Raw genomic sequence first — 211,237 nt, forward strand, 5'->3', positions numbered from 1 at the left:
ACTAAGCAAGCAGAGGGCAGGCCGGCTGCCAGCCAAGGTGCCCCGGCCCCACGGGCTCTCGCAGCCGTCGGGTAGCGGGAAGAGCCTGGTCCTTCTCCAGGGTAGTCGAGCTGGGTATTCAGAGCCTTTCTGTGGTGTGATGGTGCCCGCGGGTGCATCCTGCTGCTTGCAAAAACGTATTGCACACATTGCCCCTTGCACAGCGCTCTGCAGCAAGGGGCTCTGCTGCAGCCTGGGTGCTGGGGACGTCCTGGGCACCGCTGCAGCCTCCCCTGCTCCCTGGGCTTTGCCTTCCAGCACTGAGGCTGGACATGGCACCGCAGGGGCTCGGATTCCCGGGAAAAGGGCTGTGCGAAGCCTCCGGGGGCTCCTGGAGCCCGGCAGCCCCCCAGGACCTGCCATGTCCCTGTGCTGCTCCCTGCACGCTCGGGATGCGGCGGGAACGTCCCGAGCATCCATCATCTCCCCTTGCCCACCCGCTCCTCCTTCCCTTCCCGTACGCCGGGATCAGCTGCCGGTTCACAAGCTCTTGCGTGGCAAACGCGGGAGATAAGGGCAGAACATCAAACAGCGGCTCCAACACGCCCTGCTTCATTTTCTCGAGCCCAGGGTTCACTAATGCTTCCTGGTAATTACCGTCATTACGGCCGCCCGGAGCCTGCTCCAAGCACGGATTAAGAGCTATTGGAAGAGGCCTCTGTTCAGCAGGAGCTTTTGGGTGTAATTAGAGCAAAAGGGAGGCCTTGTTCGTGGTGCCCGATTGCAGCCCGCGGGGCCGGCGCCGGGACGGGGCGGCCCTTTGGTCTCGCCGCAAGGAAACAGCCTTTTGCAGGGTTTTTTTTTTCCGCCCCCTTTTTAAATGCTTATTTGGAAACAGCATTTGTCGCATTCCCGGCTACTACATCAAAGTCTTGGGGCGGGTGGATGTGGCAACGCGGCTGGTCCCGGCAGCCCCAGGGCCCACGTTCCCAACAGCAGCAGGAAAAGCGCCCGCATTCCCAGGCTGCTCTCCCTGCTCCGGGCGCCCCAGGGCAGGCCCAGCAGGTCGGGCAGCAGCGGAGCGGCCCCGGGGATGGACGCGGAGGGAGCGGGAGCCGCCGCGGGAGCATCCCGGCGGAGCGGCGCTCCGGTGCCACGCGGGGACGCCCGGATCAACGCCCGGATCAACGCCCGGATCAACACCCGCTGCGGCAGCTCCTCCAGTGCAAAACCGGGAGCTGCTGGTGCCAGAGGTGGAGGGAGAGGAGCGGAGACGACAGCTGAGCACAGCAGGGAAAACGGGACAAAATCCTCCTTAACAGCCACTGTATCGTCTTGTTTTTGTATTAACATTCACCATTAAGCACTAGCAGCAACATCATTACTCCTTTGTGCATCTACACCCTACATTACCGCATGGCTTTACACTGACTAGTTATTTCCCTTGTGTGTTATTGCAGCAATACTCCTATCTCGATTCAGCAGAACCAGGGGTGGGTTTCCCTCCCGATAGCACCGCGATGTCACCAAGCAGAGCTGGCTACGACGGCAGAGAGATGAAATCAGGAGCATCTCCCCATGGAGGACTGCTCTGTTCCTAAGGCTGCCCAGAAAAAGGGCAGGGGGAGAAACCCTGGGCACAAACCCCTGCTCAGGTAGCAGCTGCTTTCCAGTGTATTTCTTAACTTTAAGCAAGTGTCAAACCCACGTATACATTTAACTAAATAAATAAATGAAATCACTAACAAGGAAGCGAGCAGACTGTGTTAACTGCCAATCGGGGTGACTGTTCTAATGTAAAAACATCTCTGCAAATATTTAATTACTTGAATGATGAACAATAAAGTATCGTAAGAAATTCCCCTGCTCGTTCTCCTAGATACCAGGGAACCTTTTCTCCAGAATGAAGTTTAGAACGATGTCATCAACAGCACTGAAATCTTTATTGGTGTGCAAGGACAACAAATACGAGGAATGTCCCTTTCCCCACCAGATCTTTCCTTTATGTCTCCAATTTATATAGTTGCCTGTAAATTTAGACAAATCTGTTTCCTGTCATTTACTCACGCCTCCTCCCTCACAAAGATCAGCAAAGAAATTTTGCATGTATAAAAATGGAGCACTAAATACTCGGTCCAAAGACAGAGATCTAGATCATCCGTTCTGTGCTACACAGACTAGAAAACCTGGCAGCCATTCCCATGGAACGCACGTGGAGTTGGGAACGCACATCTTTGAAAAATCTTTCTAAATATGATGCATTACCTAGTCAAAATTTTACACCATGCTGTGTTAAACATCTCATAGGATAAGAGCTTGAAAACGAGCAGCATTTTTTTCCAGCAGCTTTCAAACAAATTGCCTCTTTGCAGAATTTGTGGCACAACAGCTCTAGTTTAAGAGCCAGGAAAAGACTCCAGACGTGTTTCCAATAGCCTGTGGAACAGCCTGCCAGGAGGTGGATGTGGAGAAGCTGTTCCGAGGAGCAGGAGCTGTTGAGGAGAGGCTGTTGCATCGGCACTGCCCAAGGGGACATGGAAAGGGCCGGTGCTGGCCCAGGGGCAAAACGAGGCGGGAGCAGAGGCAGAAAAACGACAGCCACCATCAGAGAATTTCTTAGGACAATATTTTGGAGAGTCCTCTTGGAGAAATCTCGGGTGCTGACGAGCAAAGCGCCAAGTAATTTGCAACAGAAAATACCTGGGAGTTTTCTGAGCAGACGAGAGGCAGCGGAACCGCGGAAAGGCCTCCTCACCCAGGCACCTGGGATGCTGCTAAGCAGCAGCTTTTCCTCTCTGTTTGCAAAGACCCAGAGAAAATAAACTCAAATGTGAGACAACAAAACCCTGTGTCTGCTGCTGCCTCTGCCACATCCACCCCGCTGCAGCTGGAGGAAACCGCATCCACACTTTGCAAGCGCAGCGGGGCGCCTCGGCGGGCTCGGCAGCTCCGGGCGCCCATTCCCAGGCTCCCGGCGTTGGGAAGCGGAGGGGACGCGACTCCGTGGGCAGGGATGGAGGCGCCGGAACCTGGCTCCGCATTGTGAGCTCAGCGCAGAGCACGGAGCACGGAGCGCGACCCCTTCCCGGCGCCGCCGTCGGCTCCGTGCGGCTCCAGGAGAGCCTCGGAGCGCGCTCTGGTTTCACGAGCTAAACGCGGCGCCGTGGCATCTCCTCGGCCTGCGGGACACGAAGATGGGAACGGTGGAAATGGACACGGACGTCGCGTTCTAGAGCGCTCTGTCCGCCGCGGGAGACTGCTCCGGGGCCTGGAAATCCCTCTCATGGCCCCGCAGCAGCAAGACAAAAAGAAGAAAAATAATGACGTGATGCTGGTGTTCTACTTGGAAAAGGACAGGAAGTCGGCAAAGAAGTTGCTTTCTCTACCCTCTGCCTCATCTTCACCTTCTTCTGATGCCGACACTCCCAGCACCTCATCCGCACAAAACCAGCCCACAGCCCTGAGCAGACCAAAGAGAAGGAAATGCCTTATCTGCAGGAAGGCAAAAAGCCAGAGGAAACTCCTGAGGATGGCGAGGGGCATGCGCTTGAGGAGGAGGGTAAGACAGCTCCGGGAGGAGGGTTTGGGCCGTGCTTAAGCAGCCGTGGGGACTATTTTTACCATAAGATGGCCAGCAGCTCATGAGCTGTGACCCTCCAGGGCTAACAGGGTGAGGACTAAACCACACCAGGAATTTCCTCTACATGTTTTGAAAATTCCCTCCTCGCTCCATCCTCTTACAGCTAGAGGAGATGCAGGATGCCCGATGTCCTAACGAGCCCGCGTAATCTGTGCTTTTAACGAGGCTCCAGCGATCCCAGCGCTCCTTCTTTTCACCCTCAGCAATTTGTCCTGCCTTGGAGCCTGGTTTTAGGTAGTCACACTCTCCAGACCGCACTATGAAGGGACAAAAAGCTTCCCGTGGACTCTCAGCATGGGGCTGAGCTCGTCGGCCTTTCCCAGGGGTCAGGACGCGACTTTGAGCCTGACGCGGTGCTGTGTGATCACCCGGGTTTGGATCAGAGCTGGGTCACAACCCCCGTGTCCACGCACATTCGCACCTAAAATGTCTCATTAGTTCCCTCTGTTAGGACGACTGACTGAATTAGGCTGATTTAGTCATAAGCTAAGCCCCACACAGCCCTGACGCGCTTGCAAACCCTGTGCCTTCCAGAAAAGGAGGAGAAAGCAAGCTGCTGAATGTCCCCTCAACACAGAGGAGCTGGGGCGAAAAACCTGGGCCTTCCTGCACACCATGGCAGCGTATTACCCCGAGCAGCCCAGCCTGAGCCAGCAGCAGGACATGGCCCAGTTCTTCAACCTCCTTAGCAAGTTCTACCCTTGTGCGACATGTGCAGCCAATCTCCGGAGCAAGTAAGCAAACGCTTTCTCAACAGGCTTTTACCTAAACACAAGCACGTAGCAGTTTTTAAACAGGCAAAATGTCTCAGGGAGACATTTTGCTACTGGTGCAAAAGTCTGATTTAATTAATGGATTGATTACTTTTTAATTTTAATCATGTTGTTGATTACATCACTGCACTGGAGCCTCTGAGCTCTGCTGCGGATCCAGCAGCACATCAAATGTACAATAATAGCGAGGATAGGAGACGATCTGAAAGGATTTTGGAATATTAGTGTGCCCTAAAGGTGAAGACTTTTACAGTGACGAAGCCATGATGGCACCTGCAACATTTTGTCATTGCCCTACTCAAACAGAACACATTATGCACGGGCTTGAAGAGGCGTGAATTAAGCAATGACTGATACCTTTGTATTTATGGTAAATACTATAAAGATAGGTACACATTGCAGAGGGGGTATGTCCTGCTTGATCTTAATTAAGTTTTTTTTCAAAGAGGAAAGCAGAACTCCAGCAGCTTGAGTGTAATGTCAGGACATTTTACAGAGCAAAGCAGGCTATATTTTAGTCTTGCCTTGCCCGAGCAGTGAATTCATTGGTTCTGCATGGGTATAATTTGTGTTTGGTTTGTTTCTGCCCCTGCAGCTTAAGCACGAAAAAGCCAGATACCAGCAGCCGGCAGAACCTGTGCCAGTGGCTCTGTGAGCTCCACAACCAGGTGAATAAAATGCTGGGCAAACACCCCTTCAAGTGCTCCCAGGTGGACGAGCGCTGGCGAGACGGCTGCAAAGGGAGGTCGTCTCGCTAGCGCACGGACGTGCTGCGGGAAGCCAAACTAACCCTATTCTCTTCAAATACGAGATTCAAAACTGAGCCTGGTGCAATATCATTAAAGATTATACAAATAAGCAGATTTGCCTGCAGCGTTTAAATAGACCTCGAGAGGAGAGTCAGGCCAGATCTTCTCACCTGCAGTTTGGGAAAACTATAAGTGCAATCCGGGGATAGATGAAATTGCTGCTGTGTGATTATATAGCTGCCACCATGGCAATGATTTCACACACAAAAATTGTGAATTTGGGCCTCCTTGGCACATGCAGCGGAGCCCTAAAGGGGTAGGTTGGACCCTGTGAGTGTCCACACGGGTGCCACCGCCAGACAAGGTGTCAACAAGCGATATGGTGGTTGTGGGGAACCACAGCATGGGTGGAAGACATGGCATGTGTGGAGGACGCGGTGTGTGTGGAGGACACAAGGTATGGAGGACGTGGCATGCGAGAAGGACATGGTGACCATGGAGGATAGGGCATGTGTGGCAGACATGGTGTGTGTGCAGGAGACGTGTGGAGGACACAGTGTTTGGAGGACACGGTGTTTGCGGAGGACACTGTACGTGCGGAGGACATGGTGTGTGTGCAGGACATGGCATGTGGAGGACATGGTGTGTGTGGAGGAGATGGCATGCGGAGGACACAGTGTGTGTGGACGACACGGCGCACATGTGCAGGACACAGTGTGCGTCCCAGACACAGCATGCGGAGGACCTGCTGTGTGCGGAGGACACAGCGTGTGGAAGACACGGCGTGCATGGAGGACACGGGCACACACGGCTGTGCAGGGGATACACTGTGGACGTGGGCAGGGTCGATCTGCGCCCTCACTGGCCTCCATGAGGCCTCCAGGATATAAAAAGAGGCAGGGGGCACGCAGAAATGGACAGCCGGAAGAAAAAAAAAAAAAAAAAAAAAAAGAAGGAAAAAATGAGGAAAAAAAAGGAAAAAAGGAAGGAGATGGCGGCACGGCCCCGCCTCCGCGGCCGCCATGGCGGCCTGCCCGGCCCGGCGTGCAGCGCGGCCGCAAGATGGCGGCGCCCGGCGAGGGCCGGCGCGGGGCCGGCGCGTTCCCGGGCGCGGAGAGCGGCGCCTTCCCCTTCCCCTTCCCCGCGCCGCCCGGCGCCGCCGGCCCCGCGGCGCGGGAGCCGCCCGGGAAGCCGTGCCGGGCCTGCACGGACTTCAGGAGCTGGCTGCGCGAGCAGAGGCGGCGGGCGGCGCCGGGCGGCGCGGTGAGGCGGCCGCGGCGGCAGCGCGGGGCCCGGCGGGCGGAGGGGGTCGTTACCCCTTGCAGCCGGCCCAGGGGGATGAAGAGCCGCCTGTCCCCGCCATGGGGTTCCCCCCCGTCTGCCGGGGGGTTGTTCCTCCACGCCGGGCTCAGGAGGCCCCTTGTAGTGGTGCGAAGGGGCCTTTTCCCCCAGCCGCTCCATCTCTAATGTCCCCCTTGTCCCCTCGCAGGATGCCGACGTGGCGGCCGAGGAGAAGGAGCCTCCCCCGGACTGTCCCCTGGACAGCGAGCAGCTGGGCCGCAGCACCTGGGCCTTCCTGCACACCATGGCCGCCTACTACCCCGAGGAGCCCAGCGGCGCGCAGCAGCGCGACATGCGCCGCTTCCTGCACCTCTTCTCGCAGTTCTACCCCTGCGAGCAGTGCGCCCAGGACCTCCGCGAGAGGTGAGACACGTGGCGCCGTCACCCTGCGGTCACCCTGTGCTGCGTCGTCACCCTGCGGTGCCGTCACACCGCAGCACTGTCACCCCGCGGCGCCCTGATGTCACCCCGCCGTCACCCTGCGGTGCCATCACACCGCAGCACTGTCACCCCGCAGTGCCCTGATGTCACCCCGCAGTCACCCTGTGCTGCGCCGTCACCCCACGGTGCCGTCACACCGCAGCACTGTCACCCCGCGGCGCTCTGATGTCACCCCGCAGTCACCTTGTGCTGCACCGTTACCCTGTGGTGCCATCACACTGCAACATTGTCACCCCGCAGCGCTCTGATGTCACCCCGCCGTCACCCTGCGGTGCCATCACACCGCAGCACTGTCACCCCGCAGTGCCCTGGTGTCACCCCGCAGTCACCTTGTGCTGCACCGTCACCCTGTGGTACCATCACACTGCAACATTGTCACCCCGCAGTGCCCTGATGTCACCCCGCCGTCACCCTGCGGTGCCATCACACTGCAGCCCTGTCACCCCGCGGCGCCCTGATGTCACCCTGTGCTGCACCGTCACCCCGCGGCGCTGCGTGACCGACGTGCCTGTTTGCACGGCAGCGGCGCTTCCTCTAGTTGGGCTTTGCAGCCAGCTGGGCTGTTTCCCTGTTTGTTTTCCGTTATTGCATCAATCTCATATCCCTATTCAAAAAAGAAAAAAAAAAAAAAGAATGCTTTCTCTAGTGCTCTTAAATTGTGTGCTGCCTCCGAGTCCTCCCGCAAGAAGTTTTGTAGTTTTTTTATGGTTCAAACCTGATCTGACTGGTCATGGATTTAGGCTGGGGCTGATTTGGCTTTCAGGAGGTAAGTGTGTGCTTTTGCCTCAAAAAAGGGTTTTCCGTGGCAACCTCAGCAGTGGGCTGTTATAGTCAACATGTTTCTATGCAGCTTCAACTCCTGCTTTCCACATGATTAATGTGTTTTTTCGTTTTTTAACTCCAGTAGTATGGAGTGGGCATCAGTTTATCTTGGTTAGTGGTGAAATTAAGTATTTTTGAGTGGCAACAGGCTTTGTCGTATCGGAAGACCTGAATTCAGTGTTTTTTTAATCTTTAGAAACAGACTGTCCTTAGGCACTGAGAAGACTGAACGGTGTTAAGTTGGGTAATATGAAAACAGCTGAAAAATTAAGTAGTGCTTATTAATAATCTACAAGCTGTGTGTAACCACAGCTAAATATATTATTAGTGAGGCTGTTTCTTTGTCCAAGTTAGATGCAGCAAAACCTTTTTTTTCTTTTTTTCCCCTGTTTGAAAACTATTCAATGACTAAAAGCCAGCAGATGTCCCATGGTAGGAGAAAATTGCTCGATGTTTTCCACTTGTACGCTTACATTTTTTTTATTGAGTACATTTCTTGCTTCTTGGCATGAATAGGCTGTTGACTGCTACATCTTTGCCCTTTGAGAGCAAGACTAGTGGTTGAGTGAAACCAAGTTGGCTACAGCTATTGTTTTATTGGGTTTACTGGTCAATCTGTGCTGAGTTCTGAGGTCTCTTTGGGGCTGATGCTTTAGCTGTCTGTGTGCTCTGCTCCTGCTTTGGTGGCTGCAGAGAAATAACACTTCTTTCCTCTTCCCTGTCTGCAGATTACGTACCAATGAGCCTGATACTAGCAACAGACATAACTTCTCCCAGTGGTTGTGTCTTCTTCATAATGAAGTGAACAAGAAACTGGGGAAAACTGAGTTTGACTGCTCTCGTGTGGATGAGCGCTGGCGAGATGGTTGGAAAGATGGTAGTTGTGATTAATCTGCAGAGACTGCTCTGGAAATCTGAGAGACCCACTTAGATCTGACCTGACATCGCTACGAGGAGAAGTGCAAGTAAATGTGTGTGTGCATGTGACTCACGTGGCCTCTGGAAATAAAGGTGAAACCAATTCTGAAGCCAATTTGAAAACCTTATCCTAAGAGTATGTTGATAAATGATAACATATATTGCCTGTAATCTGAAGGATCGAGGCTTTACATTCGGCACAGGAATTGGCAGAAACCTGTGAGATTAAGTTGCTGACAAACTTGTAGAGACATTTTCATTATTACATTTCCTTATTGTATGGGCATTCTGTGATTAGAGTACTTTTCCCTGCCCATAGTTGTAGGGAACTTCCTTCAGCATCTATCTGCAAGCATTGCCTTTATGTTTTAGGGAATACATTTGTCTTTCCATATTGCTTTTGTCCCTGTCTTTCTGATACAACAGATCCATAGTGTGTTTTGTGATGAGTCTGTAGTCCTTGATCTCTTTTTTTTTTCAGAGATCTTCAGTGCTTGTTAAGCTTGCATCACCTTCATTTGCCAAAATGCCTGAAGGCACGTACATTTAATTTAAATGCTAAGGTCCCAGAACACAGATATTTAATATATGTGTTTTTGGTTTATCATGTAAGAAGATATTGTTGAAAGGAAAATTAAAGTATGGCCAGAAAAAAAAAAAAACAGGCCAGTGGAATGAATTATCAACTGGATGAAACTCAAGTATTTTAAATTAATTGCTATTTTTGTTTGGATTTGGACAGGGTATGATAACTAGTTCTGGGCTCTTTTTTTGAAGCAGTTTTCCCCTCCTGCTGTCTCTCTGCTGTGAGCTTTTGTCAGTCATGAAAATAGCTCTAATGAGCTGAGAAAAGAGACTGATACCCATTAGGATGCATGTTCAGATTTGTGTAGCATACAGTAATGGGCAATATCATTTGTGTTTTGAAATTTTTGACTGGTACTTGCTGGTGAGATTGATATTCTGGTGTTCCCCAAGCTAAAATGTGCCTGGAACAGAGGGATTTTACAACCCCCTGCAGCTTTTGAGTTTTGCTCAAGACTGCAGTGCCAGCTTTACATAATATTTATTGCACAGAAGACTCCAAGTAGTCTCTGAAGTAGACACTCTCCTAGAAAGTGGTTGGAATCCTTACTATATGTATTTTTCTTATGTCACCTATACTGTATCAGTATGTTATCGACATATGTGAATTTCAGATTCAAGTAAAATAGTATAAATGCTTTATACCACAGCATATTTATATAGACAGTATGCAAAGAAGTCAAAATCATTTCACATTCCTAAAATGATGGCCTCCGCATTACACTTCTGGCTATGAAAGTTTTGCAAGAGTTTGCACAAACCATGGCAATAGTAGGCTTTTTCCCTCTGAATTTCCTGCTCATGTTTTCTTGCATGTTTAACGGGTTTCCTTATTTCATGCATTATAGCACACTTGTAAATTTACTCTTGCTGATTAAAGTGAGTTGCGTGAAAATGGTAACAGGTAATACAGTTATATTGAGGAGATGGCAGCCCATACCTGAGAACTTTGATCTTAAGTCATTCGTGCATGGGGCTCTTCAGTATTTAAAAAAGCAATCAGAGCTTTGGAAATATGTTCATCTGGTTTATAGCGTATTGAAGTCCTTTCAAGTTATACCTGATAAAACAGCTTTAGACAGGTTTTATAGATACGCAATGTTCAAGTGACTGCATATTATTGTGGGCTTTATGTAATAACATTCCTAAATACAAAACTAACAAAACTGAAGATAGTTATCTTGTAATGCATGCAATCCAGCTTGCAACTTCAGGTATTGTTAGTTATCAAAAGTGCTCTAAGAACTTTTCTGCTGTGTTGAGTTTCTTAGGACAAATAAATTCCAGTCCATAGTTCTCACTTTTTAATAACAAACTCAAATCTCCAAAGTTCAGCCTGTCGGTGCCCACTAGTGTGGAAAGGACCAGCACAAAGGCTGCAGCTCCACTTTTTAAGTCCTTTTGGTTGTGATTTAGCCCATTTTGTAAGGAGAGCTCTAGCAGCTCTGGGGAGATGTTTTCTTCTGGGGTTACTGGGCTAAAGCAGGAATTTACTGCTCTTTAACTGTGTGACAGATTCATGTCGTGCAGACCATGAAATTTCCTCCTAAACCGCCTGTGTGTAAATAAGGAGGTTGTTAAAACACCTCGTGCCTCCTTTACCCTGCAAAGGAGCCGGGTCACCGAAGTGCAGGGCTGGTGCCAGGGCTCCTGAGCGTGGCCGTCCTGTGCTGGCACGCAGGGGTGACAGGCGAGGGGTGACACCGCGCTGGGACATCTGTCCATGTCTCCAGAGTGCAGAAAGGGGGGAAAATCCACTTGTGTTTCCTGAAATTCCCTGGTTACGGCTTACAGCAGGGCTTTGACAGCTGTACCTTTCCCATAACATTCTCTGTGGGCTGGAGGGGCAGAGGAATCTTTTTGCTGCTTGGACTACGTCTAAAGGTTTAATCTTATGTATGATTTTTTTAAAATATATTTGTTTACAGAGAAGAAGGAAAAATGTGAATTGTCTTCTAAAGCACTTGATTAAATCTAGTTTTGAAAATATATGTATTCAGATGATATTTCCTGTTGATGTAAAAATAATAAAGCGAGCGGGCGCGTTCCTGGCCCCGCTGCTGCGTGGGGCTGGCGAGGAGCCCTCCCGACACGCCGTGTCTCGTGGTGTGTGTGGATGTGTGTTCCCGTGTGCGTGTCCATCGCAGGGGCTGTGTCTGCAGCTCGTCCTTTCCTGAGCTGCTGAAGCGATGCCGTTTCCTTCAAAAAATGCGATTTTTGTAGAGCGGGTCCTTGCCTGCAGCTGGGTTATATTTGGGGGTTGTATTTGGGGATATGAGACCCGGAGCTGCCGGGGGAGCTTCCTGGGGAGCTGCCCTGTGCCAAGGAATTGCTGTTTGCACGGACCGCCCTGCGCTGCCGGCTCGGGGGACTTCATTTCCCTACACAACATCCCTGAGCTCCCGAGGGAAGGTCTCCGCTTTGCCGATGGGAAGCAGAGCTGCCAGCGAGCGCGGATGTCGGGAGAAGCCCTACGATGCCGTTAGTGTTTTCCCGGGAATTAGCTGTTTCTTTGCAGTGTGTTGGGGCTGTGCAGTCGGATTCCCAGCAGTGGCTTTGCCTGCACGTGGGGGCCGCTCCAGGCTGCTGCAGGCAGCGCGGGGTGTCTCCTCTGGAGAGGTTTCACAGTCCCCTTGGGGTGACTTTGTCCTGGTTGCAGTGTGGGGCTTGATAACTTCCTTTTCTATCCTCCTATGGGCCCTGTATTTTTCTTTTCTTTCGTTGTTTTTCCATTTTTGGAATGTGTTTTCAGGCTACTTCCCTGCAGCGGTGGAGACGACCTGCTCAGTATCTGACGCCGCTGAAGTCACCTCCTGATAACCTGGGCTAAGAGGAGAAGCGAGCTAAGGTGGGCAAAGCGAAATCACAGCTAAGAGCAAGCAGGCAATAGCAACCCAGAAGGTTGTCAGAGGAGAAGGAAGCTGGCATCTTGCAGCTGGAGAGTCTTGAAGGTCTTTTCCAACCGTAATGGTTCTATTCCATGATGCTGAAGGGATGGAGCGCTGACCCGAAGGAGCAGGACGCCCAGGGAGGTGAACAGGAATGCGTGGCGGGATCAGGGGCTCTGAGAGGTGCCCGCTGCTCTGTGCGTTGCGAGGGTACCAGGTTTGGGGTTTCCCCGGAGCGCTCGCGTTGGGAAAGCCGCAGCGTGGTCCCGTGTGCCCACACAAACACCTCGCTCCATCCTGCTGCTGGGCTTCGCTTGGCCGTCGCTGCCTGTTGCTTGGAGAGGTGCAGGAGCCCTGCAGAAAAGCTGCTTTGCATCCTAACCAAGCAAACAGCAGAGGGCAGTTCAACAGTGTTAACTTGGCTTTCTCATTTCCTCCTTCTACGTTTTGCAAACTGCACCACACGCAAAGGCTTCACGTCGGCCCTTTGCAGTGGGTTGGGGGAAGTTACAGTTTCGAGTCGCTAGTTTGAAAAATGACTAAATTTGGTTATAACCTGCCATATGCAATATCTCATCTATAATTACCCAAACAAGGGATGCTATTGCTCCACTTAGAGCTAAAATCTGTATTTGGGAGTTTAAAAAAATACAATCCACGTGCTGTTTCCAATGTGCTTCCTACCTGATCTGCAGGCCTTAGCTGCTTGTATATGGAAAAATCCTGGCTTCTCTTATTGAGCATTTAACAGACTGGAGAAGACAAGTGGGTTTCATCAGGTAAGAGTCACTTTCTGGTGCAGAGCATCCCCCGGGTGTAATAAACTGCACTGTGAGCCCTCCTAGGCACCATGCCAGAGACTCCGAGCACGGAGGCAGCGGCAGCAGCGGGTCGGTGCCTCGGTGAAAGTCTCTCTAGACCCTTTGGGTCACTTGCTGCTCAAAAACATCGTTGTGGCCAATCTTCAGGTGACAGAGGCTGCTCCGGTTACAGCTTGTGCAGCCAGAACGTAGTTTGTTCTGGGTCCTCCTGTGATCTGAGGCAACAGCAAGCGCCAGCCAGGTGCCCGCCCTGCCCAGGGCTGAGCTGGTCCCTTCTGGCACAGCTCAGAGGGGTTTTTCCTAACCTTTTTCCTAGGTGCTATTTGAAATTTTCAGGATTTTCCATCATAACCATTGTGCACCATGAACCTCTTTGATACGTACACAGACCTGCATGGTCACTTGCACCATCCAGACCTGCGAAAGGAGCAAAGCAGTCATGAAACCAGCACAATTTTTCATGACTTTGGTAAGGGAATTCGATCCCTTCTCCTGACTAAAAATTGGCTCCTGTGAGTGTGTTTCATGTCCTGATGCTTAAATGGGATTAAAGACAGTATGTACACACGGCGTCGCAGGGATGGGCCCTGCGGCTTGAGCACTCGGTGGGGATCCCAAGGATCAAAGTTCAGGTTGTCACTGGCTGCAGACTCTTTGCTTGGCTCCAGGAAGTCACTTTATCATTTGGAGCCACTCTCCCTTCTGCAAAATGGGTGCAAAAGCAGCAGTTTGAGCAGCCTTTGCTCTTCCTTCCAATTTGGTGACCACCTTTGCCGGGGAGGTTCTCTGAACACGCTCCAGGGCAGCCAGGGCCTGGGTTGGTCTCCGTGTACAAACCTCCACTGCTCTCCTTTGCCTCCATTCACGTTTACCTTTGAGCTCCAAGGACGTGTCTAGTGTTTTGTGTGTTCAGTTAGAAACAAAAGGCACTTGTTACTTCCAGCATGTCCCTACACGCTCCCTGGGCCTTTCCCACCCCAGAACTTGCACTGCGGATCTTAAGTGGCACAAGCAGGACTAATAACAGCAACATGTCTGAGCTGGGAGAGCTCTCAGGGCAGCAAGTCTCGCTGTCCTGGGTCCTCGTAGCTCTCATGGGTCCTCGTAGCTCTCATTTCCCTACCTGCCGAGTCAAAACAGGGAACAGGCACGAGGATGAGCCCAGAAGTCAACGTTTTGGCCATGCCCTGCAGCGTGACCGCTGCTCTGGTCTGTCTCGCTGCCTGGAACCCAGCTCATGATTCCCTTCCCCTTCTGCCTAGCTCGTTGCGGGATGTCTGTGCTCGCTCACCTAGTGCTGCTCGGTGACCGAATCGGATCAGTTTACTGGTTTGCAAAAACCCCCCAACTTTTTTTGCGCTACGGTATTTTTTAGGAAGCAGAGAATAAGTGTATCAGATGAGGTCTCAAGCCTGTGACTTCATCACTGGAAATCTTTTTGAAACCCTCTGGGGGTTTTTGCTCGGTTTGTTTTTATGCGAGTGCTGAGATATTAACTCTTCTGTTCAAAACAAATGCTATCTCAGCTCTGCTCCCCAAACCTTCCCCTGGCACTTCTCATCAGAGACGTTTTCAACGTTTTCTCATGGCACATTTTTCTTGTATTTGTACTGGCAGAGTAACAGCCGAATCTCACCTGAGAAATGACTGTGTTTCAGATGTGGATGAGTAACCACCTAATAAATGGCTTTCCAGTTATTTTGGGATCTCTCAGCTACTTAATGCTCTCCATCTTTTCTGAGGACAGCGCGCTGAGGCATTACTAATCAGGAAGGCAATTCTCTCTGTTGCTGGACACTATGAATTTCTAAGCATCTCTCAAAGCTACTTCCATTGACTTTCCTGTTTTCCTAGAGCCTAATAGCGGGCAGAATATTAGCCAAACACTAATGAACGTCAAGCAAAGCATTTCAGAGTGGCAAGTAAGCAAACGTAGATGGAAAGCATTGCTGGATGTCCTGCTAGGACTGCAGGCTCCGCCGGGCACCGGATAACCCTCCTCTTGCAGGATGCTGCAGGGGTGATGGACCGTGACCCGCGGTGAAGGCTGCAGCGAGGGCTCGGCTGGAGCCGCTTCTCTATAAATACGCGGCAAAACCCTTTTGGGGGCCATGCAGTTTCACATCAGCATTTCAGCAGGAGGATGTTGAAGCTGCCGACGTGGCCAACCGACCGTTTCACTCGTAAAAGCAGCACCCGGCAGCTCCCCAACGCCTCGGAAAGTCCGCTGGGTCCCACAGGGTCTGGTGGCCTTGACCTCCCGCAGCGGATCCCGGGCTTCCCCGGCGCATCCCGACCCGGCGGCGGCAGCACCGGAGCTGGGGGGCAGGATGCGTTGGACCCCCATTGGAAACCTGAGCGTTTTGCTTCGCTAGCAGGCCAGGCTCTTGTGCAGGTGCTTGCCATGGGGCTGACAACAAGTAAGGCAATAAGATCCCCCGAATGGCCGTGTCCTAGCCCATAAACACAGCGCGGCACCTACTCCCACACAGCTCCATAAAACCGGCCCTTAGCCAAGCGCTTTGAGGAAGCAAAAGGCCCTCAGCAACGTTGCACCCTGCGGTACAAAGGGACAGGAGGCTGCAGGAGGGGACAGGAGAAGCCCCTGTTCCTTGCAGGGCCACGAGGCCGGCTCCCGGCTGCAGCACCCTCCGCTCGGCTCCTTCATGGGCAGATCCGGAGCGCTCGTCTGCCCAGGGAATCAGGAACCCGGGGGGGAAAAGCTAATGCAGACAGAGCTCATTAAAGCCAGAAAAAGGCTTTGAAAATTGCCATCTGTGGAGCCTGTTTTCTTTCCCTATTTGATGGGGGGAAGTGATGAAGACTGTGCAAGATGGAATGTGCTTTTCTGTTATTGGCTGGCTGGGTAGATCTGTTAAATTATTTGCAGCAATATGAAGTAAAATAGTACATTGTGCATGTAGGCAAGGGAAGGCCACGGTTTTATCAGCACAAGTGTAGCAGGGCACAAAAGCCAGCACACTGTGACATGGAAAATGACTGGAGAAAGGGGAGAGATGAAGCTCTAAGGGAAGAGGACAAGTCTGGAAGCTGGGACATCTATGGGAAACTCGCTCTGTGCATCACAGTCATGCTCCAAAGGGGATAAAGGGGATATTTGTTTTGAAATGGCCATTTGCTCCATAATAGTCTCCAGAAGGTTCAACCTGGCTGTTGTTCTCATTGCACTTGGTGCTGGCCTACCCCTGCTTGTCCCAGCCTGGGCACCCGTGGCACTCACCAGATGGGCATTAAATGCAGGCAGAAGGACCAAGAAGCCCGAGAAGCACCCCCGAACCTGGAAACAGCAGCTTCGAAGCTCCTGCTGCCCTCTGAAAATCTCCCCCTTCGAACCATGGCATCCTCTGCCCTTACTGCACAGCTCAGGGTGGAGGTTGTTGCGGTGCTCTTGGCGCAGGGGCTCCCGCCGCTCCTTTTGCACGTAGGAAACCGATTGCTGCCGAGCTGGCACTGGGGCACGAAAGGCTGAATCCCGCTTTTCCAGACGAGCGTCAGAAATAGATCTGGAGAGACGATGACTCACCTGTAATTGAGAAAAAAACTGCGTGGCTCCGTCATGGGCTGTGACAGGCAAGTCCCCATGGGCCCTGCTGGGCTGCAGGAGCCCCAGGGAACTGGAGGCCGTGGTCTGGAGCAGGGAGCTCTGCTCCTTGCACCTGCACCACGGCACAGCAGCACCTTGCATGCTGTCACCTTGCACAATAGCACCCTGCAGGGTGATCTCGTGCATGGTGGCACCTTGCACCTACACAATGTCACCTTGCACAGCGACTCCTTGCACGACAGCACCTTGCACCTACACGGCGTCGCCTTGCACGACTCCTTGCAAAAGGCACCATGCACGATAGCACCTTGCACGACGGCACGTTGCACAATGGTGCCTTTCCAGCTGCACGCTGGCGCCTTGCACAACGGCACCTTTTTGCCGTGCATAACAGAACCTTGCACGATGGCACCTTGCACGATGGCACCTTGCAGGGTGGCACCTTGCAGAGCAGCACCCTGCACGCGTGGCTGCCTGCGCCGCGTGGCCGGGGTGGTGGCAGTGCCCAGCGGCGCGGGCAGCCGGCGCCTTTGCCAAGGTTGTGCCAGGAGCGGCCCCCTCGGTGCCGGCAGCGCCAGGCGCATCCCTCCCTGCGCCTCCTCCTGCAGCACCGTCCTGGCACAGCGCTGACGTCAGAGTTGTCATGGCATCCGTATCCATGGAAGCGGCGGCAGCATCCCGGCAGCGCGGATCCTGGGAACGCGCCCCGGCTTTGGGGAAGGGGCAGGATGGGGGGCTGCCCTGGGAGCACCCAGGGGTGCTGCTCCTTGCACCTCCTTGCAGCGAGGTGCCCGCAGCGGCACCGCAGCCCTTGCCGCTGCCCAGGGACCCGCTGCAGCACCGGGCCCCTCGCGAGCGCGCGGGGGCTCCTGCGAGTGCATGGGGACCCTTGCAAGAGCGCCGTGACTCTGGCTGCAGCACGGTGACCCTTGCAACGCGCGGTGACTCCTGCAATGACACAGTGACCATTGCAGTAACAGTGACTCCGGCTGCAGCACAGTGACCCTGGTGAGCCCGCGGTGACTCTTGCAAGCGCTTGGTGACTGTTGCAATCGCGTGGTGACCCTTACAAATACACGGTGACTCCTGCAAGCGCATGGTGACCCTTGCAATCGCCCAGTGACTCCAGCTGCAGGACAGTGCCCCTTGCAATAGCGCACAGGCCCTGGCTGCAGCACGGCGCCCCTCGCACGGTGACTCTTGCGCCAGCCTTGTGGCCCTTGCAATGGGACGGTGCCCTGGCCGCGCACGGCAGTGGCACCCGCCGCACCGTGTCCCCAGCACCCAGGCTGCGCCCAGTGACACCGGCCGCGGGGGCGGCCCGTGGGCCGGGCCGGGTCCCCCCCCCGCGCGTGGTTCCTGCCGCCGCCCGGCACGCGGCGCTGCGGACGAGCCCACGCGGGAGGAGCGCGGGGGAGGGCGGCGGCGGCGGCGGCAGCGGCGGCGGCAGCGGCGGGAGATGGAGGGCGCTTCCTTCGGAGCGGGCCGCGCCGGCGGCGCCCTGGACCCCGTGGATTTCCTCAAGCAGCCGCAGACCCTGCTGCGGATCGCGGCGTGGGTAAGGGGCGCGCGGGGCGGCGGCGGCGCCCGCGCGGCGTGCGGGGCTCGTGCAGGGTGCGGTGTCCGTGCAAGGTGCGGTATCCGTGCAAGGTGCAATGCCCGTGGAGCACCCGTGCAAGGTGCAGCCCCGCGCAGGGTGCGGAGCCCGTGCAGGGTGCGGTGTCCGTGCGGTGTCCGTGCAAGGTGCAGCGTCCGTGCAAGATGCAGCTCCATGCAAGGCGCAATGCCCGTGGAGCACCCGTGCAAGGTGCAGCCCCGCGCAGGGTGCAGCCCCGTGCAGGGTGCAATGCCCGTGGAGCACCCGTGCAAGGTGCAGCCCCGTGCAGGGTGCGGAGCCCGTGCAGGGTGCGGTGTCCGTGCGGCGCCCGTGCAAGGTGCAGTGTCCGTGCAAGATGCAGCTCCATGCAAGGCGCAATGCCCGTGGAGCACCCGTGCAAGGTGCAGCCCCGCGCAGGGTGCAGCCCCGTGCAGGGTGCAATGCCCGTGGAGCACCCGTGCAAGGTGCAGCCCCGTGCAGGCTGCAGTGCCCGGCGCCCGTGCAAGGTGCAGTGTCCGTGCAAGATGCAGCTCCGTGCAAGGTGCAATGCCCGTGGAGCACCCGTGCAAGGTGCAGCCCCGTGCAGGCTGCAGCGCCCGGTGCAGAGCCGGGCCATGCTGCCCTTTCGCTGCTGCAGCCGGGCACGGGTGGTGGCCGGGCGGGCGCCTGGGGCCGGCTGCCCCTGCGCTGGCTCCGGTGGTGCCAGGGAGGATGTTCCTTGGGAAGGGGACAGGCTGCGGTGGGGGGATGCTGTCACCGCCTTCCTCCCGGTTTGTCCCCAGTGCTCGAGTGAAGGGCAAGGCGCGTGGGGTGGAGATCCGCACGCAGAGGACATTTTGCTTTGCTCTGTTTGTCACTGTGTGGGCGAGAGAAGAGGCACCAGCGCCAGCCTTGTCCTGGCCCCCTGCTCGTGGCCGGCGTGGGGATGTTCCCTGGCTGTTTCCCACAGCCAAGAGCGGGAGCAGGGACTGGAACCTGCTCTGCGCCCCTGCCCCATGAATAAGGTGTATGGGGGCTTGCTGGGAGCTGCGGGCAGCCCCCCAGCTCGCCGTGCCCCCCTGCCCAAAGCTGCCAACACGCGCGCCCCTCGCAAAGCTCTGCACCCCGCGGCACGGCCTGCGCGCATATGTGCCCTGGGGAGGGTCCTGCATGCCCCTTTGCAAGCATGACTTTGCCAGGGAAGGTCCTGCATGCCCCTTTGCAGGTGTGCATATGCCAGGGAAGGTCCTGCATGCCTCTTGCAAGGATGCGTGCCCCACGGAGTGTCCTGCAAGCGTGCATGCCCTGGGGAGGGGCCTGCATGCCCCTTTCCAAGCATGCATGTTCTGGAGAGGTTCCTGCTAGAGTGCATGCCCCTTTGCAAGAGTGCATATGCCAGAGAGGGCCCTGCAAGCGTGCATACGTGGGGAGGATCCTGCAATCCTGCATGCCCTTGCAAATGTGCATGCCCCTTGCAAGCGTGCATGCCCTGAGGAGGATCCTGCAAGCTTGCATGCCCCTTTGCAAGCGTGCATGTCCCTTTGCAAGGGTGGGGATGGTGCTGCAAACGAGCATGCCCTGAGGCACTGGGGCGCCAAGGCTCATCGCAGCGCGCCGTGGGAGCGTGTCCTTATCTCTGAGCGCACGAGCGTTTCCAGCAGCCATCACATGCTCCCAGTTCAACCGCACGCGCGAGGGTTGGGCTGGACGGGGCCAGTTTGAGTGCAGAGCTTGAGGAGAAGCCCCTGAGCCCACCGCTGGGGTGAGGTGGAGGCCAGCGATGGCCTGGGACGTGGAAACGCGCAGTGCGCCACATGCTTTGCACCAGGCTCACGGCTTTCCCAGGAGCGTTATCCATGGCCAGACCCGGGTGGATCCCTCTGGACCTTCCTGGTGCGGCCGTGGCGATTGGATGGCAGTGAGCACGGCCGGGCGAGCTGCCACCCGCGAATGAGGCTGCACGTTAAAGCAGATCCAGAGCGCTCGCCGGCCACGTCCCCCGGGGCGACCGGCAAAGCGGAGCAGAGCGGGAATAGGGAGCGCAGCGGAAGAGCCGGCGCGGAAGCTGCCGTGGCTCTCACCGTCTGCTTGCTCGGTGGGGAGGTCACCGGCTCCCGGCACGGCCACCGTCTGCAAAAACAGAGCGCGTGACGCTGCAGAACGGCCTCGGAGCAGCCCTGTTCCCGGGAAAGCCGGGGGCTCTGCGCTGCAGGAAGCCGCGGTCGGCAGGAGCCCCGAAAGCAGAAGGCTGGAAAGACCCGGGTCGCACTTCCCGCCGGTGCCGCCGGTCACGCGGGGACGCGCTGGTTTCCCGTTGCTCCGTGCAGGACGCGCTCTGCGCGGAGGCGCTGCCGTCCCGGGGGGTCCCCGCGAGCTGCTGCCCCAGGCCGGTGCCTTTAGCGCTTGGTCAGGGCCGATGCCACTAAGAGCCGCCCTGGGAAGCGGCCTGTTGGGCTCTCCCCGGAGCGCCTGCGGGCTTGGAAATTCCCCGGGAGGGGAACGGGGAAACGGCCCTGCCGGGAGCCGGGATTTCCCGAGCGGCCGCAGCGGCGAGGCCTGCGATCCCGTCCGGCGCCTCCCGCTCCCGTTGGCCGCGGGGACGTGGATGTGCAGCCCGGTGCCGAATGGAGCCTCGTCTGGGTGGGACGTCAGCTCGTCGGCACCGGGACGTTGGGTCTCGTTGGGTCTTGTTGGGTCTCTTTGCAATGGGCTGGTGCTCACAAGGGTGACGTGCTGGGGCGGGAGGCCCTCGAGCGTGGCAGCCCAACGTGACTGCGCGCAAGGTGCAGAGCGCCAAGCTGCGATCCCTATAGCCAAGCTGCAGTCCCTATAGCCAAGCTGCGATCCCTATAGCCAAGCTGCCATCCCTATAGCCAAGCTGCCCTCCCTATAGCCAAGCTGCCATCCTCGAGCCAAGGTGCAGTCCCTATAGCCAAGCTGCCATCCCTATAGCCGTACTGCAATTCCTATAGCCAAGCTGCCATCCCTATAGCCAAGCTGCCCTCCCTATAGCCAAGCTGCTATCCCTATAGCCAAGCTGCCCTCCCTATAGCCAGGCTGTAATCCCTATAGCCAAGCTGCCCTCCCTATAGCCAAGCTGCCGTCCCTATAGCCATACTGCAATTCCTATAGCCAAGCTGCCATCCCTATAGCCAAGCTGCCGTCCCTATAGCCAAGCTGCAATCCTTATAGCCATACTGCAATCCCTATAGCCAAGCTGCAATTCCTATAGCCAAGCTGCCCTCCCTATAGCCAAGCTGCCGTCCCTATAGCCAAGCTGCAATCCCTATAGCCAAGCTGCCATCCCTATAGCCAAGCTGCCCTCCCTATAGCCAGGCTGTAATCCCTATAGCCAAGCTGCAGTCCCTATAGCCAAGCTGCCGTCCCTATAGCCATACTGCAATCCCTATAGCCAAGCTGCCCTCCCTATAGCCAAGCTGCAGTCCCTATAGCCAAGCTGCCGTCCCTATAGCCATACTGCAATTCCTATAGCCAAGCTGCCATCCCTATAGCCAAGCTGCCGTCCCTATAGCCAAGCTGCAGTCCCTATAGCCAAGCTGCCGTCCCTATAGCCATACTGCAATTCCTATAGCCAAGCTGCCATCCCTATAGCCAAGCTGCCGTCCCTATAGCCAAGCTGCAATCCTTATAGCCATACTACAATCCCTATAGCCAAGCTGCAATTCCTATAGCCAAGCTGCCCTCCCAATAGCCAAGCTGCCGTCCCTATAGTCAAACCGCAATCCCTATAGCCAAGCTGCCGTCCCTATAGCCAAGCTGCAATCCTTATAGCCATACTACAATCCCTATAGCCAAGCTGCAATTCCTATAGCCAAGCTGCCCTCCCTATAGCCAAGCTGCCATCCCTATAGTCAAACCGCAATCCCTATAGCCAAGCTGCAATCCCTATAGCCAAACTGCCATCCCTATAGCCAAGCTGCCGTCCGTATATCCAAGCTGTCCTCCCTATAGCCAAGCTGCCATCCCTATAGCCAAGCTGCAAACCCTGTAGTGAAATGGCATGCCCTATAGCGAAGCTGCAATCCCTATACCCAAGCTGCAATCCCTATAGCTAAGCTGCCAAGCTGCCGTCCCTATTGCCAAACTGCAGTCCCTATAGCCAAGCTGCCATCCCTGTAGTGAAGTGGTATTCCCTACAGCGAAGCTGCAATCCCTATGGCCGAGCTGCAGTCCCTATAGCAGAGCTGCAGTCCCTATAGTGAAGTAGCATTCCCATAGCCAGGCTGCAGTCCCTGTAGCGGATCTGACACGTTGCTGGTGGCAGAGCTGGCAGTGCTCAGAGCTGGCGCGCTCGGGTGAGCTATGAGGGTCTGTGAGCAAGGCCGGGCGCCCGTCCCCTTTCCCGGCACTTGCAGCAGGAAAGATGCAATGGAGAGGATGCAGTGGGGCAGTTGCAGTGGAGTGGTTGCAGTAGGAAGGATGCAGTGGGATGGTTGCAGCAGGGCAGTTGCATCACGGTAGATGCGGTGGGGTAGTTTTAGCAGGGCGGTTGCAGTGGGGGTGGATGCAGCAGGGCGGTTGCAGTGGGAAGGCTGCAGCAGGGCGGTTGCAGCAGGAAGGATGCACTGGGGCGGTTGCAGTGGGGCAGTTGCATCTAGCTGGCTGCAGCGCGGTGGCCGCAGTGTTAAACATCCTCAGCGGCGGCTCCGGTGCCGCCCGCACGTGTGGCCGCATCCCACGTCGGAGCGCGCCGTGCCGGCAGGAGAAACAGCTCCCCTAAAATGGCTGTCGGGTTGGAGGCTGGAGCTCCCGGCGGCGCGAAGCCCACGAGGACGGAGCGGAGCCGGGCGCGGGATCCCGCGGGACCGGAGCAGGATCCCTGCCTCTTTCTGCGACGCTTTTGGGCTGGAGGATGGAGCAGGACGGAGCCGCCGCTCGCGGGCGCGCAGGGACCGACGCGCTCGAGGCCGCGGCCGCGTGTGCCGGGCGCCAGCCGGGGGTTTGTGGAGGTGTCTGGAAAAAATGACTGGTCGTTCACGCTTTGTTTTTCTTTTTTTAACTGTGTGAGTTTTGTTTTCCTCCATTTAGCCACCTTTCTTAGAAACTTCTTCTGACACTGGAGAAACAACCCCAAATCTATTGCTATTAAAATGTTTCACCAGCATCATTTTTTTTTTTAACAGGAAATCTGTAAAATTTCCGTTACAAGAGAAAAAAAATGATAGGCAGATCTCTCTTCACTGAAAAGCGTGTTTTGACAGGAACATTTCAGCCAGCTCCCATGTTTTGAGTGCTGCTTTCGAGTGTATGCACTTGAGTTTGGTTTCTATTTTGGCCTCTGGAGAAGAGGCTGCGGGTGTCCCAATGGCATCCTGAAGGATCCCAATCCTGCTGGCATCCCAGAGCATCCCCATCCCTCTGGCATCCTGCGTCCCGGGGCCAGCAGTGCAGTGGGGCATCCGTATCCCACCAGCATCCCGGAGCATCCCCATCCCACGGGCATCCCGCTGAGCTCCGAGTGGGCACCGAGAGCACCCAGACGTATCCCAGGCCACTATTCCTGGGAGGATTAAGCAAAACAGGGAGCTAAGCGCACGTTCCTTGGGCTGCCAGGGAAACAGTCCTGGGGCCTCGGTGCTTCCTCAATTATTCATGTTTTCCAGAATCGCATTATTTCTTCCAGGGCCTGTTTTATAAATGCTGCTGCTATTTCTGAGGATAAATAACAATTTTGCATTATTTATGAACAGAGTTTTACAACTGCTGCTATTAGCGCTGCTGCCAAAGCCCTGGGAAACTCGTGAGCGCTGGCGAGGGGGCCGCTTGGTCCTGCTCTCGCGTGTGGGCCCTGGCCCCAGAGCGACGTCCCCTGCACAGCCGGGCCCTGGCCACAACCGGGTCCTGGTGCTGGAACCAGGACCCGACCCAGGAGGGAGCCGGGTGCCCGTGAAGCCGTTTGCAGCGCGAATCCCCTGTTGGTGCGGGTGGAAAACGGAGGGAAATGCAAATCCAGGCTTCATCCTTCCCCCTTCCCGCAGATCTTCTCCATCGTGGTGTTCGGCTCCATCGTGAACGAGTGCTACGTGAACAGGGACAGCCAGGACCCCGAGCTGCTGTGCGTCTTCAACGAGAACGAGAGCGCCTGCGGCTACGGCATCGCCGTGGGCATCATCGCCTTCTTCAGCTGCATCTTCTTCTTCGTCGTGGACCTCTACTTCCAGCAGATCAGTAGCGTGAAGGACCGCAAGCGGGCCGTGCTGATGGACCTCAGCTCCTCGGGTAGGCCGGGGCTTCTCGGGGACACGGGTGGTCCGCGCTGCCCGTCACGCTGCGTCCGGCGGCGCTGGGGTCTGTGATCCGCCGGGAAGCACCCGGGTGTCTGCAGAACCAGGCAGGCCCTTGGCCCCCACAACCTCGGGGCTCTGTCTCAAGCATCGTTTCAGGGGCAGAACGCGGGAAGGGGGACGTGACTTGTCACCTGTGGCACCGGGAGCCTCTGCCTTGGTGCTCCCCGCTCCCAGCTCGTGTTTGCAAAGTCCGAAGGGGATTTTTCCCGCTCCTGCTGCTGCTCCATGCTCCCTCCAGTCACCCTCGAGTCCCACGTGTGTCTCCGGGGCCTGGGCTGTCTCCCTGTGCAGCTCCCGGCCTCTCTGGCCACCCTGTGCCCTGCAAGGTGCCACCCTTGTCCCCAGCAGCCGTAGGTGCCCCCGGAGCTCGGTGCCACCCTGTGTCCTCGCGGGGCTGGGGAGCTGCCCCGAGCCCCCATGCGCGGTGCATGCCCAGCACGGCGGCACTCCGGAGCGGCGCAGCCTTTGCTGCATTAACCAGCTCCAGCCCAGGGCCAGCAGCAGCCCTTGGCTTTTCCACCGCTCTCGCACCCCTGACAAGCAGCCAGGTCGTTTTCCTGGGAGAAAAGATACCAGGGCTGGTTCGTGCCCAGGATGGTTTAGTCCATTCCTATTCCCGTGCCTTCGCTCTTCTGAACTGCGGCTGTCCTGAGGAATGGGACAGCCCTTCCTCTCCTCCCTGCAGCAGCGGTGATCCCGGCTTCCTCCTGCCTGGAGGAAGGATGCACAGCCCGTGCAAGCTGAGCCTCTGCGATGCTGTTGGAGAGCCCTGCGCCTGCCCCTTGTGCAGGAGCTGCAGACGCAGCGGGGACGCTGCAGCGGTGCAGACCGCGCCGGGCCCCACGCTGCTGCCGAGGGCTGCGAGCGCCCCGAGGGTCGGTGTTTCCTGCAGCGCCCGCGGGAGCGACGCGGCCGCCGCGCTCTGCGAAGCGGCTTCCTCGCCCGCCTGCTGCCGCCATCTCCAGCAGATCCCTCCTGGTGTTTGCACTCTGCTGTCGGCAGAGCCCAAAACTATAATTATCGCCTGCTTCTTGCTGGTGTCTCCTTCCCCGCCCCGGCGCGGCCTCCAGCCGAAACCAGCGCAGGGAACCACAGTGGGGCCAAATTCCAGGTTTCGATTTCACGGGGAGGAACAAACTCCCCCAAAATGACCCGCTGGCCTCGGAGCCCACGGCTCGGGATGCTGCTCGGCTGCAGGGCGGCCGCGGGACAGGGCCGGCTGCAGGGCGGCCGCGGTGCTCGTGTGTGACTCATGCCCTGGGGTGCAACGTCTGCTCTCCAAGGCACACGAACAGCCGGCGAACGTGGCGAGCGCTGGGAGGGAACAGAAGCGGCTCCGCGTGGGGCTCCCGGGCAGGCTGCTCCGCTTGCCTCGCTGCCAGCTCCCCGCGGCGCCCGCGAGCCCCCGCCGGCCACCGCCTGTCCCGTCCGGGCACGGACACCTCGAGTCACCACCACGGGCGGCAGCGCGAGGGACTGTCCTCATTCGGGGGCTCCCGGCAGAGCCGCGGCCGCATGGGATGGGATGGGATGGGATGGGATGGGATGGGATGGGGACGGTGCTCTGCAGTGTCCAGCGCCGTGGCTGTGCAGGATGGGATGGGATGGGATGGGATGGGGCCGGTGCTCTGCAGTGTCCAGTGCCATGGCTGTGCGGGATGGGATGGGATGGGATGGGAATGGGCCGGTGCTCTGCAGTGTCCAGCAACGTGGCTGTGCAGGATGGGATGGAATGGGATGAGATGGGGACGGTGCTCTGCAGTGTCCAGCAACGTGGCTGCGCGGGATGGGATGGGATGGGATGGGATGGGGATGGTGCTCTGCAGTGTCCAGCACCGTGGCTGCGCAGGTGACGTTGCTTTAACTCTTGCAAACCCGTGGCAGACGTCACGGAGCGATGCGGCTGCTGCTGGGGGCTGCCCCGGCCCTGTGCAGTACCCAGGAGCTCGAGGGGGGCACAACCTGCAGCTACAGGTCTCGCATGAACAGAGGAACCCCCCAAACAGCCCATGGTACCACCCAGGGCTGCTGGAGACCCCTGGGGCCCCGTGTCCCCGGTGCCACCGCGTGGTCCCTGATCATTGCTCTGCTCCCCTTGCTGGGCAAGGACGGTCCCTAATGGTTGCAGCTGCTCCTGGGTGCTGCTGTCCTCGGGAAGGGCACCCCGAGCGCCAGCGTCACCCCCGACTCGCGCGTCCCGGCGCGGGGGGACCCGCGCACGGCGCTGAGCGGCTCCGCTCTCTTTCAGGCATCTTGTCCTTCCTGTGGTTTGTCGCTTTCTGCTTCCTCGCCAACCAGTGGCAACGGACGACGATGAGCAAAGGGGTTTCGCAAGGAGCCGACGCCGCCCGCGCAGCCATCGCCTTCTCCTTCTTCTCCATCATCGCCTGGGTGAGTTCGGCTCCCAGTGGCCGGAGCCCCAGGTGCCGGCAGCACGGATGGGGCCCCCGGCTCCTGTCCCGGTTGTATTGTCAGTGTATTGAAATAAGCGAGACCCGGCTGCCAGCCCCGGCACTGCCATAACAGCCCATCCCAGTGGAGCCCTCCTGGGCCCGGGGCCTGGCTCGGAGCCGGGTGGGAAGGGGAACGGAACCCGCTGGGGGCTCCGTTTGGAGAAGCAGCTGCGCGGGGCTCTCCGGAGGAAACCTGCCAGCTCCCGCGGGCAGGAGGAGCTCAGGGCTGTGGTTGCTGCTCCGGGAGCTTCTGCTTTGGCTCCGGCTTGCGGCAACCTCCAGACTTCCCCTTCTGCGGAACGGGAAGCCGCGGTGCCAGTGAAACCAGTGCGGGCGGAGGGGCAGGGGTTGGCACGAGTGCCGTGTCGAGGGGGCTGTGTCAGGTGCTTTCCCTGCGCCCCTCTTTTATCTGCTAACCAAACTGGTTCATGAATTGGCTCAATTGGTCACCTGGAAGCTGCAAACTGCAGCTCTGCCCCCCGGAAAGGGGCAGGAGCCTCTGCAGCACCAGCCTGGGGGGACGAGACGCCTGGGGACCTGGTGGCACCTGGGGCTGTTGGTGCCCATGTGGCTCCCAAGCCCTGGAGGCCAGTGCGGAGTCCAGGCCCTGGAATGAGGCAGGTTTGGGCCTTGCCTTGAGGAAGGAGCAGGCCTGATGGGGTGGATGTGCAGCCTTAGCATCATGCACACCCTTAGCTGCACTCACACCCCTTAGCATCGCTCACCTGCCCCTTAGCATCACTCACTGTCTCTTTAGCATTGCTCACTGGCCCGTTAGCACCACTCAGCCATCCCTCAACATCACTCACCTGCCCCTTAGCCTCACTCGCATTCCTTAGCCTCACTCGCACTCCTTAGCATCACTCACCTGCCCCTTAGCCTCACTCACACTCTTTAGCATCACTCACATTCCCCTTAGCATCACTCACCTGCCCCTTAGCCTCACTCGCATTCCTTAGCCTCACTCGCACTCCTTAGCATCACTCGCACTCCTTAGCATCACTCACCTGCCCCTTAGTATCACCCACCTGCCCCTTAGCCTCACTCACACTCCTTAGCCTCACTCGCACTCCTTAGCATCACTCACCTGCCCCTTAGCCTCACTCACACTCTTTAGCATCACTCACATTCCCCTTAGCATCACTCACCTGCCCCTTAGCCTCACTCGCACTGCTTAGCCTCACTCACACTCTTAGCATCACTCAGCTGCCCCTTAGCATCACTCACACCCTTAGCATCACTCACCGGCTCTTTAGCATCGCTCACCAGCCCATTAGCATCACTCAGTCACTCCTCAACATCGCTCACCTGCCCCTTAGCCTCACTCACACTCCTTAGCATCGCTCACCTGCCCCTTAGCATCACTCACACTCCCCTTAGCATCACTCACACTCTTAGCATCGCTCGCCGGCTCTCCAGCATCCCTCCCTGCCCCGTCAGGCCGCAGCTCGGGGCTCTTTGGCGGTGCCCCGGTGTCCCCTAACGCTGCCGCGTGCCCGCAGGTCGCGCTGGCCGCCAAGGCGCTGCAGCGGTACCGCCTGGGCACGGACATGTCGCTCTTCGCCACGGAGCAGTTCGCGGCCGACGGCAGCGCCGCCTACCCCGGCTACCCGGCGGGCAGCGGCGTGGAGAGCACAGAGACCTACCAGAGCCCGCCCTTCACCGAGCCCGCCGACGCCAACCCCAAGGGCTACCAAGTGCCGGCGTATTGAGGGCCCCGCGCCGCCGCGGCCGCCCCGCTCCCCTCGGGCGGCCGCTCCGCGCGGGCCCCGCGCTCCCCGCTCGTCGTGCCGTGGTGTCGGTGCTTGTCTCGCCTTCCCCAAGCAGTGTTCCCTCTAAGGCGCAAGGCAGGAAGGCGGCCGCCCGGTCTGTCCCGTCCCGTCCCATCCCGTCGCCGCGGCTGGGCCGAGCAGCGCCGCTCGCTCGTCCGCCCGCTCGTCCTGCGGCGCCGAGAGCCCCGGCCGAGCCCACAGGGCCCCGCACAGCCAGACCCGCTCGCTCCCGCGCTCCGAAAATACTCGGCACGAAAATACCCGTGTTGGAAACCTGCTTGGGGAAGCAGCCCAGCGGCCGCGTGTTGGGGACACCGGCTCCGCGCGGCGACGCAGGGGCCTCCACAGCTCCGTGGGGTGCTCGGAGCAACTTCCAAACCCAGACGTGCTCCCCGGCGTTGGGAGGGCTCCGTGCCCGCTGCTTTTCCATTGGGAGCAGCCCGCGCTCAGCCCAGTTGGAGCAGGCAGCTCCTGCCCTCCGCGGCAGCCGCATCGTGCAGCGCATCCCCAAGGAACAGCGAGCCCGGAGCGGACCCGGCAGGACGCTCGGCCCAGCACAAACACGGCCCCTGTTTGCAAACGGAGTGTGAGCGGAGTGGAGAAACCTGCTGGTGACAGGGACCGAGTCGGGGGTTTCGGCTGCAGAGGTTCTGCCTCGCCGGGAGCAAACGGATCCCGCACAAACCCGGGCGCTCCCGGCAGCAGCAGCTCCGCTCCCGGCGGCTCCGGCTGCGAGCGGCAGCGATTCCAGCTCTCGGCTACCAAGCACTAAGGAGATGGGCCAAAACGGGAAGCTTTGCCCCGGGTTTGTGTGTCCCGCTCCCCGCGCCAAGCCTGCGCCCCGCCAGTTCACAACTCTGCTTCTATTGGCGAAGTTGTGGGACGCCTCCCGACCTCGTGACAAGCAATAGCGAAGAGGCTGCCCTCGCGCTCCTGGTGGCCCAGCCGAAAATCCCGGTGTTTCCGTCATCGCAGCCCCGGCTCGTGGCTGCCGCTCGGCTGCGTCGCGAGCAGCAACACTCAGCTTGAGCCATCGGCGTCGGGGCAAACGCGTCGAATCTGGTACTGCTCCCATTGGGGCCAACGGTGCATTTATGGCAAAGGTGGGATTTTCCGGAGCCGAAGTGCCCATGGGGCGGCCCGAGGGGGCCACGAGAGCTTTGCCTTAGGTAGCCCAGGGCCGTGGCCGGCCGAGCCGCAGTCACCCGACCAGCGCCGGTGCCTACGGAGTGAGTCTTGCTAGAAGAGAGTGAAAAGAGACCAACGAAAAAGGCGGAAGATGCAACACAGGGTACAGTGGAACTGTAGCAATATTTTCCTTAGAGGGAACACTGTCATTTTAGCAGCACAAATGGTACTTGTGTTAATATTTTAGCGAAATTATAATCAATTTAAGTGTTTAAATTGATTGTACGTGAGATAATGTTTGTTCAGTACGTTGTATTTTTTTCTAGCTCTATAACCGGTCCCGAGGTTCCTCGTAATGCCAAGAGCAAAGGGCTGCCGGGGGCCCTGCCAGCGCGGGGGACGTGGCCACCCGAAGCGTGTCCCCGGCGGTGGCATCGCCCAAGGGCCCTGTGTGCAAGTGCCATGTGGGCAAGTGCCACATGTGTAAATGCCACGTGTGTAAGTAAGTGCCATGTGGGGAAGTGCTATGTGTGCACGCACCATGTGTGCAAGCACCATGTGTGCAAGCACCATGTGCACAAGCAGCACGTGCAAAAGTGCCACGTGCACAAACACCATGTGCACAAGTGCCCTGTGCACAAGAAGTGCCACATGCACAAGTGCCCTGTGCACAAGCGCCACATGCACAAGTGCCTTGTGTGCAAGCACCATGTGCACAAGTAGCACGTGCACAAGTGCCCTGTGCACAAGTGCCACATGCACAAGTGTCCTGTGCATAAGCACCATGTGCACAAGTGCCCTGTGCACAAGCACCATGTGCACAAACACATGCACAAGCACCACGTGCAAAAGTGCCACATGCACATGTCCTGTGCACAAGCACCATGTGCACAAGCAGCATGTGCACAAGTGCCCTGTGCACAAGCACCATGCGCACAAGCACCATGTGCACAAGCAGCATGTGCACAAACACATGCAGAAGCACCCTGTGCCCAAGCACTATGTGCACAAACACCACGTGCACAAGCACCACGTGCACAAGCGCCCCGCGTGCTCTGCACGGAGCTGGGGCGCTGGCTGCGGCCGCAGGACAGAGCAGGGCCGGGAGCAGCCCCTGGCTCTGTCCATGCCCTTGTGCTTCTCCCTGGTGCCCGCGGTGCTGCCCGTGCCACCCCGTCCCGCGCGCTGCGCTCCCGCCGGGACCCGGGCGCCCCGTCCCGTCCCCGCGGCGTCTCCCCCCGTCCCGAGTGCTCGTGGTGCTGTAGTGACCGTCACCCCTCCCCGTCAGTGCTGTGTCAGGCAGACTCGTGTGTACAGGTATGGATTGTAACTAAATATAACCGTGTGGGCTCATGGCTAGAGAACTCCTAGCTCCATCCGTGTAATAACCGTAGTGTAACCGGGGTTCAGGCATTCCCGCATCCGCCTTCCCGCATCCTCCCCAGCCGCTCGCTCGCTGTCCTGGGAATCCGCTACCTTCCTGCTGGCCCTCGTGCTCCCCAGTAGCTCCCTCAGCCTTGCTGAGGGCATTATATATTATTAAATAATAATATATACGTTGCTCCCGGAATAGCGTGCTGGAAGCTTCTGCGCCAGGTTGGCACTGTATTTGGGTGTAAAGAGAGGTAAAAGGGGATCCCTGCCCGTCCCCGGAGCTTCCCACGCACGATAACGCTGCTCCGGCAGAGCTGCTGGGACAACGGGTATTGCTGAGCGCTGGAGTCAACCGGCTCTGCTTTGTGCATCGACTTCAGGGTGTTCGGAGCATCTTGACAAGAGGATGGAAAGAAGAGCTGTCCGTTAGGAGCTGTTCCCAATGTTTAGAATGATCCCCTTGCTTAAGTGATGCCTAGAAAACGCGTCCCTGTTACCGACCTGGCGCATTTTGAGCAGAACCTCCCTACTTCGAGGGGCCGCGCTTGGATTTTGCCCTTGTGAGAGGAGGAGGCTCCCTCGGGGCGCCCGGCCGGCAGCCGCTCCGCAGGGTGGAAAATCAGCTCCCGTCGGGAGCCAGCGGCCGCCCCAGGCTCCTTTCCAACCCTTCCCGCCCTCTTCCCCCTCCGCTTTTCCCGGGCGCAGACCCCGCTCTGTCGCCCCATCCCAAACCTCACATTCCTGCTACTCCATCCACGCCGCTGCCTCTGAACCGAGCTTAACTGCTCAATCACATCGGTGCTTCTGTGCACTCCGTATTTCTCTGTGTTACAGCTACTTTGTATATTTGCAAGCTCCATTTCAGTCCTTTTTCCCCCCGAAGCGTCATGGGGAGAGCAAACGGTCTAAGGCCAGGCTGGTTTGCTCAGTGCTTTTCCAGGTAGCATTTTTGCAGAAGATGCTTCCCCCAAGGCTTAAAAGCAGCCTTCGCTCTATCACCTCGAAACCCAAGCTCAGCTGCCTCTGTTTTGTTGCAATATGCATTTAAACCTCCCATTCTCAAGAGTTTTAATGTCAAACTGATACCAAATGTGGTTTGCAAAGCTCAGTTCTTCTGCAGATACCTCGGCATAGGCAGACCGCTTCCAAGAGTTGCAGTTGTCACTAATCTGATGTGCATTGTAGTATAAAGTGGACAGTGTATTGAAATAAGTTAAAATGTTTACAACTTTTGTATATATATACATACATATATAAAAATATCTTTTGAGAGAAGAACCTGTGATGATGTGTTTTTAGTGTCCGTGTACCAACTGCAACTTATTTTCAATAAAGAGTTCAACATGAATGTAAGGGGCCTGAACGAAGTGGGCAGTATTTTATTGATGCAGGTGAGCGCAGGGAACAAGAAGGGGGGTCTCAGCCAGGCAGAACCCCCCGTGCAGGGCCCGGGAAGCAGCTCCCGTTCCCATCCCGTGGGTGGGAATTATCCCTGTCGGCTGCTACAGGGAGGAAGGGCAAGGGAAGGTGGAGGAGGCTCCTCCATGCGGTTCCTTCGCTCCAGGTTTTACAGGGGGAAGGAGAAGGGAATTTGCTGGATGGTGCAGCAGGGGGGAGGCCGCGTGTGCGACCGCTTTGCAGGAGGACGGGCCCCAAACCCAGTGCCCTGTTCCCATGCAGGAAAGGTTTTTTACCAGTGAGGGTGCCAGAGCACTGGAACAGGCTGCCCAGAGAGGTTGTGGAGTCTCCTTCTCTGGAGATCTTCAAACCCACTTGGACGCAGCCCTGTGCCACGTGCTCTAGGTGACCCTGCGTGTGCAGGGGTTGGACTAGGTGACCTCTAGAGGTCCCTTCCAACCTTCAGCATTCTGGGATTCTGTGATTTTATCCAGTCCTGCAGCCAAATCATCCTCCCTCGCCGCCGGTGCGGACACGGAGCCCGGCCCTGGGGCTGCCCGGACACATTCAGGGTGCTGAAGCGTTCGGAAAAGAAACCAGTGGCGGCGGCAGACTGAGAGCAAGGGCAGCTCCGATAAGAGCGGCGGTCACCAAAATCCCCCCGTGACCTTGGCACGGTCCCACGTGTGAAAAGCAGCTAACGGGGCTGGCAGGACGGGCAGAGGGAGCCTCGGGGTATCCCTGTACCCTGCTCCCTTGGAGCGGGGAGATGCCAAGGGGCCAGCGCAGAGCTGGGAGCACCCGGGACACCCAAGCAGCTCCCCCGGGTAGTGCAGACCCTGCACCCAGGCACTGCACAGGGACATGGTCAGTGAGCAGCAGCATTTAATGGCCCGAGATGCTGTTGTTTGGAGCTACCACCATTAATACATCCGAGAAATTAGAAACATGGCAGTCATTAAATAAAATTACTGTGAAGGAAATGCGCTTTACAGAAAGTAAAGCCTTAACATTATTCTTCTACATGCAGTGCTACAAAATAGTTGTTTTTTTTTTTAAAGAACATGATTACGTAAAAGGTCAGAGGCAACTTCAAAGCTCACGTTCAGCTAATCACACAGATCAGTCCAATTCAAGTAGTCTAATGAACTTGGCTTCCAGACAGGAATATTCTTTGCTGGAGGAGCAGCCCAATGTTTACAGACACAACATGGCACTGGTCTGAATTCACCAGCGAGCAGCAGCTCTTCCTTTCCTGCACCTTTGCACCCCTGACTGCCTTGATCTTCAAGGTCACAAAAAGAAAAAAGCTCCAAATCAGAATATGAAGGAAGCTGCTTTTGCTTCCATTCGTCCCATGACTCAAAAGCTCCCTCACCCTCCCCCCCCCCCCCCCCCCCAAAAAAAAAGAAAGAAGAAACAAAACTAGATGCTTATTCCCCAATTGTGGCCCCTGCCGGTCTTCGGATCAGAAAGGATTTTCTCAGCTATTGCCTGTTACAGGAGAAAGGTGCCCCTGCCTGCCCACCCTGCAATTCCAGCCTAATTCCACACGGGCATTTCGGAAGCTCAGGGATGTTCGCTAGCCCCGGCGCAGCCCCGCACTCCCTTGGCACAGGATTCCCAACAGCACCGAGGGGCTCTCTAACAGTTACCTGCGTGTTACTCAAGTGGCACCGGCTCCCAGCCACACTACACTGCCAAACCTCATTCCAAAAAGTGCATATTCGTGGGTTGAGACTCTTTTATTGGTCTTCAGGAAAGCTAACTGATGATTCTGCTGATTGCCTGCAAGGAAGGGAATTCCTCGTCCTCAATATGCAAAGCTTTATGAGTGACAACGTCCTGCTGAGTGAGCACTTGCTTACACGTGGGGCAGATGCAGCAGTCGAGGTCAGAGCTGGAGTCCGTCTGCCAGACATTCTTTTTGTTCTTTTTGGGTTTGTTTGAGCTTTGCTTCTCCTTGATTTTGAAGTCGTTGTGAGCAGAAAGCAGTTCTTGTTGCTTATCGGTGTCTGGCAACAACACCAACAACTCATTGAAGATTTTCTTGAAGTTATCCCCAAGTAGGTCTCGGCAACTCTTGTAATACTGCGCTGCAGAAATCAGCCCCTTGAGCGAAAAGAGGATGGGCACAATTAGAAATGAGAAAACAGCAACTCCAGCCTATAAAAGGACTCCCTTTCTTCCGGACCACATCATTCCCACTGCTTTTTTGCTATCTTGACAATAAAGAAGAGTTTCAGTGGCACAGAGAAGAAAAACCATCTCCCTCTTGCTGACAGCAGGCTGTGACAGACGTGCATGAACCGCATGGTTTGGGGAAGGCTCTCACCTACTCACCTGTCTGAATTGCCCAGAATGAGTTTTAAATTTATTGAACTTAGATTCATCGCTCTGAAGAAATTCTTTAATAGATTGTATTAGCTGAATATTCCTTTGCTGAAAGTTTTCAGGTATCAAGTATGATCCATGACAGGATTTTGGTCTGCATTTGGGAGAAAAAGAAGAATTTGACCGTACTCTATGTTATAACACACAGGCATTCCGTAGCATCCTTCCGTACGGGTTTTCTCTAGTACATATTCCCTTGTTCCACCCTGCTTGCCAAGCAATTACTGCTAGCAGAACAGAGCTAGTTGGATGGGATGCTGAGATGCATCTGACTGGAGACATTTAAAATGAAAGCTTAAAACTAGCCATTCTGTAAGGCAGGTTTATTATAAAGACATGAGCAAAAAAGACCAGGTCCACACTCTGAGTAAAGCAGAACAGATTAATACAGACATCTGTATTAATCTATAAATCTTCCCTTCCTTTTCCCATTAGCTCATCTTCCCAGCCCACAGGATGCCAGCCAAAGCCAGGGAGTTCTAGAAATGGAAGCACTGGAAGCCTTTGGAGGTACCAAGAGCAGTGTACCACAGCATATATGTATATATACATAAATAATATGTGTGTGTGTGTGTGTATATATGTGCCAGGATGTGGCAACAAACTCTCCATGTGGTCCCTATTTTATTATTTTATTACATGGCTGCTTTCTGCCATAATGCCCATGTAGAATCATCCCTTCCAAGTACTCTGTGTTTCTTCTGAAGCCTACGTGCCAGAACTGAGATGCTCTGTGTGTTAAGCAACATAAATTCAAAGCATTTTTACTTACTCTTTCAAGGATGTAGTGACAGGTTCAGGGACATTGGTGGAAGGAATAACAGCAAAGCCTGGAGGGGGTTTGCTAACAGGCACCGACAGTCCTGGGGGTGGAGGAGGACTCTTTAATAGCACCACAGTGTTAAAGCCTAAATGAAAGCAGAGAACAGGCAGCAGGTTATGGCACATACCTGTGTTACCCATATTCTGCCATCTAAAATTGACACCAGTGGTTTGATGTACTCTCCAAAAGCACCAAGGAGCAAGAGTCAGCAACATATACCACTGTATTTGAAGAAACTTCAAGGGGTAGAAAGCTGCTCCCTTAACAGTCAAGCCAAAAAAATACTTCATAGAGCTCATGTTACTCTACAAGAAAGCTCCAGGAAAACAAACTAAAGCTCCTGGTGAAAGATGGTTTTGCATTATTAAAATGAACCCAAGCCACTCTGGCAGTCACAGCAGCACTAAACACCACACAAGCCATAGCAGACAATAAGCCCAGCAGCATCTGCAGGGCACCACAGAACAAGAGCACAAAAGTGATGCTGCTTTCATTAAAGCCTCTCTTGTTGCTACGTTACTCCACTTTTACAAGACTGCGGTGCCACTGAAAGCCTGGGCGTTGGATGTTTGCAAAACAGGACTGAAGTGACTGAGCAAGCCAACTGCCAGGGCCAGCAGGTGCTGCCCTCGGCTAAAGACGGTGCCCACAGGAGCTTCCGAGATAGATCTTAACACATGGAAACACATGGATATCACTCAAAAAAGCAGTGACTGGCAGCTCATCCATGAGCCATCCCCAAGGAGGCACTTGCGGCCACACGGAGCACAGGGCTCCCAACACTGCCACCAATTCACGTGTGTCACAGTGCACGTTCCAAAGAAGCAGGTTGCCCACGGTGTCTTTTTGGCTTCGAATGCTGCGTGCCAGAACTGCTCCTCTGCGCGTGGCAGGCGCGAGGAGCGCTTTGTGCTCCTCTGCCATGGGCCACATGCCACATTTCTGGAAGCTACAAGCAGACTGGGCTGTGGGGGCCCTGCAGCACTCACCTGGTGGCGGAGGCATCCGAGCTGATCCTGAGCTCCCAAGAGCTGGGAAGTCTTCCTGAGGTAAAGGGCATGGGTTAGTCACTGTGGGCTTTTTAAGGCCAGGGGGCTCTTTGGGGGTGCTGCAGGTTGCTAAGGATTTTTCCGAGTGACCGTTCACGATGGCTGCAGATCTGTCAGGGCCGTGAAGGGCAGAGGAAGCATTTGCTGTCTGCTCTGCTCCTGGCAGCTTTTCAGCAGGTGCCTTGGGAAAAGACGTATCCTGCAAGAGCTGTGGGGACGATGGTCTCTGCTTCTCAGCCCCCATCTTCTTTTTCTTGCTCACTTTCGTAAAAGTTTGTGAGGTAGAAGCTGCCAGCAAGGACGATACATCAAACATAGTCGGCGTATTTCTGATCTCCTGGGTTGTCAAGCCACTGCCACCGTCTTCATCATCTGACAGAGAGAGTTTATTGCTCTTCTTGCTTCCTTTACTGCTGTTCAAGGAGGGTGGCTTTTTGGCTATCTGGTTTGCACTGGGGCTACTAATGGCTTTGACCACACTTTTACTGGAACCGTTGTTCCATGCAGACGTGATGCTAGTTACTGTTTTGTTAGGCCTCATTTTGGACACCAGAGCTGGAAAATCCTCCTCTTGAAAAGCTGTTTTCTTTGCACTAGCTATGTATGTCAGAGACATCCCAGAAGAGATGGGTGCTGCAGAAGATGACAAGCTTGGGAAGTCTTCCTCCTTAAGCTTAACTGGCGCCAGCTGGGCAGAGCTGTGAGAAAGGAAAAGTTCAGCAAGTTACCCTGGTGCTGGAGGCAGGGCAGCTCCAGGAGGCAGAGCCAGATGAGCACCCCACTGCAGCCACCTTCAGAGCACCACGCAGGGCAGCACAACTGCCCTACCTGCTACAGGAGCAGGAGGCACTCGGGATTATCAGTTGTGCCTGAAATGTGGGTTCTTTGAAGAAGCCACGCTGTCCTTGCTGTGCTGCCTGCACCTCACCCTGCGCAGCAGCCGCACGCGCGCTGCAGGGGGGCCATCTAGCTGCCAGGCCTTGCAAAGGCTCTATTTAATAAGCACCAATTCTGGGAGAGGATGCATTTTACAACCAAAAATACACGGTTCCATCAAGGTAAACTGCCAAGTTAAAAATTACTGGAACAAATGTTGAGAATTTCATTGAAGCTACTCGAAGATCAAGCTGCATACTGAAGTGATAGTTCTGTCATGCAGGTTCCTAGCAGAGCAAGAGTTCAAGGGAAAAAGGGGGAAGAAGAGGAACTAGGTGCAGTCCAGAAGAATGTACAAAATTATTTTCTAGGGGAAAAAAAGCCACCGAATTTTTTTCACTGCTACAGCCTTGCACAGACTTACCCCTGTAGAGGTCCCACTGCTGCACCGATTGCTGGAAAGTCATCTTGGCATAAAGCACCATTAGCAGCTGCTTCTTTGGAGTATTGGAAAAAACAAAAAAGACCAAAGATATGTTTTCAACCAAAATCCATTCATTTCAGAATGAAAGCTATCATGGAACATCACGTAAGCACCAGTGAGTCCTATTTTCAGCAGCTGATGATGCCGTTAACTGTGATATTAGAAAAGGACAATTTAAATCCACGTGTCACTTCAGTTAACTGCATCCCCACTGTGTCACTGCACACTGGCTTTGGCATTTAGCAAGTTCATGACACTTTAACATGAGAAAAATGTTGGTAAATGTATTCCGAGGGAATCCTCAAGAGCCTAAGATGCTCCTGATAACCTTGCCAGAGACCCCAGCTGAGCTGCACCCAGGAAATGACCAGAGCTCTCAGCTGCTCCTGCTCATAATTAAAGTACAGAACCCTGAAAGGGGAATCTGCTGCTGGAACAGTTAGCAATACAAGAGAGACTTGAAGCAGCCCTATATTGAAGCATCATATACACTTGTCCCCTGAGTTGAAAAAATTCAAATCTTGCTTCCATCAGTTATAGATTTTTGCTGGAAATTACTTCTTTCCAACAAGAGGAATAATTGGCTCAAGCAAGCATCACAACAGATCAGCTCTTGCATGCTGCAGTGAAAAAATGGCATTTAAGATTGGATTTAGTATTTCTGCCCAGCTCCACTTTCAGGACACCGTGCTGCACAAACCCTAGTGCTGCTGCATTAAGATCCTGCACAGTTCCCTCCATATTCCCTAGCTTTGGAGCACACTGCATGGCCATGCAGCCCTTTGCCAGGCCAGTCCCCGGGCCTGGATTGCTTCTCTGCAGCTGCAGGGAATGCTCAGCACTAACCTGTAGCATCATTTGAAGACTTTGGCACACGTTTGGAGCTGGGTACTTCCAAATCCCTCAATTCCTCCTTTTTAGCCCTGCTGATGCTGCTGTCATCTTTATCTTCTACCCGTTTTTTCTCTTCTTGCCGTTTAGCTGCAACAGATGCCCTGACTGCTGCTGCAACATCTCTGTCCTCTTCTTCCCTACAGGACAGGACAGATTTTCTTGGTCAAACAGTAGGGATTAGTACAGACCTTTGTCTCACGCCAGCTCTCACCTCTCCAGTGTCACATTCCGATGACACTCCCTGGCCTTGTGCTGTCACCTGCTGAGAAGGCTGAAACAAACCCACTACTCCACAACAGCCCCAGCAGTCTGGTGAGACAGGCAACATTCACCCCCTGGATTTGCAAGTTGTACATGTGGTGACAACAAATCAGTACTGAAGAGCCCCAGGTGCACTGGGAGAGACAGCAGCAAGGATGCACGAGGACACTTGTCTCTCCCACTCATTTCCAAATGTATGAAGATTTCATCTGAAGGTTGAAGGAACTCTGAAATATGGTTTGTCATGAACTCCCAACACATGCACGACTCGCATGCGACACTGACACATAAGGTGCTTGGAGATGGATTTTTTTCCCCAGTGAATTACCAGTAATGAACTATCTGACTGTCCAGCAAGAAAAGAAGAAAGAGATGTGCAGTATGTATAAAGCACTCAGGTCTTGTGTGGATGAAAAGACATATAAATGCAAAATTTCGTATCAATACTTAACCCTCTTCTTTTTCCAAAGCACTCAGTCTGGCCACACAGAGATCTGTTAGTTCAATGAAAAGCATGGTCCTTAGAATAGGAACTTCATGATTACCTAGACCAAAAAGTCCATTAAACCTGAAAAAACTTGTCACTTCAGAAAATCCTATTTAGAAAAGTTAGCACCAAATACAAAAAAAAAAAAAAAAAAAAACAGAAACAACCAACAAACAGTTGCTGCAAATTAGTTTAGTATTCTGAGCTTGTTGAAGATTACATTGCTCATTTCCTTAGGCAAGTCCAGAGAGCTGAAACTTCGCACAAAATAGATTTCACTTTGAGCAAGCACATGACCAGCACTCCAGTTTAGAGCAAAGCCTAGCTCTGATCTCAGCTAAGGATCCACTAGGGAAGCTCCCAGGTTTTGTATTCCCTTTTCTCCTACTGCCCTACCAAAACATCATCAAGTGGTAGTTAAGAAACAACACTAAGCGGCAAGGAAAATCTACCAGATTTGTGCTACTCACCTCTTGTATCTCCAGCTGCCTCTTCTGTTTTGCTGACTCCCTCGGCCGCTGAGCCTGCCCGACCTGCCCTGCCTGTTAAATCTGTCCACTTCTTCGTAGTCCTCTCCACCTATAACACCTAAACAGGGGAGACGGTTGATCAGCCTTAAAGTTATTTCCCTAATCTGGGTATTACACGATGCCTGAAAAAGGTTAAAAGATTAAGAACAAATCTTGATTTCTTTCACTTGCAATGGTTATGTAGTCTGTGTAACCTCCAGGAGTAACACACTCATATTTTGTAGTATATGGAACACATTGTTACCTGTGATGGGAGCTTTAAGCAGTTTCATTTTTATGTGCAGAGACCCGTATGCAGAATTGCACATAAAAGTTTGGAGGTGTGTCAGTGGCTGCACTCCTCTGCTCTCACGCTCCATCTTCATCCCTAATTTATACTACTTGTGAGGCAATATGTTTAAATAAAGGCGAACGGGAAGGGAGCATCAGCCACTAAAACCGCTTGCTCCCACGGATGCCCCTTTGGCACGGCCACCCCGGCGCCGCTCACCGTCGCTCCGGCGCTGGTGGCGCGGCGCAAGGCTGAACTGCAGGTCGATGTGGCGGTTCTGGCGCGCCTCGGCGCGGCTCTTGCTGTGGCACGCCGTCTTGTGCGCCTTGTAGTCGATCTCGGTGCGGAAGGCGTGCGTGAACTGCTCCGAGCTGCAGCGGCCCTCCTCGCAGAGGAAGTGCTTCTCGCGGAAGTGCTCCCGCAGGTACTCGTAGTCGCTGCGGGGACACGACAGGCTGAGCCACCCCTGTCCCCTTCTCCCTGAGGCTGCAGGGAGCTCCCTGGAGCTGTCGGGAAGACCGGCCTCCCCGCTGGTGCTTCCCTATCTCCAGGGCTCTCCAAGCTCTTCCACACAGCGCGCGCCGCCTCGAAGCTAGACGGCACCCACTGGGTGACCATTAGCACATCCCGCAGGAGGACAACAAGTGTCTCCAAGGAAAATTTGTTCCCACTTCCTTTGCACAGAAGTTTTGGCCCGTTGTATTAACAAACCACACAGCCAACAAGAAAACGTTAAAATAACAGCTAGATAGGAAGTGACTAGTGCTGCCACTAAAGAACAACAGATCAAACAGACAGATTTCAGAATTATTAGTCCTGCACTCAGTATATATATAAAAAAATACACTGCGGCCAAATGTACAAGTCTTTGTAAGCTACAGAAAGAGAAATAAGCCACTTTCACAAACCTGTAGTACTCCTGAGCACCATCAGAGTCACAGAAATGACAAAAATAATGATCTCGTCTTAGGTGTTTCAGCAACTCGTCATTATCCAAATAACGCTCGTCGCAGAATTTACAGAGGGGATGGCCACGATGAGAGGTGTCATCCGGATCTCCGTGGATTCGATGGCGGGCAAGGTCCTTACGAGAATACCATTTCCGTTCATACGTGAATATCTGAAGAAATACATACATATATCTGTATTACTTCATGTGAATAGTGAACAAAGTGGAATAAGGCAGGTTCTGCACAACTTTTTCAGCTGTAAGAGTGGAAGATTTTCTTTGACCAGCCTCAGAAAGGTGCAATTTCACAACTGACACCCCAAAAATTTCAGTGAGGAGCTAAAATTCAAACAATACATCCAAATTAAATACAACTTGCAGTTCATTCAGTTCAAACACTGGAGAAAAAAAAATCACTTTTTCTTCACATTTTTTTCCCCCATAAAGTAACAAAATTGGAATTATAATCTCTGGTGGAAAAAAAGCTTTAATACTTATTTATGAACATGCAATACTTGCATACTTGGGCTTGAAAAGGAAAAAGGCAAAACAGAAGCAAGCTGTTTTACCTTCCTCCAATAGCAACTACCCCATATAGTTACATACCATCAATATGGTTTGGTGAGCAAATTCTGCATTACAAGCCAATATTCTGTCCCTGCTAACATCTAATACACAGGCTGTTTTAGTAGAAAGGGTTATGAAGATGCCAAAAAGATGAGCATATCCTTGAACACAGATACCCTTTATTTCTCGCTGAGATAAAGAACATTAACTAAAGAATGTTATTGTGGAAAAAGGTTAGTTTGGCATAGCTGCCTGAAGCGCATTTAAGAATTTCTTTTCAGTAATACGACATCATTTCTCCAAAATTAAACTGTCTCTGCAGCATTCTGAAATTAAAGGGCAACAAATTCTGCTATCGTTTGTGCTTTCCCACAAGGAGACTGTGATCAAGTGTCTTCTTGTGGACTTGGAAGCAGCTCTTATCCCAAGGTACGCTGCAACCCAAAGCACAGCATGGCTAGGAAAGAGTCAAATGAGTTCACTGAACGTTAACCCTGCAAAAAAGAGAGAAAATATTGGTCTCCACTCAGAGGAACTCTCTGATCGCCTCTGGATCCTGCTCCTTCTGGCAGTAGCCAACAATTCAATTGACATAAGCCAAGCACGGCAGGGCAAATGCATTTCTCCAGTTTGACACTTACCAGTTTTGGAGGAAAAAAAAAAAAAAAAAGAAAGAAAGAAAGAAAGAAAAAAAAAAAAAAACACACAAAACTATGTGTAACAAGTCCTAAAAACACTTGCTCATGCATTAAGCTCCCTCCCGTAACAATAAGCAATGCTGACAACAGCTACAACCAGGTTAGCAGTCTTACCCGTTGATTTAGCAGCAGCTGCTGGTTCTGGCTGACATGCAATTCAGAAATACAGAAAAGCACTCTAGCTCTAGGCAAAGATGGAATTCAGACTTTGAGTGCAAAAAAAGCATCCACTTTTTGACTAATATCAGCCATTCTAAGGGAAATTCTGGGGGGTAGGAAGGAATTCAATGATAATAGCAAGAAGAGTAGTTTAAGCAAGAAGAGTAGTTTAAAGGTTCAAGAAGAGTAGTTTAAAGGTTCACGGCACAGCACCTTTCCAGGCTGAGACAACTCAGCTTTCCAGTAACTGCTTTTATCTGTACTGGGCTCTAAGAAATGTTTTAAAACTACCATTGGTCATGTTCTACTCGGGGACATCAAATATAGTAGACCTCGGCCACTGATAACATTAGGTTTCGTCTTCCTATCAAATCAGCATTTTGATTTTAATAAGATACAGGAAACTTGTTGTGAACAAATAAACATGATAATGAAGCACAATTATATTTCATGAAGCCAGCAAGATGAATTCCCATCCTGTACAGGACCTGACTGCAAATACTAAGTTGATTCTGGTCTCACAGAGGAAATCTAACATTCTGTGACGGTCTCTTTTCCTTAAGATGGCACCAAGTATTTTCTCATTTGCAGTTTTGTTTTATAAAGTTGTTATAGGTAAAAGACTAAATGGATGTTAAGTTTCTATTGTCACAGTTACAAATCCTGCCTATGAGTCAGGATTAACTTCCTATCAGAAGGCTGGGTCTTCGGTACATATATACATTGTGGGGTGGAGCTAAGCTCAGAAGGTTATTAATCTAGTTGGGTTTAAATTAAAACATAATCCAATTAGAATCCTTAGGCCTCCTTCATTAATCAGTTCCTGAAAGGAGAAAGACCTGAAATGCAGTCACTAGTTTCACTGCAGGCAGCTGAAATTCCATGGCCACCCTCTCGCTCCCACCTCCCCAAATACTCTTTCTGCTCATGTAGGGAAGCTCTTTGCCATACCTTAAAAAAAAAAAAAAGGGCTAGCTCACCTTTAAATGCTTAACACAGAGTTTGCAACAGAAGAGTTCATGCTGCTTTCTCATGTGCTGCTCCAGATCTGCAAAGGTGCTGAACGGCCTCGCGTCCGGGCACACGGAGCATTCGTGCTGCAGCAGCTTCCTGAGGGACGAAGAAAGGTTTATTAAAATTATCTGACTCCTTCTCAGCAATCTCATACCTTTAGCAAAAGGCAAATGTTCCACCAGTGGCAGAATGCTGCCTTTTTACAGCTCCCTCAGCTATGTGTAATGAGGTTAGAGTCCTTTTTATTCCAAGGATACTTTGTCACCTGTCAGAACCATATTACACAGAGGCTTGAACTGCAAGGGAAGAGCTGAACAGCTACTGTGCAAATAATGCACTGCTAGTGTGAAACCTGTTGCATGGACATGTTACAGCCCACTCACACATCTCTAGTTCATTGAGGACTCAGCCATTTTATGCAGCATTCACATCTCATTATGCTTTCAACCGTCAGGAACTGAGGAATATGACAGGAAGCACAGAGCAGATAAAGAACTGCAATAAAAAATGCAAATAAAACAGAGTGATTCCCAACAACGGCCAAGGAGAGAGCACTGGTCTCGGTGGAAAACCCCACTCACTCACTCTTGATGGCTACCCATGGAAATGAAGTCTCAGCAACTCACCAGAAGCATGAAAAGTAACTCTCAGAGCTGGTTTATAATTAATCAGAATGTGCTTTGGGCCAATCCTGCTCATTAACCCACTGCCCAGTTCCATAAATATGATGTCATGCAAAACCATAAATATATCAGCAAAGCTACTGTGTCAGCACCAACCAGGCTGGACATTCCACACCAGTCTCTAAGGAAAAGGCACCACTGCCTGCATTGTTTTGCCTCTCTCCTTCGCACAATTCTTTCTATTTAACTAATTTTAATTAAATTTAAATCCTCCCAATTAAACATGTTATGAAAAATACTTGAAGAACATGACATTGATGCCACATTTTTATTCTGTTGGGTTTTTTTTTTTTTTACATCACCCAGTCAGATCCAGTTTTACATCATCCAAGATTTTTGTAGGAAGAGATTGCTCTTCATCCATGCAATGCATAATACAGGTGCTTTTGATTAGCCTTTATACAACACAGCAATAAACATAATTATAACAGTAATACCTTCCTCACTAAGTTACAGAGCAGCCAGGCAAGGAATGGAAAGCTTTCCGGCAAGTTCGCTATGCATAAAGTAAACAAACAAACAAAAAAAAGCAGAAAAATAAAGCAATTTTTTTTAATCAATGGAGCAACACTTCTGTATTATGCATCTAATAATCTACTAATAATCTAAAATTCCAGTTTTGAGTTGCTCCCTTTGCCCACCTTGGCCCTGGGAGCTCACACCAAGGGGCTGGAGCCCCTCCTGCCACGGCCACTCGCAGTGCCGGGTGACTAAGGTACACGGTGTGACAGTCCCTCCGTTCCTGGGGACAACACCACTTGGATCTATTGAGTCATGCGTTTCCTGTTACGTAACGCAGATAAGAGCGTGGTGTTTTAGGGATCTGCACAGAAAGGATCCCAGTGTTTACCTGTACAGCGCGTAAACATTTCCATCCGTGAAATAGATGTCATACTTCTTCTCGTGCTGCAGCTGGTTCAGCGCTATCGCGGAGAAGGACGTCAGCTTCCTTCCAAAGACAACCTGCAGACAACACGGGGGCACGTGAGAGCTGCACAGCCCTTGGGGTTGTAGTCAAACACCTTGGCACCACCGGGATCCGTCAGGAACTTCTTCCCGGCCTCGGGATGGGGCAGCATTTCCAGAGCCCCGTGCCAGGCCCTGATTCTCGTCAGTGCCCCCCAGCTCCTGTCACCACAACTCCCAGCGCAGCAGCAGCGACGGCTCCTCCAGCAGCTTCCAGCCAGAGAGCCAGGTTAGAGGAACGTGGATCCGAGTACACTCATTTCTGGATTCTGGACCAGCCCTTTGGATGAGGGAACCACTTTAAGCCTTGCTTTGCTACCTCAACTTCAACCCCGAGCCCTGCACTCGGGCCCCTCCGAGGGGATCACAGAAACTGGTGCTCCAAAAGCCCAAAGTGACGTTACTCAGAATCCAACTGGGAAAGCAGCTTCCTTTCCTGAACTACCAGGGAATCACTGCATCAGTGCTGGGGTTAGGACTGGACCTTCTAACACCACCCGGTCACTCACAATCGCTCCAAGCAGCTCGTGGAGCAAAGTGCAGCCGTTTCCTACGCCACGTCCTGCCTCGGGAGCCACCTGCCGCTGTTCCCAACTCGGGAAGTGGCACTAATTGAACAGCTGGAATTATCCGTGCCAGCTCCGAACGGTGCAGGGAACCCCGAATACAGTGACCATCTTTCAGCCGTCGCGGTGAACACTGCAAATCCAGAAATGCTTACAGCCTTACCAAAAGAATTTAATTATATAGGACACGTAGCTTAACCTTGTTAAATCCAAAAGTAACTGCTCCCCTGCCCCTGCTGGGGTGAAATAGCTGGGGAAAGATTTTTTTAAGTTTTCTTTATAGCAAGTTAACTGTAAGTTAACCAAATGAAAAAACACGACAACCCTGAGATGTCAATCTTAGAATAAAGAGGATAAAAGTCAAAGGCAGGTGGAGAGATGACAACTAAGTCTAACTTCAATTATTTAAAAAATTCAGTGTCAGTGAAATTGTATAAACATTTCAGTGTGAAGCGAGTTCTAGAGGGAGGAAGTCATTGCCGAAAAGCAGCTTTTTGTTCTTTTTGCAGGAGACCAACACAGCTTCCTAGGAGAACTCCAAGCCCAGCCTCAGGTACACACCTACACACACACCCCTACGCACAGAACAACACCCTGACTGACCCTTCAGGTCCCGAGCCCATGGCAGGGTCACTTTACAGGCCAACAAGCAACCCTTGCTAATGCAACTGTGGCGATTACGTGTCGCCCAGCGCAGGTATTACCACAACAAGAACATCCTGCTTTCTGCTCCCGTGCGCTGTCACCCTCGCACTCATTTTGCCTCCACCTGGACACGGGCTCCTCTGCTCACCAGCTCAGTCCGCGACGCAGCAGCCGGGTGTTACTCCTAATACTCCACGCGGATTAACAAACCCTGTTTTGGAACCTACACGTAAGTTCAGTTCATTCAAGGACAACTTTTTGGTGCGATTCCCTCAGCTTCTATGTTTTTTTTTTCCTCTTTGAGGAGAGATGAGTGAATAGACAGTAGCAGTATCATAGTGGCACTTAAAGATAAGGGGAGAAAAAGGAAGAAGAAGGGATATTAAAAAGGACCTCTCGGGCAATTATAATATAAGGGCCATTTTAAACAGTTAATAAATGAGATAAAAAAAAACGGCTTAGTGAACTGAAGTTCAGCCTACATAATAAAATAATTATTACAAAACTGAAAAGCTCTTGAGATTAAGAGTCCATCTGGGACCCTAGGGAAGGGCAGCAGCACCCGGCTCGCTGCTTCCCAGCACAGGGCAGCTCCTCGGAGGAGGCTCGGGGAGGCCACTGCTATGGGAGGGCATCTCTGCAGGCGCAGGGGCTGCTCGTGCGCCAAAAACGCTCGTGCTCAGCCCAAAAACCCATCAAGGCTCCCGGCCTCCGCCAAGTCGGAGGAGCTGAGCAGGCGGCCCGGGCCTGCCAGTCCCTGCGGCCACGTGAGCAATGGGAAAAGCAGCCGACGTGGTTTATTTGGGCAGCGCTGCCTTTGTCCGGGGAGGGTTTCTGACCCCCTTCCACACACGCTGCTTTTGCTTCGCTCCAAACGGGCCGTTTCGCTCCAAGCCAGCGCCGGGCGGCCCTGGGGGAGCCGCCTGCTCCTCCCCACCCCAGTTCAGCAATTTCGCGTGTAAAAGGTTCGTCTCCCTTCCCGGACAGCTCGGAGCAAAGTTCCGCACCGGAGCCCTCCCTGCGGCTGCAGGGGGACGAGCGGCTCCTCCGAAACGCCGCGAGGCCGGCAGGAAAACCCAAACCTGGCGGGGACGAGGCGGCTCCCGGAGCCCGGGAGGGCAGCGCGGCGCCCTGTGACCGGGCCTGGGCCCAACACCCAACGTCCTCTTCCTCCCCGGCCAAAAGAGCTTAAAACCAGCCCAGAAACCGACCCGGCGGCCAACGCCAGCTTCACAGAACGGCTTAAAACCCAACGGGCAAACGGGGATTTCCCCCTCCGCGCTCCGTTTCCCTCTCGCCGTCCCCTCCCGGCGGGCCGGCCGCTCACCTGGCGCAGCTCCTCGCGGCACACGGCGCAGTAGCGCACGCCGCACAGCGCCCGCATCCGCACGGAGCAGCGGTAGCAGATGGCGTGGTCGCAGCGGCCGAGCGCCACCACCTCCAGGTCGCCGCAGCAGAGCACGCAGGGACCCTCGGCCGCCGCCACCGCCGCCGCGCCCGGCGAGGCCGCCATGGCGGCGCCGACACGCCGCGGCCTGGCCCCGCTCCGCCTAGCAACCGCCCCGGCCTAGAGCGCCGCCCGGCCCGCGGCGCTCTGCCCGGCCTCCGACCATAGAGATGCGGCCTCCTCTTGTGGCGCCGGCGCGGGGTGACCATAGAGACGCCACCTCTCCGCTTGCCACCCCCTCTTGCGGGGAGCCAGAGCGCCGCTCCTCTTACGTCAGCGCGCACGCTTTGCGGCGCCTGACCATAGAGAGGGAGCCTAGAGCGCCCCCAGCGCCGCGCCCCGTTGATCACAGAGACGCGCTGTCAAGAGCGCCCACCGCGCGCGGGGCCCCTCTAGCCGCCCTCGCTGGTCGCCTGTGAGGGCGGGGGGTGTCACGGGGGAGGACCGAGGGGACCGGTGTGGGCGCCGCGCGCGGCGGGCCCGGCCCGGCCAGGTCCCGAGGGGCCCGCGGGTGCCCCGGGGCGCTGCGGGCGGGAGAGGGCGCTCCAGCAGCGCGGGCAGCCCCGTGCCGCCCCCGCAGCCATGTTCCGGCGGGGCCGCCCGCTCTCCGCGCGGCGCCGGGTCCCCGCCAGGCGGGAAAACCGGAGCCCGTCGCATCCCTGGAAACGCCGGGGTGTTCCCGCGCCTCCTCCAGGAGCGACGGGCAGCCCCGCGCTGCCGTCCCGCCCCATCCGCCAACGTGTCCCCCGGCCCGCGCCACCGCGCGGGGCCCCGCGGGGCGGTCCCGGTTCTGCAGGGAGGACTTCGCAGGTTCCCGGGTTTGCCGGGTGAAACATCCCGGGAACGCGTTTAGAGCAAGGGAAATTGAAGCACGACGTGTTAAATTGCACGTTAAAATTTACCGTGAATTCCAGGGAGCTGCTGTGTTGAGCATCACAGATTGGAACTAACCGCAAAGCTGGATTAGCAACCCCCGAGTCAGTCCTATCTTCTTTCTTTTGCACTGAAATTCTTTGTCATTTTAGTTGAAAAAGGCCCTTCCTTTTCCTGCGCTGCATAAATGATCAGTCTGGGACAAAGGAGCATCTAAAATATGGTCAGTTCATTAGAATTTGTCCTGATGTTGTCTAGCCCAGCATCATTTAGCAGGGCCTGCAATGTAAAATAAATAAAGTTACAGGTTAGATAAGTACTAGAAAAACTAAGTAATTGAACATTAGGGGTCATTGGATACAACAGGTAATATTTACTTAAAGCAACCCATTTATCACACTTCCAATTAGAGGGCAGATAATATATGTCTTTTTGGTAATCAACCCTAAAGTGTGGGCAGGGTGGGGCTGTATCAAATAATGAGGAATGGCCGAGGATGTCGGCTGTAATTACTTCAGGAAATGTGCCCCCCTACGTTAATGACACTGTTGAAAATGTTCTCATGTCAAAGCTGCATCACACAATTTTGGAGAGCAATTAGCATGAAATGAGATGGAGGCCGCCGACAGTAATGTGCTGTCTTAAGTGTCACTCGTCTGTGAAATTACGCAAGTACCCCAGCGATACGGCCAAGTGTAGGGTAATAAATGCACCTGCATAATTAGGCTTAAAAGTGACATTACTCATCACAATGAACATTGTGAAAAAACAAGCGGCCAGAACCGCAGTTTGGGCTTTGGAGGTTTCATCTCGGGGTTGTTCTGCTGCCCGGGGGTCCCGGCCTGCATCGCTCGCCCAAACTCAAGGCTGGTGAGAGCTAAAGCTAAAGCATCCTCATGCAAGCCTGTTTTTCTCATAGTGTTTGGGGCATTCCTGGTCCAAGGAAACGCTTGGCTGTTTCCCAGGGTGCTACAGTGGTTTTACAGGCGGCATTCCCAGCAGCCGATCAGTTAGGACGTTTTCTTCTTCTGGGATGAAATTTGCTATAATCAGTGTGTGAACGGGATTTCGTATCCTTTTAGCAGTGAAACTGAATTGCACGAGCCATTGAAATTTGACTTGTTTTTTTTTTTTTTTTTCTCTTACCAGATTCCCCGGCTTCACTGAACTCTGGGTTCTAAAGTGGCACCAGGAAGTTCATGTTAAGTGCAGAGCATGGAAGGTTGTTAATCCTTCGAGCGCCAGGATCTGCTCCGTGCAGCCCACCGTCACACACAGGTTGAGCCGCCCTTCATGTGCTGTCCCATAAACTGCACCTATTTGCACCAGATTTGAAACACCCATAAAATGAGAAAAAATCCCTCTTTCATTATGGTACAATCTAGGACTGTTTTCTTGGTGTCTCTGCATCGAGCAAGTGGACCAACAGGCATGCTAAGGGGCCAGTGTCGAAACTTTTCTCCAAAGCTCGTTTCCAGCACATCACCCTTCTGAAAAATGATACTGCTAGTGTATGTGAGTCACGGCTTTCGATTAATTTATTTCACAGTGCAAAGAGGGGGTTTATAATACTCTTTCAATGGATTGAATCATTCTTTGCTGATGACTTCGGTTTTATTTCTCTACTAATTGCAAATGGAATCTGGATCTTAGCACTAAGTATGACCCAAAAACATAAAGAAATGTGATCATATATAATTAATAGGCTTCAATGCGCATTGTAAGTATCTTGATTGGTACTTAGTTCCATGCGTTGTCAAACAGGAAATGCTTTCTGCCAAAGAAAAAGAATTAATATTAATGCTAGCGATAGTTAATTTCCATGTTTACTAGCCAAGTATCACATACCAATATGAGAAGGAAATGTTTCAAATCATTTAATCAGGAAAATTCTTTGAAATAACTGGTAACTATGCAGATAGGCCCAACAAATCCATTGCATTCAGACAGCAAAGGTTCAAATATTTATAGTTTAGCTCTAAAATACTGTCCAAGTCTAGACCTGAAGGTTACACTTCAGCTTAGTTTCAGATTTATAGCTTCAAGTGGATTTGGTTCATTTGCAGTGAAGCTACTTAGTGCGTAATAGCAGCATTTGATAAAGTTTCTGCTGAAAATCATGATTTTCTCAGGGCTTCTTATTTTTGGAGTAAGTCTGGACCGTTTTGTCCCCGTGGGCTGTTTGCAGAGAGCTCCCCCCACCTCCCGGGTCACCCGAACGGTGTCACACACAGCGTGAGCCGCCCTGACACTGCTTTTTGCTGTAATTTCAGGTCTTGCAGTAAGGACAGTCTGGAGTGGAACAGTCTGCAGGTGAGTGATGCATTCCTTGAAGAAGGAGCTCTGGCTTCGGTGTCTCCTGGATGTGATGCTTAAAACCAGAGCGTGATATGGAGGCGAAGTGAAGAGTGATGAGCTACCCCGTGCGCTCCCTTACAGCTCTCTGCTGCTCAAATCCACCCAGATGCCTCCATTCACAGCACATTTAAGGTCCTGGACGTCTGCAGGCTCTGGAGGTATTTCTGACATGCAGAATTGCGCTTGAGGTTACGGGGAATGCGGCAGCGTTTGGCCCAACCGCGTTGCCTTCCCCTGAGACACCGCTGAGCTGTCCCTGGGCTATGAGGAAGCCACTTGTGGCACTGCAGGCTGCTCCGGTGTCCCCAGCATCAACAGGCAAAAATGCCACTAATAGAAAATTGGTCTGTATTTCCTACATTTAAAAAATACCCCAGTCTGCAATTGCTAGGCACATTACTTGTTCACATTTTTTTTAAAACTGAAACATGTTTTTCTATTTAAAAGTTTGTTTGTAGAAGGATATATAAATACTTAGGCTCTTTGATTCACCTACAAACATGCTACACTTTGCACGATGCCTGATTTCAGATTTGACCTGGAAATTGTCCTCCAAAACACGGAGTCGAGACAAAAGCTCTTCTGAAAGACAGTGACTCCTTAAACGGCAGGGGGAGGACGAGCAGGGAGGGGAAGTTTCCTTAAAGCCTGGAGAGACATCCATGCTGGGAAGCGGAGCTGTATTTTAAGCCATTCATAAACATTAATCTCGTGATAGTGTTTTCTTTAGCAACAGCTTGCTGGAGGATGAGAGCGTGGTAAGTGCAGCTAACAAAATATAGTACCTAGATGGGAATACAAGGAAACGGCGGTGGGGAGGGACGGTATTAGGCTTCCAGCGTGCAGATTCCCAGAGCAGGACGCGGAGCTCGGGAGAGCTCTGCTTGCCAATAGCATTAAGGGAGCTGACTTAGAAAGGGAGCGCGGCCTCCGGAGCTCCCTGGCTTTCCCCTTTTCCAGCCAGCCACACTAAGGCGCAGGGAGCTGCAGCAGTCGGAGAGCCGGAATTCATCCGTTTGGGAGCGCCGCTCCGACTCCTCGTTTGGTCCTCGCCAGCCACCGCGCTGTGACAGGTAGCTGGGTGGTTTTGGCTGCTGCCACCCCACCTGGGCCCGTTTGCCTTCAGAAAATGTTGTTCTCAGCTACATGATTTAGAGCCCTCGGCTCCAATTAACGTATACCTATATAATTAGGTGTACAGAATAGCCTTGACTAATTACATTTTGAGAAACTCAGAGAGCGCTTTGGGATTGTGTGGGATTTGGTTAAGAGATCTCAAAGCTGTCAAAGAGAAGATTCATCTCACAACTCTTCCTCCTCCCTGTAAACATGCTCAGGGTTGGAGCCAAATATACGCTGCACTTCCCACCTGGGGGTATTTGCTCCCTTGGGTGGCTGTAAATCACTTCCAGGAGGACTGAATCATGGAGCAGAGGGGGCCAAGAAGCCGCTCGCCTGCGAGACCTCCCGTGGATGCCGTCGTTTTTTCCCGCATTTCATTTTTTGTGTCTTTCCTGCTTGTTGCTTTTCTAAGGCACCGTCGTTTCACAACCGCGTGAGCTTTCCGTCATGATTCCCCGGTGTTGATATGTCACGTCCCAGTCGCACTGTTGGCATTACCTGAGCCTGTGGGATATTTCGAGGCTTTCCGAGTATCCGGAATATCCCGGAATATCCGTAGCTGCTGGAGGTGAGCTCCGGGCCCCGGCGGGTGGCTGCTCTGCTCGATCCGGGCTCCCTGCGGATCAGCTTCCCGACGGAGACACCTCAGCAAGCGGAGGGGCCAGGTCCGAAGTGCGGGATCGTGCCCTTACCTTGGAAGGTGATGGATATCTTCATTAAGCCTGGGATAAGCCATAATCAATTAGCATCGCCTGGTGATTAGCACAGAAGCCGTGGGTCTGTCCCTCTGCTCAGCTCTGGTCTCCAATCAGTGATTCGGTTATTCCCTCTCTGCGGCTCAGTTTTAAGCAGAAATAATTCCACTGACTCAGCGGGGTGCGCTGGGGCTTAATTATTGCCTATAAAGGGCTCTGGATTCCTAAATGATCGATGCCTTGGGAGCACGGGTTATTAGGAAGCTGGATGCCGTGTTGGGAGCGCAGGGTCTCAGGGAACAAACACGTTCATTTGGCTTTGAGTGGCAAGCGGCAAAGAACTGTGCAGAAGTATTGCTGCGCTTTTTATTTTCTTTAGCTCAGTGCTAATGGATCCGTTGTTTCACGCAAAGGTTTCCACTCCTCTTGTTACCTCGTGTGTGACATTTACAGTACTCTTTGTTCCATTAGCCAAGTAATTTGAGCGAGTTTATTATCCTTTAGAGACTTCAGCGCTCGCTGTTTAACTTCCATGTGACTGGACCCTGGAAAAAGTCTCTTAAAATAATACGTGAGCCTAAAAATAGTGACAAGTTGGGGTTTTTAGGAGTAAAAGAATTAATTTAATGCCCTCTAATAAGAAGCTTTACAACGTTGGGAAACCACACTCGTTGTTTCCTCTTTCTCTTCAGAGCCACCCGAATCCGCAGCAGGTTTTATCGGAGTCAGGGTGCATCTTTCCTCGCAGCTGGAGATCGCAATTTCTTTGTATGAGCTGCAGTTTCTTTACTTCCCAGGAACAAAGAAATAGCATTTAATCAGCGCGCTCTGAATCACCGGGGAAAGGAATCGCTCCGTAATCTGTATTTATCACCCCAGGCCAGGTCTAGCTGGGAGCAAATGGCAAATCCTGGGGGAATTCCCACCTTGCCCGGGCTCCTGTGGCTCGGGGGCCTCTGGGGCTGCGTTTCCCCATGGGGTCCCGCTCCCTGGGTGCCTCCTCCTGCCTTCCCGGGAGCACCGGGATGCTGAGCCGCATCCTGGGGATGTTTTTCTCTCCGCATTGAGTCTTGGGTCTCCCGCCCTCAGCCGCGTTGTCGTCGCTGCTCCCGCTCACCCAGTGCCATCAGGGTCAGGGTTTGCACCCTCCCCGGGAGCACCGGTGTCCCCAGCCCAGCCAGGGGCTTTGATACCTCTGACGAGGTTCACGGGGGGATCTCGGGTGGGTTTTGCCTCCCTTGTGCCCGTCTTCCCTTGGCAACGTTCACCCCGTGCAAAGGGCACCCTGATCCGCTCCCGTGCCCGGCTGCAGAGGGTTTGGTCCTTCCCCTTCTCGTGCACACTGGGGCAGGATGCTTCAGCTCTCCCGGCCCCGCTTTTTCAAGCTGGAAAATGGGGGTGATAACGGCTATAAAAACGGGGGTGATCATGGTTACAAAAACAGGGATGATAACGGCTACAAAAACGGGGTTGATAGCGGCTACAAAGGCAGCGGGAGGCTGCAGAGTGCTCCAAGGAGGACAGGGCAGGTTCCTCCAGGTGCCGCAGAGCCCAAATGGCCCAGAAGTGCCGGAGCTTTAGCACCCGCTCAGCCACGCAGGGCTGGCCTCCCAAATTGCCTTGTTTTCATGCTCAGATGAGCTGCTAACCTTCCAATAAAACCCAGAGCCATTATAATAAAAATGTGGAAAATGCTGTCATTAAACCACGCCACCGGTTTATTTTTCAAGTGCCTCTTTCTGGGACATCAAATTCGTTTAGATCATTCTCTGAAGCCGCTGACGGGGTTCGGTGCGGTGAGCGGGGTGTTACTTTGGGCTCGCGCTCCTCGTGGCCAGCCCGGGGTGTTTGTGGCCCAAAAGGCCGGTTCCTGCAGTGGCCTCTTGGCTCGAGCCCCGAGGGAGGACTGTGAGCAGCAGCCAGGCCCCTGCACCAGCGACGTCCTCCTCCCTCGAGGAGTTGGGTTTTGTTCCAAAACGAAAGAAAGAAGAGTGTAAATCCTTCCTGCGCAAGTGATGTTTATAAAGCAAAGACATGAGAGTGGGATTTTCAGAAGTGCTTGACACCGGCTAGATCCCGCTCCTGGGGGACTGAGAATCTGCAGCCTTGGGAAGCGACAAGAAAGGCTGGAATCCTAATCCGCAGGAGTCTGCAGGAAGCTTGCAGTGATTTGGAGGAGTGAGGATTTTCCTCAAAAGCTTCCTGCCTCTTATCTGTCAGAGCGGGGATTGGTGCTCCAGGGGGTTGTTGGCCACCTCGGAGCGGGACACCGGGATGCAGCAACGCCAGCCCTTGCAAGGGTAATAGGAAATGCTAAAATTGGATTTTAGTTACTTAGCATATAAATAGATCACAAATAGCGTGACAGATATGTAAAAAAGCCGGGGAGGGAGCCGGGAGCCGCAGCGCCGGCCGCAGCGCTTCCCGCTGGGCCTGTCGGCGTGCCGAGCGGCGCGAGTCGTGCCAAAAACCCACGGAGGAGACGGAGCGGGCAGGGGTGCGAGAAGATCCACGGCTCCATGGGGAGTGCGAGCCGACAGCGGGAAGTCGGAGCAAAACGGGAGCCGCTACAACCCCCCGTTTGGACGGGTGTGGAGTTGGAGTTGGAAACGGATTTGCCCTTGGATGGATGCGGTTCCCTGGGGAGGACGGTGTCCCGGCTCCGCAGCGGGGGGAACGACGCGGCTCGCGCACCCCGGGAGCGGCGAGCTGCCCGCGCGCTCCGCCGATGCCTTCTTTACCGGCACTGCTGAAACATGAGAGTGCCGGGGCCGCTCACGGCTTCCAAGCACTCAGAGCGGGCCCAGAATAGCCCCGCTGGCGGCCGGCTGCCCGGCCAAGCTGGAAGCCCGGCCTGGAAATGCCGCTGCTTCCAAGAAGCGCTGCCGCGGGCAGCTCCTCATTCCCGAGAGCCGTTCGTCTTCCCGGGCAGCTCCTCATTCCCAAGAGCCGTTCGTCTTCCCGGGCAGCTCCTCATTCCCGAGAGCCGTTCGTCTTCCCGGGCAGCTCCTCATTCCCAAGAGCCGTTCATCTTCCCGGGCAGCTCCTCATTCCCGAGAGCCGTTCGTCTTCCCGGGCAGCTCCTCATTCCCGAGAGCCGTTCGTCTTCCCGGCGCCGCCTGCCAGGGAATGGGCCGCACCTGCGGGCAGGGAATTGCTGGCGCCGGCTCAGCGTGGGAAGCGGCAACATCTGGCACATCTGCCCTCCCTTGCACATCTGCCCTCCGGGCTGCTCTGGACTCTCCTCTCGCTGCCCTCCTGTCCTGGAACCCCTTTTCTCAGGCCTTGGCCCCTAAATATCAACAATATCATGAACAGATAGTGTCAACAGTAGCAACAAGGAGAGGGAAATGCGCAATGCTAGGAACAAAATGAATCAAGTTATGACGCGGCCTGAAGAGAAGAAGTGATTTAGTCATATAAGGCAAATGGACGAGGCTGCTGAACAGCTCCCACCCAGGCTGCGTTTGACCTGCCAGGTTCTATTGCGGGTCTAGGGGGAAGGCTCCATGCCAGGAATGGCAAAATTGACAGGAATAACCTCTTTGGGAGGGGGGAGCAGCCTCTGGACAGAGCTAAAACCAGTGCAGAAGCATCGCAGTCCACGGCGCTGCCCCGGCCTCTCGTCCTTCACCGCCACTTTGTGCCTCTCGAGAGGTGGGTTTTGCCCTATGCCAAGGTACGACAGTGCTCACAGGCACCAGGGCCACCAAAAAAAACCTGGGAGATCACAGTGTTCATGAGTGAGCAAGGCAGGAGGCAATTCCAGGTCTTCCCTGTCTCGGGGGTTATAGGAAGGTGGTTACGTCCCAGGCAGACGGTCAGTGCAGATGTGTGTCCCTAGGACAGGCGGGTGCCCTGTGTCCCCTCCCAGAGGCTGTGGCATCTCTGAACCCAGCCCGGTAAGGAAAGCAGAGCCCCAGGTGCCACCACCCTCCTCGAAGCTGCTGCCCCACTCAGGGTTCGTCTTGCTGAAAATCACAGCAATTTTTTTCCTATTAAACTTCCTCAGGGGCCCATTTCCCAGTCCCCAAAGAGGGCGCTGGGAGGTTAATAGCGGGATGAGGGAGGGAACCAGTCCCCTGTGCCTCTTTTGCCCTTGGTTTATAACTTCTCTGGCAGTAATCCCTGGGGCTGGCAGACAGGGATGGATGCTGGGGCTGCAGGGAGGTGTTTGAGGCCATGGGGAGGATCCTGGGGGCTGCAGGGAGGATGTTTGGGGCTGGAGGTGCTCAGGGTTGTGGGGAGGATGCTCAGGGTTGCAGTGAGGGTGCTCAGGGGTGTCAGCAGTGCTGGGGGATGCAGGAGGATGCTCAGGGATGCTTGGGGACCTAGAGGGTTGCTCAGGAGCACAGAGGGATGCTCAGGGCTGCAGGAGAATGCTCGGGAGCACGGAGGGCTGCTCGGGGCTGCGGAATATGCTCAGGAGCACAGAGGAATTCTCAAGAGTGCAAAGGGATGCTCAGGGCTGCAGGGGGATGCTCGGAAGCACAGATGGATGCTTGGAGATGCAGGAAGATGTTCAGGACTTCAGAAAGATGCTGGGGAGCACAGAAGGTTACTCAAGAGCACAGAGGGATGCTCGGGGCTGCAGGAGGATGCTCGGGGCTGCAGGGAAGATGCTCAGGAAGGTGGAGGGATGCTCGGGACCCTCAGAGGATGCTCGAGACTGCCAGAGCAGGGGCTGCCGGGGGCCACGGGCAGGACGCGGGGGGCTGCCCGGGCGGCACTCGGGGCTGTCGGGGGGCTGCTCGGGGCCCGGCAGGGGCGGCGGAGAGGGAGGGACCGACCGGGGCCGGGGCCGGGGCTGGCAGCGGGGCCCGCGGGGCTGCCCGGGGCGGAGCCTCCGCGGCGGCCGCTATAAAGCGGCGGGGAGCGGGCGCGGGGCAGCCGCTGCAGGGCACCCCCGAGCCGGGGGCTGCCGCGACGCGGCTGCGCCCTCCCTCCGTCCACCCCTGCGTCCTTCCTTCCATCCATCCCTCCCTCAGTCCGTCCATCCCTCCGTCCATCTATCCGACGGTCCATCCCTCCGTCCCTCGCTCCATCCGTCCTTTCGCCGGCGCGATGGGGCGGCCGCAGCTGTCGGGGGGCGCCTGGGGGGCCCTGGTGCTGCTGGGGCTGATGCTGCCGGCGGCGCCGGCCGGAGCCTGGTACAAGCACGTCGCGAGCCCGCGCTACCACACGGTGGGACGCGCCTCGGGGCTGCTCATGGGCGTCCGCCGCTCCCCGTACCTCTGGCGCCGGGAGCTGCCGGCGGAGCCGCCGCGCCGGCCGGTCGGAGCCGCCGCCGCTCCCGGGCCGCCCCCGGGCCGCCCCGCCGGGAGGGACCCACCGCCCGCGCCGCCGCCGCCGCCGCCCGGTCCCGGCTCCGGTCCCGACCCCGGCCCCGGTCCCGGCCGCCTCCTGCAGCGCCTCCTGCGGCGGGGCTGGGGCTGGGGGGGGCCCCGCCGGCCCCCGCCCGCTGCCCGCCGAGCTCAGGTAACCGCGGCCCCGACGGGGGGGAGCTGAGGGGCCCGGGGGCGCGGGGCTCCCTGTGGCGGGGTCTGCAGCTCCCCGAGGGCTGGGGGGAGCACCCGGGGTGCCCGGTGCCCCGTGCGCGGTCCCGGGGGACTGCAGCGGTTTTTGGGGTGGGTACAGTCCCCATTGCGGTCTCCGTATCACCCGGAGAATGGACAGGGTGTCAGGGAGGTACTGGGGGCATCCTGCCCTGCTGTGCTCCCCCAGCCATCCCGCAGCACCCCAGGGTGCTGGGGGGGGCAGAGGGTCCCCTGCCAGGGTCTGCCCTGCCCCGCAGTCCAGGGTGCTGGGGGGTCTCGGTGGGTGCCAGGGGCGCACGGGACCCCCAGCTCTTCCGAAATGCTCCATCTCTCCCCTCTCACCTAAGGCAGGAGCCAGGCCGGCTCTTCCACAGCGGGGACCCCTGGGTGATTTAGCCCCGAATGGTGCAGCCGGGTCCCCTGTCCTTTGCGGGGGCTCTGGGCTTGGATGGCTCCCGGGAGGCAGGTCTCAAATCACGGCCCTTTCTGCTCCGCAGCATCCCCAGGGCCCAGACGCTCCGATCCGCTGACGGGGCCCGCGGGGCCGCAGGAGCCGGGGACACCCGGACACCCGACCTGGCAGCGCCTTGTCCTCGCCGGGGAGCAGCAGGAGGTTTCGTCAGCGGCTCTCCGGATTTTTCTGACCTCTCTGACACCACATAGACTCTTGTGTTAACAAAAAAAAAAAAAAAAGAGAGTTTTTTTCCTACCAACTGTCCCGACACAGTGGTAGATTCATCTTGTTTTCAGGTCAACCTAGTGCTATAAACTTGGGGAGAAATACACAGGGAAGATATTTATTTTGTTTATGTTTTTTAGATTTCTGTACTAGCTTCTTTGCAGTATAATAAAGTGCTGTGCTGTTTGCTTCCTAGGGCCCCGTGCTCATTAAAACAACAGTTGCCCAAAGGAGCTTGGCTTGGTGGTGCCGCGTCCTGGGGAGACGTCGTGGGTGCCCCGTGTCCCTGCGTGGGTTGGTCACTGTGAGCCTTTTCCACCCCACAGGCTCTTGGCTGCTCCGTTGATGCCCATCGGAATGGAATCTCTCCCTGTTTCCACCGATTTGCCCCCATCCCTTTTTCCTGTTGATTTTCCAATTTGGCCAATCTCCGCTGTAAATTAGCATGAGGTAGGAGATGGAGGGGCCAGGTGACACCCGCAGAGCATCAAGCCAATATGCAGGTGCTTTTGGAAAGAGCCCTGGCCCATAGCAGCCAATTGGCCTCCGGAGCAGTCGGGGAACACTCAGGATGGAGGCCAGGGATAAAACAGGACGGAAGAGGTAAGGGTCAGATCTGCATCCGGAGATGCTCGAAGAGGGCAATGGCTGGAGATGCGACTCGAGGTGCATTTCTGCATTTCCGCCCTCATTTGTAGGACCGAAATGCTGAAACCTGCTAATTTCTGGGCAAAGCCCCCGAGATGCTCAGTTAACTGTGAGGGCCCCCACTGCTCACTTGGGAAAATCATGTTCCCTGCGGCCCTAAGGGGCTCCCCTGGCCCCCCAGCTCTGCGACTGGTGGCACTGGCTGCCCTGGTGCACCCTGGAGCCCTGTGCTCTGGCTGCAGCTCCCAGCATCGCTGCTCCGCAGAGTATCCCAGCTCCTTGGTGCATCCCTGCTGCACAGATCCAGGCATCCCTGCTGCACGGTGCATCCTGGCTCCGCAGAGCATCCTGGCTCCGCAGAGTATCCCAGCTCCTTGGTGCATCCCTGCTGCACAGATCCGGGCATCCCTGCTGCACGGTGCATCCTGGCTCTGCAGAGCATCCCGGCTCCTTGGTGCATCCCTGCTGCACAGATCCAGGCATCTTGACTGCACAGTGCATCCTGGCTCCGCAGAGCATCCCAGTTCCGCGGAGCATCCCGACTCTGCGGTGCATCCCTGCTCCATGGCGCATCCCAGTTCCGCAGGTCCAGGCACTCACTGCAGGTCGATCGGGAATAGCTTGGAGGGAAAGGATGGGGTGCAGCCTCCCATCCCGGCTGCCTCGGGAGGGCTGCGGGGGCAGGTCCAGGTCCAGGGTGGTGGGGAAGGCTCACGGTGCAGCGTGATGCCAAGCTCGCCGTGCCAGGCTCGCCGTGCCATCTTGTGGCCACACAGCCGCATGGAGAGGATGCAGCAGGTCGCCGGGAGTGCAGGGATGGATGGGGCTGCTCCTCTGCTGCAGAAGACACCCCGGGCATCGTGGTCCCCTGCACCAGGGACCCGCAGGGCACCGTGCGGCACCGTGCTGGACCTCGGGATGGGCAGCGGGACCTGCTCGGGATTCGGGCCCAGCGCTGGGAGTTCTGTGGCTCCCGAGGCGCCTCCGGAAGGGCCGAGACGTCACCCGGGCTCCGGTGCCAGCGGGCGCCTTTCGCCGGGCCCGAGAGGCCGCCGGAGCCAGGGGGGCCGCGGCTGGCGCAGGAAGCGGCTCACCCCACCCCGGCCGGCCCGGCTCCGGGCGGCTCCGCTTCCTTCCCGCTTCCCCACCCAGCCGCTCCCAGGAGGCCACGGAGGCGGCCTGGCTGGGATGCTTCCCGCCCGTCCCGCCCGGGCCGGGATGGAGAAGAAACTTCCCGCGGGGGTTCCTCTCCCAGGGGCTCCGGGGTGGGAGAGCTGCAGCCCAGGGCACACGGCCGGGCTGAGCCCTGCGCTGACACCCCGCTCAGTGCACTGATGGATGGGGCAGAAGGGCAGAGCTGTGTCACCCGCCGGTCCGCGTGTCCATGGGGTGTCCCTGCGGGAGCCCCGAGCTGCCGAACGCTCCGGCTGCTCTGCGGCATCCCTGGCCAGGGAGCCCTCAGGTGCTAACGACACTTGAGGGAATTGCAAGGAGATGCGGAGTGGGAGATCCCTAAAGGTGCCCGTGGCGCTGCAGCCCTCTCTGGAGGGTGGATGCGGCTGAATGGCGCATGGCACGGCACAGCCCGGCGTGGCACGGCTGAATGCGGCCCGGCCCGTTGGGTGACAATGCTGCCCTCCTGGCCGGACCGGTGGTGCTCGTGCCACATTCCTGCACTGGGCGTTACCCCGTGGCACAGGCTGTTTCCACTCATGGGTGTAGCCAGGCGCTTCCCTGGGGCATCCAGAGCTGGGTGCTCCTGGAGCTGGGTATCCCTGGAGTTGGGTGTCCCTGTATATGGGTGCCCCCAGAGCTGGATGCTCCTGGAGCTGGATGTCCCTGGAGCCAGCGTCCCCAGAGCTGGGTGCCCCTGGAGTTGGGTGTCCCTGGAGCCAGTGTCCCCAGAGCTGGGTGCCCCTGGAGTTGGGTGCTCCTGGAGTCGGGTGTCCCTGGAGCCAGTGTCCCCAGAGCTGAGTGCCCCTGGAGTTGGGTGTCCCTGGAGCCAGTGTCCCCAGAGCTGGGTGCCCCTGGAGTTGGGTGTCCCTGGAGTTGGGTGCCCCTGGAGTTGGGTGCTCCTGGAGTTGGGTGTCCCTGGAGTTGGGTGCCCCTGGAGTTGGGTGCTCCTGGAGTTGGGTGTCCCTGGAGTTGGGTGTCCCTGGAGTTGGGTGCCCCTGGAGTTGGGTGTCCCTGGAGCCAGCGTCCCCAGAGCCGGATGCTCCTGGAGCTGGATGTCCCTGGAGCCAGCGTCCCCAGAGCTGGCTGCCCCTTGAGCTGGGTGCCCCTGGAGTTGGGTGTCCCTGGAGCCAGCGTCCCCAGAGCTGGGTGCCCCTGGAGTTGGGTGTCCCTGGAGTTGGGTGCTCCTGGAGTTGGGTGCCCCTGGAGTTGGGTGCCCCTGGAGTTGGGTGTCCCTGGAGTTGGGTGCTCCTGGAGCCGGGTGCCCCTGGAGTTGGGTGTCCCTGGAGTTGGGTGCCCCTGGAGTTGGGTGCTCCTGGAGTTGGGTGTCCCTGGAGTTGGGTGCCCCTGGAGTTGGGTGCCCCTGGAGTTGGGTGTCCCTGGAGTTGGGTGCTCCTGGAGCCGGGTGTCCCTGGAGTTGGGTGTCCCTGGAGTTGGGTGCTCCTGGAGCCGGGTGTCCCTGGAGTTGGGTGTCCCTGGAGTTGGGTGTCCCTGGAGTTGGGTGCCCCTGGAGTTGGGTGTCCCTGGAGCCAGCGTCCCCAGAGCCGGATGCTCCTGGAGCTGGATGTCCCTGGAGCCAGCGTCCCCAGAGCTGGCTGCCCCTTGAGCTGGGTGCCCCTGGAGTTGGGTGTCCCTGGAGCCAGCGTCCCCAGAGCTGGGTGCCCCTGGAGTTGGGTGTCCCTGGAGTTGGGTGCCCCTGGAGTTGGGTGCTCCTGGAGTTGGGTGTCCCTGGAGTTGGGTGCCCCTGGAGTTGGGTGCTCCTGGAGTTGGGTGTCCCTGGAGTTGGGTGCCCCTGGAGTTGGGTGCCCCTGGAGTTGGGTGTCCCTGGAGTTGGGTGCTCCTGGAGCCGGGTGTCCCTGGAGTTGGGTGTCCCTGGAGTTGGGTGTCCCTGGAGTTGGGTGCCCCTGGAGTTGGGTGTCCCTGGAGCCAGCGTCCCCAGAGCCGGATGCTCCTGGAGCTGGATGTCCCTGGAGCCAGCGTCCCCAGAGCTGGCTGCCCCTTGAGCTGGGTGCCCCTGGAGTTGGGTGTCCCTGGAGCCAGCGTCCCCAGAGCTGGGTGCCCCTGGAGTTGGGTGTCCCTGGAGTTGGGTGCTCCTGGAGTTGGGTGCCCCTGGAGTTGGGTGCCCCTGCAGTTGGGTGTCCCTGGAGTTGGGTGCTCCTGGAGCCGGGTGCCCCTGGAGTTGGGTGCCCCTGGAGTTGGGTGCCCCTGGAGTTGGGTGTCCCTGGAGTTGGGTGCCCCTGGAGTCGGGTGCTCCTGGAGCCGGGTGCCCCTGGAGTTGGGTGCCCCTGGAGTTGGGTGTCCCTGGAGTTGGGTGCCCCTGGAGTCGGGTGTCCCTGGAGCCAGCGTCCCCAGAGCCGGATGCTCCTGGAGCTGGATGTCCCTGGAGCCAGCGTCCCCAGAGCTGGCTGCCCCTTGAGTTGGGTGTCCCTGGAGTTGGGTGTCCCTGGACCCAGCGTCCCCAGAGCTGGGTGCTCTGGAGCCGGGTGCCCCAGCGGTCCCGCCACATTTCGGCCCCCGTGAGCTGCGCATGGCCCATGCGCTCCGTGTGCTCTCTGCGATACCCCCCGGACCGGGGCGAGCGGCGTGCGCGCCTGTGACTCTGTGCAAGAGCCTAATAAAGTGCCGCAAATTAATTATACATCAGGGCCCCGGCTTTGGAGCAGGTGCCAGGCGCAGAGAGCGTCACGCTCTTCCGAGCCGGCAGGCTGGGAGCTGAGCCGGGAACTCCCTCAGCTTTCAGCACTGACCAACAAGACTCAAATCCCCAGCTTCTTCCCCACTCCTTGCAGGAATTCAGGTGCTTCCCGCTGCCACAGCTCCAGGAGCCGCATTTCTCTCTCTGTTTCCAGCTGCAGCAGGGCCCAGGCTGCAGGAGTCGTGTCCCACATGCTCAGGGCTTGCAGAGCACCCAGCACTGGGGCATTCTATGGAAAAATCCAGACTTTTCACTGTTACGTGTTTGCAGTGATGTTTTCCAACTTTGGATTTGCCAAATTGGCAACGTGCATCCCCAGGGCAGCACCTTCCCCTTGATGCACAGCGAGCTCCTTCCCCCCGCACCCGGAGCCTCTCAGGCCGGGGCTGCTCCAGGCGCAACTTCCATGGAAGTTTCTCTTCTTCAACGGGCCGCTGATTAACCGGGAAATCGATCCCCATCCGCGGAGCGTTTCACGTGCAGCCTCGAGCTGGTTGTTGCATCCGCCCCAGCTCTGCACGGAGCTGCGTGGGCTCCGCTCCCCTCCGCATCCCCCGTCACCTCGGGCCACCCCGGGGTCTCCCCTCCACGTCCCCTGATCACCCCGGGTCTCCCCTCTGTGCCCCTCGGTCGCCCCCTGTCCCCTCGTGTCCGCCGGTCACACCGGGGTGTCCCCCCCGCCCGCCCCCGGTCACCCCTGTCCCCTCCGCGCGCCCGTGAGGCCCCGCCCCCGCGGCCCCGCCTTTGCCCGCCCCGTCTCTCACATGCCCCGCCCTCTCCCCGCCCACAGAAGCGCCCAGTCACGCCCCCAAACTCCCGGCCCCGCCCCTCCTCCTGACCACGCCCCAATTCCTCAGTTCGACCACACCCCCTGACCACGCCCCAAGCAATCGCCCCTCCCCTTCTCTGACCACGCCCTCATTCCTTAGCCCCGTCCCGCCTCCACACTCGCCCAGCCCTTAGCCACGCCCCTATACACATGACCACGCCCCCTCACACATATCCTCCCCAACCATGGCCACGCCCACATCCCCGTAGCCCCGCCCCAGTCCCCGCCCCGGCTCCGGGGCAGCGCGCAGCGCGGCAGCGCCTCGCCCCGCCCACCACCCGTTAGCCCCTCCCATCGCCCCACCCCTCCTTCGCCCCGCCCCAGGCCCCGCCCCTTCTCCCCGCTCCCGCCGCCGCCGCCGCCGCCGCATAAAAGGTCGGCGCGGCCGGCGCCCCCTTCCCCCCCGCGCGCGGCCATGGCCCAGGAGCGGCTGCGGCCGCGGCTCTGCCACATGCTGAAGGGCGAGAGCGGCTACGGCTTCCACCTGCACGGCGAGAAGGGCAAGAGCGGCCAGTTCATCCGCAAGGTGGAGCCGGGCTCGCCGGCCGAGGCGGCGGGGCTGCGCGCCGGGGACCGCCTCGTCGCCGTCAACGGCCTCAACGTGGAGCAGGAGACGCACCACCAGGTGGGCACGGCGCGGGGACCCGCTCCTCCTCCTCCTCCTCTTCCTCCGTTCCCGGAGCGTCGAGGGGCCCCCGAGGCCGCGGGGGTCCGGGCTGCGGCTGCTGGAGGAGTTTGGGTCTTTGTTCCGCCTCCTTAAAAAAAAAGTGCGTATTTTAACTCAAAAAGTTGCAGCCTCCGCAAAGCTGGAGGCGGCAGATAAGCCGGGCCTGGCCCCGCTCCGCGTATCGGCACACGCACGGCACAGGCGGCACCGCTGGCCTGTGCGGGGCTCCCGGGGTCGTGTCCCGAATCCCGGTGCTGTGCCCAGGTCCATGCCGAGTGGGGCAGGGGGAATGCTGGCACTTGCGCCTGGGAATCACGGTTGTTTCCATGCTGTGGGCACTGCCTGGAAGTTTTGCCTCCCTGCGCCCAGCTCACCCCTTCCAGGGCATCCACCGGCCATGGAAAGGCATGGAAACTGCATCCACACATGGACAATGATCCTCATTCAGCCGGGCCGGCTGCTGCTCCCGGCCCAGGCGCTGCCTCTGCTTTTGCTCTCCGGTAGCTCAAAACTGGGGCAAACGCACAGATTGGGTCATTCTTGCATAAACCAGCCTGGATGGGGGGAGCGATGCACCCGCTTGGAGCACGATGCCCAAGGGCGACCCGGGTGCTTTCCAACAGGGATATCTGGGATCTGTGAGACAGCTTGTGCCACCCTGGACACGGATCTGTCATTCCCTGCTCCAAGAGCCCGTCCGCGGGATGGTGGCCGCTCCGGGGCCCGCGCTGAGCTCTCCTCCTCCCCGCAGGTCGTGCAGCGCATCAAGGCCGTGGAGACGGAGACCCGCTTGCTGGTGGTGGACAAGGAGACGGACGAGTACCTGTGCAGCCTGCGGCTGCCCTGCACCGAGGAGCTGGCGCACGGCGGCCTCCTGCCCGGCCCCGCGCCCGCCGGCGACAACGGCGACGTGTGGAAGCCGCAGCTGGAGCTCGGCGGGAGCGGCCTGTCCCGGCACTCGCACAGCTTCTCCTCGCACGGCAGCAAGAAGGTGAGGGCACGGGGGGACGCGGGGGCCTGGGAGCGACTCCCTCCGGCGCCTTCTCCATGTGCCGCGCCATTCCCGATGGAAAAATCCCTCCCGTGTGCAGCTTTGGAGGCCCCCTGTGCCCCACGGAGGGTCTGCGCCCCTTGGGAACCCCGCTGAGCTGCGGTGGGAACGAGTGCCTTTCTCTCCCGTTGCTTTCAGGAGGGAGGGAACATCTGGGGCGAACGTGTTCTCGGCTTTTTGCTTATGGAAGGAAATCGGCTTTTTTTTTTTTTTTAAGGAGCCTGAGTCCGTGCTGTGCCTCAGCAGCGAGCGCTTCTTATTAGTAAACTCCCTTCCAAAAAGGAAAGAATTTGAGGTGGAAAACATCCAGTTTCCAGGGCTGGCTCGCTGCTGGGGCCGGGCTCTGGCGGAGGCGGCGCGGGCCAGCGCTCGGCGGCCCCGCGAGCGGCCCCGGGACACGGCCGCGGTGCACGGCCGCCCTCCCGCAGCCCGGCCTCCCCGTGCGTTGTGCGGAGCCGCAGCTCTCCGGGGAGGCGGCGCTGCCGGGAGGTTGGTCTGTTTGCGTATTTGAGGCCGTTGAGGGTCTGCGTGTTCCCATCGGAGGCATCGCGGGGCTGGGCGCTGGGCAGGGATGCAGCCGCGGGCACAGCAGGGATTTCCTCTCCTGCCTGTGTTCCTTGAGCTGGGCGAAATCCAGCAGTTTGTACCGACGGGAAGTCGGGCGAGGGGAATGGGCCGGTCCCGGCCCTTCCGGCTGTTGGGTTTCGGCTCCTCCGAGGGGCGGGAGAGCCGGGCTGGGCAGGAGGATGGTGTCGCGCGGGTCCCTGCGGCACCGCTCCTGGCTGTCCTGGGCCGGCCCTGGCTGGGGCTGGTCGGACCACAAGTATTTTAATGCGTTTTCACTGCAAACCTGGTGCTGCTGCTCCCGGGGCCGCAGCGCCCTTCTGTGCAAGGGCTGTAGCTGCCTCGATGGGAGCATGGATCGAAACCCGTGGGAAGCCGGGGCCGGAGCCAGGGATGTCCCGGCCCTGCCCATGGGTTTCGGCTCTGCAATTCCCCCGCTGCGGGGGAGGCCGGTGCCGCGAGTCCGGAGGAGGATGAGGCCGAACACCCCGTTCCTGGCAGTGCTGGGCGCCCACGCGCGGCTCCGGTGCATGAGCCTGGGGCCGGCACGGCCCGTCCCGGGGCGGCTGCGGAGGCGGCAGGGCCCGTGGGCACCGTTCCCGCTGCGGGCAGCGCTTCCCCGGGCTGCCCGCGTTGGAAGGAGAAGCGGCTCTTCCTCCGCTGGCTGCAGGGGGCAGGAAGATTAACGTGTGTGCCCGGCCGAGGAGCCCCGGCGTCCGGGACCTCGTGCCTCCAGCGAGCGCCGGAGCGCAATGAATAATTCAGGACGCGTTTAAAATCGGGCTGGCTGCCCCGGGAGCAGCTCGGCAGGGCTCGTGGCCAGGAGCGAGTGCGGGGCCCTGGCTGCGGTGCCAGGGCGGGTGGCACGACGAGGGGGACGGAGCAGGGACCCTGTGGTCCAGGTGCAGGGACCCGCGGTGCTTCCAGCCCTGCTCCCGCGGGAGCTCCGGGGGCGCCTGGGTGCGGATGCTCCTCGGCCGGGACGCGCTCCCTGCTCTCCCAGGTGTGTTTGTAGGGGAAACAAGGGCGGCAGGGCTGGCGCGCTGCAATTCCCTGCCACCCGGGTGACACGGAGCTGTGCCGCAGGAGCCAGCGGTGCCAAGGGACCTGTCACTGGTGGCCTCTGGCCCCTAAATGGGCCTCAGGGCAACCTCAGTCTCGTTGGATGGAAACAGGGATGTGAGAAGCGCAGAGCGGGGCTGATCCCGGTGGCTGCTCCAGAGCTCGCAGCACCGGGACACGAGCTGCTCCGGCCCCGCGCCGGGTCCCGTCCTCTGCCGCTGCCAAGCGCTGCTTTTCCCGACCGGCATTTCTTGTCCTTGGGAAACAAAACCTCGTCTTGTTCAGCCACGGCCGGGTTTTAGCAGCAGGAATTTTAAAGCAGGGAATTAGCGGCCGGTTGCTAACCTGCCCTCGCTGGCAGCGCGGGAGCCTGGGGCCGGCCCTGCGCCCTTCCCGGATCCGGGTGCTGCTCAGGTGCTCCCCGTCGTGCCCCGGTGCTGGGGAGCTGCTCTGGGTGCTGCTGGTGGGTGCGATCCGGCTGTTTGTGCCGATCCCTGGGCAGGAGATGGTCTGCATGGGATGCAACAAGTGTCAGTGATGGTGGCGGTTCTGCTGCTGCAGCTGTTGGAAATCCCGGGAAAACCCAGCCTTGGCTTGGGAGCTGCAGCATCACCCTTAGCTTGCAGCTCCTCGAGGAGCAGAAAGTGCAGAACTAGGAGAAAAATGGATGAGAGCTGCTTGAAAGGGGCTCCTAAAGCTGCTGGTGTCCCAGGCTCGGGAATGGCCCCTTCCTGCAGCTCCTGTGCCAGGTCCTGGCTGCACCATGTGCCTCCAGGTCCCCTAATCCCGGTGTCAACTTGGAGACCCCTCAGGCACAGGGGTTCGGGCCAGCTCCTCGCGGCAGCGGGTGCAGGAGGCAGCTCCTGTCCCTGGGGGTGAATGCAGCATTTCCCTCGAGCCCGCAGGTGCAGTAAATATTTACCCTTGTGTTTGGGTCAGGAGAAAGGGCCTAATCGCTGCCATGAACAGCTCGGCGGCGCGAGACGCTGCGGGAGGAGCGGAGCCGCACAGATGTTTCCAGAGGACTCTGCCAACTCAGCCGAGGCCCAAAATTTAGGGCTTGTAGAATTAACCGCAAAGCTGTAATAAAACTGAACGTGAGCAGAAATGTCTGCAGCAATTACGTGATTTTGAGGGGGGTGTGGAAAAAAGGAAACGCTGCTTTAAATTGAAGCACTTTCCTGCTGCTCTCCTGCTCTGCTCAGGCCCTGGCTGCGGGCTGGGAGCTGCAGCCCTGCAGGAGCCTGGGTTAAGGCTTGGAAAAACCTTTCGGAGCTGCGCGAGGAGCCTTGGCCGCTGCCGGCTATTCCCGTTGCTGCTATTTCTGTGGCTGCTGCACGGTAGTCGCAGCTTTGCTGCTGTTTTGGTTTCCTTGAGGCTGCAGCTTAATCACAGCCTTGGCGAGGGCAGGGGCGGGCGCCCGGCGGGATGAAGGTCCCGGTTTGTGCCGTGTTTCTCGCTTCCCTGCCGGCCCCTGTCCTGTCGGGGGGACGCGTGGGCACAGGGAGGCTGGTGGCACGTGGTGGCCGGGCATGCCCAGCCAAAAATTGCACCCTTTGCCTTAAAAACAAGGGCTTTCCAACAGTCTCTCTACACCAGGTGCTGGTCTAATGTTCCGCCGTGCCAGGTTCTTGTCCAAGATTAGTGTTTTAATTGCACGGGAGGGTGCGCAGAGCCGGGGTGGCACCGGCAGGACCTCGACGTTCCGGAGCCCAGTGTCCAGCCCGCGGCTTTGCCCGGCACAGGCGCCATCGGGACGCTTCCCGCATCCCATGGAGCGGCTCTTCCCGCGGAGCCGGCCCCGCGGAGCCGGCCCCATGGAGCGGCGCGGGCCACGGGAAGCTCCTCCCGCGGCCGGGCCCGTCCACCCGCGGCGGCAGCTTCCGCCCCGCCGTATTTTTAGCGAGGGACAAAGCGGCCGCGTTGGGACACGGGGATGCGCCGCGGAGCGGGATGCATCCCGCATCCCCGCGCGCCGGGACGGCCTCCCTCGGGCACCGTGCAGGCCGGGTTCCGCTGAGCTCTGGGGATCATTCGGGAAGTTTTTCCCTTAAAAATGGTGCATAATAATAATATCAAATGGAGCAGGAGGAAGGGCAACCGGGCTGTTCTCGCTCTAACTGCAGCCCTGCTCACACGCTGGCTCCCCGCCAGCCGTGCTGCGGCTCTGCCCAGCAGCACAAATATTAAATAAACGGCTGCGGATAAATTAAAAGCCCTTTTTGGCAGACGCGGGGCCCTCGGCGCCCGCCCGGGCAGTGGCACCGTGGGGGCTCCGCGCTCGCCCTGCGGGGCCGCGGCTCCCGGCAAGGGGGGCTCTTTGCAGCAGGGTTGGCGTTTTTCCATGCCAAAATGGTATTTTCGTAAGGAAACGCTTTGGTTTCCCTGCAGCTCCATGAAATCGAATGCTCTTTTGTTAGCTTAAAACATTTTTTTTTCCAGTTTTGCGTTTATTTTGCCATAAGTTCCAAAGGAATCTGTGCTTTCCTAGCTCCCTTCCTCCAGGACGGTCCCTCGTGCCGTTTTGCAAGGCGGCTGGGTGAAATCCCGGAGGAATTTGCGGGGCGCTAATCCTGCTCCTGGTTAATCCGCTCCAGCCGAGGCTGTTCCGTGGCCGGTGCCGGCGGCTCGGGCTGGAAGCGGATCCGTGGCAGGGCCAGCGCTACGTCATGGTGCTCCGGGAGTGGAAACACATGGAGCCAACATGCAGCGTTTGCGCTGAGTCTGCAGCACGCTCCAGCCCGGGGCCGGCCCGTGCCATTCCCAAACGAGGCTTAAACTGCTCTTTAAGGGATGCGTTTGGCTGCATCCCTTATGGATCTGTGGCCTCGGGAGACTCCGGGCTAAGGTAGCAGGGAGAGAAATCCAACCGTCAATCAGTGAAGGGTTCCTGCGTGTCGCCAACTCCCTGGAAAGGAGCAGCATTAAAAAGCAAGCTGTGGATTCCATCACTTCTGGCAAGGTGACTGCGCATCACCCAATGCCTTTGTGGGCCCAGGCGTCCGGGCTCCAATTCCTGCCTTGGCTGTGGAGCCTGTTAAGGAAGGTCCGAGCAGGTGCCGGGGCAGGCGGCAGATCCCGCTGGGAGCAGGGAAAGGCTGCCCTGGGTAATGCGCTTAATTCCTCCCCTGGGGCTGTTTGCGGGGAGGATTTAATTAAGACGCAGCGCTAATTAGCACTAAGCAGGATGAGCAGTCTTCTTGGCCTGGAAAAGCCCCAGGCGCCCTCGGGATGCGGATGCCCGGCACCGGGGCTCGGGATGCCCTTGGGTTTGCAAATCCCCCTCGCAGGAGAGGCCAGGCCCCGCGGCCGCTTTTCCAGTGCGTCTGCTTCTCCGCTTCCATGCAGCTCTTCCCATGGAATGGGTTTCAGGAAGCGGGGGGCGACGCCGGGGCGGCTCCAGTGCCGCTTTTGGGGTGTCGCGGGCGCGCGGGAATGACGGAGCGCGGCAGCCTCCCCGGCCTCGGCACGGAGGACGTGTGCGGCCTCCGCTCCGGCGAGCCGGGCGCCCCGGCCAAGGCAAACAGCCGCCGTCACCCCTCGAACCGCCGCGGTGCCGAGCGGCGCCGTCCCCATGTGCTCCCTCCCCGCCGCTTCATTGCGGATCCCAGCACGGCCTCCGTCAGGGCCCTTTTCCCTTCCGCAGGGTTGGATGCTTCCCCCTTTCCAGAGGTTGCGGCTCAACCTGGCACCTCACCCGGACCTGCTGGTGTTTGCAGTGTGTGGTGCCTCCCGCGCCTGTCTGATCCCCTTTGCACCAAAACAGAGGAAAACCCCTGGTTCTTGCAGAGAAATTCCCCAGCCACAGGGCTCCGGAGAGATTCCCCGGGAATCCCAGGGCTGTTTGCAGGAGCAAGGAGGGTGGGATGGAGCGGAGGGGCTGAGCCTCCCTGCGGCGCTCAGGACCGGCGGCTCCTCTCGTCCTCCCCATCCTTCCTGCACTTGCTGCTCCTGCCCAGGGATTTCGCGGGACTCGTGGCAGGGCCGAGGCTCTGCCTGGGATGCGGCAGCTGGGTCTGGATGCGGTTGCTGCTGAACTCGTGTGTGACGTGCAGTGAGGGCGCCCGTCCCCGTTATCTGCACCGGGGTGCAGCGCGTGTGCTCCCGCGGTGGGACTCGAACCTGCAGCAGGGGAGGCCTTGGCAGCCCTACCTGAGCCCATGGCCAGCCGGGCTGGTGCCTTTTCCCACCTCGGGAAAGGCAGTTTCCTCGTGCCGGAGCAGACCCCGCGGGGCCGGGAAGCCGCGGATCCGCAGGGGATGGCTCGTGCTGGCCTCGCTGCCGCCGCTGGCCCCTTCCCATCGCTAATTGGAGCCTTCCCGGCGCGCCGCGGCTCTCCCTGGCTCCCTCGGCGCTGGGCTCCGGCAGCGGAGCTGCGGGAGCATCCGCAGGGAGCATCTGTGCAGGGCCGGGAGGGCAGCAGCGTCGCTCCTGCCTCCTGCAGCAGCGTCGGGCTGCTCCAAAAGGCGTGAAGTGTAAAAAGAGCAACGAGGCCCTTTCCTGGTGCTGTTTTATCAGGAAAGCTTGAGCCTGTCCTGCAGGAAGGGAGCTGAAACCAGCCCTTGAGCCCGCTCCGGCCGCGGGGAGGAAAACAGCCCTCGGTGCCTGCTGTGGGTTGGTACCTGCTTTTGCAAGCTCTTGGGAAGCGCGTTTGCAGGCTGCCGTGCAGCTCTTCCCAATGCAGCCGGGGTCCGGCTGCTCCGTGGATGCTCCGGCTGCTGGAGCCCTCGGCAGAGAGCTTGGATGCTGCAGGAGCCGCAGTGACATCGTGAGAGCTGCCGGCACCCAACCAGATTCTTCATTATTATTATTGTTATAGCGTGTGTTTCATTGCTGGTTAATGTCTTGTTTATGCTTTCTGAAACAGACCGGTTCAAAAGGTGTTTCCTAAACCGTTTTCCTTCCCAAACGCCGGTGATTTGCCTCGTGCTGGAGCTGTGGGGCTGCTGCAGCAATGCAGCCCATTGCAGCGTGTCCGTGCATGCACGTGAGTGTGCACACGCATCCACCCGTGTGTGGGGGTGAATGCATTGGTGCTGGTAGGTGCAATATGCCATTATTGCTTTTTTATTCCAGCTTGTGAAATTAGTGGCCTAGGGCAATATTTAGGTACCTGGAGGCAATACAAATTATTGCATACAAATTATTGCATACAAAGAGGCCCGACATGCAGTTGCTTTGCCTGGTGTTTCTGCACACGTGGGTTCAGCTGGCGGCAGCAGCTCCGTGGGGAAGGCAGGGCCTGCAGGGTCCTCCTGCACCACGCGCCGGCCTCGGGAACGCTGTGTTTGCACAAAGGCGCAATTCCCCCGGGAGCCGAGGAAATATCTTCCCAGAACACGGCCAGGGAAATGCTGGCACAGCTCGTAAAGCAAATAAATAGCAGAGCTGGCGAGAGCTCCCGCTCCTGCAGGCGCGTGAGCCGAGGCGCCGCGGCACGCTCGAGCTCATGGAAGAGAAAGGGGCCGGGGCCGTTTCCCTGATTCCGGAGAGGGGCTTTGCGCATCCGTGGGCTATGGTCCTGTTTTCCCAGCCACTGGTTCAAGCGCTGGGATATCTCCGGAGCGGGGGCTGCTGCATGGCTGGGCTTGCTGCACGTTGCTCAGAGCAGATGTAGCCAGATAGGGACGTTTTCATTTTCTTTTTTTCTTTGAATTCTCTCGAGTTAAACACCTTGACCTCAAGGTTTTGCAGTGAAAGCAGCATCCTGGGCACTGCCCCATGGCTGGGTGCACCCGGCGGCAGCTCCCAGCCTCCAGGCTCAGCCTTCCCGACGGGGCTTTTCTCCGTGCTGCTGCTCCTGAGGTTCCGACCCCCTAAAAACGTGAGGGGAAGGGGCTCCCGGGAGAGGCACCAAGGTGACGCCGGGTCACACGCGTGGCAGGGCCGGCACCGCCGCTCCCAGGTGCGCGGAGCCGTTCGAGGCCGCTCCGAAGCCTCCGGGCTCCGAGGCGGCTCCGTCGCTTGAATCATTTCCTGTTTTGTGCAGTTCTTGGAGCGCCGCGGGCCGAGCTGGAAGCGCCGCCGCGGGGGTGACCTGCCGGCTCGGGGCCATGGGAAAGCGGCGGGCGGCGCGGGGAGCCGCGCGGGGCTCCGGCCTGGAACGCAGCAGCCCCCGCGCTGGCTCCTGTTGCCCCGAATCGCGCGTTCAGGCTGTCTTTTCCAGCGGTTTCGGAGGCTCCGCGCTCTGACCCGCCGGCGCCGGGACACCTGGGGCTGCTCGCGGCCCCGGCACCCCGCGAGGGCTCCGCTTTGTCCCTCTCGCTTCCCCCGCTCCTTCCCGCACGCCGGGGCCGCGCTATCCGAGCCCGTCTTGGCTGGAAGCGCCTGGGCCGTGGCCAGATCCGCCTCCAGCCCCGCGGCCGGCCAAGGGCTCCCAGTGCTCCGGGCCCCGGGGAGCCGGGGCAGAGGCTCCCCGTGAGCGCAGCTGTGGGCTCCGGCCGCACGTGTTTCCGCAGGGACCTGATCCGCTCCATGCGGAATTGCTTCCCGGTGGAGGCTGGAGGTGCCAGGCCGAGCTCCAGGGCTGTTCCCGGGGTACCAAACCCACCAGCCGGGAGCAGGGGAACGCAGTGTGGAGCAAATGGAGAGATTCCCGGTGTGTCCCACCTCCGACGTCAATCCCGCTGGGATGCAGCCAGATGTGATTGGGGAAAAGCAGTCCCAGGTCAGACTGCCTTCCACCAGGCTTTGCATGGCAGAGGAGAGGCAAGGAGAGGTTTTCCCACAAATGTGGCTGGAGGGGGAATAAAAAGCAAGTGATCCCAAAGCGCGGGAGAGGAAAGGGAGCAGCGTGCAATGAAAACTTAAAACTCGGGCGCAGGGAATGTTTATCTGCAAGCGCAGGGGAGAAGCCGGCGCATCCGGGTGCTGCACGGGAGCACCTGGCAGCGCTTCCCGGAGCGTCTCCGGCTCCGCTGCAGCTCCGGGAGAGACGCAGGCAAGTCCAGAGCGGCAGCGAATGGATCACGGTGCGAGGAGCAATGGGAAGAGCTCCCGTCATTCAGCCCAAGGGGAGCGCGGAGCAGGGAGGCTCCCGGAGGAAGCGGGCGGCGGGATGGGCATCCAGGGGCTACCGCCCGGCAGGATTTTCCCTGCGCGCTGCCATCGGAGGAGCGTCGGACCCGGCATCCTGCCCCGGCGCAGGGCGAGGATCCTGCTGCGCCGCAGGTCTGCGATCCGAGCGCCCGCGATTCCAGCACCCGGATCGCCGGCTCTGCGGGGCCGCCGGGGTTCCCCGGCCCTCGGAGCGCCTCGGCACGGGGAGGGCCCGCGAGGAGGCGGGGAGCTCAACCCTGCTCGTGTCAGTGGGATCAAGGGCACGGCGCTGCCTTAAATAAATAACTAAGGTTAATGCATTGTGTGCGGCAGCCTGTGTTCCTCGCGCGTTCCGGGCTCCGCTTCCGCTGGGCGCGGGCGGCTCCGTGGGGCGCTCGGCACAGGGGCGGCTCCCCTGGAGGAAATGCAGTTTCTTTTTCTTTTTTTTTTTTTTTTTTTTTTTTTATTTCTCTGGAATGGTTTCGGACAATTGCTTTTCTAAAATAGCCTCAATGAGAGGAAATTCATTTGTTAACCTGCCCTCTTGAGCTGGAACAGGAGGACGGGACAGTGTGCAGAGCTGAGGTTTCCTTGCTAGCTTTATTTTGGATTGCACGTGCTTCGCAAACACAACAAAACCCCTAGGTAAAACAAAACAAAAAATGTCTCTTTTCTCCCTCTTTTTCCATCAGGATTTAAATGGCCAGAGAGAGCTGTGCCCGCGTCTCTGCCACCTCAAGAAGGGCCCCAACGGCTACGGCTTCAACCTGCACAGCGAGAAGTCGCGGCCGGGTCAGTTCATCCGCTCGGTGGATCCGGACTCGCCGGCCTCCCAAGCCGGCCTGCGGCCCCAGGACCGGCTGGTGGAGGTAACGGCGGGGATAAAACTCCATGGGGAGTTTGTAAAGCAGGAAACTGGGTGGTGAAATATGGGGGGAAATTGTCTGGAAATGGTTTTCTGCTCGCGCTGAGCAGCAGCGCGAGGGCTGCTCTGGCTCACTCGTCTCCAACTGTTTTTATGGAGCCAAAAGCTCTCCCGCTGGGAGCTGTGTGCACTCCGGGCAGGGCTCAAGGAAGCAGCGGCTACGTCCCCTTGCTGGGGGGATGTCCCCTTGCTGGAGCCCCTGCGCCCCGTGGCCTGGCCCCACTCAGAGGGGCCTTGTGCAGCCACCAAACCGTGGCCGCCGCTGCCAGCACAGGAGGGAAGAGCGTTTTGGAGCCTTGCAAGGAAGCGCGCGTGGGGATGGAGCGGGCGGATCGGGGCCGCACACGCTCCCTGCCCCTCTCCATGTCCGTGTCATTCCCGGCAGGTGCCTCTCCTGTCACCTGAATGTTTAATGCCGGGCGCAGCGCGGGCGCTGGGGGCAGGGAGCCCGCGGCTCCGGCACGCCGGGCCCTTTGGTTATTTATTTATCGGCCCCCGGCGCAGCGCTTGGCACACACAAAGGGGGAAGAGGTGAGTTGCGGAGCGGAGAAACCCGACCCGGCCGTGCCGGGGCTCCCATCAATATTTGATGCTCTCCGGGGCGCCCGCGCGGGCGACGAGCGCGGCCCAGCTCCGTTGCGCAGCTTGGTGCATTTGGGGCTGCTCTGTCCCCATTCCCGGGGTTTCTCGGAACCCCAAAGAGCCCCATCATGTCCGGGGAGGAGGAATCGCTGGTCCCGGCGTGCCCGGCTCCGGAGCGATGCCGTCCAGGCCCCGGCGGCTCCGCGCTCCGGCTGCGTGCGAGCGGGGCGGCCGCCTGCGGGAGATGGGAGACAAGACGTGTTGATCCCGGGAATCCCTGCACAGCCGGGGCCGTGCGGAAAAGCAGATGTGTCTAAAGCACGTGTGGTCATGAAATGATCCATGGCTTAAGAAAAAACAAACAAAAAATGCTGTCCGGTTATCGAGCTAAGGCCTTGCTCCATTGAACGGATTTCTGGGGTCTCTGATTCATTCCAGAAAGCTGTGGTAACAGAACAGCTGTCTCTAGGAGAAGTAAATTAATTCCCCGCTGTGTAGGTGGTCTCTGTGCCCTCGGCACTACCTGGGCTCCCCTGCGAGGGCCACGTTGGAGCATCCGGGCCGTAATTCCGCAGCGCGAGGCCGGCCGGGAGGTCTGGAATCGCTTCCTTGAGCGGCACAAAAGCAGAGCCCCGCGCTAAGCGGCGAGCGCCTCGGCAGCAGCGAGGCCCTTTCAATGGGCGTATTCAGTCCCCAGCAGGAACAATGCCTAGAAATGACAATTGTTCCCTTTCGGGGTTGGGAACAATGGGGTGAATAATGCCGCGGTTGTTGGCCGGGGGCAACAGCGTGCGATCAAGGGAAAGATTAATCACTGCATCAAGATCTGTGACAGCAGCACTGAGCAAGAGGGCTGGGAGGGAGCTGGAAGGGAATTGGTGTTTTTCCTTGGCAGAGCGGGAATGACGGTGCGGGCGGTGGACCCCTGTGCCGGGACAGGGGCCGTGGGACAGGGAACCTGTCACCCGCTGCGTCCCGGTGCCCTGCGCATCCGGGATGCTTGGGGACAAACCCAAGATGCACGCGGGATTTTAAATCATTAAAGAGGGCAAACGGAGTGTATCCATAGGAACCGGGTAGAGCGGGTAATAGTAGAGACCGCAGGTAGTGATTTTCCCAACAGCGAAGTTGTGATTTTTCCAGCAAGCACCTTCAGGATCCGGGGCGAAGGCAGCGGGTTGTGCGGGGAGAGGGGCACGATGCTCCTGCGGAGGATGTTGGAGGGAAGGGGAGACTGGGGGGAAGCCTGAGAGCAAAAGGGGGTCACCCAAGGGAAAGGAAGCAGCGGGATTCCCGGAGAGCTGTTCCGGGCGCTCACGTCCGGCGCTTTGCAGGTGAACGGGATCAACGTGGAAGGGCTGCGGCACGCCGAGGTGGTGTCGCACATCAAGTGCCGGGAGCACGAGGCCCGGCTGCTCGTGGTGGACCCCGAGACGGACGAGTACTTCAAGAAGCTGGGGGTGACCCCCACGGAGGAGCACGCCAAAGGTGAGGCCGGGCCTCCCCGCGCGCCCTTCCCATGGCCCTGGGTGGGATTTCGGGAGCGCCCGCGGCTCCTGCTTCCCTTCGGCCTCATCCCGGAGTGGTTTCCTGAGCACCACCCAGCTATTTATAAGCAGGGAGAATGGCTGCCGGTCCAGCCAAAACCCAAACTGTTATTTTTACACGGTGAATGATTAACCGGTGGAACTTGCCGCCGGAAAATGAGCGAGACCGAAAGCGGGGTGGGATCCGGCCCAAGCGCTGGGACGGGTGCTCCGTTGGGACCGTCCCTCTGCTCTGGAGAGGAGCAGGTCCCAGGGCGCTTCCCAGGGGCCGCTCCGTTTCCCGCTGTAGCATCTGGCACCCTTAGAAAGAGGATGTGCGGGAGCTCATGGCAGCCCGGAGCGAGCGCCGAGCGCACGCGGAGGGAAAGGCTTCACGTCGCGGCGATCGCACGCACAGCTGCAGCAGGGAATGTTTTCCTTGCGGCTGAAACCTGGCAGGGAAAGCGGCCCGTCCACTCGGCAACCTGTTGTGCTGCCGGCGGCCGCGCCGAGAACGCGCGCACGGCCCCGCCGCGCACTCCCCTGCGGCCCTCAATGGGCAGCTCTGTTCCTCGCTACAGCTGCTCCTTATCTGATCCCGAGTCTGGCTCGAGCCATCGCTCGGCTTCGCCGGATGCTCAATGGAGAGATTTGTCCCCAGAAATGGGTCAGGCAGTTCTGAGAACCGCATGGGGTAGAAGTGGTGTCAGATGCTCCGGATGGGCCCGAGGAGGAGCTGGTGCGGGAGCTGTCTGCTGGCACGGGCAATAACGGAGCCCTTGTTCCCGGCTCCGGAGGCGCAGCCGGGGCCGCTGACACGCGGGGACGATCGGTTACGTGTTGGGGCTCTGCGCTCTCCTCTGCCGCCCGGCCTGCTCCTCCAGAGATCCCCGGGATTTGGCTCTTCCTGGCAATGGCCGCGCGCAGACCAGGCACAAGAGTCCCAGCTTCCTAACATAACGTTTTGCACCAACGCACGTTCGAAATTATGGGTTTTTGTTGAAGATCCCCTTATTTGCAGTGGGAATCCCTACCGCTCGCATTGATGCAGCCCTGCAAAGCAGTTAAGAGAGCCCAGAACTGTCCTAGATGATGAATCCAGACAACAGCTTTAAAATTAGGCTGTAAAATCAGGACCTGGGAGTTTCTGCAGTCGCTGAGCGCTGCTCCTGCCCCACGGATCGCGGGTTGCGCAAGGAGGAGCACACGCAGCGCTGTCCCCTCGCTGTCCCAGCTGGGCCCGGGTCTGTGCTCGTTGCCAGCGATGCACAAATGAAGTCCTTGCCTGCAAGAAGTATTCATTCCCCACAGAGAACTTATTAGCCTCACCACGTGATGAGCACATCTGCTGCAACCAGGGTCTCCTCTGGCCCAGGCTGCCTTGAGCCGTGGTTCGGTATTGACGACCGGCCGCTCAGCGGCCCTGCATCGGTCGTGATGTGGAAAATTATTCGTGCAAATCCCTGGGAGGGAGCAGGAGCCAAGGGTTACAACACTGCAGCTCCATGAGGAGCCGGCGCGTTCCCACACGCTGTTGTGAAAGCAGCAAGCTGCTGATTTCAGCAAAGAATGCTGGAGCGGTTTGCAAGATTTCTGATTAAATAGCTTGTTTCCCTGTTGAGGAAGATTTACTTAATATTCAAAAGAAAATATAGAAGTGCCCTGTAGTTAGTGCTTATGGAAGGAAGTTATTTGTTCCCCAAGTGGTCCATGCAAGGAATTCTTTTCTGGTGAAAAGAGTGAAATCAAGTGAAAAACATTGGTTTCCTGCAGGGCCCAAGGAGGCAGAGAGGCGTTTGCAGGGGCGGGAGCTGCCCGGGCGGGAACGGTGCTCCGGAGCGCGGGAGAGGGGAGCTCGTCCCGACGCGAGGCCGGCGCTCCCATCCCGCGCGTTCATCCCGGTTTTCTCTCCGTGCTCTCCAGGTGCGGTGCCGCAGCCCATCACGAACGGATCTGCGCAGAGCCAGGTGAGCGCCCGCGCGGCAGCCGGGTTAGGGGAACGCGGGGTGGATCCGGAGCGAGGGAGCTCCGGCGGTGCCAGCGTTTCCCGAACCCCATCCCTCAGGATGAGGAACGCGAGCCTGGCGGGAGGAGCTGCCAGCCTGCAGAGCGGGCACCGCGGAGCGTCCCAGCGGCTCGTTCAGCTCAGCTTAGCTGCTGCTGGCTCGTTTTAATTGCTTCCTCCTGCAGCTTTAATTGAGGGGTTAAGCGAGGCTGGTCTCAGCCCCGTTTAATTATTTTCCCCCGTGACAGGGAACATAAGTAGCTGCTGAGCCCTGGCAGAGCTGCAGGGCTGGCCCTGCTGGGGTTGGAGCACAGGGAGGCAGCGGCAGCCCCGGCTGCGCACGCAGCAAAGCGGCGATGCAGCCAGCGATGCAGCTGTGCATGCAGCAAAGCAGCAATGCAGCCAGCGATGCAGCTGTGCATGCAGCAAAGCGGCGATGCAGCCAGAAATGCAGCTGCGCACGCAGCAAAGCAGCGATGCAGCCAGCAATGCAGCTGCGCACGCAGCAAAGCAGCGATGCAGCCAGCAATGCGGCTGCATGTGCAAAATCAGGTGGCTGCAATGCCTTGCTGCAATGCCCAGGGCTGCCTTCTGGGCAGTTTGTGCAGCTGGCCTTGTCCCTGGAAAAACTAGGTGTTATTTTCAACCTGGCAGGGCTGGCTCTGATTTTCCTTGGGAGCATTTTTTGGGAGCATTTCCTTGTAGCATTTTTTCTGCAAAGTGGGGTTTTTTTTTCTTTCCTTTGGTTTTGTGCTAACTGTTCATGTTTTACTACCCAATAGCTGAATGGAGGATCCACGTCTTCATCTCACAGTGACCTTCAAAGTCCTGGGAAAGAATCAGAGGTAAAAAAACCCAGAAAACAAATATACCCCCTCTGTTTTTTCCATGTTTATGCATGTGCATATCTTTGTGGTATTTGTAAAAATGCCTTTAAATACATTTTCAATTTTGAGCCTGCAGACTTAGATCCAGCTGTGCCCATCAGATAATCCAACTCTACAGGACTGACTTTCATGTCTGGAGCTGTAAATTTCCCCAAAATGTTACCTATGAGCTTCCAGCAGCTGCCGGTTGTGTTTCTGGGATGCATAAACAATTCCTCTAGGTAGTTTATGAAGGACTTGGGGTCCTTCAGGCCGAAGTGCGCTGCAGAAATACACTTGCTTTTGCAGCCGTGTAAACACTGGGGGAAGGAGCGATTATCTGTAAGCCCCATCTATAAACTGCTCCCTCCAGCCCCCGCCTGAAACGTTCAACAACCTTCAAATGGGAATTAATACCCTGCGGCCTCCGCTGCTGCTCTCCCGCTTGCGGATGGGGAGGCTGGGGTGGGACTGATGGAGCTGGGACGCTGGAAGGACTTGGCCCGTGTGGGTCTCCCGCGCGCCGCATCCTTCGCGTTTTGCGGGAGGACGGAGGCGCTCGCGGCTGCGCGTGGCCCTGCGGCAGCGGATGTGTCCCGTGTTCAGCCGCGCGCTTTGCAGGGGTCCGATTGCATCCTCCTTCACCGCGTTGGACCCTGCGCGCGCGCGGGGACGGGGACGGCGCTGCCCGAACGGGAGCACGGGGAGGCGTCAAGGGAGGGCGGCGGCAGCTCCTGCTTGGGAGGTGACTCTTGTTCCAGTAGCAACCCGGGGAAAAGAAGCCTTGAAATTGCGTTAGATCCGCAGCAGGTTTGCGCGGGGTGACGGCCGGGAGGTTGTGGAAAGCACAACCTCTGGGGCACCGTTAGGAACGGGGCGGCGTGGAGCACAGCGAGGACATCGACGTTGGCAGGAGCTGCTCGGGTTCGGTGGCCCTGCGTCCAGGCCAGGATGGTCTTTGTGTCACAAAGCCAGGCTTGAGCGTTGCAGCGTAAGAACAAGGAGCTCTGGGCTGGAGAACAGGCTCATCTCCCCGTGCCAGATGCAAGAGCAACCGAAAGGAAACCCGAGGCATGAGTGTGATGGTATTTTGTATTATTAATTTAACAGTTTATTTTCCCTTAAATAATGAGTAGTGGGTTTTTAAGGTGCTCAAGAAATTTCATATTAAATATGAAGCTCTGCTAAAAATAGGAAAATGCCTCAGTGCAGGCCAGGTTGTGTGAAGTGTCTCACCGCTGTCACTGCTTGTGGTGTCCCCTGCGCTGGCACGTCTGGAAGGGAAGGTCTGACACCCAGTGCGTCCTATGGGGCCACCTCTGAAAACCCAAGAACTCCAAAGCCTCTTGGGCTTGGAGACTGCAAACACCAGCCGGGAGCTGGGCCCGTGTCCAGCCCAGCACCAGAGACTTGGGTGGGTTTTTTCCTGGAGAAAAGCAGAGCAGTTTGGTTTCCCTTTGGCAGCGGCTTCCGCATTTCTGCTTTTCTGCTCCCAGTCGTGGCAGCCACGCGTCCTCCAGGAGGGCAAAATCCCACTCAAAGCAACAACGGGATTAACCGGGCGGCCGCGTGTCCTGCTGCTGCCCCTCCGCTCCGGGGCGGCCGCTCCAGCGCGAGCGGCCCTGGCTCCTCCGCAGGGCGACGCCAGCGAAAACCTCCCCGGGCAACGTGGTCCCGCGCGGCTGTAGCCCAGGGACAGGTTTTGTTGCATACGTGTCCCTAGGCAGGAACTTCTTGCTGCCGTGGGGAAGCCGCGGGTCCCGCTCACGCGTCCCGTCTCCTCCCGCGCAGGATGGAGAGTGCGACAAGAAGGACCCCTTCGAGGAGAGCGGCCTGTCGCTGAGCCCCACGGCGGCCGAGGCCAAGGAGAAGGTGCGCGCCAAGCGCGTGAAGAAGAGGGCCCCGCAGATGGACTGGAACAAGAAACGGGAGATTTTCAGCAACTTCTGAACTCGCCAGCGGCTCCTTTCTGCCCTGTCTCCTTCCCCCGCACTCGGCTCTCCCTAGCCCGGACATTTCGGAGGTGCCCAGGCCTCGTCTTCAGTGTCCACGTGAGATGCTTTGTACTCTGCTCTTCACTGGTTGCTTTTATGAGGCGTATTTTTAAGTCCTTTTTTTATTATTATTATTGTTGTTGTTATTGTTACTCACCAGCAATTCTCGTAAGACGAATGTGACCAAAGCTCCTTTTCTCGCTTGCTCTGGCTGCCTGCAGTTCCCTGTTCCTGCTGAGAAAGGACTGGAAGAGTTTAACTCTTGTTTCTTACCTGCATAATTTAGTTATTCCTTTTTTATTTGTTGTTTTTGCCTTTTTTTTTTGCCTTTTTTTGGTGAGTGTCCCAGACTGAGCCCCATGGGATGCTCTGTGCAAATGTCTTATGGCCTCATGTCCCTCGTCTTGGGCAAGGGAGTCCAGGGAAGAGGTTGGGATGTAGGTGACAACCGTGTCCCTTGCACCCGCTCTGCAGCACTAACTCCTCACATCATGGGAAAACGGGCAGTGGCTGCAAATTGCTCGTGGTGACTTTGCTATTGAAGTGAGAAAGATTTTTGCTGTTGTTGTTTTAAATGGGGTCCCATGTGTTTCTAGTTAGTGCAGGAACCTCCTCCCCACCAGCGCCTTCGACCCAGGCAATAAAAGCCCCTTTCTCATCCCTGCCCCTTCCCTCCCGCCAGCTCTGCTGGATTTCCAAACACACCCCAGCCCCAAGAGCCCGAACGCCGCCGGCCGCGGGATCTGCGTGACCGAATGCAGCGATGAGTGGCACGGGGAGGGCGGGCGGCGACGTCCCCGTCCCCGCAGCGCCAGGAGCTGTCGCGGCCGCCGGCGCAGGGGCCTTGTGAGGAGGTGAAGCCAGGGAATGCCAGGGACCCTGCAAGAGGAGGTGAAGCCAGGGGACGCTGGGGACCCTGCGAGGAGCGCGGGGGCGGCCGGGCCCGTGTCCGCAGCTCCGGAGGCTCTGGAGGCGCATGGAAGTGCCTGGCTCCCGCTTTTCCCGCCTGGTGTTCAACGCCCTCCTCTGCTCTCCCTCCATCCGCGGCTGCAGCCTGTACCTGTGTCTGTGCCGTTGGCATGGGACGAGCGAGGGGACGTGTCCCCCTGCGCGGGGCTCGAGGTGCCCTGAACACCCCGCAGGGCACCCCTAAAACGCGTCTTTAAAGCGTTACCCCTTCAGCCAAAGCTCTTGGTGGTGAAGGAGGGAGATGCTGGAGATGGGGTAGAACTAGCAGCCCCCAGCAGGGCGTTTGAGCAGGGAAGGGGCCAGGCCACGAGGTCGGAGGGTTTCTGCTCCCTCGTGCCAAGCTCCGATAATTCCCTGGTCCAGCCGCTGGGGCTGCCCTGTGCTTCAGATCTCGTGTCAAAGCGGCGCGTGGGACAGGGCCGGTGGGATGGGCGGTCGATACAAAACCGCGTCCCTGCTAAACGCAACCTGCACCGTGACATGGGGGCAATGACTCTTTCGTGGTTTGGGCCGCTCTCCGGAGCCGCCGCGTCGCAAACGAGGGGCCTGGGGGTTACTGCACACTACGGATGTCGCTGTATTTTGCAAATGTTGGGCTAAAAGGTGCCTTATGCCATGTCCTGCTCTGCTCAGCAGCGCGGCCGGAGGCAGCAGAGGAGCCTGGCACGGGGCTGCTGCCAGCACGGAAACCCTCAGGGCTCCAGGACACGATTTCTCTGTTATGGAAGTGCAAAATGTGGAACAGGTTTAAAAGTGACTTTGGAGGAACCGGTGCAGGTGTTTGGCTGTTGGTGATGGGAGCAGGTTGACGGATCAGGTTGTGGGGAGGTTTCCCTCCCCTCTGGGGCTCTGCCTTTAATAATATGCCTCTTCCCTACTACACTTCAAAGACAATTAGCTCCTCTCTCTTGGCCACAAAAAAGCATTTGCTTCCAAGAGATATCTGTAATCTACGGCAGGATCCCTCCTTTCTCATGGTGTGCCCGTTACGTCGGTGCCTGCCCAGCCAAAGCTCGGGCTGTTCCAGTCTGCCAAGGGCAGCGTGTTCCCGTTACAGCGCGAGTGACTGTCCCTGTGCCACGTGCCGGGGAGCTGGAAATGCCCCACGTCCCATGCGAGACTGGAGCCGTGTGGGAGACGGGGGGAAAAGAACATGGGGACATGTGGTTTTGAATGCAGATCAAAAGAATCAGGTGTGCAAATATATACTGATAAGATTTAAAATCTTCATCTCTGCCTAGTCCATGGAAACTGTTCCTGGTTAAAGCACTTGTATTTCTGACATCTTTTAGCTCGGTAGTAATTATTCAGTTCCTGTACATTTAACTCGGGGAAAAAAAGAAATCAATAAAGTGTAAGGCTGTTAGCTGCATTGTAAAAACATAATGTACACTGTAATGTCAGTAATAAACTTGGTTTTGCCATGTACAACTTATTTGCTCAGTCCTCCTCTGTTTGGTAGGCAACTTCAGAGTGGAATTACATCCTCCTTTGGTGCATTATAAACTTTGCTTCCTCCCTTGCCTGTTTGAAGAGTAGCTGCTTTAGCCCTTTGAAGCTCTGCAGTGAAGTCAGCACTGCCCTTTCTTTGAAGAACATGAAAACACAAGAGTTGCTGGTGTCCCTTCTGTCAGCTTGAGATAGGTGCTAGCCTGGATCCTGCAAATACTGCAATTCCCCCAAAATTGACGGGGAAAAGTCTTCATTTCTCTCTGGTGGGGGGTGACAGACAGTTTTCCAAGATCTACACTAGGTCTTCTAAGGATAAGTTGGAGAAGTCTGAGGCGGAGTGTGGGCCTCACTACAACTCCTTAGATAAAGAGTGAAAACTCCTAGTGCTGCAGCTGTTTCACCATCCCCGGTGCTGCCTGTGCCTGAGACAGCACTGCTCCGCTCCAGCTGCGGGGTTTAAATACAGATAAACGCTGTCCAAGTGGGGTCTTAAATTGAACAGCTTTGCCTGGATGTGTTTGTAGCATTGAGCTTCTGCAGAGCAAAGCTTGTTTGGCTGCAGTGGCCATGAGGAGGGGAGCGTGGCCGGTGCAGCTGTTGTGCTGCAGCCCTGGGCTCCCTGCACTCGGGTGTCACTAGCCCAGGCAGTGGCCACCCCTGGTCCTGCCTGGGAAGCCTTGGGCTGTGCCTTGCTCAGGCAGCGAGGGTTGCTACGGTCTCGTGCCTTGCTGAGGTCGCCAGGGCTCTCCCTGCGCTGCAGAGACGGCAGCAAACCCTGCGGGTGGAAAAAAACACCCCGACCCTCCTCACCGGTATGAAGTGTGTATTTACAGGCGGCGGCAGGTTGTGCGGGAGCGGGGTTTCTCGCCGGCTGCTCCGTGGGGGCACCCACGGGGAGCTGGAGCTGCCCATAGGGGTGCAGCAGGCCCGAGGCGCTCTGGTGGGCACCGCGTCCCTCCCAGAGCGGAGCCCCTGCCCCACGGAGCTGCCCCGGCTCCGCTGGCCGCGCGGTGCCCGCCGAGGGCTGCTCCGTCGTCAGCGGCTCCTGGCAGCGGGGCAGGTGTCTCGGTTGAGGCACTCTCTGCAGCGAGGGTTCACGGGCAGGCAGGTCTGCTGGCCAAAGCCCACCAGGAGCCAGTTTATCTCCTTCCAGAGGTCCCTGCCGTGAGAAGAGCATGAGCAATCCAGCATGCTTGTTCAGAGGGTTAAAGAGCAGCCCATGCTTTTAAACCGGTGCCTTTCCCCCTTACAGCTACTTCCCTTTTGCCCCTCACGCCTGCAGGCCCAGGGTCCCAGCTAAGCCCAGCCCAGCCCCTCCTCATCCCTCTGAAATGGGGTTCGGGGGGGCACATGGGGCCATTGCCTTGTACCACAGGCCAGACACGGAGATGTGGCAGGCCAGGAGGTGCCACCCGTCCATTGACATTCACTATAAAAAATGAAGCACAATCCACGGCTATAATCCAACCACAACCTGATGTTGCTGGGGCTCTTAGGCTCAGCGAGGTCACAGGCGGAACAACACCCGGTAACCTTGTCCGGGCAAGAGACACCAGCAGCCAGGCCTCCAGGTACAGCTCAAGAGTGACGGCTGACAGCAGGGAAACAGCCGAGACGCTGTTGCTGCTCCCAGGGAGCAGTAGTGGGTTCACTCCCCGCAGAAAACAAGACACCCGCACTACTGCAGTCACTGAAAACACTGCGTGCAGGGCTGGGGGCAGGACAGTCGCTGCTACCAGCACGAGGGTCTCTATGGAGAGAGCGGGTGTCACATCTCACCTGGGCAGCCAGTCCTCCAGGGCCAGCCGAGTCTCCTCCGGGGATCTCGTCGCCTTCTTCACCCACTTCAGCCTGTTTGTGATTCTGTGCACGTGGGTGTCCACACCTAGCACGGGAGATCGCAGAGCCTCACTGCAGACAGCCCGGCCAAGGCCACTTGTTGCAGCAAACCAGCTGCAACACCCAACAACGCGTTTTCCTTGGGGCCCTCCGGGAACGGGGCAGGCAAAAGGGCTAGGAAGGGTGACTGCCGGAGCGAGCTAGCTTCGTCCTAGGACCAGAGCCAAAAGCAGAGGGGACAGATATCTCACAGCCAGCAGTGCAGGGCCGCAGCCCTCCCTCGAGGTGCATGTGCTGCGACGCCGCATGCGCTCCCTCCTGCTGCGCTTCAGCTGCTGTTATGCAAGTTGCAATCTCTGCCCCTTCCTTTGCCCAGATGGAAAACACATTTCATAATACCTACTAAGACAAGAGGGTTTGTGCGGCTTAAATGAATGTTTGTAAAAATGCTTTGAGCTAAAAAGCTCTGAGTGCAAAGTATATTATTGTTAGATCAGCAGCGATAAACCTGTCTCTATGGCTAATTGGGCAAAACCCAGGAAATTGCTGTAAACAGGAAGACTTAAGTCTTGCCTCCTAAATCAAAACTGAACACACAATTATTTGGAAAACACTTGGTCAGTTTGGCTCCTCTAGACTTCCCTCCCCCACGCCAGGGAGGGAATAGGAGGTCCAAAACGCCGCGGAATCCGGTGCCGGAGCCACGCGCGGCGCGGCCGGCACCACGGGGCAGCAGGAGCGAGCGCTGCCCGCGTTGACCTTGGCACTGCACACCTGGGCAGCATGAGCCCTTCGGCACCGCTACCAGCTTTCCCAGGGCTCCTCCATTAAGCAGGAAAATGCACTCGGAATATTAATCTGTCCCCAGCGGCCGCGGAGCGCGGCTGCCGGGCCGATCTCCCAGCCCCATCTGCCGGCTGCTGTCCCAGCTGCACTTCCAAAAGGAACCGGGAGGAACGAGGCTGGCCCGGAGCCGTCCCCAGGCGCCCCTTGCTGAAGCCCACGGTTCCATGGAGGTGCTGCTAAGCCCTCGAGAATGATCAAGAAAAAGGGCAAAGAAACAAATGCACCTCTTATCACAAGTCTGCTCCTCAGCTAAGCGTCCAGCCACAGGGACTAAAACGGGGCAGAAATCGGTAGCCACAGAACCAAATCCTTTGGCAACGCATGAACTGGAAGTGGCCGAGGACACAAAGCCACACCTGGGCTGCAGGTGAAGTGATGCCCTCAGGTGCCGGCCCCAGGAATGCGTCAGGCGGGATCTAGGAGGAGAGGAACGTGGAGAACACGGGCCAACCTACTTATCCCGCAGACCCTGTTCCACGCAATGTGCATAGCCAAGTGGGCCATCTTGGGGCCAACTCCCGGCAGCTTCACCAGCTCCTCCACGGTGCCGGGGATGTCGCCCCCGTACTGCTGCTTCAGGATGGCTGTCGTCTGCTTTATGTACTTCACCTTGTTCTGCAAAGGGAAAGGCAGAAAATGCAAGATCCTCTCCAACGCAGGGGGAAAAAGAGCGAAAAAAAAGAAAAAAGGCTCAGAAAACAACCCACTCCTGTGTGTATGTGTGAGACCGCACACTTGGGTTTGCAGAGGGACACAGAGGATTTGGTTTTCTCCCCGAAAGCCAAATGCTGAAACACGGTGATCCCTAACCCTGCTGCCGGCACCGCGGCGAGCGATCCGGCTGCGCTACAGATTGCGGAAACCCCATGCGCAGGGTGGGCATTGCCAAGGGGCACGGCGACGGTGACAGCTGAACACGGGCTGGGGACAAAGCCCCAGAGCCGCCTGTGCCGTCCCCAGCTGCGCCACGGTGACACAGAGCCCACAGGTGACAGCGGGGGCAGGCGCAGGGGGCTCCTGCGGACGCGCGTGGCGCCCTGCTGCCATCCTGCACTCACCCTCCAGAACCCCACGGGATAAATGATGCGCCCAAGCGTCGCGTCGTCCATCTGCAAAACGCTGTCGACCGTGAGGCCCCGCTGGCGCAGGCGCAGCATGGCTGCCGATGTCACCTCGTCCTTGGTCTGGCTGGAGAGCATCAGCGACAGCAGCACCTGGTAGCGCATGACCTAGGGAAGGGGACACGGTGAGATCCCCCGCAGCGCCCGCGCGGGTCCTGCCGGCTGCTGGGCTCGACAGGACTCGTGTCGGGTCACGGCACGGAGCTACTCTGCTTCAGCCGTATCCACCCACAAACACCCCGAAATAACCACCTTTTATCTGCCCAGGACATAACAGGGAGGAGAAACACTTGCAAAATCCTGTCCCTTTTCCTGGGTAGGAGCCGAGCGCCCTGAGCTCCTCAGCAACCCCATCCCAAAGAACAGGGATAACAAGCAGAGATGAGGAAACGGCGCACGGCGCCCAGCAAAGTTCCTCCGATGCAATCAGGCAGTTTGGCCCAGACCACTTGTCTCTTGTTTGTCAATTAATTTTTTTCCCGGGTGCAATTCTGTGTGGTTCCCCCTCCATCCCCACCACTATCACACCGATGGCGCAAACAGGAGCAGGGTAACGTGGGTTACAGTCTCTCCTCCAGCTCCCTTGCAAGCAAAGATTATAAAGCTGGAGGCACCAGGAAAAAGAATCTGGGAAGCTGTGTGACGAGGGCTGCTGTACGAGGGTTACAATATCCGCTCCGTCTCGGAAGAGCAGCTCTTCTCCCCCAGGGAAAGGAGTTATTTCCTCCTCTGGCACCGCTGTTCCCCGGCCCCTCTGCAGCCCTGGGTCGGACCGTGTGTTTGGGAAGCAGCACACGCTGCCCGGAGCGGCGGGCGCCGGGACAGGGATCCCGCGAGGGCGGCCGTGGCTCCGCTTCGGATTTTGTTCCCATGCAAACGCTCCCCTCGGAGGACCTCGATGGCGCTCCCAGACCCGGGGGACACGGAGCCACCCCAGCAGGGCCCGTCCTGTCAGGGGACATCCCCTGCAGAGGGGACCCCGGGGGGTGGGAGTCCATCTGCAGCTCTGTGCTGTTCTGAGGGGCGGAAACTGGGAGAGTTTCCCCGGGCTGCCCTCGCCTCCCTGCGCTCTGCTTTGCCTCCCTGTATATAAATATATGTATAGACAAAGCCATCTTGCTGCATACTTTCCTGGGATGCCTGTGGCGGGTTTTAAGACAAAAAAAATGACGTGCCTCCATGCCTTTCCAGCCTGCCCAAAAGACAGCACTGCCAAGATGCATTTGCAGGGTTTGCAGTCCAAGCCCCAAATCGCATCATTTTGGCCTCAGCTCCCACCCTTGCTTCACCCTGCTAAGTGTGCTGAACACCCTGAGCAGAGGACAGGGCCCTAAGGCCAAGCAGGGGCTGACGAGGGTGAGGAAAAGGTGGAAACGGCTGCCTGGGGCGGCCTCGAAGCCTCCTCGAAGCCAAGGAGGCGGCAGCGGCAGCGGCAGCGCCGCGTGGGCACGTGCTGAGCGCGCGGGCTGCGAGCGGGGCCCTGCTGGGCGCTGCCGACCGCGGCGCCGGTGCCGTGCTTGGCGGTACCGGTGGCGGGTACCGGTACTGTGCTTGGCAGTGCCAACAGCAGCGCTGGTGCCATGCTTGGTGGTACCGGTGGCAGTACCAGTGGCAGCACCGGTGCCATGTTTGGCGGTACCAGTGGTGGCACCAGTGGCGGTACCAGTGGCAGTACCGGTGTCATGCTTGGCAGTGCCAGTGGCGGTACCAGTGGCAGCGCTGGTGCCGTGCTTGGCGGTACCAGTGCCGGTGCCGCACTTGGCAGTACCAGTGGCAGCACCGGTACCATGCTTGGTGGTGCCAGTGGCGGTTCCAGTGGCGGTACCGGTGCCGTGCTTGGTGGTACCGGTGGTGGTACCAGTGGCAGTACCGCTGTCATGCTTGGCAGTGCCAGTGGCGGTACCAGTGGCAGCGCTGGTGCCGTGCTTGGCGGTACCAGTGCTGGTGCTCGTGGCGGTGCCGGTGCCGTGCTTGGCAGTACCAGTGGCAGCACCGGTACCACGCTTGGTGGTGCCAGTGGCGGTACCAGTGGCGGTACCGGTGCCGTGCTTGGTGGTACCACTGGTGGTACCAATGGCAGTACCGGTGTCATGCTTGGCAGTGCCAGTGGCGGTACCAGTGGCAGCACCGGTACCATGCTTGGTGGTGCCAGTGGTGGTACCGGTGCCGTGCTTGGTGGTGCCAGGGGCAGTACCAGTGGTGGTACCGGTATAGGCACCGGTGCCGGTACCGGCGGCGGGCGCGTTACCTGCGGCGGCGCGCCGGGGTCGTAGCACGTCTGCACTCCCATGCTGTCCACGGGCGCGTCCCGCCGGCTCCGCATCTCCCGGATCCGCTCCAGCTGCTCCCGCCAGCCCCTCGGCTCCCACGGGGCTCCCTGCGGCGCGGGCGCCCCCTCCTCGTAGGCCACAGCGAGGCTCTTGGTGCCGCTCCGGCGGCGCCCGCGGCCGCCCGGGCGCGCTGCAAGAGAGCGGCGGGAGGCGCTGCGGACACGGGCGCCTCGGCGGGGATCCCCCCGGGGGCTCGATCCGCGCGGGGCTCCCGTACCCGCCGCCGCCCCCCGCAGGCCCCGCGCCGCCGAGCACATGGCGGCCGCCGCTGGACTACAAGTCCCGGCGTGCCCCGCGGCGGCACCGTGGCCACGGAAGCGGCGGGACTTCCGCTCGGAGGGAGGGGGGGCGGGGTGCGGCGGCGGCGGCCGCCGGAGGGGCCGGGGCTGCGCGGGCCGGTGGGAGCGGGGGGGCCGCCGAGGTGGGTGACAGCGCCGGGGAGGGGGTGTCCCCGGGTGGGTGGCGCTGGGGTGTCCCTAGGGGAGGGGGCTGTGATGTCCCTCCTGGGTGGTTGGCGGGGGCGGAATAGGGGGCTGTGAGACCCCCCCCCCCCCCCAGGGGTGTTGGGAGGGGACAGTCGTGGTGTCCCTGGGGGGCGGGGGGGTGTCTGTGGTGTCCCCTGAGGCTTGGGGGAGGTGGGAGGGTGGGAAGGTCTGCAGTGGCCCCAGAAATACGGAGCGGGGGGCTGTGATGGCCCCCAGGGGTGTGGGGGGTGTCTGTGTGTCCCTGGGTGGAGGGGCGGGGGAGAAGGTCTGCAGTGACCCTGGAGATTGAGGGGTCTGTGGTGTCCACGGGGGTGGGGGCCTGGGGGGCTGCGATGTCCCCCAGGGTGTTTGCTAGGGTGGGTGGGTGTCCCCAGGGGTGAAGAGGGGTGTGTGATGTCCCCAGGGTGTTTGCTAGGGGGGATGTGGGTGTCCCCAGGGCTGAGAAGGGGGCTGCAGTGTCCCCCAGGGTGTTTGCTAGGGGGGATGTGGGTGTCCCCAGGGGTGAGGAGTTGGCTGTGATGTCCCCAGGGTGTTTGGGGCCAAGGGGGGTGTCTGTGGTGTCCCCAAGGTTGCGGGGGTCCGTGGTGCTTCCTGAGGCCGGGGGAAGGTGTGCGGTGTCCCTGTGCCGTTGTGCGGCTCCCAACAGTCATTTCACAGCTCTCCGTGGCTTCCCGATCCCCGCGGATCAGGAACAGGCTCTTTAGCTCGTGCACCCCAAGAAGCACACGTGCCTGTGAGCGTGCACCTTTTACAAGCCGGCTTAGCCGTCTGGAAACGGTGCTTACAGGACAGGCTCTGCAGGTGTTGGACATAAAAAGCTTATAGAAAACACCTGGCTGAGTGTTAAAGTTCACTAGGGGCAGGAGAAGTGCAGGCTGCTTGCACGGTCATTGCTGCGTCCTCAGCATCAGGGCTCGGGGGCACTGGGCAGCCCGTTGCTAGTGTTTGTCTGCCTGAGGTTTTCGCTTGGGCCTCCCCACCAGTAACTGTTCTGTGTTTGCAGGGGCTCCGCGCCGCCTCCTTGTCAGCCATGGCAAAGCCGCAGAGCAAGGATTCTGGCCTGAAGGAGAAGTTTAAGAATCTCTTGGGGCTGGGAACGTCCCGGGGAAGTTCGAAATCGGCGGAGGGAAAGCAGACAGAGTTCATCATCACTGCAGAGATCCTCAAGGTGTGAGGAGCCACCGCAGCAAAGCTGGCAGGGGTGCTTGGTGCCGCGGCCAAGGGAGGGCTGGAGGGGCCACCACAGCCCCAAGGAGGACTTGCTCATTCATTTCTGTCCTGCGTTTATTCCATCTCTGAGCTGGCTATTAATTTTCCTTACTGGTCAATTCACTATCTAGTAAAATGTGTTAACACTTAGGTGCTGTGAAGGGAGGCTGCTGCCTAATTCCTCAGTGTTTGGATAGTTCTGGGGTATTTGATGGGTATTGTCATCCGCTCCCTGGGCGTGCGGGGTGTTTCCTCGGAGCGTGCCTTGGTCACAGTTCCTTGGCTCTGTTCTTATAGCCTGAGCTCGTTGAATGAAGTCTTTGTGGTGATGGTTGGGACAGGCTGGTAACAGCGTTCCATTCCATGGAAAAGTCATGGTTTTAAGAAAAAAATAAATCCAATAATTGGTCCAGCAAGTCTGTAAACAGGGTAGTTTGCACCCAGGGAGGAAAAAACACGTCAGGGAGAAAGAGACACAAATCCTTTTCTGTCTGTGCTGGAGGGAGCTGGTGTGTGAGCTGGAGAGCCAGATTTAGGTCCCTCCCTTGTCTGTCTCACGTGTGCTGGGCAAGTGCCACAGCCAGTGAGTTACTGTTTTTCTGAAGAAAATGAAATTTTCCATGAGAATTGCTGTCCTGGATGTGAAAACCTGCTTGACTCCAGTTCTGTGGAAGTTCTAAGTTTGACAAGTCATCTTTTGCTAATGGAAAGAAGTTTTGTTGGAGAAATTCCTGAACAGCCCCAGTAATGACTGACAGTTAGATCATTTTGGACAAACATGCAGTTAATTTGTCAGTGACTCATGATCTGCTTTGAGAAGTGGGTTTCTAATAATATAAAATGTTAACTTATTCATTTCTTCCCAGGAATTGAGCATAGAATGTGGACTGAGCAATAGAATACGAGCAATTGGCCAAATCTGTGAAGTAGCAAAAACCAAAAAAATTGAAGAGGTACGTTTTAAGGTATTCTGTGAATATTTGGTGGATTAAAATGTTTTAAGCAACAGTTGTTGGTTTGTTGTAGGAAGCTCATATCACTTACACTGCCTCTTAAAAATGGTTAACCGAGAAGCTACATTCTGTGCAATCCAAGCCTATAAAAGGATGGTCCCTGTGCCAAAGGAATTGGTCTTGTCCAATGTTTCCTGGTGGAGCAGAGAGGATGCAGCTGACCGGCTTCCTGGGTGAAGCAGGAGAATGTTGTGAATGTTCAGGCCTCTTCTGGACGGTTCACAGGAGATGATTTTACTCCTGTAAAGATGATACTCACTAGCTCTTTCTGACCTGTGAATAAGCAATTTTATTTTATTTTCCTGGCCGGAGTTTTCTACCAAATATTTCTGACCCAAGTTTTAAATGATTGTGTTTGCACTGAAGTAAGGGAGTGAATGAAGAACTTGAGTTGTGGGGGTGTGAGTTACAGCATAGGGCAGGATTTGCTTTGTTGTGCATGGTTCATCTGAGCCTCTAACAGGTAAGGTAGGAGCATCTGTCAGAAAAGAGAATTCTTCACATAAAATTCCTGGAGATCTTGTTCATTAACCTGCCATAATTAATGACTGAGCAGGTAAAAATTCCAGAAGCAGCTTAGTTTTCCTGCTACTGTCCTTCTCCTATGTTTATTTCCAGCATGCAGTGGAAGCAATATGGAAAGTGGTAGCTGATATGCTGCAGCCAGAACGCCCAGCTGAAGCCAGACATGCTGTTCTTCATCTGCTAAAGTCAATAATTCAAGGACAGGTAAAAAAAAAAATCAGTAGAAGACCTGGGTTTGTGCAGAGTACAACTATGAAAAGTTTTGGCTTCCTCTTTTCTGCAGCTTTCCCTGTATCTTTTTTCGGTTGTGCTGAATAAATGGGATGAGGCAGTGTTTAAGTCAAGTCTTAGTGCGAGGAAAACTCCTTGGAGGAGGGAGAGTGTGGGGGGTGGGAATGTTCTCCTTGAAGAGGAAAGGTATTGGGTTTAAATTCAGGTCTAGCACAGTGAATTTTGCATGATGCTTGCCCAGACGCATCAATCCTGGTCTGCAACACGTCTTGATGTTTCAGTGTGTCAGGTGTGCAAAAAGTTCTGACGTGATACTTTCCCAGCCTGGCATGGTATAAATTCTTAATTCTTGAATAGTGTGCTATTCAAATGTCTCACTGTAGCAGATCAAGGATTCCCAGAATCCTGCAAATAAGGATATATGCCCAGGAAAAGAGCAGGCATTCTCGTGGGTTTTGTTTATTTTTATTTTATTTTATTTTATTTTATTTTATTTTATTTTATTTTATTTTATTTTATTTTATTTTATTTTATTTTATTTTATTTTATTTTATTTTATTTTATTTTTCTTAATGCTCTCCTGGCAAAGATTTTTGTCACAAGTCCCTTGAAATATGTGTGTGTTGGGTGCTGTCTGCATGGTGTTAAACAAAAAGCCCTGAGTACAGGGAAATAAACAGAATTCATAGAAAAGAACTGGGCTAGTGTCAGTAGAAGTAGAGGTACTTCAGGAGACTTTCAGAGCCTGCAGGAAAAAGAATTTAAAGCATGAAATTCTATTTAAATTCAGAATTTCAAGCATGAAATTCTAAATCACTATTACAGCTGGTGATTTGGTCTAGGCCTTTTTGGTTAATTACACAGTTATTTGCCTCTTTTTTTCTTTTAAGGGTGAGAGATTAGGGATCCTCAGAGCACACTTCTTTAAGGTGATTAAGGACTATCCATCCAATGAAGATTTACACGAACGACTTGAAGTGTTCAAAGCTCTCACGGAGAATGGACGATATATAACCTACTTGGAGGAAGAACTGGGTTCGTATCCACTCTACCCCTCTTGATTTTAATAAGTCAAGTGACAGGCTGCACTGAGAAGAGAAATTAACAGTGATAATGTGTCTGGATAGGAAGCATGTTGTAACATCTTGGTTTCCTCCTCTAGCTGACTTTGTGCTGCAGTGGATGGATGTTGGTTTGTCTTCTGAATTCCTTCTGGTTTTGGTGAACTTGGTGAAATTCAACAGCTGCTATCTGGAAGGCTATGTAGCTGACATGGTCCAGTAAGTTCTTAAACTCCTACATTCTTAGTCTTGGTAAACTGCATCGCACAGCTGTAAATCAATGTGGAGATAATGGAATAGCTTTCAGCTGCTGTATCTCTTGCATTTCAGATCATACCTGATTTTTCTTTGTGATTTTACTACTGCTGGCTGTTTTAATACCCCCCAGATGAAGAAGCAGGATTTTGCTTCTCGTTTTTTGCCGTTTCTATAACAGTGAATTGACTTGCAAATGGGCAGCCAAATTTAGAGCCTGCTTAGATCTGTGATCTAAATGAAAATGGTATGACTAGACTGCAAAGAAGCTTAAAATTCAGGTTTTGGCATCTCTGTAATGCAATCGTCCTTATCCTGGGGGAAAACAAAACAAAACCAATTCACAACCTCTTGCTCTCCAAATCAAAAACTGAAAAAGCAGGAATACCAAAAGGAAAACCTTGTTTCTGGAAAGTCAGTCTGGCATAGAATTGGCCCCTCCAGTGTCATGCTTGTTTGTTTTTTCCTGGAGGAGAGTTCTGAAAAGCTTTGGGCCAAGATACTTCCCAAGTCTAATCATTAGTAGAGAGATGATCACAAAAAAAAATGGTTTCTTGGTTTCTACAGTGTTTCAATGTGTTTTAGTTTAATTGTTCATACTTTTCCTATTCCGTGTCATGAATATGACTGCACTGGTTAGACTTGGAAAGGATTGTCTGTCTGTTATTCTCTCAACATAGGCAAACTGAGACATGATTTCAGTGTGAATTTAAGCTAACTGTTTATAAAAGAGGTTGTAGTATTTGATGCCCCTAGGAATATTGTGAACAAAGCCACAATAAAGGAATGATAAGAAAAGTAATGTGCCCATTTAGTTGTATCTTTTGTATCTTCTTTGTAATTTGCTTAAAGTCTTACTAAGCAAACAATTATATGTTCTTTCCTAACAGCAAGATATGCCTGTTGTGCATTCAGACATCATCCTCTGTAGACATAGAGGTCAGTAGCTTCCGTGTCCTAGTACTGCTGAGATCTCTGAAATTCTTTGAAACTATATCTGTTAAAAGGAAATGAGACGATTGAACTCCCTTCCCAGTTTATGTTTGTTTTATGAAGGCATTAGTGCAACATTTGGTGAGCTATTGTCTCTCTCATGTAAATAGTAATTTAGTTCTAAAACAAATGGAATATGGCTAATTTGATAAAAGCACTATTAAAAAATGATTCCCTTATGTTTTGCTTGCCATCCTACAATGATTTAAAAAAAAAAAAAAAACCCTTTCGACTTCCAGAAAATTTCCTGGGTACATCAGGTTAGTGTTTCGCATGCCTTGGCCCAAAAGCAGTGCGTAACCGCTTTGTCTTTCACTTTCCCAAAGATTTCCTTGCAAGTCCTGGATGCAGTGGTTTGCTATAACTGTTTGCCATCAGAGAACCTGCCCGTGTTTATCATCACGTTGTGCCGTACCATCAATGTGAAGGAACTCTGCGAGCCCTGCTGGAAGGTCAGAGCTTTCGTGGCTGGGCACACTTACTGTACCATAGACAGGCACAGCTGGCCAGCTGGCTGCATATTTAATACAATGAGTGTTTTAACAATTGGATATTGAAGTGTTCTCTTTGCATTTACAGCTTATGCGCAACCTTTTGGGAACCCATTTGGGACACAGTGCCATCTACAACATGTGCAGGATCATGGAAGACAGGTAAGGAACTTGGTACAGGTCCTGTTGGAGTAGATAGGGAACCACTGACTTCAGAAGAGCAGTCTGAAAGCTCTCTTTGTAGGCGTGCTGCCAAAGTTCTCCCTTTTTTTGAGCTTTTCCATATTTAAATTTCCTTCATTTAAAAATAAAGTCATACTAAGTCTTTTTGTGCTTTTAATGTTTGTAAATTGCTCCCCAATGCCACGAGATGTAACAGCTGGCAATTGTGACAGAGCATATTTCTAGCGAGTGTTTTATGCTAAAATATCCTTTGTGTAGTCTAAGACTTTCTTTCCATCTGCTCTTAGAGCTTACATGGCAGATGCAGCCCTGCTGCGGGGAGCTGTGTTCTTTGTTGGGATGGCCCTGTGGGGTGCTCATCGACTCAATTCCCTCAAGAATTCCCCGACGTCCGTGCTGCCTTCGTTCCTCAAGGTAGGATTGGAAGGGATGATGTTGATTTGGACCTGTACAATCTATAGCAAAAAGGTGGCCACTGACACCAGAGATACTTGTCTCTCTGGATATGCTGGCTGAAGCATAGGGAAAAACAGTGAAGCAACTAAAAGTTGAGGTTTAGAGCCGAGACTTCCTTATGGAATATCTTGCCAAACAGTAAAATCTGCATTCCCCCTGCCCCGCATCTCTAAATAAGATATCTGTATTGCGGATGCATTAGCTTTAAAAAATAATCAAAAGACAATCCATCTTTCTAGTGTGTAGTACAGAAACATGAGAGAAAAGATCCGTCTCAGTGTGAAAGAAGAACATTCTTCCTAACAAATAAGATATGTTTCATTTGAATTCAAGAGAGTTTCTGAACACTTTTTTCCAGTTGTTAATTAACTGAAGCACTTTGTGTTCCAGGCAATGACATGTCCCAATGCAGTTGTATCTTATGAGATAGTTCTGTCCATAACACGCCTAATAAAGAAGTATGGGAAGGAGCTGCAAGCTGTAACATGGGATATCCTTTTGGACATCATGGAGCGATTACTCCAACAGCTACAGGTGAGCGTTGAGCCTATCCTGACGTTCTTCCAGTCCAAAAACCTTGTCATAAATGTTTTTGTCTCCGTTGCAGAGTCTAGAGAGCCAAGAACTTAAGTCCATTGTACATGATCTTTTGACTACAGTAGAAGAACTCTGTGACCAGAATGAATTTCATGGCTCTGAAGAGAGATTTTTTGAGCTGGTGGAAAGATGTGCTGATCAAAGGCCGGTAAGAATTTCCTTATTATCTTTACCCTTTATTGACTGTTGTGACTGTTTTGTTACCTACTTTAAATTAACGTTGGGAGTCCCAAAATAGCAAGTGGTTAGAAAACCAAAGCAAAGATATACCATCCACATGAGCCTTGACCTCAGAGGGAGGGGAAAGAATTGGCTATGTTGTATTTGTTTATATGCTAAAAACAATTCTTAATCTTTCCATAACAGGAATCTTCTGTATTAAACTTGATAACATACAGAGCTCAGTCCATTCATCCTGCCAAGGATGGCTGGATTCACAATCTGCAGATGTTAATGGAGAGATTCTTCAGGTAAGAAATCATAACTTCATGAACACAAGGCCATTTCAAATGTTTCTTACCACCATTCCATGTTAAATAATTTTATTTTCTCTGAAGTCTCAATAATAACTGTTAAGAGTTATGGTAGTTCTAGGACACGGTATATGAAAGCATGTAGTTTCAAAAGAAGAAAAATTTCCAAAGAGTTTTTTGTCCTTCCTTTTTTCATTTCCATTGGATGATACTGTCCTAGTTAACTTATGCTGTTACGTGCTGCATTGTGCATTTTGCATTTCTGACACCAAACGAGTTTCCTGCTAAGCATCAGGACTGTATTTGGTTTCACAATGAAAAGTAATGTCCGTTTTTTAGTTAGCACTCCTAAAAACTATTCTTGTCCTTCAACATACAAAAATAAAATGTAGCAATTTTATTCATCCTTAATTTGCTTTTCTCATTCCAGGAATGAAAGTCGTAGTGCTGTTCGTATTAAAGTTCTGGATGTTTTGTCCTTTGTCCTGAGTATTAACAGACAGTTCTATGAGGTGTGTATTGATCCATTTCTAATGACTACATGTGAGATTGCAAATGTCTAGGGAAGGCTTTGGCAGAGCTTGTTTATAGTGCGATTCAGATCTTTTCTGACACACTCTAAACTGTGCTTTAAAAGTTGCATTCAGCAAAATTACTGTGGGATTTTGGCAGAGTGACCTGCCTGTCAGTTGTCCTCACTGAGGAAAGGTGTGTGGTACCTGTAGAGGGAGAGCCTGTGAAATGCCTTGCTCTGTATTCCCTTCACCGTTTGAAAGACCATTAACTCCATATCCATTTTTTTTTTGTTTTAGAAGAATAGGAAGTTGGGGCGACAGATGGAAAGCTTTTTTAAAAGCTTTGTTTGTAAAAATCTGAGGTCAGAGCCCAGTCTGAAATGAGCAGATTGACTTGTCTTGGTTGAAGTGCAGGGCAGGGTGGAAGCTGCCTGGGAGAGGAGCTGCTGGGGGCTCTGCAGCCCCTTGCACTGTACCCAGCGGGTCCCAGGTGACAGGAGGCAGCAGAGCTATTGCTTGGTTCCTTGAAGGCTTTGAAACATGTCGCATTCTTGTGTTTTCTGCCTCTCTCAAGAAAACAAAAACTTAGAAATTCTTTGTGAGCAGCCTGTCCAAGCCTGTCTTTTAAAGTGTGTAGGACAGATGAAAACCAAAACATTGCATCCAGGCTCATCAGAATTTATAAATATTTGGACACATGACATAGAAAAATACTCAGCTAGATCAGAGAGGACAGATCAAGGAATTGTTTAGCTGGGGAATAGAATATCAGTGTTTTTTCATTTGTAGCTATTTGTCAGTCTTATGTGCTCATTGAACAGCTGACGGCAAAATGCCAAGACTTACCAAGGTCTGTTCTCTTGCAGGAAGAGCTGATTAACTTGGTTGTGATCTCTCAGCTGGCCCACATTCCAGAGGATAAAGACCACCAAGTCCGAAAACTGGCCACTCAGCTGCTCGTAGACCTGGCTGAAGGCTGCAACACGCATCACTTCAACAGCTTGCTTGATATCATAGAAAAGGTGAGGCCCAGCTTGCCAACCATTAATTGCTGCAGCTTTTGTCAGATTTTCCTGTGGCCGAGGAGTCTAACCCGTGGATGTTACGGCTCGCACGGTTCAGCGGGATGTTGGAAGGTGTCTGGGCTTCCTCAGGCTGCAGGCCTGGCATGCAGAGTGGGAGGAAGCTCAGAAACCCTCTCAGTGCACATCCAAGGTACCCAAGGTTGCAGGTTTTCCAGCAAGGATGGAAGGGTGGCTTGTGATCTTATCTGACCTCCTAGGAGGGGATTAGAAAAAAAAAAAAAAGCATGAAAATTTAAAATATGTTACCTTTCTTTTTAAAAGGTGGCTGCACATTCTCTCTCATCTCCCTCTGAACTGGAAGAGAGGGACTTGCTATCATATTCAGCTTCTTTAGAGGATGTCAAGACAGCAGTTCTTGGACTCCTGATAATTCTTCAGGTAAATGTTGCAAATCATTAAACACGTGTTCTTCAGAATAATCTTCTGCTGGACTTGGCTTTTTAGATAACAATTTTCTCACTAGCAAATGTTCTGCCTTCTAATTTATCCATGTCTTAATATTTAACTCATGTTTTGGTGACTTCTTTTTGCGTACTGTATGTTTGTTAAATGTTTTACTTTCTTAATTTCCACGTGCAATGAATGTGAGCATGTTTTCATGTTGGTGTGGAGGACAGATGTGTTCATAAGCTGCAGCAGAAGGGGAGTGGCTCATAGTCTGCAATAACATCTAGTGTGTTTGGGTAGCTACGTCCTGAGATACAGCTAAGCACTTGTGAAGAGGTAGTTGAGCTGACCATTGCCTTCTGAAGGCTGTCTGAATGCAGCTGTTTATCTTGCTTCTGGGAGCTGCGTGTGCCTGAATTTTCAGTATAGATATGCATTTCTGAATAAGGCTTCAGAAGTAGTCTGTCCTTTGACCGTGTTTCTGTTTCTCTGTAGACAAAACTTTACAGCTTACCTGCCAGCCACGCAATGAGGGTGTATGAGATGCTGATCCATCATGTCCAACGCCATTACATATATGCATACAGCCTTGCTGTCGCCAGCAGCATCAGACTGCAGGTATGAGCCCATGCTTTCAGTGCAGAGCTGCCTGCTGTCCTTGGATTCTTGGCTAGCAGGTGGGGGTTGTGTTCTTTAGATCCATATTTGCAGCTACGTGAATGTGAGTTGCATCAGAAGTGCAGCTGAATGCATCTTGGCTAGGAGGAGTGTGCAGCTGTACCGTAGCACCAGAGCTGTCGACTTCAAGTTATGAGTGCAGAACTAGTCACAGCATCTAAAAAACTAAACAAACAGAAAAAGCCCTCTCTCTGTGCCTGCAGGAGTATTGGAGGTAGGGAAGTGAGCAAGCATTCCACTGGCTTGAGTTTTGAGTTATTTCTCTGTCTTCTCTTTTGCAGGTATTTGATTTCCTGCTCATGCTTCGAGCCGACTCTCTCCACCGTCTTGGGCTTTCCAACAAGGATGGAGCCGTGAGATTCAGCCCTTATTGTCTATGTGATTTCGTGTAGGTCTTCCACTGCATTTGGCAAACACTGTTTTCAAAAATGTTTGGCATCCTTGTAAGAGCTTAGTAGTCCATCAGTAGCAATCCCCATTTTTCTTTTTCTAAATCTTCCAAACCCTGATGAATCTCATACTAGACATACCTGTAGTTTCTGCCTAGGAGTGTCATGACGAGTCATTCATTGGTGAATTGCTCTTACAAACCATTTGTCTGCAGAGTTCTTGATCTCAGACATGGAACTTTTGTTGCTGCTTCACAATATGTTTGCAATCTCCAGCCTGAATCTAATTCTCACATTAAAGTTTTGTTCAGTGATTTGTGTAAAAGTGGTTACTTTTAATTTTATAGCCTAGTCTGATTTTTTTTGTTTGTTTGTTTAACATATCCTAATGATACCTCTTTTAGTAGAAACCCCAAAAATAAATTTGGTAGCGGCCTGGATAGAAAGAGCTTTGTCCAGACAAAACACACACCTCCTTGCTCTCCCTCCTGACAATGCTCTTTATGTTGTTGTTTGGTTGTCAAAGCTACTACCAAATAGTGTAGTATTGACAGTCGTGTGAATAGGCTGCTCTTATTTTGGTTTTGTATTTCCTTTCCTTTCTTTCTTCTCTTTTTCTGCCTTTCCATGGTGTAGAGAAGCAGAGAAGAGGACTTCGGAGAAGAAGCCTGCTGGCACACTGTCTCCACCCTCGGGAAGTCCCAGTGTGCCTCCCCAGAATGCCACCATTCGGATAGGACATTTGCCATACTCGATGGTCTTTGGGGTCCTGCTGCAGTGTTTGAAGCAAGTACGTCCCTTCTCAATGAGTGGTGTCATCTTCACGTGAAACACTTCAATTTAAAATGATGGAAAACTCAGTCCTTTAAGAACTGGAAATTTAAGTGTTAACTTTTTGATCTGGCTAATTTACTTGTATCTTTAAAGCTATTCACTGTAGATCCCTTTTTTTTTTTAAATAGACTTTTAGATATTCCAATCCAAAATATTTCAATATATTTTAAGAAGTATTTTAAGAAATCTTGGAGACTAAGTGATTATTTCCTTGTTGATGTTTTACAGAGACTTACTCCATTTTAAAGGATGGAATGAGGCAAATGTGACACGTAATGTGCTTTTAAAATTTTTAGTGCTCAGTTCTATTCTGGCTGAGTATCTAAGTAACATGTGAACAGCAGGACTTGATTTCTCCTGCATAGACAGAACCTACGTGTAATTGTGGACTTTTCCAGCCACCAGTGGGAGCACCAGTTCAACTCTTCAGAAACGAAGCAAGGCTTTCATTGCCCTCTGCTTCAGAACAGACAAGGACAAAAATGTGTTTGCTCAAAATAAATCAAAATAGTCACCCTGTTTCTGAAAGAGCAGTTGAAACTAGAAGAAACCTTTCTCCTACTGGTCTAATGGGAACTGGTGCATTTTTTTAGTCACTAATGAACTGTGAATGTCGGTTGCTCATTAACATTGGGTTTGGACACTGTCGCATTCGGAGAGGTCATCTCTGCTCTGGAAGTTAATTTGTGCTAGTGATTAGGATTGTTGAATTCTATCTCTGTGTGACTGAGCTCAGTCAGACCTAAATAGCAGTTGTTTTTCAGTTTACAACAGCATCTAGAGCAGGATAAAGCTGTTCTTTTTATGTAGCTACTGTGGCAAGACATGCATCTGCTCTACAAAGTGGCATGTTGTCTGAAGTTCGAGTGGTCTTACTTTCAAACTGAACAGAAATCGTATGAAAATATTGCACCTTAAAGCATGCTGATGTTTTTCTTTCTTTCCAGGAGACAGACTGGAAGGTGTTGAAGTTGGTCCTCAACAAGTTACCAGAATCCCTCCGCTATAAAGTGCTATTCTTAACCTCTCCCTGCAACATAGACCTCCTGGCCTCTGCACTGAGCTACATGGTAATACCGTGTGCCCTGCTCATGCATAAATCACCGGATCCTTACTTTGCTTGAGTTTTTGTATTTCAATCTAATGTTCTGAAGAGTAGCTTGTTTGTCAGTCCTCATTCACCTCCCCTTTTTGTGAGGGTAATTTTAGGTGTTTTAAGAACAGAGAGAAGGAGAGAGAATATGCATACACGTGTACATATACAGTATATATTTGTGTGCATGTATACATATACAATTTTTGTACGTGTATGTGTGTTGATAAATAAACACACACATAAATATATATTTGGAGATACACACATGCCTGTGGCAACAACAATCTTACTGTGCACATCTAAGCCTCTCTTGGTAGCAGCCTTTCTCCAGCTTCTTTGCTCTGCAAAGCTGTGTACTCTTGCATGTCCAAAGAGATCCAAAACCAGGTTTCACGGATGGCTCTGTGGTTTCAGATTCTCTTTGGAGATTAGCATGTGTTTGCATCTGTCTCTGTGTGCATTTTAAAGGCCGCTGAGATGCCATCCGTAGGTTGTCTCTATGTTTACATGGTGCTGTCAGAGTTGAGTGGAATCCTGGAGAACTTTTGTCCAAAACTGTTAAAGGGAATTCCTTTTAATGTTATTCTAACATGTCTAGCTTGTAAACCATCTATAAATAGCAGAAATCATAAAATGTTTTAAAGTGTGTCACAGACACTGCCTTTCAGCTGCATTTTAGAGGATATTTTTAGCATGATATATTCTAACTTAGTGTGATTTATCAGCTCACAGACAAAAAGACTACTGACAGGCTCCATGGCACCCCAGAAGGCTTCTCTCGCACTGATTTGCATCTGGCTGTGGTTCCAGTACTGACAGCATTAATTTCTTATCATCATTATCTGGACAAAGCTAAACAGGTACCAGGGAAAGCAATAGGCTGTGGGGGAGTGGGGTCTGAGCCTGTATAGCAGGGAATTTTCTCATACTAGGCAATTAGGATTCTAAAATTCAAGGCAGCACCTTCTTCTACTACAAAAAGTTTCATCTGCTGTTTTTGAGTGGAAGAAGTGACAAATACTGTTAGCTTTGTGCAGCATTAGCTGCTTGGCTAATTGGTTTCATTATTCTTCATTCACATGTCTCCTTCATATGTTCCTGAGTGAATTTACCCTCTGCTGAAAGATCTTGATAAATATATACATAAGAAAAATAGAACAGAAAGACACAAAAGCTTCTTAAAAAGAGGCATTTGATACATTTCTGCTTTGATCAGGAAATAAAGTAATAATTTCTAAAACTTCTGTCTGCTTAAAGTCCCCTGGTAGGGTTTTGGCGTAGGATACAGGGTATCTGCAGCATTATTTAGGGATTCAGTGTTGCAAGACATTCTGAAATGCTAACTGAAGTCGAGAAATAATACGTATATATATATATATGTATGTTTTGCTTTCTCTGTATCATGACGTTTTATCTTTTTCCTGACTTTTCTAGCGTGAAATAGTGTATTGCCTGGAACATGGCCTTATTTATCGCTGCGCAAACCAGTGCGTTGTGGCGCTCTCTGTGTGTAGCGTCGAGATGCCCGATATCATCATAAAGGCACTGCCTGTCTTAATAGTCAAATTAACCCACATTTCTGCTACTGCCAATATGGCAATTCCACTCTTAGAATTTCTTTCAAGTAAGTTACAATGATCTGCATTTGATCTTCTGTGGTTGTATGTGTATTTTTAGACTATGATTATTTTTATTGTGTTAGTCAAATGCAATGCATTGTCATGTTTTCTCATTTTTTGATCATCTTGTTTACTGCTGTTTTCTACTAAAGGCAGTTGTGCACACTGGGGAAAAAAAATTAAGAAGGGGCAGGCTTTGTGTAGTGTGGCCATACAGTTATGGAATATATAAAGTTGTTCTCCCTGCCTTGTTGTTTCTAACTTAAACACTGCAATTATGGAATTACAGCATGATGTTAACTTCCAAGTCAGCTGCTGATTGAGAAGTAACCAAATAATTTGGACTAAAGCGAGTTGTGGTAGAGAGTAGCCCACGTTCAGACAGGCTTCACCTGTTTCTTTTTGTGTGTGTTTGTTTTTCCTCCTGGAACGGTTCCAGCTCTGGCGAGGCTGCCTCATCTTTACAGGAACTTTGCAGCAGAGCAGTATGCCAGCGTGTTTGCCATCTCCCTACCATACACAAACCCTTCCAAGTACGTTCATAGCTAGTATTCTTCTTAATTTGGTTGCTTATGGGACGTTGTTTATTCTGGTATCTTCAGCCTTTTTCTAAAGGAGGGCCATGCTCAGCTTGGGCAAAATATTTGTTTATACTGAACCCTTGAGTTTTTTTTTTAATTATTTTAACCTTATTAAACTAACATTTCCCTAATAGAAAAATCACCCTGTTCAATCCTGGAATAGGAAGCCTTTGTATTACAGCATTAAACTCTGTGGAGGCCTTTTGCTGTTTTAGGTTTAACCAGTACATTGTTTGCCTCGCCCATCACGTGATAGCGATGTGGTTCATCCGATGTCGACTTCCCTTCCGGAAGGACTTTGTCCCTTATATTACGAAGGTAATGGATACTATGGAATTGCAATAACACACAGTGAAAAAGATGTCTTAAAAACTGCCCTGAGCAGTGCAAAGGTTCTATCTGAAACCAGAATGATTCTTCTTTTCTTGTCAACATCTTTTTCCAAAACTAAATTTGAGTTTTGGGCATTGGCCCATGATTGTAGTTTTTCAACTCTGAGTCCTAATCATTGAAACTGTTACCTGTTTGTCTCAATTGGCAGGGTTTACGCTCAAATGTCCTCCTCTCCTTTGATGACACACCAGAGAAGGACAGTTTCAGGGCTCGTAGTACAAGCCTGAACGAGAGGCCAAAAAGGTAAATTGAATTTGAATCCAGTGTTGGATCCAGTTCCCTGTTTTAGTGGTCACACCCTTCCCTCTGTTTTTCTGGAGAAGGGTGCGTTTAGTTATCCAAAATCTGATAGTGGAATTAAGCAAGCAAAGTAAACCTCTTTAGGTGTGTCTTTTACCAATCCCTTGACATAGACAGGCAAGACAATGGAATCAAACTAAGCTGACAGTGTGATAGTGCAGAGGAGGGTGTCCCTAGCTGTTATATAAGATTGACAGTAAGGTAAGGTGTGGGCTTTAGTTTATCTATTTATTTATTTTTGAAACCGTTTCTTTCATGTTGATACGTATCAGTGTGGTGCTAACTGAAGTGAGGGAGAAGGGAATGTCTACATCCATATTGATAGTGTTAACTCTTTTTAACAGTTCACCTGTAATGACCATGGAAATGCTTGCCAGAGAAATTGTTATGCTTAGCAACACGTATACACCGAGTGAGCCAGTGCTGTGCTTTTCCTTAGTGCTATCTGCCAAGTCAATGTACAAGGGCTGGGGTGGGATATCTGTTTACCTGCATTGCCTGATCCTGTTCGGAATCTTGAAACCAGTTTGTGAGTTTAGTGCAAAGCCCTGTTGTCTTCAGAAGTGAAAATGCACCTTGCCAGCAGGATTTCAAAGCACCGTTGCAGAGATGGGAGAATATTGCCTGGAAAGCTTACTGGGAGCCTCCAGTGTCCTTTTACCTGCAGGGCTTACCTAAATTGGTTCACTTAACTTGCTTTAGGGTTTACATGCAGTAAGCATACAGTGGTATTTGAACCCTGGGGAAAGTGCCTCTACTTTAACTGCAAGGCTCAGTGAGTACCTTGCAATGAAGAAACACCATCCTTGCCCTCGTGCTGTAGCTGTAAACGCTGTTTTGTGTTTTCATCTATCCCATCCCCTCTGCTTTCATCGAGAAATTTGGAGGAGGTGCTTCTTGCCACTTGTCTCAAGTTAGAATTTCAACTGATCTTTCTTCAACACCTATTTAATTCAACCAGGTTGGAATACTACTGTATCAAAAGGCTGTTGCTTTGGCTAACGCTGTTGGATCCCTTTCCACAGAATTCCTGTTAGGGACTGTAGGCTGCTGTGCTCAGGCAGCAGCTGAGGCGCCAGGGCAGCGGTGACGAGAGGAAACAGCTTCTAGCAGATACCTTTGCTTGAGGAAATGTTATTTGAATCACTAAGGTCAGGAAAGCAGGCATGTACTTTAGGTAAGGTGCCAGAGCTGGAGGCGATTCCCAGGTTTCTGGGTGGCGTGGTGTTGCTGGAGATGGTATCTCAGTGTAAGCCTGTGCTCTCTGTGGTCACATCTCCATCTGTGGCCCGAATGTCATCTCAGAGATGCCTGGGAGGAGAAGAGAAGGAGAAATAGATCTGATCCCTACATGGACTGACTGTGTAATCATTCCCTGAAGCGGGACTGCTGACAAGTCATGTTCAGAAAGAGCCAGACAGATTAAATAAGTATTTGGATCTCGTATACACTGATACAAGCTGATGGTCCAACCGTTGTGTCCTGATTAGCACTCCGACAGGCATGAATTTCACCTTGCCTAATTAAAGTGCCTCTGAGAAGTTAATTGCTGTCTCACAGATGCAATTGGCATCTGACAGTGTGAACACCATCCTTCATTTCTGTTCTAGCTGAAAGTCAAATGGGTTTCCACAAGGCACCTGAAATAAGACTGGCAGAAAAGCATCACACAGTCAGCAACAGCCCAAAGGACGTTTGTCCTCTTGCCGTTCCATCCATATGGCGCAAGAAGGATAAATCTCCTTCAGAAGGGCTGAATCTCCTCCCGTGTCAGATTTGCATTCAGATGCTTTTGCCTTTCTTTAAGACAGCGTAGTATTCCAACTGTCATTTCGATCAGTTTTGTTTTAACTTGTACTAATTTCATTTGTTTTGTAGCACGTTTAAAATCTTGTTTTCAAAATATGGTTTGTCTTTTTTAATGCTTTCGGCTCTGCTTGTTTGTATGTTTTAATTTTTGTTTTCCTTTTTTGGCATTTGTTTTATTTTATATCACCCTCCGGGATCCCCCAATATTGACCCTGTGGCCTGTGACCTTTCAACCTTCATCCCTACAATGATTTCCTCCCTTCCTGTGACCTCTTTTGGGGCTTGGTGCTTCTCCACCTAGTAGTTTAAGACTAGCCAAAAATGCAAAGCAAGGCTTGAATAACTCTCCTCCAGTGAAAGAGCTGAAAGAATCCTCTGCAGTTGATGCCTTCCGATCCCGCAGCATCAGTGTGTCTGAACATGTGGTCCGCAGGTAGAGGCACTTTAAATGGGGAAAATCCAAGAGCAGTTCAGCACTTGGAAATATTACTGCAAGGGCGGGTGGAAACAGGGTGGATTTGCATGTGGGGATGCTTGCATGACTGCATTAGGCTATTAAAGATCTGGTCTTAGCTGCAGTCTAGGTTTTGGGAAGGTGTCATGGGTATTCCGTGGCTTCCCAGGGCCAGCTGCTGGATTGTCACATCACGCCCTGTGCTGGGGGTGTTTACTTTGCCCTATTCTCTGATGCTTTAGCGGCAAAAAATTCCATTCCAAAGTAAAGATGATGCACCAAAAAAAAAAAAAAGGTTGCATTCTGTGCAAATGAGAATCCTTGTCTAAAAATTCACTAAAACTTAAGCATTCTAGGAAGTGACTCGACATAGGAGGGTCTTGATATTCTGCAAACTGATGTGCCAGCCTTCCTCAAAGCGAGGAATGTTTTTGGCCCTTTCTTGGGACCTGTTCTGTGAGTAAAGAGAGCTGATGAAGTATTTTAGTCTAAAGTGACTCTCTGTGAAGCCTTAGCTTATTGCTCCACAGAGGAGTGGAGGGTGAAATGTATACGAAGCCATTGCTTTCATGGCTAATGAGAAAAAAAGGGGTTTTGATCACAGTGAGCACGGGCATTAATTTGCTCAAATGAAAGACAAAAAAAATATTCTAGTTTCTTAAAGATCTTAAGATCTGTGCCCTTGAATGTTAATTTGTTACCTATAACATATTGGTTGAAAATCTGAACTTCAGGATTTGTGCTTTAATCTATAGGGAACATATTTTCTTCTGGCAGTAGAGTTTTTCTGTTTGTTTATGTACTTTTGACTGTATTTTATTTGGGGCAGTGATGCTGAAGTGACTGGATTTGCTGTATTTCCGGATTGGATATACTTCTGGCACTTCATTCTCTAATGTCCCCGTTAGTGTATTATTGACTATCTTCCCTGGTACTTATATGTAAGTTGTAGCAACTGAAAGTTCAGGTATTTATCCTTAAACAAGACAAAGAGGTTCCCATGTCATGACAATTTGGCCATACTTAAACCTGGCTTGTATTACGATGGCACAAGGAGTTGTCTTTATAAAGCTACTGCAACCCAGCCAGCTTTTGCAATTGATTGTTTCAAATTCCATTCCTAACTCAGTTTGCAGGCAAAATTACTCTCTATTGTTGTGCAAATCTACTGTTCAGAGTGCAATTTTTTTTTCTCTTTCAAATCAAATTAGGTGTTACATACCAATTGAACTTGTTTGGAGGAAAAAAAAAGAAAATATGTGAAGGATGCAACAGAGAAAAAAAGCAAACCACAGAGTTATAATTAACGGCTCATGGGCAGCCCGTTGCCTGGGAAGCCCTGCAGGTTGCCTGTGTCACGGGGTGCTTGTCCTCGCTGTAGATAGCAAATGCAAAGCATGGTGCTGCCACTCGCTCGCTGATGCAGTTGCCCATGAGCCACCCAACATCACTAGTTGGTTGATGGACATTTAAGTATTTCTCAAAGTAAAGTAAAAATCTGCATTCTACAGTGACAATCTACAAAGTGCAGTATGAGGGTGATCCAAAAATATCTTGACTGTATTCTGGGGTTTAAGTTTGGCTATCTCTCTATTCTGGCCAGTGCATGTATTGCAGGTTGCCCTGCATCTTACAGTCTTTTGGGTGACAGGGACAGTGTTTTGCAATGTGATCTGTCAGTTGGAAACATTCTCTTCTAGTCGGATACAAACATCTATCACTAGCTCAAGCCTGGGCTCTGCCGATGAAAATTCAATGGCTCAGGCTGATGACAATTTAAAAAATCTCCACCTGGAGCTCACCGAGACCTGTCTGGATATGATGGCCCGATACGTCTTCTCAAACTTCACTGCAGTACCTAAGAGGTAGGGGTCAGGCCCTGGCCGCTGGAGAGGGGTTTCCATTTGAGCTTCATCTTTCACTTTATTTTAGTGGAAAATGACTGTTTTGTGCTCAAGGCCGTGGCAGAGCCAGGCTCTGGCGTTGTTCCTTGCAGATAAATATGAAGTTAGGTGAGAGAAGTGCACTGGAGCCAGCCAGCCTTGGGCTCAGCCCTGGCTGTCCCAGCGGAGGCGCTGTGCTGGCTCTGGTGACCTGCTGTCCCTGAGCAGTGCTGTGCTCTGCCTCCGTGTGACAGTGGCCCTCTTGGTGACAGTGCTGAGTGTCCAGCCAGCTGGATTCAGCCCAAGGGCGTTTACTTTCCTTGCTGATCCCTCCCAGAGGGAGGCTCAGGCTGCCTTCCCCTGCTCTCCTAATGCGTGTCCGGGGGGCCAGCAGTAGCACTGCTGTCAGTTGATCCTGAAGCAGCTCAGCCCCTATTCCAATGGATAATGTGTACATTGGTCAGAGTTGGGGCAGGAAGTTAAAAGACACCAGAAGAAGGAGGAAAGCAGGATCTGCGACATACCTAAAGTGAGGCTGAGAGTGTGTTCCTACAAACGTGTCTCCAGGTCTCCTGTGGGCGAGTTTCTGCTGGCTGGAGGAAGGACGAAGACGTGGCTGGTTGGTAACAAGCTCGTGACTATCACTACGAGTGTTGGAACAGGGACAAGGTCTCTGCTTGGCCTAGACTCTGGAGAGCTCCAAAGCAGTACAGAATCAAGGTAAACTCTGCTACTATTTCTAGAAATACCACCTAGCAAAGTCAGTTAAACCATGGTTATGCCAAATCCTTTTAGTCGTTCCTCTTAATTAAAGAGAACTCTTGTTTGTCCAGCGTGATTGTTTGCTCTCTCAGTAACACTGTTCTTTTTCCACAGCTCAGACCCTGTTTCACAAGTGAGACAGACTAAAGAAGCTCCAGCAAAGCTAGAGTCTCAAGCTGGGCAGCAGGTCTGCAGGAGCTCTCGCAACAGAGTCAGATCCATGTCCGGTAAGTTCCTAACCTGGAGTCTTACAGCTGCTCTTGGGTCTGAGTAGTAGACTTGGGTGTCACCTCATTTGAGAATCGGGGCTGTCTTGTGTTTTGGAGAGGGCCAGCAGCAGCTGGTGGCCTCGGGAGGTGCTTCTCATCTTGCTGCTCCATGCAGGAAGCTCTGGCAGTGGTGTCAGTGGTGAGCTTTTGCAGTGAGTCCACTGTATTAGCTAACCTGGTGGTTTAAAAGCAGCACAGAATTCTTTTAAGTTGCTAATATTGTGAGCTCAGGTGCTAGAGGAGCTAGACTTCCTGTTCTGAGGTAATTTTAGTGCTAACTAAACATGGCTCTCCTTTCCGTTCTGTGCTTCTGCTAGGTGGCCATGCCTTACGTGTTGGTGCTTTAGACAGTTCGGCTTCCCAAGGGATTCAGAGTCCTCCTGCTCCTGCACCTCGAACAGAGAAGACAAACCCTCCGGCACAGACACCTCTGCAGAAAGAAAAGGCAAATTTGGCTGCGTACGTCCCTCTGCTGACACAGGGCTGGGCAGAAATCCTCGTGCGCAGGCCCACAGGTATTCTTGGCCTGGGTGTGGAGTGGGTATTTTTTGATTAGCTAAGGAACTGAAGCCTGATGGAGAAGAAAAAATCATATTTAGTGCAAATGGTAGACTCTTCTGCCTTTTGAAATTAACACTTCTGATACTTGATTCTTTGGAATCTTTCTTTAGTGTTTTAAAGCTATAAAAGAGCTGTGAAAAGACTGAAGTGAGAGCTTATATTTGCAGATCAAATGCTGTTACAGAAATAGAGCCAGATCATGTCAGACTTACTTCGTGCCTCCTGTTTTTGCACTGCACCATGTTCTTTCTTGAAAATCTGTCTGAGCTGTGTTTTTGCCTCACATCCTGGATGCAGGATGAATAAGGCTTACAGCTAGAGTGCCTCCTTGCATCTCGTGTTAGGGAAAGAAATGTGGAAGGTAAAACTTCCTGTCTGGTTAAAAATTGAAGCTTTCTGGAGTGGAAGTACTGAATGCTCTTTCCTAACTGTCTTCACCAGGTAACACGAGCTGGCTAATGAGCCTGGAGAACCCGCTCAGTCCTTTTTCTTCAGATATCAACAATATGCCCCTGCAAGAGCTCTCCAATGCGCTCATGGCTGCAGAGCGGTTCAAGGAGCACCGAGAAACAGCTCTCTATAAATCCCTCTCTGTCCCATCCTCCAGCTTGGCCACTGGGACAGCCAAACCATCCCTTCTGCAGCGCTCCAATACAGGTGAGAGATGTCTGGCCAGCAGCATGTCCAACGTAGCTGCCACTGGCCTGTTCAAGGTCAGCTGGAGTTACTGCAGGTCTTCTAGAACAGTAAAGCTAGCAGCATGAGGAATAACGTAGTGAGGAGAAGAGAAATCAGTTCTTCTCCATAGCAGAAAGTGTTCAGGATAAAAATTATCTTCCTCCTTGCTTCTAATATTCCATTGGGAAAAAAAGTCACTTAAAAAATAGCTTCTTTGGAGGAGTATTGAGTGTCATGCTAAATGTTCCGCTGGTGAAGATGCAAAAGCCATGGATGTTTTCCCTTTCCCACATGGTTGGGACTGATCTGGGCTTCCTCTGTGTGGATGGAACTTCCTGTGCAGTGTTTCCATTTCCATTTGTCTTTAGGACGGAGCTTTTTTGGCTGCTGACAGCACTGGGCTCCTGGGAGAATGGTCTAATACCAACCTTGCCGTTCAGTGTGTGTTTGCCACTGTCTTTTACAGTGTGAGACATGTCAGCATGTCAGTCCTGTTTGCTGTGAATATATTCCCTTTTAAAAGGATTGTTTGGCCTTTAGACTCAGGCATTTGAGTTTCTTAACTCATCACTTAAGTTTCTTTTGATGGCTTTAACAACAGCCTCAACGTGTCACTATGTTGACTCTGCTGCCTGGTGACATGAGCACTAGCTCACTTCTGCAGGGGCTGTTAATGCTGAGAGGCCTCTTTGGACCAACAACTGGATTTTGGGAGCCTTGTACAGCTCAGGGCTGTGATCATCAACACCTGAAACTGCCTGAGGCTCTCGGCATTGCTAGAGCTAGCACAGCTGGCTGGAGGTGACATTAATAGTGTAGGTTGTTTGGAAAGCCAATAAAAATGCTTGCTTTAAACAACCTCACCAAGACCTTTTTGGCAAAACATGATTTTAAGGTTTCAGGGTGTGTAAGGCGTAAAAATTCAAGCTAAAATTAAATGATACCTTTGAAAAAAATCTTATCTGTGAACAATTTCATTGACCTTTAAGATCTTGTGGCGCATAAACATTAATAGATTAGTTAAAAGAAGCACCTACTTAAATGTCAGTCCCAGGGCAGTTCTCAGGAAAATTATTTAAGCCGTGTTCTTGGTAATGCAACTTCTACATTAGCAAGAATTCAAATTCCTGTAGAATTTTTGGAACTGCCTGACAAATTAATGTTTTGGGTCATATATGTGTTGCTCTCTTTTAGCCTTTTTAGAGGCAAAAACTGTGTAAATCTTTATCTGTATTTCTACTCTTCAGTCTTCTGTGTGTTTAAAAATGATCTTTTGTGAAAAGTATGTGGCTTAGGAAAAGCCCACCCTTGTTTCTGGCTTGTGCTAGGATATCTCCAAGGGCTTCTCCATTTTCTAGCTCTAAAAGCTAAGATGCATTCTTCCAAGAGAGCAGCTTGGGTCTGGTTGTTTGAATGTGTTTATGCCTCCCTAGTCATGGTGAGACCCTCTACCCTGAAAGAATCCCATTGGCATCTAGTGAGCTTATCCCAGCTTGTTCTTTCCTTTGGTCTGCTTTTTATTTATTTATTTGTTTTTTTTAATTTATTTTTAAATAGGTTCTTGGTTACATTTTAAACTCTGTGCTTTTTAATTTTTCATATAGTCTCTCCTTCCTTTTGATGTAGCTGCTCACTTGATTTCCCTTTGCAGTGGCCTCTTTCTCTTCCATGTACCAGTCCAGTTGTCAAGGGAAGTTGCACAGGAGCATATCCTGGGCAGGTATATTTATATATATTTAAGGAAAAAAAAAAAAAGTATTGCCATAGAAGAACACCTCTGATTCATAGAAAATGTTTCCCTCATACTTCATTTTCCCCTTTCATGTCTCCTGTCTGTACCCGGTCTCATTACTCTCAACAAATGGGATCTTGACTAGCATGAAGAAGTCCAAGCCAGATCCAACATTTGCAAGTGCAGATGCCAACTTAAGACAACTTGTGTTTTAGCTGGGGTGGGTTGGGAGTCAGGAGGCACAGTGTTAAATGACACATCAAAATGTCTGAGTGTCTTAATGGAATTATTTATTTTCAGCTTTATTTTACAATTGGCTTTGTGTTCTGCTAATTTGGAACGCTCCCATTTCTGGGAATAACACCGTGTATGTGATAGGAAGAGCTATTCTGAAATGAGGTCCCAAACTGCTTGGCCCACAGAAAACTGGCCACAAAATCTGATGCTGTTTCATGTTACAGTGGGTGCTGGTTGCAATGGGGAAATCTGATAATTGTAGCTTTGCAGAGTCTACATAGATGGATAGCATAAAATCTTTCTCTACTTCATTAAAATAGTTTTCCTAAATAAATAATGTGGAAATCAAATTGCTTACCTCACGAGCACCGCACCTGCGTTGCTTTGATGATCTGCAGTGCTTTGTGATTTTAATGAAAGGGTTGAAATTTCCTTCCCCCTTCTTTCCCTTGGTGGAAAGTTCTCTGCAGAGCAGCAGGGTACTCCTAACTGCTTGTTCTTGTTCAGGCCTATTAAAGCAACACAAAGATGCTGCAGTAAAATATTTTTCTATACTTCTCTTCGCTCATACTATTTTGTTCCCACCTACAGTGCAATTAGTGAGCGTGCACATTATTTAAAAACACAGCAATCTTGGCAGCAGTGTAAGAGCTAGGGAAGCTTGGAAGCACTGGGTATATGCAGGTGTGTTCTGGCTTGGACAGCTAACCAGATCAGCACGTTTTTTAGAAGGTATGTGTGTGCGATGCTAACTCTTAATTGCTTCTTTGAAATAACTTTGGTCCTGCGAGTTGAAATCAATCCAGGAAAAAAAAAAAAGCTGCTTTAGTAATTTTTATTTTTGCTGATTATTTTTCTTTTGTGTCTGTGCTAATTTATTTATTTATTTTTACTTTGGAAAACAAATCTTGGCCTTTCAGATTGGTCTTCCAGTCCCTTGTGTGCGTAACGGGAAGCCTCCTGTTCTCCAGCCTTTTCCTCAGGACAAAAAAAAAAAAATAAAAAGCGAGGTCAAGAAGAGCCTTTGGTCAGACTCAGCCCTGGGGTCAGGGTTCTGCCTGGAGCAGGGACAAGGTTATGTGCTGTGATAACCTCCTCCACCATAGGCAGGGCTTCCAGGAGCTTTCTTGTCGGTGTGGGTCATTAACCATTTGTCTGAGCAGACGCCACGTGCAGGTTTCCCAGTATTGTGGCAGTGCATGTATTACTCTCCCTCTCTTGTCTTTTCATGTGTCTGAGGCTGAATTATTTTGCTTCTGCTGAGACATACTAGGAAAACTGCCAACCTGCAAGTAAATGGCTCCTAGTAAAACATCTCTCCTTCTAGGCTGCTCTCAGGCACAGGAGCATTGCATTTCAATGCAAGAAAGACCTTTTCTTTTGCATAGTTGCACAGAACTGATGTCTTCCTTGCCTGGATGATAATGGACTTTTAATGCTAGTCTTTTATTTTCACGCATCTCTGTAGTTACTGTCTGTCCTGATAACTGAGTATTGATGTGCCCAAGGTCCCATTTTCTTCATTCTCTCCCCTGCTTGTTCATCAGTAACAATTGGAAACAACTGCACTTATTTTGACAAAAGCAGATGCAGCCCTTTGCTTTAAGGGTAAGTTGCTCAGTTATTCTGTGCAAAAGGGAAACCAGGAACAAGTCTGAGATCAAAGAACTAGACCACACATCCAACATGGCCTTCCATTGAAATCCCATAGGGAAAAGGCTGGTACTTCAGAGGAAAGGATGGAGTCCTGCCAGCCTGTGCCTCTTTGCTGACTTGGCCTCTTGTGCGTTGTGTCTCGGTAGAGTCAGCGGTTGTGCTGGAGGAAGGGAGCCCCTTGGAAGTGGAGCTGAAGGAAACGGATTCCCCTGCTGAGTCTCCGGAGAGTGAAGATTTTGAGGCTGGATGCCCTGACCAGGTCCTGAACGAGGAGAGGTTTGGTAAACCCCAGGAGTCTTACAGCAGGGTAAGGAGAAGCAGCAGCCTGCCAATTCTGTCCTGTGTTCCAGCCTCATCTTTGGGCGCTGGAGATCTGCCTGTGCTCAGCCGAGTCCCCCACTGTGTTATACCCTGTAGGAATTCATTAGTGATACCAAAATGCAGCTATGGTTGAGAGTTTGGGTGGTTCACAAGGGAGAACACAGAGAACAGCAGCAGTAAATACCTGTTTTATGCAGGGTCATCCATGTGCATTTCTTTGTATTTGGGGACTTCTCTGCCCATCTTTTACTGAAAGTGTTTGGGGGTGTTTCAGATACTACCATGCCAGCTTTTATTTTACTTATTGGGAAAATTGTCCATCTTTGTTTGTTTTCTTTTAAGTCCTCCTCAACCTCTAGTCAAGAGGAAAAATCTCTGAAATCAGAAGACCTGGTGGAAGGCGGCATTCCCATCGGGAGAGCCCTCCCCTCGGAGGACAGCCGGACGCTGGAGGAACTTTCCTTCCAGCCGTCCCAGCCGCTCAGCAAGTCGAGCTCCTCCCCTGAGCTGCAGACGCTGCAGGAGGTTCTCAAAGACGCCAATGGCAGAGAAGTGACGAGAAGGCTGAGCACAGAAGTGAAATCCAAATCTCAGTCTGGGAACCTGGAAGGGGAAGGGCTGGGAAGTTGGTTGGGCCGGGGCGAGGATGCCAGAGCGGCCGGGCCGGGGGGCTTGGATGGCAGCGGGGCGGCCACCTCGCCGCGCTCGCCCGGCGGGCACCGGCCCCGCGGTTACACCATCTCCGACTCGGCGCCCTCGAGGAGGGGCAAACGCATCGAGAGGGAGGCCTTCAAGAGCAGAACCGCGGCCTCCAACGCGGAGAAAGTACCGGGAATAAACCCCAGGTGGGTTGGAGGGGCACGTCGGAAGCAACGTAGAGCTTGAAACTGCGGGAGCCGCAGCTGGGTTTGCTCCAAGTGGCCCGGGGGTTTTTTAAGAGAGACAAAACAGTGTCTGGATAAAAGAAGGACTAGTAGCCTGTTATTTCAGGTCCTGAATACAGACGTAGTGAACACACTACCACGAAAATAATTTTGCAATCTTAGGAAATAAATCTCTTAACTAATCAGAGAAATAGATTAATATTTTTCTGATGATTCTACTCTTTCCTAATGATTCTACTCTTTCCTAATTTGGAGTACCAGTGAGTGTCTGTGGCTTGAGTACAGGTCACCTAGAGTTAATTGAGCTGTGAATGGGGTGGGTTGCTAGCCTTGCTTTTCAGAAATGCAAAGTGCAAAGTACTCAGCACAAGGAAGGATGGGTGGCTGGAAGAGCTGCTTTTCAAATGTGGGATATTGACATTGCCCAAAACTATGGCATGAGACAGCTGCCTTCTTGATGGCAGGTTAATTTTGTAAAATCCAAGTCTCTGAAAAATGGCTTATCTTCTAGACTAAAAATATGTCAGATAACTGTGATGCAGGAGTGCCTTCCCACTCCTTCATCCTGCATAGAGAGTGCCTGTTGGATAAGGAATTTGTGCAGCTGCCACTGCTTGAGATAATGACAGATTTTGACATGGGTTTCTACTCAACAGGAGGTAGTCCAGGCACTTAAAGTGTCTTTAAAACATGAATAATACTCTGCTAGGACTGTAATTTCCTCTCTTTTTCTTCTCTATACAATGTTCTTATATGCAACAGATTAAAATGGATTTACTGCTTATGATAACGGGGCTTGTTTTTCCCCCCCCTCCAGCTTTGTGTTTTTACAGTTATACCACTCGCCCTTCTTTGGAGATGAAAACAACAAGCCCCTTTTGTTGCCAAATGAGGTAGGCAAGGGTGTATTAATTAATATATCCGGTTATTTTTTGTAACATAAAACTTGGTGCATAATTTTTCATGCCTGCAGCTGAGATGAAGAGGTGTTTTAATTTATAGTGATGGATGCATCTAATCCATGCAGTTTTCCAGATTAATCTCAAGAAAAAGAAGCCCCGTAGGTGCCATGTAGGGCAGCTCTGTTCCCTAAGCCAGTGCCCATGGCCTCTTGTAGAGCAGAATTGGGCAACATTCATTGAGATGAGTGCTGAGTTGATTAGCAAAAGTCGGGAATCTTTCCTTGCTCCTTGTACCCTCACAGTCTGTGTGTAGCGTGCCACTATCCCGAGGAGGTTCTGGGGAGGGTGACGCTGTTTGGAGATAACTGCTGCTTAAAGATACGCCGAATGTTTTGATTGCAGACATTTGAAAGATCGGTGCAGCTCCTGGATCAAATTCCTTCTTACGACACGCACAAGATTGCAGTGCTCTATGTTGGAGAAGGCCAGGTGAGTTGTGTGCAAATGCCTTAATTGTTCAAGGGGTCCATTTCAGCATGGAGCTGAAGGCCAAGGAGCAGTTGTGCAGTCTGAGTGACTCTGGGTCTGTCTGTGCAGGAAACATCTTGCTGTCCTACCTGCCAAAGCAGGAGCCCGGGGGAAGCCCCTCTTAGCAGGGAAGACCCTGGTTGCTCCAGTCGATGGAGACGTCTTGCCTTGCACTGTGGGACTCTTGTGTTTTGTATTTCCTAGAGCAACAATGAAATTGCCATTCTGTCAAACGAACACGGATCCTATCGCTACACAGAGTTCCTGACGGGGTTGGGGAAGCTCATTGAGCTCAAAGACTGTCAGCCTGATAAAATTTACCTTGGTGGCCTGGACGTGTGTGGGGAGGATGGGCAGTTCACATACTGCTGGCATGATGACATTATGCAAGGTAAGATGGCTCCAGAAGCTGGAGGATGGTTTCTGCTCGTCTTAAAGGTGGGTCCCACAAATCGTTTCCTTCCCTGGGGTGTGGTAGAGACAACCTGGGGCTCTGTTCTCTTTTTCTCTGATATCTTGGTATGTTGTGGATTAAAACTTTGAGGAGGTGTCTACATACCTTATTTATGGAAAAAAAAAATCATGCTCCTTGCTTATTAAATAATCTGAACAATCGAAGATTGATTTGGTGATACATAGAGGTTTGCAGAATAAGCTGTTCCTTCTTGACCTGCTATGAAACCTGTTAGCTGAGGGCAGTGTTCCTGCCAAAAATTTGCTGAAAGTTTCACTTCAGAACAGTATTGACAGTAGGAGGGTTGTCATTATCCGTGGTTCTTACTGGTTGAATCGCAGCGTTACGCAGCTGCTATAGCACTAAGCAGTGCAGATACAGTGTAAGGTCCAGCAGGCTGTGTTGAACTTCCCAATTTTTCATACAGCTCCGTGCATCCTGGTCGATCTGGCAGCAGGAACCAGGGAGCCAGCTGCATGTCACTGCCTGTGGCTCGGGGCTCTGCAGAGCTTCGTTAGGGGAAATCCTTTTTCAGGTGTTTAACTCTGCTTCGAAGCAGATTCTGCTCTCCTGTGGCCCTGAAGAACTTGGAAGCACTTGTCTTCATCTTCTGTTCCTTTTATAGACACAGATAGATACTCTAACTGGATTAGAGCTCTTACTCCAGTAGCAATCTGGCACATGCTGAAAGCCAGACCCATGATGTGCTTTTCTGAGCCTGGTGCTAGAGACAAGCCCTGCTGGCAGGTGCAGAGCCTCCAAAGCTTCCCCTTTCAGTGACCAAGAGCTGGTTATTGTGGTCCATGTTCTGGGAAAAAAAAAATACATATATTTTGATTATGTGGTGCTGGCATTACTGTGTCTTTGAGACAAATGCGTTGCCCCCTGCTGAGCCAGGGCCCCTGTCCCTCTCTGGCCCGTGGCAGCACTGCTTTCCCAGCCCAGCTGAAGGGTTTCCTCTCTTTCTTCCTCAGCCATTTTCCACATTGCTACTCTGATGCCCACTAAGGATTTGGATAAACATCGCTGTGACAAGAAAAGGCACCTTGGGAATGATTTTGTTTCTATCATTTACAATGACTCTGGAGAAGACTTCAAACTGGGAACAATAAAGGTACAGGAGTCTGCTCGTGGGTGTGTTGTGAAGCAGATGTTTGCTGTTTATAAAAGCTTAAGAACATTCTTAGCTTGGCAGGCAGCGTGGAGGTCACGATTGGGGGTTTTTTACCTCGCTGGATTTGCACGTGTGAGCACGTGGCACCCACAGGGGTTGAGATGGCTGCCAGTAAAACGTGCTTTGCTGTTTTGTTGTTTTCTCTTTAGGGTCAGTTCAACTTCGTGCATGTGATCATCACACCCCTGGACTATGACTGTAACCTGGTGACCCTGCAGTGTCGGAAAGGTAGGACTCGCTCCAGTGTTTGTTCTCAGTCTGTTCGTGGTGCAGTAACTGCCTTCAGCTTGGAGCGTTTTTGTGTTTCCAAAGTAAAAACCTTCTAGGAGAAACCCTCTGAAACCAGTTTGCTGCCCTGAGTCTTGGGATGTCCTATTCATAAATATGGCCCAAGATAGATGACATCTTCCCTTGGTACCACTCATGCTATCATCAAACTAAAGACAGCGGCAGAGTACAGCACATCCCTCTGACAGCTGCTTGGAATTGCCTTTGGAGACAGGAGCAGAGATCCCTGGGAAGGATTGTCCTTCCCAGCAGTGCAGGACTTGATCCTTGGAGACTGGTCAAGGCTCCTTGCTGAGTTCAGCATCTGCTTCCCTCTTAACCAGAGGGGCACTTTTGGAGTGCTCTTAGCTCCCACTTTGATTTATGGGATAATGGGCCCAGCAGGCTGTCATCAGACCTTTAAGAAGCAGCCAGAATTTAAGAGCTGCTTTTATAAAGTTGCAGTGTGAGTTTTGTTTCAACTGGAGCTGTAGTGCTTGATGGAAACTTCTGAGATTCTGTGCTGAAAATCCTCATGCTTGTACGTTACCCATACGTTTAATTACTGGCAACATTCCTCTTGTTCTTAACTGTGTTTTACATTATTTTTTTTTCTTTAAAATGAAGATATGGAGGGACTCGTAGACACAAGTGTTGCTAAGATCATCTCCGATAAGAACCTGCCCTTTGTAGCCCGTCAGATGGCCCTGCACGCTAACGTGAGTACCCCGGGCCCCGGGAGAGCCACGGAGCAGCGAGGCTTTCTGCCCGGTGCTGTCTGTTAAGGAGCCTTTGAGTCACGGTTGGCACATCAACAGTTAGACCTTTGGTGCCTGACAAACTGTACTAAAATGTTCCATCCAGTTTGTTGTCGCAATTAGGCTACAGCGTCCGCTCTCTTCTTTCCCTACTTCTCCCTCCTTAGATGGCTTCCCAGGTTCATCATAGTCGGTCCAACCCTACTGACACCTACCCGTCCAAGTGGATTGCAAGGCTGCGTCATATCAAGAGGCTAAGACACCGGGTGAGTAAAACCTGCTCTATTCTCCTTTCTTAGCGTTGGTAACTGTGCTCTGCTGTGCAGACTTAATGCAACGGGGCAAGAACTAGCTCAGGGGGTCAATATACACATGAAGTTTAGAAATCTGCTCTCGGGAGGGGTGACACGTGTGATGATGTTGCTGTGGACTTGCTCCCAAACACTTTTGGGAAAACATGGAACTTACCAGTTCTCATTTGACTTACTTTTAGCTACGTGAAGAAACGCAGTACCAGACTCCTGGCCTCCCCCTGCAAATGCATCCGTCAGCCCCAGCGAAGCCCCCTCCCCAAATACCTCAAGACCCTCCACCCACCTACGAGACGGGGCAGAGGAAGCGGCTCATCTCCTCCGTGGATGATTTCACAGAGTTTGTGTAACCCCGGGGTGCTCGGGGCTGTTCCCAGCCCCACGCACTGGCTCCGTGGGCCACGTGCACGTAGATGAGTTGGGACGGCTGCGGCGGTGCCGCTGTTGCTTTCATGTGAACTGGGCCATGAGGCTGGACCGTGTTTCCTTGTCTCCACTTGCCCCAGATGTCCACCAGGGACAGCGTGTCCCCAGCAGCTGCTCTGAGAGGACCAACTCGCCGGTTTGTTTTTACTGGGCTTGATCTAGTTCAAGGCTTTCATCTCTGCTGGCACCTTCCTTGCAAAACTTTCTCTAAACTCTTCTGACACCAGGGTTTGGTGGGAGCAAACCTCAAGTCTGTGTGTGTGTGGGCTGCATGTCTTCACAGCGCTGGAAGGGGCAGGAATTAGGGGAATCTGGACGCCTTTATTGAGCATTGAATACACAGGACTGACAACCCAGTCACTGTTTCCAAGCATCCTGGAGTCTCAGCTCTTCTCCAGGCCTCAGTGCCCCTCAGCAGTTGAGCTCCCCACATTCCCAGACTTGTTCTGCTGCCAGCTCTGGTAGGAGCTAATTTGGACCCTGACGTTACCTACCCATTACAGTGCTCACACGTGCAAGGTCAGCTCAGTTTTGGGAGCCTCGGGCCGAGCTTCCCTCACTCACCAGGAATGTTTTGCAAACGGAAGGCAGAGCAGGGCTGTGGGTGTCCCCGGTGGGGCAGCACGCACTGGCGTCCCAGTCACTTGTGACAGACGGACCCGTGGGACTGACTCTGCGAGGACTGAGCTGGGTCAGCTGCAGAATTTCTGCCAGCTCCGTGAGGACAAGGCCGGGCCCTGGCTATGCGGCTGGTAAGTGTGCCGAGGCGTACGCATGATCTTCCCTGTTCCAAAAGATGCTTGACTTGGCATGGTGGCGGCAGCTGGGAATGAGGCTGAGCGCTCCTTGCTGGGGGCTGATGTGGCCCCTGTCGTGGGCATTGGCCCCTACCCTGCGTGCCCGGGGCCGTACCGTGTACCTGAGCTGCTGCTTTGTGACGAGCTGTGAGCGTTGGGAACGGTGCCCGCGGCCACGGCAGGGCCTGTGGAGCTGCAGGGGGACAGGCCAGGAGCAAAAAGAGACGCTACTCCCTGAGGTGAGACTGGGAACGCTACGTGGATGTTGTGTTTTGAGTGTTTAAGGCATCACGGAAATAAAATATTTGTATGAGCGGTGAGCTGGGCCTGGTCTGCAAAGCTCAAATCGCATCTAGTGATAATGGAAATTCCTCTGTCCCCTTTGAGTGCTGGAGGGGCAGAGCTGGAGCCCGGCCTGCAGCGACGCCAACAACAGCACACGAGCCCAGGCTGAGCAGTCATCTTTTATTTGACCTTGTCATTTTTTTTTTAAGAAACACCCCCCCACACACACAGTTACAAAATACGGTACTTTTATTGCAGTGAAATGCTAACCAGACATAACAGTTTACGTATTGGTCATGACGGTCCATTCCTGTAAAAACAAGCGCTGAGGGGAGAGTCCCTCTCGCCCTTTTCAACGAGCGGATATAGAGCATTTGCTGAAGCAGCCTGATACTGGTGCATCTTTGTGAGACTTAAGGCAATAAATAAGAAGGGCGCCCTGGGTGCCTATGGACAGGGAGAAGGAGGAGGTGCTGGGCAGGGGTGTGAGTCAAGGCCAGGGCCAAACACGGAGCCGCCTCGAGCACCTCTGGGAACCAGGGGTGCCACCAAGCCGGGCCGAGGGCCCCGGCTGCCCCAGCACCCACTGTGGGCTCCAGAGCTGCTCTCCATCCTTCCCGCCAGGAAGAGGAGGGCAGTTGTCTTCTATCCTATCCCGGTTCTGCTCCTCTTTGCTTAGAAGAAGCACTTGGTCAGTCACTCGCATCCACTCACTCACACAAGCGCCCGCGCCCCGCTCGGCCCTGCCGCCCGCCTCCGGCCTGGGAACGTCCTAACAACATCCCAGGAATGAGCCCGGGCTGGAAGGGGCTCCCAGCCCCTCTTCTCCAGAGCTTCCTCAGCTGCGCTCAAGGTGCTGATAAGGCCCCACGTTCCTGGTTTGGCCTTTACAGCGCTTGAAGAGGCAGGCCGAGATCCAAACCTTGGACTTAGTGACTCCCCTTGGGGAAGCCGAAACACTGCAAGGAGTACCTGAAGTTCCCCCAAACACTGCAAGAAGTACCTGAAAATCCCCAAAAAGTACCTGAAAGCCAGTGCCTGCCTGGGCTCAACCTCCTTCCTCCCCTCGGTGGTGGCCGAGGCCGCGCGGGCGTCCCGCGCCCGGCGCAGACCAAGGCGGCCGCTTTTCCTGCATGGGGGTAACTCCCTCCCGCCTCCGCTCTGAGGTCCAGCCCGAGACTCGGAGACTTTGGCTTTGAGGGGAGCCGTAGAACAGAGACCCTGGGGGTAACGCGTCTGCCCTGTGCTCCTCTCCGAGCCCAATCCCGCTTCACGGGGGCTTCCTGGGGATCCCTGGCGGCCGCAGCCCCTGGCTCCTCTCCAAGCCCGGCTCCTCTCCAAGCTCCCTGCTCATTCCCGGTGGGAGGGCGGCGCTGCCGCCCTCGGCACCTCCTGCGTCACCCCGTCCCGGCAACCCGCCGCTCCGTCCCCCTCCGTCCCAGCGCGCGTCCTTCCGCAACCTCGCTCAGCCTCTCCCAGCACAGGGTCTCCGACCCATCCCAACGGCCTCCCCCGTCACTCACCGCATCACGGGGCTGTGAAACACCTCGAAACAGGTACAGGCGGCAGCGCCGCGGGGGACAGCGCGGCCGCGAGGGCTCCCTGCAGCGCCGCTGCCTCCCGCTCCGGCCCGAGCCCCCTGCGGAGCGCTAATACATCCCTTAAATAACTCTGACAATAGTATTCTGTCTCCTATCTACATGTTCCAAACGCGGTACCGATGCTATGAAAATATAGCAAACATACAAAAATATATACATTTAAAAAAAAAAAAAAAACATATAAATTACTTACATTAGCCATAACTTGAAAGGGCAGCGACAAAGCGGGCGCAGGGCCCGGGAGCTGCGGTTGTGCCTTCCCCGGCGCCGGCCCGGCCCCCAGCAGCGCTGCGCCCGCTTTGGTGGCAACGGCCCCTTTCAATTTATGCTTCAAAACAAAAATACTGCTTTTGTGATATATTATCCCATTCTTGTTAGCTCGCACGTGTCCATGTTAGCTGAGGAAAGCGTTGTTTAAAGTGCTGGGCAGTACATAGGAACAAGTAAACCAAGACAACACCTATAGCTGCGTCCCCCCCGCCGGGGGGGAGCGGGCGCGGGGCAGCTCCCGCCGCGCCCACGGGCACTGCTTTAAATAGGGGGCTTCTTTAAATACACAGAATAGTACCCATTTCTGGAGGATAAAAGCCAATACTGTAAATTAACTGATTGGGTGTAGATACCGTTTAGCTATAGCTATATATATATATTTATGCCTTAAAAAAAAAAAAAAAAAAGTTGGTTAAATAACTTTGTGAAACCTGTAGCTCTCCTCCACAGTGCGTGCGGTCGGGGCCGGCGCGGAGGTGCCGCCGGCACAGCCGGGGCCGCGTCACGGGGAACCCTCGGCGCTGCCCTCCTGCCCCGGAGCCGCCGCGTGCAGCCTGCTCTCCCCGCCAGCCTCCGCGGGGTGGAGGCCGAGCCTCTTCCAACAGACCCCAATTGCTGGGAAGCACCAGGAAGGGAGGCCGCAGGACCCCGCGGCGCGGCCAGCGGCTCCGAGCGGGCCCTGCCGCCGCCGCGGCTCCCGCTCCGGGGCTGCGGCTCCGGCTCGCAGGCACAGCCTGCCCCGCGCAGCCCCTCGGCCCTCGCCGCGGCATTCCTGCCCGCGTTCCTCCCGGGATGCCCAAGGCGGCTCCGGTTACTTGACCGCGGGGTGCACGCGGTTCTTGGCGCGGAGCGTCCGTTTCTTTTTGCCGGCGGGTGCCAGCGAGGCGCAGGGTTTGTGCGGGGACAGCCCCGCGGCGCCCAGGGCCCTGCTCGCCCGCAGGAGGCGGCCGGGCACGGAGCCGCGGGCCGCGCGCGGCGGGGACAGCAGCGAGTCCCGCGGCGGCTCCACGGCCGAGCAGGGCTCGGGCACGGGGCCCTGCTCCGCGCTGCTCGGCCCGGCCTCCGGCCTCCGGCGGCGGCTGCGGGAGCCCTCGAGCTGGTGCTCGATGCGGTACACGTCCTCCGTCACCTGGTTGACGCGGTCGAACTGGGCTAGCAGCATCTCGAAGAGGGACAGGAGCCGCTGGAGGTCGGCGTCCACTTCCAGGCTGTCGCGGGTGCTCAGCACGAGGCTGAGGCCGTCCAGCTGGCTGGAGGACGTGGAGGCCCGCGAGCTGTCGGAGGCCGCGCTGGGAGTGGGGCCGCGGAAGGACTTGGAGTCACTGGAGTCTCGGGAGGGCAGGGGCTCCATCCCTTCAAACCTCACCTTGTGGCGGAACTGCAAGAGAAGAGGGGCAGGGAACAAGGTTATTCCAGGGCTGTCCCTGGGCATCCTCTCCAAACAGCCACAGTGTCACCATTTCTGGTGGCCGAGTCCCTTGCATGGACCTGGGGACAGATCCTCTCCCCCAAAACCAAGTGCAACGGTGGGACGGAAGCGGCAGCAAACGCTCCTGCAATGCCCCATCCCCAACCCATCTCCCAGGCCTTGTGGAGCAGCCACTGCTCCGTCCTGCAAAGAGCAGGGGGATGCAGACAGGAGCCAAGGAATTCCAAGGACGGTGGATGCTGCCTCTCTGCAGAGGTCTGCGGCCTGTCCCCTGAGCCCCTTCCTCCCCCGGGCGTCCCCCAGGGCTGCGCTTACCTCCTTGGCTTTGCTAAAGCCCATCCACATCTTGAGCCTGCGCACGAAGAGCTCCACCATCTCGTAGTCCTGCGGCTCGAAGGCCGGCCGGTAGAGCTCCAAGTGCATCTCGCGGTAGCCGGAGAGCAGCACGGCCGCGAAGAGCCGCAGCACGAGCCACAGCTCCAGCAGCGCGTAGCTGCTGCAGAACAGCGCGAACGGGCCGCACGGCTCGGGCAGGCCGGCGCGGAGGCTGGCGCTGCCCCGCACCATGGCGAAGAGCAGCAGGAGGCTGCTGCCCACGCTGCGGAAGGACTCCGAGGAGGAGGAGAAGAGCTGCAAAGGGCACGTGAGATGTTAGGAAAACACAGCAGGCAGTGGCAGAGCATCCCCATGCACCCCCCCCCCCATAGCCACCATCCCCTTTCCATAGCCGGAGCTCCAAGCAGCCAGGACAGGGACATAGCACAGCCACAGCCCCCGGCTCCAGCAGCCTCATGTGCTCCAGACAAACCCACCCTGCAGTGCTCAGGGCTCGCTGGGATTTGCAAATGCCAAAGGGGCTTGTTGGGCTTCACTTGCCCAGCGCGTCCCCTCCCTGGGGGACTGGGGGGACAGGGGACACACAAGCAGGACTGGGGGGACAGGGGACCCTTGCTCACAAACAGCCGCCCTGCAACATGAGATGGAGCCGGGGAGGTCGCGGCGCTCACCAGGAAGCCGAGCTGGGCATACGCCAGGATGAGGACGGCGAACACCAGCCCCGCGGCCATCAGCTCCTTCAGGGACTTCTGGAGGGTCTTCCCGAACACGGACCACTGCCTGACGAAGCGCAGCTGCTGCGCGGCCTGCGACCGAGAGCGGCCGTTACGGGGGCGTCGGCGGCCGCTGCCGGAGCCTCCGACCCCGCGTGCTGCTGCCAGGTCCCCCGCGTGCGCCCTGCGCTGCTGCCGCTCCGCACACCCGCGGCAGGAAGGAGGGCGACTCCCTGGGCTCAGCACACACGGGTGCCTCCATGGCACACACGGGTGCCTGGCCTGTCCTCCACGGCACACACGGGTGCCTGGCGCGTCCTCCATGGCACACACGGGTGCCTCCGTGGCACACACAGGTACCCAGCATGTCCTCCATAGCACACACGGGTGCTCTGTGGCACGCACGGGTGCCCGGCGCATCCTCCATGGCACACACGGGTGCCCGGCGCATCCACCGCGGAGGTCTCAGTATTCTCATCCTGCCTCTGGTCCCCAGACCTTATGGTAACTGCGCTGCCTAGAACAACCCCTGTCTGGGGCAGGGAGCTGCCTTTAAAACCTGCTCCTCCATCTCTCCCCTCCTCGGACACCTTGTTCCTAAAGATCTTGAGGGACAACCTGAAATGTCTACAGGGCTGAGAAACTCGGGCAGGGCAGAGGAAGCCCTAATCAAGGGGCTCCAAATCCGAAGCCCATCAGCCACGTTAGGGTGAACTCATTGCTGCGATGTGCAGGGAAGCGAGGGCTGAGAGAGGCTCTAGAGACGAACGGGAGCAGCAGAGCCGCAGCGGGGCCGGCTCGGGAGCGCCTGGGTGCTCAGCACTGCTCTGGCGCTGCCCTGGGCCGCTGGCATCGCTGCCCATCACTTTGCCCATCTACAGGAGCTGGAGGAGGGAGCAGCTCCTGTGCATCCATCCTTTGCATGTGGCCATGGACCTGATTCTGCTCCAGGCCCCTTTGCCTGCCTTGCTCTGGGACAGGACAGGGAAGGAGACTCGGTGCGGATGTGCCAAGCTCACGCTTTGCCCTTGTGGGGATCCCTGCAGCCCTCCCCGTACCTGCACGGTCAGGAGGAAGAGGAGGGAGGCAGCCAAGGTGCTGAAGACCGTGTTGAGAAGGGCCACCTGGTAGAAGTTGGTGAAGCCCTTGCGGTTGTTGAGGTACTTGAGCCACTGCTGGTCGGCGAGGGTGGCCTGGCTGAGGTGCACCACCACGGTGCACGTGGTGAGCAGGATGAAGACCCACTGGCCATAGTTGCCCCACAGGGTGAAGTAGGCCCTGCCCTCCTTCTTGATGGCCAGCGACTCGGACACCACGAAGTAGACCACGAACATCATGAGGAAGACCTGGGGGAGGAGGAAGGTTTGCCAGGGAAGGACAGGGCAGCACTTGATGGGGCTCCCCCGGTGGAGCCCACAGCACCCCAGGATGCAGAGCCCCATGTCCCAGGTCTGCTGCTCTTCAGCCAGAGCCCACGGTCCCGACTGCCTCCAGGCCTTCCTGCAATGCCCCCTACTCCATCCTGCCCAGCAAGGAAGCTCCCTGTCCTGGCGCCAGGGTGGGAAGGGCAGGACGTTGCCTACACCCAGCCTAGAGCCTATCACGGTCACACTGACCTACAGCCAGAAACAACAGGTCCCAACAGCTCCCTGCGCAGGGAGCGAGGAAGAGGAGGAGCGGGGGAAGCTCTGCACTGACCATCATGAGGAGCTGCAGGGTGACGCCCCCGCTGAGCCGCAGCAGCGGGAAGGGGCTGATGGTGACGGCAGCCACGGCCTGGCCGGCGCCCGGGAACTCGAGGCGCAGGGTGATGGCCGCGTGCAGGTCCACGCTGGGGTTGTACTGCATCAGCTCCACGAAGACCGCCCGGCTCCTGCGCGCGGGAGAGAGGGGGCTCAGGGCCCTGCGGTGACACCGGCCCCGCGACTGGGCGCTGCTGTCCTGCAGCATCGCAGGTCCTCTCCCCACGATGACACCAGCAGCGCCCGTCTAAGAGCAGCTCCTCGGCCCCGGCCGCACTCACATGTTGTCGATCCAGGTGTGCTGCTGCAGGAAGCTCAGCTGAGCCCTGCTTTCCTCCAGGGACGCCCCAAGCTCCTGCACGTAGCCACCGCTATCGTAGAAAGAGATGTAACCCCAGTACCAGACTCTGCAGAAGAGGAGCCAGGAAAGAAAGGAGCCTCTGTAACATCCGCTCTGCTTCACCCCGACACCCTCCCTGCCCGCCCTGAGCTGTGCCCGGGGTTCCCAACCTCAGAACAGCCCCCGTGCTGCCCCAGACTTTGACGAACAAGCGCCCAGGAATAAATCAGAGCAGAAAGGAATGCACTTTGTCAGCTGCTGCTGAACACCGGACAAAGCTCAAGAGCTGCTTTGACAGCAAGCCGAGCTGGTGCCGCCCCTCGGGCTCCGCAGGGTGGCTCAGCTACCTCCTCCCGCTGCCGGTTTCTTGCAGGGCTGCACGGCTGCCCCCCGGCCCCAAGAGCCGCCCCACGCTGCCGCGCAGCCCCCGGGGACACGTGCAGCCCTGGAGGAGTCGGAGAGGAACCAACAGGACCCAGGCCCTGCTACAGCTGGCACAGGGGGACGCGCTCCGGGAAAGCCCTGGGCAGCTCTGCATTTACTGACTGTGCCGGGCTGGGGGTGCCCTTAGCATCACCGAGGGGACAGCTGGGAACCACCCAGGCCACCACATCCCGGGAAAGGCCGCAGCGCCCCTGGCACCGGAGCGGGAGGCGCCATCCTTACCCGGTGAGGTCGGGGGGCGAGTAGGACCACGCGGCCGTCAGGTTCCCGGCCGCCCGTTCCCAGCCGGCCACGTAGTCGGCGGTGGAGAAGCCGCGCGAGTCGCCGCAGCCGCCGTCGGCGCCCGGCCCGCGGAGCAGCGCCCGAGCCGTGCGCTGGCACTCGGCTGCAAGAGACCCCCTGTCACCTCCTGGAGCAGGGCCCGGCTCTCCCGCTCGGCCCCCTTCTTCCCAAGCCTCCCTCCACCCCGAGTGCCACCTCCTGAGCTGGAGCCCAACCGTCCTCATCAGCGCAGCTCCCCACGGCCGGCTGCCCTGGTTCATCTCTGCAGCCAGCAGAGCCAGAGATACGGTAATATTTATGCCAGTGGGACAAAAAGGAGCTTCCATGGCTGTGCTTCACTAGGACATGTGGCTGCATCCAGCCCTGGCCACCTCCTCCTGCAGAAAGGGCCATCTCCTGTCACAGGAGGGCAGAGCCGGGTCGTCCCCACGTACCTTCCCGCAGCCGGAGCTGGCGCAGCCGGGCTGCCCCCAGCGTGGTGCTGGAGCTCTCCTGCCCCGACCGGTTGTTGTAGAGAAAAGGGAGGAAAACCTGCGACATCCACACCCAGAACTGATCCGACCTGCAGCGGGAAAGGCGGGAGGCAAAGCTGCTGGGCGGCTCCCGGGACGGGTCTCGGGACGAGCCCAGCGCGGCGGTTCCATCAACGGAAAGGCAGCTCCATCCCTGCTCTACCTCTGTGCTGGGGCAGGGGTGTCAGGAAAACGGTTGTTAGACATGCAAGAACCAAATGAATGCGCTCCATGGACAGGAGGACGTTTAGGACTGGATTCTGCTCTTCCGCTAAGCCACTGTCATCCTAGTAGTTTCAGGAGTTCGGGGGAATCATTCCCAGTTCATGCTGTTGCGAATCAAAATTTCTGTGAATGTAGAGCACGGGCAAACCAAATCTCATCTGCACAGCCCCATCAAGAGGTCTGCAGTAAGATGGGTGCAGAGGCAGAGTTGGTTCCCGGCAGCCTTCCCAATGTCATGCCGAACAGCTGGAGCCTACAGCAATGGGGAAACTGAATTGGGAAGTTTTAATCTAGTTAATGGTAAGTGCAGAGAAAGGAAGAGAAGGCCTTTGTATTTGTATCAGATGTTATTTTTGGTTCTCATGAGCTTATTTACATCTAAATCTTAGACCTTTTTTTGCAAATAGAACAAACTTGTGTCCTTTTGCCCAGACACAGAAAGATAAACATCTGTAAATCACAAAGTCCTTTCCCACCGAGAAGGTCTTAAAACGCCAAGGAATTAAAGCTCTCAGTCCCTGCAAGCCCTTCTGTTTTCCAGGGCAGAGGCTGAGCAGCAGGGACAGGAAGGGCCCTGCTTGCTCCACGCAGGTCCCGTTTCAAGTGCTGCAGCTCCAGGGCTGGCTGCTCTCCCCAGCGCTCAGGGCCTCTCTCCTGTGGGTGACTGCAGAGCTTCATCCCAGCAGCCATCCCAGAGCTGCAGAGCGGCCGGACACCCTGCTCACTGTGCCCAGTTCATGGATGACGAGACGTGTCCCCCATCCCTAAGGCAACACCTTGTCCCTCGCCAGCCCGGGTCCCTCCCCGTTACCTCTTGATGCGGAGGAACTCGTTGCTGCCCAGCTGCTGCTTGATGGAGCTCTGCAGAAGGAAGGTCCTGCTGTTGCGGGAGGCATCTCCGTAGTTGGTGAGCAGGATCACCAGCAAGAACAGCATGTAGATGAGGAAGTTCTGGCAAGCAGAGAGCACAAAGGGACATCACACCCAGGCACAGCATCGCGTTGGGTCCCAATCCTGCCCCTGACACAAACCAACGCTTCCCACCAGTGCTGTGCAGCAGGATCGGGCCTCAAAGCACACTGTTTTTGTTTGTTTGATAGTTTCCTCCCATATGGGAAGCTGTTTAAAATGAAAGCCAGACCACGGGCTCCTAACAATATTCTCTTTTTTCAAGCCAGCCAGCCCAGTACCACGTTTCAGGCAATATGCACTGCACAACCTCCCTGCACTAGCTCCTATGTGCTGGCAGCTTGGCTTGCACAGCAGCTCTGAGAGTTTCCATCCTTTGAAGGGAGATCACACGGTTAAAAATAACTCCTTTAAAGTAGGTGTGTATTCCCAGCGCCAGTGCAGAAGATTAGCACTGATTTATCTGTGAAAAGACTGAAATTCCTGCTCCCAAGCAGGGAGTTGTGTTTCATGAGTCTCAGCTCATGCACTGGCCCAAAGCTGGCCTATGCTCCACGCTGCAAGCCCTTCTCTGGCCTCAGCCCCCTGAACTCCTGCACGCTACAAACGTGGTCCCTGCTCCAAACTGAGGAGGAACAGCCATCCAGCTGTGGCTTTGCTTTCCAAACACCTCAGATCGACGAGAGCTTCACAGAGAAGATGAGTGTCACTATCTGCTTCTACAGCTGGGGGCACTGAGGTGGAGATTGGAGACAAGTGCCCGTTAAACAGCAGAGGGGATCACGGATGGACCGGGGGGCCCGTACAAAGATGTACGTGGGCTCCTCGCCGCGGGTGTCACGGGACACCTCACCTTCAGCATCTTGTGCAGCAGTTTGACCTTCCTGGCCTCCTCCTTGGCCTGGAAAAGGGCAAACCCCTGCGGGGGTCGGACCTTGCTGATCTTCTCAGAAACGTGCTCAACAAACGGGTGCTCCACCAAGGTGTCGTCTTCCTCGGGGTGCAGGCGCTTGGCAACCAGTGAGAAATAGAGGGCTTCCAGGAGAACCTGGGGACACAAGGAGGGTCACACGCACGCAGGGGGATCTGCCAGCCCCTTCCCAGCTCCCGCGGCAGCAGCTCCCGTGTGCCTGGAATGTGGGCAGTGCCGCGGAGCAGCTCGGCCACCGCTAGGACACCAGCGAGGACAAGGACACCAGGGAGGACAAGGACACCAGCACTGCTCTCCTGCTGTGTCCATGCCATCACCGCAAGGACAGGGAGATGGGGAGAGGATTCAGTCCACTCAGAGCCCACCAGGAGTTCATTAGTATTTAGACAAGCTGATTAGTGATGATACAAATGATTAACAAAGGTCTTGTTAATCCAGAGTGGAGGGATGCTGGTGGTCGCAGGAAACCACAGGCATGTGCATGTGTACACGCATGCAGGTAACGTGCTCGAGCCCTTCCTCGCTCTCTCCTTACCTTCAGGGGCTCCCAGACCAAGAAGGAGGCCAAAAAGCTGAATATCCCTGAGATGAGCCACATGAGGGCAACGCTGGAAGAAAAGCCCACGCCGATCCACACAGAGACCCCCGTGGAGGTGGCGAAGATGAGGAGGCAGATGCCGTGAGCCAGAGAGGAGCACCAGGGTGGCAGCAAACGCTTCCTGAACGTCTGGTCTGCAACTGGGGATGGGAAGGAAAACAAGAGTAAATGTGACTGCAAAAGGGTAAATGTGACTGCAAAAGGGTCCAAATGGGCACAGGAGGGGCTGGGCAGTGGCTCCTCCCAGCCCAGCATTGGCCATCACGCACCAGGGGAGCAGTATGGACAGCTGAAACAGCCAGCCCCAGAGCAGCAGCTTCCCCTACGCAGACGACACTAAGTCGGCAGGAGGAGAAGATGGGATCTGGAGGCTGGAATCTGTTCCCTACTTTCCATCAGAGCCTCAGAGCATGTCCAGGTCTGGACTAACTAGAGGTGCTACCCCCAAAACCCACTAAAAGCCGCACAGACTGTGGGGCCTGGAGATGCCCTTTGAGACTGCCAAGCCAGCCTGGCCTGGGGCTTGCTCACACTCAGCTTCTTCCATCCACCCCTGCGAATAAAGCCTGGCATACGGATACTGAGACACTCGCCAAGCAAGAGGAACGGATGGGTTTGAGCAGCCCCAGGAGGATCGCTGCTGTGTCCAATTCTCTGCTCTGCAGCTCCCCTGCAGCAGCTGTGCCTGGGAAGGCAAAGCCCAGGCTGACACGGAGCACTCGGCAGCACCCGGAGCTTCCCCGGCAGGGAAGCAGCTCTTCTCCTTGCTCGCTGCTTTGAGCTTTCTTTGGCATTGGACTCCTTCTCCCTCTGGTTACACACAGAGTCTCGCTCATCCTCCTTAGGAAGGCTGGATGAACCTTCCCTAGTGGGTACAGCAGCAGCTACCACAAAACAAGTGGTGGCCTAGGATTTACTGGGACTTGGGAATCACAGAGAAGCTGCCCCAAACTGGCAGGGAATAGCAAACAAACCCCAAGGAAGAGAGCAGCCTCTCCTAAGTCTCCTCTATTTATCTTCTTCCCAACTGCTGCTGGTGAAGGCCCCTCTTCTGCACCTCCTCAGCCTCCCTGTGCCAGGTCCCCATGCCGCTCCGGTACCTGTCCAGGTTGACTTGGCCGATCTGCTCACTTCCCTGGGAGGGGCTGCCACGTTCTGGCCTTTCTCGTTCAGCTTCTGCATCATGACGGTCTCCACCTTCTCCCCGAACACGCTGGACCTGCCAGGGCAGAGCGGTGCTGCCGGGAGCGGTGCCAGGGCTCGGCCCACGGCAGCGCCAAGCCCAGCGCTACCACGGGAGCCCCGGGGCCGCCCAGAATCCCCCTCATCTCCTAAGGCAGGGGGCCGGTGGCGGGATGCTCCATGGGGCGTCCCCTGGGAAGCGGGAAGCCCTTCCCTTCCCCTCCCCGAGCCGGCTGCTCCGCACGGGCTGCCCAGCTGGGAGCTGCCAGCCTGTGTCCCGCAGCGGGGCGGCTCTGGGCACAGTGACAGAGCAGAGGCTCAAATCCCCTCGTCCCTTCTGTCTGCACTGTGAACTCAACCAACACGCTGGTACTTTGACGGCAGCACAAAGGCCCAGGGACCCGTGTTCAGCCAGGGGACACTCCAGGTGGGTCCTGGGGACACAGGGAGCGCTCTCCTGGCTGTCGGGGTGCAGGAATTGGTGCCAGCAGGAACACAGGGCCTGTGTGGCCAGGCTGTCCTGGGCATTTGCAGCGTCAGAGTCCAGCCCAGCTCCCAGCTCTGTGGCACAGCTGGATGGAGGACGAGGAACACGAGCCCCTGCCTCCACCTGCCTTGTTCAGGGGACTCTGCTGCCCGGTACTTACAGGCCCGAGATCAGATCCGTTTCGGCCCTCATGTACGGCCCCATGTCCTGGGGGTGGGAGATGCCGCTAGCTCCATCCGCCAGGATCTGCCGTATGAGATCCTCATCTGGGGAAAGAGGGGAGCACATCAGCGACGGGAGCGCAGCCGCGACACTGCACCCGGCTCTGCCCAACATCAGCTGCTGCCTGTGGAGCTGGGGACAGGAGCAGCCTGGGGGTCACTGCGGGGTCCTTCTCCCTGGGATGAGCCATCCACCCTCCCCGTCTTCTGGCTCCTGTCTGCTCCCACTTGGCAGTCGAGTCTGGCATGAAACTGCTGGCACAGGAGGCCAAGCTGCTCTTCTCCAGCCATTCACACAGGTCCAGAGACACCATGGCCTTGCAGCCAGTGAAGTGCTTGTTGCTTGCAACATTCAGACCCCCTGGGAATACATCTCTCTCTGCTCCTAGCTTGCTGGCAGTGCAGTGACCACTCACTTCAAACTAATCCACATCCATCAGGATTTCTGCTTCCCAAACTGAATTTTCCACTAAGAAAATCTGACTCTCCTCCCCTCAAATAGGAGCCAGAAGCGATGGCAACAGCCTCTGCTCTTCTGCCTTCCTCAGAGCGGAGCCAGGGCTCCCAGGGACCAGGCTGCTCCGGTGCAGCAGGAGCAACGCTGCTCATTGACCCACCTGAGGCCGAGAAGTACCGCGGCTGCCCCTGGTGAACCCCCAGCGACAAGCTGTCCTCCTCCGGCGCCAGCGGGGCCTCGAGTCCCAGGTGGCGGCTGGCCCGGCCTCTCTTCAGCTTCTGGATGGTGTTGCCCATGATGGAGGGGTCGCTGAGGAGGTCTGGCCAGCTGAGCAGGGCCTCGCTGGAGGGCCAGCGCACGAGGCTGCGGGCAGAGAGGCAACGCGTGGGCACGCGCTTCTGCCCCGGAGGGAGCCGCGACGGGGCACAACGTCACTCTGCTGTGACCTGCACAGGGCTCTGGGTCACTGCTGGGACACAGCCTCCGTGGGGAGCAGGCTGGTGCCAGCCAGGCCTCCCCAGCCCCTGCAACGCAGTTATCTGCGATAACAAAACACAGGCAAGCGGCGCTTGCGGGCAACCGGCCTTTGATGGCCCAGTCTCCCACCCAAAACAACAAGCTGGGAAACAGCATTTCACATTTGCTGGACTGCAGCGCTGGAAAAGACAAATTATGTGCGGGAGGCCGAAAGCAGAGAAAACACTGAATTCCTGCTCTGATCTCCAAAGCCTCCTTACCTTTTGGAGTCCTCCAGGAACAGATCTGTTTTGGTTTGCTCAGAGAAGGCCTGTGGAGGAAGTGGGAAATATTTCAGGTCTATGACACTGGCCGATGCCCAGCTAAAGCAGCAGGCGGTTACTGGAAACCCAGAGCCTGGCTCTGTGCTTCCAGGTGCCTCCTGTCCTCCAGGAGATGGTGCCGAGGCACACTGGGAAGATCCATGCTCCCAGGTAGCAGCTTGTGCTCAGAACCTGGGGATGGCCTGGAGGGAGATGTGATGACAGACCAAGGACTGGGGCTCTCCCAGTCACTAGCACTTGTGAGTGTGCATCAGTTCTTACACTGACAGCCTCAGGGGACAGGAGGGCTGCGGGACGCACAGCCCACACAGCCTGTTCAGCTTCCAGGTGTGAAGGGAGTTACCTCTGCCCGGAGCCCTGGGAAGGTGAGGAAGGAGCTCTCCAGGATCGAGGAGTCCAGGTAGTTGTCGATCTCCAAGGACTGCTGGTCTGAGTGAGTCACGGTGTGGTTGATGGACACCTGCAGGAGACAGAAAGGCCTGAGCAAGGAAGGGACAAGCGGAGGTGACGGCGTCGCCGTGCTCGGAGCCTGCTGCTCGGCTCCCTGCTCTCCTGCGGAGCGACACGTTTCTAGACGCAGGGCCAAGGGATGCCAGCCTGCACAGCAGGGCTGAGCCAAGGCACACGCGGCTCCCCACTGCCCCCCACACACCTTGGGCTCTGTCTCGCATTACCACAGCCCAGGATGTTCCAGGCACAAGCTCCCAGGAAGCTGCCTAAGCCCGTAACCTCCTGCAAAGCAGCGAGTACTTAGAGGAACAACCAGTACCGGGCACATTTGTGGCTCAGCAGTGACTGAGCAGCTGGCTGTGGCACTTACTGGGGTTGCCAAGTGTGTCTAACTAGTCATTAAATCCTCAGCGGATCCTTTCACAGTTGCATAACCAGAGCTCTGCTCAGCTGGGTCTGTACCCAGGGCAGATATTTCATTAGAAATGCTCCAAGGAGCATCTCTCGAGCTCCTGCTAACACAGCAGAGGCAACACGTTTAAATGGCATTTGGGTACCTATTGCATACTGAAATCAAGAGGTAATAAGTGGCTAAACGGCTTTTAAAATCTGCCCTTTTGGGTCTGCCTGGGCACTGCCATAATCCAGTACTACACAGCACACGTCCCTCTAAGGTGAGGGGCTGCTCCCAGCAAAACCAGGAGGCCGAGTCTTACTAAGCACAAGGCTCTGACCATGCTGCAAGGCTGTGCAGAGCAGCACTGAGGAAGGGGAAGCCCTGGGGGCTGCAAAAGGGCCAAATTCAACCCTGCATCACCCTGCTTGGGCAGCCTGCAACTACCTCTCCCGATTACCTTGCCACGAGCCATCCGGAAGAGAAATAAAATGACCAGGTAGAGAGGATAGACCACCACGCTGGACACCAAACCAACAGCCACCGTGTCTACATTAACAGGGATCAGGTTGGAAACAGCCCCGTTGCTGGAGAGAATCAAGAGAGAAGAGAGACCAGTGTGAGCAGGAGCACGCCGGGCTGCCGGCCAAGCAGACAAGACACACCAAGCCCAAACCTCAGGACAAATCCGGGTGGGAGGACCTGAAAATACTTTTACCAGGGCGGCCCCTGAGGTGGCTGTCACCACCACACACAGACAAGAGCTAAAATACTCCCCCAGGGCAGGCTAAAAAGCAAGAAGGGGGCATGAGTTGTGCTAACAGATGACACAGAGAAACCAGGCACGGGGGAAGCCCGTCAGGCTGTCCGTGGTCCTCCTTGATCCACATCCTGATCCAAGATTCTTTGGAACAGGGAGGGCAGCCTCAAGGTCCCAGGCAGGGCATCTATTCTAAGCAGGCGTGAAGTCCACCCTGCCCCGTGTCATGAAGCACAGGAGGGCCCCAAGTAGGTTGGGGCTACCAGAGCAGAAGGCCCAGAGCGCACCTGAGGTGGACGTTCCCCACCACGCCGTACCACACGGCGTTGGCGCAGAGGAAGAGGAAGATGAGCAGGGAGCAGCAGGCGGCTCTCTGGACGCGGGTGAAGCGGCTGCGCGGCGGGCGGTCCCACATGGAGAGCCACACGTGCTTCTCAAAGAAACCCCGCTGCAGCTCTGCCACGAAGATCCGCGAGAAGCTCCTCAGCTCCGTCTCACCTGAGCACAGAAAGAGACGCTGAGGGGCAGCGGCACGGGGCAGAGGGCACCTCGCTGGGCCTGGCACGGCCTCTCCTCCCGGGCTGACACCCAAGGGGATGTCCATGAGTGCCTCCTGCCCTCTGGATCTCTGCCCGTATTGCACTCAGGAGACCCAGGAGAGCGTTTGGCTGCACTAGGTGTCAAGGCAGTGTCAGTGCGGAGGGTTCACGGTGTCCCTGCAGGGTCGCACACGGTGCCCACCCTGTTCTGATGAGGGCTGCCATGTTGCACCCCAAACCCACCCCCTGCAGCTGGCACTCACTGGCAGCATAAACCTCCTTCTCCACCAGGCCGTCGTTCTCCTCGCTCTCCACCGAGAGCCAGTCGTTCACCAGGAAGAAGTAGCTCTTGCTGCTCTGCAGGTCCCGCACGATGACGTGTTGCAGGTACCAAGAGGGGCTCAGTCCTGCAAGCCAAGGAACAAGGCAACATGTTTCATCCCAGACATTCCCTCCTCAAGCCCGCAAAGCCAAAGACCAACACAAGGAGAATCCTCAAAGAGGACAACTCTCTGGAAGACTAGTGATGAAAAACCAGCTACCCAAGAGAAGGGCTTGGCACTTGCACTGTACAGACATTTACTGACACTGTCACGGTGCAGAGGACGTTGGACTGCACGTATAAGGGCTTACAGCAGATCTGCTCTTCAGGTTCCCCTGGGATGGAGATTCCCTGTCCCCCCCTGCAATCTTCCACCGAGCCAGCGGCTCACCAAGGTGCCCTGCCAGCTTTAGACCATGGTGTTAAGCAGCATTGCTCCTGGCCCAGGTACCAACTGGAGCAGAGCTGGGTTGCGAGCTGGGACAAGGGACGCCTGCCCCACACCTGCTCGTGCCTCACCTTTATTGTCGTGCCAGATGCGGATGCGCCAGATGCTCCCCAGACTCCGCTCCGTTGCGATCTGAAACACGTCGAGGCTGTTGCGGTGGAAGGCGTTTTCTCCGTCCAGGTGTCTGTGACCGCTCTTACTGTCCACCCCGTACAAGGCAATCCCCACGTGGGCAGTGGTACCTGGCAGGGTCAAGCGGGTTCAGTTAGGGGCATCCATCCAAGGAGAACGTTACCCAGCAGCCCTGCCTTCCCACCCAGGTACCAGACGCAATGGTCCTTTGGAGAGGCCACCTGGGAGGAAGGAATGGATTTACCAGCCAGTCTAGGGATAGCGTCAGACACAGCCTGGAAGGCAGCTGCTCAGGCTGTGCATGCACCTTAGCATAGCCATGGGTTTCCTCTTTGGAGGGGACTGAAGCTAATGCTCCTTGCCTTGCTACACTCTAATGGGAGGAGATGTTTGTTCTGGATGTTCTTTCCATCAAATAGTTGAAAGACTTGTTTTCTTTGACTTCTCTCTGGTACCGGTTGCCAAACGCTCCTCAGTCTACCTGGGCCACCTGGATGGTCCTGGGGATGGTCTCAGGTCAAAGCTGCTCCCAGTACAGACAGTGGTTGCACTGAGATCAGTGGGAGCACGTCCCTGATGGTGGCGGGGCAGCACTTCACCTCCATCCTCGCTCAGAGCTCCCACATCCCAGTTGCTCAGATTTCCAAGCCCAGAAATGTTGTTTTAGCATCTCTGGCTACATTCCTAGCCTCAGATTGGAAAGCCCAGCTTTCGGCTTCCATGGTGCCCAGAAAAGATTCAGATGGAAGTTAAAAGTGGTGGATGCTGGGGGACAGCAAAATGATTCATGCAGAGGGCCCACAAGGCCTGGATGCTTCTGCAAGAGAGGATCAGACCTGGGAACAGCTCCTGTCTCTTGGCTGCTCCTGCAACCACAGGCCCAAGGCAGTTCCTTTCCAGGGCTCTTGGCCTGCCCCATCATCACGAAAGTTACTTTACCACCTCGCAGACTGGTGGTTTGAAAGCTGGAGAAGCCCCAAACTGACTGTCTGGCTCAGGGCTCTTCCAGACACACCAGGCCCTGTGGGGAATGTCTGGTGCATGATGAGCTGTGGGAGGTCTCATGGGGACTCTACTGATGTCATTCTAGGCAATCAAACATGGGAGCAGTCTATGGACTAACCTGATCCTCTGCCCCAGCCAGTTTTCACCAGGATCTCGTATTTGTACAGCCCGTTCTTCCCGCAGAAGGGAATCACCCCCACTCGGTTAATGTCAATCATGTCCAGCTTGTGCACAATCAATGCAGCCACCGAGTAGGTCACGAAGCAGACAGCACACGTCAGCAGAACGATGTAGTTGAGACCTGGGCCTGGAGCCTAAAAGAAAAGAAACACGTCAAGAGGCACCTCCTTCTCCAGGAGGAGCCCTGTCATTGCCCGGGGGCTGTGTCACCCCTTTGCTGGCTGTGCTCAGCACACAGACACATCATCCTCGTGCAGAGGGAGACCTGTCCCCACACAGCCCGCGTGGTCCCTTGCTGTGAGCCGCAGCAGCCAACTCGAGTTTGCAGATGCAGACAGCTCTCTGCTTCTCCACTTACGTCACTGCCAGAGCTAGAAAGAACTTGAACGTCCCTGGGAGCCAGGGAGCAGCTGGCAGGTGCAAACTGCCTGGAATAAAAGAACTCTGGGTGACAGCTGGGAAGGGCGTTTGGCATCTCAGGGAAGAGCCGAGCACTGCAAGGTGTTCAGAGTCCACAACAAAGCTCCTGCAGCGCTTGGGTTTTAGCCCCAGCAGCCAGGCTTCATAATAATCAATCATAATCAAACACAGCCCTTTCGTGAGGGCTGGCTCTTTACTCACAGGGAAGATGAACTGGACGGAGTTCGGGGGGACAAACAGGCTGGCCCCGAAGGCGGTGAGGTGCTGGGTTAGGCACACGGCCTGGTCTGGCCTGGTCTCTTCCAGCGGGATGATGCCTTCTGTCTTCCACCGCTTCTCCTGCTCGCTGAAGTACTGGCACAGGGAGGTGTACAAGCCCAGGGTCACCTCCACTGGCGACCAGCTGAAATGGTTCGTGATGTTGAAGTAATACTTCTGGGTGGTGTCATCCGTGCTACGGGAGGGAGAGGAGGCGAGGGGACGTTATCAGCCTGCCTGCTGAAGGGACACAAACCCCATCCCACCTGAAGCGTGCTCCTGGAAAGTACAGGTCTGTGTGGACAGACACACGGTGGGGAGGAAAAGCCCAGAGAATGGGGTGTCATTTACAGAGCCTTTGGGCTGTGCAGAAATGGTGGCAATCTACAAACCTCTTTAATTATTCTTTAATATTTGCATTATTTCAGCACTCGGAAGGCCCAGGCTGGGAGCAGAGCCCGAGCCCTGCGCCGCGCACCGTCCTCCTCCTCTGCCACCCGCCACCCCGTCCCACGGCCACACGACACTTCCAGAGCAACTCGATGACTTTTGGCCGAGAGGCTTTGCTCATTAAGGCGATTAATCCCTCTCGGAGCATCCTGTTCCCAAAAAGCCATGGAAGCTGTGTCAATTTACACAACAGTGGCTCCAGTCTTGCCCCACCTATTCCCAAGCTGCCTGTCATTCCTCTCAGATAACGCCAAGGAGTTGCTTGGAAATAACACGAGCCACGAACACACACGCTCCCGGGAAAGGCCGGGAAGTTACGGGAATGACGGCTCTGGGGAAAGAGGACAGCTCTGCTCCAAAGCCCAGGAGCGCCGCGGTGCTTCCCAAGCCCCGGCACGCTGCGGCACCGCGTGGGCAGCGGCTGGAAGCCCTTGAGGGCTTCTTTCAGCTTCTCTCCATGCTCCACGCCGGGAAGACGAGCTCTCTGGGAAGGCTGCACTGTGTTTGGGCAATGGGGCTAATGTGTGCAACGCTTCAAGAAATGCCGTCATAGGCTGCGTGAAGCAATCCCTGCATCTATAACAGGCCAGTGGGAGATCCCTGGGACACAGCCCTGTTGAGTATGGGCAACTCTGAGCCTGCAAGGCACTACTGCATGGCCACAGCTACGTCTGGGAAGGAGGGAATGCCAGGAGAGAAACGGTGCCAGTGCTGGGGTGCAGAAACGGCAGCTTGCAGGTGCCTGCACGGGAGATTTGTCTCCTCCAAGGAGACAGGAGCACAGTTGGCAGCTACAACAGCACCTGCTCTGCAGAGCCATTTGCCATAAGCCATGGCAAGGCCCTGAGCATCCTGCACAGATGTCCACGTAGGTGGTAGGGATTACACGAAGGCTTCACTCACAGAGGGGATGTGAAGAAGGTGTAGAGCTTGTGGTCACTTCCAGCCAGGGCCTCCAGGCCGATTTTCTTCGAGGCGCTGCAGTTGTGCTCGTTTGGCGCGGGTTCGTGATGGAGATAGGCCATGATGAAAGGCTCGGGCTCGCTTGCAATGTAGTGCTCTGCATGGGGAGTGGGAGAAAGAACAGAGAGGGCTTTGTAAATGCCAGGGAGAGCTCCATCAAGCTCCTGCTGCCAGCAGAGGATGCTTAGAGAGCAGCATCTGGAACGCAGAAAGCTGGGACACATCCCTGACCAGTTTGTACCCTCTTGGTCTGCTGTTGAGAGCATCCCTGAGCAACAGGCTCTTGGACACCATTCTACCTGACCTAGAGAGGGAGAGGACAAGCTCCCTCCAGTGCTAACGTGGCTCACTGAAGGGCTGCGCAAAGCAAAAGGCTTTGCAGGGCCAGAATTCACAAGCAAAGATCATCCTGGGGACTGAACAAGCCCTGTGACAACCAGAACGTCAGCTGTGCCGTGTGGAGCTCACTGCCTGGGTCTGACATCTGCTTCTGCACATCAGTCACCTCTCAAGGCAGCCCTCCTTTGCTGCAGCACCCTCCCCTCCTCTCCCATGGGAAAAAGGGCATAAGGAGCTGGCGTTGGCTCCGCGCTACCGTTCAAGACTCTGTAAGTGAGCCGGAAGTGCAGCCCTGCCTCTCTGTTGTTGCTCTCCATAGTTACAATGAGGTTCACAGACGTCCTGGCTTCAATGACTGCGGTGCCAGCAGAGAGATCGTCAGCATCCGTGTTGTTCGATACCATCACCGTGATGGCCTTCTCGGAGTCCAGGCTCCCGATGGGGATCTGCACGCCGTTGTGCGTCTGGAACTCCATGGACGCGACCTTTGTGGACACGGTGTAGTTGCTGATGTAACCAAATGGGAAAGGATTGGAGTCCACCTGAAACATGACTTGAATGACATCCGTCAGGTTGGAAAGGGTGGTGTTGAAAGCCTGGGGAATGGAGAACTGGCAGTTGGGTGTGTTCTCATAGCAAAGCAAGTTGAATGGATCAGACCGCTTGCCCGTGGCCTTAATTTCTCCTCCCACCAGCTCAAGTGGCTCTTCATTAAGCACTCGAGACTTCATGAGGATGCGCATCAGGCTGGAAGACAAGTTGTAAGCTTTGGGAGCTAGCAGAAAATTGTGGGGATCACTAAGCAGTTCCTGGGGCTTCGATTCTTGTGAGACTGTGTTGACAAGGTGAATGAGGTCACCTGTCAGAAGAGAAGAGCAAACAGGGAAACGGGTGAACTGGACAGTCTAGATAACATTTGACACCTTCCCAAGCAACCACACCAGTCCCTCTTCACTGCTCTCTCTGTAACTCACTGTGCACATGACTTCCCACACTGGAAGTGTTCAGTAGCCCTCAGCTAAAAGTAAAGCTGTCAACTCTTCTGCAGCCCCCTGACCAATCTATGAAGTTTGGTAGTGAGGATACAATCGCAACAGGCTTTGTTTTCCTCCTGCGAGGTAACTAGGACAGCAGATTGGGAAACAGGGAGGGAATGGGTAACTCCAACACATTGCTAAGTTATTGCACTACAAAGTGCAGAACATTCAGAAACACATGAAAGCAGCAAAGAAACACATGAAAGCGGTGGCCTTCTCTTCCTTTGAGAGTGACTAGTTTGCCATGTTCACATGGTGTTCTTGGGTGCCCCCGTGAAGTCTGGTACCCTCCTCAGATTGCGACCAGGAGGGGAAACATCTGCAAGCCAGATCTGTTATTCCTTGTTTACTAAAACAGCAATTCTCTGAAATACTGGTGAGGTTATTAACAACTGTTAGATTTGACTGTCCACAGAGAGAGCTGCCAAAGCCAGGGCAACCCTGGGAAAACTGAGGTTGGATGAAGTATGAGGGTGCCGTGCTCCAAATTTTGAGTGAAATTTCCCCAACAGCTTGAAGAGGCCTGAGCCAAACCTCTAATGGGACAGGCAACAATGTACAAAAACATCCTCAGCTTCTGCAGCCTGTTCTCTTTGCAGCACACAGGCATGTGTGACCCATTACTGCGTGCACAGAACCCACCTGTGATGTTGAGGATGTTGTCAGCAATGCCCGTCGGTGTCACCGTGCCCTGCGTGGTCTCCCCTTGCAGGATGGTCATCATGGTCTCCAGCTTGTTCAGGGTCCTCGTCAGGCATGACCTGCAAAGCAGCTCCTTGCTCACCACCTGCAGAGGGAACCACAATGTGATTCAGCAGGAACGCTCTGTGGGAAAAGGGAGCTGTCGGCAAGGCAGCCTGGCTCAGTGCTGCAGGGATCTGACCACATCAGATCACACACTAATTACACTCTGAAAGTTAACCCTGCTCTTTGCAGCCCCAGCAGGACACTGGGGAGACCAGGGCTTCCCTGTTCATACTGGGAGACTGAAGAATTGGATGGTGTCTCCAGGATTCCCACCCACTTCCTCAGCACCCAGGCAGGAAGGGCAGGAGTCTGACGGAGGATGCCCTGAGGGTGGAAGGGGCAATAGAGCAGCACGTCCACACTCACTGCAGTTCACATGTCGGGACCAAGCACATCTCCTGCGCTTGCATCTTACAAGTTCCCTGTTGGGGCCACACACGGCTCCTACTGAAATCAACCAGGAGGAGGTTGCAGGGTTCCTCCATATGCGCACAGTTACTTCAGCTGAAGCAGGATTTGGCCCTAACTGAATCCATTCCAGTGTCCAAATACTCCCCAAAGTGGTGGGAGGGCCCCTGCCACTCCAGCGTGATGGATATCCTTCCCTCGGCTCCCAGATGTGTCCAAGAAACAGAATGTTCCAGCCACGGCCTGGAGCTCCCAGCACACTCGAGGGCTGGACGGGAGAGACCAAGGCAACACATGGAAGCTGTTACCACAGTCCAGCTCCTAGCTCTTATTCATCTTTTTCTTTTAATCATCCTAAGATTCAGACGTGATTCACCATATGTTTTGGTGCAGAATCAAAACAGCGTCTGCAGGTCTAGAATTCCTCCTTTTTTGCTTAAATGTATAAGCTGGGAGAAGTGAGGACATACCATATAAATGCAAGTTAGCAAGGCCCGGTGAGATAACAAGGAGATGGGGAAGATAAAGGCTTGTGGGGAGGAACCCCACAAGGAGGGCTATTCCTTGGGAAGCAGAACCTACTAAGAAGTTTGAGATTTATTTTTTTCCTGCCAGGAGGAGTTTGTTCTGATTTTTTCCTCTCTCTCATAGGTAAAATCAAAAAAAATAATATCAGTACTGATTGACACTTCTAAAGGAAAGGATATCCATGAGTTCTTTGCTCCTCTCAAACATTTAGGAAATTCTATGTTACCATTTTTATAAGATTTCATTCCAATTCAGAGCACAAACTAATCCTGAACCATCAGCTTTTCTCATGTGACAAAACTCCATTTCTAGACCTGAACCTCCACGATGATATCAGGCTGCAGGGCAAGAGCCTGTGTGAATGAGAGAAGCAAATGGAATTAGCGCAAAAATGAGATGTGTGAAATGCAAAACCCCAAATTCCTGAGCAAAGGTGGACAGAAAGAAGTGATTTCTGAGGTTCAGGTTGAAGCAGATGAGAGAAGAGCAGAACAAGGGCTCTGTGGGTGGGACACAGTATTTTGTCCATCATTTGACTGGCAGCCTCTTCCCAAAGTTGCTGGCCTGGCTACAGAGCCAAGAACCAAGGCCAGGGTACCTGACGCCAGCCCCACGAAGCGAAGGCTTGGGCGGCGGGGAAGGGAGAGCCAGAGCACGCTGGCTGCCCACCAAAACCCAAGCACGTTATATAACTGGGCTCTCTTCCCTTTGCCCATCTGACAAAACACATAAAGCTGCTCCTAAATCCAGCAGACAGCAGCACCAGCACTGCAGGCTCAAAGCACGGCTGGCGGGGAACACGGCACTTCCAATCGCTTCCAACGGAGCAGCGATTCCAACCCTGGATTGCAGGAACAGGGCTGGAAGGAACGTCAGTCCTTGGCTTTGCCCCGTGCTCCAGGCAGGCCCAGCTCTACCTGTGTTACTCCTGATGGAGTCCATGCTGTCCCGGGGGATTCTGCAATTCTCCCGGTAATTTATCCCGGTGCTTCTCTAATTGCCAAAGCCCTTCTTACAGTCTCCACCTGCAAGTTAAGGAAGCTGCTTGCTAGCAAGCTACCATGCCAGACCCGGTACGAGAGAAGCAGCAGAGTGCTCGGGTGGTGTCCTGCAGCACGTGAAGGCCTCACCTTATCCACGCAGCCTGCCAGGCTGGGGGCACGTCAAGGGGCACAACTGATGACACTGGCACTTGGGAAACCAACAGAGAAACCCTAACAATGTCAATAAATGACACGTGTGCTCCCCATGAGTTTGTGCGTGCGTGCGAGAGGGAGACAGGGAAGCAGAACAAGAAGTGAAGAGACTTCCCCTGTGCTTATTGGCATCAAAGTTGCACGTGGAGGAGCTGCAGGGTGGAGGTGTTGATGGGGAACGTACCGTGCACTGAGCCAAGGCAGCCGAGATCTGCTGGATATCATCAACCGTGTTCACATTCAGCGAGTTCAGGGTTTCTGTGATATTGTTCCGAGTCCAGGTCCGCAGTTCAAATTCATTCCCAGCCTCAGGTTCCAAAAGCATCGACCGCTCGTACTGAAGGGGATCAAAGCAGGCACAGTGAGGAAGAGGGCCAGGTCGTTTCAAAGGAAGGTGCTGTGCTGAAGTCGCCTCTTTCCTGCAGGCTACGTCTTCTCCCTGCCCTGCTTTTCCCCACAGGCTGGTCTAACGAGCTGGGTTTTCAGTAGAACTGCCTCAATTTCCCTCCTGTGCTCCAAGCAGTTATCTCAACAGCCCTGCACTTGTCAGCTCGGTAGTGCAGCAATGTGCAATTCTTACCGTGTGCCTGTGCTCAGCGGGGATAACCCTGCCTGCCTTCCAGACTCGCAGCGGCAGGAAAACGGGAGCACGGATCCAAACTCTTGCCCTGTCTACAGCAAAGCCCGTGGAGGGTGGCCAGGGCCCTACCTCAGGAAGGAGCGAGAGGGACCTCGTCAGCCAGGAGGATGGGGCTCCTCTCTCGTGTGCAGTGAGAGGAAGGTCCTACCTTCTCCCAGGAGGTCTCAGCACCCAAAACAGCACCCAAGCAGCTATAGGGAGCTGCCAGTCCTGCTAAGATGGAGCAGGGAAGTTCTGCTTGGGGCAGGTGAGGGAATTTGGGCCACAATTTCTATTTCTAAAGGCAGCATTTAGGCTTGTGGTGGGCACTAATGAGGAAAAGCTGGCTGAATATGAGGGCAAAAACGCAGGTTGCATGGGGGGCTGCATGGCAGGGCTGCACTGCCTTCTCCTACTGCCTTTTACAACCCTTCTGTCTCCCCTGGCCATCATGGGTTTGCAGCTTGCCCTCTTTTTTAATGCATAAAAATAGCTCCAGCCCAACTCCCAGCTTGTACGTACACTGATATACACTAGAAACGGGAGCATTAGTCACTTCCTCACATCGCTGGACAAACCCTAGCCAAGGAACAGTGCTGGCAAATGCAAGGGTTTCTGGAGGCCTCTCTGGGGCTGAGACTGGTGCTTTACCTCATTTAAGATGGTGATGAGAGCCAGAGAGTACTCAATGACCTGCTGAGGGTCCCCCTGTTTCACTAGACCCTGGAGCACGGTGTCAGTTTGATTGTAGAGCCAGTGGGACAGGCTGGGGAACCCTTCGGGTAAGCTGATCTCCATGGAGCTGCCAAGGGAAAGAGGCATTTGGCTTAAACACAAACTCACAAAAGGGGCTGAGAGAAAAGGCAGAATCAGCCTTGTAGCTGGGGAGGAAGAAGGGAGGAACGGGTACTTGAACAGAAACGCCATCGCTGATGCTTGCCCTGCTACCCAACTTGCACCAGCTGCGCATTCCTATGGGAAGAGGCCCGATTCCCTGCAGGGCCAATCGGTGAAGTGGGATCTGGAGAGCACACATGGGCGCCTTGAGCGTAGAGGAGAAGTTGGGTTTAGCCTGCTGGGGCATCAGGAGCAGTTTAACCTCGCGGCCAGCGTGCCGGGAGCAGCCGGGAGCGCTTGGCCGGCTCCTCGGGGTGCAGGGAGCAGCAGGGACCCGACGCTCCGCAGCGCCGTGGGGCCACACGCTCCCCCGAGCGGGCGGCACAGGACAGAGCGCGTCCTTGACACGGGACGGAGCCCTCCAGGACCCAGGGCCAGCTGCCCCGCGCTTGGCTCTCACCATTGATCAAAACGCAACCGTTTGTTGCTGGCTGGACACAACAGAAATGACAGACATTTATATTTCTGTTTCACCTGTGAGCTGAGAAAACATGGAGATTTCCTGAGAAAATGACACCCTGCTGTAAAAGGGGCTGGTCAGGGAAGCAGTAACTATGGGGAAAAAAGTCTCCCCTTGAGAGATCCCGTGCCAAGACTGGAGTTCTCTGCAGTGCCCACGTCCTGGGCTGAGCCTCTGTCCCCTCTTGCCTTTCCAAGAGGCAAACGCTTCACCCCGGATCCGCAGAGCCCCTCAGGAAAGCGGCCCCATGGCTGAGCCAAAAGGGGATAACCCGGGAGAAGCATAACCCGGGAGAAGCGCCCCGGCCAGCGGCAGCCTTACCGGTTCACGGCCACCACGGTGGCTCCCAGCTGGTCCTGCACGAGCACGGCCACGGCCACCAGGAAGCCGCTCTCGTGGAAGCCGGGCGGCAGGAAGGCGCTGTGCTCGGCGCGGCTGCCCTTGTACACGCAGAAGTCGTCGTGGTGGCCGGCGCGCAGGCGGGACGCCACGAGGATGAACACGAGCGGGGCCCCCGCGTCCTCCGTGTCCCGCCAGCCTGCAAAGCAAACGCGCACACGGGGTCCGCCGGGGCACGCGGCTGCACCCAGCACCCGCAACGTAAAGCCCTGGCCCTGCTGCCAATTTTGGGGACATTCAGGGTTCGAGGGGATTTGGGAGAGTTCAGGAGCAAAATAAGAACCAGAATGATTTTGCTGGGGCTCCAAGGAGCACTGACCCGAGGATGCAGCCGCTGCAAAGCCCTGCACAACCTCACGTTAGACTGGCACACAGCTCAGGAGCGCCCAGGTATCAGATACGACCTGCCCGAGGCCACGGGGCTCCCGGGAAATGTGGAGAGCTGGGAAACGCGGAGCGCTCGGTGGGAGCGAGGACGCGGCTGGAAACTCCCTGCGCAGCTGCCAGCGAGCCAGGGCTCGCTGCGGGATCCAGCCCAGGGCGCCCGTTCTGAGAATTCTGCTTCAGCTTAAAAATAATAATTGTTAGCAGCTAAAATTCCCATCACCCCAGAGACGGGCAGATTTCATAATTATTCCCGGTAGCTCTAAACATACCAAATGCTACAATAGTATCATGCCAAACACGCGTCTGCTTTGCCCCGGGTTAAGCTGCACTTTGGTGACCACTCGCCCAAGCAGCACCGGAATTTGTTGTTTCCTCGTGCCAGGATTTTGTGCCCCAGAAAGCATTAATCTGCAACACTAATCATTTGAAGAAATAAGGTTTTCAGAGGGACTTACTCCCTGGCCCAAGGCTCTAGGATGTCAGCCAACCCATTTTTCTAATACTAGACTGGCTGTTGCTATCTCTGCAGCTGGGTGGAAAGGTGGATGGAAACAGCCAGCCTATATGGCAGAGAAGTCCCCTGTGCTTTATCTTTTTATTCTTTCCATGTTTAAGTAATTCAGCTTTGGGCATCTATTTTCTTTTTCCTGCACTCAAAACAGCCCTTTCCTTCCACATCTACAGCCCTGGAATGGATACCACCATTCAGCTGCATGGATTGGGCTTTAAAAAAGTGCTCGTTGCCATGAGTTTTAGACTGCTGCCTAACCTGGGCACACAAAGATGCCCACAGGCCCAAGCTTTGGGGACTGGAAATTGAAAGATCCATTTCTGACCTCAGCCCTGGGCAGCAGGATTCTGGGGTGGGAGTTCAGAGCAAAGGAAAAGAGCATGGGGACAAGAACAGGGGTCACTCCCTTGGCACGAGAGAGGGATCTGCTGGTGAAGAAGTGCCCAGCGGTGCCACCCGCGTGCTCTCACCTGTGCACTCGAAGTGCACCTTGGCCATGAGCGCCCTGAGCGGTTCCTCGGGAGACAGGCGGCAGGATCCTCCCACGGGGGGCTGGTTTGGGAGCAGGTCGATGGAGGCGAAGCCCTCCTCGCCCGTCGTGAGGTCTGTGATGTGCAGGGTAAAGGTGTATCCCTCCCCGTCCTTCAGCGCCCCTTGCCTCAACACCAGGTTCATTCCCGTGTCGCCAGTGGAGGTAGTTGTTTTGTCCAGGATGAGAGACTTGTTTTTAAAGCTGTGTGCTGCCCATCTCTGCAGACATAAAGAGGGGAGACAGGAAAGGTTTTGTGTTAATCTGAAGTTACGTCCCTGAAATGTCTTCAGATCGAGTCTCTTATGAGAAGTAACAGATTTCTGGTGGGAGTGTCTGCCAAATTTGCAGTTGATAATTCTGCTTTAGTCTCGTGTGCTACGGCAACAAGAACTGGAAAGTTTCCAAAATGTCTGGTGGGAATATTTCCACCGTGAGATCTAGTTTAGTCTTCGGGATTACATCACCCACTGACAGAATATTTCTTAATACAGAACACAAAATACAGGAAATAAATTAAATACTGGTGGGGTCTCCATGGGATACGATGTTTTATATGCTGCGAGTTGAACGCGTCCTGGATGGTTACTGCTAATAGCATGAACGAACAACTGCGATAGCAGAGGAAGAGCTAGAGAGCCAGGCACAAAATGCCATGCAGGTCCCCGCCGGCTGGCTGGGGCCGTCCAGCTGAGCTCTCACAAGGACACTTGCACTTAGAAAACCAGTTGCATTCTGCAGATGTGATCAGCAGGGATCAGAACGGAGCGAGCAGTCTCTACTTGACCCACTCTACTTTGCACCCACTGTGCAAAATGCCACCCCGCAGAGAAGACACTTTACCGATGTCAAAGGAAGGAGTGGCCGTTGTGTGGGAATTGCTAGCCACACACAGGCTTGGTCTGAAAATGACCCAGGAAAGACCTGGTACGTCGACACATGGACAGAGGAGTGATAAGCCACGTGTCCCCCAGCTTGCAGGCCTGCACGGACACAGACCTCTCCCTCAACCCAAACACACAGGGCAGGGAAGGCCCCGCTGGGCTCGTGCAGAACACGGGGACCTCTTCCACGGGCACCCTCAGCATCCTCCACGCTGCCACGATGTGACACGGCAGCACGAGGGAGCCCCAAGTCCCCAGGCAGGCCAGGCCAGGGCTCGTCTGAAGCTCCTGCCTCTGGCAGGCAGCACCGCAGCCAATTCCATGAGGCTGTGATGAAGAGAAGGGCACGGGCCAGCCTTCCTCCCCTCCCAGGCAGACCCACTGGCAACTCTCTCTAAGGGAACCCAGGTCCAGGACTTTACTTTCCACCTAGCTCTTTCCACCCCGTCCTCTCGAAGTCCCCCTTCTCCCTGCAGTCTGGCCAAGGTGAAGTAAAGCTGCTCAGATTTGTATTCATGACGTTACCCCCAGTTTGGAGTCATTGTGGCAGTTCTGGCAGGTCCCCTCCAGATAGACGTAGGAGCTCTTGCTGACTTCGTAGACGGACTGAGCCTTGCAGGAAACACACTCCAGGGACACGATGGGGACCCCTCCCCTCTTGATGAACACCTGGGAAGGAAAGGGATCCGGGATCAGAGGCGGACATGGAGCAAAGCAAGCAGACACCCCAGGACCTGCCTCTCCAGATCCACCCTGCCCAGCCCGCGCTGAGGATACGGCAGAAGGGACTTGTTGAGGGATTTCAGCCCAGACTTGGGCCACGTTGCTCTGCTCACACTGGCCATGGTAAAGCATCCTCCACCAACGCGCTACGCTTGCTGCCCCCTCGCTTTTGAGATCTACCCAGCGCCAAGCGGGGCCGATCTGGGTAATTCGTTTACATTTTTTAATGACTTAAGCCACTTTGAAAATGTCCCCTGGGTACCCTGCTGGAGCCTGTGCACCTCAAGACGTGCCTCCCCGCTCCCCACCCTGCGAGAGCCGCTCCAGGAGACACCACGGCCCTTGTGCTGCGACTCCTGCGTTTGGTCTAAATTCCTTGGATCCCCCAGGAAACGAGGCTGTCCAGCGTTTGACAGAGCCCTCTGCCCTGGCATAATGAATATTCTGAATCCAGAGAAAGGCAGTACTGAAGAGATTGTTTAATATGGCAGGCTTTTAAAAGGGGTGAAATATTCCACAGCATTAAGCTGGAGAGCAGTGAAGCTTCATTCATTCCTACAGTATTTGCAAATTTCCTATGACACTGGAATCATTGTTTTGCGCTCATGCATGGAAACCAGATAGTACGGAATGTCCTTGAAAGACTATCAATTTAATTTTTTTCTTTCTTTTTATCCTCCAGCTTTGGTTTAAAACCCAGGCTGTAAGAGTTTCCACTTTCAGACTAACTATATATCTAATTGCCAAATGCACCACGATGAATGTTTCTGACATAAACCATAAGTGCTGTCGGATTGCAGATGCATCTAGCATTAGGTTTGACATAAACAACATGCGCTTAAAAAGATCTTCTCTTAAAAAAAACAGAACTGTTGACAGTGAAATCTAGTATAAAGTCACAGAAAGCTCTCTATGGGCAAAAATGAGGGAAGATCCCACTGTTGTGAAGCGTGGAGAGCCTGGGACTGCGCGGAGCGGTGGGATGAGCACTGCCCATGGGCTCCTCTGCTCCACGGACCCTGCAGACGGCTGCAGAGGGTCTCTGCATTCAGAGCAGCAGACCCAGTGTCTGTGGCCAGCACAGTTCAGGGCCGGGGCATCCAGAGTGAGATTAATGCAGATCTAAAGGAAGGAAGAAACTAAAAGGACTTGGCAAGACAAGCAAGAAATGCTGCCCAAGACAACCCAAGATGAACAGACCACTGAAATACCCGTGTCTATTCCTGCGAAGGAGCTGGACAGCATCAGCTCTGGAGCCCAAAATACCCCTAGGTCCCTCTCTTCCCCTGCTTTCTCTTGCTCACTGGGGTAGCTCTCCCCAGGCAAATCAGCACCTGGGACCAGGCTGGGGAAGCAGCTGGTGGGAGTCACCTCTGCTGGGGACATCCTAAAGGCAGCAGAGCCCTCCTTAGGAAAAGGGCCATAGGCTCCAAGCTGGCTGTGCCCAGGGCAGGCGCGTGGACGCAGAGCGACGGTTTGCTGCGGTACGTACGGTTTGATTTGTGGCCTCGCGACTCATACCCGCCTTCCAGACAGCAAGCTCGAACGTATACTCCACATCTGCTTCTAATACAGCTTTGGGAATGGTGACAATTCCTCCCATGGCACTGAAATTCAGAGAGCACCCTGCAGCCGAGCTCTGCTTGCAAGGAGAAAAGAACTTTCAAACTCTCCTTGGTAGGGGTGCACATCGGGTTAGTCCACAGCCCCAACATTCAGGTCCACCCAAAGTCAAGTTACTGGTACAGATCTTATTCTGCAAAGCCACTGCCAGCGGCAGGAAAAATGGGGAGGTTTCTGGGCAGCAAAGCACATTATCCCAGTTAGTAAATAGCTCTGGCAACACGTCTGTGTCTCAGCTGAGTTTCAAGTTCTTTCTGTACACCAAATAATGCTTCACCCAGTAGTTTATACGTATTATAAAAATAATTTAAACACCACAAAAAGATGATGTGAAACTAAAAGTCTAAACCACACACTCCACATCATTCTACTTTGTAGAGTTAAGATGGAAAGCAGGGACCGTTTATAAGCAAAACAACCCTGTGTTCAACCCTCAATATTCCTGAAGAGGATCTCCCATAGGAAAGTGCAGGAAAGGGCCCTTTCCCGTTTATTCCTGCAAGGCAGGGCCACCTCCGTCTGTGGAGAGGGGAGGAACAGCCACCTGCTGTGACCACAACAGCCACTGTCTGTGGCTGCCCCTCCAAAGCCTGACATTGGCCTCTGCTGAAATCAGACGCATTTTTAAGTATTGAAGGGAGAGGAATGGAGCCGTCAGCTGCCTGGACTGTGGTTGGCACCTCTGGCTCCTTCAGGTTGTAGAAGCAGTTGCACTAAAGCTGTGCGCCAAAAGCCAGGTCCAGGGAAGAGCAATGTGAACGCCACAGCACCCAGCGCAAGCACTTCCAGCACGCACAGAACACAGCGCTGGGCTGCCAGAGACTGCATCCCCAAACCCCAAACACAGCGATTCTTGTGCCATTCTCCTCAGCTGGGAATTGGGTGGCCTCTGCAACCCTTCTTGCAAACAGCTTTGTTAGAGGTGCTCACAAAAGATGCCCTCAGCACCATTTGGACCCAGACACAAACGCGTCCGTCAAAGCTGACATGCAGTTTGCGCTCCCAAAGGATCATGCTCCGTGGCTGTGCACAAACGCTCTTACCTTGGAGGAGGATGTACAAGACCACTGGTAAAACAAGGGAGTCTGTTCACCATCATCCAAGTTGGGATCATAGGATTTCTTCCCATCCAACACTAAGTCCTGAGTTTTGGACCATACACGGTAGGAACCCCCGTCAATGATCGGGACCAGTTTACTCGGTATCACGGTCACATTGGCAAAGATGCTTTTGGACAGCGGGGTATCTCCAAAGGAGACAATGAAGATGAAGCAGTAGCTGCCGACTTCCAGCGCAAGCCTGGGTATAACCAGCTGGGGCCTGTTCACATCGACACTCGGCAGCCGGATCCTGCCGGAGTCGTCCAGGCGCAGGCAGCTGGGGGCTCGGTAGATCTCCCACAGATGCTCCGTCTGGTACTTGATGCAGCCTCGCAGGTCGATCTGGGCCTCTAGGTAGTTCCTCTGGGACCGCTTCATGACGACTTGAGGGGGCAAGGCCAGCTCCACCTCCGGCTCCTCGCACTCCAGCACTCTGACCGTGATGGTAAGATGGGCTATGAAGAAGCTGATGAGATTGGTGGCGTTCACCTCCACCAGGTAGTCCCCAGGGCTCAGGTAAGAATAGTTGGCCACTGCCACCCTAGTGATCTGAGTGGAAGAGCCATCCCCAAAGGTCCACAGGAACTCAACGCCCCTGCCACTCGGCACCACTGTTGCTTCAAACAGCGCCGTCCTGTTGACAAAGGCATTGGAGGCAGCGAGGGAGACTTGGACTATTGGATCTTGGACCTGGATGGTTCTGGTGACGTTGACACCCCCCAAATCGTTGAAGGCAAAGAGACGAATCTCGAGCAGCCCTGCAGCTTCTGGAGTGTAAGAAACGCTCTCTCCTGCCATGGTGACAACAGAGCAGCCCTGCTCTTCCCACAGGGAAAACTGCCAAGAGAACGACACGCGAGAGCCGCTGCCCACGCGGGCGCCGAACACCTTCTCCGTGCCCGTCGGGATGCCCTGCTCGCAGCAGTTCAGCAGCCGCACGTCCCGGACGGCCTCCAAGACCGCGATGAGCACCTGGGCATGGGCAATGCTGATTTGGTTCTGCACTGTCACAGTCACCAAGTAGTCGCCGCTCTTGGTGAACTCATGCGTGTACCTGGACCCGTTGAGCACCACGGAGTAGTCCCCGCTGATGCTCACCAAGTAACTCACAGAGGTCCCCGACAACATCTTGATCACAAAGGTGACCTGCTCCCCTGGCTCCACCACCTTCTTGCTGGCAAAAACCTCCAGCCCTTGAATTCTGTCCAGCACAGAGATATTCCTGCTGGCCAGGGCCCAGCTGATGTCATTCGATGCGTTTAGATAAACTGTATAGAACCCAGCTGTAGGAAACGTGACTGCCACAGACTGGCCAGCCAGTGTGCCGTTCGGCATGTCCCAAAGCCAGGTCACCTCAGTCCCCTTCTGCAGCTCCCCCTCAAAGACCACCGTGGAGCCTGACGAGACGTACCTACAGTCCGGTTCTGCAGTCCCTATGCTCAGCCCCTCTATGGGCTCCTCCACATGGACATAAATTGTTGCATTGGTGGAATCCAGCTTGTTTTCTGCTCCAATGATGACCTCCATATCTCCAGGGCTTTGGAAGGAGTGTACAATAAAGGGTTCAGAGGTAACAAGAGAGAAGCCATCCTCCAGGAACCAAGAATATACAACGCCAGTGCCACTGCTTATGGTGGCACTTATGTTAACAGAGGCATTAACAGCAGCTGGGTTGGGGAAGGCAGAAGGTTTCAGAAGGCCAATGCTTTCCATGAACTCCAACGTCCTGTTCGCAGTTGCGCACCCCAGCATGTTAGTGGCTTTCAGGTATACAGTGTAATTTCCAGCTTCTGCGACGTTCAAGGAGAAGGCTTTCCCAGTGAAGGTCTGCAGAGCGTTACCCTCCTTTTGGGCTACCCAGCTGTAGGAGATGTTGGTCCCCTCCCTCACCACTGCCTGCAAATAGAGAGTTTTGTTAGTTGGGAAATAAACATCCTCCACCAGGTCACTGCTGGCCACCTGCAGGCCTTCAATCTGCTCCAGGACATAGACGTAGATGCTGTCCTGCAAAGAGCTGATCTCGTTCTCTGCTGTCACAATGACATTGAATGTGCCCACGGACCGGAAAGTGTACGAAATTGTGGAGGAGCCTTGGATGGGAGTGCAGCGGTCACACAGGATCCAGGAGTAGCGGATGGCACTGCCAGCCACGAGAGTGGCTACGAAACTCACGGAGCCATTTAAGGGCACCACGGTCCTGCTGGCGTTGATGGTGAGCCCCTGGAGCCGATGCTTCACTGTGACATCCATCCTGGTCCCGTTGAGGCTCACGTCGTTCTCGCCTGTCACACTAATAGTGTAACAGCCCGTGTTGTTGTAGGAGTGGGCAGTGACTTGGCCAGGCTGGGTAGTGCCATCTCCAAAGTCCCAGCGGTAACTCACTTTGGTTCCATTCATGCTAGCAGAGAACAGGTAGATCTGGTTCAGCTCCAAAACCCTGGTTCCATTATGTTCAATCTTTGCCACCCCAACAGGCTCCTGGACCTCCACAAATGCTGTGTCGTTGTTGAATGAGACATTGTTGGAGACGGTCACCGTGACCAGGAAGATCCCTGTGTTCTTGTAGGTGTAGGTGACTTCGGTCCCGCTTGATCTAGTGGACTCGTTGTTCCCAAAATCCCAACGGTAGCGGTACTGGTAGAGCGGCACGGCACTGACCTGGAAACCGACCTCCTCGCCAAGCCTCACAAAGTGCTTGGAAGGAAGGAGCGTGACGTTGACTATCTCCGGCTCCACGCACACGCTGGTGAAATAGTGAGCCTTGTTGAAGCTGCTCGAGAGAGTCAGCGAGAGCGGGAACGTCCCGCTGCGGGTGAAGTTGTGCATCACAACAGGGTCCCCACTGACGGTGACGTTGGATGAACCATCCCCAAAGGTCCAATCAAAGATATATTCCTCAGGATTCCCTGTCACATACGCGGTGAGCTGCACATCCGGATGCTCAAGGATGCAAGAGGTGGGCTCTATTTTGAGCACTTCCAGGACAAATATCCGAATAGGCACAATCTGGGAGACGGAGTTCACGGGATTCACAGCTGTCACATTCACAGTGCAGTTGATGTCCTTTATGTACATGTGTTCCACCACCGGCACGTAGCTCCTCAGCACGGTCCCATCTCCCATATCGAACACCCAGGTGATGCTGTCCCCGCTCTGCACGGAAGCATTGACGGTTACAGCTGCACCCAGCTCTGCTGCCTCCTGTGCGGAAACCCGGAGCCCGGTGATCTCCTCAAACACCTGGTAACACTCAACTGTCTCCACGCTGCTTATGGTGTTGTTCACTGTCAAGGTGATGTTGTACACCCCTCTCTTGGGGTAGCTGTAGGTCGCGGTAGGCTGGTCCTCCGTAAACATTGAGGACCCGTCCCCAAAGTCCCAAGCGTAGACGACGCCATAGGAGGACGGCAGGGGATTGGCTCTGAAGGTGACGGGACGGTTCACAACCAGAACATCCTCGTCTGCTTCCATCTTCACTTCAGTCAGATAACTGTGGATGTAGACTGGGGCCACATGGGTGAGGTTCTCAAACTGGTTTGACACTAGAACCATCAGAGCATATTCACCTGCATAGGAAGAGAGCAGAAGAAGAAGAGTCATGTGAGAAGTGTTCATGCTTTCTCCATAGCAATTTTTGGGAGAGTGACAGGGGATTCAGGTGAGAAACTCTGTGCATTGTGTTTCTCTCTTCCATTCCAGGAAGAGCAGGAATTGCAGCCAGGCTGTGCACGTGAGGGCCAAATACCCAGAGAGATGCAGAAAATGGATTTTCCTTCTGCTTGCTCACACGGCAGGACCTGCTCTCGCTCTCCCCAGACCATCTCCCATCAGTGCAGAAGCTAAGAGCTCACCAGACACAGGTCTATCTGCTGAGACTGGCCAGAAAGGGGCTGTGTGCGGTGGACCTTTTCCTTACAGGATGGGCAAACTTCTTCTGGAAACAGAGCTATAGACGATGGTAACTGCTAGTGACTTCCAGTCATCCCATGGGCGGTTTGCTCGGAAACAAGACAACTTTCAAGTCATTCTTTCACCTAAAGGGGCCCAGACACTTCTGAAGTCCTTGGCTGTGTTATTGCAGGCAGCAAAAGTATCTGAGCGCCTTCTCCAGAGGGCTGGTCTGAGCATACCTGGCTCTTGGTAGGTGTGTGATACGTTGTGCTCTATTACGACCTCGTGGACACTGGGATCAGGAACAAGGAAAGACTTGTTGTAAGGAGGTTTGAACTGCTGTGTCTCCTGGAAACCATCTCCAAAATCCCACCTGGAGAAACACACAAACCATGTCACGCTGCAAAGGAAATCCTGGGGAAATCCTTTCCCGGTTTCAGGGTTGCCCTTCATGTTCAGGGCTGGGGTATCAGTAACACCGCAGGGAAGCATAATGCCAAGTACCAAAGCAATAGCTGGGCTAACTGCAGAAGTGCAACAGAGATGAATACATCACTGGTAAGAAACAGAGGAACTCAATATTAAGCCAGTGTTGCAATCCTATAAAAAGACAATTATTTCAGGTCTGAAGTATATGTCCCAGCCAGCGTGGCTAAACCACACATCCCAGAATATCGACTGAACAAGACAGTACCTGAAGAACTGGCCACTTGGTTGGCCCCAAGGAGAGGAATAATGCAGGCAAGACTGGTAAGCCATGCGCAGCACGACCCTGAACTTGGCAACTTGCAAAGGACTCACAGGAACTGGGCATCCACGGCGGAATCAACACGGACTCGTGCCGTCAGCTCCACGGTGCTGTTCTGAGGGAGGACCGGCAGGACACCGAGCACCGTCAGGTTCTTCATCTTATTCATCATCTCCACCGTGACATTGTAGTTGACTGTGAAGTTACTGACGTGGTTGGATGCGGTGAGCTGGGAAGGACAGTGGGACAAAGAACGTGTTTGGGGTCACCTCGGCGTGCAGCCCTCTCCCGAGGGCAGCATCACACACCGAGGGGGTGAGCAGGGTGGGCGAGAGCAGCGTGTGGGGCAGGACGGCAGCAGCAACAGCCTGACCGGCCCGGGAAGCAGCACAGCCCGGCAGCTCTGCCACCTGCAGCGGCCACCTCCCAAGGGAGGCTGCTGGCCACCGCTTGGCCGGTTGTACCCAGCACGAGGACGGGGAGCTCCTCTCATCCCGAGCTGCCCTGGCTTTGCCAATGTCCCTTTGCCTGCGCTGTGGGCCCTGCACGCTGCTGTGCACGGGCGCTCGCTGACACCAAGGGGCTCCTGGGGACCGGGGCAGCTGCGAGGGCTCCGGGCACAGCGACCGGGGCACTCCACAAACCCAGCGTGCCCAGGGCTGCTGCAGCAGGCAGAGGGAGAGCAAGGGTGGGAGGAGAGCAAGGAAAGCAAGCGTGGACAGGCAAGAGACTGAAGGGGTCTGAGGGCAGCGGGATGCTCAACATTATCTAGGCAGGTGGCACTGACACGGCACCTAAAACAGGGCACCCTGTCACCTCCTCCATGCAGGAGAGCTCAGCCGCTGGCACAAGGGATTCTCCCACTGAGGGGAGTCTGCCCACCCCAGAATCACAGAATCATGGAATCCCAGAATCACAGAATGCTGAAGGTTGGAAGGGACCTCTAGAGATCATCTAGTCCAACCCCCTGCACACGCAGGGTCACCTAGAGCACGTGGCACAGGACTGCGTCCAAACGGGTTTGAAGATCTCCAGAGAAGGAGACTCCACAACCTCTCTGAGCAGCCTGTTCCAGTGCTCTGGCACCCTCATGTCAAGAAATTTTTCCTTAAGTTCCTGTGGAACCACCAGTGAAGAGAGGCCAGCTCCATCCTCCTCACTGCCTCCCTTGAGGTACTTCTAGACACTGCTCAGGTCCCCTCTCAGCCTTCTCTTCTCCAGCTGAACAGGCCCAGCTCCCTCAGCCTCTCCTCATAGGGCAGATGTTCCAGGCCCCTGATCATCCTCGTAGCCCTGCGCTGGCCTCTCTCCAGCAGCTCCACATCCCTCTTGTCCTGTGGGGCCCAGAACTGGAAGACAGAAGCCAGAGTCCTGTCTGCACCAGCAGAGAACAGGGCCGACACCAGGACAACCTGTGGCACAAGCCCGGCCCTGCCTGCGAGAGGCTCCTGTTTCGATGCTGCCTCTGGGCCCACGTCTCCCACAGAGCAAAGGGGCACCCGGGCACCCTGCGGGTCCAGTGCTGGAGAACAACACGGGGAGACCCTGGGGACAGAACGGAGAGTATGGAGAAAAGAGCAGAAAGCAAAGACAGAGTCAAGAAGAGAGTCAAGCTGGCAGCAGAGGAGGCCGCAAGAAGGAACTCTTGCTATTTGTGTTTGCAAGAGCAGCTCAGTGAGAAACAGCAGGCGAGCTCCTTAGCAGCATCCTGAAAACTGCCTCGAGCCAACCCAGCATAAACCTGCACTACTGCCGGCTCCCGAGCAGGGCAGGAGAGCTGCAGAAGCCTCTGCCTTCTCCTCTACCTCCTGCTCTTGCTGCTCGGTGTGTGGGATGAAATGGAAACCAGAACTGAAACGGTGTCATGGGAAAGGCCTTGGCTTACCGAAAGCTTGTACACAGCTGGGCTTTGGTAGATAACGTTGAAGACAACGTTGTAAAAAGTGAAAGATGGCTTATCATCTACCGTCCACTGGAAAGTCACATCTGAGCCAGCTTCCATCATGGGCACGTAGCTCTGAAAGGCAGGAGGACACTTTACACCAGGGCAGGAGAAAAGCATGCGCAGCGCGTCGCAGACCTGCAGCTCGACGAGAGCGGGGACAGAGCCAGGCTGAGGAGTGTTCTGTGGCTGAGCCACGCAGGAAAAACCTCCCACCTCCTTCACCACGTAGGGAAAAACCGCCTCTAACTCCTCACTATGCTGCAGTGTGAGGTTTTATAGAAGCATATGTAAAGTATATAAAACTTCCTGCTCTGATCCTGATTCTGCTGCATTTTGCTGCTCACTCTCTCCACATCACTATTCTGCTCAGAAATGTGACAGTCTGAGTCTGCAGGTTGCTCCAGAAAGTCCATTATTCCTGTATTTCCATGTCACTTTTGCACCTGGGAGGCCGAGCTCCCGAGCGCGGCTCCGAGGTGCAGACCCAGACTCCACAAACCTGCAGCAGAGCTGGGAGCAGGACCCAGCCGCCGCTCTGCCCTCGTGGTCGGGTCTTTTCCTCACAGGCTGAAAAGCTTCTGAAATCCTCAGAGACGATTCAGCTTTAGCTGCTCTGACCCTCGGCCCTTGATGGTGCTTGACCCCAAGGCTAAAATGGTTCATCTGCCCCGAGCGGGGCAGGCCCTTCGTCACTCCCACAGTGTCCCCTACACAGACGGTGGCAGCCAGGGACCCGACACTGACAGGCATTGCAGGGACAGGGTTCTGCCGTAAGCAGCGAGAGATTAAACAGAGCATCGGGCAGGCACGATGGGTATCAAACAGGCTCCTAGGCTTGGCTGTAGCTCTGGGGATGGGGTCTGAGGAAAAAAAAAACACCACAGACACCAGAACAAGTCCAAGACTTTGACGAAGGGATGAAACACGTTTATAGTTTCAGCCAGCTGGCAGCAGGCTTCAACTGAGCACGTGGAAACGCCAAGGGAGTAACTACCTTGGCAAGTCAAAGCTAGCTGAACACTGGCGTTTGATAACGCATCTGTTTTTCTGAGCAACTCCCTAGGCAAACGGGAGGCCAGTGTTCCCCTGGCTGGAGGCACTGCCTCCCCTCGAGGGGATTCGGATGAGCAGCTGAGCTGCCCTCCTTCTCGAAGGCGTCAGTGTCCTCTGGCTCGTGCAGGTGCTGACAGCACGTGCACGGGAGCAGCACTCGGCAGCAAGCAGCGCTCTACCTTGACCCGTGTGGGCAGAGCCCTGATCCTCCCCATCGCTCAACCCCAGCAAACCAGTGGCTGAAAAGCCGCGACAGAGACTCACCACTCTTGTGTTCAGCAGGACTCTGCTCTCGGGGTCGGGGGTGGCTCTCAGCCCCCGGATGGGCTCCTCCACCTTCACGGTGACGGTGATGTTCTGGGAGCTCACGCTGTTCTCCGCGAGCAGCACGTGGGTGCTGAGCCCCTCCGGGAGGCCGCTCAGGCTGAGCGCCGCAAACCAGGTGTCGTTGGTCTCCCTGGCACAGGCTGCCACCAGCGGCGCCACCGCTGCGGGACAGGCCCCTTCGAAGGGGAAGGGACGATCGCCTCCCAGCCAGCTGGCCGTCGCGTTCACCCCCGAGGACAGCTTGACCACCAGGGTGGTGTGGTTGGACGGCACGTAGACCTTGCCGCCCTGCGGAGCCGGGTGGATGACACGCAGGCCTGACACCCGCGAGGTCACCCAGAAGCTGCAGGACAGGTTGGCACTGAAGACGCCGTTGTCCACGCTGGCGCTGACCGCGTAGCGTCCTGGCTGCTCCAGGCCCGCGTTGTGGGGGCTCAGCACGGGGACGAGCTGCTCCTCGGCATAGCGGACCCGCAGGGAGCAGGCGGTGCCCTCTGCCCAGGTGGCACCGCTGAGGCTGGCGGGCAGCTCCTGTGCCCACTCCGAGGAGTTTGTGCTTCGGAAGCTGAGTCTGGAAGAGGAGCTGGCACTTGGCTGGCACGGGAGGAGGAAGCCCAAGCCTGCGCTGTGCTGAATACTGAAGATATCCTTGGCCCTGACAGAGGTATTTGCTTCTCTGAATGTGACCTGCAAAGAGAGTAGACACTGGGGATTGATACGTGAAGCTCCGAGCTCTCAGCACCCAACTGTTGCCTGGGCAAGACAGCTGGATTCACCTTAGCCATTCCGAACCCAGCGTGCTAACGAGCAAGCCAGCTTTATGGCACTTCTCCCCTCCTCACATGCAATGGGGAGAGCCCAGGGAAGCGGCACAAAGCTGGAAACGGAGCCTTTGGCAACTGTACTACTGCAACGAATTACCAGGGGCAGATTAGCAGGGAGGGGAAGAGAGGAGGTGGTGGCCTGAGCTCTACCAGGTCTGCCAAGTATTCGGTGTGACACTGGGCAAATCACTTCATTCAAATGGACCTCAATTTCCCCATGTGCAAATTGGGTACAATAAAAACCACCCAGAGCAAACTTCTCCACCTATTCACTGGTTCCTGCAGCTAATAAACACTGACCAGGTATGGGGAGGAAGGGCCAGCTGGTATCGTAAAGAGAAATTCCTTGATGAGCTCATAACTAAGCTGGCTTTCATTGTGCTGGAGGGGAGCCGGGGCGGCACTGCTGGCAGAACTGTTGGTGCACTCTGTCGCGTTGCAGCAGTTGTTCAGCAACAAGCACAAATCCGTCAAACGACACCACTGGAAACCAGTAGGACATTCAAGGAGAGTCCAGTTCCCATCATCCTGCGAGGGGTGCAATGGGTTTGTGTCATTCTCCTGGTAATCTGGAAGAAATGAAAGAGAAAGCAAAGCTCACCGTTCTGACCAACAACACTCCTCGGGCATTTCCCCCTCATTCCAAACATGTTTTTTTCACTTTTTTTTTTTTTTCTCCCCACTTTGACTGAAGATGGCTCCACTCTTAGCAAAAGTGGTAACTTCATCCTGGAGCAATTTAAGACAAAATGTCTCCTCTAACGGAAAATTCACAAAGGTGCAAAGAGTATTTAAAAAAAAAAAAAAAAGGTTATTCTTACTGGAAAAGTGACTGAGCCAATTATCAAACTGAGAGAGATCTCTGCTCAAGTGAAAGCTGGCCCATGCAAAAGCAGATCTGGCTTTGACACTGAAAATGCATTAAGTGACTTTTCTTAAGTTAATGTTTCTATGTCAAAATATCAGTTTTTTCAGTGTCAAAAATATCCTTTTGTAACCAGCCAACCGTATGGCTACAGCAATCGTTACTGCTACAAAATTAATTGCTGCCAAAACTGTGACTATTGAGCTATTGTACAAGGAATCAAAGGCTTATGAGATTATCTCATCCATGAGGAAGAAATGGGCTCAGGAAAATGTTTTTCTTCATTAGCCCATGGGGTCAGATGGACCAGAATGCATTCCACTTTGATGTATCCTGTCTTCCCTGGTAAAATGAAAAGTATAGCTTAGAGGTGTGTTCACTTTTACAAGTTTCTTATGCTCCAGTTGTACTTCAAGCATTAAGACAGATCATAAAGCTGTAAGAAACCTTTTGGGATCCTTGTGGGGAAGAAATATCCCTACGTTGCAGTCGCTGATCAGCTCAAACTAAATGGAAACAGAGGCCTCTAGATCTCTAACTGCCACTCTGCGATACCCAGTTCATAGACTGTGCTTTAACTCACAGCTGGGGGACAAGACTGCCTGGAACTATTCTTAAATGACGGTTCATGAGAGCAAGAAGATCTCCTGCCTAAACAGGGAGGATCACAGGGAAAACTGGAAATTCCTCAAGGCATCTAGGGAAACAAGAATGCTTGTGCCGTGGAAGCGGTGGGAGATGGGTGTTCTCAGCAGCGCAGTCCGAGGGTTTGCACCATCCCTGCTACCGCTGCAGCTCCAGAACCTCCACCGGGCTCCTTCCCATACCCGATGAAGGACCATTACTGAGCTGCAGAGATGCCCTCTACTCATTACTCCTCTGCAACCACCTCTCATCTATAAATGTTCACACCTCCCAGTTTCACAGTTGTTCTGGCTGGCTCCAACGGGACCATTTTCACTCTGGCTGTGATCAACACAGTTGTGTTCTGCTCTTTCTAAGCACACTGGTTGATATAAAGCTCATCCACTCAGATTTGCCCTCTCTACGCTTCTCCAGGACACCCATTCCTCCCAGGCAAGCCCAGGCTATTCCACTATACACCCACACACTTTGTATTTGAGATTCTTCAAAAACAGAACCAAATCTCCAAGCTTTTAAGGTCAGTTTACAGCTTCTGCTTTAAAGAGGGAAGGTCACACACTCAGTTTGACACAGCCCTGGCGTCAGCAGCAGTGGAAACACTGAGGTGCTGGGGGGAGATCTCTCACCGTCTCTGTGCATCGGTCTGTGCACCTGGAACTTCACTGCCACGGGCTGAGGCAGCTCCCGCGTCATGAACTCCAGCGCAGTCAAAACGCCGTCGTGCCGGAACGCCAGCTCCGGGAACACCATCACCTGCGAGGAAACGCACGGCGCTCACGGACCCGGCTCCCCGGGGCTCCGCGCGCACGGCGCGACGCACAAACCCCTCTTACCTGCACAGCTTGCAGCGGAGCTGACAGCACATCCTCCCTCACGGTTTTCTCAGCTTCATGAGTGTCAAACACAGGGTCTCCCACGTAAAAGTTTTTGGCATTTAGGAGAATTCCTGTTTTCAGGGGACATTCGAACAAAGCCCATGAGAGTCGGCAGGGCCTGGGGCTGCTCCCAGCCTGCTCCCTCCGCAGACACTGCCTGGGATCTGTGACTGCAGCTTCACTGGCGCAGCAGCAGCTGCTCTAATGCTGTAGCTACTTTCTTCTTCTTCCAAATGTTTTGATTTCTTTCCCATCCTGCATAATTAATGCATCCGTGCAATTCTCCGTGCAGTAAACAGTGCAATTCCCATCAATTTTGATTTCTACAAACTCTGCAAACACTTCTTCCTTCCAGCACCCCAAGATTTGCTTTGAACTTTTGAGCATGAGAAGCACTCCCATCTTCCCCATTCCCCCTGGGCTCCACAGAAAACGTGGCCAGGGCCACCTGATTTTCATCAGCACTGGATAGTTCTGGCTTTTTCACATCCAGGTCAGTCTCTGGGGACTGAACACGACCCGTCAATGCTGTCCCTCCTTCCAGAGCCAGTGGGCCCTTTGCTCCGCTCTGTCCTTTCCACCTTACCTGAATCATCTCCAATATTTGCTGCCCCTCTCCCTTCTCTTTCTTACTCTTTACCCTCCCCTTGCTGTTTTCTAGTCCTGGCTAGAAGACAGGAATGTATTTTCATGGCCAATCCCCTCTTCCAGCACTTTTATCTGGGAGCAGAGGGCTACTCAAGATGCAGGCACTGGCTCTTCTCCTATTTCCCAAGCTCCATCCAGAGTTTCTCTCTCCTCTCTACTTCTATTGATGGCAAAGACTAGAGAGGGCCGAGTTCTTCCTTTCGGCTGAGGCCAAAGGAAAAGGGACAGAAAAGAGTTTAGACTGCAGAAAGGGAGAACTGGGGACCTTCTTGAGGGGTCCCTGAGGCTGCCTAGGAAAGCAGAATTGCCAACACAGGAGGTTTCTGGCAATAGGGCAGTCAAGCATCTGCTGGTGATATCGTGGGTGTCCCCAGCCCCACTTGGCCTGGGGCAATGGCCTGGATGACATTCTCCATGCAGGCTTATTTTTCCTTGTCACCCACCACTAAATACCCACCGACCCGTGCCACCTGACAGCAGGACAGAAGCAGGACCCACCTTTAGGCTTGTACTCGCACACGTAGCTGTGCTTGGCCATGCACAGGTCCGTGTTACACTGGCCCGTTGGGCCCATCCGGACACAGTGGTCGGCATTTGATGGATGGGGTTCTCCTGGCAGCCAATTCTGACAGCTCTCCAAATTAAATCCTTCACCACTCTGTTGTGCTCCAGTGCTTGCAAAATCATTGAATCCAATCCAGACGTCAAGGCTCCTTCAGAAAAAAACGGGGAGGGAAGAGTACGTCAGGAAATCATGAGTTTTAGAAAGGCCCGGGACAGATGCCATCCATAGTTCTCAATGAAAATAATAACCTTAACAACAACAGCTTCATCGGGTGCCACTGGCTACATTTAACTTTTTAATTACTAAAGGATTTCAACATTCATTCCACCACCAGGAGCCATCTCTTCAGTCACAGTCTCCTTGCTGGCACACCATGCTGCTGCCCAGCAGCCTTTCAAACCATTGCCCTAAGGGCTACAGAGGGCCCCTGTCCCCTGCCACACCACGGGGACACCTGGGAGAGAGAAAACCCTCCCAGGGTCACTGTCGATTTGGACTCCTGGCAACTACTGCCTGCAACTTGAATGACCCTTCCCAAAACTCAGCTCTCCCTCAGGCTACAGGTGCAGCCAGTTGAAGGCTCTGGATTAAGGTGCCAACTCCCATAACAGGGGAATTGGCCTCACCTGCTAACGAAGGGAGAGCAGGTTGCCCTGGAGGTCAGAACCCCCAGGGAGGGTTGTGGGCTAAAAGGACCCTCACGTGTACAGTCAGGACTGAAGAGGCGGAATGTGGTCACCCAGAACCATCTGAAAGAGTTGTGTCCTGTAAAAACCTGTGCTTCACCTCCGGAGACCTGGGAATTTGCCACCAGTCCCCTCTCTCACACAAGTGGCACTAGCGCATGGCCAGGGACAGGTCTCGGCTTGTGTCAGCCACGGGGTCCCCCGTCCAAAGCAGCAGATCTTCGAGGCAGCTGCTGGGAGGTGACACACGTTCCTCAGCCACCCCCGCACTGCAGGGACCCTGGGGCACAGGACAGCAGCGGCAGAGGCTCGGGCACTGCAGGGACATGAGCCCCTGACGCAGGGGAATGTGCTAGGATCATTTCAGGAAAATGAAACGTCCCTTCCACATTTGGAAACTGAATCTCAGTGGAGATTCTGGTGGAAAGTGTTGAGCGGTCTTTAGAGCCACAAACAGCCTGGACGACTGTTTCTAATCGCACCCAACAGCAAGGGAGCCATTTGTTCCATGGTAACGTCTAGAGGGAAGGGCCTTGGTGGGCACCCTCAACCCCAGCGTCTCCTCCACAGGCTCCTTCAGGCTGCAATGGATCCTGCTCTGGCCTTGCCCCTCGGCTCCGACGCGCTCGCGGGATGGTACAAGCTGCTCTGCAGAAAGCAGACGGATGTAATTGGTGTCTCTCCACCGCGAGGCTCCTGCCAGATGAAATGATTAATGAGGTCATGCTGAAAAACGACGATGAAAATAACTGCTCTGTGAATCAGTAGTTTTCTTTGCAAATAAGATTAAAGAATAAATAACCACTGTGCTCTGCTCCTGAAACACTGGCAGGGATTAGGAAGAATGGGTTAGGAAACCGCCTGTTTGCTGCCATCGGTAAAATCTGATAGTTTTTCCTTTTCTAATTCCAGCTATGATCTAATTGCAAGTCATCAAAAAAGAAGCCCAACGAGGGCGGCTGCCTGGGCTGCTGCCCACCCCGGCCTGGCCAGTGCCCCAAAGAGCAACGGGGGGACCCGACCATCCTCACAGGAAGCAAAGTGCAGGGAAAGGGCTGCGGGGAGCAGCAGGACCAAGCGCAGGGCTCGGAGCAAGGAATGGGAGCGCCAGGAGCTGCTCCCGCTGCTCCCGAGGAGGGAAGGGGGCCGTTCCCGCACGGGCTGCTCCTGGGGAGGTGACCAAGTGACAGGAGCAGAGGAGAGAAGAGCGAGGTCCTTGCTGCTGCAGGCTCTAATGGGAAACAGATTTCTGCTTCTGTCATTTTCCCACAAGAAACTATGGAGGCTGCGTGTTCCAAAAACCCGGGGCTTGATTGTCTTTTATCGCTAGGGAAACCGCATCCTGGAACCATCTCATTCATGTTTATCTGAATGGATTAATAAAATAAATACATGAAATAAAGGGGGGCTGGGGAGGGAACAACGTGGAGCAGCAGCTGGGAAACAGCTTGGGCCGCTCATTCCCTTCCGAGGTCTCATGATTTCCTTGCAGTGCAGTCCACCAAAAGCCCCGCACGCAACGCCTGATAAATCAGCGCACCAAGTGGCCAGTTCCCAACCGCGGGAAGGGACGGGATCCTCTTCCCCGGAACGGGGAGCACATGTTTGTTGTCTCAGGATAAATCCCAGCGCGAAGGGAGCAGGGCGAGCGTGCAAGCCCGGGAGCAGGCGGCCTCGAGGCTGCGTCACGTGCAGCTGCGCTGCCCCGCGCTCGCTGCCCCGTGTTCCTTAGGAGGACGTCTCCAACAGCTGCATCTGGCAGTGCCCGCAGGGGCTGTCCGGCCCCGCGCAGCCCTCCTGGTCACCCTCCTCCGGAGATGCAGAACGGGCGTTTGGAAGGACGGATATAATCGAAAGCCGACGCTTTTGGTGCTGCCTGTTTACAAAGCCCGAGCCCTGCGGTGGAACCGATGTTGCTGGAGCGGGACACAGAGCGAGGAGCTGCTCGGGGTGGAATAAGGAGGGGAAGGTGTCTGCGCTTCAGCCTGCCTGGGAGGACGCGGGATTCCCAGCGGAGAGGCGGGATCACGGCGCGGCGGCCGCTCGGAGTCGCAGGGACACGGAGCGCTCAGGTGCTCAGCAAGGGCACCCTCCGGCTCGGCCAGGGGAGCCAGACGGGCTCCGCACACCAGCCCCTGCCCCATCCACGTGCAGTCTGAGATCCCGCTCCCCGCCTGGCTGCCGGGCGGCTCAGCCCAGGGCTCTTTGCCTCTCGCTGCGGCTCTCTGCAGCGTTTCAGATGCACCCCAGACACACACACAGGCGCCCACCAGCAGCAAACCCCCATTCCCAGGTCCAACTTCCAGTCTTTCCGCCCCCTTCCACTCCTTCCCCTCATGGCCGAGGCAGCCGAGCTCAGCTCTGCTCCTGCTCCCCGAGCACCCCCTGCGCCGCGGGCAGCACTCGGGTCCTCCCCGGGTCCCTCCGCAGCCGTAACCAGAGGGACACGAGACCGTCCCCAGCAACCTCCACCCCATCGCTCACCTGATCACGCGAGCGACCAGGAAGCTCTGGATGTCGGGGCTGCTCACGAAGGCCAGCTCGCCGCCGCCGTGCTCCTGGCAGTGCTGCTGCGCCTCCAGCCACTCGGCCTTCTCCACCACCAGCTGGTAGCAGTGGTTATTGCCCGGGAACACCAAGCCGCCCGCGGGGCAGAGCGGGTGAACTGCTGCGTGCCAAAGGAAACGCACACGTGAGCTCCCAGCCATGGGCCCGCACGTGCCAACCCCGTCACACGGCCCCCAGGGAGGCTGCGAGGTACCGGGCAGGCCGGGGTGCTCAGCACTGCCCTGAGGCACATCTGCCGGGTCCGGAATTCACCCCTCAGCTTGTGACACCAGGATGAACGCGCGGTGCTGCCGGCCATTACCTCGCACACGTGCCACGCTGGAATTTCATGCTGGAATGGCATGGGGCCCTTTCACGGTACATAAAAAGAGACTAACCCAGAGGAATGGAGAGGATGAGGAACGACGCAGGGACGCCAGGCACCGAGCTGGTAAAACGCCGATGGGCTCCGTGCACACAGAGCAACAGCCACGCAGGGCAGATCCAACCCACAGCAGGGAGCAAAACCGTACCACAAAACCAGCCCACGGACTGCACGGAGCAGGGGTGCGAGGTGCCTGCAGTGTCCTGCTCGTTCTGAAGCCAGTCAGTCCAATCTGGTGCCAATCTCACTCCGCACAGCCCTGTTCCCGGCACAGTACGAAGCCAACGGCTGCCTGAGCCCACAGGCTGAGGTGTGGGGCTGCACGGAGTACGCGGGGCTGCACAGAGCGTGCAGGGCTGCATGGATTGCATGGAGCTGCACGGGGCATGCAGGGCTGCACAGAGTGTGCTCGGCTGCACGGAGCATGCAGGGTGGCATGGAGCATGCAGGGCTGCACGGACCATGCAGGGCTGCACGGAGCACGCTCGGCTGCACGGAGCGCACGGGGCTGCATGGAGCATGCAGGGCTGCACGGAGTGCATGGGGCTGCACGGAGCATGCGGGGTTGCACGGAGCATGCAGGGCTGCACGGACCATGCAGGGCTGCACAGAGCATGCAGGGCTGCACGGAGCAGGCAGGGGCCCAAGGGCCAGCGCTCGGCGCCATCCCCTCCGCGCCGCCCCGCTCACCTCGGCGCAGCTCCGCGGGCTCTGCGGTGATGCTGTAGGTCACCGCGAGGCCGGTGCCACCTCTGTTGCGGATCCGGATGTCCAGACTCTCGTTTGCCTTGACCAGGGAAGGGCACTGCAGCTCTATCTCCTGGGGTGAAGCCACCACCTCAATTTCCGCCTGCACGTAGGAGACTTTAGCGCCCACAAAGAGGGTGGCAGTGACATTGTACCGTCCGGGTAAGACATAGGTGTGGACAGCTGCATTCCCAGTGGTGTTGAGAACCTCTGAGTGGTCCCCAAAATCCCACTGTAAAGTGCTGACAGCAACGGGAATACTGATATTGAAGAGCACGGGCTGCTGAAGGCTGTACCGGGGCTGAAGTCCTGTGAAAGATGCAAACAGCTGTGCCTGGAAGGGAGAGGGGACGAGGGACGGTCCATCGCAGACCTGCCCGGACAAGTGCTCAGTGCAAAACGGCAAACAGTCGGAGGAAGAGTTCGGTTCGTGGGCGCTGCCACACAAACACAGCCCCTGCGCGCTGAAGCCTCCATAGTCCTGGTCTTCGGCGTAGCAGAGGGCACTGCAGGTCTCCTCAGTGAGGTTCCCAGGGAAGAGAGGCGTGAAGAGGATGATGAACTCAGCCTCCCCGTGTCGTTGCTCGTCAGACATGCTATATATTGAGCTCCTGGGGGAGAGAACAGAGGATCTGCTTGCAAAAAGCCCTGTGAAGCCATGACTTGGTGGAACCCCACGAGGGACACCACCCTGCCTCTGTGAAGGGTCTTCTCCCAGGCAATTTCCCCAAGCATTTCCTTTTTCAGTCTTGTCTGGCAAGTTTTTGATCCCTTTGCAATGTTTTCTGGTCTCTTGAAATCCCCAGGTCTCTTGAAATCCCCAGGATTTCAAGAACCTGCTCAAAGCTGGGCAAGTTCTGAAACGCTTGAGGATGGCAGCTTAAGGCTGGAGGTCGGCCAGGGAGAAGCATCTGATGCTTGTTTGAAGCTCAGTGTGTAACGAGTTGGCTGATCTCAGCCCTGGCGCGACCGATGACCCCATCCTCAAGGCATCACCAGAGCGCAGTCACACATTAGCATTACTCGTTTAATTAGAGCAGCAGCAGCAACGTAAGGGATAGAGAGCTCTGGACAGGCAAAGCCCTGGGAGGCTCCTTACCACAAGTGGCACTGATGAAGGAAATGTTGAAGAGAGAAAGGTTTGCCACTTCAGGGGGGTGGGCACATCTTGTGTCTGCTGCCTGAAGAACTTTAACTCTTCTGTCTTCCACCCAGCGGGGCAACCAGGAAAGTTTGCAGTCACAAAAAAATGGATTCAAACTTAAGTTTCTGTAACGGAGAGATCAGAGCAGAGTTAGGCATTAGCTTGACAGCGGGAAGCACGTGCTGAGCGTTGATTACCCCAACGTGCAGGTCCCTCACTGCTCCCATCCGCAGCGCTCCAGTGCAGTGCTTCAGAGGGAGCTGCCAGGGGAGTTAATGAATAGGGAATCAAGCAATAATTAACATGATTTTTCTAGAGGCTAGAATTAGGCAAGTACTCCAAGTACATTTTTCTCCTCTACAAATAATTGTTGCAATTAGAAGTAAATTACAGACATAATCTTATATTTAAAATAGTCTGCCATCTAACAGCCATTGGATGTAATGGCAGCCTATGGAGCTAAGGGAGCCTATTTACAGCTCCATTAAAAAATAGCTAAGAGAGTAAAATTGATCTGTCAAAAAGAAATGCAAAAGCAATGACAATCTTTCCATGTGGCAGTTTATTGAATAGATGGAAACTTTAATTGCAGCCAAGTTTGATCCAAATTGCAGCCTTTGGCATTCAGCTGTGAGCGGGACAGAGATGGAAGGATGTTTATTTAGCTGACGCCGGCTGGGCTGGGCTGCCGCAGGGGTTGAACCCAGCCTTTCTTATACTAAAAGCATCACTTCGCAGGCCAGCCTTGGTAGCAGGGACAGACTCACCAGCAGCTAATACAGATCTCCTCTATCTTTTCATTGCCCTTTATAAATGAAAATGCAGAGCAGAAAATGCCCTTTGTGCTCTGTCTGCAGGGAGAACGTGTGGCCGAGCTCTCCTCTTGCTCCCTTCCAAGGTTCATCCCTCGGCATGTTCAGATACAGAGCTGCCATTCTGCAACGTGCTTCCCTGCAGTTCCTGGAATTGTGTGGCATTACTTTGCCTCCCTTCACACCCCATCGGCACAGACTGTAATTAATTCAGCTGAAAACCCTTGTAAGAACCTGAATTGCTTAGGGCAAATGTCTTCAAGTGCCTTCAAGTGATTCGGACACTTCCATAAGGCTCTCCTGTGTTGCAGGTCAGTGCCCTTTACCCCAGGTCTCCTGTTCCAAAGTGTGACCGTACAAACAGGAACAGTAAGAGCAGCCTGGAGCGTGGCCAACAACAACCTCTGCAAAGATGCTGTGGGACAGAAGTGGGGGAGCCACGGAGGTAGCAGCAGAACTTGGGGATACTCAGGAGACAGGGAAGAGGTCAGGCTTGAAGAGCACCGACAAGACCCAGGAGGAGAACAGAGCTTGAAGAAGCCAGAGAGAGTTGGAAATGCAGCTGCAGGGCCTGGGGAGGGCGAGGAAGCAGCAGTTGGAGAAGGCAACATCAGAGAGGCCTGGTAACGAAAAAGTGGGAGTCAGCGGATCCGCTCATCCCCGCACAGCAGAGCAGCAGCCAAGCACCGATCCAGCCGCCCTCCGGCAGCGCCGCCGTCCCCTCGGCTCGCAGGCTTGGACAGCGCCGAGGAAAGACGGGGCTTGGTGAGTGTCCCACGCGCACCGAGGCGGCGCGGGGCCCGCGGGCTGAGGGTTTCCGAGCCCCCCACGGGGAAGTCTCCGCTCGACGAGGGCTGCTGCAGGGGCTGGGGACGTCCCCCCGCCTCCCCAAGGCATCCCACCCCCTGGAAAGGGAAGGGCCACCCTAGGACAGCTCTGCACAGAGAACTGCAGGACAGAGAGAACTTACATTTCACTTAAATTAAATAAATTATCAAATATTCCATCTTCTAATGTAGAAATCTTGTTGTGGCTTATATCTCTGAAAAAGAAGGAAATCAAAAAGGAGAGTTTAGTAACTGCTGTTCATGCTTGTAACACCTTCCTGGTCAACAAACAGGATCTCTGCTCAGGGACTGGTTACCCTCTGGACACCCTGAGTGACAAAAGCCACTTGCATGTGTCCAACTCCTTCCGTGAGTCCCTCTCCTTCCAGATTTTGAGACGTAAACCAGGAGGGCTGTTGGGGCTGTCTGCTACTCTGCTAGAACCACCAACCTGCGTTTTGGTGCTGCCTGTGCTGCTGCCTCTTTGGATCTTTGGAAGAACAGTTGAGTTCTTAAACCCAGCTGATCTTCTCGAGGAGGTTCACTGGCATCTTGACAGCACAGCTGTACCATCCCCTCCATGTCCTGACCCACGCCTGGTGACAGACCTGGTTCTTTGCTGCTTGCCCCAGTCTCACCTCCTATCTGGCAGCAGAGCCATGCAAACCCTGCCCTGTCCTGTGAAGGCCACCGAGGGAATGATCATTCCCCAGGCTGGAGGCCCTGGGGGAGGAATCCACGGGAACGTGTGCCCGGGCTCCACGGATCGACCGGGCAGGAACGGGGCCAGCGCAGGAAACCCCAGGGTGGGTTTAGGCACCAGCTCCCGAGCGCCCTCCGAGCTCCTCCGCTCGGCTCGCGCGCTCTCCCAGATCCTCAGCTGCAGCATCTGCAGCCTCTACTTACAGTTTAGCCAGAGAAGTCAGGCTTTTGAACGTCTGAACATCTAGAACGCTGATCTTGTTACTGGAAAGATCCCTAGAGAAAGGAAACACAGTTTTCACTTATCATCCCACTTCATTTTGTCGTTCTCCCATTGCTGAGGCTTAGAAGAGCCCGTCTCCAACCTTAACCAGGCTCCAGACAGGAGGTTCTTGGTGTGTTAAAGCGGAGCAGGTTCTTCTAGCCAAACAAAACACCCTTCCCTGCATTTGCTGCATGTAGGACTAGCCCTATATGCACACCACTCTGTAGCACATTTAGAGCAATTACAGACATGACAAACGTGTCACTAGATTGCAGGCATCCTTTAAAAATTAATCAAGCCTACTGTATGTTCAAAGAAGTAATTGAGAGAGAATTTAAAGTAGCAATTAATTTATAAAGAAATTTCTCTAAAGAACTTTCATTTATAGTGCTGAAGAACTGATAATTAACTACAGAACTGATGCATTCAACTTTCAGTTTTTAGTATCTTTTTGTCTCTCTTTGAAAAAGCTTAAGAGAAAAGAAGTAACCAAAAATACTTTCTGTGCAGAATCTCCAGGAGAGATTTTCCCTATAAAAGGAATACTGCTTAAAACAATCTTTGATTGTTCCCTGTAACACTGAGAGCCTTCAGCTCATCCAAAGCAAAGCTGGCTCTTCTCTCCCAGTTGAGCTCGCTCAGGTCCAGGCAATGGTCATTGTCCTTCCAGGATTTCTGGAGAGCTCCCGGGAAGGGGACAGGGCCGGACTCGCCGTCCTGCTCCCTGCAGACACATTCCCCTGCACTGCAGCCCGCTCCCTTTCCCACCTCTTCTCCTAACCGCATCTCCTGTAATTTCTCCTCGCTGTCTCATCTTCTATTTTTACCCCTTAATTCAATTCCTTTTTGTTTAGATCTGACATTTAAACTTTACATTTAGACTAAATTCAGCGGCATGTAAAGGCTTACGCCAAACTGCCAGAAAAATTACTTATGATTCTGGGAAACTGTGAGGCTAAGTAACGAGGATGTTTCTTTGCAAGGTGGGAGGTTATTCTTCCTGATTTTGCTGTCCAGGAGCTCTCTGCCAAGCTAAGAACCACCAACACCAGCGGGGAAGTCCAAGAATGTGCAAAATAGAAGTTCAACAAACACGAAGAAAAAGAGGACGGCAAAAATACCTAAGCAAGCCTCTATGTGGAGGACAGTGGGGACAGTAGGTGACAATGCCAAGGCCCTGCTGGCATGTCCCTGCACTGGAGTTCTGCTGGGCTGCGGTTACTGCAACCCGGTGCAGGAGCTGCCCAAACAGAAAACCCCAAACGAACGGACTCCGATTGAGGACTCCGAGGAACGACCCCGAGGATTCAGGAACCGCACCGGGAGGCTACGGATGATTCAGCGAAAAGCGGCTCTGGACCAGGTTGGAGCCCTCTGCCTCCTCCTGCGCCTCCCCGGACAGGGCCGCTCGCAGCAGGACGGAGCCTCCTCGTGTCCTGCAGGCCGGTGTTTGTCCCTGTCCCCATCCCAGCCTCCCGCTGCTTCCCAGGGCGGCCGTGAGCCCCATGGGGACAGACAGGGCTCCCTGGGGAGCGCGGGTGACCGCGAGGGTGACCGAGGGGGCGGCAGCGCTGGGGGACGCCCGTCCCGACGGCTGCTGCTCGAGCAGGGCCGGGTCCAGGCGGCCCCTTTGGCTACGAGCGGCCTCTGCCTTGGAGCGGGGCTGTGCGGAGGGGCCGGCGCCGCCGCCGTGTCCCACGTCCCCACGTCCTCCCCAGCCGGAGCCGCGTCCTCCGCGCGCAGCAGGCACTAGAGGGCAACACGCTGTTAGGTACGGACCGGAGCCGGACTCCCTGGCTCTTTTCCCGCTTTGCTTCCACGGTCTGAGGATGGATAGAGCTCCCAGGCTGCAACCTCCGCAGCAAGGGAGGCCACGAGGCTGGAGGAGGGACCGGCCCCGACCTCCGCCACCACCACAGGGGTCACCTGCCCTTAGCGGGGCTCCCTACCGCCCGCCTGCCTTCTCCCCTGCTTCCTCTCCAGATTGCATGGAAAAATAATATTAGGCCTTTCTGGCTTGGGAAAGATGGCTCTGAACCAAAGGAGGCTGCGGAATTTAAAAAAAAAAAGATGAGGAAAGAGCTACTGAGCAATAAAACCCCACACGGAGGCTGCGGGGCCGAGCTCAGCCTTTGGGTGCCACCAACTGCCACGACTCCGTTTTTCCAGCCCCCTGCCAGGCTGGAGAAACTTCGGAGCAGGTTGGAAGCGGAGCTGAAGCCAGCGGCAAGCGAGGCTGCCCAGAGCCCAGCGCTGAGCACGTCCAAAAGGGCACGGAAAGAAACGGCCTCTGGAAAGGGAGCAGCTCCTGCGGGAAGGTGAAGCTCTGAACATTTGGTAACGAGGGCATCGCTCCAAGCCCTGGGAGCCTTGAGCTCCATCCCAGCTCCGCTCGGCGCTCCCCGCGGCGCTGCCGGAGCCACGTGGCCGCTGCGGAGCGGGACCGGAGCGGCCCACGGCACCGGGCAAGGGGCTCCGGAGCAGCCCCGGCACCGGGAACAGCTCCCCGGGGAAATCCTGCGGGAAGGCGGCGGGAAGCAGCTCCGGGCCCGGCGCCGGCCGCTCGCTCCGTCCCTTCGCGGCGGGAGCGGCGGCTCCGCGGCCCCGCCGGCCGCCCCGGTTACCCCAGCGGTGCACGGGCTGCTTTTGGTGCGACGTGGGTTTTTTTTCTTTTAATTCCACAGAACATATAATGTCGAGCGGAGTATAGCACGCCTCCGCCTGCCAAGCCTGATGTCATGCTCTCATTATGTCATTTGTGGGCCCGCTCTGCCTTCGTTTCACAAAAAAACGGGAGGGAAGGGGGGCAGTGTTGGCTTGTGCCTTTCCCAGCCCTTTTGGAGCGTGGAGCCCGGCCAGGACAGTAATGCGAAAAGCATCCACAGCCTGGGAGAAGTGTCTGCGCGGAGAGCAGGCTGTGCGCAGGCCGCGGAGCCGCAGCGATCCGCTAAAAAAGGAGCCCCAGGACGATAAGCCACAAAAAAGCCGGGAGTCTTGGGGGTCAGGGAAGCTCCGGGGTGTTAGGGAAGGACGGATGCATCCCAACATCCTCGCAGCCTGCACGGAGCTTGCTGCAGAGCCTGCTAAGGGGCCAAAACCCTTTGGGACAGACGGTGTCCGGGCTCCCAGCCGGCAGCAGCTTCCCAAGCCAGGCTGGCCCCACGGGCTGCACATCCACGCGACCGAGGCTGAAGCCCTGGGGACGGGCTGAGCCCCGTTTGGGTCCCGTTCCTGCGTTTTAGCAGCGGGAATGGGTGCAAGGACGGAGGAACAGCTGGGCCCATGGGATCAAAGGTCCATCCTGCCTCATATCCCGTCCCCAGCTGTGGCCAGGAGACACACAAGCCAAGTGACCGGAGAGGAGAGCAATCCTTCCCCCGAACACCTGCCCGCTCCTGGCAACCGCCGACGGGGATCTCGGAGCCACAGACCGGATCGGACTGTGGTATTTAAGAGCCACCGAGAGCCGGGGCCTCCACGACCGGCTAACGCCTTCCTGCAACGCTGGGCTCCACGCGAGCCCACGGCAACAAGTTCCTCGACACGATCGGGTGCTCCAGGAACAAACCGCGGATCTGTGTAAACCCGCCAGCGGCAGCGCCTCCCCGCACGCGTTCCCGCACCGCGGACACTGCGGAACTGCCGCTATCCACCTTCCCGCCCCGCGTTCCAGAGCTCCTTCCCAGGCTGCCTCCGGCCTCTTTCCCAAGCGCAAGCCCCAGCACTAAGAGCTCCCTCTCCCCAACCTCACCAAATCGCACGTATTTCACCCCAGCAGCCTCCAAATTTCCCCTTTGGAATAACAAGGGTGCTCCGGCCCTGCCCATCCTAGAGCCCTGTTGTAACCTGGGGGAAGGGGCAGCGCTCGGAGCGAGGTGACAGACCTCGGCAGCCCTCGGGATGCAGCGTTCCCGGGGGACAAGGGACAGTGCCGCGAAGGGCAGCCCGTCCGGACCGCCCCGGTGCCCGGAGCGGCTGCAGAGCCGCCGAGCGCTCCAAGAGGTCCCCTCCGCAGCAGAAACGCTGCCTTAGGTTGCCATGGCAAACGCTCTTCCTTTTTCTGGGAATAAAAGACAACATGGTACCCTGTGCAACAGCGGTTTGTGCCGGTACTGCCTCACTTACATAATAGACTTTCCAGAAAACACGAGGAAAAGTCCTAGGTGTTTTTGCATGCCTGAGCCAGGAAAATCATGGTTTTCTGCTGATCTGATTCCTTTTTTGCTTCTTCTTTGGCTTGCACCTCTCCCAAGAAGCGCAGTGGAAGTCACGGTGCCTCTGCGCGGAGCAGGGAAGGGGGATTTATGATATGGATATTGGAAAAAACACAGTCTCGATTTGGGTTAGAGGAGGGCACCTGGGGGAGACGCTGCAGCCGGGCACAACGTGCGGGGACATCGCGGGTGGCAGGCGGTGGCAGCGGGTGCCACCAGCTCCCTGGTGCCAGCGGAGGCGGCAGGGAAGGGGCTTGCAGGGGTTTCATCACCAGCTACCGGTTTCAATCCCGCTGAAGCCGGGATTTTCCAAGGCTGAGAGATTCCAGCTCTCCAGTTCCACCGCACATCGCTGCCGAGAACTGAAGCATAACAGAAAAGGAAGGGGCCTTTCGCGGGCGGCTTTCCCGTGCTTCCCGTTTAACAGAAGGATCCTGTGAACCGACACATCCCGCCCTGGGGCTCCGCTGCAAACATGGGCACAGCACGAACACGGATGGATGGAGGGATGGAGGGATGGAAGGATGGAGGGATGGAGGGACGGAGGGACGGAGGGATGGAAGGATGGAGGGATGGAGGGATGGAGGGATGGAGGGATGGAAGGATGGAGGGATGGAGGGATGGAGGGATGGAGGGATGGAGGGATGGAGGGATGGAAGGATGGAGGGATGGAGGGATGGAGGGATGGAGGGATGGAGGGATGGAAGGATGGAAGGATGGAGGGATGGAGGGATGGAGGGATGGAAGGATGGAGGGATGGAGGGATGGAAGGATGGAGGGATGGAGGGATGGAGGGATGGAAGGATGGAGGGATGGAGGGATGGAAGGATGGAAGGATGGAGGGATGGAGGGATGGAAGGATGGAGGGATGGAGGGATGGAAGGATGGAGGGATGGAGGGATGGAGGGATGGAGGGATGGAGGGATGGAGGGATGGAAGGACGGAGGGATGGAAGGACGGAGGGATGGAAGGATGGAGGGATGGAAGGATGGAGGGATGGAGGGATGGAGGGATGGAGGGATGGAGGGACGGAGGGATGGAGGGATGGAGGGATGCAGCGCTGCCCGCGGAGCCGCCTCCTGCGCAGCTCCCCTTGAGGCTGTCCCCGCACAGTGACCATTGATTTGTTCCTTCGGAATTTACAAGTTCCACGTGCTGGCGCGGACCTCAGCTCTCTCAAGGAACTTGCCCGAAAAGCCTTGTTGTTTTTCCCAAATATTCACCTCAAAGAGAAACGTTTTCCTTCCCACAACAAAATCCTAACCGGGAGGTTGCAGGGGACACCGCAGCGTCGGATCCCTCTGCCGCTCCGGACATCCCGCTCTGCCCCGGAGCTGCCGCAGGGTCCGGTGCCTCCACGCGTGGCATTGGGACACTGTGTGTGGCATTGGGACACTGTGTGTGGCATTGGGACACTGTGTGTGGCGCTGCCGCCGGCGGCGTCCTCGCCCGGAGGCCGCGGGACTGGGATTCTCCCCGCGCGCGTACGCGCGCGGGGAGAATCCCGGTCCCGCGGCCTCCGGGCGAGGACGCCGCCGGCGGCAGCACCGGGACCCCGTCGGGCTGGGAACGCAGGGCTGGGAATGCGGCAGCCTCCAGGTGGGAGCCGCCGGGATGAGGCGCCGGGCAGGGATTTCTCCGCAGATTTTCCCAAATATGGTCACGCGTCGGAGTAGGGTTGGGGCCTCGCGAGGACACCGGTGCCGGGAGCCCCGGCCGGCTGCTCCCGCCTGATCCCAAGGGATCGTCGGGGTTGCTCCCGCCTGATCCAAAGGGATTGTCGGGGCTGCTCCTGCCTGATCCCAAGGGATCGTCAGGGACATTCCTACTTGCTTCCCAAGGGATCGTCGGGGCTGCTCCCGCCTGCTTCCCAAGAGATTGTTGGGGTCGCTCCCGCCTGATCCCAAGGGATCGTCAGGGCTGTTCCCACTTGCTTCCCAAGGGATTGTTGGGGTTGCTCCCGCCTGATCCAAAGGGATTGTCGGGGTCGCTCCCGCCAGCTTCCCAAGGGATCGTCTGGGTCGCTCCCATCTGATCCAAAGGGATTGTCGAGGTCGCTCCCGCCGGCTTCCCAAGGGATTGTTGGGGTCGCTCCCGCCTGATCCCAAGAGATCATCAGGGCCGTTCCCACTTGCTTCCCAAGGGATCGTTGGGGCCGCTCCCATCTGATCCCAAGGGATCGTCAGGGCCGTTCCCACCTGCTTCCCAAGGGATCGTCGGGGCTGCTCCTGCCTGATCCCAAGAGATCATCAGGGCCGTTCCCACTTGCTTCCCAAGGGATCGTCTGGGTCACTCCCGCCTGATCCAAAGGGATTGTCGGGGCTGCTCCCGCCTGATCCAAAGGGATTGTCGGGGTCGCTCCCGCCAGCTTCCCAAGGGATCAACGGGGCCGCTCCCATCTGATCCCAAGGGATCGTCAGGGCCGTTCCCACTTGCTTCCCAAGGGATCCCTGGGGCCCCAAGGGATCGCCGGGTCGCGCCGGCCCCCAGCTCCTCGCTCCGCACGCGGGCGCAGCGCGAGCAGGAGGGGGAGGCACCGCCGGCCTCCGCTCCCGGGGGCAGCAGGAGCTCCGAGGCGCTTTGGTGGCACCAGGAGCTCCCTTCCCCTGACAGCCACCACCGCAGACCCCCGCGAGCGCCCAGGTGCCATCGGCGACCAGGACACGTGCTGGAAGGTGACTTAAACCAGCGTAAAATAATGTTCGAAGCGCCACGCAGCCCCGATCCGCTCCTGTAACATCTTGCTGAAAGACTGGAGCAGAGAAGAACCGAAGTTTGGGAAAGCTGCAACCCAAATATTTAAATAAAGTTGCATAAATTACAGTCGCACATAAACAAGCTGTCTGGAGTTTCATCCAGCCAAATGTCAGCCCTGCAAATATACATTTGTTCCATGGAAAGTTTTCAAAGCAACCAGGGATGCATCAGCAGGAAGCGGAGCTCAGGGAGGGAGCCCACGAGAGCCGCCCGTAGCCCAAACCAGCCGCCCTCCGAACTTCCCGGGAAAAGCATCCACGCAGGGAACCCGGAGCGCGTCCGGGCAGCGTGTTCCGAGCCCAGGGGTGACCTGTTTGATCGTGTAAAGCAAGCCCTGTGTAAACTGTGATTTAGGAGTCCCCCGGATGAGCTACTAAGTGCTTAACCTTCCTCACTGAAATGTTTTTCAATGAACGTTTCAGTTCTGTCAATATGAGCTCTCCCCTAGGACAGGGGATGAAGCAGATGACCTTCAGGTCCTGTGTTTTAAATTATTCTACTTGTATTGATTTTGATGCCCTAACACTATCGTCTAGGGATATGAGCTGCTATTTCTCTGCAAGAAATAATTAAAACCCAATGCCATTTTCCCCCAGCACCATGAGTCCTGCTACACATAACTCATGAGAGCCACAGGTCAAGCTCATAGGATGGAGGAGGCTCTGGAGACCATTGAACAGAGAGCAACGATTCCTTGTGTAGCTGAGCCAAGAGATGGGAAGAGCTCCCAGTAACTCTCCTCAAAGGCACACGTTCAGTTTGCAAACACCGACACCATATGGGAAAATATTTGCATAGCTCGTTCGGTAGAAACCTTCCGGGGCATCCGTGTTCTGCATGCCAAGAACAGCAAAACAACCTGGGCATCAACACAGCCAGAGAGCTCTGCGCCAGGGCACCCTGCTGCACCTTTCCTGGGAGCCCCTGCGCAGCTGAGGCTTTGTAGAAGTCAAAAGCACTTTTCCTAGTTGAATTCAGGCTGGAAGCCAGCTGAGAAAAAGTGACCTTGATAAGGTAGTATCAGACCAAGAGTAACTCCTGCAAACAGTGGGAAATGCTCTTGTCCTTTCTTTGCACGGGAGAGCAGCCCGTACCTTGCAGGGCATCGCTGCACCCCAGCAGGCCATAACCATGGGGACAACAGGAGAGACCAGGGCAGGACCTTCTGGGGGTCCGAAACGGACTGAGAATTTAGTCCTAACACCAGCTGCTGACCAAAGTCACCTGGACATGGCAGTAAGGGGGACAAGAAGGGCACCTCGGTCTAAATACTGTGAGGAGGGGATAAGGAAAGTCTCGGGGCCAAAAGTGGAGAGGTAGACTTGGAGATTTTGTGGCAATTTCTTCGCCAGCCGCAGATTAACAGAATCACAGAATCACGGAATGGTTGAGCTTGGAGGGGACCTCTAGAGACCATCTAGTCCAGCCCACTGCACACGCAGGGACACCCAGGCACAGGGTGGCATCCAGGTGGGTTGGAAGGAGCCTCCACAGCCTCTCTGGGCAGCCTGTGCCAGGGCTTTTCCTTGTCACTTGCCCAGTGTGGGTGACAGTCACCCAGGACCTGCTCCAAGAGACCATCCTTGGTGCCGTCGCTCTCAGCAGGGCTTCCCGGCGGGACCCGGCCGGCGCTGCCACCCGGTGCCGCCGCCGCGGCCGCCCCGTCCCCGCCGTCACCCCCCGGCCCTCACACGCTCCCCTGCCCGGCCTCAGCGCGCAGCAATCGCTACCAGACCCTGCAAGCTTCCCCAGCTCCTGGGAGGCTGCTTAAGGAAAACATTTCTGTGTGCATTTTAACCACGTCTGTCCAATGATTTTCACTTTTGATGTTTTACCAACATTTCATTTAAAAGATTCCCTGTTCCAGGCTCTCACCAACATCCTTCAGTTCAAAGCACGGGCCGCAGGCTAAAAATAACTGGGATGGTGGAAAGGACGAGAAGACCTGGAACAGTCAACAAGGTCCAGACCCGGCAGCGCGCTGACCGAGGACAAACTGCAGCAACGTTCTGCAGCACAGTTTGTGCTGGAAGGATGCGGAGCCTCTCGCTTGTTTTCTTCTTGCTCTCCAGACAGACAACTCGGGGATGCGGGGCGGTCACATTAGCACTCGCTACATCTAAAAATAGCAGAAAGTAAATGGCGCTGCTCTGCAAGCAGGAATGCTGAGCACAGCCGCAGGGGAGGCCCCGGCCCGGCCCTCTGCTCCGAGCGATCCCGACGTTCCTGCCGGCGCCGCAGCGGGATGGGGAGAGCGGGATGGGGTGGGGAGGGCCAGGGCACCGCACGAACCCGTCCTCCTCCTCGACCATCCGTGCACACCAACAGCAACGAGTGACTCCTCTGGAAGGGGATCGGTCAGTCCAGGTACCCACAGGCCGCAAGCCAGAGGGTTTCTCGCCATCTGTCCCCACATCCAGTCTAAACCAGCGACTGACCCTCTCCTAGAGAAAGTCCCAACCTTCACTTACAGATTTCCAACAAGGAAACAGCCACTGCAGCTTGCACAGTTGTTCCAGGATTACTCCCTGAGGCTTCTTTGTGCTCTGAATTGGTCCGGTTTGCGTTCCCAAGCGGAGGCCTCACTCCTCCCGCCTGCCGACCCGAGCGGCCGCCGTTCCCAGCTCCCTGGGAACAGGCACCCCCGCCGCCCTCCGCTCCGCGCGGAAAGCGGGAGGCTCCGGCTGCCCGGCCCGCCTGGGGCTGACCCATCCTGCAGCGGGAGCGCCGGGACACGCAGCATCCCCGCTCCGCGCGTCCCTGCCTGCACATCCCGGGCAGCACCAAGCGTCCTGGGGACGCCACCTTTTACCTCATGCTCAATAACAGCCAGGTGTCCCTGGCCGTGTCCCTGGCCTTGCCCCGGCCCTCCTGCACCGCAGCGTGGTCACGGTCACGGCTTCGGGCTCCCCACGCGCTCCGGAGCGCAGGGAGCACCCAAGCGACGAGACCTCTGCGGGATGACTCCACATTTAAGGCATAATATCCAGCCACTATGTAATCCCTTTAATATATGCTGTGTTGATTTTTTTCATTCCAATTTCTGAGAAATATATGTGACTTTGAGTCCAATAATACCTTACAGAACTCATATGTGTATTACATCAACATCATCATCTCCCATCTACTACATCTGTGCTCTTACTTAAAAGGGAGAGCTACATTCATGAGATCTATTTTCCATAAGTGAATTTTCCATGTTGATTGCCACTAATTACGCTATCCCCTTTCTAATGTCCACGCTATGCAGGGAATTACTTCTCCTTGGGCTAGATAATCAAGACACAAGGTTAATACATGCACGTGCCATCCCATTTACCTTCTGTTCATGCTGGCACTGCATACACACAGTCTTTGTGAAATTCCCTACTGCTCAAAACTCCACCAAAAGTGTACATTATTAGTCCACAGGGCTTCTCAGACATACCTTTTATTAAATCTTGGATGCAAAATATCTGAACCTGATAGTTTAAGAAGGTCTAACATTAATAGCAGCTGTTTAACATCCTCTTCAGTTACTGTTGGCGTGGAAAGCGTTTCATCATCCTCATATGACACAAATATATCATCTGGCTTTTTATTTTTTCCAAACAGAAAACAGAAATATTTACTAAACAGTCCTGCCTCTTCTGTATTTCCATTGATAATTCACCGTATCTATCTAGGAATGGACTGATATCATTCCTGCAGTTTACTGTTCTCAGCTTTGCTGGCCGTGGATTATCCTTGTATTCTTATTCTGGTTGGCCTGAGCTCTCGGCTTGTGCTCACAGCCACCAATGTTCCTGTTTCCCAGGACTGTATAGTGCGTATTTATTTATAAATAACTGTCTTCACTTCTATGCTAAGCTCAGCTTGGTTTTTGTTCAGGGTATGAAGTCAAGATAAGCCGCTTTAAGGATTGACAGAGCGGCGCACAGCAGGATAGGGCAGACTCCCATCACAGACATTGAGCTAGCATCCCAAGAGTTTATTCCTGGAAGTGCTATGGGCCGAGCTGTCACCCTGCCAGGCGCAGGGACTGAGGCAACAGCTCCCCGCGTTGTCATTAAACCCCTTGTGCACCTGAAAACCCTAAAATCGTCCCCCTGCGGAGGTGCCTTTGGGCAGCAATGAACGGGCTGCCACGAGGAGGACGCGCAGGAGGAGCGTCCCGCGCCGCAGTGTAGCCCGCGCTGCTGCAGCCCTGCAGCAAGGAGGATCCCGGCAAAGGGAACGGAATGAGAGGTCTGCATCCTCCTGGAAAACTAGGCCCAGCCCCTGCTATATCCTTCAGGAATGGTCCCAGCCTTGATGTGAATTCCGAATTATTGGGGTTAACTCCTGCCACTGCGATAAGGCTCTTCCATTAAGAGGATGTATTTCTGTCTGTGTTGTCCCCATCCCGCCCAAACTTTCTCGCTCATTTAAACCCCATCCCGCCGTTTGCTCCAACCCCGGCGCGCCGGCGGTGGCTCCGCTTTGCCCTTGGCTCCCCGCAGGACGTTCCCCTGCACCCAGCCCAGCTCTGCAGTTTCCATAGGAAGCAGCAAGAGGGGCCCCGTGCGCACGCGGGCTGGCGCTGACGCCACGCGGGGCCCCGCGCCGCGGCTCCCCGCGAGCAGCACGTGCAGCCACCGCAGCACCGACGCGGGGCCCCGCCGCACCGGACGGCTCCGAGCGCCGCCGCCGGCCCCGGCCGCTCCGCAGGGCTCTCCGTGTGTGTTTGTTTGTGATTTTGTGAATAGGCTGCTTAGCACGTTGAGTCCTCCCCGCAGGGATGATGTGTTACAGCCCATTGGCTCGCTATTCCCCGAAGGAAACATCTGCACATTCCAGACACATTTTGTAACGGGAGTGAAACCCATCCTTGAAGTGAAATTTTACAGCCTCCACAGCACAAAATAACGATCGCTGGCAAGCAGCAGTGGAAAAGTAATGTTTAAAATATTATTACAGGGAAGCGGCTGCCAGAGCCTCAAATTAATCATTAGAATGTGTCTTTGGAGCGGCGCGTTATGTAACATGCACCCACCTCGCGCTGCGCGCAGGCTCCCCTGCTCCGCCGCGCACGGAGCGGGCGCCCCGAGCGCGCTGGCACCGCGGGCCACGCGGCCGTGCCTCTTCCAGGCCCCCAGCTCCTTCTTAATTAAAAGAAAATGCCAGGGGAGGCTGTGACAAGGGCTCTTTGTCACCCTGGAAGGCAGCGTTTGCTCTTGCTGGCCAGGCCAGCGCCGGGGCAGCTCGTGGGGCGGCTGCTCCAGCACTCTGGGCACTGGGTCTCACCTAACCGGGGCTGCTCGCGCCGGCACCAGCCGGGTGACTAAATACTGCAATAATAATACCCCCTTCGACCCATGTCCTGCAAAGATCTGTAACGGCAGAACCGAAAACTGACAAAAACGCAACTGATGTTCAAAGAACGAAGCTCTGGATGAAAGCAGGGACACGGGAGTGGATGCAGACACATCTATGGGGCAAGAGGAAGCAGAACTCCGAGCTGGAAGAGAGGAGCTGAACGGAGCACGCGAGGGCCCAAGCGCCGCGGCGGTGACAGGAGAGCTGCAGGCCCCACACAGGGACACGGACAAGGACAAGGACACTGGGAGGGTGGCAGACATGGCCTTGCCCAGGACCCTGCTGCTCTGCTAGAGCCACCTAGCCCTCGAAGGGGACGAGAAGCCGCTTTTCTCTATCTCAGAATGAAGAAAAGCCAAACTGACGAAGCAGCCGAAGCCGAAGCGCGCGGTGCCCCCGCGCCGCGGGTCCTCCCGCAGCGGCACCTCGCGGGTGCCCCCTCCTCGCGCCAACGGGGTTCCCTTCCATTTCTCGCCCTCAAAGAGCTCTGCAGTCCAAGGGCATCGTAACTCAAAGTCAGACCCACAAATCCCCACGGAACAGAAACGTTCAAGTAATTAACCAAATGGCAGCAACTTTGGTTCGTATTATTCGCCACGAAGCAGAGGACACAGCGAGGACCCAGCAGTCTGCTCGGGAGCTGCGGAGGAGGTTTGCAAAGACTGAAAAAAAAGAAAAAATCGTTTACAAAACACCAAAGGAGCGGCCTCCCTTTAATCCCCGTGTTCCGGAGCCGATGCTGATACGAGCTCCCCCTGTATTTTTTTTTAATGTGGTTGTTTGGGTTGGAGGGCTCTACTCTGAATGTTTTTGGAATATATTCACTATAGATCCTTAAATATCTTCCTTCATAAAACAAAAAGCAATTAGAACCCAATATAGATCCTCTGTTTCCAGGACAAAATGGATTTGCATGTTTCTGGCATTAATAATCTGTGTGGTTGCGTTGCTTCCTTTTAGCATTAGAGAGTCTTCTGTGATGCAGTCAGAATATTCCAGCTCCAAAAAACGCTGCTGTTCGGAGGCCCCGGGGCGGGCGGACGGCACAGGGAGCGGAGCAGCGCGCGGCGCCGCGGGGCATGGCCGGTATCGGGGAACGCCGGGGGCAGGAGCTGACGTGACGAGAAGGGACGGTGCCACCAGGGGCTGCGTGGGGACGGTGCCACCAGGGGCTGCGCGGGCAGGGTGCCAGGGACGCAGTTCTGCCAGGGTTCCTCTCCCCAGCGCCACCTCCACAGCCAGGACGGGACGGACTAGGAGCGATCCACATGCGGAGCAGACTTTAAGGAGAGGCACTTTATTCCAGCCGTGGTCTTCACCTCCCGGGCCTCATAAACGGGGATTTGAGGATAAGAACCCAGGTAGAAGTGTCTGACAGGACAAACAAGAAGCCAAACTGCGAAGTTAAAAAGAAATCAGGAGGACACCACAGGAGAAAGAGCAGGGGAGAACGAGCAGATGGATTTGCAGCTAGAAGGGAAGAACAGAAGGTTTTGAAGGGGAAATCCACAGCCTGGTCCCTCCAGAGGTACCTCCAGTTAGTTCAGGCTGGCTTAAGGACCGTTGGCATCGGAGAGCTGCGCTGGGCTTAGCAGTGAGCACAGGGGCTGCAGCAGGGACGGCCGAGCGCGCGTCCCACCGCAGCCTCCACCCGCGCCGGCGCTCGGAGCCGCATGGAAAAGCACCAGCAGGAAAGGTCTCCTGTGCCCAGGCTCCTCCGGCACGCAGGGACAGTCACCACGCAGCAGCGGGAGGAGGACATCGGTCCTGGTTGCTGGCCCTGCTCTGCAGGACACGCAGGGGCCGGGAGCTGCCGCGGCGCTGCTGGCACCGGGACGTCCTCGCCAAGGCCCGGCCCGGCTGCGGCGAGGGGCATTTCTGCCTCTGTGCATAGGAGTCTGCTCAGCGTCCTCCCCTGAACCCGCCTGGTTTGAGCACTCATTGCATCGCACCAGCTAAACCCTGCATTTTCAGCTACCTCTCCCTTACCCAAGGAGATGACCCCTTCCCGGCTCAGCCCGTCGAAATAGCTGGTAAGAAGGGCAGACCACAAAAACACAAGAATTACAGGGAATTATAGAACAAAACTTGTCAAGCAGCGATGGGCCAAATTGAGCCTCCAAGCTAACAGATGCAGCCCAGGGATCCATCAGTTTCCATGTGCCCCAGTGTTATGAAGAGATGTCAACGGCTCCTCAGTGTGCGAAGGGCTCAGATGGCACAGCTGGCACGTTAGCTGAGCCACAGCTGGAACAACACGAGCCCAGGGTGCAGGAGGAAGGATCCAGACCTCAGGGGTTAAGCAGGAGCTGCACGGCTAACCTCCTACCCGTTCCTTGTAAAATTCAAACTCCAGATAGGAGGGAGCCAAAACTTTAACATGATCTGCCTGAGAAGAATAACCGTCCACACTCGTGCCAAATACTGATGGCTGATAAATGCACTGCTCAACGTATCTGGGGGCATGGGGTGGAGACCAAAGGACAGATCCCTGGAAAGAGCCCTGGAAGAACTCGCCGGCTGAGCCATCAGCCTGTCCTGGAAAGCTGCGGGGAGCCCGGGGTAACCCCCGACGGGGCCACGAGCACAACCCGTCCGGAGGGCCGCAATGCAGCGCTGCAGCCGCAGGTCCTGCTGCTGCCCGGGGGCTGCGGCGATGCCGGGGGAGCCGCCGCGCGCCCGGCGCCGGCCTTGGCAAACCGCTCCGCCCCGGCGCGGCCGGCAGAGCGACGCTGTCCCTCGCGGATAAACACGCGCTGCAGACGCAGCTGCTCTGGGTTTGTTGCAGGACAAGCGTAAAGAGGATCATTTCATTCACTTCGGATTATAAATCATGTTAGAGCTCTGCTGAAGGGAGGATTGCTGCGACGTCTGTTCCTTCCTCCCGCAGGAGTGAGGCCTATGACCCTGTTTTTTAATCATCATTATGTGAAATAAACTGTCTAGGGAAAAAAACAGCCATGCATCTGTGCTAATCTTCCTAACGATTTAATACCTGCAAGTCCTACTGGAAGGAATCCCTTTCCCGATTGCACTGAGAGCCGTCGTATCAAACACCCCACGGCACTCCAGGTCCTGCGGTGGATTTTGTTTGAACAGAACCCGTTTCTCCAGACACGGGGTAAGGGCTTTGCCTCCCGGCGCTGCCCCCAGCCCCGTTTTTGGGTCCTGCTGCACCCCGCGGGGCCCCGCTCCGTCCTGGCACACACTGCAAACAGCAGCAAAGCCGAACAGGGCCCGGCCGGCACTGCAGACCCCGCGCTGCCAGCACGAACACACGGCAGGGCCACGCAGCCTCCTGCCGCGGGGAACTCACGGACAGAGGATGATCCACGCGCAGCATTTCTTCTCCTCTAGGCACCCTTTTCTTTAATTATTCTTTCTTTTTGGCAGGCGTCCCTACCCTGCAGCTTCTGCAGTGCTTTTTTCCTCCCCGGTTTCTCACCGCAGTGGGGTTGATCCCTGCACCGCCGGCAGTGCAGCGGGTCCGGCCGGCGGCACCGGCGGCACCGGCTGCCGGGCCGGGCCGAGCCGGCCGCGGGGCAGGACCCGCACAGGGGCTACGAGCCCCCCGGCCCCCCAGGCCCAGGCCCAGGCGCGAGAGCTTCCCCGGGCCGTGTTTGCGCTGGCTCCGCGCCCGGCGCGAGCCTCACCAATGGTAACGACATTGTGTGCTCGCTCCTTTCCTCTCCTTTCCTTTCCTATTCAAAGCCAAGAGCCGTTTCTTTCCCAGGTCAATATTTACAGGCATATCAAACTGTAAAATCTGTTAAATTGCCCCTCTCTGACACAGTGTTGCTCAAAACGAAACACAGAGCGCTGGTGGTCTTGGTGGAACCTCATGCCCTGCTTCAGGTCCACGCAACCGCCTTGCACAGCGTCACAACGCAATGATTAAACAAAACATGGCTCTACCTTGGTCTTCATGAGCTGCAGATAGGAAATTCTGGCCACGATTGTGTAAGAGGGTGTTAGCAGCAAATCCAAACTGCCAGGAAATTTGGTTTCAAATGGAAAAGAGGAGCACGAAGCCAAGCAGTGCCAAGGCCAACAAAGTATGACGGGCAGAGTGCCCCGGGCACCACGGGATGCCACCAAGGGCAGGCCTGGCACGGCGGGACATGGAGATGAGCCGGATCCCTCCGGGGCTCCCCGGGTTTTGGTAAACATCTCTGGTAAGCTCTGGACCCCGCCGCAGCGGCAAGCAGCATCGGAGCAATAAATCAGCCCTTACATCAGCTCTGCTGGCAGGAAGGAACATCCGCCCGCATCGCAAGGAGCGCTGAGCCTCAGACAGCACCATCGGTTCTCAGGATTTATGGTAGACACTGAGTTGAGCTGTATCTTTGGTCTTATGTTAAGTCGTCTTCTTGCCAAGGCTAAAAATTACTCTGTGGTGTAATCAAAAATTGAGGCAGAACAGGGAAATAACAAATTTCATTCCCATATAATAATAACAAGTTACGTTTCCATAGCACCTCTCTGCCTCTCGGATCCAAGAGGACATGGCAAACGTAACTTCCCGGAGGCCACTTTGCACACAGGGGTTATGTAACCCCCGCTGAAACACAGCCAGTAATTATGGCACGATCCGGCACCACGGGAGAAGCCAAGATGGAAAGAAGAGTCGCTGGGGACGAGGAGAGCGACGCCTCGAGCAGCCGCGAATCCTCTGACCCCGCGGGTGTGAGGACTCTGAGCCATCCTCTGCAGGCTGCTCCGGACTGGTGGACGAGAGATGCTGGGGACAAGACAAGGCACAGTCGTCCCTGGGACAGGGACAAGCGCTGGAGCGTGCAGTTGTGCAGCCCGGACGGTTTATTAGGTGCCTTGAGCGTGTCCGGAGAGCAGAGCCGCGGGAAACGCTGCTTCCCAGCAGGACGGGAAACCACAGCCCCGGCACCTGCTGCCTGGGACACGCTCTACGGGGCAAAAACAGCCCCTTATCCGGCCGGGATCGCTGCCCGCGCGGGGCTGCCGGAGCAGCGGGATCCGCAGGGACTGCGCCCCGCTGCAAACAGCAGCCGGGACCGCGGCGGGGGCTCGGGGAGGCCAGGGCCTCGCCAGGGAAAGAGCCCGGCCCTTCTTATCCCTGGGGAGGGGGCAAAGAGCTCCTGTTTAACTGACAATGAAATGAAATGAAATGAAATGAAATGAAATGAAATAAAATAAGATAAAATAAAATGAAATAAGATAAGATAAGATAAGATAAGATAAGATAAGATAAGATAAGATAAGATAAGATAAAACAAAATAAAATAAAATACAAATAAATAAAATAAAATAAAATAAAATAAAATAAAATAAAATAAAATAAAATAAAATAAAATAAAATAAGATAGCCTGTTGGTAAGTAGAGCAGTGTATGAAGAGGGATTTCACGGAGGAGCAGACGGAGCTCCTCCGCGGCGCACGCGCTCCTGCTCGGGATGCAGTCGGGGCTGCAGGCTGCCTTCGCTCCGGTTTTCTTTCCAACGCTTTCCACGCTGTCCTGCCGGGAAGCGCCGCGAGCCGCCTGCCGGGCCTGGCACGCGTTTCCGCGCGCGGCCGGCGCGGTTCGCACGCGCGCGGGGAAGCGGCGCGGAGCCGGCGCGGTGCCCACGGAGCCCCGCGGCCGGGACCCCAGCGAGGTGGGTACCGAGCGGGATTCCGAAATACAACCGGCATTGGGGGTCCTTCACGGACAGGAGAGCTTCCCTACCCGCGCATGGGCCAGAACAGGGACCGGCCTGAACAGGGACCGGCCTAATCATCTGCACCCGACGGGCTCTGCGTTGGTGGATCTCCTCCTGCCAAAGCACCCAGCGTAAATTCCATGTATTTTAGTATACTCAGAATCACCACTATGAGGATGTTTTTCTGAAGTCACTTAGAGACCCAACTCCTCCATTCAGCACAATTTGAGCAAACACGAATTTGCATCTGAGGGGACTTGTGTTTAATTTCCTGCTGCATGAAATAGCAATAAAATCAAATCCACGGAAACAAATGATAACTGCTAAGAGTTAAAAAAATAACAACAATCCCGGCTCCTTCCTGCCCTGCCACAGTGACTCCGAGCACTGCTTCTCACACAGGCTCCAAGACCGGACTTCCTCACTTTTATGGGTTTAAATTGGATGCCGCTAGGTGTTTAAAGGACATTGCTGAACTGCTAACGCATCCTGCAGCGGGACTAACACCACCCAGGTTATTTTTCACTCTTGTTTGGCTTTTTTTGGCTCCATCTTCCCGCCCCAGCAGACAGGGGAGCGGGGTGGCAGGGGACACGGTGCAGGGGACGTGCGGGGCCGGGTGGCAGTGGCAGCTGCTCGGACGGACGCGGCTTTCCGCACAAACGGGGCACGGGGAGCGCGGGATGGAGACCTGCCTGCAAGCTGCTACCTCGGACACCCCAGGAGGAGAGCGGCTCTCCACGACGCCTTTGGACATCTCCGCACATCTCCGGACATCTCCGGACATCTCTGGACATCTCCGCACATCTCTGGACATCTCCGGACATCTCCGAGCTGCGGGGCAGCTCACGCTCTCCCTCCACGTCTGCTGTCCTTCCTTGCCCGACTGTGGCTAATGCAGGGACAAAGTGATTGGGAACAACATTGACGGCAGAGAAAGGAATGGGAGGGACTTCCCAAGCAATGGAGCCGGCGTGAGGAGCCGGTCCTGCACACCGGGACAACGAGCAGATCCTGGAAAGGGTGCGGATATTCCCCACGCCTGGCGCTGAGTCTGTGCCTGCCGCAGTCAGAGAGCCGGCGGCTCAGGACGTGGAATGAGAAAGGAAGACGAAGCGAAAAATCTCCCCTGCTGCAGGTTTTGTCTGAGGCTTTTCAGACGCTCGGGGGAGGATTCAGAGAAGCCTCTTCAGCGGCGCTGAGCGCATCCGGCTCCCCCGCGAGAGCAGGGCAGTGTCTCCACGCACCCCGGGGCTGCGGCCGCTCCGTGACGCTGTAGCTGGACCAGCACAAACCCGACGGCCTCTGTAACCCCAGAGGAATCTTCCTTCAGCCGAACACCTCACCACGTGTGCTGCAGAAGGCTCCCTCCGCTCTCCCGCTGGCCACGCTGTCCAACCAGATTCCACGCGGGGAGCCCTGGTGACTTGGAGCAATTAGAGGTTGTCGTTTCAGATTGGAAACCAGCAGGCACAGAGGCCCTCGGGCTCTGCCCGTCCTGCGCCCGCATCCCCCGGGGCTGGCAGAGCTCCGGGATTTGCCACTCCAGGATCCACCATGGCCCCCGGCACAGGGACAGCCCAGCCGTGCCAACCTGCTGTTACGGGACAGACCAGAACTTCCCATCACAACTTCCCGTAGAGCTCCTGAGAAGAAACATTGATCAAACACCCCTTTTAGTAACCCTGGAGGAACTCGCTTCACAGTACTGACATCTGGTACAACCCACAAGACACATCCTGAGCCTACAGGCTGCCGCTGACAGTCGGACATGTCCCGGGAAGAGCGCGGCTCTGTCCCGCGTGGGCAGCTCCCACCCCCACCGGCACAACCGCTCCGTGCGGAAGGAGGCCAAAGCCAGAAGCTCCGGGATAAAATTTCCCAAGGTTTGGGTGGTGTCTGGGGAGGTGCGTGTGGGCTGGGGGAGAGAGGAAGTCACATTCCCGGATCCAAGGATCTGGCAAAGGACTCAATCCAGCTTTGCATTATCCACAGATTAAATACCTCCAAACAGCAGAAATGCCACCTAATCCGTCTGATCACAGGATAAATCCTCTGAAAACGACACTCGAGTTTCAACTGCAGCTCTACCAAGCTCAAAGCTTTATCAATCCTTGCCTGAATCCCAACCAGCTCCTGTACCTGCAGCTCCCAGGGGAGGTAGTTCTAAATAACCCTTCCCTGTCCAGTTTTACACAAAAGGGGGAATTAGAAGATGGCAGTCATAAGGAAAGAGGTAGGTTCCCTAAAGCTGTCTCCTGGAATCATGATTTTAAATGATAATCTATACTTTCTTTCTTCACTTTTTGTTGTTCTTGTTGAAATGATTTTTCTCTAAATCTCCTTACTGAGTGGTAAGAGATGTCTCCAAAGATCTCCTGCATAAGGCTTAGAACCCAGAAAGCAATAACATTTGGCCTCTTTTTGCTTTATTTTTTAATTTCAACATTTATGGCAGCAGTGGCTGACTCATGTTTTGGCTGACAGGGCTGGACTCTTGTAAGTAATTACATTTTAGCTATTTAATTTCGGTAAGTTTTCCCACTTCTGTTTGAGGTGTTGGTGATGCCATTGACTGTTCCGAGGAAAATATGGATCTTTGCCTCGGAACTCAGGCAGGTGCAAGTCCAGGCATTTCCTTCTTCAACCCCTGGTGTGTGCATCTAAAGGGAAAGGTGCAGATTGATCAGACTTCCCAGCATTGCTCAGCTCCATCAGAACACTCAGACACCTTCTCCCGCAGGAGAGCTCCACCCTTAGCAAAAGACGAGAAATCCTCAGCACACCAGGGCTACTGTGACTTGTTAAGTATGGTTTTGCTTCACATACCCTTACTTCCTTTCCAGCAATGCACCAAAAAAAAGAAAAAAGATTGAGGAGAGAATTTGTAGCTTAGGAATTCAGTGAATGATTAACTCCATCGTACCTATTAACCATTGCTCTCCATTCCCTATGCCTCGCCGAAACCCCGCTTCCGGGTGGCAGAACTATGCCAAAATCTGATACCACGTTGGTTTTGCTTGTAGAGTGGTCAGGTGAGGCGGAAGGTTCTGGCTTTGAGCTGAAACCCATTAAATTCAGTAATGATTAATCCAGAAGCCCAGCACAAGTTCACGATGAAATGCTGTTCCTTTTGTCACCCCAAATTCACGCAAACAGATCCTGGAGCTCACCATGGAGGAGGTCTCTACGCAGTCCTGCAACCTCCACGCTCACCAGAAACAGGCTCTAGCGCAAGGGAGCAAATGGGTACGGGGACAAGATGTTGCTCTCCTCACCCCAAAATAAACTGTGATGCGTTTGGGATTATGGGCAGGAGAGGGAATGCAGTTGTACTCGCCTGAAGATGCTGGGAACCAGTGGCAGCTGGAACCCCTGGCTGAACACACAAGTGTTTGTACGCAAGTCCATGCATGGAGGTGCAGGTCAGTGCAGAATTCACCACGCTCTTCCCACCCCACAGGATGACCTGGGCTCTGTAAGCCTTTACTTGGAGACTCCAGCCCTGCAGTTCATGGACCAGGCTGCACCGCCCCCCAAAATGCTGCTTCTCTTGACTGACGAGCTCTGAGGGGTTCTTTAGGAAAGGAATCACAATTTCAACCAACCCAGCCCACAAACTGCTTTACGGCGATGCGTGTACCCCCAGCAAGCCATCTCGCCCACCAGGATTCGTGGCCACGTGCAGGCCCACATGTTTATCCCACTCAACCGCCCCTCCGAACACCGGGAGGGCTCAGTCGCTGGCGCTGACACGAACCCCCGCACGGCCTCGGGCACGTCCCTCACCCTCCATGCACATAAAGCTTTTCCAGCCTTATCCAGCCGTAAAACAGGAACACTTCCCTTTCGCCTCGTCCATTTCTACTGCCAGATCCCGCGGATAAGGTCTGCTTCTTACCACGCTTGTGTACAGTGCCGATCACTATGAGGTCCCAATTGCGCCCAAGGCTCTCGGCACAACCCACACAAGCAGCAGTTCCCGGAGATTTGGGGTTCTCTGCAAGCTCACACAAACCACGGTACCACACAGCAGACACAGCTGAATACCTGCATTTTAAATTGGGCTTTCTTGTACCCTACACAAAGAAAGAACAGTGCTGTTAACGTGTCATAAATTTACTCCACCAGCTTCTTCCTCACCCAAGAGCAAGTAGTAGGTAACACGCCTAAAAACCCTGCTCTGCTTGGACCGTTCAACACTGGGACCCTCACTGGGCACACTCAGGGCAGGAAAACACCAACTAAAACTCTAAGTAGGGAGCTGAAATAGGAGTATCCTGGTATATCTCAGTATCCCGAGACCTAGGAATCTCTTTTTGTGGTGCGAGAGCTGCGGTGCTTCCAAGCCTGCACATACTGACAGCCAAGGAGGATTGAGAACACGCTTTGCTCCGAGCAACGCGGTGCTCCAGGAAAGGGTGGCTGGCGAGGATTAACACGCTCCTCCGCAGAAGCCAGGCCTGGAAGCCGTCGAGGCCAAGACTCTCATCTGTCTGTAGCCTGTGCCGAAACCAGGCTGCAAGAGCACAACAACCTTCTCTGCGCTCTAGCGCTGTAGGGCGACGTGTTAACGTCAGGCTGACGGGACAGACTGTCGCTGTCATAGCACGCGTACACACTCGCCCCGGCGCTGACAACGCGACTCCCACGGAGCCCTTTCCTGCAGATGCGTCCCCAGTTTCGCTATTGCCAGCCAGCCCGAGAGCCGGGGAGAAGGGGACCCCATGGCACCAGCAGAAACGAGGGTAAGAGACGAGTTGCAGCCAGGAGGAGAACCGAGACCCATCGCTGCCACTGCCTTTTTTAGCATCTCGGAGAGCTGAGCGCTCTTTTTTGCTCTACGTTCAATAAGGAAAATTTTTTAAAAGAAAGTTGCTGCTGTTTTAACGTGTTTCACATTGCCAAATACCCCTTTAATCCACCATCATTAAGCAAACCGCTAGCAGCAGGGATACGGCAGGACACACTACATGGCAACTCCGACCTCAGCCAGGCTGCTGGCTGAAGGCACCAAGGACGGTGACGGGTTATTTACACCACACAGACCCCGCTGCCGGGTTCCCGGCGGGACAAGCTGATTTACATGGGACGGGATGACAAAACGGAGCGGGAGCTCAACCGGAGCCGCCCGCCACGGAGGCAAAATGGGGCCCACAACTGAGGTAAAATGGCGCTCGGCTGAGGCGAGATGGCGCCCGGCTGAGGCAGGACACCGAGGGAGCCCCGAGGGCCCCGTGTCTGCCAGCTCCTGTGGAGCCGCAGGGACCGGCCACGCTGCGGCTGCGGCCCTGGCGTCGCAGCGAGGCCTGCGATATTTCCATGCGAGAAACTGACAGCGCTGCCTCGAGACAAAAAAATAAAACTGGGCAGAAAACAACCCTTTTTTTTTTTTCTTTTTCCAGATGTGTTAAAAGAAAAACAAACGGTTCTCTGGCTGCAACGGCACGGGGAGATCCAAGTGGCGCCGGCGCCCGCCGCGCAGAGCAGCGCGCACCGGGGACGCGAGCGGCGCGCGATGAGCAGGGCCGGTGGCAGGAGGCAGGACCCGGGCTACAAACACCTGGGGAACAGGGACGAGCGCGGGTGCCTTGCTGCCCTGGGGCAAAACCCGCTGCCCTGCATGGGCTGAGGTTGTTTCCAGCGAGCTGGTACAGGGTCACACTCTGCTCCTCGCTCGCCCTGATGGCAGCGTACCAGGCAAATGAGAACTCAGGGCGTTTTTCCAGCAGCCAGGCATCCAAGCCCTCCGCAAGCATTTAATGCCTATAAATAACCACTCCGATGCTCCTGGGAAGCAAGCGAGCACCAGCCCCATTGCTCAGCGAGGGGAGACGGAGCGCAGTGAATCAGTGACAGGCCAGCCCACGCAACCCGGGTCAGAACGGGAAACAAAAGCTCTCCCCTCTCCTGCAGCTGTTGGACAACACTGCCCCCAGTAGCCCGGCTCCCTTCCCGAGCTAAGGTACGCACTTTGGTGCGTGCCCTCATGGCCAAGGGGAGAAGGGCAGAGGGAGAAGCAAATCCTGGCCATGTGCACACAGGGTCTCCATGGAGAAGTTGGCAACCTCGAGGAGCGGCGTGGCAAGCCAGCAAACACCACACAGGCCCCAATTCCGCCTCACCTTGGCATGGCACGGAACCGGCGCCATGGTTGCGAGCATCGGGAGAAAGGGGTACTCCATGTTGCTGATCAGACCAACCACCTGCAGGAGGATTCGGGCTCGGGATGCACGTGCTCCGAAGATCCAAGACTCTTAACCGATTGTGAAATGTCTTTCCCAAGCAACTAGCATGTGCTTCTACTTTGAGGGAAGTTCTGTGTCCTGTGGGTGCAGGGCTTCTGGAGATCGGTATCCAAATGTAGATTCCTCTCCCAATTCTGTCCGAAGCTGCAGGATCAAGCTACTAACTCGGAGGTGTCGCAGCTAATCCACGGGAAGACGGAATGCAGCTGTGGGCTCTGCTGGCTTCTTGTTGAGATCTGATGGCTGGCTCTAGTTAACCTTTTAGATGCCGCAATTCTGAGTTACGCCAGAGGTAAAATCCTCCGGCCTGGCTGGCTGCAGAACATGGGTCACTGCACTCAGCGCAAAGGCAATCCAAAGTAATGCAACTTGAATTGGTGGCTGTATCAGATGCAATCTGAGCACATTAGCAGAAACTAAGCTGTCCAAGAACAGCAACATTGCTACTTTTACAGTTTACTTCCCCGCAAGCGCTGGCAATGACGAACTTTTCAAGAAATGGCTAATTGCTGGATGCAACGTGTAAGAGTGAGGGCAGAGGCGATGGCAAAGGGTCTCGGCGTTCAGGCTCTAGCTGTTAACGCTACTGTAGTCATTTTGTCTTGTATGAAACAGAAACAAGAACAAAGGATGCTCTTTGCACTCTGTAAAAAACAGGGTGTGTTTTCCTTCTAAATTAAAACTTGGGAATTGTGTTCTGCCAGTCTAGCAGAGCCTGAACTACCATTCAGATAGAGCTTAAGCTTCGTTTCCATGGCAGTGTCCTGAAACGTGCTGTGCACTACGACAGCCCTATGGCACAAAAGGGAATTTCAGCAATGGGGCAGCAGTCCTTTCTACTTTTTTTTTTTCCGATTAGTAAAACTATTAGTTACTGCTAATATGAACTCGAACCACCACATATATCAGCTACGATATATGTGAATTCTCATAAAGGGACTAAGAGACCAACACAGTCTAACCCTTGGCCTCTTACAGCTCCTGTCTTGCTACCTCAGTTTTGTCCACAGTAATCTTTTGAAGACCTGTGATACAAACTTTGCACTGATCCATGCAATCAGGGCTTGCAAATCTACACAGAATTTGGTCTATAAAGCCAGTGACTTCATGTTTTCCCTCTGTAGGAGTAAAATAACGTTCCCACACTCTGATAGAAACCTTTGATCTGCACAGATTTAATTCATTACTTATGAATCTCTGGCCAACGTCACTGTTCATTTCGGTGGCTCTCCACTTGCAGTCATCTCCCGCGCCCGGGAGGACAGGGAACCCTTTTTCTCGCACGCCGTGGCAGCGTTGAGAAGCAACCCTGTCTGTTCGATTCACCAACCTGTTGCTTATGTAACAGTCTTCTAGAAACCCATAGGGTAGCAACAACGAGCTGCCCTCCAGAACGGCCTGAACAGCGCGTTGGTCAGGAGCCAAGACATTTTCCAATGCAAACTCTTCTCCCAGGGAATCACCCTGTATCATATTTCAGATTTGTTTTGTTTTAAGATATAGGAGAAAAAATATTTTTTTAATTGTGCTATGTTTAGCTACAAGGGCAGTTTTATGACTCTAATCACTGCAGGGTCACTATAGGGAATCGTTTATGAGACAGGAGTGACAGCAGCACTGCTACCATCTCCAAGGCAGCTGTGCAGATCTCAAGCTTTGACTCTTGCAGGAGTCAGCGGGTCTTGGGTCAGAACGGCCTCTTTGCTGTGTCTGCACTGCGCCTAAGCCACGAGACAGAAGAGCTGGTAGTGCAGTACGAAATAATAAAGGTGCCAGTAGACTGCTCTTTCCATATTCAAAAAGTCACTCTTTCCACAAGGCTTTCCAGCCGTTTTCATCCAAATAAGGGTGAAACACAACTCTCTGCTGAGAGCCAGCTCCACGCTGCAGGCAGCGCACACAGCCGATTGCAGCAGCTCTGGCGGAGCTCAGGCCCTTTCACAAGGTTTCCACGATGCTCCTCTACAGGGATCCATCTGGGGATGACAGGGCAAGAAACTGTCCCCGAACCCTTGCCCGTGCCCTCTTTCTGATGGAGGAAGGCGGCTTGGAGAGAGGTGTCGGGAGGAGCGAAAGGCAGAGCTGCGCAGAGCGGCTGTGGCTGCATTGGAGACCCCGCTCTGCCTCTCGTTGCAGTTTCCAAGCCCCAGGAGGGGACACGCTGCACACACGCTGCGCATGGGGAGCTCGTGCTGCAGGACGGGGCCCGACGTCACTATTGTCATCAGGGCTGCCCGGCCCCGCGCAGCCGCACGCTCTGCACGCAGAGGCCGTTAGCAGCCCACGAGGCCGGCGGTGGCAGCGGACACGGCAGAGCCGCGCGCCCGCGCCCAGGCCCTGCTGCTGCAAATGCAAATGCAGCACCAGCGGCGGAGGCGGGAATTGAAACACGTTTTATCTGAGCCACATGAGAAGGATAAAGCCCACCTGGGTCTTGCCACAGCCGGCCATGAGGCACGTGCATGGGCAGAGAGGTACAGAAATAGCCACTTCTGTAACATTTTCTGAAGCGAGACCAGGCAGCCATGTAGAAATAAATACACAAAAAAGAACCGTCTTTTTTCTCTGCTACAAGCGGGACCCACGTGCTGCCATCAGCACGACACGGCCAAAGGACGCTCGCCCGCGCTCCGCTGTCCCGCAGGCCATCGGCGTGCAGCGCCGGGGCCGCAGGACAGCGATCCCCGCGGCGGCGCCGCTTCCATGCGCGGCCCCGGCAGGACCGGGAGCGGGACCAGGACCGGGCCGCGTTGGCGAGGCCGCCGCCGCCCCCGCGCCTCAGCGAGGCCCTGAGCGCAGCCGCTGGCAGCGGGGCCGGCGGAGCAGCCGCTCGGCCTTTCCCAGGCTTAGCTGTTCCCGTTCCTCCCTCAGGAGGACTCACCCCACACCCTCGCTCCTCTTTTTAGAGAGCCACTCCCACCTCTCCCGACCACGAGGCATTCCCGCTAGTTAACCCGTTCCCAGCAGGATCGGTGCCCGGCGGGGGACAGGGACGGTGCTCACGGGGCCCTGCGTGAGCCGCCGTGCGAGGGAGGGGAAGGACGGGCTGCCGTTCCCGTCCCAGCCAAAGCTGCGGAGAAAACGCTCCTTGCTGTGGCGATGGGACGAGCCTGTGGAGCCGGATCCTGCGGGAGCCGAGCGCTGCCAGGGGATGTTGCAAGGGAGCCGTGAGGAGGCCACTGCCGGGGACCCGCGGGCGTCCGCAGGGACGAGTGTCCAAGGAAGGGCTGCGGGTTCCAGCCAGGGCTACCGAGGCGCTTGTGTGTGTCAGCTCCAAAGCAGCCCCAGAGCACATGAGTGCAGCGCGGCCCTGCGAAGCGGAGCCACGTGGAGCCCCGCGTCTCCACAGGGCACGAGGGAGCCCCGTCCCCACCAGCCCCGACACCCCGCGCTGAGAAGAGCAGGGCCCGCCGGGCAGCGCAGCCCCGCGCTCCGATGGAAACCACACTCCAATGGAATCCGCCGCTCGCACCACCACCTCCCCGAACACCTCCCTTCTCCTCCATCAGGCGCTGGTACCAAACCAGCCACCGGTATCTTACCACGGGCTGCTAACTAAATTAAACATGCCACCGCATTAAACACAACATGGCGTGCCACATCCAGAACTTTCTGATCCCGATTTATAAAAGTTTTTCCTAGGCCTGACGCCAGCAAGCCAGGGAGATCTGCTCGTCCCTAACCCGCGGGGAGCTGCTTTTGCTGCGAGCAGGACGGGCAAGAAGCAGCTCGCGGACGAACACGCGCAGCTCTGGTTTGAGTCCTGCTGCTGACGTCCAGTGGTAGCACATCATTAAAACTGATGCAATCTTCGGGGGAAAAGGAGGAGCGGGAAAGTGAAGACAGAATCTGTTTACTGGTCACGGGTCCTAGAGTTTACCACAAACATTACAGATGGCCAACTTGCATGTTCTTGATGCTCTTCCTGATGATAGTTATCCTTAAAAAATAAAGATGACTATGTGTGCCTTTTGCTTCCTGCGCTCTTCACAAATCAAAAGCTAATGTTGTATTTCAATTTGACATTCTTAATTTTGGCAAAGATCTCAACTTAGCTTTGGCATCTAAGCAAACAACAGCCCTTCAACACGAACAACAAACCAACCCTGTAATGCAGAGGCAGGTTAAGAACCAAGGCCGGCAGTTTCACCGTCACAGCAAGAGGCCCCTCGGAGCGGCCCGCGGCGCCCTGCAGCAGCACGGCCCGAGCCGTCCTTCCACCCCAGCCCTGCTCCTCCTCACTTACTGCTGCCCCGGGGACATATGGCGTAAATACAAGACACGATGCAAAATCGGGCTGAACTGCAGTGATCAATCAACGTACTACAAAGCTTGAAGAAATGAAGAAAGGATGGCGCAGAAATGCAGTGCGGAAACCACAGCGTGGAAACTGAGGCATCAAAAGAGATAACACAGGGAATTCCATTAAATGGCAAACAGGGAGCGAAGCATTAGCAGCCCCAGAGGAGCCTGTCTCACTCCAGCTCCTAACCAAGAGGCTTTCTTTTTAAAACCCCTCTATGTGAGGACAGAAGGAAAGCAGCTGAAACCAACTCCCTTCCCTGCACGGAGAAACCCAGGGAGGACTTAACAGTGAGAGGAAAAAAGCAGGATCGGGCCCACGCTTCCTCGGCAGCGGGGAAAAGAAAACTGAAAGGAATAGTCTGGAAAATGAGAAAGCTATGGATAGAAAGAGACACCATCAGTAAATCTACGAACTGTGGGAGAAAGGAGGAGAAAAACAATGTAAAAGTGGTGCTTGCTGCAAATAAACTGGATTTCACAGGAACCTGCAAGCATGAGCTGAGCAAAGGCGAGGTCTTCCTCTCCGCTAACACTAGAAGCTTTCACATCTCCGTAATCTCACCATGTGGAGTATGAGAAGCAATTACTAACTCCAAAAATGCTAAATTTGTCTCATTCTTTTAACTGAAAGTTCAAGTGAGATACCTTGATGCTGCCCTGGATTCGGTACTGACAACGTTTGCCAAGCGGGGAACCCTTCAAACGCCACCTCTGTGCCACGTCTTTCCCTCCAAACGCCACCTCTGTGCCACGTCTTTCCCTCCCTAGCAGTACTCGTTTGCCACTACATCATTAAGCACTACAAAATAAAGCCAAAGTTGGAATTTTAGACAGGTAAACTTCTCAGCCTGAGCCCAGAGCTCAGACTCCTCCAGAAAGCGAGGAAGGAGCCCAATGAACTCCCCAAGGACCTTGGGTGGACGCTGCCATCACTGTCACGCCACCACGGTGACGCTTCACCAACCCCAGAGACCGTTAGGCCTTGCCACAAGAACCCAGAATTGCCTCCTTGTTTGGTCCGTTAACTGCAGTGACAATTTGCTGATGCGGTTGGTCCCTTCCACTGCCTAAGGAATATTGTTCGCAACATATTTACCTAGTGCATCATTTGGGCCTTATTCCCCTCTTCAAAATTTCTCTCAGAATCTTATTTAAGATGAGGATTCTTAATAGAACAGTGTTCCAGATGGTCTTATTTTATTCTAGGAAGAGAAGTAAAGCTGTTCTGAAATTGCGGATGGAGCGCTACTGTACAGACATTCCACTCCATTCCATGCTTTTTTTAAACTGGATTTTAACTTTAAGTGGATCTTTTGCAGACTTGAAAAGACTGTTTCTACATCATCTAACAATATTAAAATTTACCAGTAAGTACAAACTTCTGCAATTTAAAATATTACAGACCGTAGCTTCCTGAATCCTAAAATCTGTTTGTTTTGAGAGGGTTTGCTCGGGTGAAGTCACCGGCTGGGCAGCGTAACCCCCGGGCTCACTGCCAAGTCCACCAAAAGCCCTGCTGGGTTTTGGGTAAAAGTGATGACCCCAAACCTGCGAAGCCTCCACTTCGCACAAGGGCGGTGATAGAAGAGCTCATCACACAGTTTCACCTTCTCCTTCTTACTCTGACACAAACTACTCAACATTCATGAAGAAAAAATAAGGAAGTGTCAATGCTGCAGAGTGTTATAAATCGAGACTCTGATCTCCGCTTCAAAACTAGCATCATGCTAAAGACGTGTGAGAAACAGTCAATATTTGCAAGGGAAATTCTGAAAACCTTTAGGAGTTTTATAGCCAGTTAAGGAATAAAAGAGGCAATAGCACCTCACATAACAGCTAAGTCTCAAAGCAAACGCGAACACAACCCAGCGGCGCGGAGAGCAGGGCGCTTGAGGAGAGATCGGATCAGAACATCGCTCAGACGCAGAAACCCAGAAGTGCAGACGTGCTGCTCCCGGAGCACAATTTTCATGTCGTGCACAGGATTATTTGGTGCATCGGCCTTGCTCTTCCAGCCAGACTTTGCGTTTTACTTCTTCAAGAACCTGATTCCAGGGATGGGAAGGGGCCAACATCCCGGCGCGGTGTGCCTGGAGCCGGCCTGCAGCGAGGCCCGGCGTGTCTGCAGGCAGCACAGCTCATTTCCTTAGTGATTCTTTGGATGTGGCATTTCTTCTGTGCTCATGGAAACTGTTCTGCCGAAGTTGGCATTTCCTTACTCCTCGCCTGTAATGCCGGATACAAGAGGAATTCATTTCCTAGGCCTCATTCCGCAGCTCGGCCCGGGGAGCCGCTAACACCCGCGGGCTGCAGAACCGGCGAGCGGCGCCGCTGCCGCTCTCTGAGCCTTCCTCAAGGCTGCTCCCACTTCATCCCAGACAAATACAAACACCAGAGGATGCAAAGACACAAAATACATTCTCCTCGGGAGAACAGGTAGCAGATGGTTAAGAATATGACTGACTTTATCTGTCTGTGTTCAGCAATGGCAACGTGAAACGAACAGCCAAAACCACTCGCCGAGTCTCGCCGTGCCAGGAGCTGGAGCCCTCTCGTGCCTACGGAAACTCATCGATAAATCTTTCAGGGCCATGCTGACAGTGGAAGTAAACACAGCTCCTTTCTCACCGTCAGGAGGTCAAACAGGAGAGAAAACAGTTTCCCAAAGGAAACCCAAGCGCCACCGCAGACCATTTCAGCACATCCCGTCCCAGTACATGGAGTGTTACCAGCTCACACGTTTCCACCCAGACAAGAGGATCTGTTGGCTGACAAAGACGATTTTACAGTTCACTGAAGTCTGATCTCCAAACACGATCGTTCCTCAATAGAGCAAAGCTGTCCCTCTTAGGACACTGCTTTTACTAGTGCCATAAACAACTACTACTCACTGAAATCAGAAAAAAACCCCTCAGTAACACTAATCTCCTGCAGCTTCAGGAGATTCACGTCAGCAGACGCCCTCTTCCCACCTTCTGGGTGCTTCCTTTCGTTGACCCGCAAGAGCTTTATGTCCAACCGGAGTTTGTCACTGCATAATAGGACATAATGCAAAATATTCTCGGAGCTTTTGCAACTCAGTGCCTCTAAACAACAATAATATAAACAGTCTCAAACACTTACTACCAAACTTTGTAATCCTAGAAAGGGCCTGTAATAACCCAAATCCTTAAAAAGCCAAATGCACTACTTCTCTTTGCAGTCTTCCGAACGCTTTTCTCCAGGCGACCGGGAAAGCACTTGGATCTTCCACCTCTTTGTCCCAACGGCACATTCCCTAAAGTCTAGTCCAACATCAGAAGCTATTAAATAAAATCAGTATTTCCCAGTTAGGGCTAGTTTGATTTGAAAAGTTCGAAATGTGTTTTTAAAGAAAATATTTGGAGGACACCTCATCTTCTGGATTTAGAGAAGCACACGTTTTCCTGAATACATCTCGCTGATCCACAGTTCTGTGTTTACTGGTGCATTTTGAAATTTCTGCAACATTTTTAGAACTATGCTACCATTAAACAGTGGAAACTTCGGAACGCGCACCGCGCTGGGAAAGCGGACCTCGGGCTCATGAAAACAGCAGCAGCAGCAGTTAGTCAAGGCGAGATTTTCCTCTCGCGCCGGCCCCACGTCATCCCCTCACCATGAATCACGGCTGCTTTTGTCTCCTCGCGCGCAGCGGTTCCTCCCCGAGGAGGCTTCTCCAAACGCGGCCCCGCGGCCCCGAGCCGCTTTCCACGTCAAGCAGCAGCTCCGTTGAAGCGACAGAGCATACGGCCTATTCCTCTGCTCTCCCCAAAACTGTCTCTTCCTGGCTGATTTTTGCCAAATCAACACGGTCGACATCTAAACACAACAGAGCTGTCATCTCGTTTCACTACTTTCACCAAGAAATTCTGACTTGAACTTGTTAATTGCTTCGTTTGCTTCTTTAGATTTGTTGTTAACACAGCAGGGCTCGAACCACCTCCAACTGCTCCTTTCCCACCGTAACTCTCGTCCCGCGGCTCCCGGGACGCGCTCGGCGCCGCCGGACGGCTCCGTCCCCATGGGCCGCGTTGCGCCCAGGCCTGCGCCAGCCCGGCCGGACGTCCCGAGTTGTCCCGGCTGGGCCGGAGCTTGGACGCGGCCTCGCGCTGGGACCCGGGGATCGCGCGCGGCGGCAGCATCGCTCCCGCGGCCGCCGCTGCCCGGCTCAGCCCGCATTTTTCGCATTCTGAGGCTGTTTTGCTGGGCTCGCGCCACCCCTGCACACGTCCCACGGCGCCCCACGCTCGCCGCTGGCTGCCGGGCGCCCCGTCGAGTCCCCGCGAGCGCGCAGGTCCCGCTCGGGATCAGAGAAAGAAGTCAACTTCGGGGGAGAAGTTGACGGAGGGGAGGCGCCCGGCGCCGGCGGCGGGGCTCGAACCCGCGGCCCCGGCGGCCGCCCCGTCCGCGCCGCCCCCGCGGTACTCACAGGGCCGTGGCGGCCGGCGGGACGCGCTCGGGCGGGCGCTCCAGGCCGCGCGCGGAGCAGTTGAGGAGGCAGGAGGCGCCGCTGCAGGTACAGGCGGCGGCGCAGGGCTGGCAGGCGGGGGCCGGGGGGGTCCTGGCGGCCGCCAGCCCCCCGCACAGCAGGGAGCAGAGCAGGCACCAGCCCGAGAGCGGCAGCGGCGCCGCGGGGGCGCCATGTTTGCGCTGGGATCCAGTGTGTCCATTTCCCCAAGGCATCGCTCCCTACGGGCCTGGCATGGCCCCGGCGCCGCCGCCCCGGCCCGGCCCGGCCCCGCTCGGCCCCGGCTCAGCGCCCGCCGCGCATGGCGGCCGCTCCCCGCGCTGCCCGGCCCGGCCCCGCCGCTCGGCTCCGACGCGCTGACAGCCCCGGCCGGCCCCTCGCGCGCCGCTCCGCTCCGCTCCGCTCGGCTCCGCGCGCCGCCCCGCTCCGCTCCGCCCCGCGCGGCGGAAACCCGGCCCGGCCCCGGCCCCGCCGCCCCCGCGCGCCCCGCCCGGCCCCGGCGCCGCCAGCGGCTGCGCCCGCCCCGCGCCCGGCCCGGCGCGAGCAGCGCGGGGACACGGGGCCGCCCGGGGGACGGGGAGGTCCCGGGGGGACGGGGACATCCCGGGGGGACGGGGACGTCCCCGGAGCTCCTGAGGGCGGGCGGGAGCCCCGGGGGGACAGGGACATCCCGGGGGGACACGGACGTCCCCAGAGCTCCTGAGGATGGGCAGGAGCCCAGGGGGACAGGGACATCCTGGGGGGACACGGACGTCCCGGAGGCTCCTGAGGATGGGTGGGATCCCGA

General features: G+C 55.0%; 9 protein-coding genes across 15 annotated transcripts; 6 read left to right on the top strand and 3 right to left on the bottom strand.

Moving 5' to 3' along the window:
- The first annotated feature begins 3,262 nt into the window (after positions 1-3,262).
- Positions 3,263-5,150, top strand: LOC104568373 (FAD-linked sulfhydryl oxidase ALR-like). The gene is made up of 3 exons (XM_010215262.2): positions 3,263-3,538; positions 4,154-4,353; positions 4,988-5,150. The coding sequence occupies exons 1-3, from the start codon at positions 3,263-3,265 to the stop codon at positions 5,148-5,150; spliced, it is 639 nt and encodes a 212-aa protein (XP_010213564.2).
- Positions 5,151-6,182: 1,032 nt separating this feature from the next.
- Positions 6,183-9,153, top strand: LOC104568372 (FAD-linked sulfhydryl oxidase ALR). Its single transcript, XM_088537733.1, has 3 exons — positions 6,183-6,404; positions 6,631-6,845; positions 8,474-9,153. Exons 1-3 carry the CDS (start codon positions 6,204-6,206, stop codon positions 8,634-8,636), a joined length of 579 nt encoding a protein of 192 aa, XP_088393859.1. The 5' UTR covers positions 6,183-6,203; the 3' UTR covers positions 8,637-9,153.
- Positions 9,154-17,970: 8,817 nt separating this feature from the next.
- Positions 17,971-28,598, top strand: SYNGR3 (synaptogyrin 3). Its single transcript, XM_088537762.1, has 4 exons — positions 17,971-18,080; positions 24,098-24,338; positions 26,655-26,797; positions 28,362-28,598. The coding sequence occupies exons 1-4, from the start codon at positions 17,982-17,984 to the stop codon at positions 28,569-28,571; spliced, it is 693 nt and encodes a 230-aa protein (XP_088393888.1). The 5' UTR covers positions 17,971-17,981; the 3' UTR covers positions 28,572-28,598.
- A 5,663-nt stretch (positions 28,599-34,261) lies between these two features.
- On the bottom strand, positions 34,262-48,383 carry ZNF598 (zinc finger protein 598, E3 ubiquitin ligase). 3 transcript variants are annotated; one of them, XM_088537756.1, is made up of 13 exons: positions 48,175-48,383; positions 45,521-45,633; positions 43,954-44,083; positions 41,509-41,720; positions 40,820-41,037; positions 40,270-40,387; positions 39,765-39,806; positions 39,004-39,188; positions 38,098-38,167; positions 36,738-37,495; positions 35,698-35,833; positions 34,875-35,019; positions 34,262-34,643 (listed from the first exon to the last, which is right to left on the bottom strand). In XM_088537756.1, exons 1-13 carry the CDS (start codon positions 48,358-48,360, stop codon positions 34,296-34,298), a joined length of 2,661 nt encoding a protein of 886 aa, XP_088393882.1. In that variant the 5' UTR covers positions 48,361-48,383; the 3' UTR covers positions 34,262-34,295. The 3 variants fall into 3 exon arrangements, with proteins under 3 accessions (XP_088393882.1, XP_088393881.1, XP_088393883.1); XM_088537755.1 differs by having other exon boundaries at positions 38,098-38,170; XM_088537757.1 differs by lacking the exon at positions 39,765-39,806 and having other exon boundaries at positions 38,098-38,170.
- Positions 48,384-58,406: 10,023 nt separating this feature from the next.
- NPW (neuropeptide W) lies at positions 58,407-59,409 on the top strand. The gene is made up of 2 exons (XM_088537758.1): positions 58,407-58,820; positions 59,377-59,409. Exons 1-2 carry the CDS (start codon positions 58,407-58,409, stop codon positions 59,407-59,409), a joined length of 447 nt encoding a protein of 148 aa, XP_088393884.1.
- Positions 59,410-65,309: 5,900 nt separating this feature from the next.
- On the top strand, positions 65,310-83,602 carry NHERF2 (NHERF family PDZ scaffold protein 2). Its single transcript, XM_088537734.1, has 7 exons — positions 65,310-65,528; positions 66,322-66,561; positions 75,978-76,154; positions 78,127-78,280; positions 80,242-80,285; positions 81,106-81,168; positions 82,981-83,602. Exons 1-7 carry the CDS (start codon positions 65,319-65,321, stop codon positions 83,137-83,139), a joined length of 1,047 nt encoding a protein of 348 aa, XP_088393860.1. The 5' UTR covers positions 65,310-65,318; the 3' UTR covers positions 83,140-83,602.
- A 3,037-nt stretch (positions 83,603-86,639) lies between these two features.
- Positions 86,640-91,997, bottom strand: NTHL1 (nth like DNA glycosylase 1). The gene is made up of 6 exons (XM_088537759.1): positions 91,958-91,997; positions 91,659-91,870; positions 89,348-89,518; positions 88,745-88,904; positions 87,384-87,489; positions 86,640-86,763 (listed from the first exon to the last, which is right to left on the bottom strand). Exons 1-6 carry the CDS (start codon positions 91,995-91,997, stop codon positions 86,640-86,642), a joined length of 813 nt encoding a protein of 270 aa, XP_088393885.1.
- A 94-nt stretch (positions 91,998-92,091) lies between these two features.
- On the top strand, positions 92,092-123,595 carry TSC2 (TSC complex subunit 2). 5 transcript variants are annotated; one of them, XM_088537727.1, is made up of 42 exons: positions 92,092-92,161; positions 93,229-93,393; positions 94,301-94,387; positions 95,066-95,176; positions 96,094-96,238; positions 96,366-96,483; positions 97,410-97,458; positions 97,839-97,964; positions 98,092-98,165; positions 98,474-98,600; positions 99,033-99,176; positions 99,250-99,387; positions 99,606-99,709; positions 100,143-100,224; positions 101,094-101,249; positions 101,574-101,690; positions 102,195-102,317; positions 102,659-102,765; positions 103,403-103,556; positions 104,548-104,670; positions 105,422-105,556; positions 106,131-106,320; positions 106,755-106,848; positions 107,112-107,214; positions 107,438-107,532; positions 109,700-109,831; positions 111,553-111,717; positions 112,303-112,455; positions 112,612-112,724; positions 113,084-113,281; positions 113,769-113,984; positions 115,657-115,725; positions 117,777-117,937; positions 118,294-118,796; positions 119,653-119,728; positions 120,140-120,226; positions 120,470-120,656; positions 121,694-121,833; positions 122,043-122,121; positions 122,788-122,879; positions 123,086-123,184; positions 123,412-123,595. In XM_088537727.1, the coding sequence occupies exons 2-42, from the start codon at positions 93,256-93,258 to the stop codon at positions 123,577-123,579; spliced, it is 5,478 nt and encodes a 1,825-aa protein (XP_088393853.1). In that variant the 5' UTR covers positions 92,092-92,161; positions 93,229-93,255; the 3' UTR covers positions 123,580-123,595. The 5 variants fall into 5 exon arrangements, with proteins under 5 accessions (XP_088393853.1, XP_088393854.1, XP_088393855.1 ...); XM_088537728.1 differs by having other exon boundaries at positions 109,703-109,831; XM_088537729.1 differs by lacking the exon at positions 115,657-115,725 and having other exon boundaries at positions 109,703-109,831.
- A 3,824-nt stretch (positions 123,596-127,419) lies between these two features.
- On the bottom strand, positions 127,420-210,665 carry PKD1 (polycystin 1, transient receptor potential channel interacting). Its single transcript, XM_088537735.1, is given in 47 exon segments — positions 127,420-127,986; positions 128,353-128,667; positions 129,045-129,179; positions 130,145-130,432; positions 130,785-130,959; positions 131,110-131,235; positions 131,835-131,997; positions 132,329-132,456; positions 133,443-133,582; positions 134,394-134,588; positions 135,007-135,209; positions 136,170-136,288; positions 136,899-137,004; positions 137,577-137,779; positions 138,154-138,203; positions 138,560-138,676; positions 139,521-139,647; positions 140,108-140,318; positions 140,623-140,766; positions 141,201-141,371; positions 142,385-142,580; positions 143,068-143,320; positions 144,478-144,634; positions 145,133-145,735; positions 146,556-146,700; positions 148,977-149,129; positions 150,063-150,213; positions 151,090-151,306; positions 152,536-152,815; positions 154,004-154,147; positions 155,694-155,840; positions 156,868-160,490; positions 161,055-161,188; positions 161,617-161,792; positions 163,449-163,580; positions 164,826-165,575; positions 166,013-166,281; positions 167,849-167,975; positions 168,056-168,168; positions 169,244-169,458; positions 172,481-172,664; positions 173,619-174,248; positions 174,251-174,286; positions 174,775-174,944; positions 176,602-176,673; positions 177,365-177,436; positions 210,412-210,665. Coding segments are annotated over 47 exon segments (13,086 nt in total).
- Positions 210,666-211,237: the final 572 nt, after the last annotated feature.

The sequence above is a fragment of the Tinamus guttatus genome, unplaced genomic scaffold, assembly GCF_059628265.1.
Source record: "Tinamus guttatus ecotype Peru unplaced genomic scaffold, ASM5962826v1 Tinamus_guttatus_pri_ptg000861l, whole genome shotgun sequence".
Lineage (NCBI taxonomy): Eukaryota > Metazoa > Chordata > Aves > Tinamiformes > Tinamidae > Tinamus > Tinamus guttatus.

What these genes read in the sequence shown, in the direction of transcription:
- LOC104568373 (XM_010215262.2), top strand. Translation starts at nt 3,263, where the DNA reads ATGGCCCCGCAGCAGCAAGACAAAAAGAAGAAAAATAATGACGTGATG. An exon ending in GCATGCGCTTGAGGAGGAGG is followed by an intron (nt 3,539 to 4,153) that starts GTAAGACAGCTC and finishes TGTGCCTTCCAG; the next exon opens with AAAAGGAGGAGAAAGCAAGC. An exon ending in GCAGCCAATCTCCGGAGCAA is followed by an intron (nt 4,354 to 4,987) that starts GTAAGCAAACGC and finishes CTGCCCCTGCAG; the next exon opens with CTTAAGCACGAAAAAGCCAG.
- LOC104568372 (XM_088537733.1), top strand. Translation starts at nt 6,204, where the DNA reads ATGGCGGCGCCCGGCGAGGGCCGGCGCGGGGCCGGCGCGTTCCCGGGC. An exon ending in GGGCGGCGCCGGGCGGCGCG is followed by an intron (nt 6,405 to 6,630) that starts GTGAGGCGGCCG and finishes GTCCCCTCGCAG; the next exon opens with GATGCCGACGTGGCGGCCGA. An exon ending in GCCCAGGACCTCCGCGAGAG is followed by an intron (nt 6,846 to 8,473) that starts GTGAGACACGTG and finishes CCCTGTCTGCAG; the next exon opens with ATTACGTACCAATGAGCCTG.
- SYNGR3 (XM_088537762.1), top strand. Translation starts at nt 17,982, where the DNA reads ATGGAGGGCGCTTCCTTCGGAGCGGGCCGCGCCGGCGGCGCCCTGGAC. An exon ending in TGCTGCGGATCGCGGCGTGG is followed by an intron (nt 18,081 to 24,097) that starts GTAAGGGGCGCG and finishes CCCTTCCCGCAG; the next exon opens with ATCTTCTCCATCGTGGTGTT. An exon ending in TCTTCTCCATCATCGCCTGG is followed by an intron (nt 26,798 to 28,361) that starts GTGAGTTCGGCT and finishes GCGTGCCCGCAG; the next exon opens with GTCGCGCTGGCCGCCAAGGC.
- ZNF598 (XM_088537755.1), bottom strand. Translation starts at nt 48,360, where the DNA reads ATGGCGGCCTCGCCGGGCGCGGCGGCGGTGGCGGCGGCCGAGGGTCCC. An exon ending in GGTGCTCAGGAGTACTACAG is followed by an intron (nt 41,038 to 41,508) that starts GTTTGTGAAAGT and finishes GTGTCCCCGCAG; the next exon opens with CGACTACGAGTACCTGCGGG. An exon ending in GTCACTACATCCTTGAAAGA is followed by an intron (nt 35,020 to 35,697) that starts GTAAGTAAAAAT and finishes TCCCAAATGCAG; the next exon opens with ACCAAAATCCTGTCATGGAT.
- NPW (XM_088537758.1), top strand. Translation starts at nt 58,407, where the DNA reads ATGGGGCGGCCGCAGCTGTCGGGGGGCGCCTGGGGGGCCCTGGTGCTG. An exon ending in CCGCTGCCCGCCGAGCTCAG is followed by an intron (nt 58,821 to 59,376) that starts GTAACCGCGGCC and finishes TCTGCTCCGCAG; the next exon opens with CATCCCCAGGGCCCAGACGC.
- NHERF2 (XM_088537734.1), top strand. Translation starts at nt 65,319, where the DNA reads ATGGCCCAGGAGCGGCTGCGGCCGCGGCTCTGCCACATGCTGAAGGGC. An exon ending in CCCAGGACCGGCTGGTGGAG is followed by an intron (nt 76,155 to 78,126) that starts GTAACGGCGGGG and finishes GGCGCTTTGCAG; the next exon opens with GTGAACGGGATCAACGTGGA. An exon ending in CACGGAGGAGCACGCCAAAG is followed by an intron (nt 78,281 to 80,241) that starts GTGAGGCCGGGC and finishes CGTGCTCTCCAG; the next exon opens with GTGCGGTGCCGCAGCCCATC.
- NTHL1 (XM_088537759.1), bottom strand. Translation starts at nt 91,997, where the DNA reads ATGTGCTCGGCGGCGCGGGGCCTGCGGGGGGCGGCGGCGG. An exon ending in ATCCCGTGGGGTTCTGGAGG is followed by an intron (nt 88,905 to 89,347) that starts GTGAGTGCAGGA and finishes TTCCCTTTGCAG; the next exon opens with AACAAGGTGAAGTACATAAA. An exon ending in GAACAGGGTCTGCGGGATAA is followed by an intron (nt 87,490 to 88,744) that starts GTAGGTTGGCCC and finishes CTCCCGTGCTAG; the next exon opens with GTGTGGACACCCACGTGCAC.
- TSC2 (XM_088537727.1), top strand. Translation starts at nt 93,256, where the DNA reads ATGGCAAAGCCGCAGAGCAAGGATTCTGGCCTGAAGGAGAAGTTTAAG. An exon ending in TGCTGCCTTCGTTCCTCAAG is followed by an intron (nt 98,601 to 99,032) that starts GTAGGATTGGAA and finishes TTTGTGTTCCAG; the next exon opens with GCAATGACATGTCCCAATGC. An exon ending in GATGTGCTGATCAAAGGCCG is followed by an intron (nt 99,388 to 99,605) that starts GTAAGAATTTCC and finishes TTTCCATAACAG; the next exon opens with GAATCTTCTGTATTAAACTT.